The sequence below is a fragment of the Nerophis lumbriciformis genome, linkage group LG05, assembly GCF_033978685.3.
Source record: "Nerophis lumbriciformis linkage group LG05, RoL_Nlum_v2.1, whole genome shotgun sequence".
Lineage (NCBI taxonomy): Eukaryota > Metazoa > Chordata > Actinopteri > Syngnathiformes > Syngnathidae > Nerophis > Nerophis lumbriciformis.
The window spans coordinates 42633777-42922134 of NC_084552.2; the positions used below are offsets into that span (position 1 = coordinate 42633777).

General features: G+C 41.5%; 17 protein-coding genes across 25 annotated transcripts; 9 read left to right on the forward strand and 8 right to left on the reverse strand.

Moving 5' to 3' along the window:
- The first annotated feature begins 6704 nt into the window (after positions 1-6704).
- On the forward strand, positions 6705-21732 carry tnfsf12 (TNF superfamily member 12). The gene is made up of 6 exons (XM_061959167.1): positions 6705-7101; positions 13542-13623; positions 19276-19332; positions 19412-19435; positions 19513-19640; positions 20076-21732. Exons 1-6 carry the CDS (start codon positions 6934-6936, stop codon positions 20349-20351), a joined length of 735 nt encoding a protein of 244 aa, XP_061815151.1. The 5' UTR covers positions 6705-6933; the 3' UTR covers positions 20352-21732.
- An 11042-nt stretch (positions 21733-32774) lies between these two features.
- On the reverse strand, positions 32775-100082 carry chd3 (chromodomain helicase DNA binding protein 3). Of its 4 annotated transcripts, none has more exons than XM_061960221.2 (43): positions 99940-100082; positions 98814-98936; positions 98634-98699; positions 96328-96506; positions 84237-84361; positions 83979-84161; positions 83789-83937; positions 81830-82074; positions 81618-81757; positions 81407-81536; positions 81167-81342; positions 80831-81097; positions 79105-79308; positions 77916-78139; positions 77546-77677; positions 77361-77457; positions 77102-77293; positions 74706-74906; positions 74494-74631; positions 74252-74373; positions 73090-73263; positions 72874-73015; positions 69528-69659; positions 69335-69452; positions 69132-69256; positions 68819-69050; positions 65859-66043; positions 65190-65367; positions 65036-65122; positions 60275-60360; positions 59928-60061; positions 59703-59847; positions 58287-58452; positions 58036-58190; positions 57435-57606; positions 57266-57358; positions 57051-57182; positions 53153-53261; positions 50238-50370; positions 43688-43883; positions 43419-43582; positions 43021-43147; positions 32775-34235 (listed from the first exon to the last, which is right to left on the reverse strand). In XM_061960221.2, coding segments are annotated over exons 1-43 (6378 nt in total). In that variant the 5' UTR covers positions 99942-100082; the 3' UTR covers positions 32775-34137. The 4 variants fall into 4 exon arrangements, with proteins under 4 accessions (XP_061816205.2, XP_061816213.2, XP_072769330.1 ...); XM_061960229.2 differs by lacking the exon at positions 32775-34235 and adding an exon at positions 37287-39513 and having other exon boundaries at positions 83789-83916; XM_072913229.1 differs by lacking the exons at positions 32775-34235; positions 98814-98936 and adding an exon at positions 37287-39513 and having other exon boundaries at positions 99940-100061.
- Positions 100026-107883, forward strand: naa38 (N-alpha-acetyltransferase 38, NatC auxiliary subunit). The gene is made up of 3 exons (XM_061959174.1): positions 100026-100177; positions 107076-107250; positions 107318-107883. The coding sequence occupies exons 1-3, from the start codon at positions 100139-100141 to the stop codon at positions 107440-107442; spliced, it is 339 nt and encodes a 112-aa protein (XP_061815158.1). The 5' UTR covers positions 100026-100138; the 3' UTR covers positions 107443-107883.
- Positions 107884-108018: 135 nt separating this feature from the next.
- Positions 108019-119304, reverse strand: dnajc3b (DnaJ (Hsp40) homolog, subfamily C, member 3b). The gene is made up of 12 exons (XM_061959172.2): positions 119018-119304; positions 118840-118950; positions 118626-118750; positions 115560-115634; positions 113746-113889; positions 113489-113670; positions 113291-113410; positions 113100-113205; positions 111194-111314; positions 110973-111105; positions 110753-110901; positions 108019-108625 (listed from the first exon to the last, which is right to left on the reverse strand). Exons 1-12 carry the CDS (start codon positions 119085-119087, stop codon positions 108486-108488), a joined length of 1476 nt encoding a protein of 491 aa, XP_061815156.1. The 5' UTR covers positions 119088-119304; the 3' UTR covers positions 108019-108485.
- A 2130-nt stretch (positions 119305-121434) lies between these two features.
- On the reverse strand, positions 121435-128204 carry cldn15a (claudin 15a). Of its 2 annotated transcripts, XM_061959176.2 has the most exons (5): positions 126142-128204; positions 125693-125857; positions 125401-125482; positions 125227-125334; positions 121435-121838 (listed from the first exon to the last, which is right to left on the reverse strand). In XM_061959176.2, the coding sequence occupies exons 1-5, from the start codon at positions 126356-126358 to the stop codon at positions 121745-121747; spliced, it is 666 nt and encodes a 221-aa protein (XP_061815160.1). In that variant the 5' UTR covers positions 126359-128204; the 3' UTR covers positions 121435-121744. The 2 variants fall into 2 exon arrangements, with proteins under 2 accessions (XP_061815160.1, XP_061815159.1); XM_061959175.2 differs by having other exon boundaries at positions 125401-125857.
- A 233-nt stretch (positions 128205-128437) lies between these two features.
- On the reverse strand, positions 128438-138907 carry fis1 (fission, mitochondrial 1). Its single transcript, XM_061959177.2, has 5 exons — positions 138845-138907; positions 135230-135362; positions 131803-131879; positions 128717-128822; positions 128438-128638 (listed from the first exon to the last, which is right to left on the reverse strand). Exons 1-5 carry the CDS (start codon positions 138887-138889, stop codon positions 128535-128537), a joined length of 465 nt encoding a protein of 154 aa, XP_061815161.1. The 5' UTR covers positions 138890-138907; the 3' UTR covers positions 128438-128534.
- A 4392-nt stretch (positions 138908-143299) lies between these two features.
- Positions 143300-150962, reverse strand: LOC133605716 (cytidine deaminase). 2 transcript variants are annotated; one of them, XM_061958986.2, is made up of 5 exons: positions 150831-150962; positions 147723-147839; positions 143708-143819; positions 143581-143638; positions 143300-143491 (listed from the first exon to the last, which is right to left on the reverse strand). In XM_061958986.2, the coding sequence occupies exons 1-5, from the start codon at positions 150835-150837 to the stop codon at positions 143378-143380; spliced, it is 408 nt and encodes a 135-aa protein (XP_061814970.1). In that variant the 5' UTR covers positions 150838-150962; the 3' UTR covers positions 143300-143377. The 2 variants fall into 2 exon arrangements, with proteins under 2 accessions (XP_061814970.1, XP_061814971.1); XM_061958987.2 differs by having other exon boundaries at positions 150819-150962.
- Positions 150963-153816: 2854 nt separating this feature from the next.
- Positions 153817-164216, forward strand: tm4sf5 (transmembrane 4 L six family member 5). Its single transcript, XM_061958860.1, has 5 exons — positions 153817-154117; positions 154929-155009; positions 155170-155312; positions 161432-161624; positions 163670-164216. Exons 1-5 carry the CDS (start codon positions 153944-153946, stop codon positions 163685-163687), a joined length of 609 nt encoding a protein of 202 aa, XP_061814844.1. The 5' UTR covers positions 153817-153943; the 3' UTR covers positions 163688-164216.
- A 16915-nt stretch (positions 164217-181131) lies between these two features.
- On the forward strand, positions 181132-186515 carry LOC133605858 (uncharacterized protein C17orf114). Its single transcript, XM_061959179.2, has 3 exons — positions 181132-181378; positions 185695-185790; positions 185940-186515. The coding sequence occupies exons 2-3, from the start codon at positions 185706-185708 to the stop codon at positions 186110-186112; spliced, it is 258 nt and encodes an 85-aa protein (XP_061815163.1). The 5' UTR covers positions 181132-181378; positions 185695-185705; the 3' UTR covers positions 186113-186515.
- On the reverse strand, positions 186444-195191 carry mettl3 (methyltransferase like 3). The gene is made up of 11 exons (XM_061959178.2): positions 194993-195191; positions 194665-194852; positions 194137-194592; positions 193906-194081; positions 193605-193818; positions 191653-191840; positions 191544-191582; positions 191358-191466; positions 191222-191287; positions 191039-191151; positions 186444-187627 (listed from the first exon to the last, which is right to left on the reverse strand). The coding sequence occupies exons 1-11, from the start codon at positions 195093-195095 to the stop codon at positions 187501-187503; spliced, it is 1779 nt and encodes a 592-aa protein (XP_061815162.1). The 5' UTR covers positions 195096-195191; the 3' UTR covers positions 186444-187500.
- A 229-nt stretch (positions 195192-195420) lies between these two features.
- On the forward strand, positions 195421-200212 carry ttc5 (tetratricopeptide repeat domain 5). Its single transcript, XM_061958861.2, has 9 exons — positions 195421-195689; positions 196002-196134; positions 196208-196419; positions 196496-196646; positions 196739-196830; positions 196898-197101; positions 199422-199636; positions 199707-199851; positions 199930-200212. Exons 1-9 carry the CDS (start codon positions 195627-195629, stop codon positions 200047-200049), a joined length of 1335 nt encoding a protein of 444 aa, XP_061814845.1. The 5' UTR covers positions 195421-195626; the 3' UTR covers positions 200050-200212.
- A 2306-nt stretch (positions 200213-202518) lies between these two features.
- On the reverse strand, positions 202519-206993 carry LOC133605713 (E3 ubiquitin-protein ligase CCNB1IP1). Of its 4 annotated transcripts, none has more exons than XM_072913125.1 (5): positions 206881-206993; positions 206096-206393; positions 205870-206016; positions 205617-205785; positions 202519-203169 (listed from the first exon to the last, which is right to left on the reverse strand). In XM_072913125.1, the coding sequence occupies exons 2-5, from the start codon at positions 206390-206392 to the stop codon at positions 203039-203041; spliced, it is 744 nt and encodes a 247-aa protein (XP_072769226.1). In that variant the 5' UTR covers position 206393; positions 206881-206993; the 3' UTR covers positions 202519-203038. The 4 variants fall into 4 exon arrangements, with proteins under 4 accessions (XP_072769226.1, XP_072769227.1, XP_072769228.1 ...); XM_072913126.1 differs by having other exon boundaries at positions 206838-206881; XM_072913127.1 differs by lacking the exon at positions 206881-206993 and adding an exon at positions 206821-206853.
- Positions 206994-210021: 3028 nt separating this feature from the next.
- LOC133606358 (uncharacterized) lies at positions 210022-216006 on the forward strand. Its single transcript, XM_061960213.2, has 3 exons — positions 210022-210224; positions 211231-214358; positions 214430-216006. The coding sequence occupies exons 1-3, from the start codon at positions 210149-210151 to the stop codon at positions 214607-214609; spliced, it is 3384 nt and encodes a 1127-aa protein (XP_061816197.2). The 5' UTR covers positions 210022-210148; the 3' UTR covers positions 214610-216006.
- Positions 216007-220053: 4047 nt separating this feature from the next.
- Positions 220054-225971, forward strand: slc7a7 (solute carrier family 7 member 7). The gene is made up of 11 exons (XM_061960215.2): positions 220054-220197; positions 220373-220500; positions 221549-222154; positions 223588-223713; positions 223798-223942; positions 224273-224396; positions 224477-224580; positions 224658-224754; positions 225016-225165; positions 225248-225431; positions 225506-225971. Exons 3-11 carry the CDS (start codon positions 221665-221667, stop codon positions 225577-225579), a joined length of 1494 nt encoding a protein of 497 aa, XP_061816199.1. The 5' UTR covers positions 220054-220197; positions 220373-220500; positions 221549-221664; the 3' UTR covers positions 225580-225971.
- A 40-nt stretch (positions 225972-226011) lies between these two features.
- On the reverse strand, positions 226012-238755 carry oxa1l (OXA1L mitochondrial inner membrane protein). The gene is made up of 11 exons (XM_061960216.2): positions 238592-238755; positions 233332-233466; positions 231231-231347; positions 230884-231160; positions 230659-230802; positions 230507-230592; positions 229178-229342; positions 228998-229102; positions 228758-228914; positions 228603-228683; positions 226012-226169 (listed from the first exon to the last, which is right to left on the reverse strand). The coding sequence occupies exons 1-11, from the start codon at positions 238691-238693 to the stop codon at positions 226063-226065; spliced, it is 1476 nt and encodes a 491-aa protein (XP_061816200.2). The 5' UTR covers positions 238694-238755; the 3' UTR covers positions 226012-226062.
- snapc2 (small nuclear RNA activating complex, polypeptide 2) lies at positions 238713-252299 on the forward strand. Its single transcript, XM_061959184.1, has 6 exons — positions 238713-239077; positions 250363-250536; positions 250611-250743; positions 250811-251212; positions 251737-251825; positions 251932-252299. Exons 1-6 carry the CDS (start codon positions 238862-238864, stop codon positions 252166-252168), a joined length of 1251 nt encoding a protein of 416 aa, XP_061815168.1. The 5' UTR covers positions 238713-238861; the 3' UTR covers positions 252169-252299.
- Positions 252300-262644: 10345 nt separating this feature from the next.
- On the forward strand, positions 262645-281851 carry LOC133605619 (uncharacterized). The gene is made up of 13 exons (XM_061958848.2): positions 262645-262755; positions 263913-266282; positions 266365-266480; positions 266578-266642; positions 266928-266979; positions 267067-267122; positions 270581-270702; positions 270776-270835; positions 278664-278835; positions 278957-279109; positions 279198-279295; positions 281282-281505; positions 281566-281851. The coding sequence occupies exons 1-13, from the start codon at positions 262692-262694 to the stop codon at positions 281608-281610; spliced, it is 3597 nt and encodes a 1198-aa protein (XP_061814832.2). The 5' UTR covers positions 262645-262691; the 3' UTR covers positions 281611-281851.
- Positions 281852-288358: the final 6507 nt, after the last annotated feature.

Genomic DNA, 288358 nt, shown 5'->3' on the forward strand with positions numbered 1-288358 from the left:
TCCGGGGAAGTTAGGGAAGTGACGTTGTTGACAGGAAGTGTTAGTTCGAGTTTTGCCGGGAAAGAGGGGAGACGCACTTTGGAGCTGTTGTGTGGTTACATTGCATCTTATATAATAAATACGAGACAAACGAATAAGTCTATGAGCCTACGTTCCTGGGAATATTACACTGGTGTCAGAAGTAAAACCGGCGTTTTTCGAAAGAGACTTTGTCGCGGTAAGGACACGCTGCGTACCGCGCATTAGCCAGTTAGCTTCAGTCTGTGAGTTAGCTAGGACCGCAAGCGTTTAGCATGTTTAGCTACGGTGAGCATAAGTTTAAAGTGGAGCGGGTGACCGTCGAACAGCCGCCCTCCTGCTCGCACATGAGCGGCTCGTCGTCCCGTGGAGATGTAAAGATGTCGCCGCTGCCGCCGCCGCCCACAGCTTCCCCGCACGGCGCCCCCCCCCCCCCCCCCCCCCCCCCCCACCGTCTGCTGCCTCAGTGAAGACGCCAAAATTTGCCGGTGGATCAGATTGGGAGGCGTTCCACGCTCAATTTGAACTTTTGGCGGACGCTAGAAGGTGGGAAGCAAGGGACAAAGCGTTACAATTGGCTTTGTGTCTGGAGGGAGAGGCTCTTTCGTGCCTCCTGCTGCTGGATTCTGAACAACAGCGGTGCTACGCAGCCCTGGTGGGGGCGCTCAAGAGGAGGTTTGGGAGATGGTCTCAGCCAGCGCTTTTAAAAACTGAACTGAGAGGGAGGTGCAGGAAGCCTGGCAAGCCTCTCCGGGGGCTCGCTAATGACATTGAGGGCCAGGTACGCCGTGCATATGGTCACCTGCCTGCTGATGCACGGAATGAGCTCGCAACTGACCTGTTTGTTGGAGCCATTACTCCTCCTGACCTGCGCGTGCAGGTGCAGCTTCAGCACCCGAGGTCCCTGCAGGAGGCACTGGAAGCTGCTGTTGAGAGGGAGATGCTGGGGAGTGCAGCTGCAGCCGGGGAACTGGAAATGAAACCCCATCCAGTGAGGGCGGCATCGTCACACACGTCTAGTGACGGGGCTCCGGCTTGGGCGACAGAAATTACCGAACTACTGAGGTCGGTGACTCTGCAAAGTCAACGTGGCCCGCGCCCCATGCAGGTCTGCTGGGGATGTGGCCAACCTGGACACTTTCGCAGGGAGTGCCCTGCCACTCGTCGAGAGCCGGGAAATGGCGCCGGGCCCGCATAGTCAGGGGTATGCGGGCCCCTACGTCCACCGCGGACCCTGACTCGCCAGCCCAGGCTCGTCAAGCGGGTGAGGGAGCCCAACAGCACAGCCAGGGGGGAGGGGCTCCATCCCCCCCAGAAGCAGACGACGACTCGCCTTCTGCTCCTTCTTCTCGCTTTCGGGCACCCGGAGGAGCCCAGCGACACAGCCAGGGGGGAGGGGCTCCATCCCCCCCAGAAGTAGATGACAGCAGTGTGCCACCTATGGCGGTGGGCTGGACACGGGGGGGGCCCAAAGGTGGGGGCTCCTGCCATGTCGCTGTATCTGTCCAGGGGGTGCCTACCGTGGGCCTGGTAGACACGGGGTCATCGGTAACGCTGGTAAGACCGGACGTTCTGCCCAGCAGTACACCACTTGAGCCCACAGCAGTACAGCTACGCACAGTCACGGGCCAGCTAGCTCCTATGGTGGGGAGGGGGTTCCTGTGGTTGTGCGTGGGGGGGAAGCGAGTTCGCCATCTAGTTTGGGTGGCAGACGTGCAAGACTGCTGCATCTTAGGGCTGGACTTCCTCCAAGTCACTGGGTGCCTGCTAGACATGGGGAGGGGTACACTTAACTTCCCGGGCGGCCCTACAGTTGCCATGGGTACCCTAGTTTCCGGGACCCTGCCCGTTTCACCGCATGCCTCTACAGTCTTGTTGCCTCACACCACACCTAGTTACTACCCCTGCCCTCTCCCTGTCTCCCTTCAGCCAATGAGGGGGGAGACAGAGCTGTGTATTACCCGGGGATGCCAGCCCTGGGCATCCCTACCCACGGCCCCCCACCCGCAGCCATCACCCCCGGTCATGGGGGGAGGGGTGTGGAGGGAGGAGTATGGGGACTTGGAGAAACAGCAACAGGAGCAGCTGAAACAGCTGCTGGTGGAATTCCAGGGCAGCTTTGCAATGAATGATAGTGAAGTGGGAAGAACCCACTTGGCAGAGCATGTCATAGACACTGGCTTGGCGCGGCCCATCAAGTGCCACGCGCGCCGCATTCCCCTCGCTCGACAGCAGGTATGTGACAAGGCCGTAGATGACCTGCTGCGGGCCGACTTTATTGAGCCGTCTGAGAGCCCCTGGGCCGCACCTGTGGTCATGGTCGCGAAAAAGAAGGCTGGTGATTGGCGATTCTGTGTGGATTACAGACGGCTGAACGAAGTGACCACAAAGGACTCTTACCCCCTCCCCCGTATTGATGAGTCCCTGGACCTAGTTTCCGGCTCTTCGTGGTTCACCACTCTGGACCTTAAAAGCGGATATTATCAAGTACCCCTTTCTCCTGAATCTCGCCTTAAATCCGCCTTCTGTACCGGCCGGGGCTTGTGGCAATTCAAAGTCCTTAGTTTTGGACTCTGCAATGCCCCCGCCACTTTTGCCCGGTTTATGGACAAAGTGCTGGCTGGTATACCCCGCCAAGAGTGCCTGGTATACCTGGACGACATCCTAGTACATGGGCGTTCTTTTGAAGCAGCCCTCGGGTCCCTGAGTCGAGTCCTGGAGAGGATTCGAGCATTGTGCCTTAAACTGCACCCTGACAAATGCAGTTTCATGCGGCGAGAGGTAACCTTCTTGGGACATGAGCTGGGTGCCGATGGCATCGGCGCCATGGGCGAGAAGGTGCGGGCTGTGAGAGACTGGCCTGTCCCTCGGGGCCAAGGACAGCTGAAGAGCTTCATCGGGCTTGCCTCTTACTATCGGAGGCACGTGCGGGGTTTTGCTACAATCGCCGCGCCCCTATATCGATTGCTGGAAAAAAGCAAAGACTTTGTGTGGTCCGAAGGGTGCCAGGAGGCATTCTGGGGGCTGAAACGGGCCCTGTGTGAGGCCCCGGTACTTGCCCCACCTGACCTCACCCTGCCCTTCTTACTGGACACTGATGCCAGCGGAGTGGGGGTTGGGGGGGTACTTGCACAGCCGTGGCAGGAAGGGGAGAGGGTGGTGGCCTACTTCAGCCAGAAACTCACAAAGTCGGAACGGAATTACTGTGTCACCCGCCGAGAACTCCTGGCAGTGGTGCTCTCTATCAGACACTTTAAATATTACCTGTGTGGCCTCCCCTTTGTGATTAGGACTGACCACTCTGCCCTCCAGTGGCTAATGACTTTCCGGGAGCCGGAGGGGCAGGTCGCCAGGTGGTTGGAAGAGCTACAAGGATACCACTTTGAAATAGAACATCGGCCAGGTACTCGCCACTCTAACGCGGACGCGCTCTCTCGCCGGCCGTGTGCAGCAGACGGATGTCGTTACTGCGAGCGCAGGGAAGCTTGGGAACAAGAGCGGCGGGCAGAGGGCGCCGAGTGTGCGGCCGTCAGTCAGGCTGATAACGTTGACTGCAGGGAACTACAGACTGTAACGAATGCTGATTGGAGGCATGCGCAGGACGAGGACACAGACCTTCAGCCTGTCTTGCAGTGGGTGGAGGCTCGGCAGCGCCCACCTTGGGAGGCGGTGGTACCGTTCTCCAAGGCAACCAAGGGCCTGTGGGCCATGTTTGACTCACTGCGGGTGTCCCAAGGTGTGCTGCAGCGGGCATTTAAGGCCGCGGCCACGGGGGAAGAACAATGGCAGGTGGTGGTGCCAAAGGGACTGCAAGGGGCGGTGCTTAAGGCAGTGCATGGGGTAGGTGGGTCTGGACATTTCGGGGTTGCCAAAACACTTAAGCGGCTGCGACAGGGGTTCTATTGGGGTCGGCAGAAGAGAGATGTGGAAGACTTCTGCCGCCGCTGTGACCCCTGCGTTGCCCGCAAAGGCCCCACTGGGCGCTCACAGGCACCGCTCCAACAGTTCCCAGTGGGGTGCCCCATGGACAGGGTGGGGATTGACATTACAGGGCCGTACCCACGGTCTGACAAGGGGAACCGCTACGTCCTTTCCGCCATAGACTATTTCACCAAGTGGCCTGAGGCATACGCCATTCCCAACCAGGAGGCAGAGACCATTGCCGATGCCCTGGTGGAGGGCATGATAGGTCGGTTTGGCGTCATGGCGTCTTTGCACAGTGACCGAGGCACAAACTTTGAGTCCCGGGTGTTCGCGGCCTTGTGCGAGCGCCTGGGCATTCACAAAACCCGCACAACCCCATTGCACCCTCAGAGTGATGGGTTAGTGGAGCGGTTCCACCGCAACCTGGGAGACCAGCTCGCCATTGTCACCTCCCGCCACCAGCGTGACTGGGACCAACACCTACCACTGGTGCTGATGGCGTGTCGCTCTGCTGTCCAGGAATCCACGGGGTGCACACCGGCACTTCTCATGCTAGGGAGAGAGATGCGCACACCAGCAGAACTGGCCTTTGGCCGCCCACCGGACGCCCCGGCCTTCGCTGCAGGGCCAGAGTACGCCAGGAAACTACAAGACCGGCTGGACTCAGCCCACAGTTTCGCTCGGGAGCAGCTGCAGGAAGCTGGTGTAAAACAAAAACGCTACTATGACGTGACGACCCGAGGGAGGGACTTCGCGCCAGGCGAGTTGGTCTGGGTCTACAACCCGATTCGGAAGAAGGGCAGCAGTCCCAAGCTGGACAGCAAATGGACAGGACCCTGTAAGATACTCCAGAAGCTGGGAGAGGTTGTGTATCGTGTCCAGCTCCCCCCCCGGGGAAGGAAGGTGGCCCTCCACAGAGACAGACTCGCCCCCTACCGGGGGGGTCCCCCTTCCCCTGCCTCGGATACACAGGTGACCTCTCCCTTGCCCGCCCAGCCCTTTACCAATACCCCGCTTACGCCCCAGGGGGAACCAATTTCCCCACTCCCCTCATCCCCCGCCCCCTCCAGCTCCCGCCCGAGGACTGGCACACCCGACCCAGCTGTTCCACTGCTGGGGGATGGAAGAGAGCGGCCGAGGCGGAAGAAGAGGCCTCCGGACCGCTTGCAAGACTTTGTGGTGTCCTTAGACTGAAGGACAATAAGGGAAGGGGGTGGGGGGGTTTGTGAACCTGCTTTTATGTGATGTAATGGTTATGTTCGTTTACACTGTTGTGTTTGCACTAATGGGTTGCTCTGATTTACATGCTGCTATGGTGTTGCCAAATGTTGCCTTACGGGTCAGTCCTCGAGGGCGAGGACTTTTTGTAGGGGGGGGGTGATGTAGCGGCTAGCTACGGGGTGTTAGCCAATGGCTTTGGCTGGGGGGCGGGACTTCCGGGGAAGTTAGGGAAGTGACGTTGTTGACAGGAAGTGTTAGTTCGAGTTTTGCCGGGAAAGAGGGGAGACGCACTTTGGAGCTGTTGTGTGGTTACATTGCATCTTATATAATAAATACGAGACAAACGAACAAGTCTATGAGCCTACGTTCCTGGGAATATTACAATATCGTATTTGCTGATGTTGCTCTATTGTTGTTGTTGTTGTTATTGTTGTGTTTGCTGTTGTTGTTTTTGTCTCTCTGTCTAATCCCCCTCTTGTCCCCACAATTCCCCCCTCTGTCTTCCTTTTTTTCTCTTTCTATCGGTCCTCTCCGGCTCCGGCCCAGCTGCACCAAATGATAATATAAATACATTTAATAAAGTCAAATACAAATAAATGGTAATGGTAAATGGGTCGTACTTGTATAGCGCTTTTCTACCTTTTTAAGGAACTCAAAGCGCTTTGACACTATTTTCCACATTCACCCATTCACACACACACATTCACCCATTCACACACACACATTCACACATTCACACACTGATGGCAACAAGAGAAGTGTCCTCCACTTCTCTTTTGTAAAGTAAATCTGAACAGCCGATATGGGCACCTACATCAACTATATGATTTTCCTGAGAAGCTGGACAAAAAAAATTAAAAAAATAAATAAATAAAAGAATTAAATTTTTTTTTAAAAAGCCTCTTTTTGCAAAACTAATGCACAGCAGACTTTTTGGGGGGTGGAATTTCACCTCTAATTCACAATCTTTTTGAGGGATAAGAACATGTTTTATATGCATTATAACTGGTAAATAAATTTAAATAAAAGTTATCTTACAATGGATTCAACAATACTCCATTTACATTTTGTGACCTGAACTTTAACCAAGTATTAGAAATATTGTTATTTTAAGTGCTAGCATCAAGGACTTACATTTAGCGGTGCATTGTCACAGAGAGATAACTTCACTATGTTGCTATTTTGACATCAGCTGGTGAGCTGAGCTGAGGCGAGGCTCGGACCTTGTGAAAGTTTCCTGTAGATTACAGATTATGTCCCTCACCTTGATAGTAAAAGGATGAGGACACATTCCGAGAACTTGGTACACTTTTACATCTAATTTAGACCCAAAGATGGAGATTGTGTCTTTGCAGAATTTTGAACAGCACTTGCGCGTCAGGAAAAAGTCAGAGAGAGCAGTCTTACCCTACACGCTGCTGCCCTCATGTGGACACTTTAGGAACTGCAAACACAACTTTGGACGCTGCATTTTTTTTCTTCTCTCTTTTTTTTTAAGTTGATTGGGGGGGAAGAAGAAGAAAGGGAAAAAAGTGCAGAGACACAAGAGGGGAGGAAAGGCTCTGAGCATCAGAGCTCAGCTGGAGCCCCCCTGGCCCCCCTCTACGGCCGTGCAGCCCCCAGCAGGACGAGGACGGCGGCAGACTGAAGGATGCAACAGTTGCTGCAAGACATCAGCAGCATGTCCGTCCAATTAGCGAGCGCTGGTCTTCATTAACGAGCTGGAATGGATCCGAGGAGTCGCTCGGGGGTGATCGGCGCACCGTGAGCATGCATCGCGTCGTGCACAGGAGGCGCAGGCTGCGGGCTCTGTGGGCTTCTCTGGCCCTGCTGGCTCTCTCCGTGGCCGCCTGCAGCGCGCTCTTCACGGCGTGGACCTGGCGTCAGACGCGGGACCTGTCCCAGTCCTTCCACATCCTCCAGGACCGCCTGGAGCAGGTTTGGAGCAACACTTTATTGTTACTAAGTGTGGTTGCGAGAAATGCGTGTTTTTTTTTTAATCCACATTTCACAACCTGTCAAAAAGTGTGGGCCGCCATGTCTTGTTAATCTTGTTTTTACTTTAGTTATGTTTTTTCTTCTGTATACCGGGAAGTCCTCACTCGTGCATGCGCGGGATTTGACAGCCAGTGACGTCACAGACACCCCGTGTTGCGCAAATTCATTTTTGCAAACAAATGTCTTCCAGCTTTTAAGTTATTGGTCCAAATCACGCGCTTTTTACTCTTTGAGCGCATAAAACAAATTCATGCACACTGTGAAATATGTCAAAATATCCCAATAGTACGATGGTTTGCTCAGTTGAAATTTACAATGTTGCTATTTCTGGGGGATTTTATGGCATATATGTTGGTGGCCTTAATATTCCAAGGGTTTGATCAAATTCAACCCTCCAAGGCTCCAAATGTCAGTGAAAATAAACACTGATTTGAATGTGGTCAGCTCCTTTTTGATCACGTGGCCCCCATAGTGGTTGTGGCCCCAAAGGTTGTGGTTGTGGACCCCCTTAATTGAAATATTAAAAACCTGATCATATTTATTTATTTATCTATCTGTATGTGTCAAGCTAATTGTTAAATAGCACTTGCTCCAAACAGGGGCGCCGAAAAGGGGGGGGTAAAGGAGACGGATTCTAGAGGCCCATGATGGAGGGGGGCCCAGAGAGGCCCCTAATGATGATGAAATTATAATACAGAAAAAATAATGACACTGTGTTGGGGGCCCTGTAAAGATTATTTTCATGGGGCCCAAAATCCCTAGCGGCGCCCCTGGCTCCAAATAAAGAGCTTATTCTACTTAAAGATATTATTATACTGTGTATATAACAGGTGTCAAACTCATGGCCCGGGGCCAGATCTGGCCCGCTACGTTGTTTTATGTGGCTCGCAAACGCCTGGAAATAATGTGCATAAATAAAGCACTTCATCTTTCTCACTACACGCATTCACTTTTTTGACAGAAAAATGACATGTACTGCATACAATTTCATGTCTTTAACATTTTAATATTATTGGATCATGCAAAAAGCATTATCTTGACTTATATTCAAAAAAATTGTCAAAATAAAATGCATATCTGCTTATGATTTCAAAGCAAATCAAATGCATAGGCAATACATTGAAAAGCAAATATATATTTACTGTTACATGTGGCAGCCATTATAGCAATGTGGCCCTCAATACAGTGTTTATCATCGTTAGCTCACGCTAAACACAAGGATTATGTATACTTAGTTATATTTCTTAACTGGAGGTTTGTCTTTCAAGCATTTATTAAGATGCTGGTACTGGAAGTTCTGAAATACTGAATTTACAATGCAGTTTTACCTTCGAATAAACTGACAGTACTGATGAAAAAAGAAACCGTCACTGGCGGAACAGCGCCCCCACTTGGCTGTAAAGAGGCACGTAAAATAATGCGCAACATCTGGTGCCGTGCAGGCTGGACATTGTTTGTGTTTGAAAGGGTCAAATAATCTTAGTTTATGGGATTTTGGGGGTTTATTGATAGTCAAATAATCAGACGTCTGGCAACGCTGATGGACACTTACACCTTCACTCATTGGCTATGACGTGGAAGGGGAGGGGCTAAATCAAGTGGTTCAAAATAACAATTAAAAAAGTAGAAAAGAAGCCAAAAACTACTACGTAATTTCCGGGAAGTAATGTATCTCAAATAAAATCAGGCCCTCGGTAGCTAAGTAGACATTTACTATGTTTCCATGCACTAAATTAGTCTGATTTCTCAAATAGTTGTTCTTTTTTGTATTTTCACACCTTTGTGTGAAATCTAAATATCCGTGCATTTTCTCTAATGCGACTATTGGTCATACGCCATGTGCCTCCCGTATTGCTTTTCTGGTTGACCTATGATGTCACACGAGGCGTCTGTGGCTCTTAACAAGTTAACAGCCTCGCTTTGTTGTGATGTCCGCTGTAATATTGGCACATATTACGAATATTACGTCTCTAATGGCTATTCTGATGTTGAATAGCAAACAGCATCAAGAAATGTTCTTGGATTGCGCTACGAACATGACGATACTACCAAGTATTGGGGCGGATGCATGTCCGAAACAACGACAGACTGGCGAAATAGTTCTTTCAAAATAATTTTTGGACCGAGAATCAATCAAACCAAACTTTCAAATGTCTCGGTGCTCATTCAAAAGGCTGTGTAGATTGATGGAAGGAGTTTTAAATCCATAGGAAAAGACAGTTTGTGCCTTGAGTTGATGCTGTTCAGATGAAGATTGCTATTGTTCTCGACTATCTTGCCAGCTGTGAGGAATACAGAGTTATTGTTCATCAGTTCGGAGTGCACAAAAGCAGCTTGAAGAGGTTTGTGTTTGCTTTTGGGACGGCGTGGCGCAGTGGAAGAGTGGCCGTGCGCGACCCGAGGGTCCCTGGTTCAATCCCCACCTAGTACCAACCTCGTCATGTCCGTTGTGTCCTGAGCAAGACACTTCACCCTTGCTCCTGATGGGTGCTGGTTAGCGCCTTGCATGGCAGCTCCCTCCATCAGTGTGTGAATGTGTGTGTGAATGGGTGAATGTGGAAATACTGTCAAAGCGCTTTGAGTACCTTGAAGGTAGAAAAGCGCTATACAAGTACAACACTTTTTTTTTATTTTTTTTTTTTATTATTGCCCTTTAATATACCTGTTTCATTATCTTTTATCTCATTCGTATTTTGTTCGGAAGTCCGAATGAAGCCGGCATTCTATATTTCCTTAGCTACCTTCTTAGATAAGTCAGTCTAATTTCTTCTACCATTTATGCTCTTCAAAATGTTTTGTTCTTTTAATTTGTGAAGCAAATAAATAAACAGTCTCCTCTTCATTACAATTGTTGCTACGATTTTATTGAATGGTATCTGCTTCCGGGTTGTATCCCGCGCGTTGTGACTGGCGAATGAGCAATATGAAGAGTCCTCTCCCAGAGGTGGGACCAAGTCATTGTTTTGCAAGTCACAAGTAAGTCTCAAGTCTTTGCCCTCAAGTCCGAGTCAAGTCCCGAGTCAAGACAGGCAAGCCCCGAGTCAAGTCCAAAGTCAAGACTGGAAAGTCTCAAGTCAAGTCCTAAGTCCTGCATTTTGAGTTTCGAGTCCTTTCAAGTCCTTTTAACCACAGACTAATATATTAACACAGATTGTGTATGCTTTTCAAACGCTGTATTTATTTATTAAAACAAGTGCATTTTAAATTGCAGGAAAGAAAATTGTGCTGACATTGCACTTCATAATAGCACTATTAACCAGTCATTTTAAACATTAACTCATTCCTTTACAGAACAAACACATTGAAAAATAAAGTGCAAATGTACTTATTTGTACAAAAGTGTTAACATTGAAAAAACATGACATATACGTGAACATAACAAAAAAGTTGTACTTTTTATGTCAGGGCCCTATGCTGCATTGCATTTGCAAAAGACCAAATTAGCCAAGAGTCTGTCAGTCATTTGTGCACGATGGGGGCGTAGTATGATGCCACCATGGCTGAAAACTCGCTCCACTGGAGCACTGGAGGCAGGCACTGCCAAGACTCTCATGGCCACTCGGAACAGTGAAGGAAGAGTCTTCATGTTCAATGCCCAGAACAAAAGGGGGGAGAGAGTTTTTTTGGGTTGGTGCACTACTTGTAAGTGTATCTTGTGTTTTTTATGTTGATTTAATTAAAAAAAGAAAAAATATATTTATATATTTCTTGTGCGACCCGATACCAATCGATCCACGGACCAGTAGCGGGCCGCGGCCCGGTGGTTGGGGACCACTGAGGTAAACAACCAACAGTATGTCAGAAAGCTAGCTAAAACGGTACACTTATTCATAATATAGTATACATTTTAACTGACCTTTATTTTACTATTTTTGTCTTTTTTTAGGTGGCTAAAATACGCGGTGCTGCTGACCGCCGTCTAACGTTACGTGTGATATATTGACTAACGTAACCCTGCTTGAAAAAAATCACTGAACAAAAAGTATGAATAAGGTAGTGAACTGCAACAGATTCCCGTGTTTGCAATAACGTTATAACGTTAGCAGTGAGTTTACAGCCTCACTGATTTAACTACACAGCAAATAAAAGTCCAGTTACTTAGCCAATAAACATTATCTTACATTCAAAACTTACCGTTCTTTGTGCAACTTCAAATGCCGGACGAAGTTGGAAGTTGTTGCCTCTCCATCAGTCATTTTCGAACCGCATGTGTTGCATACTGCAAACCGTTTTGTGTTGACCACCTCGTAATTTTTATACCCAAACAAAATTATTTTAGGTATCATTTTTTGTTCACTGGCGTGTGGTTTGGACATGTCTTCTTCGTTGGTTGTCCTGCAATTTGATTGGATGAATGCTGTGTGATGAAAACAAAGTAGATCTAATTTGATTGGCTGTTGTACTGACAGCACACCAGCTGACACACGCAACGCTGATAGACAAGTACACAATGAAAAATACGGAGCGCTCCCGAATAACTTTTTCATCTTTGGGTTTTGGGGAAAGTAGCAAGTCATGTCAAGTCATGTCAATTCAAAAGGCTCAAGTCCAAGTGAAGTCACAAGTCATTGATGTTAAAGTCTAAGTCGAGTTGCAAGTCTTTTGACATTTTGTCAAGTCGAGTCTAAAGTCATCAAATTCATGACTCGAGTCTGACTCGAGTCCAAGTCATGTGACTCGAGTCCACACCTCTGTCCTCTCCAGACCCACACACCCCACTAGAGATCTGCTTTCCAATAGCATAATCCAGGTGTGTTAGTCCGACTTTTCAAAAACCGAACACGATCGGATTAAGGTGTTTCCATGGGCTGTAGGGGGCTTATTTAGAGCCGAACTATTGGAGAAATCGGACTAATTTAGTGCATGGAAACGTACACAGTGTAAATAGTATACATATGGAAGTGTACTGAAGGAAGTATTTTAACGGAAAAACAGGCGTGGCGCAGTGGAAGAATGGCCGTGCGTGACCCGAGGGTCCCTGGTTCAATCCCCACCTAGTACCAACCTTGTCGTGTCCTGAGCAAGACACTTCACTTTTGCTCCTGATGGGTGCTGGTTAGCGCCTTGCATGGCAGCTCCCTCCATCAGTGTGTGAATGTGTGTGTGAATGGGTAAATGTGGAAGTAGTGTCAAAGCGCTTTGAGTACCTTGAAGGTAGAAAAGCGCTATACAAGTACAACCCATTTATCATTTATCATTTATTTTGAGCAAATAAGTGTGTTCGGCAAAAGTACGCATTCAAAACAATGAGTGCACAAACACGGTCATGGATTTGGGACAGTGCTTAAAACTAAAGGAACTAAGCATACAGTGTACACAGTATACTTATTGAAGTGTGTAAGTATGTAAGTGTGTGGTTTGTACCACAGCCGAGTGCTTGCATGCACATCTTCAAGTGGCGCGTGAAAGAAGACAGAATGGCCTGTGTGTTATTTTCAATGCTTCTGCAGCTGATGGCTGAAAAAGAAGAGCACTTCAGTCACATACAAATGTTTGGTGAGTGTTATTAAGATATTTAATTACACAATGTTAGCTGTATGAGGCAGTAAAAATTGTAAGACATACGTAGCTGTCAATACTGCTTTGTTGTTGTCTGTCAACAAAACAGTAATATGTCAAGCTAAAGTGGGAAATAGTTGACTTATTACACCCCAAAAAGGGTCCAATCGTTTAGGGAAGTGTTTCCTAAACTATTGGGCTCCATCTAGTGGTACGCCAAATAATTATTGAAATATTCAAACACAGTGTTACTGTTCAAACTCTTTGTAATATTACAGTGGGCAAAACTATTAAAAATTCTTGTTAAATAAAGCCTTTGCCTTGTTTTTAGCAAATACTTAGGCCTACTGCGCAACTGTATTTTAATGTTGGTCATTGTGGTGGCACTTGGAGAGCCAAATGTTTTCTGAGGTGGTACTTTTGTTTCAGAACTACTGATTTAAGGGGTTGGAAATTAGATTGGCATAGTATCTGGTGTTTGTTATGATATGCTGTGATGCAGGAACACTTCTTTCTTTGGCACTTCCTCATTCTTGTGGATTCCACTTGCAATTAGAGTAAAAGTGGAGGTAAAGACTGCATCATGTTGTAGCCTACACACACACACACACACACACACGCACACACTTGGACAAGTAGAGTGTTGCCGCTGGAACATTTCCCATAGTGTCCACCGTAGCGCCAACTCCTGATGAGAGGCAGCCAGTGAGCGTCTGGAGAGCCAAGAGCCCTTCTCTTTCTCCACAGTAGCGCCCCGTTTAAACACGCAAGCACCCCCCCCCCCCCCCCCCCCCATCAAGCATGTAAAACTTTGCTTTGTTGGCCTGCAAGAAGAAGCATTAAACAACCATGAGGACGACCTTCTTGTTTGTTCTGAACAGGTCAACAGGCAGAGGAAGGCCATCGTGCAGCTCATTCTGGAGAAGAGAGAGCTGCTGGTTGGACAGAGAGTCAAGAGAGATGGTAACACACACACACACACACACACACACACACACACACACCCACACACACACACACACATACGCACACACGCACACAGCCGCAGCTAAAAGTTGCCACAGGAAGAAGTAGGCAGCTGCATGGCTGTGGTAGAAATTACACGTCTGACCAGAGCTCAGAAAGCCATCTGGCTCAGAACGGCGTTCTTGTTGCACGCTTTGGGGCCATCATGCTGACTTTTTTTTGTTGCAGCCATGATTTGTTGTGAAAAGCAGACAATTTTGATGACCTATCATTGCTGTATTTATAGATTATTGCACTTCTGTCCGAGAGTAAGCCTTCATTTACTTAAATGACTTCGCCGTCTCTACTGGAACACAGTAGATTACCGGCATCTGCAAGGGTTATGTTGGCCAAAAAATTTTAAATAATGAACGTATACATGAAAAGTTCCAAAAATTAATATATAAAGTATGCCTATCAGAGTTAACACATTTTAAATGCAGTTTTACACATGAATAAAGAAGTACAGCCATGCACTATACAGTATAAACTTAGAAAACTTGAAGTTAAACAACATCAATCTCGTCAAAGCATCTTCCTGCTGGAAAATGTTGAGTGAATTGAATTGTGATGCAGCGCCTTTTGATGAATTCACAGCTACAGCACGCTTTTAACCACTCTAATATTTAGCTTTACTATAAAAAAATATATATTTTAAATTTTGCACGGATAAAAAAAAAAAGAATATGCAAATATCTACGGTAATAGCTAATAATTTCAAGGAATCAAACTTTTTTCATCTCGTTGACTCTAAATTCTAAGTTTGTGACTAAAAGCAGCGTCAGGATTAACTGACCTGAAGCCAATGTGGCAAATACAAACAAGCTATGTTGATGCTACATGCTAACGTGCAATTTTTTGCATGTAGACTTTAAGGCCACTTGAACAGATTTTTTCACAGATCTGTCCCTGAGTACTATAATATACACATAATATATGTGATACAAAAAAGTGTTTATTAATTGATAATCAAGAAACATTAATAATATAAATGCAGATATTTTGAAATTCATGTAATTAAAAAAAAGGTTAATTTCTATATTGTAGTGCTACCTCAACGTACACTTATACACACTATACAAAAAGATACATTTAATTAATAATAATTAAAAAAAAAATACTTGAGTCATTTAAAACATTTAAATATGAAAAATAACATAAATGCCAATACATTACAATCAATCAATTTGTTAAAAAAAATGGAGAAAATGTTTATTCACATACTGTACAGTGGTACCTCAACTTACGAGCTCAATTCGCGCCACGACTGAGCTCGTCACTCAAAACACTTGTATCTCAAATCAGCCGCACCCAATGAAAATAAATACATTAATTTAGTTTAATTGGCCCTCACAAAATACCACAATTTTAACATGCAGCATGCCTTTTAAAAGGAAAAACAAACGTTTATATAAATCAATACAATGTACTACAAACAACTACAGTAGTTTTATGAAATAATGTAAAAATAATGTATAGCAAGAGCTGACTTTTGTAGGTTTCTTTTACAAGCTGCATCTCCATTATGTAACAAATAGGAACTGTTATTGTTGGTTGTGTTGCACAAGGATACTTTTGATGAGTGGCGGACCGGACGGGAGCTGTGTTTGTGTACCAACTTGATAGATCCCATTTTGTTGAGTCACTTCTAGACAGAACAAACGGAAACACATCAAACACAGCATTGGCAGCTTCTCCATATTTTTATGGATAAATGTCCATAGTTTGTGGCTGCACGCTGCGGACGCTGGCTGCAGCACCTTGTGATGCGTACTGACGGTGCTGCGGTCGTGCTGACTCGCCCGGTCGGCTAACCGACATATTTTTAATGGTTTGTTTCTCTAATTTGGTCGTCCGCTTCTTCTCCTTCCCACTAACTTTCTCAGTGCCGGTGGTTGCAGGGCAGGATTGTGTCGATCTCTGGCTCTGGGCTGTGTGCAAATACATCTGCAACAGGCAGCGGGATGCCCGTTACTCAAATTATACTTGAAACTTAAAGCATAACAAAAAGCCAAGAGACAGCTTGCATATTTAAATACAATACTCATAAGTTGAGGTGCCACTGTATATTTAATTGTTTTTAAATTAATTAAAACACTGACTTTAGTGAGACCCATTAGTGATGTTTTAATGCAGTGTATACTTTAAAATCAGCGCTCTTTTACACAAAGCCAACAATGTTTTTTGTTGTTGTTGTTACTAGTCATATTATAAGCCAAAAGATTTATGACTCAGTGTTGGTAAATAAGGTTTGAATGCACAAGGTACTGACATATATATTTCTACCCCACTGGGGTGAGTTTTTCTTTGCCCTTATGTGGGCTCTGTACCGAGGATGTCGTTGTGGCTTGTGCAGCCCTTTGAGACACTTGTGATTTAGGGCTATACAAATAAACATTGATTGATTGATTGATTGATAATAACATGAGCCAAAAAGCTCAGTTTTACTGCCTCTGTACAAACACCGATGATCAGTTTTTCTGAAAATATGCCTGTTTCCAAATATCCACGTTCGTGTGGACATGACTGTATGCAAAAGTTAATGTTTCGTCTACAGTTGCATCAATCAAATATCTTTCATTAAATATTGACGGTTTATCGATCGAAGAAACAGTATTGATGCCCTGGCTTTGCATTGAAATTGATGTGTTAATCATTTTGGTACAGTGAAACCTGTGTGTGTCGACACCCCTCGGACTGGCTGACTCACGTCTGCATAAGCGGTTGTCGACATAAGAGGTTTTTGACATACAGTGCATTAAGGCTGCAACGATTAGTCAAAATTTGAAACAGTTGTGACGTCATCACTCGTAAAAAATCGCCTGTGTTAACATGCAAAGTGTGAGGATATTTCCTCCTGTTCTTGTTGAAAACAATACCCTGCTCATTTTGCAAAGCGGACCTTGTTTTTAAGGCAATACATCAGACGAGACGAGGTTGTGTGAAAGATAACTTTTAACTATCATTTTAGCCAAAGTCAGCCAGTTAAACTTAGTCAACTTCAATTCAAGTACTTCAAAGCAGTGTCAATTTGCAATGCCATACAAATAAGGCACAATAACAAATGCAAACCGTACACACACACACACACACAAACACCCACACACACACACACACTCACACACACACACACACACACACACACACACACACACACACACACACACACACACACACACACACACACACACGCAGAGGTAACATAAGATTAAAGATACAATCTACTAAATAGCCAACATTTTAATAATGACTCAAAGATACAATTCTACATATTGAGTCTTTTAGAGTTCTAAAACTTCCAATAGTTAATCAATAGTCAATATAACAGTACACAACTTTTTAAACATCACAAAATAATTTTCTTTTTGAGGAAGTTAGACTTTGTGTTTTGTTTTCATTGCTGCTATTTTTCAAAAGTTTTTTTTTAAATACATAAACAAGGTTAATAGTTTTTTAGCGCTTTGCCTTTTCTTTTTTTTAATGGACAACATTTTATTAGTCATTTTAATTGTTGTAACAGCTGACTGAGCAGCACAGTTACACTATATATACTTATTTATGAAGGAAATAGGCATATTTGTTGTTAGTAAGCACATGCCTAAAATAACTTAAGCTGCATTTAGAAGTTGAAAAATTAGAGCCATTAAATAGGTGTACGCTTTATTATCCGACCAGTCGACTTATCGTTAAGATAGTCGATGACTAATCAACTATCAAAATAAATGTTAGTTGCAGCCTTACAGGTCATCCGGAAAGTATTCACAGCACTTCACTTTTTCCACATTTTGTTATGTTACAACCTTATTCCAAAATGAAAAAAATCAATTTCTGTCCTTAGAATTGTACACACATTACTCTTCTTTGCAGCACCTCTCAAGCTCCATCGGGTTGGATGGGAAGTGTTGGTTTTCATCCAGTATGTCTCTGTACATTGCTGCATTCATCTTAGTCTATAATCAGGGAAGTGACCAAAGAACCTGATGGTCACTCTGTCAGAGCTACAGCATTCCTCTGTGGAGAGAGGAGAACCTTCCAGAAGGACACCTATCTCTACAGCAATCCACCAATCAGTTCTGTATGGTACAGTGGCCAGACAGACAACATTTCTTAGTAAAAAGTGTGCCAAAATGCACCTGAAAGACTCTCAGACCGTAGGAAACAAAAATCTCTGGTGTGATGAGACAAAAATTGAATTATTTGGCGTGAGTGGCAGTCATATTTGGAGGAAACCAGGCACCGCTCATCACCAGGCCAATACCATCCCTACAGTGAAGCATGGTGGTGGCAGCATCATGCTGTGGGGATGGTTTCCAGCGGCAGGAACTGGGGGACTAGTCTGGATAGAGGGAATTATGAATGCAGCAATGTACAGAGACATCCTGGATGAAAACCAACACTTCCCATTCAAACTGATGAAGCTTGAGAGGTGCTGAAAATAGTAATGGGCAAAACTGCCCAAAGATAGGTGTGCCAAACTTGTGGCATCATATTCAAAAAGACTTGAGGCTGTAATTGCTGCCAAAGGTGCATCGAAATATGTATTGAGCCAAGGATGTGAATACTTTGGTGTACATTTATTTCATTTGTATTTTTTTCATAAATGTGCAAATTAAAAAAACAAAATTTTTCACATTGTCGTAATGGGGTTTTGTGTGTAGAATTTGGAGGACAAAAACACATTGAATCCATTTTGGAATAATGCTGTAACATAACAAAATGTGTAAAAAGTGAAGTGCTGTGAATACTTTCCAAATACATTGTAACCAAAACTAGTTCATTTAAACGAGGGACATTGGCCAGAGACGTAAAGAGAAGGTTTTCCACCATTTGTTCATAATTTATCAAACATAATGACGGCCGCTACAGTCATTTTGTGGTCTTAATTAAAATAACAATACAGCTTTCCTTCATGCTCTAATCTTTCTTCTGGTGGCTAACAATCTAGAAAAAAAAATATTTTTTTAGACGTGCCAGTAAAATCCAAGTTAATATTGTCATGCTTTTATTTTTTAAACTTTCTTTGCACTTAATAGGAAATCCCAGTGTGTACGTTTTGACTGCAACTAGACAGCAATTACATAGAAACGATCGACAAAAGCGGTCAATCATGTGTGTCGACTCAAGCGGCCACTAGATGAGAAGGCCGACCTAAGCGGGTTGTCGACGTGAGCGGGTCCGACATAAACGGTTTCCACTGGGTCCTTCGGCCTCAGCCCTGTTGCCTTAAGTCAGCGACATCCTAATTTTACATCTTGGACTCGTTAGAGAGCTGCTGTCTGCCACCTCATCTCTCTTCTTTAGCCTTCAGTTTACATTAGATGCTTTTGTCTGCTTCACTCCATCTTTTGGAATGGCGAGCAGCTGGCACTAAGATTAACACACACACACACACACACACACACACACACACACACACACACACACACACACACACACACACACACACACACACACACACACACACACAGGCACGCATGCACGTGAAAGGAAGTCTGCTGCGTGTGTTAAGGCAGCAAATGAGTGCAGTGTTATTAGACAGATACAGATGTGGACCACAGGCGTGTTTTCTTTCTTTCTCAAACTTCTGTCTCGCTGCCTGCCTGCCTGAAGGGGGGACGCTGCGCGGGAAGAATGGAAACGGGAAGAAAGCGGCGTCTCATTTCGAGAGTAAGTGTCCTGGCAGATGTGTCACGTTAGCATCTGCAGAAAAGCTCTTTCAACTGACTTCTCCTTTGCTCCCTGACAGTCACCAAAGTGTCCTCTCAGCAAGGTAAGCTGTCGCACTTTTAGAGTCTCGAGACGCGTGCCGCCGCCTCCGTGTCACCTTTGTGGTCTCTGTGGCGTCAGTGGGCGAAGGAGGCGTGATTAAAGGCTGGGAGGAGCGAGTGCTGAATATGAGCAAAGCAGTGAGGTACAACAAGGAGGAGGGCACCTTTATTGTGGAGAAAGCAGGCGTCTACTTCCTCTTCTGTCAGGTATGCCCAACACACACACACTTTTTTTCCTTTAATGCAGCATTGCTTTTTTTTCACGAGATTCCAATCAGTCCCCTGTAAGTCAACATTTCTTCATTGCCAAATCCGGATCAAAATCTGTTATCTTGAAGCTCTGCCCCCCCACAGAGATCAGTCGAAAGGACCTCAGATGTTTTTGCGAAATCCTGCCGACAAACAGACTGGCAAACAAACAAACGGCCATCAAAATGACACATTAAAACTCTTTCTTCGTGCTTGGCAGAGGTAATAATGCTGCTTGAGTCATACAGAGAGCTCGCTGTTGTCGATGGGAATATTAGAAACAGCTCTCAGTGGGATGCAGTTTAAAACCATTGTTGGGCAGAGGTCTGTGATGGGTAAAAGGGGGAGGGGCCTAAGTATACAGGTGGTGACCTTGTGTTCCGGTGTGTTCAGGTTCTCTTCAACGAGCAGGAGTCTCAGTACGTCAAGCTGGACGTGGTGACCAGCGGCGGGAGGCCTCAGAAGCTGCAGTGCATGGAAGGCTATGGGACCACCCCCTCGGCCGGGCCGCACCCCTCCCACTTCCTGAAGCCGTGCCAGGTGTCGGGCCTGCTGCGTCTGGACAAGGGCACGGAGCTGCACGCCATGACGGGCCCGTCGTTCCGCCTGCACACGGTGGGCAACCCCTCGGCCTCGCCTCACGTCTTCAGCATCTTCAAAGTCAACTGAGACGAGACGGACGCTAGCGCGCGGGGACGATCGTTTGTTCCCCCCCCCCCAACCCCCAGAGGAAAAACTCCCGGTGCCACGGCGGTTGCGGCGTGACATCCTCCCGCCACCTCTTCCCGAAGACGCTCATTTGAAAGACAAACCTGACATTTGTGGAAGTTGTTGTGGACTCTGGAAAAAGCGCTGGTGTTTTGGAAAGGCCGCGCACAGACGCTGGACTGGAAGCGAGCGCTCCGGCCGGGGGACACAGACCGGATGGAAGCTAATCTTCCTGGGATTTCTATCTTCGCCGTATCCTGTCGTAAATTCTTCTTCATGCAGCCAACAGACGAGCTGTGCTTGCACCTTCAAACATGACAAGAACATGTCTTTTGTATTTGCTACTTTTTGTCGTATTTAACCAATCCCAGCATGAGTGTGAGGACCCGCGGAAAAAAGCAACAAGGACCTTCGACCAATACCACTTTTAGCCTTATGAAGCTTAATCAATATATTTAGCATGATTTAGCCACACTGAGGATGTGTATGCACTATCCTGGGCCGGAATAATACAAACAAAATCAATCAAAATATGAATTTAGGAATGTCAAAGTGCAATCTGCTTGTCAATGCTTGTAGAAATGACCAAAAAAGGCAAGCATTCCAGTGCCTTCTGCGTTGTGGGCTTGCCAGCATTAGCATGTAGCGACACAGCAGGCTTGTATCCTCTCGATGCTAACAACGAGTCAACAGTCTGCACTTTCAAACGTCAAAATGTGCCAGCACGTAAAAAGCAGCATGGCATTTACAACGCAAACATCTAATGAAGTGGCACGTCTTGTGTAATATTGTGTCTTCTTTCTTGCACAAAACAAACGTTATTTCGAGCTGTGGTTTTGTGTACTCCCACTCTTGTTTATAAGTAGTTTTGTGGTTTGTGGCGCTCAGCACTTTACTGCAGCAGACCGAGTGCTCTGAAGAACCAGCGTCCAATGGAACACGGCACACTTTGATTGCCTCATCAGACATTCTGCATCTCACACACACAAACACACACGCACTCACACAATGCATATTTCCCCATCAGCACTGATTGGACTGCGCACGCACACACACACACACACACACACACACACACACACACACACACACACACACACACACACACACACACACACACGCACACGCACACACACACTAGCAGTATTTTCGATTACTCAAGCTAAGCACACAGCACAAAAAACATTGACACATACACACTTTCTGGCTCTAATTCCTATTTTTATAACGGCCAAAGTTTATACAACACACTTTCTTAAAAAAACAACTTGTGAAGATGTTTGTCTTTGGTGTCATATAAAGAGTTCTGTTTTGAAAAAAACTGTTTGATCAGCACATTTGAGCACTTCAACTATTTATTTGCAGTTAATTGAAGCATGATGGGGGTGCTTTGATTCGCTTTGTGCAAGATGCTTAAACCTTAATGTAGTCAGTACATGCTGAGCTAACTAAACAAATCAACATATTTGCAAATGATTGTCAGATCTAAAAAGACTGCACAAAAGTATCAATGTTATTCTTACAAAATGGCAAGAGCCAAAAAAAAAAACAAGCTGGGTGCCAAAAATTAAACACTCTTGTCCAAAAGCGTGACGAAAGCTTTTCAAAACAAAATACTGAAGAATGTGAATTTGGAGGTTCGGGGGAGCAAAAAAAAAAAAAAGCATAAAAAAAAAAAAAAAGTGTTTCTAATTTATTCCTCTCGTCCTTTTAAAGGCCAGACAAGCGCTCTTGCTTCTTTTCCACAACCTTCCTTTTATTGCCCCTGGAAAACATCAAATCAAATGATCGCAAGCGCTTTGGTGAACTTTCTACAACTTCATCTTTGAGGCATAAAAACGACAGCGACGGGCCATTAATGTCTACAGTCTATAGTTTATTCTATGTCGAGTCGAGCTTTAGGAGCCTAATGTCTACTCCAGAAAGTTCCACCAGGAACCCTGAAGACAGACTTTTATGTAACTTTACCACGGAGGATCATGTTCCTGGTTAATTAGCTTGAATGTGAACAACTTTATTATCCATTTTCTTTTGCTTATCCGGGTTCAGGTTGCAGGGGCGACAGACTTCCTGGTCTCCAGCCACCTTCTTTAGTTCCATCAGGAAGAGGACATCTACGAGACTTAATCCCTCCGGTGTGTCCTAGCCTAGGTCTATTTCTCCTATTTGAGGTTTTCCTAGTGTGACGCAGTGGAAGAGTGGCCGTGCGCGACCCGAGGGTCCCTGGTTCAATCCCCACCTAGTACCAACCTCGTCATGTCCGTTGTGTCCTGAGCAAGACACTTCACCCTTGCTCCTGATGGGTGCTGGTTAGCGCCTTGCATGGCAGCTCCCTCCATCAGTGTGTGAATGTGTGTGTGAATGGGTAAATGTGGAAGTAGTGTCAAAGCGCTTTGAGTACCTTGAAGGTAGAAAAGCGCTATACAAGTACAACCCATAGTGTAATCATTTAAAAACACGCTCCTACCTTAGCTAAAACTAATTACTCCAATCTCATTCGCCTCAATAAAAACAATGCTAAACATTGATTCAACACAGTAGCATCGCTAACCCAGCAAGGGACCCATTACCTCCCTGCTTGGCACTCAGCATCAAGGGTTGGAATTGGGGGTTAAATCACCAAAAATTATTCCCGGGCACGGCCACCGCTGCTGCTCACTGCTCCCCTCACCTCCCAGGGGGTAGAACAGGGGGATGGGTCAAATGCAGAGAATAATTTTGCCACACCTAGTGTGTGTGACAATCATTGGTACTTTAACTTAATTTATCTGAGAGCCAGATGCAGTCATCAAAAGAGCCACGTCTGGCTCGAGAGCCATAGGTTCCCTACCCCTGGATTAGAGGAACTCTTGTGACTTGTAAATGAGACAAAACAAACTTGACCCACTTCCTGTGTACCTTATCAAGGAGCTGTTTGTAATATTAAGACCATCAGTGCTAAATATTATTAACGTATCACTTTCCTCTGGTACTGTTCTCCTAGCGTTCAAAAAAGCAGTTATTCATCCTCTGCTCAAAAGACCTAACCTCGATTTTGGCCTCCTTTTAAATTACTACCACCCTCCCTTTATCTCTAAAATCCTCGAAAATTTTGTTGCACAGCAGCTAAATGAACACTTAGTGTCTAACAATTTCTGTGAACCATTTCAGTCCGGTTTCAGGGCAAACCACTTTACGGAGACAGCCATCACAAAAATTACTTATTGCTAACTATGGATGCTGATAGGTCATCAATGTTTCTGCTACTTGGTCTTAGCGCTGCTTTCGATACCGTCGATCATAACATTCTATTAGCACGCAACATCTGCGGTTCCTCCCAAGGTTTCTCATTGTCCCACTGGGTTGAGTTTTTCTCGCCTGGATGTGGGTTCAGATCTGAGGATGTTTTTGTGGTTTGTGAAGCCCTTTGAGGCACTTGTGATTAAGGGCTATATAAATACATTTTGATAGATTTTTTTGATTTGGGCACAATATGTTACGTCTGGGTCCCATGGCTTTGCAAAGGTCGTTTCCCCAAAATGCAGGTAAGAAGGATGATTTATTAAAATAACAGGGCAAAAATACAAAAAAAGGAATATGAGTGGACGGTAGTGATGGGTCCGGCAACACCGATGCATCGGCGCATGCGTCGAGCTCATAGAGCAAAACCCTGTGTCGGTGCGCGTACCGCTTTTAGAAAGTCACGTGACCGATCATGAGCTGTTTTGGTCACGTGACCGATACGCGAACTGTGTCGCACTGACGCCTCCTCTGTGCCCTGTGAGCGGGTCTTTTCTACAGCCCGAGAAATAATAACTAAGAAGAGAAATCGTCTAAAATGTAATACGTCGGAAAAACTATTTTTTTTTTTTTTTTTTTATAAAAATGTGTAAAAAAAAAAATTAAAAAAAATTCCCAGTCCACAATCATCCACAACACGTTCTCTTAGATGTCCATGTTATGATACATGTTCACATTATTTATTGACTGTATCTAAAAAAGATACAAATATATTTTTATTTAAATGAAGATATGAAATAATCCTAAATTAAATACAATGACTTGGTTTATATTATTGTATATACTAGGGCAGGGGTCACCAACGCGGTGCCCGCGGGCACCAGGTAGTCCGTAAGGACCAGATGAGTCACCCGCTGGCCTGTTCTAAAAATAGCTCAAAGAGCAGCACTTACCAGTGAGCTGCCTCTATTTTTTAAATGTCATTTATTTATTAGCAAGCTGGTCTCGCTTTGCTCGACATTTTTAATTTTAAAAGAGACAAAACTCAAATAGAATTTGAAAATCCATGAAAATATTTTAAAGACTTCACTTGTTTGAATAAATTCATTTATTTTTTTTACTTTGCTTCTTATTACTTTTAGAAATACAATTTTAGAGAAAAAATACAACCTTAAAAATGATTTTAGGATTTTTAAACAAATATACCTTTTTACCTTTTAAATGTCTTCCTCTTCTTTCCTGACAATTTAAATCAATGTTCAAGTAAAAAATTTTTTTTTCATTGTAAAGAATAATAAATATTTTAGCTTCTGTTTTTTCGACGAAGAATATTTGTGAAATATTTCTTCAAACTTACTATGATTAAAATTCAAAAAAATTATTCTGGCAAATCTAGAAAATCTGTAGAATCAAATTTAAATCTAATTTCAAAGTATTTTGAATTTCTTTTAACATTTTTGTTCTGGAAAATCTAGAAGAAATACTGATTTGTCTTTGTTAGAAATATAGCTTGGTCCAATTTGTTAAATATTCTGACAAAGTGCAGATTGGATTTTAACCAATTTAAAACATGTCATCAAAATTCTAAAATGTATCTTAATCAGGAAAAATTACTAATGATGTTCCATAAATTATTTTTTTAATTTTTTCAAAAAGATTCAAATTAGCTAGTTTTTCTCTTCTTTTTGTCGGTTGAATTTTGAATTTTAAAGAGTCGAAATTAAAGATAAACTATGTTTCAAAATTTGATTTGATTTTTTTTCGTGTTTTCTCCTCTTTTAAATCGTTCAATTAAGTGTTTTTTTCATCATTTATTCTCTAGAAAAAACCTTCCGTAAAAGGAAAAAAAAAAAGTACAACGGAATGACAGACAGAAATACCCATTTTTTTTATATATATACATTTATTTATTTAGCTATTCTTGTTTGAATCACACTTACGTGTAACCTACAAATGACAATATATTTATTTATTTAAGTGTGTATCAAACTGGTAGCCCTTCGCATTAATCAGTACCCAAGAAGTAGTTATTGGTTTCAAAAAGGTTGGTGACCCCTGTACTAGGGCATAAAATCAGTGTCAGTTGAGTCGGTCCATAGGTTGCCTGTAGGGATTTTTAATGTCCAGCAGATGTCAGTATTTAGTGACACAGTATCGACACAGTATCAATACAGTTTTGCAATGTGTCGAAACGCTTCATGACGCCTCATCAACCCATCACTAGTGGACGGCACAAGAAGCTACAGCAAAGCTTAGCAATAAGACCAGCCAACAAGGGAGCAAGAAGCAAATAATTCTAAACTCATATCCAAATCAACACTAGCGTATATGTTGCGTGTTGCGAACAAGACTGCCAGCCAGAGTAGGGTGCAAAGCAGGAATAAATAGCTCTTTGAATAGTGACCAGGAGCAGGTGAGCATCCCGACCACTAATTACAGGCAGGTGACAAAAATCAGCAATCATGGCAACTAAGAACACACACCAGGGTGCTGAAACAGAATTAACCCACAACTAAGGAAATAGCAAACAAAACAAAACATGACCCGGGCAACCGATCATGACACAATAACCAATATTTGGGGCTGAGCTGGACAAGGATTTAAGTTATTTTATTTATTGTATTAAGTTAGCACAAAAATACATCATGGGATTTCAAAAACACCTTTTTTTTTTTTCATTTACCAAGGTAAGTCCCATTGAGATTATGAATCTCTTTTTCAAGGAAATCCTGCACATGAATACACAAGTGTAGGTGCCACTGGGAGCAAGGTGGGTGAAGTGTCTTGCCCAAAACACAACGGCCATGATTAGGATAGCGGAAGCTGGGATTGAACCTGCAACCCACAACTTGATGGCATGGCCACTCTACCATTGAGCCACATGTGTCCAAGAGGAGAATACAAATTTTCATTTCATAATATGGGAAATCTCCTAAAATTGGTTTAAAAAAATGGGATTTAATTTGCAAGTTAATCAATTATATAGCAGTTTATGGATTTAATACATTGTGAGGTTTCCTCGTGAGGAACCCTGGAATATTAGTTGGATGGTTGGTTAACGTTTATTTCTAACATGTATACAGTTTCAATATGATACATCACATATTTTACATATTTTCATTTCTCTTTACATGTCCAAAGAGAAGTAGGAAGAAGCAAAGCTTATTTAATCTTTCTCCACTTTATAGCGATTAATAACATATATGTCCACTTCCCGTTCTCAATGTATAACACAATTTACATCAACAATTCCTCAATATGGTATGATTGATATGAAAAAATATGATTTCTAAATATGGCAAACATTTAGATAAAAACAAATTCTGGGATCTTTCATGTAGCTTATAGGCAGTGTTTGGTTAGTTACTGAAAACCAGTAACTAGTTACAGTTACTATATTTCAAAAGTAACTCAGTTACTAACTCAGTTACTTACACCAAAAAGTAATGCGTTACTGTGAAAAGTAACTATTTAGTTCTTTTTTCCTTTTTTTTAAGGCTCCCATTAATGCCCTTTTAGCCTTCATTTCAGTAATGTTATTGCACTGGAGAATAATACAATGTGTTGATCAACTTGACATGCATTTGCATTACTGAACTCAGAAAGCAATGTGGTCTACATACAACACACAAAGACAAAGATATGTTTCAAAGGGCCAATTTATTTCAGGCCAGAACAAATTGACAAAACTATTTTAAATAGCTGCAACATAATGGCACTTTAACTTTAACTTTAAGTAGATAGGATCTTTGATCCAAGACACAACTTACATTTAACTAAAATGTTATTTTCTTTGTGCTCGACAAAAGAAAAGTATTGAGAATGTCTCCATGTTAAGAAACTCGACTTCTGGCTTCGCCATGATGTCTTGTTAGTTGTTATGAGAGTAGCGTATGTGTGTGTGTGTGGCCCTTTAAGATATGACAGCATGTGAGGTGAGTGACGTCAGTGAGTGAGTGGGCGAGAGAGGTGAGGGAACGGCGACAGTGAGTGCATGCAAGTGCTCTAGCTTGGTGGATGGCTGCGTCCAATAAAGTCACAAAGTTGCAACAAACCGCCGGCCTCGTCATTCACCCTCAGCTGTAAAGACCCACTTCCGGGTAAAGTGAAGGTTGTTAGCCCCTAAGTACATAGGCCCTGGAGGAACGTCTCCCCTGCGCCCCTCAACTACGGTCTGGGAGTCCCCCACCCCCACAAAGCATGCCATTTATTTTCCTTGTGACACATAAGGACGACACCGCAGCGCTCCAATAAAACACACTCAGATCTTCTGTTTCTAACCGATACTACATAAAAAATAACGTAAAAAAACGCAGTAACGCATCATGTAGTAACGGTAACTGAGTTACTGAATATAAAAAATAACGTGTTAGATTACTAGTTACGCATTAGTCCCAACACTGCTTATAGGTGAGACATTTTACCAAACTGGCTGACAATTTCTTCCTCAGTGTGACAGAAATGAGCTGCTGCCTGCTCTTCTTTACATATTTTATAAATCTCCTATTTGTCAAAGTGTGGATTTTTGTTCGAGATATATTTGCTGTCATTTTCATGTTCATCCATCTCTCGTGTAATTTGATTGAATCACAAAACATAAAAACTTGCCGCGCTCTTTAATGAGCCCAAGCACACTGCGAGTGTTGTGAACGGAGGCTTGACACACAAAACTGGTGGAAGAAACACCAGGAAAGAAGGACAAAAACTGGAATTATCTGCAAAAAATGGAAGTAACGTACTGTAGATCCTCTGGTAGACTGAAAGCTTCACCGGAGTCTGCAGTACTGCAGACACTCCAACCTTCTCTCACTCGTGGGCAAGACCCTGAGATATCAAGACTCTCAAACTGGAGGGTACAATCCACTCTTTTCGGACAGAGAGGTACGGCCTCAGATTTGGAGGCCATTACTTTTATCGTAGAAGCTATACACTACAAACCGTCCTAGTAAACGCTGAAGTTTACAGCCTGATGAGGCCTTAATGACTACAACATTTGCAAATAACGAAGACAAGATCTAAGATGATGTAAGGGATGTTGTAAGGGCTATATAAATAAACTTTGATTGATTAATTGACTGATTGATTGACATTGAAACTATCTGGTCTGGACGCAAAATTTTACGTCACAAGATCGGAAAGAAATACACACGAAGATAAGTTAGTATCACTTTACTTATATATACTAGACTAGTCTGTCTTTAAAATCCTGAAATACGAAGTCAGTCTGTAAATTCCATCATAGGTTTAGAATGTCCTTTTGAGACGGCAGCCATAATGCTCACTGCCGTCATTTGTGTAACATTTAATTCAGAAAAAAACTCCACTATGGTCAGATAGTATCATAGTACAATGCGCAGTTAGAAATCTTTTTCCTAGGTCATTGCAATGGTGTATTTTTTTTAAACATATTTTGCATTGTACATTTTTTGCAACGTACCTATATAAACTAGTGCGACTCGTAGTTCGGAAAATGTGGTTTCAACTGGCTCCCATTTAAATAATTTGGATTTGGCCCTCAATCTTCCTGTATCCACATACTTACCCCCTGTGTTTGTAAACATTAACAAACACTACCAAAAACACTATTTTGCAACAATAACAACAGGACAAAGATAAATATCGATCTAATCACTTTAGGAGCCTTTATGTACTGATACCATACTACCGTAGGTATTGATAGTATCGACATGTGGATCGATCATTCCTACTTTACATTGAAAGTTTAGCAGTTAGTTTCCTGTGTTGTCCTGCTCAGTGTGTGTGTAGTATACTTAGCCATTCCTTTTCCTCTGGTCCTCCAGTGGTTTGGAAAAAACTTTGTTTATTTTCCGCCAGGGTGTTGAGGATTAGTAACTTAGAAGCGGCCTCTAGGCGACGCATTCATTGCTGCTTGCTCTCAAATTGGAGCCGGTGTTCTGGCAAGACACGCACCCCCCTGAAATTCATGCAACTCCTGCATGTGTGTAACCAGGAATATGGAAATGTATGTGTCTCCCCGAGTGTGCATCCATTTTCAGAAGAAACTTTGTTTATTTTTCGCCATGGTGGTGAAGATTAGTAGCGGCTGGGGCGCCGAAAAGGGGGGGGGGTTAAGGAGACGGATTCTAGGGGCCCATGATAGAGGGGGGCCCAGAGAGGCCCCTAATGATTATGAAATTATAATACAGAAAAAATAATGACACTGTGTTGGGGGCCCTGTAAAGATTCTTTTCATGGGGCCCAAAATCCCTAGCGGCGCCCCTGAGTAGGGGTGCACAAAAAGATCGATTCGCATCCGAATCGCAACTCTTATTCATCACAATTCTACAAAACCCAAAACCAGTGAAGTTGGCACGTTGTGTAAATCGTAAATTAAAAAACAGAATACAATGATTTGCAAATACTTTTCAACCTATATTTAATTGAATAGACTGCAAAGACAATATACTTAACGTTGGAACTGGAAAACTTTGTTATTTTTTGCAAATATTAGCTCATTTGGAATTTGATGCCTGCAGCATGTTTCACAAAAGCTGGCACAAGTGGCAAAAAAGACTGAGAAAGTTGAGGAATGCTCATCAAACACTTATTTGGAACACCCCACAGGTTAACAGGCTGATTGGTAACACGTGGGTGTGCCATGATTGGGTATTAAGCAGCTACCATAAAATGCTCAGTTATTCACAAACAAGGATAGGACGAGGGTCACCACTTTGTGACAAATTGTTTAAGAACAACATTTCTCAACCAGCTATTGCAAGGAATTTAGGGATTTTACCATCTACGGTCCTTAATTGTCACGAGGTGTTGGTGACGAACCCCAAGATGCAGAGAAGGCAGGCTTGGTGCAGGAAAACATGATTTAATGTTCACAATAAAGCAAAAACACAAACCAGGAACTAGGAACAGGCAAAATGGAAAAAGGAACCAGAAAACAGAAAAACTGGAAATAGCTAACGGCTAACAGGATCCGGCTAACAGGAAAACAAGAAGCTAGGAGAAAGCAAACTACAAATAGCTATCAGGAACAGCTTACCGCTATGACGACAAGTAGTAATGACAAACACATCAACAAGAACAGGTAGACAACACTCCAGCACAGACTGGATGGCAAGGCAGGTTTAAATAGTTGCTGGCTGATTGACACCAGGTGTGGCCAGGTGCCAATCAGCCGCAGCTGAGGGAAAGCAGAACTCAGGGAGAAAAGCAAGAAATAACCAAAATAAGAGCGCTGACAGGAAACAAAGACAAACACAGGGGGAAAACTAAAACATAACCAAACTGTCAGGGACAAGCCTGACATTAATATCATCAAAAAATTCAGAGAATCTGGAGAAATCACTGCACGGAAGCAGCAAAGCTGAAAACCAACATTGAATGCCCGTGACCTTGGATCCCTCAGGCGGTACTGCATCAAAAAGCGACATCAGTGTGTAAAGGATATCACCACATGGGCTCAAGAACACTTCAGAAAACCACTGTCAGTAACTACAGTTTGTCGCTACATCTGTAAGTGCAAGTTAAAACTCTACCTTGCAAAGCGAAAGCCATTTATCAACAACACCCAGAAATGCCGCCGGCTTCGCGGCGAGTCCACATTTCAGATTGTTTTTGGAAACTGTGGATGTCGTGTGTCCTACGGACCAATGAGGAAAAGAACCATCCAGATTGTTATAGGTGCAAAGTTGAAAAGCCAGCATCTGTGATGGTATGGGGTGTATTAGTGCCCAAGGCATGGGTAACTTACACATCTGAGAAGGCGCCATTAATGCTGAAAGGTACATACAGGTTTTGGAGCAACATATGTTGCCATCCAAGCAACGTTATCATGGACGCCCCTGCTTATTTCAGCAAGACAATGCCAAGCCATGTGGTACAACAGCGTGGCTTCATAGTAAAAGAGTGCGGGTACTAGACTGGCCTGCTTGTAGTCCAGACCTGTCTCCCATTGAAAATGTGTGCCGCAATATGAAGCCTAAAATACCACAACGGAGACCCCCGGACTGTTGAACAACTTAAGCTGTACATCAAGCAAGAATTTGAAAGAATTCCACCTGAGAAGCTTAAAAAAATGGTTTCCTTAGTTCCCAAACGTTTACTGAGTGTTGTTAAAAGGAAAGGCCATGTAACACAGTGGTAAAAATGCCCCTGTGCCAACTTTTTTTGCAATGTGTTGGTGCCATTAAATTCTAAGTTAATGTTTATTTGCAAAAAAAAATCACGTTTCTCAGTTCGAACATTAAGTATCTTGTCTTTGCAGTCTATTCAATTGAATATAAGTTGAAAAGGATTTGCTAATCATTGTATTCTGTTTTTATTTACGAATTACACAGCATGACAACTTCACTGGTTTTGGGTTTTGCAAATAGATTCATAATCTTGAAAATTGGATAAAAATTCCTATTCTTTTTTTTTTGTAAGAATCAATTATTAAAATGTAGTTTCATGCCATATCCATGCAACCAGAAGGAGCTTTTCTAAAGTATAACCTGTTTTAAAAATGTTTTATTATAATTATTATACCAAATAATACAACGCGAGAATCGCTTTGCATCACAAATCATGTTGATTTGAGAGTCAATTCTGAATCAAATCATCACCCAAAGAATCAGAATCGGATTGAATCATTAGGTGCCCCAAGATTCACACTCCTAAGGTTTAGTATCTTAGAAGCGGCCTCCAGACGACGCGTTCTTTGCAGCTTGCTCCCATATTGGAGTCGGTGTTCTGGCAGGAATACAACCCAACTCTGTGTGTAACAAGGAATATAGAAATATATTGTGTCTCTCTGAGCGTGCATCTTTTTTAAAGGAATCTTTCACTAGAGTACAAGCTCTAGTTGTGTAAAGACTGGGACACAGGTGCTGTAAAGATCGGCTGGGCTCGACAGCATCGCTGATAAGTTAAAAATGGCAGATATCAGCCCCCGATCCGATCATGGTATCATCTCTACTAATAACGAGGCTCAATTACTGCAGACAATGCACGCCAGGCTCCTCCTCTAGACCCTGTAGTTCCAAATATTCAAGAGACGTGTCAACCACGACAGTTGCACATTAACGTATTGTATTGTTTTGTCAAGATCCTATAGCTATTTTGTTTTTCCCCAACCAGGATTGATCTAAAAAAAATGACCCTTACAATCATTTCCTCTCACTGGTTAATATTTGGACAAAAGTCTTGGTCTCATTTCATTGAGTTTTATTACAAACAAACAAAGAATATTATGTAAATACTTTCATTGGCGACCGACATGTGGACATAAAAAAAAAAAATCATTAAAAAAAAGAAAGAAAGCAAAAGTTGGGTAAGTGCTTTTTGGGGTGTGGGGGCGTTGCAAACATTTGAATGGAAATAATGTTCTGGCCACTTGTCTATTTTCAACTTAAAATGAGTCAAATTGAAAGGTTGAAATCAGCTTGTGAATTACCTTTATACATTTGTTCACTTCATTAAGGCATTTTTTTTTGTTCTTTTGAATGATGCAGCGTATAAAAGTCATTTTTCAAGAACCATTCCTGTCGTTAAAAGTTGCTATTTAGTGTTATATACCTCCTATCGCCTATATATATATGTATATATATATATATATATATATGTATATATATATATATATATATATATATATATATATATATATATATATATATATATATATATATATATATATATATATATATACATATACATATATATATATTTATATTTGTGTGTGTGTGTGTGTGTGTGTGTGTGTGTGTGTGTGTGTGTGTGTGTGTGTGTGTAGACAGGAGAATTCTAATTCTGAAGTTAATTGTCAAACATCCATGTTTTGCAAAGTGAAATAACGACAAAGCGTTGATTGATTTTCTCGTTATAACGACGTAAAAAGAAACAGTTGGTAGAAGCTCTTCTTTTTCATGAGAAACAACAAAAGTACAAAACTTTGATTCCTTGAAAAAACGACACCAAACAAAACCTCAAAAATAAGATGGCGGGAATGGCGTCACGTAATCAGATAGCAGCAAGCACTTTCTGTGAGCGTTTGGGGAAAAACGTCAGGGGAGGAAGGAAGGAAGATAACCTTTGTTCTTTCCTGCTTATTGATGATGGACACATGCTGGGGGTGACTTTAATTTGACATGCAAGCATGGGTGGGGTCAAAGATGGTGTATGTATGTGTGTGCACGTGTATGTGTGTGTGTGCGTGGGGAGAGGTCAGTAGCTCATTGAGGAATATCATGGTCTGAGGCAGACAAGCACAGAAAGAGAACTGCAATGTGTGTGTGGACAGTAAGTGCACGTCTGCAGGAGTGTGTCTGGAGGTGTGTGAGTGTGTGTGTGTGTGTGTGTGTGTGTGTGTGTGTGTGTGTGTGTGTGTGTGTGTGTGTGTGTGTGTGTGTGTGTGTGCGTATGTGTGGTAATGTGACTACAATCACAAGCAGGTCAGTAAGTCACTGTCATCTGTTTTTCTTAAAACCCTGTGTGTGTGTGTGTGTGTGTGTGTGTGTGTGTGTGTGTGTGTGTGTGTGTGTGTGTGTGTGTGTGTGTGTGTGTGTGCGTGTTTAACCTAGTCGTCAATACAGATGACCTCGCCGCTGCGTTGCTCTCGTCGCATCTCACCTCCTTCCCGCTCTTTCTTTACAGACATGGGGGGTCCGTTGAGCACTGCAAGGGAGGGGGGAGAAGAGTGTGAGTTTAGTTTCAAAATATCTATGAATATTTTCTTGGGAGTGCAATTTAACATGATCTTGTGAGAAAAACAAGTATTTGATCCACTGCTGATTTTGTACATTTGCGCCCTGACAAAGACATGAACGGTGCATATATTTTTATTGTAGCAGAGAAAGACATAATTAAAAAAAAACATTAAATAAAGAAAAATTGATTGAGGGAAATTTGATCGTATTTGATCCTTTAGCAACCAACAAGCATTCTGACCCTCACACAAAGCACACAAATTAGTCTTGTCCCTTTGGCAAAGTACTCACTATGCGGATAAAAGACAACTGTCACAGAAACAGTCTCTTCCATTCAAACCTCTCCCCCACCATGGGCAAGACCAAAGAGCTGTCCTCACAGATAAGATTGTAGACCTGCACAAGACAGGAATGGACTATCAACGAGAAGCTTTGTCAGAAAGGGACCACCATTGTCCCAATTATTCACGACTGGAAGAAATACAAGATAACAGAAACAAAGGCACATAGACGTTTTTGGTCCCAGAGTAAAGAAAAACAAAACAAAACCCTACAATCATACAGTACCATCCACCAGATGCTTATCGATCCATTGCAGTGCTAAACCAAGCCACAATATTAATGAGTATTCCAACTTATGTCCTTGTGTTTCACCCATGCATGTGCAGAAGAAAAGACTTGAATACAAAAGAACATTTAAAACAACAATGAACAATACACACAAGACAAAATGAAAGCATTTCTGTGGCTACATTGTATCGTCAAATGCCATATTTCTGCATATTGTGCTTGTCAAGTCTCCCAGTTAATATTTTGTTGAAAAGTAATAAGAGTAGCTCTACTTTGTCTTCAGTCCTTGTCAGCGGTTCTTGTTTTGGTCATCCTCCTTATCATTTAGCATTCACGGCGCTAGTTCGTGTGAATTTCTGTAACTAAATACGGGCAGTTGAGCCATGTAGCCTTGTATCGGTAAGGTTGAGTTTGAAAGTGTATTTCACAAACATGAGGTGATTTAAAATGAAGCCCTGGGGCACTCCTGCAAGTAAAACCGCTTATTTGACCATGTCAATTTCTGCAGCTAAATACGGGCATCACTTAAAGTGCAATGTTTCCCCATGGACAAGAACAATCTTGTATCTGTAAGGTTGAGTTTGAAAGTGTATTTGACGAACATAAGGTGATCTAGAATGGAGCCTTGGGCAGCATGGTGTAAAGCGGCAAAAGGGGACGAAGTAAACATTTGTGAGCTCTTTCTAAGATTCTCTGGGAGAGTAAGAGCGAGCTTGAAGCTCCTTCTGCCAAACAAAAGCCAGGGATAGAATAGATGGCGAGCACACGCACAGGGGAGAGATAAAATGTCATAACAGCGCTTCCTGATCAAAGATGCGATAAGGAATGAAGGAGAGCGGGGAGCAGCAGACGCGCACGGGGGGCCGCAAGTGTGTGCTTTTGGAATCCGAAGGGGGCGAGTAACTAAAAACATGGCGCTCTGCCAGCAGGGGCCAGCGGAGGGAATGGAAAGAGCGAGAGAGGAGGGTCAGGTATCAGACGAGAAGCAAAACAAATTGAGGTGAAGACTGGGTGAAACAGTAAAACGATCTACTGGGGCGCTGAAACAAACAGTTATGGTGGCACGGCTCGTCCACCGGAGGCCGCTGCCTCAGGTTTTCCATCACACGGCAACAAATCGTGACGTTTGTACTGTTAGCAGTGCTGATGCGTCAAAATAAAAGCAACAAACTCGCATTTCATATCAAACTGTTTTGTTGTCAACAACCTGTTTGCTGTTCGACAGTAGCAGCGGATATTGTTAGGACAGGTAGATCACAAAGAGGGCTGGCAAGAGTTTTACTCGTGTGTAACAATGAAACATTTACTGGCGCTCAGGACTGACTGCACCAGATGAAGCCGCTCACGTCCAGCAGGTAATAAAAAGCTCTCCCCTGTAGGTCCCGTCTGCTATCTGATGGACGAGAGCGCTGCCATCTTGGCAGACAAACGCAGCATTTCAGCTCGCCGAGTGTAGCCGTGCCAGAAAGTTCTATTCTGGACCGAGCGTGTGTTTCTGCACCGTCAACGGGCTCAGACTTCAGAGTGCAGAGTGGCTCCAGCTGGGACTTGAAGAGGCTTTCATAAATCCACACACTGCTGGAGTTTGTCAATCCAGAGGCAGAGCAGGAAATCAGAGGTTCAAGCGATTTGCATGAGCGCCACTTCCACACGCGGCCACGAGACACCTGAAGCAGCATTCTTCCGCTGATAAAATGCTCATGTTGCTGCTGGGAATGTCGCGTTCTCGTCTGCATTCTCCAAAAGAAATACCGGAATACTAAACAGTCGGCGCATTTGCACAATTGTCTCACTCCGTCTATTTATTGTTTGACTCAATGAAGGGGAAGGTAAGAGGAAAGTCAGTTGTGGAATCTCTTGCAAAACAAGTGTTTCTAAATTTGGATGCTTGGTCATCCAGATGATTTTACATCATATAATTAAATGGTTGATTTATATAGGCCAGTAAGGTAAAGTTTTGTACCTGACAAGTTTCGGCTACCTTGCTTCTGCAGCCTTCATCAGAGGACCCCGACTTAAACAAGTTGAAAAACTTATTCGGGTGTTACCATTTAGTGGTCAATTGTACGGAATATGTACTTCACTGTGCAACCTACTATTAAAAGTCTCAATCAATCAATCAAAGGTGTCACGTGATGTTAGCGTGACGTCGTCTGTGACGTGTTATTTGCATCTTTCCATCCCATCTGAGGTGATCCATATAACACGTCACAGACGACGTCACGCTAACATCACGTGACACCTCTGATGAAGGCTGCAGAAGCAAGGTAGCCGAAACTTGTCAGGTACAAAACTTTACCTTACTTGCCTGTATAAATCAACTATTTAATTATACACATCAGTAGGCTAAATGAACCTCTTCAACATATTTTTACATCGACCAAAGACTATGTGCTTTGTCTCAAAACGAACACATCCATCAGTACACTTCAATAAGTGTGCTGTGTATTTACTTCCCGAACGTGCAAATTTGTACTGTGTAGTGCTGTCCCAAATCGCTGACTATCATTATGCAATAAAATATACTTCAACGTGTACACCTTCGGCTTATAGACTTGTGCAGCCAATATATATACAAAATTTGTCCAAAAATTAAGTAAGTGCAGCTTATATTTACGTGTGCTCTTTAGCCTGGACACTACGATATTTATTATGAATTTTTCTGGTCTGCGTGTGTACCCCCTGCTTTAATTGAAGTAGAGATTGCACCATTCCTTTTTGTTTGGTTGTCCCTTTCTTTCTATTACGTAGCTAAGATGGTGACTATTGAGTTATGTAAGTGTCCAGCACTGAGCACTTACCATTTTGATTGTTTTATTTGCAACACCCGGGTAGTGACAGTGCACTGAATTTTGTGTATGAACGTACTAAATGAGGGTGAGGCTGTATTTCAGTTTCATGCTCTTAAAATCCGGTACAGTCTTCCAGAAGATGTGAGACAGGCCTAAATGTTGAAAACACTTTAGAGAAGTGTTTTATCTACACTTGATTTTAATTGAATTAAGTCATGATGATTTTTATGATAATTTTATTTTTATTCATGATTTTATTCGCCTTTTTGTAATTTTATGCATCTGTAATGTACTTTGAATTGCCTTGCATACGAATTGTGCTCTATAAATAAACGTGCCTTGTTTTTTACAACTGTGTACAATTTGAGTATGTGAAATTTGACATTTTAGTGCCTGTCCCAAATCCATTACTGTCATTGTACTTTAATGGGAAATGTTAATCGCAATATTTACTCACTTTTTCTGTTTGTTCACTACTTTTCACCACCAGGGGTTGCTTGTCAGCACCCATTTTTTCGACTTAGTCCCTCTCCTTTCGCTACATAACCAAGATTGTGACTATTAAGGGTAGTAAGTGTCCAGCACCGTGCACTCTCCATTTTGAGTGCAACATCCAGGTACGAGAGTGGACTGCATTTTGAGCGTGAACGCACCATTACACTCAAAATGATAGGTGAGAGTGTGCACATACTTAATTCTTGAGTGCACAGATTTTGACAGTGTAGTCCCGTCCCTATTCGACTTCGATCATTGTGCACTTACTGGAAATATATTTGTGCTTCTTCTTCTTGTTGGTTGGAAAGTTTGTTAGTCCCTACCCTTTCGTCACAACCTATGTAGTGAAAGCAATTAAAAGACTACTGTAAGTAGAAGTACTCAAATTGAGACACAGCTCAGGACAATCTTGATGAATTGGACTTCCAGACCATTTAAAAAGTTGTGTGCCAGCTGTTTATAAAAACATCGAAGACAACTTTCACCTTTGTCTTTCTTCAGTCAGTTGGTAAGCAAACACATTATGTTATTTGCGAGTCTCTCGTGGACCTCACACACACACACACACACACACACACACACACACACACACACACACACACACACACACACACACATACACACGTACACACACACACGCGCGCGCGCACACACACACACACACACGCACACACGCGCGCGCACACACACACGCACACGCACGCGTACTTCTATATGTTTGCGTGTGTGTGAGGGTCTGGGTCTGGGGGGGAGCAGAGACGGAGGAGGAGGACCGTTGAGGAATGAGGGAGTACAGGGTCAGAGCGAGGAGAAAGGCTCCTTCAGTCTGCTGCTGGATGAAGAATTGATCCGGGGGGGACTCTTTGGGCAAAGAGTCAGAAATCAGAGGAATTTATGTCGAAAAAAGTTGTCTCTGAATTCCTGATTTAACGTCATGTTCTTGGTTTGCCAGGCTATTCTTTGTCCACATCATTCCTTCTGCTTGACTTTTCACCCCCCCAGATGCTCCATTTGTGTCTCTGTTTTAAAGCTTCCTCTTCCTTCCAGCGGGGCTCTACAGCGCCCCCCCACTCACCTCTTAGGTTTCAACGCTAATTTCTCGGAATTCTGACCCCCCTCCCACACACCGTCTTCATGGTTTTTTTGGTCTGCCGTTGCGTGGCAGGTTCTCCACGGTGTTACTGAGGCGGTACTTGACAATGATGCTGTGCACAGTGGACTTGGGCATCCTGAGCTCCAGGCCGATGGCCCCCTCAGACTTTCCGTCCTTCCACAGGTCCACCACCCGCTGCCGCTGCACAACATCATGCTCCTTGGTCTTCTGGCAGACACTGACAGCGGCCGCCCCCCCAGCGGGTCCCCCGGTGGCCCCAGCAGCAGCGGCGGCTTCTGTGGGGGCAGACAAGCGGCAGACTGTAGTGGAAGCTTGAAGAGGAGGGGAGGAGGGGCAGGATAATGTGACACTTTACTGGTCCCTGCTGGGAAATCTAGTTTGCTTGCCTCCTCTGCAGGGAGGTCAGGCTACTGAGCTGGCGGGAAGGGATGGGTGTCCTGCTTGCATCTGGGAGGGCAGGTGTTTGTCCACATTTAGAGCTGCTAGTATTGTGGCTCCCTGGGGGGGAGATGATGGACAGGGAACACAGGCTGGACTGGACAGACTACTGGGGCAGGTTCACAGGGTGCAGCTGTAGTCGTAGATGTGAGGAAACCACAGCGAGCATATTTTTGGACATGTTTTATATACTCAAATGAGGGGGAAGGGTTGGAAGTGGGGGGGGCCACTGGGGAATGGGCTATAATAGGAGCTTGATGGTCGCCAACTCTTTGGATTTTTGTTGTTTTAACTCCGGGTTACTTTTCTCTTTTTGGTGAAGGCCAAAGTGGGTCAGGACCCCAATCAAGATCATGAACGCGGCCTCGTATAAACGCAAGCAGACCTCAGCATGCTTGGATCACGCGAGGGCCCCGGGCGAGCGAGGGAGACTCGTGGCTATTTCTGCCGCCGCACCGCATTACAGGTCGCACAAGACGACGTTTACACGAGCGCAGTGCCTACTGTGGTTTGTGTCTCGCTTTAAAATAAAAAGTCTGGATGTTTTCTTGGCGGGGCTCGGGGATAATGAAATTTTCACCGATAGGCTTTGGCCCTTCGAAATGCAATGCCTTTGACAGATGTTTCAGGCTAAAATTACACAAATCAAGATAGAGCTGGGTGCCGTGCTCCTTCGGGGCGAAGCCGCTGGGAAAGATCGGGTCCTCGCACTTATCTCCGCTACATCTCCAATACAGAAATGCACAGAGGCTGCAGAGTGCAGCGTGAGGCAAGCACATGCCACTACCGATCTAATTATGAGAATATAAATTAGCAAGCGGCCGGCGACAGACTACAGATGGAGGCAAGTTGGACGCACAGCCAATACGAAGTCAATGGAGAGAGTGTGCACATTCCTGAGAAAGCAATGAGTCCTGAGACGGCATTGACGGCTCTCCAGCGTGCGCTTTATCGTTGCACAACGTCTGATTACTGCTGAGTGTGGAGTGTTGAGGTCTTGATGTTGGACATGTCTTAATATAGCAGCCAGTCTGGTAATGTCTATTTCAGGTGTCTGTCTGGCGACCACATGATAAAACTCTCCCCCATATGGACTCCATTGTGAGGCTTACTGACCATGAAGCTGCAGGAGGAGATGACATTGACAGAGCTGCTGTGGAAGGCATCACTCGCTCACATTTAAGGATTATGTTGACATTTCGGAGCCCAATTGAGCTGCGCTGTGCATTTTTCCAATTCCCAGAGTGTTTTCCTACTTTTTATAATCTTTGCCGAGTCGTTTTTCCACAACAACATAATATCCACACAAAGATGGAATGCCTCAGATGATATCTTTAAATAGGAACAACATTTTGGACGGCCTTCTGCCCTCGTCATCAGTGGAGGCCGTTAATAATCAGCTCCAGAACGCAAAAGCAGGATTTGGACTTGGCGTTCTTTTCTCCTTCAGATGTGTACTGCCACCATTGCTTGATTTGACGCTACACAGAAAGCTGCAAGGCCTGGCCAGCGCGTCCTGATGTTCTAAAACGATGTCCCTGCGGTGTCAATCAAAATGGGAATGGGGTGCGCCAATGAGTGATGAAGAAGGGTGATTGAGATTGAAGTCGTTATTTACATCCACGGTCCTTTTCTGTCACATACAAGTGGAGGTCCTGCACGGTGGCCTTTGTGCCAGCAAGCGTCACTTTCCTAGGTTTGACAAATGTTCCTTCAGGACCACAACAACAGCAACTCTGTTCATTTCTGGTGCTAGCAAACTTTCAATGTGAAGAATGTCAAACACAGAAGGTGATACTATCCAACATCAACATCAAGCAGGTGGAATCGGTCATTTACAGTAAGAAGCAATCAGTGTGTGTGCCCTACGACAGACACTTTGTTATTAACCGTACAATGGAACAATTTCAGTTGGCCCTGTTTATGTCGACAACCTGTTGGTTTGGACCAACTCATTAAATCCCGGCCGACCGTGTTTTTCCTGTCACTACAATTAAAGGCTGAAATATTCTCTCGTGTCACGTTGCTTGCGTTCCCTCTGACAACGACTTAATTCGCTTGTGTGTGCAACCACAACTCTTGTTGACTAACTATTAGCTTCCTGTGTGTAGTAGTTATAAACAATGGCAACTGAAGCGAGTTGTTAGAGCTGGAATTAATCATTTTGAAACAATGCTCAGTTCTTTTGTACATATTGCTCCGAAACTGGAAAAGTAGACGTTCACGAAGGTGGGCTGTGCGACTTCTGAACAAGTTGAGGCAGAGGACAGGTGTAAAGCAAAACCTAAAAATAATATCCTAAAATCGTAAAGCCAGAATCTTTTGAAGGTGCGCGTAAGGTCAACTGGAGGCTTCTGAGGGGGAAGAGCCAGCCAAGTATAAGCTACCTGCGCGAATACATATTTCAGCCTTAAAGGGGACCTATTATGCAAAACCAACTTTTCTTACCTATTGGTACCTGCTGTATTTGGGATCTACATAAGTCCCAATAATTTGAATTAAAACAGTGGCGGCATTGTAGGGATATTTCTAAAACAATCTTGTGTCCTTTCATACTTCCTCTAAACAAGTCGTTTGTCATTTGCACAACTTGTGACATTTTTCCAATTGGTGACATCAGCAGATATCGCCATATATGGTAAAGTTTTACCCAAAGTGCTTTGCCCGAGTCTGCCATTGCAGTCCGACGTTGTAGTCAATAAGCGCCTTCTTTTTCTCTATCCTCTTGTTGTGGAGCAGACTGGCTCATACATGCACACACATCCTCCACTGTTGCCATTTCTATTACAAATTAGCGTATAGATCGAACTTACATCTGTCAATAGACTCGATATGGAAGCACTGAAAACTACAACATGGCTGACGGTGAGAAGACGCTGTCGAAGTGGAGGCACGTAAATAAGACCGCTCACAAAACAGTGCATCCTGAAGAGACGTCCAGAAAGCGGTTTGAAGATGGTCTGTGAAACATAATCTATGCAAAATGTTAACCAAATAAGATGAGAGAATAATAAAATGTCATATGAAAACACAATAACTGAAATAAAAATATGCACAAATGATCACAAATTCTTTATCGTGACCCATTTTCCTTATGTCGCTGGCCAAAGTTAGAAGTAAATGTGCAAGCAAGCTAATTTTGGTTTTGGTTATGTCGACAACCACTTATGTTGATGTGAGTCAGCCGGTTGGACGAGTGTCGGCATGAACGGGCTCCAATGTACCATGAAACACACGCCGACAATTGTCCAAAATGTCCTGAAGATCAACGACGGCATAACTTCATATAGTTTACATTGAGATAACATAAACATTAGCAGCTGTTTAACTTGATGCTCACTGACCTGATATGAAGGATCCTGGCGGCATCTGACTGTAGTTGGCCCCTCCCATGAGTAGGGCGCTCGGGGGTGCTGGAGTGAATGGAACTCCGTAGTTCTGAGGGGTGGCGTAGGGTCCGGGAGGGATGGGCTGCACGGGGGGAAGAAGAGGAATGAAGTTTAGGCAAGATGGCATCCGTGAAGGGGGGGTTGGAAAAAAAAGCAGCAGGGGAAATGAGAATAACATTGAAAAGTGTTTAAAGATGGTGAAGAAAATGTGCTGACTAAGCAGTTGTGGAGTGAAATAGAGCAGGTTGATGGGCTCTGTGTTTTTTCTGGCCGCCCTCCATCATTTTTCCACTGGCAGCCTGCACACATTTGAGTGTGGCTGTTTCAAACAAAGAAGGGGATGGGGTACTGACCAGGGAGGTGTGCGTCTCCATGCCCTTGCTGGCCAGCCGACTCAGGATGCTCCTCTCAGACATTTGCAAGCGAGCGGCGATGGGCGGGACTCTGGCCAGCGTGGCCGGTAGTCGGGTCACGTCGGCCTTCATGTCACTCAGCAGCTCCTCCAGCTGGTTGAGCACTGCAACGACAACAACAAATGACCCTTCAGGTGGGACAGGCTTTCATACTTGGTCCCTGACAACTTCCGCAGGCATCGTCACGCCGCCCCCACATTCCCGCTGACCTTTGTGTAGGACGGCGTTGGCTGGCTTGTTGCCCGCCAGCGACTCCTTGCTGAGGTGCTGGTGCGACTCGGCCAGACACTCCACCTCGGCAAAGCGAGCGTTGAGAGCCATGGCCGGGTGGCTGGGGTCCTGCGTCATATTCAGGTAGGCCGCCCGGCGCAGCTGCTCCTCGATGACCAGCGCCTGCTCCAGCAGCTGGAAGATGGGACAAAGTTCTTGTTACTCAGAATGACTCAACAGAGTCAGTGAACTTCATTTAATTGGGTAATTGGGTAAAGGACATGGGCCCAGACGTTTCGCCTCAAAGGGCCAAAGTGAAAAGGTGCCAAACACAGCAGCACCATGAGTAAGGTGTAAGGATGGGCGGTATGGCCTACAATCTATATTAAGTTAATATATATTAATTGAGATTTATTGCAATATATAGTAGACTTCTGCAATAACGATATGTATCACAGTATATTATTTGGTATGTAAATGATAATAGAACAATTTCAAAACAGGTTAGAAAGGTTCCGAATATGGCTGCTGATGTACGCGGTTACATATTGTGTCAATATACACAAGGACATGTACATCCAACACCTTAAACATTACAAAGACTGCCTAAACAGCACCACATCATCCTACTATACATATTTAATAAGTTCTAATGAAGACAACTCCAAAGCACTTTTTTCTTTTCTTTTCTTTTCAATTCCAAAATCACCCAGATTCACCAACAACTTCCTTCTTCTTCCCTTCAACCACAGTTCACCCTCCCTCCCTCCCTCCCTCATCCATTCATTTATTTTCTAGTTTTTCACTGCCTTCTTGCTAATTTACTGTTTAATATCTGGTTACTTTCTGATGTAACATGTTTCTATCTACACTTCTGTTAAAATGTAATACACTTATTCTTCTGTTGTTTGTGGATACTTTAGATTAGTTTTGGGTGATATTACAAATCTGTGTATCGATCCAACACCAAGTAGTTACAGGGGCAGTATTGGCCATACCAATAATGATTGAATGATTACATTTTTGATCACAATTATAATCACACAAAATGGATGCCTGTGTAACAATATCAGTTAAATATTTCAATTATTTTCTACTATTTCAACCCTTTATGTTTTTTGCCCTTAATAACTTATTTCCTGAGTTTTTAAACAATAACTAAAATGACAATATAGTTTTTGATGATAAAAAAATTATCGATCTAACCACTGTATATACTGATATTATACTTGGTTTTGTTACTGTTAATATTTGTATTAATTCGCCCATCTTTGTTTTACATTCATGAGCTCTAGCCTGCAGTTAGCATAGCCTCTTTCGGTGTGTAGTGTAGCATGTTTAGCTATTTGTCATCCTCCAGTACTTGTAGGAATCACAGTTTATTTGACGCCATGGAGGCGAGGATTGCTGACCTAAAGGTGGCTTTGCACTGTGAAGGGACATTAGCCGCGAGCTCGTTAGCAAGAATGCTATATTGCTCAGCAACATTACCTCATAAATAAATAAATAAAACACTTTAACCTGCAAAACAAAAATGAATAAAACAATTTGGGCTAATTTTTTTGTTATTATCAAAATGACAAAGTTAGGATTAATGGCTACAGTGAACATGTTTTGTAGTGCACAGCTTTTCGAAGCAGTGTTGGAAGCATAATACTGATAAAGCATGTCCCCGGAGTCACACGTGTCCCCCACTATGTGAGAAGAACTGTATTAAAAGCTCTATTGTCGGTCGAATTTATATTATTGACAGTATATCGTGTTGAAGGGTGGACTAGCAAAGTAAGATTTTCATTGTACGGCAAACTGTCTATTTAACTGTGCATATGACAATAAACAATCTTGAATCTTGAATTGTCTATATCGCCTGACACTAGTAAGGTATTTAGCCCATACCACCAAATGTATAAATATAATGTATATACATTTAAAAGAAGATACAAACGCTCCTAAATCATCAGTGCGATTCCTTTCAACGTGTCTAAAAAATAAAAAATGAAGTCGCAGACAAAAACAATAAAGTAGAGAATGACTCTGTGTCAAAGTGCAAACTTTGTGTCTCAATTCGCACACTTCCATTTTTACACTAGTTTTCTGAATGCATTATTGTGTTCATATTGAGAAGTCCAACAAAATGCAGTGCACTGTCACTGCCGGGATGGTCTACTCGAAACACCCAAAATGTTGAGTGCGTAGTAACAATTACCACCTAAGACAATAGCAGGGTTTTCCTTTGAAGACCCCCAGTGAATGGTGAAAAACTGCAAATAACGGACGCACTTATAAAAAGCCCTGAAAAAAAGCCTTTTTTGATACAAACCCCGTTTCCATATGAGTTGGGAAATTGTGTTAGATGTAAATATAAACGGAATACAATGATTTGCAAATCATTTTCAACCCATATTCAGTTGAATATGCTACAAAGACAACATATTTGATGTTCAAACTGATAAACATTTTTTTTTTTGCAAATAATCATTAACTTTAGAATTTGATGGCAGCAACACGTGACAAAGAAGTTGAGAAAGGTGGCAATAAATACTGATAAAGTTGAGAAATGCTCATCAAACACTTATTTGGAACATCCCAAAGGTGTGCAGGCTAATTGGGAACAGGTGGGTGCCATGATTGGGTATAAAAACAGCTTCCCAGAAAATGCTCAGTCTTTCACAAGAAAGGATGGGGCGAGGTACACCCCTTTGTCCACAACTGCGTGAGCAAATAGTCAAACAGTTTAAGAACAACGTTTCTCAATGTGCAATTGCAAGAAATTTAGGGATTTCAACATCTACGGTCCATAATATCATCAAAAGGTTCAGAGAATCTGGAGAAATCACTCCACGTAAGCGGCATGGCCGGAAACTAACATTGAATGACCGTGACCTTCGATCCCTCAGACGGCACTGTATCAAATACCGACATTAATCTCTAAAGGATATCACCACATGGGCTCAGGAACACTTCAGAAAACCACTGTCACTAAATACAGTTCGTCGCTACATCTGTAAGTGCAAGTTAAAGCTCTACTATGCAAAGCAAAAGCCATTTATCAACAACATCCAGAAACGCCGCCGGCTTCTCTGGGCCCGAGATCATCTAAGATGGACTCATGCAAAGTGGAAAAGTGTTCTGTGGTCTGACGAGTCCACATTTCAAATTGTTTTTGGAAATATTCGACATCGTGTCATCCGGACCAAAGGGGAAGCGAACCATCCAGACTGTTAACGACACAAAGTTCAAAAGCCAGCATCTGTGTTGGTATGGGGGTGCATTAGTGCCCAAGGCATGGGTAACTTACACATCTGTGAAGGCACCATTAATGCTGAAAGGTACATACAGGTTTTGGAACAACATATGCTGCCATCTAAGCGCCGTCTTTTTCATGGACACCCCTGCTTATTTCAGCAAGACAATGCCAAGCCTCATTCAGCACATGTTACAACAGCGTGGCTTCGTAAAAAAAGAGTGCGGGTACTTTCCTGGCTCGCCTGCAGTCCAGACCTGTCTCCCATCGAAAATGTGTGGCGCATTATGAAGCGTAAAATACAACAGCGGAGACCCCGGACTGTTGAACGACTGAAGCTCTACATAAAACAAGAATGGGAAAGAATTCCACTTTCAAAGCCTCAACAATTAGTTTCCTCAGTTCCCAATCGTTTATTGAGTTTTGTTAAAAGAAAAGGTGATGTAACACAGTGGTGAACATGCCCTTTCCCAACTACTTTGGCACGTGTTGCAGCCATGAAATTCTAAGTTAATTATTATTTCCAAAAAATAAATAAAGTTTATGAGTTTGAACATCAAATATCTTGTCTTTGTAGTGCATTCAATTGAATATGGGTTGAAAAGGATTTGCAAATCATTGTATTCCGTTTATATTTACATTTAACACAATTTCCCAACTCATATGGAAACGGGGTTTGTACTTTAAACCTGACAATATACCTTCCACGATGCGTCTTAAAACTAATTTGTACACATTAAAGAACAAATATAGGCATACAGTACGGCATTGAACTAATGTACTTCCAAAACATTCAGTTACGCAACATCAAAACTTGTCAAAGCATCTTCCTGCTGGAAAATGTTGTGGGAATTGACTTGTAAAAAAGCGCCCTCAGCTTGGACTCATAGCTGCAGCACTCAGTTTTCCTCTGCAGATATTAAGTTACCAAAAAAACCAATTGTTTTTCATTTTAAGCAGAGAACAGAAATCTGTGAACATGTGGGTGAGCAAATGCCATACATAGATGGTGAATCTATGTCAACAGAAGGGGCGGGGCTAACTTGAAACTTGTAGAGATGTAAACTCGTGAAGAAAAGAAGCAGAAGAAGTTTGGTCAGTGCGACGGAATGTCATGGATTCGGGACAGCATTGTAAAAATGTCTGCACTCTGGAACCAAGTAGACAGTGTACACCATAGGTGTCAAACTCTGGCCCGCGGGCCAAATTTGGCCCGCCGTGTAATTTCACTTGGCCCATGAGGCGATATCAAATTAACACTAGAGCTGGCCCACCGATCATATACAGCGGCGGTGCCACGGTACACCGCTAAATCTCATACTTGCCAACTCTCTCGGGAGACTCCCACATTTCAGTGCCCCTCCCGAGAATTGTAACGGCCCCTTTTAGTCCAGTCCAACAAGTGCTGGCCCAGTTACGTAATATGTGCGGCTATAGCACGCACACAGAAGTGAATGCAACGCATACTTGATCTTCAGCGACACAGGTTACACTGAGGGTGCCAGTATAAAAAAACGTTAACATTGTTAGAAATATACGCCACACTGTGAATCCACACCAAACAAGAATGTTTGGTGTGGGAGAACATCCGCACAGTAACACAACATAAACACAACAGAACAAATACCCAGAACCCTTTGCTGCACTAACTCTTCCAGGACGCTACAAGGTGTGTGTGTGTGTGGGGGGGGGGGTGTTTGGAGGTAGCGGGGGTGTATATTGTAGCGTCCAGGTGTTGTGCCGGATAATGCACCCCCGGCGTAGAGTGTTATATCAACTAAAGCCCACACTTAAAGTTTCCACGTGCAAGATTGAATCTATTTGAAAAAGTTATTTAATAAGAAGCAAAAAGGGCTAAAACAATAATGTTCGTGTTAGAGGAGTTGTGAATGAATGAAATATGAAATCCGTGCTGCAGTCTGCAGGTGTACCTAATGTTGTGGCCCAGCAGCGACTGCAGCACGGATTTCATATTTCATTCATTCACAACTCCTCCAACACGAACATTATTGTTTTTGCACTTTTGGCTTCTTATTAAATAACTTTTTTAAATGGCTTTAGTTGATATAACACTCCCGTCAGGGGGTGCGTTCTACGCCGGGGGTGCATTATCCGGCACAACACCTAGTGCTGCAAAGGGTTCTGGGTATTTGTTCTGTTGTGTTTATGTCGTGTTACGGTGCGGATGTTCTCCCGAAATGTGTTTGTCATTCTTGTTTGGTGTGGATTCAACGTGTGGCGTATATTTCTAACAATGTTAAAGTTGCTTATAGAGTCAATCTCAGTGTAAACTGTATCGCTGTTGATGAAGTATGCGTTGCATTTACGTGTGTGCGTGCGTACAGGAGCCGCTCATATCTTGTGACTAGGCGGTCACGTTGTTAGAAAGGATGAAAAGCGGACGTGACGTCAGCTCGTAGAGGATGTTAAAAGCAGTGCCTGTAAGGCACGCCCCCAGGACTGTGGAGTAAGAGACATTATGACTGGTGAACAACTTCATTCGATAATGAGGGTTGCTTCAGCTCAAACCCTGAGCTCCGACATTAATGAACTAGCATCCAAGAAAAGATGGCAGGTATCTGGCTTGGGCACATCAGATTAGATCAGTGTGTTACAAACTGAGCAGTTTAAAGTCCTGAATGGTTGGTTTATTCATTATTTTATTTTCAAATGTATTAGCCTGTGGAAAAAGTTAATGTTGATATTTACCTCAGAAGGCTGCAAATAGAAAAGAGGCATTCAATTTTTATTTAAACTGTATTTGATATGCCATTGATATTTTTTAATTTGTATTATTATTATTTGAAACTCGATTTTGCATGTCACTATAAAGTTATATAAGCCTTGCTTGTTCAATATTCAATGCAAAACTTGTTTGGGTCCATATTAAAAGGTTAATTTGTTCAATCTTGGCCCGCTGCTTTGTTCAGTTTTAAATGTTGGCCCACTCTGTATTTGAGTTTGACACCCCTGGTGTACACAGTACACTTATTGAAGCGCGCTGACGGAAGGAGTCCATTAGTGAGTAATCTAAAGTGGTGTCAGATGAGGATGCAGTAAATGAGGATGTAAAAGACCAAAAGCATGTGAGTTAGTTTAAAAACAGGATGAGAGTTGTTCCTAGAAATGCTGAAGTCAGCAAAATATTTATGTGGGCCTTGGGGCATTGAGTCAGGTGATTGATGACGCCAACGTGCTAAAAAGTGTCTTTCTTAAGAGGAGATGAAAAATCTGTAAACAAAAGATGTTGCCAGCAAAATTCAAGCCAATGTGTCTGAGACCATATTTTATATAAACAACGTTACCTTGAAGCGTCGGGCCAGGAACTTGTTCTTCATCTCCAGGAAGTTGCCTTTGTTGGCCTGGGACTTGAACGGCTCATTGACGATGGCGAACTGCGGATCGTTCTGGATGTCCTGCCACCGAGCGTAGCCGTGGCTGGTGTGGTGGTCAAGGGTCATCCGACGCCACTTTTGAGACGACACTATGTTTTTAGGCCGCGCCCACTAAAATGTAGTATCTAAAGCTCGTCGATGTGTTCTTTACTTTAAGTCAGGGGTATCCATAGTGCGTGGCATGTTTGAAATTTTATTATTTAGATACTATATATTATTCGATACAGTGGAACCCGTTTACTGTATGTCGACGTACCTTAGAGTGGCTGACTGACGTCGACACAAGCGATTGTCGACATAACCAAAAGCAAAACTAGCCATTGCTTGAGTGTGACTTCGACAACAAACATAAAGAGTATTGGTAAACATAAGGGATTTTTCCAATTGTGTATATTTTTATTTTTATTCTTCTGCTTTCATATTATATGTTATCAGTTATATATGTTACCCTGGCTAAAGTGGAACCCTAAGCAGAATTTTATCTGAAGCCCCCCACCCCCTTGTCCCCATTACAAATGTTTTCGGACTTTTTTATGTATGTGAACCTTTTTATCAAACTTGAATTTTTTTAAAACATGTTTCATACTATAACAAATTTATAGGAAATAAATAGTTCAAAAATGTACTTTTTTAAACCAAAATAATTTTAACATCATTCATCATTATTAAATATATAAACCTTCTTACCTCATCTGCGTCTGGGATTGGAACACACACTCTGCCTTAGAGAGTAAGCACAAATGCTCTGCGCTACGGGAGCCAGGGACACACAGGGAGAAATTTGCCTGACTATATTCCTGTCAGTGACATAGCAGGAAGCAGCTAGGAAAATTTGTGCGGTAATATATATATAAAAAAAAAAAAAATGTTGTCTTGATTGAAATGACAATAAAGCTTTCCTACATGCATGAATTTTTCTCTCAGTCGCTAACAATCTAAAAAAAAAGTGCATTGTGTGTACAATCCAGATTAATACTTAACATGATTTTGTTATGACGTTTATGTTGCACTGAACTGTTTGCATGTTTTAATTCTGTGTAACTAAACGGTTATGTGGTTGTTTCATGCTGCTTAACAAAATTAATGATAAAGTTTACAAAACTACAACACAAGTCAACATAAATGGGTCGATAAAATATTATGTTGACAAAAGCGGTCCATAATGTATTCCAACGTCGACTTAAGTAGGTACTTTTTAGCAAGAACACAATGAGTTTGTTGACATAAATAGGACCGCATTAAAGGGGAATCATTCAGAATCATTATAAAAGACATGATGATGGATGTTGTCTTTTTTGCATTCCAAATATGAAATTAATGCGATCAAAATTCTGCTTACAATGGAGCCTATGGGACCCACGCAATTCCACCTACAAAGCCCTTAAAAAACATCCAAACACCTCCATTGAGGTTTTATATACATTATGTAAGTATGTATGTAATGTAGTAATGGTCACATTAATAATAACATTTAATATTTACGTATTTTGATCATTTTAAGCATAAGCGGCACATTAATTAAAAAAACACATCACAACTTTTGCTATTTTTTTCTTCATCACTGATTATTACTCACTGCAGACTTTATGAGGGACAACAGACATAATAAAACATCACTTACTGTACAATGTCTGCTGTCATTAGAATGCCACCTGCTAGGACGTTCATATATTCCCATTTAGATGAAGAATGTCTCGTAGTCCTCATGAATAAACGGGGTAAGAGTGTGGGGGGGACAGAGCGTCTTTACATGTAGTTTTTGCCATTTTCGGGTCCTAAATGGCTGTCAAAGTGTACCAACTTGCTGGATGCCTACTCAGACTTCTTCTGTCCAGGTGAGTTGCATGATTTATGACCTAGAATAAACTTCTGGGGAGCTGGGAAGCGAGGAAGCAGCAGACATCTCGATGATGTAAACATAGTGACACATGGTAGTGATCAGGGCGCCGCTTTAAATAGTTTGCCTTTGTTAGTGCTTATAATAATAATAATACCACTAAAACTTTGTTACTATTCAAATCACAAAATGTAAATGAGTATTGTTGGCGGTTTTTGAATGGGTATTTATTGTATTTTATGAGCGGACTTTTATTTACTTTTATTTAGAATGCATCGAAAAAAAATCCATCCATCGTCATGTCTTTCATAATGATTGTGGGCGATAGGCAAAATACAAATTAAAAAGTGCAGTTCCCTTTTAAGTGGCTTCAATTGTATTACACTAGTTTGCTTTGTCAGCTATAACACAAAGCTATCATATTTAGTTCCGATAGCTTAGCACAAAATGACTTACATTGGATTGGTTTTAGCATCTTTAATGTAAAAAAATGCACAAAGTGACCCCTTTATCCATCAAGTTACTGCATACGGCCCCAGCTGGAATAAGTTTGGACACCCCTAATTTAAGCCAATAGCTGCAGAGCGCAAATTAGGTAAAAAAAGTGGCCGCTAGTTTTGTCGAGCTCTTGGCACCACTGCGAAGACGATAAACAGCCATTTTATGGCAGCTCAAACTGACTTTTAATAGAGATGGATTTCATTATCGTTTGAAAATTAAAAAATAACAGCTTGTTTTCTATTTCTGAGCTAAATATTTTTCAGGCAGCCAAAAAAAACCAAAATATTCAAAGTGTGCCGCATCATGAAATTAGATTTATGCGATTGTTACACAGTCCTAATTGATGCAATACAGGGAACAACATGTACTTCATGTTTGACCAAACTTTGGCTGGTTTGGTTTTTTTTTTTTTACATTAACTGGCAGCCTGAAAAATAAGAACAGATTGGGAGTGGGTCATTGCACGGGCAACAGCTGTCAAGGATACATGACGATTCCCGCCAGGAGCCAGAAATCGTGTCGGCGATGCCAGATCTCGCTCATCTTTCCAGAGGAGATGGCGGCGCGCTCCTCGTTCTGCCAAAGAGTGTGCAGCTCTGTGGGGGAGAGGCCAGGCCGTAAAGAGGTGGTCCCGCAGCATGGAAATGTTGTGCAGATAAATATATGATCTATAAATCTTGAAGCATTTCTGATATCCCATGTTTTCTTTAATCGGGGGACGGTGCACTGCCCCAAGCAGGTCAAGTTAGTTTAAATTTCATTTTCTCACAACAAGAGTAGTTTCAGGATACCTTTTTTTATTTAACCAACTCAATAGCCTTATTGTATTGATCATATTTATCTTTATTTATTCATCTTCTTTTTTTTTTTGTCCTGTCCAGCTACTCAGGCACATCATATTGTTGATGTAGATGCCCATATTTGCTGTACAGATTTACTTTACAAACGAGAAGTGTGGGATACTTCTCTTATTGCCTTATTTGTAATTAATTAAATGTCTTTATATTATTATCTGGCGCAGACGTACCATAGCAGGAGGGGATAGAAAGAGAAAAAAAGGAAGACAGAGAGGGAACTTGCGGGGACAAGAGGGGGATAAGACAGAGAGGCAACAACAACAACAACAACAACAGAACATCATCAGCAAATACGATATGTACAAATAAGATCTGAAAAGTAATAGCAAAGAAGCAGATAGTGAAGTAAATAATAATAACACAAAAATGACAATGAACATTGTTACACTACAAATGGAACAATACAAGTACCAATAGAAATAGCACTACCGATAATGAATAATAACAAACATTACCTCTACTATCAACAATACAATTGTTTCAAATGCAACAATCAATACAAGTAATGATAACTTGAAATACAAAAGAAAGAAGATAAATGGAGGGGAAGAAAGAGAAGCGAACGGTTTTAACCTTGTAGATTGTTATAGTATCAATAGGTTAAGCTTTGTCAGTGTGTCATGTGTTACCCAGTTTCACCTAGGGCAGGGGTCGGCAACCTTTACCAGTCAAAGAGCCATTTTGACCAGTTTCACAAATTAAAGAAAACAATGGGAGCCAAAAAATCTTTTGAAATTTAAAATGAAATAACACTGCATACAAAGTTTTTTCTCTTGCTTTGTGCTATGTATAAACCAAGGGTTTATACATAGCACCTTAATATTAAAATTGAATGTTAGTGCGGCCCGCGGGTTTTACATAAATGGCGCTCGACTAATGTTGTGTCGTTCGCGAACGATTCGTTCAAACGAACGAATCTTTTGAGTGAACGTACTGAACCGAATCACTTCATGAACTGATTCGTTCCTTTCTCAGTTCAGTTGAGCTCCGCCGCGACCATGCCGGTATGAGTGGAACTGGCGCATTCTGTGACTCACTGAACCCTCGACGTCGGCGAACGACGCAGCCAGTTACTCATCATGGGGGCGGGCGGAGGGACTGAGCGAACGATTCATCCACCGCGGATTAACGACATGAATCACTCAGTGAACGACAGAATCAGGACTCGCGAACCTACTGACACAGAGAACTGACTGTGTCGCGGAGGAGGACGTCACATTGAGGCTCTCGTTCGGTCACTGTGCGCGTCGTTCATTGGGTGCTGAGGGCTTGTGTCGTTCGCGAACTGACACACACCGAGATCTGCCGCTGGGGAAGCTGTTACTGACTGACTCATGATTCGCCGACCTGCACACAGAACTGCTGCTGCAGAAGTGATTCAGGTTCACGTACTGAACTGTGCTGACTGTGGCGCTGTGTCAGTCACTCACTGCCTGGTGTACTGCATGCACAGAGCTGTGTAGGCACTCGCGTTGACCCTATTTGCTGCTTCTCCCGCGAATGTCTGCACTGTACTGTACTACGCACGCCCCCCACCCTCCTATTTTTTTATTTTTTTGGGGGGGGGAGGGGATTCGGTGAACGAATTTTTTGAACGACTCAATTTAAGGAACTGATTCTAGTGATTAAGTACAGTCAAAAGAACTGCCGATCCCATCACTACGCTCGACAGCGTCATACTTGTCAACCCGATTTTTCCAGCAGACTACGAATATCAAGGCAACTGAATATCATGGCAACTGTTCTCTCAAACATGCCGTGATGGTACAGCATTTAGCGCCCACTACAACCAGCGTGCCGGCCCAGCCACGCGTTGTATGGGGCTTATGCTGGTACACGTAAGTGACAGCAAGGCATACTTGGTCAACAACCACACTGACGGTGGCGGTATAAAAAAACTTTAACACTCTTACTAATAATGCGCCACACTGTGAACCCACACCAAACAAGAATGACAAACACATTTCGGGAGAACATCTGCACCGTAACACAACATAAACACAACAGAACAAATACCCAGAATCCCATGTAGCCCTAACTCTTCCGGGCTACATTATTAACCCCCCTACCAAACCCCACCCACCTCAACCGACGCACAGAAGGGGGGGGGGGGGGAGTTGGTGGTAGCAGGGGTGTATAATATATCCCGGAAGAGTCAGGGCTGTGTGAGGGAGCAGGGTTGGGGTGGGGGCGGGGTTTGGTGGTAGCAGGGGTGTATAATATATCCCGGAAGAGTCAGGACTGCATGGGATTCTGGGTACTTGTTCTGTTGTGTTTATGTTGTGTTAAGGTGCAGATGTTCTCCCGAAATGTGTTTGTCATTCTTGTTTGGTTTTGGTTCAAAGTGTGGCGTATTATTAGTAAGAGTGTTAAAGTTGTTTTATATGGCCACCGTCAGTGTAACCTGTGTGGCTGTTGACCAATTATGCCTTGCTGTCACTTACGTGTGCAAGCAGAAGATGCATATAACAAGAGGCTGGGTTGGCACGCTGTTTATACAGATTGTAGAGGGCGCTAAATACTGTACCATCATGGCACGCCCTTATTATTATTGTAAGGGTGAAAATCGGAGAATATTAATCCCGGGAGTGTTCTGCGAGGGGCACTGAAATCCGGAAGTCTCCCGGAAAAATCGGGGGGGTTTGCAAGGGGGGGGTTGGCAAGTATGCGGCTGAGCCGCATCAGAATGATCAAAGAGCCGCATGCGGCTCCGGAGCCGCGGGTTGCCGACCCCTGACCTAGGGGAACAACGTTAATATATCCATCCATTTTCTACCGCTTATTCCCTTTTGGGGTCGTTTGATGAAATGTGATTATATGCATGAGTGTATATGTACAGTATGTGTATATGTATGTTTGTACAGTGAATGTGCGTGTGGATGTATGTACCGTGAGTGTTAATACTGTATTTGTGTATGGTCATCTTCATTTCTGTCGCAACATGCTTTACAATTTCTCATCTCTATCACATGTGGAGGAGTGATTGCATTGACTAATTGACACATTTGTTTTATGACTCTGTGGAATATTTACTAGTATTTCTATTGGTTTTTGATATGGAAGATAGCAAAATTCTTGAAAGTAGAGGAGCGATCGCAACACAGTCAGCTACGTTGCAGACGTGCGTGTGTGCAACCCAAAGTGCAACCCAAATGTAACTGTAGATGAGTGATCGCATTACCGTTGGCCATGCTGCATGTGTTTGTCTATGTGTGTGTGTTCTATTTAATGGCTTATTTTGCAGTCATACGCTATAGGAATAGAGACCGACCCCCCAACGATGGGATTCTTTGTTTGGGCACTCAATTCCTCAGAATGACACATAATTTTCTTTTGGATGTACGATAATCGAGACGATATACGATAGACCAAAAACATGAATCCAATGTAAAGTAAGGTGTACAAAAACCGAGGTACCACTGTACTTTTTGGGTCCTCAGGACTAAACTTGCATGCAACAGTCAAGTCAAACGAAAGTGAACAGAAGTTTGTCATGGAATGCTCAAAAGATTTACACTCAAGACTGACCAGTGAAGCCGCCATCAGCAATGTTGAACATGAAACGGGGTCGCTCGGCGGGCATCTTTCCGTTACCCTTGGCAACGTCGACCTTCGTTTCTCTGACGTCTTTCCCAGCCTCCTTGTCACCTTTGACATCTTCTGTTGACGACAAGGATTACAGATGACATCTAGAAGAAACAGATCTCCTTGATGGATGAGTGTTTCTGGACTGGATGACGCACCTTTCTTGGCTTCAGTGACCTCCGCTGCCTGCGGCGGCGTCCTATCAGGCTTTTCCGTGTTTTTTTCCCACTTCTCGTCGGCCTTCTCTTCGTCTGTAGACGCAAAGTTGACACGAGTCATCGCTTCCATGTTTGAATTCATCGCCACTGACTCCATCTTTGAAGTTACCTGCTTTTCCTTCTTTGACCCGCTCCTCTGGTTCAGCGGTTTGTTTGGACTCGGCTGCGTTCTTCTGCTGCGTACTGCACTCCTCTGCTGGGCTGCTGCTTGTTTCTTTCTTCTCCCCCTTGTTCAAGTCTGCGTCCATTTCCCCCTCACTTTTTAAAGCGGAAGATGCGCTCTGCGATGAGGAAAACAAATTACAAATGGCCATTTTTGCAGCAAGAGCTAAAGCTGAACTGAAATTCTGCACGGAAAATGTAGAAATCTGGGAAAAACTGTGAATGTTTTGAATGAGATACACATTTTAATGTTGGAATGGTTTATAAATGGTGGATAAATATTGACAGAATAAAAGATCAAAGGGTGTTATGACATTTCCGGAAAAGTGGGAATATTTAGGATGTTGTTAAATTGAATGTCCAGAATGAGCTGAAAGTGTTCATGTTGGAATAATTAGAATCAGTTGAAAAATGTGAAAGTATTGAGTGTCAAAAAGGAAAAATAATAAATACGAATTTTGGTGCATATGTGTAATCTAATGAATTCAATACAAGGAGCTAGCTACATTTCAAATCTAATCAAGCGATTTCCTTCCTCTTTGTCCCACCTCTTCACCATCTGCAGACTTGTTTGCATCCTCCTCCTTGCCCTCATCTTTTTCCCTCCCTTTGTCTTTTTCTGTCTGGGCCTCGCCATCTTCCTTGTCGTCCTTTTCTGACTCTTTGCCGTTTTTTTCAGGCTTGTCCACCGGAGCAGGCGTTGCTGTAAATGGACAACATCAATCAACTTACCTTCTGCCCTTAGCAGAGCAAGCAGCGCCCCCTGCTGTAAACAAGGCGCACTTACTTCTTTGCTTACCTGGTTTGGAGGTGCAAGGCGTGTTGTTGGAGCTGGCGTCTGGGGTGGGCGTTGCCGTCTTGGCGGCGGGAGACGATGCCCTGGAGGCGGAGGATTTGTCCACACTGACCTCAGGCTTGAGCTCTGGAAGACTCCACCGCCCGTTTATGTGCTCAAACTCCTGAATCTGATCGATCAATATGCAGAAAAGACCCAGACCTGGCATTATGAACAAGTTCCTTTTTGTTTTAGTGGAACATCATTTCCCACAGAAATTACCCTTTTGGGTCTCAAAATTTAAATAAAAAAAAGCAGTTGATCGTGACACGCACATTTTTGGGAATTTTGCCTATCATTCACAATCCTTATGTGAGAGAAAAACACACATGTATTTCCCATTTCTTTGTACTGTAAAAAGTGCTCGTATGAGGCAGCTAATCCAAGCAGGTAATGGGGATACGATCTATTCCACCTATGAAGCCCTCTAAAAACCATCCAAAAACCTATACAATAACGTTTTATGTACATGATGTAACGATAGCATCGCAATGCATAAACGTTAAAATACAAACGTAAGAACTTAAAACAATGACTTATTATGTCCACTCTCACGGAGATGGTGATTGATGGGATGGTTGTATTTTTCAACACACGACCTGTGCTCTCATTGAGCTGCTAAATTCAGTAAACCTAACACTTATAGAAAAATGCTTCCCAGTGATGTTGTGATGGTTTTATGCTGTGTTCCATTTGTTGAGAGCTATATTGTATCAAGTTGGTAGTGTGTGGATTTTCAAAGTTGATCAATTTACCAGCTTGGTGTCACAAACGTCTCACGCCAGAGGCATGATTTATAACCTAGAATTAACTTTCCCAAACTCAAGCAAAAGCAGCTCCAGCCCTTTTTTTGCATGGCAGCTCGCAACCAATGTTATCAGCAGCTCAAGCTAGGTAGTAGCTGGCTACTCGCTAGTGGTTGAAGGAGCAGTGGGGACAAGGCGATGGGTTTCTTTCTTGGTGTTAGCTCTTACAGTAATAATGTTGCTACAGCTTGGTTGGTATGTAGATCACAGCACGCAAATGGAGTGTTGTTGGCGCTTTGGGGATGTTTTTAGAGTGTCTTATAAACGAAATAGATTACTCCAATTAACTGCATTATCAGCCACATCGTACTGACAGTTTTTCACTATTTAGAATGCACAGATAAGGGAAAGACATGTGTGTTCTTGTCTCAAATAAAGATTATGAATGATGGGCAAATATCCCAGAAAAAATGGGCAGTTTTTCTTTGACTGAGCATAATTTTGTAATCAGAAGAACATGCTGGATCAGGACTTGAATTGACGGGTATATGGATTGTCGACATAAACGGGACTTAATTAAATATGTTACACTATAAAATGGACCCTAACCAGGTAGGGTAATAGACAGCAATACCTTCTTCTTGACGAGCGACATGACGCCAATGCGAGTCAGGACAGGCTGGCGACACAAGCCCTCCCTCGGTACGCCGTCAGCAAACGTCTCGGCCCCGTCAGCCACTGGCTCACACAAGTGACGCATAAAAAGAGACACGTACGCTCTGGTGGAGACAAGTTTGGGTGTTAAAGGTCAAAAACGGGTGAGTTTGCTTATTTATTTTCTATTTTTGTACTGACATACTTGAATTCCTTCTCAGTCTTCCCTCTGAGGTCTCTGACCAACCACTGAGAGGAGAAAGCGTCCTGAGACGGCATTCCCCAGCGCATCACCGCATTTAGGAAAGCCTTCCTCTGGCGAGTATTGAAGCCAAGGACCTAACAACACAACGATATTCAATTTCTGGGAAAAGCTACACTGTAGAAACTATCTAGTAAACTTTTTTTTAGTTCCTCTGGCAGGCATTCAGTAAGGCCTTATTTTGACTTCTCTTCCCATCTGAGGCCGTTTTGAACAATAATAGATTTAACACATCCTGCGTTATTTGGATCATAGCAGCAAATGTCACAACAGAAACCACGCGGACACACCTCCAGGTTGCCTCCCACTCTGGCAAGAAGAGGAGGAAGAGGTTTGTCCTTCTCGCTTCTCAGCTGGCGACGTGATTGCCTGCGACCTGCAGGGAATTGCGGGGGAACAGAGCGAAGGATTGAGAATTTGAGCTGTTTAAAAACAAACATTAGAGCGGGATTATTGTACCCCTGAACATGCCTCAATGCCTATATATGGGCATTACAATTCATGCGTTATTCAATGAGGAATTCGGTGTTTCAGGGGTGTCATTTTTGTTTATTATTAGTTCAGGACATGCTAAAAGAGTCATCAGCATGCATAGGAAAGCCAAAATATCAGCTTTCCTGGTCCCTGTGCCTGTAAGAAAATACATTCTGTGGCACTAAACAACTACAGGCCTAAAGCTCTGACCTCCCACTTAATGAAGTTGATGCTGAAGCAGCTAAGAACACAGGTGTGTGCAGCACAAGACCGGCTGCAATTTACATACCATCCCCATGTGGGGGTGGATGACATGCTTATATACTCGCTGCAGAGAGCCTACTCCTCCCTGGATAGCGTACGAATGAAATTATTTGATTTCTCGTTTGCCTTCAACACATACTTGCCAACCTTGAGACCTCCGAATTCGGGAGATGGGGGGGGGGGGGGGGGGGGCTTGGTGGTAGCGGGGGTGTATATTGTAGCGTCCCGGAAGAGTTAGTGCTGCAAGGGATTCTGGTTATTTGTTCTGTTGTGTTTATGTTGTGTTACGGTGCGGATGTTCCCCCGAAATGTGTTTGTCATTCTTGTTTGGTGTGGGTTTACAGTGTGGCGCATATTTGTAACAGTCAAAGTTGTTTATACGGCCACCCTCAGTGTGAACTGTATGGCTATTGATCAAGTATATGCGTTGCATTCACTTAAGTGTGTGCAAAAGCTGCATATATTATGTGGCCGGGCCGGCACGCTATTTGTATTGATGAAAAGCGGACGTGACGACAGGTTGTAGAGGACGCTAAAGGCAGTGCTTTCAAGGCACGCCCCCAATATTGTTGTCCGGGTGGAAATCGGGAGAAATTCGGGAGAATGGTTGCACCGGGAGATTTTCGGGAGGGGCACTGAAATTCGGGAGTCTCCCGGGAAAATCGGGATGGTTGGCAAGTATGCTTCAACACCATCAAGCCTAGACTGCTTGGGAAGAAGCTGGAGAGCATGAATGTGGATGTCTCCCTCATCACTTGGATTACCAAGTACCTGAAGGGCAGATTAAAGTATGCGAAGACACAGAGCCGTATTTTTGACCGTGTGAACATTACTTTCTCCCTTTCTGTTTGCCACCTTTCAAGTACTGTTCCAAGTTGTGGCATCTACAAAAATAATTGGATGACATGGCCATACTGTCAAGAAAGGAAGGTAGGAGGAGTACATAGCACTGGTGGATGACTTTGGGGCAGGGGCAATCATCTGCAGCTGAACGTGAAAAAAATAAGGAGAAGGTTGTCAACTAGAGTTAAGGTGAAGGACAGAAACAAACTGGGAAAGATCTTCAAAAAGGGCATCAAACTTGCTGCACTGGAAGAGGTGATTAGAGACATAATGTAGAGCAAGATCAGGGCAATTATGAGCAATGCCTCTCACTCCCTCTACAGCACTGTGGACTGTGCAAAGAGCAGCCACCGTAACAGAATTGTGCAAACTTAATGTATTTTCTGCTACACTTCATCATTCACATGCAGCCTTTAAAAACATCATGCACTGAATTTCTTATGTTTTTTCAAATACATTTTAAGTAGTCTATTTGTATGTGTATTTTTTTATATATATTTGTTTGTATGTTTTATGCTAAGGCAAATTTCCTATTCTTTTAGAGAATGAATAAAGTTAATCTATCTTGTGTTATTTGTATTAGGATTATAGCGTCTGATCTGATCACATTCAACATTTAAGCTTTTTTTCATCTCGTAACTATGCTTAACATAGCGTCATATAGTCGTTATATAGTCTCATATTGGTTTTGTGTTACTGTTATAAATGTTTTGCTATGTCCTATGCAAGTGGTGATAACATGTTTATAATATAGTATGTTGATACTTCGGGCGGTAGGCGAGGTACACCCTGGACAAGTCGCCACCTCATCACAGGGCCAACACACATAGACAGACAATATTCACATTCACATTCACACACTAGGGCCAATTTTAGTGTTACCAATCAACCTATCCCCAGGTGCATGTCTTTGGAGGTGGGAGGAAGCCGGAGTACCCGGAGGGAACCCACGCAGTCACGGGGAGAACATGCAAACTCCACACAGAAAGATCCCGAGCGCAGGATCGAACCCAGGATCTTCGTATTGTGAGGCAGATGCACAAACCTGAGATAGGCTCCAGCGACCCCCCGCCACTCCAAAAGGGACAAGCGGTAGTAAATGGATGGATGGGTGGATGTTGATACTTAAGTTATTGTAGACCCCAATAAGAATAGCTGGACTTTGCCAAAGCTAATGGGGATCCTAATAAACGAAACAAAACAAAACCTTTTATACTTTTTTTCTGTTTTGTGTGGCCCTAATCGTCATTTGTAAAGTTTTGATGCAGTTTAATTTAATTTGTATAGTATACCACAGGCTAATAAAAAATAAAGCACAACTTTGGACAGCCCTGTCCTAACTTTACAACTGAAGATAGAGCGCGAGAGCCTTGTGTTTGCTAGCAAAAAGCTCAGCGTGAGCATGCCAGGCGAGTGTAATAGCTAAATCAAAAACAGCTTGTAATTCAACACAGAGCTGTGTGGAAGCGTTACCAAAGACATCTTTCATTCTTCATTTTGGCTTAGTGTCTTTCACCTCTTTTATACTCAGGCTGCTTCAGAGCTGTTATCTAAGGTTCCAGCAGAGTTTTTTTCTTTTCCATTGTCAATATGGAGGTGCTTCTACTTAAACTTAAATTTCCTTTTTCGTTTATTCATTTAATTCCCACTCATTTAGATTATGTTTTGTAGGTATTTTCCATATATTATTACACAATGGTGGTCTCATTTTGAAGAGCTGGAAGTGTCTGTATGTTTGGCGACTGCTTTCTGATAATGTAAAGAACAAATCCCACAGAGGTAAATAACATAATAAAGTATTCAAAGCGCTTCACTTTTTACACATTTTGTTATGTTAGTCTTATTTCAAAATGGAATGAATATTTTGTTGTTCTCATATTTCTAAAAACAATAACCCATAATAAACAAAAATGGTAAAAAGTGATGCGATGTGAATACTTTCCGGATACACTGTATGTTTTGTGTGATTTTTCTTTCATGGATTGGCTGACAGTATGCCATATTCTGACTCGTAATTTCCAAAATAAAAGCTCAAGCAAAACTTTGCCCTCGGAATCTATTTTTTTTTTTTATTTCAACATGATCGCTCACATAGGACAATGGGGAGTGAAACTGGTCCAGTCAGTTTGTGGTCTGCTCCGACATCAGTACTAAGGTTTTCTATTGTAGAAAACAGGATTCTCACACTTGGCCCCACTTAAAGGGGAATTGCACTTTTTGGGGGAATTTTGCCTATAAATCACAATAATTATGAAAGACATGAAGACAGATGTAATTTTTTTTTATGCATTCTAACTCGTAAATAAACTGAAATAAAATTCCACTTACAATGAAACCAATAGGATGTCCTCTATTTCCGCCCAAAAACCCAATAAATAACCATCTAAAAACTCCATTTAAATTTTGTGACATTGATATTGTTATTGTGAACACTAACAGAGACAAACTATTTATAGGGGGGTCGTGATCACTAGTGTGTGTGCCTATATTGACATAATCGAGTGATAAGCTGCTTCCTCGCTTCATTGCGTGTGGAAGTTTATTGTAGAACATATATCATGCCTCTCACCTGCATAGTTGAAGGATGAGGACGTATTCCGACAAGTTGGTACACTTTGACAGCCAATTTATACCCAGAATGACGAGAATGACACAAAAAGACGCTTGGTATTACCCCCATTTTCTTATGAGTCATTTTTAATCTAAACGGGACTATATGAACTTCCCAGCAGTTGGCATTCTAATGACAGCAGACATCGTACAGTAAGTGATGTTTCATTATGTTTGTTGGCTTTCATGAAGTCTGCAGTGAGTAATAATCAGTGATGTTGTTAAAAAAAGCAAACGTTGTGATGCGTTTATTATAAATAAATTAAATTACCGTATAATAAATGTATGCGCCGCGTATGCTTAAAATGAGCAAAATACGTAATTATTAAATGTTATTATAAATGTGCCCGCTACTGCATTACATGAAAACTGACAGTATGCATATAAAACCTTAATGGCGGTGTTTGGATGTTTTTTAAGGGTTTTTATAGGCAGAATAGAGTGATGCACATAGGCTCCATTGTTAGCTGACTTTTGATAGCATTTATTCACTATTTAGAATGTATAAAACAAAGACAAGCATATGTGTTCTTGTCTTTCAAAAGGATTGTGAATAATAGGCAGAATTAAAAAAAATGCAGTTCCTCTATAACACTTAAAACACAGTATGTGTGGCTAGTGTATGTGTACTTAATGGCACCCTGGTGTGACACGCTTCCTCTTCATTGCGAACGAGCCCAAATAAGACGTAAATAGTCCACTAGTTTATTGTTTAGTCGAGTGACAGAAGTTGCAGTTAAAGAGTTGAGTACAAGTCATGCGACAATCAAACTGGTAATTTTCCAAATGCACAGTGTGAACGCAGGCCAGAAGGGTTGACTGTAAAACAGATCTTGTGAGTACAGCCGAAGAGAGCTCACCTTCCGGCCGGTCATCAAAGTCCTCGTCCTCCTCCTCAGAGCCCACTGAGTATTCCGACTGGTTGTCCGAAATGTCAGCGTGCCACTCTGAAAGGACACGTGGCGCCAAGTGACCACCATTAAAAATTAACATCCTTTGTCACTGTGGACTCACCTTGATCTTCCTGCGCAGCGTCATTGTAGTTGACAGGCTTCCGGTTCCTTTTGCCTTTTCCCAGCTTACTGGCCAGGTCCTCCTGTTGCTGCTCGTAGTGATGCCGCAACAGTTTCTCCCAGTAGTCGGGGTCCACGTTCTCCTCCTGCTTGATGATCTCCCGCTCGATTTCCTCAACCTGGAGCATGGGATGAGGTCAGAGCAGGCAAAGGGCACAAGGCCATAACGCGAGGCGCGTATCCATATGGGCTCAATCAGAGGGTAAAGAGAAGCTGGCAAAGGCCATGGAACAAAGACTTTTGCCATAATTATGCATATCTGCACAATATTAACAAGCTATTTTCTGAATGTCTTCAAGGCATTCACTGACTACTTAGTCAGATACAGATGTTTCCTCACAAAGAGCGGATTAAAGCGGCACAAGTCAATATATTTATACAGCTCAAATGAAAAATGTGAGTAAGAGTTATCGCCTCATATATTTAGCACTACTTTTCTTTTCTTTATTTTACTGCTTTCTGAACTCAAACTCACGACAACAAAGATAAATGTAGCACAGCGTTTAGCTGCCAAACCTTTTTTTTTTCCCTTCAGCAACTTGGAGGGTCCAAAAAAGGTGAAGCTGGAAGCGACACGGGAAAAAATAATGTTCTCCTCTTGGCCTATTACCTTGTCCTCCTCTCGGACCATGTACTGGGCCACTTTGAAGGAGCTGAGGTACTCGTTCATATTCTGCACATCAGAGTCGTCGGTGGCATCCTGGCTTCTGTCAAGCAGCCTCTCGATGGCGGTGCTGTCGTAGTGGATCACGTTGCCCTCATCCTCCACTTTGTCCCCGGAGGAGTTCTTCATACCTGCCAGCAGTCAAATTGAACACAGTTAACACAAACTGCTGGAGAGTGAATGGAGTAAGGTTCCCAAGGTTGGCAAAGTTAGCACATTAGCAAAATGTTGCCACTGTAGCAGTACATTTGTTTGCAAAATTCACCGTCCCTCTCATGATTTGTTACAATCAAGCATTTGTGCAATGACATTCGCTTGTCCCATTGCTTTAATTCTGCTGTTTTATCACAATTTCTCCGACTTTGTGGATTTATTTCAGTCGTGTTTTGACTCATTTTGATAATATCTACTCTGGTGGTGGCCAGCTGTCATTAATTACTTGCAAGAGGGTGATCGCATTGATTGTATGACGCGTCTTTATTACGCATGCAAATATACAAACCTCGTTTCCATATGAGTTCGGAAATTGTGTTGGATGTAAATATAAACGGAATACAATAATTTGCAAATCCTTTTCAACCCATATTCAATTGAATGCACTACAAAGACAAGATATTTGATGTTCAAACTCATAAACTTTTCTTTTTTTTTTGCAAATAATAATTAACTTAGAATTTCATGGCTGCAACATGTGCCAAAGTAGTTGGGAAAGGGCATGTTTACCACTGTGTTACATGGCCTTTCCTTTTAACAACACTCAGTAAACGTTTGGGAACTGAGGAGACACATTTTTTAAGCTTCTCAGATGGAATTCTTTCCCATTCTTGCTTGATGTACAGCTTAAGTTGTCCAACAGTCCGGGGGTCTCCGTTGTGGTATTTTAGGCTTCATAATGCGCCACACATTTTCAATGGGAGACAGGTCTGGACTACAGGCAGGCCAGTCTAGTACCCGCACTCTTTTACTATGAAGCCAAGTTGATGTAACACGTGGCTTGGCATTGTCTTGCTGAAATAAGCAGGGGCGTCCATGGTAACGTTGCTTGGATGGCAACATATGTTGCTCCAAAACCTGTATGTACCTTTCAGCATTAATGGCGCCTTCACAGATGTGTAAGTTACCCATGTCTTGGGCACTAATACACCCCCATACCATCACAGATGCTGGCTTTTACACTTTGCGCCTATAACAATCCAGATGGTTCTTTTCCTCTTTGGTCCGCCGGACACGACGTCCACAGTTTCCAAAAACAATTTGAAATGTGGACTCGTCAGACCACAGAACACTTTTCCACTTTGTATCAGTCCATCTTAGATGAGCTCAGGCCCGGCGAAGCCGACAGCATTTCTGGGTGTTGTTGATAAACGGTTTTCGCCTTGCATAGGAGAGTTTTAGTTTGCACTTACAGATGTAGCGACCAACTGTCGTTACTGACAGTGGGTTTCTGAAGTGTTCCTGAGCCCATGTAGTGATATCCTTTACACACTGATGTCGCTTGTTGATGCAGTACAGCCTGAGGGATCGAAGGTCACGGGCTTAGCTGCTTACGTGCAGTGATTTCTCTAGATTCCCTGAACCCTTTGATGATATTACGGACCGTAGATGGTGAAATCCCTAAATTCCTTGCAATAGCTGGTTGAGAAAGGTTTTTCTTAAACTGTTCAACAATTTGCTCACGCATTTGTTGACAAAGTGGTGACCCTCGCCCCATCCTTGTTTGTGAATGACTGAGCATTTCACGGAATCTACTTTTATACCCAATCACGGCACCCACCTGTTCCCAATTTGCCTGTTCACCTGTGGGATGTTCCAAATAAGTGTTTGATGAGCATTCCTCAACTTTATCAGTATTTATTGCCACCTTTCCCAACTTCTTTGTCACGTGTTGCTGGCATCAAATTCTAAAGTTAATGATTATTTGCAAAAAAAAAAAGTTTATCAGTTTGAACATCAAATATGTTGTCTTTGTAGCATATTCAACTGAATATGGGTTGAAAATGATTTGCAAATCATTGTATTCCGTTTATATTTACATCTAACACAATTTCCCAACTCATATGGAAACGGAGTTTGTAGCTGCTAGTAAGCCTGTGTGCTGTGTGATTGACTTTTGGATTCTTTTGAGTCTTGGTACTTTATATCTGTTATGCATTGTGTTGGTTTTCACGATGAACCAGCGAGGAAGGATCACATTCTTGTTGTACTATGACTCTGCTACATTGAGAGAGCATAGCATACCGGACTTTAGGCATTAAGTGGGACCAGGCACTCTACGATTGGCCCCGCATGGGTATGCCCAAAAACGCAAAACAGAATCCCGATTCTCTGGGATTAATTTTTCAGACTACACAGACTATTTTCATGTCATGTTTAAAATTTGAAAATAATCCCATTGAGTTATTATTATCACTATTGTTGGACTCCTCATTGTCTTGTTCTGCATCAAAGAGACTTCCAGTTCTTTCTGCCGTTCTTCCTGGGAGGTCCCAGAATGACAGTTAATTTTCTTGACAGAAATTATTACAACGATAGAAAATAATCCATCAAGTCAAAACACTTGTCTTGACTTGACAGTACATTCATGCACATACTATAACAAGTAAAAAAAAATAAAAAATTAACTTGGGATCAGTCCTCCTGTGAGCTCATGATTGAGCTGGGGGTGTCTGCTTTTAGCGGGTAAAACCAGGGCAGTAGAGCCAACCTGACCTGGCACGGTGAGGCTTACTGGGAAATGGGGAGAATAAGGAGGAAGTGTCGGCCATCAGGTCATATTCAATTACAGTGAATTGACGTAAAATCGGCTTGTGTTGCATAATTGGCCAACAAAAATTATTCAAATTCTGATTCTAATATTAAAAAAAAAATTCCACTTTAATTAGATTTTTTGTGAAACGTTCGGGCACCTTCTCCTTCGTCTTTGAAAAGCTCCTCTGTTCCAAATTTAAGGATATCATCCAGTTCCTGCTTGGTCATGGAGCCAGCTTTGGATCCCAGGCCTGGCCGGACCACCAGGTGAGTCAGCATCATTTTCCTCTTGGCCACCTGGGTGATGCGCTCCTCCACGCTGGCTCGCGTCACAAAGCGGTAAATCATCACCTTGTTGGCCTGCCCGATGCGGTGAGCGCGACTGAAGGCCTGACACGAGCGGGGGGGACAGAAGAAGAGAAGTTGTGAAAAGCTGAGAAGGATTTCTCTGCCATGACAGCCACAGGCTACCTGTATGTCATTGTGAGGGTTCCAGTCTGAGTCGAAGATGACCACAGTGTCTGCTGTGGCTAAGTTGATTCCTAAACCTCCAGCTCGGGTGGAGAGCAAGAAACAAAACTGACAGGCGCCTGGTGCTGCAAACAGAAAAAAGCCACAAAATATTGTTAATTTTTAAGTAGAGCAGGATTCCAGCCTCTGCAACACGAACACACCGTTGAAGCGGTCAATGGCCTCCTGCCTCAGAGCTCCTGTGACGCCACCGTCTATCCTTTCATACTTGTAACCTTCATAATCCAGGAAGTCTTCAAGTAGGTCCAGCATTTTAGTCATCTGCAAAAAAGGCAAGTTTCACCAAAGCTGTATGGGGGGAGGAAGGGGGTTAGCACGTGTTAAAAGACAGACTACCTGGGAGAAGACCAGCACCCTGTGGCCCTGCTCCTTCAGTTTCCTCAGCATCTTCTGCATTAGCGTCAGTTTTCCAGAAGCCTTTGTGAGGGCAGAACCCTCATAAGCACCGTTTGGTGTTTTCTGGGCTTCCTGTAACACAACGGGAGAGCATGGCTGTACTACACTGCCACATGGTGTCACTGTTGCACAATTTAGAAGGCTGCCTCATGTCTTAAGAGTAGACCCACACTAGTGTTCCCAAACCGTTATTGACCCAAAGCACATATTTTACATGTGTAACATGACTAATTCTGTTGTTTGAATGACAAGAAGTAGATAGATAGGTGAATTATGTACCTTCTGCTGTCTAGCAAAAGACTGATTAATTGTTCCACCAGTTACTATGTGTTTCCTGGCACAGATACTGTAGATGAACAAAAATACCCCCCAAAACTAAATTGTATTCATAAAAAGAATATTTTACATTAAAAAAAAAACTTTTTTGTATTAAATAAATACTATTGTTTTGAATAATTAAGTACAGTTGGATATTTAGCTGCAGCACTGTGGTTCTTAATCACTACACAATGTTTCCGGGGGGGAAAAAAGTTTTTCATCAGGTCTACATAGATGAATGAAATCAGAAATTAAGCCTTGAAATCCCCTTTAAATATATATGCTGTGGCACTTCAAGAAAATCTATTTGGCAGCTGTGCAAAGCCTGGTAGTAATAAAATAATCCATTATGACAATACTACATTAGTATCGCAACATTATAAACGTTGTAAAGCTTATACAGTGGTACCTCATCTTAAGAGTGCCCCACATTAAAAGTGTTTTGAGATAATAGCTGTCTCTCTGCTAATTGTAATGCTTTAAGTTTCAAGCAAAACATTTAGTTACAAGCATTCCCGCCATTAGCTGGTTTACAGTAGCAAATGTCATTGTGAACTTTGTAAAATCTTAACATCAGCAAAAAAAAATGTGAATAATATCCAAACGACAAACATTGTATCCATGAAAATATGGAGAAGCTGGTGATGGCGTGTTTGACAGAGAAGAGATACCGTAGAACTCCACTCTCCAAAGTAAAGGCTGTACATTATTACAATAAACTACTAACCTAATAAACTACTGTAGGTGTTTGTGGCACATTCTATTGTATTGTTTTTCATACAATATTTCTCATCTAAAAGTTTGTTTTTATTTTCAAAACGCATGGTACATGTTAAAATTGTGCTGTTTTGGGGCGGCAAACACCAAATAAATTGATTTCAATTCATTTGAATGGGCGACGTTGATTTGCGGTATAGGTGTTGTGAGTTAAGATCTCTGTCACAGAACCAACAGCTTGTACTTCGTAAATCGAAGTACAAGCTGTACAGGCGAGTGACATTTTTAGACACCCAGGAAAAATGTATTGGTGTAGATTAACTTTGAGGGATCTAAACTCATTGTTTAATTTTGTTATGGGTCCATCATTGGGAGAACCTTGTTGTTTTTGGTGGAAATAATATCGCAGTATAACCAAAAATATGAACTAAAATTAAAAGCGGGACTTCATTTGTATGAAACAGAAATCAGCAAAGGGAAGACAAGATTTAGAATCATAAACGCTCATTTTTGCTTCATGTTCAGTGAGTTTTAGCGGTTAACATTGGCTAAGTTAAAGAGGATTTATTATGCAAAACGGCTTCACGGTGGCAGAGGGGTTAGTGCATCTGCCTCACAATACGAAGGTCCTGAGTAGTCTTGGGTTCAATCCCGGGCTCGGGATCTTTCTGTGTGGAGTTTGCATGTTCTCCCCGTGACTGCGTGGGTTCCCTCCGGGTACTCCGGCTTCCTCCCACTTCCAAAGACATGCACCTGGGGATAAGTTGATTGGCAACACTAAATTGGCCCTAGTGTGTAGATGTGAATGTGAATGTTGTCTGTCTATCTGTGTTGGCCCTGCGATGAGGTGGCGACTTGTCCAGGGTGTACCCCGCCTTCCGCTCGATTGTAGCTGAGATAGGCTCCAGCGCCCCCGCGACCCCAAAGGGAATAAGCGGTAGAAAATGGATGGGGATGGGTATTATGCAAAACCAACTTTTCTTACCTGATGGTACCTGGTTTTATGTATTTGGGATCTCCATAAGTCCCAAAAAATGTAAATCAAACCATGGAGGTATGGTGGAAATATGTTTAAAAAGCCTTTGCCTTCCTTCATACTTCTTAAAAATTAGCCTTTTGGAATTTTTCTCTGTCCTGTGACGTTGTCTGACTTGTGATGTCAGCGGATATCTCCATGTATTGTGGAAATTTACCGAAGATTTTTGTGCAAGTCTGCCATTGAAGTCACACATAGTAGTCAATAAACTCCTTCTTGTTCTTTATCCTTCTGTTTTGGACAGACTGCTTTGTAGATGCACTTGCATCCTCCACTGTTGCCATTTCTAATACAAGGTAGCGTTTAGTTCCAACATATATCTGTCAGTAGACTCGATAATGAAGCGCTGAAAACTACAACATGGCTTACGGGAAGAAGACGCAGTTGAAGTGGAGGCACGTATATAACACCCTGCCTACATAGTAGGTGCCCTGCCTACAAAACGCTGCATACTGAAGAGACGGTCAGAAAGCGGCTTGTAGGTGGTCTGTAAAACATAATCTATGTAAAATGTTGATCAAATAACCACCATTACATGTTATGTAGACCAGTGGTCCCCAACAACCGGGCCGGTACCGGTCCGTGGCCCGGTACCGGTCGGTGGATCGATTGGTACCGGGCCGCACAAGAATAAAAAAATTAAAAAACTTTTTTTTTTTTTATTAAATCAACATAAAAAACACAATATACACTTACAATTAGTGCAGCAACTCAAAAAACCTCCCTCCCCCATTTACACTCATTCACACTCATTCGCACAAAAGAGTTGTTTCTTTCTGTTATTAATATTTCTGGTTCCTACATTATATATCAATATAGATCAATACTGTCTGCAGGGTAAGCACACATGTTTGTATTGATTGTATTTTTTTATGAAAAAACCCCCAAAACCCCCCCCCCCCCCCCCCCCCCCCCCCGTCCGTGGGACAAATTTTCAAGCGTTGATCGGTCCGCAGTTACAAAAAGGTTGGGGACCACTGATGTAGACAACAAGGATGTGTTTTAAATGTAGAAAAAAGTCATAATAGTTCCCCTTTCAGTATGGGGTGGAACTTTTACTTTGATGTATGGCGTGTATATAGTAATGTTGACCCACAATTATTTAAAATATGGCAATACTGTATAAACAACGCTTTGTTGCCCCCAGTACCAGGGTTTTCCGGGCTAATGAGGTGAAAATACAAGAAGATATGAAAACAATGGAGTTCTTCTCACCATGGAGGCGACAGGGAAAAGGTAGGGGTGGTTGCAGCACTTCTTCAGATCCATCATGATGTTGAGCAGAGAGACCTGGTTTCCTCCGCTTTTTGAGTTAAGAGCCTCAAAGTTCTTGGTAAGAATCAGCTTATAGTATTTTCTGTGTTGAAATAAGAAAACACGAGAATAAAGGAGAACTCTCAGCAGGACCAGTGAGCGACCGGTGTGTCGTACTTCTGCATGGGGCTCAGTTCCACTCGTACAATCAGCTCTGTCTTGGCGGGCATGTTCTTGAAGACATCAGCCTTTAGCCTCCGCAGCATGTGAGGACCCAGCAGGTCATGGAGTTTCTTGATCTGATCTTCCTTGGAGATGTCGGCAAACTCCTCCAAGAAGCCCTCGAGGTTGCTGCACAGTTATTAATTAAGGGGGACCTACAGTATGATGAATTTACTCGTTTTTGACTTGTAAATGTTGTTTCAATGTTGGATACTCGTGTTAAACAAGGCCAAAGCATCAAATGTTGTTCTGTCTCCCTGTAATGTTTGTCTGCTCTTTAAGGGGATTGTGCTGAAAATCTTAATTTCCCCTCGGGGATTATTAAAGTATTACTGATTCTTATTTCTGATTCTGAAATCATAAGGTTCATGCATTTGGCCGTGAGCTTGCACGCAGTTTTGGATGCCTCTGTTTGCGGAGTTATGGGTTATTTTTAACGGGGAATCTGGTCATTTTTATTATTATTACTATTATTATAGGCCATTTCTTAACAGAAAGCCTCCTCCCCCTCTGCTGAGCCGACCAGCTAAGACTGCTGCCGTTGGAACTTCCATATATTCCTTCGAGTTTCATGCCCTCCCGCCTGCTCTATGACTAAAATAAATACTATAAAATAAACACTTATACACGTCTGGGCAACTTTGAATTTAGATTAGCCGCTGAACTCGGACGGAACAAAAGGCCCCATTGTGACAATACGACTTGGTTTGAAGAAACATTAGAGAAGGTGCATAAAGTATAATTTTTATCTAAGTTTGGAATGTGCATAATAACACAGATGTGCGGCATGCAGTGAAATTAGCAGTGTTGTATCGATCGGAGTCGGCAGGTGTACTTAATGTTGTGACCAGGTGAATATCTACGGTACACTGTTTGTGAAGTTTATTTTCGACCGTGACAGAAAAAAATCGTGGGGACGTTCGTCGTCAAGATATATATTTAACGGTGTACATTTACAAATTCTGATACTTTTGGAGAGGGTGGGGCGTGGTTTCATTTGCAGTCAAGAGATGTGTTATTTTAACCACAAGGAAGTGTTTTAAATGTACATTAAAATCCTCATATGTCTTCTTCAAGGCATCATTTTGATGTGAAAGTTTGTGTGTGCGTGTCGTACTTGAAGCGGTTTGGCGTGAGAAAGTTGAGCAGGTGAAAAAGCTCCTCCAGGTTGTTCTGTAGCGGCGTTCCTGTCAGCAGCAGCTTGTGGTCAATCTTGTAGTCGTTCAGTCGCCTGAAAAACTGCAGAAGAGTTGTTTTTACACAGTATGTCCAAAAGAGGGCGCTGACTAGTACAGCGGAACCCAGTTTATTTGTGAAGTGCATTCACACACACACTGCAGTCTTTTTAGTCTAAAGTACCTTGGACTGATTGTTTTTAAGGCGGTGAGCCTCATCCACCACCAGACATGCCCAGTCGATGGACTTCAGGGCCGTCTGGTCGATGGTCACCAGCTCATAGGAGGTCAGCAGCACGTGGAACTTAATAGGAGTATCTCTCTGCATGAGTGAAGAATGTTTGATGATGTGATTTGTCAATGAAATATATTTGAGGGGAGAACGTTGTGTCTCACCCGCATCTTGAAAGACTTCTTTCCTCCCTTCACGACCGAGTCGTCAAACGATAACTCGTTCTCTCTGATGATGGCTCGGCTGTCCTTATCGCCCGTGTAGGTCACCACGTAGAAGTCGGGTGCCCACATCTCAAACTCCCGCTCCCAGTTGATGATGGTGGAGAGTGGGGCGCTAACCAGGAAGGGACCCTTTGTGTGACCCTGGGGAATGAGAGTGCAACTCCTTTTAGTTGTTGACAACCCAATTGCAAAAGTTACGCACATTATAAAAAAGAGCAGAGAAGAATAAACAATGATGGGTATCAAGAACACGCAAATACACTCTTTATAACAAAATGTATGGATCTGTTGCAGTATAAGATATATTTGAAGCAAGACACAACCACCAAATATCCAAAACATGTTCAAAGATAGAGATAGAAAATATAATTTGAGGGGTAAATTGAATAAAGAAGAAAAATTGCCTATCGGTTTGTGGGGCGAATCAGTTGGATAAGGAAATCAAACAAAGCAATAACATCAGTCAATTTAAAAAGAAATACAAAACAAATATTTTTCACAGGTACAACAAAGAGGAAACATGTCATGATCTGTGGTTTGGATCATGTTTTATGTTATTTTCTGTTTAAGACTCTAGTTCCTGGTTGCACTTCCTTGTTTGTTTTGTCACCATGGTTACTCATTGTGTTCACCTGTCTCTGATTAGTACTCGCCCGCTCACCTGCTTCCCGAGCACTAATCAGAGGCATTATTTAAGCTCGTCTTTGCCAGTCAGTTGGCCTGGCTTCATTGTTTGCGTCACACCTATGCCACGTAAATGTTGTTTATTCCATGTCATAGTCTATGCTAGTGATGGGTTGATGAGGCGTCATGAAGCGTTTCGACACATTGCAAAACTGTATTGATACTGTGTCGATACTGTGTCACTAAATACTGACATCTGCTGGACATTAAAAATCCCTACAGGCATCCTATGGACCGACTCAACTGACACTGATTTTATGACCTAGTATATACAATAACATAAACCAAGTCATTGTATTTCATTTAGGATTATTTAATATCTTCATTTAAATAAAAATATATTTTTATCTTTTTTAGATACAGTTAAGAAATAATGTGAACATGTATCATAACATGGAAATATAAGAGAACGTGTTGTGAATGAGGATGCTTGTGGACTGGGAATTTTTATTTTTATTTTTTTTACACATTTTTATTTAAAAAAAACCAGTTTTTCCAACGTATTAAATTTTAGACGATTTCTCTTCTTAGTTATTATTTCTCCAGCTGTAAAAAAGACCCACTCACAGGGCACAGAGGAGGCGTCAGTGCGACACAATTCGCGTATCGGTCACGTGAACGAAACAGCTCATGATCGGTCACGTGACTTTCTAAAAGCGGTACGCGCACCGACACAGGGTTTTGCTCTATGAGCTCGACGCATGCGCCGATGCATCGGTGTTGCCGGACCCATCACTAGTCTATGCTAAGTCTTAGCTTCCTATGTGAAAGGCACGCTTGCCTTTTTGTTGTTATGCCTGCATTTTTTGTAGTTTGGTGATTTATGTTAAATAAATCAAATCCTACCTTCACGCTGTCGTCCGGAGCCGTCCATTTTTGCGTCTTGGGAGAACAACCGCGCAGCAAGCTGCACCCCCGCCGTGACAAAACATTAATTATCTTAAGGATATAAAGTATTTATACAAACTACAGTTGATGAAATGATGAGTGGGTTTATTATTGTGAGTATGTGTGAATTAAATTAAATGACATGTACTTAATATTGTTTAGTGTCAGGTGATTATGTATTGTATTGATTATTAAGAATCAAAATATCTGAGTGATGGGACAGGACAATATAAACTTTTGCTACTTCCTGCTGTTTTTCGGACACACTATGTTTCTTTGTTTCTGTTAACTACTGTATTATTACTATTGTTTTTTGTAGATTAAGAGATGTTTGAATTGTGTATATGGTTTATTTTGTTCGAAATTAATTGGTGAACTGAACTGAGCCAACTTAACCTGTGTTCTTTGTTTTACTAAAAACTGTTCGCTTACGTCAACGTCGGCATACATGGTTGACAGCTTTGGTCAAAATCAAATTTAAAATCAGAAGTTTTGTTTGAAAAGTCTGTCCGTTAATTTGTAACGTAATTGTTATCATTAAGCAGTGTGAAACAACCACAGCACCGTACCGGTCTAGTTACATAGCATTAAAACGCACAATGTTCATTGCAAAATAATAAAAATAAACCTCTTGGATACAACCACAGCAACTTTCGGTTTTGTCAATAACCATTGATATTGACGTTAGTTGTGGGTTGTCAACATAAGCGGTTTCACTATATTAACATTTTGTGGTCAGACAAAAAGTAGGAAAAGATGGGTACCTCTTTAAAGAGAGAATAGAGGAAGACAATGGTCTGGATGGTCTTGCCAAGACCCATCTCATCCGCCAGAATGGTGTCGGTTCCCTGAGCCCATGAAAAGCGAAGCCAATTGAGACCCTCCATTTGGTACAGGTGTAGGGTGCCGCCCGTCAACGTCACAAAGTCTGGCTGCTCCTCGTATTTGATCGTAGGCTGCAAGGAGAAGTTCAACCAGGAAGTAAAATGGAAGTCAATTTAGACTGGGGCACAGTGAGCTCACATCAGTGACTGGTGAGGCGGGAGACTCGTCTTCGTCCTCCTGACTCTTACTCCTCATCCTCCTGGGTTTGTCCGGGTCTTCCTTCATGATGGAGTCTCTTTTAGAGCAGCAACAATAAGTAAAACGTGAGTACTAAATGAGCGCAGACCTCCATTGAGGTTGGGCCCAGAATTCAAATAGCCCACCTGTGTCTCCAGTAGTTGGTCTTGTAAATACCAAAGTCGGGGATGTCCATGTCATCTCGTTCCCAAGTGCACTGATCATAGGTCAGGTCTCTCCATTTAACCAGGTAGTGGTAGATGCCCTTTTTATCAACACTGAAGCAAACAGCAGCAATGAGGTCATCACTTAAATGAACACACACTAGATAAAGTGGAAGCTGTTTGTCGACGTCCCTTTGACGACTTCACTCTTATTGACATAAGCGGTTGGCGACATTGCCTGCGCATTTGCTAACCTGATGACCTGAGCTGATTTAAACAGTCACGTTTTAGTAATAAGAATAATTAAACGGGTTCCACTATACTATGTACTATTGCATATACTACACTCTACCTGTGGTTGATGATGCGATGGATTATCATCCACTCAGGCTTGATGCCGTATTTGTAGTACTTCTCTTCAAGGATGGCATATTGCGGGTCTTTAGCCCTCCTCTTCTCGCTCTTTCCCATCCCGTTCTCATCCTCGCCGCCCGAGACGTAGTCCAAACTGGGAGGTTCGTCCATATCTGTCTTCCTCTGGTAATTTCTGTACATCACTGAGTGGAAGATCTCCAACTGGCAGGCAGCAAAAAGGGGGACATTTCTTAAAATAATTTTTCTCAATGTAACTGTTGGGGGATGCACGTAATACCTGCTGGGGCCCTTATCGTACACAATAATCCTAAGGGCCCCCTATCCCATCCTAAAGCGTCGCTGCCCTATACAAACACACTTGGTATGTTTACATGGACTAAAAATACACACTATTGCATGAATTTGGTTGAAACCAGTTTTTTAAAACACAAGTGAAAACCCTAGTTAAGTTTTTGACCATAAAAGATGGGATTATACCTCGACTACATTATAGCTATATAACCCCCAAAATAATTAGGTTTTTTATGGATTATTTTCTTATTACAAAAAAGTGCCAACAAATTCAATACAAAGTGTCTAAAATATTAATTCAAATAATCATATTTTTAAGTTTCTAACCTAAATTAAGGGGCCTTAAACACACTACAGTTTTGGGAAATGAGAGGCAAAACTACATAACTTGTACATAACTTTCTCCTATGCTGCCATAGACAGATTAAATAAATGTTTCACCTTTCTTCCATCATCTCATTCTTGTTCCAAAATGCTGATGCTGTGTGTAAATGTCTGTGTTGAGTGAAATGCTCAAAGCTACAGTAGGTTTGTTGCTATCCAGGTGGAACAAACCATTTTGTATTTTTGATAGGGGACATATATATAATAGTCTTGGATATTTTTTTTTTATTTCCTCCATCCATTTTCTATTTTCTTGTCCCTTACGGGGTCACAGGGAGCTGCTGGAGCCTATCCCAGCTGCACACGGGCGGAATCAAGCAACCTTATTGTTCAATAATAAGGTTATATTTATGTTATCTGAACATTTATGATGTCGTTATTTTATAACTTACATATTTAGATGACATTAAAAAATATTCATACTTTACAAAATCCCAGTGGCCCCAGTACAACATCCCCACTTTCCCCTCCACATCCACGCCCCTGAGTACCTGCAGCTCAGTGATCCATGTACAGTGCCAGTAGGACTGTCCCACCAACTTGACAAAGAATTCCCGCTCAGCTCTGCCCTTCATAGGTGGCGGAGGAGGTTCATCAGGTGGCGCATCAGGGGCAGGCGGCACGGGAATGGGAGCCGGGGGTTCGCCCCACCGCCAGTGAAGGATCTTCTGTACTCGTCCTTTAATCGGTGGACACTGGAAGAATAACACAAAGAATTACAAGACATTTTAGGACATTTTCCTAATGTTTAGCAGTAAATTAAACCAAAAACAACAGCCTAAAGGCAGGAGGTGTGTGTAAAATATAGTACTCCAATCATGGAGGTTGGTTAATTGGTGCAGTTGAGGCACAAACTGGAGGTGGCCGGATCAAACCAAATATAAATAATATTGACACCATGGGTAGTATCAGTATTGAAACGACACTAGCACTATATATATAGAGAGAGACAGAGAGAGAGAGAGAGAGAGAGAGAGAGAGAGAGAGAGAGAGAGAGAGAGAGAGAGAGAGAGAGAGAGAGAGAGAGAGAGAGAGAACCCAGGTGGAAAATGTCTTAAGTCTGTGTGTTTATGTCTGTAAAAGAGCGTTTGTATCCATTTTGTGTTGAGCTGTTTAGAAAAGCGTAATGTTTAATGTGCAAATAGTAACATATGTTAGGGATGGAACGGTATAAAAATTCCTGTCAAAATTATCGTGACCAAAATCATCACGATTATCAATATTATTATGTTATTAGTGCTCGAAAAGTACTTATACACACTCTGAAATCTTTTGATTTGTTTATCAGCGAAAATAAATGGACCCACTGTTAGAAAGTCCACTATTTTGCATGTTTTGTGTTTCTTATGCGTCACGGATAAGAGTATTGTGGCGGGCATTATGACGTCCTACTCTGTTCAGCGGTCCTTGAACGCACCGTAACAACACCTCTGTGTCATATTTCTCTGAATATAGAACAATCGCTCTGGTCTAAGAGAGCACAGCTTTTAGGTTCAATATGCACAATCCTCAGACACCAATGTGTTTGTATAATTGGGGTATGTCGTTTCCTAATGGGGAGAGGCGTTATTGTCTCTTGTTTTCATGTTAACATTTAAGATAGCAAGCTAGCGGCAGTCCTTCTGTGACTTTATTAAAGTGCGGCTATCAATCACTGTTTTTGGATAATTTCTATTTAAACAGGTAATACTAACCGTGAGAGTTTTACTGTAGTTATTATTATTATTGTTTATCGTTACATCCCTAGCCTAAATCAAACAAATTGTCCAGTCCCATGTTGGTTTACATTTTAATGAGATAAACTTATATTAAGATAAAAAACTTTTTTGTGCGATTACTCATGATTCATTTTTAGTTAATTAAGGACAAATGCTATTAATCGTGATTAAAATTTCTAATCGTTTGACAGCCCTAATTTATATATTGTTTAATTGTTCACAAATAATACATTCAAAATATTTAAGAATATTTGATTATAATGTGATAATAATCATGATCAACAAATTAAGGCAAAATCACAGAAACATTGAAAGGTATCAGTATCGAAAACACTAGGCCTGTATTGATTTGGTATTGGATCAATACCAGAATATGCAGTATCGCCCACTATTGGCAAAAACCAAACAACAAAGACGGACAAAGAGTCGTCATGCAAAGGAAGCACATCACGTGACCATCATGCACGGCAGTGCCCGAGTAGAACATTAAATCACTAACCGTGCATCGCGGACACAACCACTCTCCATTGGGGATCTCTGGCAGTGGAGGGTTTAGACAGTGGATGTGGTAGGAAGATGTGCAGGTGTCACAGCACAACAGTTCACCTCCGTCTTTACACACCCGGCAGAACTCAATGTGGTCGTCTTCCTCCTCGGCACTGGCAGGGACACCGGCCCCAACCTCCAAGATGGTTCTGTCCTCCACGTCCTCTTCAAAGTCTTCAAAGTCCTCGTCTTTTGCTTCCCACTGGATACCTTCTTTTTCCTGTGAATAGTGTCAAAAGAATGAGCAAGGTGACGTTTAACATGAAAAGGAGGACGTCGTTGGACTCACGCAGTGTGGACAGCTCCAATTGCCCTCAGGAGCCTTGTCCATCTCAGGTTCCAGGCACACAAGGTGGTAAGCTCGTGGACACGTGTCACACAGGATGATCTCGCCACCCTGCTGACACACCTCGCAGTAGTCCTGATGGTCTGTTTCATAGCCGTCCCCTTCCTCCTCACCCACAACTGGAAAGGGCACACGAGTGGTACAAAATCTTCCTGAAGACCTGTTAGACTACACTTTGCTTACTTTTCTTCTTCTTCTTAGCCGGCCGCCCTCGCTTGTTCTTCTTGACGCGGCCAGAGCTGTCGGATCGAACCGAGGAGCTGTGAACGCTGGAGTCCTCCTGCTCCGACTCGTCCTCGTCCATGTCCTCACTCTGACAAAGATTGCAACGTTCTTACTTGGCAAGCTAACAGTCCATCCTATAATCCCTAAGAAACTCCACACTGACACTCACAGAGCAACTCTTCTTCCTCTTAGTGCATATCGGCGAAAGCTTGATACGAATGGGCGCCATCTTTTTAGCCTTGGCTGCAGCTAAAGCCTTTTTTTTGTCCGAGACTCGAGGACTTTTACTGCGCTTCTTGTAACCTGGACCTAGGGGACGGAAGGACGAGAAGAATGATTAAGGAATTGAAAGTCAAATAAGTTTTTAGAAGGTCTTCCCACCTTTGCCCTCTTTAGTCTTAGCCTTCCGAATGGGCGGGGGCTGCGGCGGGAGCGGCGGCTCAGGCAAGACAGTCGCCGCGGACACCTGTTCGGCGACAGCGATGGCGGCAGCTGCGGCGGCCGCAGCGACAGCAGCCCCATTGCCTTTGAAAGGGTTGTTGGAGCTAAACTCCCTCCATTTGGCGCCCAGGATTGTCATCATCTTAGACATGGGGATCTTAGGGTTCTTCTTGGCAATCATTGGCCTGGAAGGAGACATCACAATAAATTCAAATTGTTAGGTACCAAGCAAAGTCAATGGGAATTAGCATTAAAAAAGACAGCCGGTGTCTCATCTCAAAGCCGTCATCGATGAAAAGCAGCACAGTGCTTCTCCTAGATTTGCAGCTTTTGGTGGGAGCATAAACACGCAAAGCTTAGCCATCTGTATTATTATTGCTCTTGTATTATGACATTTGGGGTTTACACGAGCATGTGTGAGTTGGGAGAAATTGGACTGCTAGTCAATACAACAATACAAACAAAAAGATTTGTAAAATAATGCACAAAGTCAAAATATTTGCACGTCTTTGAATTAATGCGATCGCTCCTCGCACACTATACATGGGGTAGATGAGAACTTGTACACGCTACCATGAAATAAATAACTATTTGTGTCATCTTTAAATGTTACATGGTGATTAATTGAGATGTGAAGACATCAGAAGATTATTCTGATTGAAACATGTATTTTTTGTCAGGGGTTGAACATGACAGATCTACTGAAGAACATGATACAGCCATTTCAGATAACAGGCTCCATGTACAGTATCTTTCTGTATAATATTTACACATACTGCTATTATTTTACAAATGTACTTTTGCTCATAGCTTTTTATGTCTTTATGTATGTTTTATTTAAGCTATGACAGCTATTAAAAACGAATAAAGCTGTGTAAGGTACATGCACACGGGTGGAAGACAGGAGCATCACTCCCAGCTGCCTGGTACACATATGTGCACGTGGAGTGCGCGCACATAGACAAACAGTTTCAGAGATGCAAACAACAATTTGCATAGTACAATGTGCAAGATTATTTCATGATTTAAGGCTTATTTCACGACAAAACATTAAGTTATTCTCATACGAATGTTTGTTTCATTTTGTCTGATTTTAAATATAACGGACACATCATTGTACATGTAATATATCATTATATTGATGCACATTTTATATATACGGTACTGAATGTTAGGCAAAGTACATCCGCAAGTGACGCCATTTCTCCATGGCTTGGATTATAGACGTATGCACATTACGCTAAAAAAAAAGCATTGTCTGTTGTACACTAACAACAAGACAACATTCATACTTATACAAATCATAAACTCATTGCTGACATGTCTTTAAGTTTATTATGAACATTTCACACTTATTGTTGGATAGTTTTCCTATCCACACTACATAAAGCGGCTAACATCGAACTCTTCACTTGGCCAAGTCTCATGACAGAGTGAGACTTTTTCACCTTGACTACATATGATCTTGGTGCTGCATGGCTGATGTTGCTGCAGTCGCCTTTAGCAGTCTAATCTTACGACTCTTAGAACATGGACTACTTAATACTATCGAAATTGTCTCTTATTAATATCAAGGAAACATTTTTTCGCGATATATATCGTTATCGTTTAATCGCCCAGCCCAACCCTGTATATACAGAAATGACACGCTGATAAAGAAGATAGGGCTACAGTGGAACACGTTTATGATGACCTCTCTCGAATTTGCTGACTTACCACGCAGTTGTCGACTTAACCAAAACCAAAATAGGATATGTATAGACCGGTTCTATATTAAAAGACTTATGTTATGATTATGGATAATACAATTCCATTGAGTTCTTGGGGGTTACCTAACATGATGGTAGAGGAAACAATGCTGCTTCTTCTGACATGCGGAAGTTCCAAATAAAAAGTCACCTCATGAACTGACTGAAGGCTTTGTAGTTGGTGATCTCCCTGTAGTCTTCCTGGCTGAAGGTATGCGCTACATCCTCCAGACCCCACTCCTTAGCCAGCTGGGCGGAGGTCTTCTGCTCTACGGGCTGCTGACGAGCACAAAGTGCAGTCTTCACATGTTAATCGCAACGTTCTTTGTTATTGTTTCTACCTTAATGGTCTCTTCCGGACTGCTGTCTCGGTCCCCATCGTCCTTTTTCTTCTTCTTGGTTTTCTTCTCTTTCCTTTCTTTATGCTTCTTCTTCTTTTTTTTCTCACCCGATCCATAGTCGCTGGCAAGGCTGTCGGAGTTCTCGCCAAAGTCTCTGTCTGAGTCCCTCTCTACATCGCTGTCCTGAGCAGAGGACAACAGCGAAGAATAAGTCATGCCATATGTAGAGATTATGTAAGAACATATTGATCAACTTACAATCTTTTTGCGTTTTTTGGCCTTGACAGGTTTGCCCTCTTTGTCCTTCTTCTTGGCGTCTTTCTTCTTCGGCCGTCCTTTCTTTTTGCAAGTGACTTCCCTATCTGATATGTCTGCCTCCTCGTCTTGGAGTGTAAGCAGAAAGAAAGTTGTCAATTTCCAATAAACATTGTAGATTTATTTCACAGTGTGACAGATTGATGAAAAACAATGCACAACCTCAGAGTGAACTGATCAATTAAAATATAATGTGTGCATTAGATTCATAGTAATATTTATATGCAATATTTATGGAATATACTTTAAAGCATGATTCTGCAATGCACTAAATTCATCAATTGGAATTTCAATACCACTTCCATTACTTTTAATTTGGATTGCAATTCTATTTCCTGTTTGCAATTTAAATTCATATTCATATATTTTTTAAGTACTTCAGCAAAAAGTGTTATTATAATTTTTTTTATTTCATCCTTCTTTCTTCTGGTGGTATGTTTTACTTGATTACCGTTCACTTAATTTTATATGTTATTATTCACAATTTGTGTGCTGTTTCTGTTTTTATATACTGTGTTTACAGCTGCTAAAAGTTTGCACTGTCCACTTGCTATTTGCTGCTATAATTGCTGCGCTACGTGCCTTGAATTACCACCCTGGTACAATATTTTTTAAGTTATAAAAGTTAATTTACAGTTGCATTTTTAGCCATTTTAGTTGAATTTGGATGTTTGCACAAGCCTGCTATGTTCATCAATAAAATGACATATATTGTATTTACAATGCTGTGTACGTCAGCACTGACTTGCATGGAGCCCAGAAAACAACATGAGCGTTTCTTACTCATACGCCACTCTTTGAAATGAAACAAACACATTGAGACTCAATAATATCATCACTTTTGTTCTGTTGTTAAACAAGGTTTAAATACATGATATAAGGTTGCACGTTTCTTACGTCACAAACAAAAAAGCTCAGTTTTACTTGTCTATACTCAAACGCAAGATTTTAAAACTCACCACTTTGGTTGGAGTTTTCCAAAAGTTTTTAAGAACAAAATCTATGTTTGCATGCGGATGAGATGCCAAAACGCAAAGAAAAATGTGCGTTATTAAGATACATCTTTTAGTTTAGACATGGCCTTAGTTGCTGCTTGACCTCATCCTATGATACTAGTGTTTTTTGTTCCGACTTTTACCACTCTTCTTAGAGGATAAACAAACTCTATTGTTTATTTTTCTGATAGGCACATTATTTTTGACCTATGTGACCTATGTACAGTATGTGTTATCTACTCTAATTCCCAGCAAGCAAGCAAATCTTTTTAATTGTATGTTACAAATGTAAAATATCAAAAGTGATTAACAGATACAAGGTTGAAAACATGTAATCATTAAATGGCTGTGTGCATGCACACATACAGTATATACAGTACATATGTGCATGTATATAACATATTACTTATATATTGCTTCACACACAAACTGGATTTGGCAGCTGTGTCCTGGGGTCACATGTTTTTGACAGGTTTCAAGTCAAGTTCTTCAACAGCAAAATCCAAGCTAATGTTATGTTTCACTGGTATACTGCCTGTTAGTGAGTGCTGCGTTCAAATGCGCTATGTACTACCATGTGTTGTATGATGGCCAACACGGGAAAAACGAACCAAACACAGAAATGATCCCAATCCAAAAACACACAAACACCATAAAACAAATGCAACAGGAAATTGTTGCCATCACATTAACACCGCAAGATCGAAAACAAATGTGAAAGAAAAATATTGCAAATGCCAACAACACATGCATAATGGGAGTTAATTTGAGTCTTTACTACAAAAACTTTACTTTTTTTTTTTACAATGATTTCATGCAACTTAATTTTTTGCATTAGAATTTTGTGAATTACATTTTTTTTCATTGAATAAAAATGTGTGAGCAAAAGTGTGTTTAAACTTAGAATACAGTGTTTTAAAATCCAATGTGTAAAAATTCAGTGCAAAAGGATATTGTATGAAATGTTAATATAAAAAAATATTGTTTAAGTACAGAAATATTCAATGCATAAAAATTATGTGCATAAAAATTCAGTGCACAAATATCCGTTCAAAACTCAAGACTCCCGAGCAGCAAATTAGGAATGAAGCAATAGACCCAGTCTCAGAACCAGCCAATGAGGTGCTTCAGTCCTAATTAACTGGAAGTAGGTTTCGAGTTTTAAAGCAACAAATATTTCTGCATTTAATGTTTTTTACTGAATTTTTCTGCACTGAAAATGTTTGTGCTGAAAGTTTCTGAACAAAATTTTTTACACTGAATTTTAAAACCTTATATTTCAACAAACTCAGTTTTTAGACACACAAATATGTTCAATGAAATTGTCAGCATTATTTGAAGTAAAAAATTCAGTTCACAAAATTCAAATGCAAAAATTAAGTTACATAAATTCAGCGACCAAAAAAAGCTTTCGTAATAAAGACACATAATCCATCCATCCATCCATCTTCTTCCGCTTATCCGAGGTCGGGTCGTGGGGGCCGCAGCCTAAGCAGGGAAGCCCAGACTTCCCTCTCCCCAGCCACTTCGTCCAGCTCCTCCCGGGGGATCCCGAGGCGTTCCCAGGCCAGCCGGGAGACATAGTCTTCCCAACGTGTCCTGGGTCTTCCCCTTGGCCTCCTACCGGTCGGACATGCCCTAAACACCTCCCTTGCTAACATGCTATTTAGGCTAGCTGTATGTACATATTGCATCATTATGACTTATTTGTAGGTATGTTTGAGCTCATTTAATATCCTTTACTTTTATCCTCTTTGTATATAATTTAGTTTTGCATGTCTCATGACACATTTCAGATAGTTGTTTGTGTGTCATGTTGTTCCAGATCATAGCAAACATTACCTAGCTTGCCAAAGATTGTAATAAATCTATTAAAAGAAGTCAGCCTGCTGTTCCTTTTAAGTTGGACACACGTATCTATATCTTTGGTCATTAAAAGCCAGTAATTTCCAGGAGTTATCTCACCTTCTGAGTTGCCTCTGATTTACTAATGGTTTCTAAAAATGTGTAGAATAAATATTACATTTCAACATTTCTGTCAACGAAGATTTGCGTCAGCCTGCAACACATAGTAATTTTGATAGTAGGCTATTATAGCTAATATAGACACTTAAGTCATGTGTTGCCTTCATTATAACACTTTTTTAAGGCTTTTTTTTTCATTGAATAAAAATGTGTGAGCAAAAGTGTGTTTAAACTTAGAATACAGTGTTTTAAAATCCAATGTGTAAAAATTCAGTGCAAAAGGATATTGTATGAAATGTTAATATAAAAAAATATTGTTTAAGTACAGAAATATTCAATGCATAAAAATTATGTGCATAAAAATTCAGTGCACAAATATCCGTTCAAAACTCAAGACTCCCGAGCAGCAAATTAGGAATGAAGCAATAGACCCAGTCTCAGAACCAGCCAATGAGGTGCTTCAGTCCTAATTAACTGGAAGTAGGTTTCGAGTTTTAAAGCAACAAATATTTCTGCATTTAATGTTTTTTACTGAATTTTTCTGCACTGAAAATGTTTGTGCTGAAAGTTTCTGAACAAAATTTTTTACACTGAATTTTAAAACCTTATATTTCAACAAACTCAGTTTTTAGACACACAAATATGTTCAATGAAATTGTCAGCATTATTTGAAGTAAAAAATTCAGTTCACAAAATTCAAATGCAAAAATTAAGTTACATAAATTCAGCGACCAAAAAAAGCTTTCGTAATAAAGACACATAATCCATCCATCCATCCATCTTCTTCCGCTTATCCGAGGTCGGGTCGTGGGGGCCGCAGCCTAAGCAGGGAAGCCCAGACTTCCCTCTCCCCAGCCACTTCGTCCAGCTCCTCCCGGGGGATCCCGAGGCGTTCCCAGGCCAGCCGGGAGACATAGTCTTCCCAACGTGTCCTGGGTCTTCCCCTTGGCCTCCTACCGGTCGGACATGCCCTAAACACCTCCCTTGCTAACATGCTATTTAGGCTAGCTGTATGTACATATTGCATCATTATGACTTATTTGTAGGTATGTTTGAGCTCATTTAATATCCTTTACTTTTATCCTCTTTGTATATAATTTAGTTTTGCATGTCTCATGACACATTTCAGATAGTTGTTTGTGTGTCATGTTGTTCCAGATCATAGCAAACATTACCTAGCTTGCCAAAGATTGTAATAAATCTATTAAAAGAAGTCAGCCTGCTGTTCCTTTTAAGTTGGACACACGTATCTATATCTTTGGTCATTAAAAGCCAGTAATTTCCAGGAGTTATCTCACCTTCTGAGTTGCCTCTGATTTACTAATGGTTTCTAAAAATGTGTAGAATAAATATTACATTTCAACATTTCTGTCAACGAAGATTTGCGTCAGCCTGCAACACATAGTAATTTTGATAGTAGGCTATTATAGCTAATATAGACACTTAAGTCATGTGTTGCCTTCATTATAACACTTTTTTAAGGCTTTTTTTTTCATTGAATAAAAATGTGTGAGCAAAAGTGTGTTTAAACTTAGAATACAGTGTTTTAAAATCCAATGTGTAAAAATTCAGTGCAAAAGGATATTGTATGAAATGTTAATATAAAAAAATATTGTTTAAGTACAGAAATATTCAATGCATAAAAATTATGTGCATAAAAATTCAGTGCACAAATATCCGTTCAAAACTCAAGACTCCCGAGCAGCAAATTAGGAATGAAGCAATAGACCCAGTCTCAGAACCAGCCAATGAGGTGCTTCAGTCCTAATTAACTGGAAGTAGGTTTCGAGTTTTAAAGCAACAAATATTTCTGCATTTAATGTTTTTTACTGAATTTTTCTGCACTGAAAATGTTTGTGCTGAAAGTTTCTGAACAAAATTTTTTACACTGAATTTTAAAACCTTATATTTCAACAAACTCAGTTTTTAGACACACAAATATGTTCAATGAAATTGTCAGCATTATTTGAAGTAAAAAATTCAGTTCACAAAATTCAAATGCAAAAATTAAGTTACATAAATTCAGCGACCAAAAAAAGCTTTCGTAATAAAGACACATAATCCATCCATCCATCCATCTTCTTCCGCTTATCCGAGGTCGGGTCGTGGGGGCCGCAGCCTAAGCAGGGAAGCCCAGACTTCCCTCTCCCCAGCCACTTCGTCCAGCTCCTCCCGGGGGATCCCGAGGCGTTCCCAGGCCAGCCGGGAGACATAGTCTTCCCAACGTGTCCTGGGTCTTCCCCTTGGCCTCCTACCGGTCGGACATGCCCTAAACACCTCCCTTGGGAGGCGTTCGGGTGGCATCCTGACCAGATGCCTGAACCACCTCATCTGGCTCCTCTCGATGTGGAGGAGCAGCGGCTTTACTTTGAGCTCCTCCCAGATGACAGAGCTTCTCACCCTCTCTCTAAGAGAGAGACCCGCCACCCGGCGGAGGAAACTCATTTCGGCCGCTTGTACCCGTGATCTTGTCCTTTCGGTCATAACCCAAAGCTCATGATCATAGGTGAGGATGGGAACGTAGATCGACCGGTAAATTGAGAGCTTTGCCTTCCGGCTCAGCTCCTTCTTCACCAAAACGGATTGATACAGCGTCCACATTACTGAAGACGCTGCACCGATCCGCCTGTCCATCTCACGATCCACTCTTCCCTCACTCGTGAACAAGACTCCGAGGTACTTGAACTCCTCCACTTGGGGCAGGGTCTCCTCCGCAACCCGGAGATGGCATTCCACCCTTTTCCGGGCGAGAACCATGGACTCGGACTTGGAGATGCTGATTCTCATCCCAGTCGCTTCACACTCAGCTGCGAACCGATCCAGTGAGAGCTGAAGATCTTGGCCAGATGAAGCCATCAGGACCACATCATCTGCAAAAAGCAGAGACCTAATCCTGTAGCCACCAAACCGGATCCCCTCAATGCCTTGACTGCGCCTAGAAATTCTGTCCATAATAGTTATGAACAAAATAACCTCCATAAACGCAAACCTCAAAAGAAACTGCATGTGAGAAACTCTGCAAGTTGACGGAACAAAAGGGAAGTTTTGAGGGGTGAAAATGTTTGTCTTGGTCAAGGCTTGGTCTCAATATTTGACAATATTAGAGAGCAGCTTTTACCTAGCTCAAGTTAGCATTAGAATGAGACCAATGAGTGCGATACCACCTATTTTCGTATTGATGCGATACCAAATAAATACTGGGCCAAAACAAAAAGTGTGGGAATTAACACTTATTTGTGAACGATTTAACAATATACATATATAACTATATGGGGAAATGTAACAATTGTAAGAACACAGTACAATGTATTCCCTTTTAATACATACAGATAAAAGCAAAATACTGTAAGTACAAAGAACAACTCTGACTGGCTCTTTGAGTTTGTAATCAATATACCAATATAAATATCCATAATATATTTTAACAACCCAATAAAACAGATATATTTTTAAATAAACAGAAAAAATAACTGAACATCATTCTCATCACAATATAGTACCAATCTGATAACGAGAAACCCTGCACTAAAATTGATAATATCGATTGCCAGTGTGCATAAAAATTGCTGTCCAACGCTACTGAGCACGTGCACTCATGCGCATCAATGCTTAAGGTTTCCTCCAATAAAATAACCATATAGCAATTAAGATAAAAAACGGAAACCAACCACAACAAAAATTGTATTAATCTTGATTAACCTAAAATACATGTATGATTGTTTGTCTGTATGAATGAATCAATGTCAACAATAAGTATTTTCCAAAGCTCATCTATGAATAATAATAAAAACTACAAAAGTATTTGCTCCAGGACTTATTCAGGACATTTTCTGAAAGTTTCATCAAAATCTGTCCATTACTTATGTTGCTAACAATCAAGTTACGCAACTGGTTGCGTTATTTTATGAAGCAGCACATTTTTTCAGAACAACGGATCAAACTGGCTCCCGTGGCAAACTTCTGTTTTTATCTTGTGAACTTGCAGAATGTATCTCATGCAGTTGTTTTTGGTGTCTGTGTTTTTTTGTGAATTGTTTTTGATCCTGCAGGGTTTACTGTATGTGATTGCAACATTTTCAATATGGAACATTTTCCCCATTGCATTAGTTTTCTGGCGTTTGTGTTTAGAGCAGTGATTCTCAAACAGTGGTACATGAAGGCTCTATCTCAGTGGTTCTTAACCTGGGTTCGATCGAACCCTAGACTCATCATGTAAATAAAAACTTCTCCCTATCGGCGTATTATGGATACAGCAACAGCAGAAGTCACACTGATTTGCAGGTGTGTAATTTGTTGTGAGTTCATGCACTGTGTTGGTTTTGTTCTTTGAACAAGGTGATGTTCAAGCACGGTTCATTTTGTGCACCAGTAAAAAAAAACATAACTTTGTCTTGAATTTGAAAAAAACAAAACATTTTATTTTTCACTAAAGAAGGGTTCGATGAATGCGCATATGAAACTGGTGGGGTTCGGTACCTCCAACAAGGTTAAGAACCACTGCTCTATCTAGTGCGGTGGTCAGCAACCTGCGGCTCTCGAGCCGCATGCGGCTCTTTAGCACCGTCCTAGTGGCTTCCTGGAGCATTTTTAAAAAAGGATTGAAAATGGAAAAATATGGGGGAATTTTTTGTTTTTGTTTGAGTATGTTTTTTGTTTGAGGACAAACCTTCACAATTGTTAGAAAGCCCACTGTTTAATATGTTTGTGTTTATGCTTTACTGATAACAGTATTTGGCGAACATCGTTTTGTCCCACTAATTTCAGCGGTTCTTGAACACACCATAGTGTGGACTGTGACGCAACAGTTTTTTTACCTGTAGAATCTTCCACTCCTGTTTTGTCTCATTTTGTCCACCAAACATTTTATACTGTGCGTGAATGCACAAAGGTGCGCTTTGTTGATGATATTGACTTGTTGGAGTGCAAATCAGGCATATTTGGTCAGTGCATGACTGCAAGCTAATCAATGCTAACATGCTATTTAGGCTAGCTGTATGTACATATTGCATCATTATGACTTATTTGTAGGTATGTTTGAGCTCATTTAATATCCTTTACTTTTATCCTCTTTGTATATAATTTAGTTTTGCATGTCTCATGACACATTTCAGATAGTTGTTTGTGTGTCATGTTGTTCCAGATCATAGCAAACATTACCTAGCTTGCCAAAGATTGTAATAAATCTATTAAAAGAAGTCAGCCTGCTGTTCCTTTTAAGTTGGACACACGTATCTATATCTTTGGTCATTAAAAGCCAGTAATTTCCAGGAGTTATCTCACCTTCTGAGTTGCCTCTGATTTACTAATGGTTTCTAAAAATGTGTAGAATAAATATTACATTTCAACATTTCTGTCAACGAAGATTTGCGTCAGCCTGCAACACATAGTAATTTTGATAGTAGGCTATTATAGCTAATATAGACACTTAAGTCATGTGTTGCCTTCATTATAACACTTTTTTAAGGCTTTTCATTTTTTGCGGCTCCAGACAGGTTTGTTTTTTGGTCCAATATGGCTCTGTCAACGTTTTGGTTTGCCAACCGCTGATCTAGTGGTATGCCAGATAATCATTTAATTAAGTGATTAGTGTTTTATTTTCCAATATTCAAATACAGTGTTACTGTTCAATGTGTATATAATATTACAGTGGCCAAAATATTAAATATGCTTGTTAAATCAATCCTCTGCCTTGTTTTTAGTAAATATTTAGAACTACAACGCTACTGTATTTTAATGTTTAATGTCCTTATGGTAGTATTTGGAGAGGCAAATGTTTTGTGAGGTGGCACTTGGTGAAAAAAGTTTGAGAACAGCATGCTTTAAAGCGTTTGGACCTTGAGTCAAGTCCACAGCAAACTCATCCATAGACCTTGTGTGTTTGCTGACTGGATTATTGTAATTAAGAACCCTTGTATTCAATGGCAAACCTCTGTTAAAAGATAGAAGCTATGATAATGAAAGTATGATTTCTAAGTGTTCTGAGGAACATGATAGCCTCCACAGAAGCACTCTAGCCTGCAAGTGGACCCAGGCTTTACTAAAAGTGCGTCTAATGTAACAGAGCTCCATCCAGACGAGAGGCTTTGATAGCAAACATTGATTGAGTGTCTGCCATTGTTGGCGCGCTCTCCCACGCCCACCTCCCCGCCTGGCTTTGCACAGCGCGCAGCCCGCCGACGGCGATTCGAGGGTCGGCCACCGTGCGCACGCGACCACGGTGATGAGAAGGCCGCCGACGGGTGAGCGCGTGTAGGTCGTGAGGAGGTTACGGTGCTCGCCGTGGCGTGTGACGTCTTTTATCCGCCTGCCCTCATCGGAATGAAGCAAACCGCTCCAAATAATAACTAGTCGAGGTGGGCGGGTCGATCCAGACGTCGACAATGCCAATACCAATGACAGCGAGATAGTGCTGTTGCAGTATTGGGTCGATACTAGCATGATGACAGTTGTATTTTTAAGTTCTCTTCTGGGTTTACTTTCACAATCTATGTTTTTGCTGTGTTGCTCAAATATATTGTAAATATATATGTAATGTTATGTAACTCACAGGACGGCTTTAGGTCATGTTTATGTTCACAGAAATTATTTTTCTAAACAAAATGTTATATGGACCTGTTACTTTTGAGTTATGTGCTATTTTAAAATGGAATGGCTTTGGTTAATAGACAACTTCCTCCTGCTCAATCAATCAATGTTTATTTATATAGCCCTAAATCACAAGTGTCTCAAAGGGCTGCACAAGCCACAACGACATCCTCGGTGCAGATCCCACATCAGGGCAAAGAAAAACTCAACCCAGTGGGATGACAATGAGAAACCTTGGAGATGACCGCGAGGTCCTGCTGAGTATCATACTACTTTATGTCGGTCGACTGATCCATCCTGTTTTTTTTCCCTTTAAAATTCCTATCAAGAAACCAACGTGGAGATTAGTTCATACTTCCTTAATTGGTTTTGCAGCCTGTCGCTAACAGATCAACTGCCTATTTGCGCATGTGCGGCGGTACCACTACTTGGACAAACTGCAAACTACAACTAAGATGTACGTTACAACCAAACAGCTGGTGTGTAATAAGTACATTGCTTACAGTATAAACACTTTGTAGGGCACAACAAAAGACAAGCTTTATCTTGATGGCAAATACTACTCCCTGACTGGGCAACACATCCAACCTGAAATGACAAACTGAAATGCGTCTCCACAGACATTTCAAGGATTTTGAGTCATTCTGCACTAGTGATGGGTACCTTCCACATTTGAACCGGTATGGTACCAATTTCCGTTATCTGGAAACGATACCGGTATTCAACGGTACAAATTTTACGTATTTCTGTGTGTTCACGAATGTTAATGTGTTTAATAATAAAAGCTAGTCTTTTTATTCAATTTATCAGTGGCCTGATAATGATGACTGGGCGGTCCAGTTGCTATATCTTAATTTCTTACACTTCTCATTGCAAGTATTATATAGTAGGCTTTGCATGCAGTTACAATTGCAAGATGTTAGATGGCGGTAGTGGCTACGCTACAGTGTGCCGAGCTATAGGAACTAGTCTTTGCCATGAAGCTGAATGTGTTGATCCTGTCTTTTGTTGCACCTTACAAAGTGTTATACTGTAAGTATTGTAGTTATTACACACCAGTTGTTTGATTGTAACATGTATCTTGGTTGTAATTTTCATTAGCAAATTTGGAGGTGTTGAAATCGCCATATAGAATCGCTAATGCTAATCTATAGCATGTCTATGGCAAATCCAATGTATAATAGCGTTGAACTAGCGCATTTTGAAAAGTGCTGCCTTACTGTATGTTTGAGTGTTTTCTATCAGGCATACTTGCTTTGTTGGCATGGTAAATTGTAACATGACCTACAGGCAAGCCGGCTGAGTCAGCTATGACTGCTGCTTGAGTGATTGTTTGCCCGCCAAGTGTTTTAAGTCTGCAACCGGAAATCACATGCAACAAAGGTAATGAAATAGGGCATTGACTGATTTTGCGTGAAACGAAATGGACGGAATTCTGTCGGTTACTATAAAAGGACCGAATTCGGTACCAACCTCTATTCTGCATTGCAAATGGGATACTTGCATTAAAGTTTTAATCAGATTTATACACATGAATGGATTTATCCGCCATAATGCATTAGTTTTAATAACCCTCAATGAAAGGGATTTGTTTTACATTCTCTAATATGGTTTTATTTATATATAGTTGAATTATTCATAAGCTTATTGATGACAACATACTAAAATCTATGTCCGGTGTTTTGTTCTGCTTTATTCAAGTAATCATCCATCCATCCATTTTCTACCGCTTATTCCCTTTGGGGTCGCGGGGGGCGCTGGAGCCTATCTCAGCTACAATCGGGCGGAAGGCGGGGTACACCCTGGACAAGTCGCCACCTCATCGCAGGGCCAATCATAATCAACAAATTTATGACATAGATCCCAAAACCATTCAATGATCTTGGAAAATATTTTGTTAAAAAGTGTCAGTATGTCAATGCTTGTTCTGTACTTAGTTGGTATCGGACCGATACCATCATTTGCAGTATCGCCCACTCCTATTCCTAAGTGTTATAAACCGAAATAAAAAGCTACTTTGCACACCTTCCACTTTCACCACAGAAACTTCTAGAACATCAGTCCATAAGTCGACACGTGGGGAAGACTTTTGTCGCTAAAAAGCTTCGACAAGGTCAAAAATACTTAAAATAAACAAACATAAAGAGTCCCGTTATGCTCTGCCAATTGCGTGTCCCCATTGCGTTTGAACGCATCATGAAATGTCCATGAATGTGATGCTTTGCTGCTGCCATAGACATGTCCTCATGTCATTTAGGAGGAGAATGACACTTCGGACGCTGCAAACAAACTTCGCGCTTTGCAGGAAGACGCCGCTCATCTGGATTGTGTCTCTCTCCCCCCCGCCCCCCCTCCTCGTGCATGTTTGTTTTGCGTGCTACAAAACGCCACATTTTCAACCCGGGGACATGCAGTGTAAGGACGCATGCAGCCATGGACACCCCCACCTTGGGTTTTTTTGGACTGTTTCACCCCCCCATCCGGCGTACCTGGCGCGGCTGCAGTTTGCCGAGGCGCCGCCGGCGAGTTGATGTCGCTTCTCCGGTCTAAAAAGTCTCCGTCGTCGTCTTCATTGAAGCCTCCTCCCTCGCAATGAAGCGCCGTGTCCTCGTCTTCCTCACAGGCCCGGAGAGGACAGGACATGGTAGTCCTCTCATCGGGATCCGTCCTTGTGTGCAAAAAAACACACACACACAGACGCAAAATCTTGTATTCTTGCGCGACTGTGTGCTGTGTGTTTATTTAATATTCAAATCGGCAAAGAGGGGGGGGGGGGGGGGCGTGTGTGTGTGTATGAGTGTGTGTATATGGGGGGGTATTTTACACTAGGCAGAGAGCAACAAAGATGGCCGCCCTCTTATATTTATTTTTTAACAACCCCCCCAATAAGAAAAAAAATCCCCTTACATAAAAAATGGCTGACTGTATTATTTCAGAACGCCCCCCCCCCCCCCCTTCTCCTTTCCCTCTCCCTGAGCGCCCCCTCCCTCCCTAAAAACCTACATTGTTACAGGGGCGAAAGAGGGGGGTACGCGGCTGCATGTAACTTACATTGTTACATGTTTGTTTTTGCTTCTCAGTGCACAAAGCCCCCCCCCCTGATACCCCCTCCCTGACTGACTCTGTGCCCCCCTCCACTCCCCCCACCTCCATCAGACTTGTGGTGCCACTTGCAGTCTGCATTGCAGAGTAGATCCATCAAACATGGCCTCCTTATAGCCCCCACCGTTCTATAAAAAATGATTTTAGCGTGTGTGTGTGTGTGTGTGTGTGTGTGTGTGTGTGTGCTGGGGAGGGATCAAGAGAGGCGGGTTGGGAAAAAAAAATCTGCCGCAGCCATGCCCAGACTTACATCAGATGGTGTTGCTTAAAAATTAACCACTTGTGGTAAGGACCGGAAGAAAGTGAGCAGCAGACATGCTAAGCTCGCTAGCAAGTAGGCTAAAAACAAAAACACTGGTGGGCTCCAGCTGAGCTAGGACATGAGGAGCAGCAGTGCCAGGCGGGTTCGCAGTAAGGCCACTGGAATCCACCATCCCAGCCTGCTGCTGGGCTGATATGGCCCACTTTTATTTTGAAGGAATTTGCTTTTCACAATCAAAGCTCATGGCAGACGGTGGTGACTTTGAGTACAAGTGATGAACATTTGAAGCTTTAGGACAGGCGTGTGCAAAGCGCCGGGCCATTTTCTTGTTTTTTTAAATACTATGTATGTCCTGTGAAGCCATTTAGGCAAATTATATTGTTGATGTAGACGCACATATCTGCTGTACGGATTTGCTGTACAGAAGAGAAGCGTGGGATATTTCTCTTATTGCGCTATTTGTATGTGACTTTATTAAATAAAGTCACAGCCAAACAAAGCAAGAGGGGATAGAAAGAAGAAAGAAAGAAGACGGGGATAAGGGGGAATTGTGGGGACAAGACAAAGAGAGACAACAACAACAACAGAATTACATCAGCAAATACGATATATACAAATATGATACCAAAAATTATAAAGACGAACCAGTTAGTGAAGTAGATAGTTATAACACAGTAATGACGATGAACATTATTGCGCTACAAATGGAGCAATAAAAACACCAATATCCATCCATTTTCTACCGCTTGTCCCGTTCGGGGTCGCGGGGGGTGCTGGACCCTATCCCAACTGCATTCGGGCGGTAGGCAGGGTACACCCTGGACAAGTCGCCACCTCATCCCAGGGCCAACACAGACAGACAGACAACATTCACACTCACAGTCATTCACTAGGGCCAATTTAGTGTTGCCAATCAACCTATCCCCAGGTGCATGTCTTTGGAGGTGGGAGGAAACCGGAGTACAAGGAGGAACCCACGCAGTCACGGGGAGAACATGCAAACTCCACGCAGAAAGATCCCGAGCAGCAGACATGCCCAAATACCAATAGCAATAACAACAAAGGGTGGCTTCCATAAATTCAATACATATTCATACTTTTAGCTCACAAAATCATTGATGGTATGTCCGCAAGGTTAACAAGTTGCCATCTATCGAATGTGATGATCTCTTCTACAGTACCTTAAATATTGGCGGTATGCGATTAAATTACTCACTTATTGTGCAGCTGTATGCTTAAAATCGCTGTGTTTGGCCCATGAACCATTGGCACATTTTCACTTTGGCCCTTGGAGGCAAAACGTGTGGGGACCCCTGATTTAGGCTATAAAGAGCGTGAGTAAAAAATAAAAAAAAGAGCTGCAGGCTGAAAATAGTCCCCTGGTCGCACTTTGTAAACCACTGCTTTAAAGTGAAGTAAACAAACACTTACCAAAACCACATTTCTTTTATCTGCAACAATGTCATGGCATTTAATTTCTTGCAGCTTCCACTGTACCTGAAAACATAAGTATTATTAATCTAAATATAATATATTAATACAAACACATAAGGTACACATCCAATACCAAGATCATAAGTCCTTTTAATGTATTACTCCAAAGACATGCACCTGGGGATAGACTGATTGGTGTGTAAATGTAAGCGTGAATGTTGTCTATCTCTGTTGGCCCTGCGATGAGGTGGCGACTTGCCCAGGGTCCGCCAGAGTGCAGCTGGGATAGGCTCCAGCTCCCTATGACCACGAGAAGGACAAGCGGTAAAAAAATGGAGGGATGGAACTTTTTTTTATTGTGATATAGACCTGAACTGTATCATACAGTACAGCTGTCAGCTATAGCAGCACGCAAAGCGACATGACTACATGGTGGGGCCACGTTCCCATCAAAGGCAATACATGTATATTGAAAATAAATAATATTTTTTATTGTTGTTTAGTTTATTGTCAATGTAAAAACATCTGCTATTTATATACTTTTAATACTTTTTTTTCTATATATTCATATCAATGCTTACCTCAATCAATGAAGATGATGACGTGTAATGGAAAGAGAGGGACTAACCGGAGTGGTTGCAATTCAAAATCAAAAGGAGAGAATAATATTACTATCATATTTGTAAGTGTGTGATGACAGTAATGCATTTGGAACAGAACAAAAAAGGAACTGAGCACACAGTACATGTACACAGTTTGCAAACTGAATTTTCCTGGACGTACACAATAATGAGGGACGGCGTAACAGTTGGGAGAGTGGCCGTGCCAGCAACCTGAGGGTTCCTGGTTCAATCCCCAGTTCTACCAACCTCGTCACGTCCGTTGTGTCCTTGAGCAAGACACTTCACCCTTGCTCCTGATGGGTCGTGGTTAGCGCCTTGCATGGCAGCTCCAGCCATCAGTGTGTGAATGTGTGTGTGAATGGGTGAATGTGGAAATAGTGTCAAAGCGCTTTGTGTATCTTGAAGGTAGAAAAGTGCTAAACAAGTATAACCCATTTACCATTTACTTTAAAGTGTAATGACCACCCATGGACACATTTGTCGCTGTTACGCAGGTTATTAGCAGAATATAGATTTCAACTTTAAGAGTAACTTATTTTGTTGTTCTTAAAATGTTGACTCATTCGTTACAATTGGTAACATATTAAAATACGTCAATAAAAGCTACTCAAGCTAAATGTTCTCACAAATTTCTCGACAAGTTCAGAGTGAGTAAAAGGCTAGTAAAGGTGGATTCTTACATTTCATTCAGTTAGTGGTTCCTTTGTGGGGCCGCTGATAAAATAATTTCAATAAAAATCGAACATTTAAATATAAATGTGCGTTGCATCTTAATTGACCCCATAGTTCAACTTCAACGATGTAGTTTCCGGTTTTCGATTGTCTTGGTCCGTCAGTGAAATACTTCCCGCAACCAACTACGAAAGACGAAGCAATGAAATGGCAACAACGTTTGAGAAAAACGGACCATCGACTCATGTTTGTACTAATTTCGTTTGTTTACGTTTGTAGTATTTTACAGCGTTGTTTATATTGTGCTGTTTAAGGATGAATCATCGTTTGCATTGTAAACCCCAACATTATTGTTAGGCTAGCTGACGCTGTAGTCAGCCAGTGGCTAACCAGTTAGCTGTCAGGAGAATTAAAAATGAAACCTTTTGCAGCTTTGATTTGATATTGATTGGAAAGAGTATCCCATAATTGGGACGACTACAATAATACTTCTGTAAAATAAATTACCATTCAATTCGCTGCAGCTGGAGCAAATCTGTGTCTCAAATCAAATACTTCCGTCAATCCAATCAATCCAATCCACTTTATTTATATAGCACATTTAAACAACAAAATGTTTCCAAAGTGCTGCACAACAATATTAAACACAATTAAAAACAATATAGGTTGATTGGCAACACTAAATTGGCCCTAGTGTGTGAATGTGAGTGTGAATGTTGTCTGTCTATCTGTGTTGGCCCTGCGATGAGGTGGCGACTTGTCCAGGGTGTACCCCGCCTTCCGCCCGATTGTAGCTGAGATAGGCTCCAGCGACCCCAAAGGGAATAAGCGGTAGAAAATGGATGGATGGATGGATAAAATAAATATGATTAAAACAATTTCAAAGAGTAAAACCAATTAAAACAGTAAATAGAAAGCAACATTTTAAAAACACAGAGGACAACAGAGGACCACACAACTCACGTAGTGTTAAAAGCCAGAGAATAAAAGTGGGTCTTAAGACGAGACTTAAAACACTCCACTGTGGGAGCAGTTCGAACATGGAGGGGCAGAGTGTTCCAGAGCTTAGGGCCGACCACAGAGAAGGCCCTGTCTCCCCTGGTTTTAAGTCTCGTCTTGGACACCACAAGCTGGAGCTGGCTCTCGGACCTCAGAGCGCGCGCAGGAGTGTAAGTTTGGATGAGGTCCGAGATATACTGAGGTGCCAGTCCATGTAAAGCTTTAAAAACAAACAGCAAGGTTTTAAAATCAATTCTAAAATGAAGAGGGAGCCAGTGCAAACTCTGAAGAATTGGGGTTATATGCTGGCGTCTCCTGGCCCCTGTTAAAAGTCGTGCTGCCGCATTCTGGACTAACTGCAACCGGGAGAGAGCTTTTTGGCTAATGCCAGCATAAAGTGCATTGCAGTAGTCCAGGCGACTTGAAATAAAAGCATGCACGACTTGTTCAAAAAGGTTAAAAGATAAAAACGGTTTTACCTTTGCTAAAAGACGAAGATGATAAAAACACAATTTTAAAACGCCATTGACTTGTTTGTCAAGTTTAAAATCGCTGTCTATAGTGACGCCAAGGCTGGTGACTTTGGGACGCACATAATTTTGCAATGGTCCCAAGTCAGTGAGGGCCGGACCAAACACTAAAATTTCCGTTTTTCCCTCAGTCAACACACCTAAATATGTATACTATGCACACTGCGTACTGATTTCTTGAGAGTGCATTGATTGATTGAGACTTTTATTAGTAGATTGCACAGTGAAGTACATATTCCGTACAATTGACCACCAAATGGTAACACCCGAATAAGTTTTTCAACTTGTTTAAGTCGGGGTCCACTTAAATTGATTCATGATACAGATATATACTATCAGATATATACTATCATCATAATACAGTTATCACACAAGATAATCATCAGGGTATATACATTGAATTATTTACATTATTTACAATCCGAGGTGTGGGATGGGGGGGGGGGGGGGGGGGGTTAGTTTTGGTTGTTATCATCACTTCAGTCATCAACAATTGAGAACAGAGAAATTGACATTGAAACAGTGTAGGTCTAGAGAGAGAGAGAGAGAGCTTTTATTGCGGTTTTGAAGGAGGATAGAGATGCCCTTTCTTTAACACCTGTTGGGAGCGCATTCCACATTGATGTGGCATAGAAAGAGAATGAGTTAAGACCTTTGTTAGATCGGAATCTGGGTTTAACGTGGTTAGTGGAGCTCCCCCTGGTGTTGTGGTTATGGCGGCCATTTACATTAAGGAAGTAGTTTGACATGTACTTCGGTATCAGGGAGGTGTAGCGGATTTTATAGACTAGGCTCAGTGCAAGTTGTTTTACTTTGTCCTCCACCCTGAGCCAGCCCACTTTGAAAAAGTGGGTAGGAGTGAGGTGTGATCTGGGGTGGAGGTCTAGAAGTAATCTGACTAGCTTGTTCTGGGATGTTTGGAGTTTAGATTTGAGGGTTTTGGAGGTGCTAGGGTACCAAGAGGTGCATGCGTAATCGGAAAAGGGTTGAACGAGAGTTCCCGCTAGAATCCTCATGGTGCTTTTGTTGACCAGAGAGGAGTTTCTATAGAGAAATCTCATTCGTTGGTTGCCATTTTATCACAGGAAAGATTAGCCTCTAGAATGGAACCTAGGTAGGTGACCTCATCTTTCCTGGCGATAACAATGTCACCCACTTTTATAGTGAAGTCATTGACTTTCTTAAGGTTGATGTGGGACCCAAACAGGATGCATTCCGTTTTACCCAAATGTATGGATAGCTTGTTGTCAGCGAGCCAGGTGCAAGTTCTACAGAGTTCAGCACTGAGGATTTTCTTGTCCTTGTCTGATACCAGCAGGGCAGAGTCATCCGCAAACAACAATTCACAGTCGCATGCTGATGACAAGTCGTTTATGTATATTAGGAACAGTAAAGGCCCTAATATACTGCCTTGGGGGACTCCACAGCTTACTGGGGGGGCATGATGCCGTTCACCTCTACCACCTGTTCCCTCCCCTCCAAGTAAGATTGCATCCAGCTTGATGAGGTTTTATCAAATCCGATTGCTCTGAGCTTATCCAACAGTATAGTGTGGTCAACGGTGTCAAAGGCCTTCTGAAGGTCCAGCATGACCATGCCGCAGTATTTGCCCGCGTCCACCTCATGTTTGATGTGGTCGGTCAGATAGAGAAGGCATGTGTCAGTGGAGTGGTTAGTTCTGAAGCCGGATTGGAATTTGTACATGAGTTTATTGGTGGCAAGGTAACTATCGACCTGTTCATAAACTATTTTTTCCATTACTTTCTAAATGGAACTGAGAATAGAAACAGGTCGGTAGTTGCCAGGTTCCAATTTGCTTCCTTTTTTAAAGAGGGGAGTTACTCTTGCTATCTTAAAATCTTTTGGTACTTGGCCTTGTGAAATTGAGAGGTTTATTATGTGCGTGATGATTGGGGCAATGTTGGTGGCAGAGTCCCTGAGAAATCTGGAGGGGATATTGTCAAGGTCGGTGGCCTTGTTTGGGTGGAGCGCGCTCAATTTTTTAAGCACCTCATCAGCTGAGACCATTTCTATTTTGAAATCATTGTTGGATACTCTTAGCTTTCTGTAGAAGGCTTTAATGTGTTCTACACCAAAGCAACCAGAGTGGTAGGACAGCTTGTTGACAAGAGTTGTGGCTATGCTGGTGAAAAAGGTGTTAAGTCTGCTTGCTACCTCCATTTTGTCTGTAATGAGGGAGTCACCCTCCTTGATGCTGATGTTGGTGAGTCTGGTTTTAAGTTTTTGGCTGCAACCGGGAAGCTGGTTGTTGAGGATTTTCCAGAGCTCACGTGGCTTATTTGTGTTTTCCTCTATTTTGTCGTTAATGTAATTTTTTTAAAGGATTTATTCAGGTTAGTTGTCTTATTTCTTAATTTATTGCAAATGAGTGTATTGCTGTCACAAATTCGTTAATGTCGTTGCGCACTCACTAGACATTCCGTGTGTGTTTCAACTTGCGCACTTCCGCATTTATATTAGCAGTTGAGGACATAAGTGCGTCCAAACTGAATAACTCAACTAAATGTAATGCTTCAGCAAGTACCCGGATGCTGAGCGTGCAATTCCTAGTGATGGGACAGTTGGGCATGTAGGTCATGACCAGTGTTGGGACTAACGCATTACAAAGTAAGGCGTTACTGTAACGCCGTTAGTTTCGGCGGTAACTAGTAATCTAACGCGTTATTTTTTTATATTCAGTAACTCCGTTACCATTACTACATGATGCGTTACTGCGTTATTTTACATTACTTTTTATGTAGTATAAAGTGTGTTTTATCGGAGGGCTGCTGTGTCGTCGTTCTGATTCTTCTTGTGTCACAAGCCGGAGAAGAGAGAGAGACATGCGCTCTGTGTGGGTGTGTCTGAGTGTGAGTGTGGGGAGCGAGGGGGGGCGTGTCTGATCATGGCGGAGCCAGAAGTCGAGTTTGCTAACATGGAGATATTTTCACTACTTTTCTTTTGTCGAGCACAAAGAAAATAACATTTTAGTTAAATGTAAATTGTGCTTTGGATCAAAAATGCCATCTACTGCCCAAAACAGCAATTCAAATCTGCTGAAACAAGCTACATAGCAACATGCTTCGACGAAGCTAGTAAAGAGTGACAGAGACTCTGATGCCACTTCACCTCCACCACCACCACCATTCACCGCTGAAGGTACACACTCTGTCAATCAATGTTCCCTCTAATTGTTCATGTGTGAGCAAATGCAAAAAGTCCCTGAGCATTGAGTGGAGTCCATGTGAGCAACTTTAGACGTGCACACTGTGGCTACACCAGCAGCACACCTGTCCCAAACCTCACTAAATAACAACTTACATCTCCATCCATCCATCCATTTTCTACCGCTTGTCCCTTTCGGGGTCGCTGGAGCCTATCTCAGCTGCATTCGGGCGGAAGGCAGGGTACACCCTGGACAAGTCCCCACCTCATCACAGGGCCAACACAGATAGACAGACAACATTCTCTTATTATTAGAATCAAATGACAGCAGTCATTTCCATTTCTAATATAAGTGTTTAGGCCCACTTATAATGACAATAACAAAAAATATTGTTTTTCATGAACTGTGTACTTGTATTGTTTGTCTGGGTGGAGGTCCTGCTTTGGAAATAATTTGTACCCCTTTCAGACATTGCATTTAGTTCCCATTAAAACATTCACATGTTGCACAATGAGATGTAAGCAGGGGATCATGTGTACATTCCTGCAACTTCCTGTTTGTAAAAAATATATTTTTATTAGTATTTATTTAATATACTAACAGCATTTAATGATTAATATTTATAAATTAAGATTCCTAATAAATGACACTAGAATAAGCACACATTTGATTGGTAAATCATAGTGTAACGACCTGGAATGACACTTTATGTGTGGTGTTGGAGTTGTCCGACTTTTTGTGTGGCTGTAAACGCATCACTGGCTAAGTGCCATATGTGCAAGTGTTGGCGCACGTGAGAGAGCGAGCGGCTGCTGTTGATATAACAAAGTTGCTTTTGGTCTGGTTTGTACTGCAGAAAATGACCAGTTTTGCTAGATATCATTTTTTTTACTAATGTTTTGGTGATGTGTTTATGGCCGACAGTAAAGAGTCAGTAAAGTGATGGATGGAATTCATGTCCTCAAAGCGTCTCGACAGACGTTACAATATTTGAACAATGATGACGAAAACGGTTTTCTCTGTCGTGTCGAAAATTGTTATGCGCTTATTTTTTTATTTGATTTTGTGCATGGCATAGATTTGCCGTGCGCAGAGGACGCTTGAGCAGTGCGCAATTGCACATGCGCGCTCCTGAGAGGGAACGTTGCTGTCAATTCTCTTATATACTCTTTCATTCTAGACTTCTAGAGTGTTTGATTATCACATCACTCTAAATGTATAGACTATAAAGTTCACAAACATAAAGAGGGATCTTAGTGGGCCAGGCCAATCTTTCCTTATCTCTAAACTAAAACTGGGGAAATGTGTAGTGTTCTGGGTTTCAGACATGATTTTGTATAAGAATTACTTGAGGAAGAAAATGCCTGGTTAGACTTTGTGTATGTAGTGTGTGCCTTTCTTGGTTTACATCTATGCTGTTATTATGCTGTTTGTTACTTATGTATGTTATGTTGCAGCTATTTAAAATAGTTTTGTCAGTTTGTTCTGGCCAGAAACAAATTGGCCTTTGTAACATATCTTTGTCTTTGTGTGTTGTATGTAGACCACATGGCTTAGCAGAGTTGAGTGATGCAAATGCATGTCAAGTTGATCAACAGATTGTATTATTCTCCAGTGCAATAACAGTACTGAAATGAAGGCTAAAAGGGCATTAATTGGAGCTTTAAAAAAAAAAAGAAAAAAGAAGTAACTAAATAGTTACTTTTCACAGTAACGCATTACTTTTTGGTGTAAGTAACTGAGTTAGTAACTGAGTTACTTTTGAAATTAAGTAACTAGTAACTGTAACTAGTTACTGCTTTTCAGTAACTAACCCAACACTGGTCAGGACCCTTTTGAGCTGCGCCACATTGTACTGCATACAGTTGTACACTAGCTGTACGGTTGAAACAAGGAAACCGTGGTTAATCTTTAATGTGTAAAACACAAATTAATATCACATGTTTATTCGTTGTCAAAAAAGTAAACCGCATTTAAATCGTTTGATAAATAAGTTCTGATTTATTTTCAATACATAACATACAACAATGTCCAATTAAAAGGAAAAGTGGGCCCCTTTTAGATGGCCGCCATGTAGACACGTCATGTACATTGGCTGTTACAAAGCGCTGACGCTTCTAGTTATAGTTATGCTTACTATCCTCCATCATCGCCAACTTGGCCACATCAACAAGGGGACGGGGACTAACTCGAGAGGTAGCAATCCACAACGTCAGGTAAATAGTGATATCGTAATTTCCAGTAAGTGTGCCGTGACAATTTGGAATAGGACTACACTGATCAAATCTGCACACTCATGTACTAAGTATGCAGTGTACAATGTACACTTCCATACTTATACTTAGTCTTTTGATTGCTTAAGTGTGTTCACATTGGGAAGTACATCAAAAGGCAGTGTGATATCAGTGCACTGTAAATGCTAAGAGGTGTTTGTTTTTTCCCATACCAGGAACAATGTGACATGTCAATATTGTCCCAGACTAGACAAAAACTAGAAGGGCTCCTGAACAAGAACATGAGAATCCGTATGACAGATGGAAGGACTTTAGTGGGTCTTTTTCTCTGCACTGACAGAGACTGCAACATCATCCTTGGCTCAGCTCAGGAATTCCTCAAATCCACAGGTAAATGTGGAGCTCCAGTCCAACACATTTCATCAATCATTTACAGATTTCTTTTTTCGTTTTAAAGACACTTTCTCGCAAGGTGAACCCCGGGTTCTGGGCCTGGCCATGATCCCGGGTCACCATGTAGTGTCCATCGAGGTGGAGGCTGACATTCTGGAGGACACACAAGGTTTTGGACGGAACCATTGAGGGAATGAGCGCAAAAAGTTGAATGGATGTTTTCCAGCTGGACTCAATTCAGCATCCAGTGTGTTGTTTGATGCCAATGAAACTTGTGTACAATGCATACAAGGCTGTCCAAATGACACATTATAGAAAGAAAACTATTTATAAAAAATAAAAAAAGCAGCAAAAATAGAAAAAAAGAGCGATGTTTTTGATTGATTTTAATTTTGTTTTATACTCTTAAAAGAGCTGCTGTGGTATGCATTCGTATGTCATGACTACAAGGACGACAGTTTCATTCATGCAAAAAAAATTCAAATTGGTGCATTTTGTTTGTTGGATGCAGGTAATACTGCAATGCTTTTACTTGGCGTTGAACAGGAAGTCATTGTGTGCTCGTTTTAATGTTGCGCCACTAGACTGGTCACATCACTGCTGTTCTTGACAATACTACAACACGTGGACAAATGGACCAAATTGTCTTAGAAATTACACAAATAAGGTGTAAAATTATGTCGACTAAAACTGTCCATGTTGGAGTATTGAGTAGTACTTGATCAACTGTTTTATGTAAGACAAGTTGACAACGCACAAACCAGATTGTGTCATTTAGGTATTTTTAATGCAGTTCAACGTCTGCAACAGAAACAATGATAGTACAATCAAAATCTAAATAAATAACTTGTTTTATCAAATAAATAGCGTTTACAAATTGAGCGTCAGTGTAGAAATAAGCAGTGAATTATATGAACAAGGTCTCCTATGAATGCTTATCCAACACATTAAGACACTTTTGGTTTGCAAATAGTTGCCGTTTTAAACAGCCGTTAAAATGCAAAGTGGTTCTTTAAAATAAAAGTGCTTAAAACTAAAATCATGTCTAAATATATATTTCCCCACTTAATGAAATGGGGTCCTCCTGTTGCTTCCATCAAGGACTGAATTTACCAATGGCACATAATGATTCAAATAAAAAGGGTTAACAGAAGCTAAAGTCGCTTCACAGTTTTTTCTTCCCGCTTGTGCCATCAAAAGACGTCCTCAGCCTGACGCCATGAAGTCCTTGTCTACTGGAACTTAAAGTGGAAGCTGCCACCCTCAAAGGGGTTGAAAGAAAAAGGCCAAGCTTGTCCGTTATTTCCTCCGCCCTGCTGCTGGCTCTCTGGGTCCAATGGGTCATCGCCTGCGTCAAACATCTGTCTCATTTCTGTGGAGGACAGGAATGGACTTCACTTTCTCTGCATCTTTATCTCTCAGCATGTCCAACATTCATTGCACAGTATGTAGCTCGCACATTTCCATTCATTTTGGGTACGGTAAGGGATCAAAATATAAAACAAAACTGCTACTGACTTAAAATTAATGTTTTCATCTTCTACATTGAAACTTTTTTCAACTAAAATTTTACAATATATATCTCCTTATATCCAATTTTTATTGTACAATTATTGAGAAACTGAGAAGCAACATGGTTTTCATCTTGTCGAACAGCAATAATTATTTATTTTCTTTCAATATTATGACTTTCTGGTATAATTGCAGTATTGTAAAAATAGAAAAACTAACTTTTTTTCCCTAAAAAAATATTTCCCCTAGCACTGGGGTCAGCAACCCGCGGCTCTTTGGTGCTGCCCTAGTGGCTCCCTGGAGCATTTTTAAAAAAGGATTGAAAATGGAAAAAGATGGGGGGAAATAATTTTTTTGTTTTAGTATGTTTTTTGTTTGAGGACAAACATGACACAAACCTTCCCAACTGTTATAAATCCCACTGTTTAATATGTTTGTGTGCATGCTTCACTGATGAGAGTATTTAGTGAACATCGTTTTGTCCTACTAATTTCGGCGGTTCTTGAACTCACCATAGTGTGGACTGTGACGCAACAGTTTGTTTACATGTAAAATCTTCCACTCCTTTGTCTCATTTTGTCCACCAAACGTTTTATACTGTGTTATTGACTTGTTGGAGTGCTAATCACGCATATTTGGTCAGTGCATGACAGCAAGCTAATCAATGCTAACATGCTATTTACTAATGTTACTAATTTTTTTTTTAATGTAAAAATGTGTAGAATATTACATTTCAACATTTCTGTCAAAGATTTGCTTGAGCCTGCGACACAGTCATTTTGATAGTAGGCTATTATAGCTAGACACTTACATCATATGTTGCCTTCATTATAACACTTATATACGGCTTTTCATTTTTTGCGGCTCCAGACAGACTTGTTTTTTGTATTTTTGGTCATATATGGCTCTTTCAATGTTTTGGGTTGCCGACCCCTGCCCTAGCAATACAACTTAATATTAGAGACGTTCATAATAAGGTTTTATGCTGCTGATTCCGATACTGATCATAAGTAGGATCAGCAGATACCATAAATAAATGTAAAAATGTAGTAATACATGAGTGCTATGACCAACATAATTTTGAAACCAGTTATTCTCTGTTATTACATACAATTATTTGATCAAAACAAAGTCAATAGTACACAATAAAAAAGCAAAAAATAATTCTCAATTACATCCTTTGGTTTTTGCCCTCAAAGTTCTCCCGAGTGCAGGGGAATTATTCCATGAGTTTGTAAACAACAAAAAAATGATTTGAAAAAAATTAAATCAATCTAATCACTCTGGTATCCATCATAAACGGAGACTACTCTTAGTATTGACAGCATCAATTTATGAATTGATCTACCCTCCTCTTACGTGTCGTGTACTGACTGTGACAATGCTGACACACAAACAGTTATATCATCCTCTCCTGAATCTACTTATTTTCCTGTGAATAACTTCTTAATGCCGTAAGATGCCTTCATAGACACTTTTAAAACTTCACTATGCATTTATTCCTTGGTGTTGTTTAAAGCTAGCTTAGCAGTTCGCTTAGCTATTAGCATCCCTGCTCCTGGCTTGCTCTACGTCTGTAACATGTTTAGCCCCGTCCTCCAGTGATAATGTACTAAGAAATGCAGGTTATTTGACGTAATGAAGGTGATCAATGTTAGTTTAGGGGAGCATCACCACATTGTACATGGAGACATAATTAGCTGCTAGCCACTTGTCAGTCGGGGGACTAAAAATTAATACAGTGTCAGGCAGAGGGGATCGGTGTTTGTGATCGGCATTAATCGGCAATGGCGATCACATAATTTTTCAAATAAATTCTCCGATACTGATCAGTGGCCGATGGATCGCCACATTCCTCGTCAATATGGATGTGAAGTTCAAGAGATAAGCTCAATAAAAGTAGAAATAGTAGCAATAATACAAATACTAGTATGCACTGAATCTGTCCTTGGTATCAGGTAGAAATGTTGCGAAGTGGATTCCTGACCTGGATCAGTGAGGACCTCTTTGGCAGACACAATGTCAATGAACTTCTTCTCCGCTTCCTTCTTCTCAGTCTCCGACTGGAAGTTGTCAGGGTGCCACTGCTGCGCCAACTTCCTGTAGGCCTTGATGATCTGCTGCTTGTTTGCAGCCCTAAAAAGGAGGGTCCTCCAGGTCAGTGAGCAGGAAGTCAAAAGGGTCTGCTTGAGGTTCAGAACCAGCACCTGTTCACTCCCAGGATCTGGTAGTAGTCCCTCTTGCGGGAGATCTTCAGCAGCTTCTGGGCTCGCTCCAGTCCTTCCTTGAGGTCGTTACTGTGGCTGTCAAACTCTAGCGCCTCTCGGTAGTCGTCTACAGCTGGAATTAGGGGAGATCCGCATTCATTTAAAAAAATTGAAAAAAAAGAACACATCTCCCCAGTTGCGGTAATGGCGCGCATTCCTACCCTTCTCGTAGTCATGGTTGAGGATGAAAGCCTCGGCTCGGTCGCGCAGGATTTTGGTATTGCGAGGGTCCATCTGGTGTGCCTCCGAGCACACGTCGATGGCCTCCATGACCAACTTCAGCTAAAATGGTGAGAAGCACGCAAAGGTTTATCGCCGCCTTGTGGCTGAATATGTCTGAAGTACTGTATTCCTTTGAACACAACTAGCTTAGCCTTTAGCTTGACCTCGCTACTAGTTGCTACAATCTCACAAAGAATCCGCGTTTCCCCTATGTTTGCACATATATGAGAGTCAGCGATGCTAATAAGTGCTTTCTTTTAATATAATTGTAGACTTTGAAACATATCTGTATTAAAAAATGTGCAGATTTGGGCTTTCCTCTTTTATCAATACTTTGTTTTACTTATCATAAATAGGGGTGTAACGATTTGTTTTAACAATTTTATTTGATTCAGAATTTATGGTTGCCAATACGATTCAGGGCCGATATTTTTTTAGAACGATGCGATCGGAAATGATTAAAATCCATTCAGTAACTTTTTAGCAAAATAAATCAACCAGTGTGACTGTGAAATAAATACTGGATATTGGACACAGCAGGTGAAGTTTCCTATATTCCTGTTATTTCTTGTAAGGGAATTATGTATAAATTAATTATGGATGAAAACGAGCAAGTAAACAATTAAGGGCCAATGCATTCACATCTTAGTTGAATAAAGTGCAAGCAACACTTAAGGTTAATTTAACAAGAGGAAATATTTTCTGCTCACATTTACAATATTCAAGCAATTTTCAATAAAAGCACTATAACAAACATCTTAACAGTAGATTTACCTGCAACTTTTGTTGTGGTTTTTCAACAAAAAAATAATACAATATTAATATCAAATATAAAGCTGCCTTACACCTCCAAAGACCTGGGCATAGGCTGATTGGCAACAATAAAGTGGCCCTAGTGTGTGAATGTGATTGGTTGTGGATCTATGTTGGCCTTGCGATGAGGTGGCGACTTGTTCAGGGTGTACCCCGCCTCCCATCAGAGTGCAGCTGGCATGGGTTCCAGCCCCCTCTGCTACCCCGAAGGGACAAGCGGTGGGAAATGGATGAATGGAATGTGCAAGAAACATCTCTTCAGGTTGAATTAAGAGTTACAGTAGGTTCACCGGAGAAACTAAATATTTTCAGATTAAATGAGCAGCGATTTGACCTGCTGCTACTCTCATTTGAATAAACATGGAACATCATAAAAACATAACAGAAGTGACAGCAGACAAGTTTTTGCGACACACGGACCAAAACAGAGGGTGTAATGAACAAAGTTGGAAAAGTAAGTGATGTATGACCACTTTTTTTAACCTTTCCAATCATACCAATATACCGTGAGTGCTTAGTACACTGTTTTTACCCTTGCTGGTACGTCGGCAAACTAGCTCTGCTGTCACTTCTGTTTTGTTTGTCGTATCCTTTGAGGTTAAGTTGTGGCTTTACATTATTGTTTGTCTTAGTTGTGGCTTTTACAAACATGCCCTAACTGAAAGTTTTTGTGTTGTAATTTCTGATATTGTCTTGTGGCATTTGCATTTGGTACGATCTTTCTCGACCACCGTAGATAGCCGCCATTTCTGTTTTGATGACGCCACAGACGTTTAACGTCCACATTATTATAAAAGTGCTAAACTTCATATAAAGTCTGCCGTTCTTAAATCTAATGTTTTGTTTTTCTAGTACTGATAAAATTGATACCTATCTTCCGGAAGGCCAACTTGCTGAGCACAGATCAATACACTTGAAATTTAGGAATATAAATCAAATATCGATATATTGTTACACCCCTATTACAAAATAATGCTTAGATCTTAAAATTCAACAAAATTAATTGTTTTGCTGTCATTGTGGTTGCCTGACCTTGAGCAGACAGAAGCAGATCCTCTCCCTGGCTTGGTTGGTGTAGTGCGGCACATGGGGATCGGTCTTCATCACAGCCTCGTACTTGTTGATGGCGTCCTGGTACCTGCGGGTGAGAAGCTGGTCCAGTAAAGCGGGACAAGAGGGGATGATGACGGCGTGGCCTGTGAAGCATGGTCCTCACTTCTCACCTGTCATCCTGAATGAGCTCCTCTGCAGAGTCCAGCTGCTTGCTGAGCTTCTTCACCTGCTTGTAGTGGCTCAGGCACGCCTTGTCGTCCTGGTCCAGCTTCAGACACTCTCGGACGTGGCTGCAGGCACAGTCAGAAGTACGCAAAAGCAGGACAATGGAATACTGATGTGCGTCCGCTATCAGGGTTCCAGCTCACTTTAGTGATTCGTGGTGCTCTCCTAGGCTATAGTGCAGCTTGCTGAGCTTCAGAAAGGCGGCACGGTTGTCGTTGCGCAACCTTGTGGTTGGTGTCAGGTCCTGGATGGCCTTTTGCGGGTCGCCCATGCGGATGTAACATTCTGCACGGAGCTCCCGTGACTCGGGATCCCATGGAGAGATCTAAAAGGGAACATTTTGACTAAATTAGCCCAGCATGGAAAGTGTAAAGTCAGCAGCTTGTTACACTTTAAACACCTCAATTACGCGCTCCAGAACCGAGACGGTGGCGCCGTAGTCGCCTCTGTGGTACAAAGCGTGGGCATCCTCCTGGAGGTTCTCCAGCTCCATGGCTTTCATCAAATGCTTCTGAGCTTCCAGGTGTTCTGGGGAGCGCTGCAGCTGGAAAACAACATTTTATAGAACCAATTTCAGACCACTATAATGATGGCTGACAGCCTGGACACAGCTGATGCTATGTTTGCATTGCAGTAGAGACAAGCTAATTCACAGGTTTATTATCTGCTTTAAATTGGGTTTTTTATGGTAAGTTAAATAGAAAGTGGCTTTAATGGCGCTATCTGCAAGGTAAAAATAACCCAGCAGTTATAAACCCAGGGCGCTGTTTTAACTGTGTCAAGTTGTGTATATTGTAAGGCTGTAAATGTTTCTTCACGTTTAAAACTGCATTTAAAATGTGTTTTATAACTGTTGGAGGCATATTGCAGAGTTTAGAGCAGAGGTTCCAAAACATTTTGCCTTTAATTAAGGGCCAAAGTGAAAATGTGCCAAAGGGCTGCAGGCCAAACAGCAATTTTAAACATGAAACACAAATAACCTAAACTTAATGAAGTTCCTCTAATTAGTGCCAATATCAAGGCTCGATGCCAGCTAGTTAGCCTTGCGGACATGCCGTCATTGGTTGTGTGAACTTTAGGGGTGTACATCCAATACGATACCAATAGTGGAGGCTTGAGTATTTGCAGATACCAATATACTGTAGATACGATAAGATATCAGTAGGAATCATACATACTTTGTTTTGCAGTGTAGAATGTTAGAAAAGGTTTGATCAAGTAAAATGAGTCAAACAGAGAAGTGTGGCAATTGTTATTTTTTAGCGACACGTAGTGTTCACAAAAATGTATTAAGCTCATGACGCAGTGCGTTGAATGATATGGACACATTTGTTACTGGATACTTTTTAATAGATTTCTGCGTTGGAGACAGGCTGTGTAAGTAATATGCAACTATAATGATTTGATACTTGTTTATATTGACAAATGTGGTGTTTTAAACTGCAATACTGATCAATTAAGGACACTTACTACGTATGTTTAGCCTGTGTGATTAGCTGTTGTGTAGCTGTTAGCGCGCACTACAATACCTTTTATAAATGGCTTCACTAAAACACTAGAAAATACCAACTTTTTGTGTTTATAGGACATTTAGATGTTAACTGTGCTGCGGAACTGCTTGTAATTGAGCTAATATCAGAATGTTTAGATGCAATCCGAAACTTGATTTTTGCTGCCATCAGACTGATATCCGATATCTATATCGGATTAGGACACCGCTGGTTATCTTAAAAGAAGGTTACCGGTAGTATAAATATGTATTACATTTGGGTAGCCACCATTTGGCAGACCACAATTGACCCCGGGCCCAACTTTGGGCCCCTGATTTAAAATATCAAAAATATGAATTTTTAAATGTTTTTATAAGTGTGTCCATTATTTGTTTATTTTTCGCTATTTGCAAGGGCTCTTGCAACATAACTCCTGCAAATGGCAATAATCTATGGTAATAATTATTTGGCACATCATACAGTAGATTCTGATGATGTAGATCATACTATTGATTACACGGCTGTAGGGGAGCCTTTTTGCTCCATAGTGTACCTTTAATTTAGCATGTAAATTATATGACAAATGGACAACACCAGTCTTACACTTGCTTTCAGGAGTATCACAACAAATACACAAACAGCTCAAATATGGAAACAAACAAAAATAGATGAGCTATGAGATTTAAAACTGTATAGACTTTTCGAAAGATGCAAGAGTGCTCACCACTTCTTCAAAATCCTGGCGGGCCTCCTCCATATTGCCGTTCTTTAGAAGGATATTCCCTCTTTGCAGCCGTGCCTGGACAATCACACAAGAGAAGTAGTGCTTAGAAGAAAAAGTAGGAACAATTTGAGCAAAAACTGACTTGTCACCATTCAAACGCTTCCACACTTTTTAGTGCGTAAGTGCGTTCACACCGAGAAGTGCGGCAAAATGCAGAGCACTCAAGACGGTCAAAACAGTGTGCTTTAAAAAGTAAGTAAGAGGAAGAAGCGGATAAATATTGCGATGGTCACTTCCAGTAACATGCAACAAAAGTAATTGATTTGGCAAATGACGACACACTCAAACTATGCGCCACAAGCACCTTAACTCATTGTGAAGGACTCAATTTGCACATTTACAGTACATACATACAGTGTTCACACTGAGAAGTACAGCAAATTGCAGTGCCTTGTCAGTACTTGGAAGATGCATTCAAAATGCCCCAAACCGTAAGCCTGCAGCGGTGGACCCTTATGACCTACAATCTTTTCCATCTTGGCTACGTAGCCAAAGCAGAGGGACGGACTTGAGTGGCTGCAATTCACAATAATTAAGGAGAGACCAAAAAGCAGGTAAACATTGCGATCCTTCTTTTTGGTAAATGTAGAATGGAAGTTTAGGATCTGGGACAGCCCAACACTGTCAAAATGTCCATCATCAGGAACCAAGTACCGGTATATAGTGGAAATGGTATACTGAAGTGTACTGATGGAAGTACAGTCGTATCTCAACTTACAAGCTTAATTGGTTCTGTGACGGTGCTTTTAACGCAACACACTTGTATCTCAAATCTACGCCTCCCATTGAAATTCATTTAAATCAATTTATTTGGTGGTTGGCACACCACAAACAGCACAATTTTAACAGGTAACATGCCTTTTAAAAAGAAAAACTATAAGAAATATTGTGTCAAAAAACAACACAGTAGGGGTTGGTACAAAAAACTACAGTCGTAATCTAATTATAATTTTAAGTAATCTAATTATAATATAGAGCATTTACCATTGAGTGGACTTCTACGATATCTCCTTCCAGCTACTTCTTCAAACACACCATCAGCAGCACTCCCATATTTTCATGGATAAAGGCCCACAGTTTTGATATTATTTTAACATTCTTGGCTGGCAATACTCATTTTGTAGACTGGCGGATGAAATATACTCTCGCGTCACGTAACTTGAGTCCCTTCTGATGGAGTCTTGTTTGATTTATAGGTCTTCCGTGGGGGGTGGTGCCAGACTTATAATTCTCTTTGGAAACACTGTGGGGCAGTGTCTTCCGAAGGAGCAACCACAGCTGTCGTTGACTAAATATTTACCTTCTTGTTAAAAGTGATGACAACCACAACATCGACATCTTTGTCTACACTGGAACAAATCATTTAGAACCACCAGTTCACTTGTATTTGACGTTTTACTTCATAATAATAAGTTTGTGAAGATAGACTGTATGTCTCAGAATTGAACCTGAGAACAAGATTGGCAATATAAGTTAAAAAGGAGTGTCATACTTTGTGACTTCTGGACACAACACAAGCTGGAAAAAAAATAATAATCAGTAATTATTTTGGAGCACACAAAGCTATAAAGTACACAGTATCAGTTGTCATGCAAATGTTCAATCACTGTTGCTTTGTATCAATAATAGGTGCATTTCAAGCACAAAGTCTGCTCTACTGTGCTCAGGGACCCACTATCGGCAAAAGCTGACCAATCACAGCTCTGTGGTCTGTGTCGCCACTGACACGAAGCTAGGATTTTTGGTAGGTGCACGCAAGGTCTCCATGAAGGTACTCAGGGGGGAGCGGGCAAAACGACCATGAATTGATTAACGTGGACCCCGACTTAAACAAGTTGAAAAACGTATTCGGGTGTTACCATTTAGTGGTCAATTGTACGGAATATGTACTGACTTGTCCAGGGTGTACCCCGCCTTCCGCCCGAATGCAGCTGAGATAGGCTCCAGCATCCCCCGCGACTCCAAAAGGGACAAGCGGTAGAAAATGGATGGATGGGTGTACTGTACTGTGCAATCTACTAATAAAAGTTTCAATCAAAGCGACGCTGCTTACACAAGTTGTGACATGAGCGTATACAAGCTGACTACACACAGTCATTTGATTGATTGATTGATTGAAACTTTTAATAGTAGATTGCACAGTGAAGTACATATTCCGTACAATTGACCACTAGATGGTAACACCCGAATAGGTTTTTCAACTTGTTTAAGTCGGGGTCCACTTAAATTGAGTCATGATACAGATTTATACTATCATCATAACACAGTCATCACACAAGATAATCATCAGAGTATATACATTGAATTATTTACATTATTTACAATCCGGGGTGTGGGATGTGGGGGGGGGTTAGGTTTGGTTGATATCATCACTTCAGTCATCAACAATTGCATCATCGGAGAAATGGACATTGGAACAGTGTAGGACTGACTTGGTAGGATATGTACAGCAAGTAGTGGACATAGAGAGAGAGAGAGATCAGAAAGCATAAGAATAAGTATCTTCATTTGATTATTTACAATCCGGGGAGGTGGGATGTGGAAGGGAGGGTGTTAGTTTAGGGTTGAAGTTGCCTATAGGTGTTCTTTTAGTGCGGTTTTGAAGGAGGATAGAGATGCCCTTTCTTTTACACCTGTTGGGAGTGCATTCCATATTGATGTGGCATAGAAGGAGAATGAGTTAAGACCTTTCATGTTTTTGATTATTACTTTCTTTAATATAAGGAATATATCCACTTCTTCTCAGTAATGTCCTTCACACTCAGTTTCGTCCTTCCCGTGTTTAGAAAAACTAAAATGTATGACCATTTCTAGCTATAAGCTTAAGCTAGCGATTCAGAACGTATGTTTTGGTCGATTATTATGGGGTTCGCTGCGAATCAAATTTTTACTTCCAACTTAAAGAATACCAATTAGCTCTTATCTAAAAACACTGTTAAGTTGGGGGGGGGTACCACTGTATTACATTTTATACATGACCACATTCATTGAGGGGCTTCGCTTTACCGCAAGGAAGTCAGGCTTGAGTTGGATGGCTCTGGTCAGGTCAGGAAGGGCAGACTTAGACTTGCCCATGGCCAGGAACACTGCAGCACGTTTGTAGAACGTCAGGTAATTCTTGGAATCAGCCTCTGGAGAAGTTCAAATAGTTTTTAACACTGTATGCACAATTCTACTGCGTGCTTAGTTTGCCATGTCCATGAGTGATGTGTCCTCTTACCCACAGCAGCATGGTAGTGGGACAAAGCTTCAGCCAGTTGACCTGCTGCTAGAAGATGGCGGCCCATCTCCAGGTGATGCTCTATCTCAGCCCGAGTTGCCGCGAAGACACCTGGAAGACAACGTGACGTTGTTTCGTCAAACCATCTTTGAGAAAGTCAGCTTGTTTTCTGTCTTACCGTCCAGCCCCAGAATGGCAGTGAGCAGAGACAAGGAGCAAAGAAGTCCAGCCGGGCGGCACCAGTCCATCTTGGCTGTGATTTAAACTCTCACACCCAACGATGGTAACTTCTGCTTCTGCTCTGAACTTAGCCTGAAAGTCATTTAGGCGCTCTTGTGTGGTTCGGTAGTTATTTTCAGCCAAAAGAGACAACTATAGCCGACGACGGTGTATTTACAGTCCGGCTATGATGTTGCTCCGGGTGAAAGCACACGCTCGGATGAAAGGTTCCCCCATTTAAACAGGAGTGCTTTAAATGCAAAGTTCTGGTTTATAACAAAAATAACTCTGGGGTTTACTTGAGTTTAAGATAAACTTACATAATATAATTGAGAAAATGAAAATGTTGATGACTTTAAATGTAAGTTTAGCCTCTTCTTGGCGCACCCAATCAACCCCCTCCCTCCTTCTGCCGGCATTACTGTACATGGTTGGCCCTGCAGCGATGGGTCAAATATCGACAGTGTCGATACGATGGTAGTAGCAATAACGGGTCGATACCAGATGAGATTTACATTTTATTTCCACAAACTTATTTTTGTTGTTGATGTTGTTACATTTACACATTGTTATCTTTGTAAACTCAGTGAAGAAGTCGTTGGTCACAGGGAACGAGCCTGTTTTTTTGTTTTTCAAAGATCAGGCCGATATGATGGTTAACATAATTTTATTCAACAATGGTCACACGTAAAAGGTCGACTACAGTAATGGTGTCCAGCTACTGCGGCTGTGCCAACTTAAACCTCACTCCCTGACACTTTAAGTATAAGGTACCAAATGTAAAAGTTCAGTCACATTTTTAGGCAGATATGTTTCTCACATTTCGCTCACTTTTGTCACATTTAACTCACTTTTGTCACATTTAACAGGCAATTCTCACATTTAGCTAAGTTTCATCTCATTTAAGTTTAAATTAAAATTTGACTCCAAATATTACAGTATATTTAAATCTTAACCTAAATGTTAAATCTAGATCTAAACCTAAATGTTGAATCAAAAATCTTAGGTCTGAATCTAAATGTGAGCGCTAAATGTTAAATCTAAATTTAAATGCCATCCATTTTCTTAATCTAAATATTAAATCTAAATGTTACATCTAAACCTAAATAGTAAATCTGACTCCTAACCTAAATGTGAGTGCTAAATCTCTCTCCAAGTGTAAAAATTAATATTCATAGAATGCCAATTTTCAACAAATCCGAGGCACTCCATCTTTTCTAAATTTAAATGCCATCCATTTTCTTAATAAATATTAAATCTAAATGTTACATCTAAACCTAAATAGTAAATCTGACTCCTAACCTAAATGTGAGTGCTAAATCTCTCTCCAAGTGTAAAAATTAATATTCATAGAATGCCAATTTTCAACAAATCCGAGGCACTCCATCTTTCTTACTGCGGAAGAAGTAAACATGACAGCAGATGCTTACCAGTAATGACAAATAAGGCAAATAAAGTTGCATATTTTTAAAAAGTTTTGCTCCAAACATGTGCGTGGTGTGTTGCATAAAGACAAGATGCTCCTACACCTGATTGCTTTACATCTGCGTTTGACAATGAATGGAAATGATTCTCACACTGAGGCAGTCTGCAAGATACACTTCTATTTGTCCTTCATCATTTTGCTGCGCTGTTACCATGATTTTGTCACATAACATTACTTTTGCTGTAAACAACTTGATCATCCTCAAGTGTTGGCCCTGCAATGAGGTAGCGACTTGTCCAGGGTGTACCCCGCTTTCGGCCCGAGTGCAGCTGTGATAGGCTCCAGCACCCCCAGCGACCCCGAGAGTGACAAGCGGTAGAAATTGGATGGATGGAGGACTTGATCTTACTCAGTAAATTGTATGTAATAAAATTAACAGTGGCGACTTGTCCAGGGTGTACCCCGCCTTCCGCCCAATTGTAGCTGTGATAGGCTCCAGCGCCCCCGCAGGGAATACGTGGTAGAAAATGGATGGATGGATGGAAAATTAACGTAATTGTTCACAAGTTAAAATGGATTGATAAAAAAATGTTATGGCTAAAAATTGTTTCCTGTGTTTTGTTGTAATTAGAATCAGGGTCATTGAAGGCATAACTCACAAAATCCTTCAATGATCTTGTACTATAGGTACCAGTATCAAAAATACTGGTCCTTGAATTACTTGATATCAGATCGACACCGAAATCTGCAGTATCGTCTAATATTGCATAGTGTGAGATGTGGACTCTTCTGATTGGATGGGCTATTTTAATAAGCATGTCCCCTCATAAAAAATACACAGCATGCAGTGATACTAAAATATCATCACACTGCATTCCAAGCATTTAATATCATGACATCACACTGAACTGAAATGAACCACACGTTTGGAAAATGTCTTATTTTGCCTGTCTATTTTACTCAAATATTCATCATAAAAGTGGCCACATATATACATTTGTTCCGCACATTGTAAAAAAAAAAAAAAAAATCCATAAAAAGCCTGTATAAAACACACACACACACACACACACACACACACACACACACACACACACACACATTGAAATCAAAGATTGTTTGTGAATACTTGACATGTGAATATAAATAACAATTTGAGGAATGTACAAAATGAAAAATATTATTTTACACATTATTGCATACCTACAAAAAATTTTTTATGAGTATAAAAATAAAAAGATGAGATGCCAATGCTTCTGTTCAAACATACGCATTTCGACCGTAAGTGCTGGCAATCACACTTCTGGTCCGGGCCGGTCCAGAGTATGCGGTTCCTCTTGTTTGGGGGAAAGGGCTGAAAAATGACCAAAAAAATAATCATATTAATAAGTCATACAAACACAGACTTATGTAAATATAAAAAAATATGTCTTTAATGGTGACAGCATTTTACTATTGTTTAATCATAGTCTTGTTTACAAAGACTATTAAACAATAATACAAATAAACTAGTTGTTCTAAAATAGCTGTAAAAAGGGATCAAGACTTTCCAAGAGATTGTGCAAACAACTAAAATCAATTGAAATCTGAATCGTATGAAAACTACAAACAAAAACTAAAAAAATCACGTAAGAACAATCCAATGTAATGCAATTTGTTCAAGACCCCAAAAACAATAACACAAAACACTTTTTATAGGGATGATTATAGTTTTGTACGCAGAAAGAAACAGAGCAAAATGCCAATGAACGACAAATGAAATGGATAAATAAACATCTTACATTAGTTGTAGCTCTACTGAAGACTTAACAGCAATAAGAGACAAGGGAGGAGGAGAGGAAAGAGGGGAGAGGAGACTCCCCCCCACAAATACCACCTCCGTACTGTATTTTGCTATGACTTGTGAACATCAATAATCGATAATTAATTTATTTATTGTAAATAAAGTAATGCAGACATTCAAAACAATTTGGCTAACTGTTAGGGGTGTAAAAAAATGTTTTTCCGAATGAATCGCGATTCTTATTTGTAGCAATTCCTAATCAATTCAAATAAATCGATTTAAAAAAAATACATACCATATATTTTTTTTTATCTGTCCCGTCCTGTCACTTATGCAAATCATATTGTTAATGTAGATGTGCATATCTGCTGTACAGGTTTACTTTAGGAAATATAATCGTGGGATACTTTTCTTGTTGCCTTAATTGTATTTGACTTTATTAAATTCCTTGGTAGTATTTTATTAAGTAATATAAGAATATATCAGAGCTGTTTGTCTTTTTTAAAGAGCAATGTAGTTAATGATAGAACTGGCACCCAATTTTAATAAAAAGTATTGATTTTGAATTGAGAATTGTTTTGAATCAAGAATCGATTCTGAATCGAATTGTTACCCCAAAGAATCGGATCGAATCGTGTGGTGCACAGCCGTACTGACTGCAGCCAGCCACTTCACAGAGATCCGACCAGCTCCTTTATATTAGGGCATTTATGTTCCAGTTTTACACATTTTTCCATTAATTAAAAAAAATGTAGTGGGAATTAATAACTATTTCTTATTACAAATGCACTGTTTTTAATGTTGTAAGTGATAAACACTTATTTAGTGAAACAAAAAGAAATGTAAAACTGCATTAATATACATGAATTAAAGATGTATCAATATTCGATTTTTAATCGAAACGTAGGTCCTGGATCGTAATTGTAATCGAATCGTGAGGTGTCCAAAGATTCCCACCTCTACTCAGTAGTGTTTTTTGTCCGTCATCTACAGTGTTGGGACTAACGTGTTATTTTTTATATTCAGTAACTCAGTTACCGTTACTATCATTACGGCGTTATTTTACGTTATTTTTTGTGTAGTATCGGCTAGAAACAGAAGATCTGATTGTGTTTTATTGGAGAGTTGCAGTGTCGTCCTTCTGAATCTTATTGTGTCACAAAGGAGAGAAGAGAACATGTGCGCTCTGTGTGTGTCTGGGTGTGGGGAGGGGGGGCGTGTCTGTGTTTACTAACAAGACATCATGGCGGAGCCGCAGTCGAGTATTTTTATTTTTTTTGTCATAAAAAAATACAATCATGTGTGCTTACTGACTGTATCCCTGCAGACTGTATTGATCTATATTGATATATAATGTAGGTGCACTAATTGTAAGTGTATCTTGTGTTTTTTATGTTGATTTAATATAAAATTAAAAAAAAGTTTTGTTTTTTTTGTTTTTTTCCCTGTGCAGCTTGGTACCAATCGATCCACGGACCGGTGCCGGGCCGGGGCCCGGTGGTTGGGGACCACTGCCTTACGGCACAAAAAGTCACACTGTCGTGATTCTGCAGCCTTACATGCAGTCTTGCATGTTCTGGCAAACTATGCGGTCGCCCCTCCCTTCTTTACATCAGCAGGGAACAGAGGTGTGGACTCGAGTCACATGACTTGGACTCGAATCAGACTCGAGTCATGAATTTGATGACTTTAAACTCGACTTGACAAAATGTAAAGAGACTTGCAACTCGACTTGGACTTTAACATCAATGACTTGTGACTTCAATTGGACTTGCTACTTTCATCAAAACCCAACGATTAAAAAGTTATTCAGGAGCGCTCCATATCTTCCAATGTGTACGTGTGTGTGTCTGTCAGAGAGTGTGCGCTCTGTCAGCGTTTGTGATGCCTGTCAGTACAATAGCCAATCAAATTAGATCCACGTTGTTTTCGTCCCACAGCATTCATCCAATCAAATTGCAGAACAACCAACGAAGAATAGCTCTCAAACAACGCGCCAGTGAGGAAAAATGACGCCAAAGATAGTTTCGTTCGGGTATTAAAACTACGGCTTGGTCAACAAAAACAAATTGCAACAACTTCCAACTTCGTTCGACATTTGAAGATGCACAAAGAAGGCTACGTTTTGAATGTAAGCTAACGTTTATTGGCTAAGTAACGCAACTTTTATTTGCTGTGTAGTTAAATCAGTGAGGCTGTAAACTCACTGCTAACGTTATAACCCTAGACATCTTATAAGTAGACGCAGCATCGAGCGCTACTGCCTACTGGCACTGACGAGACGCGGGGGCGCCATATTGGAGTGGTGATCCGCTCCACTTAGTGCAATTCATTTGGCAGGAGCAATGAACTGTCAGCGCATTTAATTCATCTTACCTCACTGAATACCACTGATTTTCACGCGTTTTTTTTGTCATACATGTAGCTATGATAAAGGACACATGTTTTGGCGTGTTTTATTATTCATAGTTTGCTTAACAGTAATAGAATATTCTTATATGCTATAAGTCAGTGGTCCCCAACCACCGGGCCGCGGCCCAGTATCGGTCCGCGGCCCTGTACCGGTCCGTGGATCGATTGGTACCGGGCCGCACAAGAAATTTTAAAAAAAATTAATTTTTGTATTTTTGTATTTTTTATTAAATCAACATAAAAAACAAAAGATACACTTACAATTAGTGCACCAACCCAAAAAAAACTCCCTCCCTCATTTACACAAAAGGGTTGTTTCTTTCTGTTATTAATATTTCTGGTTCCTACATTATATATCAATATAGATCAATACAGTCTGCAGGGATGCAGTCCGTAAGCACACATGATTGTATTTTTTCATGACAAAAAAAATAAATTAAATTTAAAAAAAAATTTTTTTCTGTTTACTGTTTTGGCAGTTTCAGCAGTTAAAGTCATTTGAAGCGTCTTAAAGTGAGTCCATGCTTAGGGACGGCAGAACACTCACTACTTTTCCTCCGTGGCTGTCCTGCAGGAGCAAGTCAGACACGCCCCTCCAGCGATGGCGAGCACAGCCGAGCACCAGCCAATGTAAAGCGCCTCACCTATTTCGTACCTGCGTAAAAAAGACGGGGCAATTCAGCCACATCTTTCCACTCGACGGGGTCATGGCGTTGCTTACCTGGTGCCGGGGTAGAAAGGGTCAAAGAATTCCTGGGTGATATTGAAGGCGTACCAAGACACGGCGACCATTGTACACAAGCCTATTGTGGAGCAAACGTCTCCTTTAATGATTAAGGAAGCAGTGGCAGCCACTGACTTACAAGTCCAAAGTCTCGCTGGAAGCCAAACATTGATTTGTATATGCAATAAAATACAAATTTTATAATCCATAACCCTTTTTATCACGTCATAATCTTGATGCTTGTTATTCCTGCAAAGCAACTTCTTAACACTCTCTAGTGTCACCTGACCTTGAAGGATAAATAGGACTCCGGCGGTGCCAGCTATCCTTCCCTTCAAGACGTAGTTGTCTCCCCCAGCTTTGGAGCACTGTAAGCCAATGAGGGCCGCCACCAGTCCGAAGGTGCCCATTGCCACGGATGCAATCATCAAGGCCCGCGACGCCTGGATGTAACCTGGAAAAGACAACAACCTTTTAACGTCACCCCCAAAAAATAGAGTACAATTTTTTCGCTAGTTAGCTACTCATCCCTCCACACATTAGAACATGTTTGGGGGGTTTTGACTAGAGGACCGACAAGGTTGCCTTTACTTTGTTCAAAGGAATAAATCGTAGGCAAGACTGCCTCCTAAATTTCAGAGGTGTTCCGCTTAATCATCTATCAGTAATCCAGTCCACAGTGCTTGGGTTTTGCACCAAAATGTACAAGTTCCTAACAAACAACGGCGTTTAACTCACCATTCAAAGCCAGCAGAGATGGAAATTCACGACAGTTGTGAACGCCCGTGGAGTCGGTGGCACAGGACATCCACAGGTTTTCATAGATGGTAGACGTGGTGATGACGTTCCCATCCACAGTGGACGTCTTCCAGTAGCGGTTGGGTAAGGCGACCCCCACCATCACCCAGCCGATGAAGCCCAGGATCAGAGCTACTACTTCCACAATGGGATCCATGACCGTGCCTGTCACCACTGAGGCCCGTCAAGTCTTCGTATCCAAGCCGTAGCACAAATCAAAGCATCGGAGGTAATGGAGGCAGGCGTGTATCGTGTCAATAAGTTTTTGCCGAATGTTAAAAGTGGTGTGATAAAACGTTGATATATACCACCCGCTCTCTCCGCCCACTTCAACCCCCCTTCTTTTTTCCCTGCACATACAAACCGCATATCTGATTCCATTTTACACCCGTGAATCGCAACAGGTGTTTATCACGCAAAGTCCAATGGTCATCTTTGCCACACATGCCCTTTTTACTTTTTTATACTTTGTCTTTATATTTAGTTTTCCTTTTTCGAGTCTTTATGAATGTTTTTTTCCCCCCCACATCTGTTTACTTAGTGTTTTCACTTAGCATCTTTTTGTTTTTTATGTTGTTTGTTTTTGACTCTTTTTGCTGTTTTTCTAAACTTTGTGTATGCCCTCTCCTTCATCCGGTACACCCATTCCAACCCAATACAGAAGCTTTACAAACAGTCTTGCTCGGGTACTACTTGATGCACTGCATCATCGTACAAATAACATTTACTTTATTTAATGACACAAGGCGGAGGAAATCTATTAAGATATGACTTACAAGTGTATTTGCACAGCAGGCTTTAATTCAGGAAGAGGAAATCCAATAACAAAAAGGTGTAAGTTACCCAATATGGTTTGTGTGTTGATAAATTAGCTTTCTGATAACAACTCTCTCACACTGATAGTCTGCTAAGTTGACACCATTTAGATAAAACACATAAGCTCACGTTTTTACGGATAGAGGTCAAGATGGAAGCTGTGAATAGTCCACATGCAATTCCCCAAAAATGAATGATTTCAGCTTTCTACATATTAAAGCCGTTATTCAGACCATACCAAAAAATGGACTAACTCCTGTCCACCAATAAAATAAATCTGACTTATTGCACATGGCATCGTTTTGATTGATCCATCATAAATATTTGTTTTTATGGCGTAATTTTTACCGCCGTCTTGTTGTCTTTGCATCACTTTATGTTGTCCTCTTTATTATTGATTTGATTACTTGTAAAGGACAGAAAAAAAAATCCAATAACTTTTTTACATACTCATGTAAAAGTGAGGGAGGATGAACATGGACTATTGACTTATGTAATTTGAGTGTATAATTAACCGTAACATAAATTGCAATATGCATTACCCAATAAAAAGTGGAAGTGACGCAAATTAATATTTAATTATTAATACTGTATGATTTTTAAAAAATGTTTTGGGATGTTCATCTTATCTTGGACACCCTCGATCACCTCTTTGACACCAAAGGTCATAGTTTGTTCCCGGGGAGTTTCGGTGCTGTCAGGTGAGTTAATGAGTAACTCACACACACACTAACTCACACACACACTAACTCACACTAACTCACTCACACACACACACACACACACACACACACACACACACACACACACACACACACACACACACACACACACACACACACACACACACACACACACACACACACACACACACACACACACACACACACACACACACACACACACACAATGTCTTGTCATAAAGCAGTGTGGACAAATTGAATCTCCACATTGGGTCAAGATGATTGATGAGCAGTGAACTAGGCCAAGGTGTGTGTATGTGTGGGTGAGTTTTGTTTTTTTTAATGTTGTGGAGTCGCAAACGCGGCGTTAAAGATAAGAATGTACTTGCCAAATTTTCCACAACAGTGATAAGCACGGAATTGGCGGTTTGATGGACTTTGTTATGCCGATAAAAGCTTTCCAAACTGTTCAAATGTGGATGTTTTTGTTAAAAATTATTTTATTTCTTATTAAGATTATGGAAAACAAGCCATTAAAAAGAAATCAAGCATTTTACACAACATACTTCCTGTAAATGCTCCCTTGCATACCTAACAAACATAGCATCTTCTTACACATATGGAGTCAAAGTAAATAGCAACGTGACATAAATAAAGCTGCAGCTTTATTAGTTGTATGTACATAAGTGGGGCGCAACAGCTTGCTTAGATTGGTCATGTTTAGCAAGGTGTAAATGTTTTATATATATATATATATATATATATATATATATATATATATATATTCAATGTGTAAGTCCAGCAGAAATGGCCATACACGGTCTTACGCTCAGGTTAAGATTTAGATGCTCCCTTTGACACAGCCAGGCCGATGAGCCCCGCTAATCCAGCCACACCGAGACCGATTCCCCCAACTATTGCCATGCCGACCAAGCCATCTAGAAAACAACACGGGTTGAGCGTTAAGGGTAGAATCCTGCTCACAGATTTCGAGGTGGGTCAAAAAAACACATTACCTTTTTTTAAAGCCTTATCAATGAGCTTTTCCAACTCCAAAGCCTGCTTGTTTCCAGGCTCATTCCTCAGGAGAGTTCGGATGTACTTCAGTGCTTTTTCGTAGTCCTGTAAATCCAAAAAGCACCCAACACGTTTAAAATATAATAATAATAGTAATGGATTAGATTTTATATCGCGCTTTTCTATTGCTAGATAGGCAAAGCGCTCACAGAGAAGTGGGAACCCATCATTAATTCACACCTGGTGGTGGTAAGCTACATATGTAGCCACAGCTGCCCTCGGGTAGACTGACGGAAGCGAGGCTGCCAGTTTGCGCCTATGGCCCCTCCGACCACCACCTATCATTCATTCATCATTCATTCACCAGTGTGAGCGGCACCGGGGGCAAGGGTGAAGTGTCCTGCCCAAGAACACAACGGCAGCGATTTGGATGTCCAGAGGCGGGGAGCGAACCTGCAACCCTCAGGTTTCTGGCACGGCCGCTCTACACACTACGCCATACCGCGTATATGACACATGATAAAGTGTAAGGTTGTAACGATACAAGTAATCGGATTCTTTGATACGGTACAGAGGTATACCAATTTTCGACATGGTCAAAAGTGACGAACAGAAAGTGTGCCTCCAATAACATCATGATGACATCTGATGCCTCCAAATGTACCACACTGGTTCTGCTTGATCTTAGTGCAGCATTTACTTCACCACATTCTTGCAGACAGGGTGAAGGACTACCGTATTTTTCGGAGTATAAGTCGCACCGGAGTATAAGTCGCACCTGCCGAAAATGCATAATAAAAAAGGAAAAAAACATATATAAGCCGAACTGGAGCCCGGCCAAACTATGAAAAAAACTGCGACTTATAGTCCGAAAAATACGGTAGGTAGGCATTTTAGACCCTTTACGCCCAGTTTGAAAACCCTATCCGCGCTCCTGGTTAGGAGCGTCTAAGTGTAGTTCTGATCATACACACGCGCATCATGAGGCAAAGAAGAAGCAGGAGAACTTCATCTGATAAATATTAATGGTGCATTATTGAGATACATATTATTATGGGGTGTTAAAAAGAACGACAATGTCCACCAAACCGAAACCTGTGTCACAAAACCGTGATAGGTTTGAATTTGAATTTTGTGAACTGTTCCACCCCTATTATCCATGTATGGAGGTTAATTTGTGTCTTAATTACCAAAACTGATTTATTTTGCATTTGAATTTTGTGGACTTAATTATTTTCTACATACAATTTGGCTGACAATTTCATTGAACAAACATTTGTAAGCAAAATTTGCATTTAAAAAATCAGTTTGTTAATTTAAAAATTTAGGGAAAATATAATTCAGTGCAGAAATATTTGTTGTTTCAAAACCGAAGACCTACTTCCAGCGAACAAAGACTGAAGCAATCGATTGCGTCTCAGAACCAACCAATGAGATTTCAAGTTTGCAGTCATGTGACATGGGTCTGCGTAACAGTAGCAAAGAGGCAATTGATGCTGCACACTACAGCAGACCATGTAATCTTATGTTTGTGTTTGGATTCCCTTTTCAATGACACTTTAAAATAGACTCACAATAATGACTGATATAATTCTAAAAACGTTATGACGTACTACCTCTAAAACGTAACAGAAATTAGCTTTTTTTTTCCTGAATGAGACATCCAGAATGTACATAAAATTAACGAATGCGAGATTTACAATATTAACTATGAACTACGGATGTAACAATATGAAAATTTCACATCACAATTATTGTGAGCAAAATTATCTGTTATCATTATTATCGCGGTATTGTGCTCAAAAAGTACTTAAAAACACACTGAAATATTTAAACCAAGTTGTATTTAAGAAAAAATAACTACAATAAAAAGACACACAATATATTTTCTTGGCAAAAAATAACAATAAATATTGTTCTGTCTTTTTAAGAGCTATATTCAGGGCTATCTTCTTCCATTTTAAATTGTAAAAGTTACACTTTTTTAAAAAAGATTGTTAAAAAATCTTTTGATAAAGGCATACTGAATGTTAATTTTGTTTAATATCGGCCCTGGAGGGAACGTCTCATCTGTGCTCCTCGACTACAGTCTGCACAGGAGCAAAACAGCTGGACAGTTCTGAATGCTTATTATTTAAATGTTTACCTACGTTTGAAGCAAAGGTGGTTAAAACTAATCGCTATGTTTGAGGAGGCGTGTTTTAAAACAACACTTACAGCGCATACCCTGTTTAAAGCGTCACCTTTATCGTTAGTTTTGAAGTCCAAATACCTCCTTATCGCGCTTACCCATCCCCTTTATTTACCAGTACAATTGTAATTTTTTGCCATTCTTTCTCTCCTCGATGTTATTGCTTCTATGCGCTTTGTGTGTGCGTTTTGACAAACGCAACATCATGCGCCTCGGCTCTGTAGTCACCGCCGCAAAGCACCATATGAATGAAAAAACGGTACCTGCATTTTTCAAAGGCAATAAAGCACCGTTTCTTATTAATTAGTATTGCAGTGCTTTATTAGTGCCGGTATACCGAACAAACCTACCTCTGACACTTCAACTTCAAATGTGCTCAGTCAGCTAGGGTCCCTTGGTACAAATGCGCGCCACAGTTTAAAAATTATTGAGGTCACATTTGATCACTCCATGCTTCTTAATGAGCACATCAAAAGTATAACTCGCTCCAGCTTTTTACAAGTCAGAAAATTTCCTAACTCAGAATAAATGTATCTTCTCCCGAGCAAGAAATGATCATTCATGCTCTTATTACCTCACGTCTTGATTGTTGTAATTCACTCTTCACCTGTCTTAACATTTCATTAGATTAGAAAGCTGCCTTTAGACTTTTGTCAAGAAATTGCCGCCCCGGCATCCTTTCATATTTTGATTCTTTATTTGAAATGTATTAAAAGTATTCCTGCAAGGCATTTTAAGCTTCAATCTAAACATCACTAAAACAGTTATCATAACATTTTGTGCCCTTATCGTATCTCAACTAAACCCAACCATGACATTAGAACCGAGCAACGTACCACAAGTTGAAGATGACGAACTATTACATCTTTCATAAAGTGACAGTAATCTGCTCACCTTGAGTCTGTAGTTGGCCACGCCAAGGTAGAACAGGAAGTCGCGTGTGTCATCCTTTGAGGCTTTCTGGACAAGTTCTACACAACCAACAAATAAAATTGACTCATTTTAGAGAGTTATTACAAATAACATGTTCCTGCTATCATGAACCTACTCAGTGGCCTAGTGGTTAGAGTGTCCGCCCTGAGATCAGTAAGTTGTGAGTTCAAACCCCGGCCGAGTCATACCAAAAGCTATAAAAATGGGATCCATTACCTCCCTGCTTGGCACTCAGCATCAAGGGTTGGAATTGGGGGTTAAATCACCAAAAATGATTCCCGGGCACGGCCACCGCTGCTGCCCACTGCTCCCCTCACCTCCCAGGGGGTGATCAAGGGTGATGGGTCAAATGCAGAGAATAATTTCGCCACACCTAGTGTGTGTGACAATCATTGGTACTTTAACTTTAATGAAGATACTGAATAAAGCAAAATATATTCTGGACCAAAAATAACCTCATACACTTTTCTCTGGTGTTACCATTTTTGAATTATTGTTTGATGGGATCTCGGGAATTAACTAGAAAAATACACTTCAATCACAAACTACACCACAAAAGGGGCAGTTAGAATGATACACAACGCTGGTTACAGAGCACAAACAAACGTTTTATTTATAAAAATCCCAAATATTGTAATTGACTGATCTTGTAAATTTTTAAACACATTGTAATCACGCAAAAAGCAAACAATAACCTGCTACCGAAGAGATGAAAAACACATTAACCTGAAAAATGTATATACACACACACGGTAAAAGAGTTTAGAATATTAAGAATAATAAATGGCTTGAGTAAAGAGGTGTAACAATGCAATAGTATATCGACGATATACAGTGTTACCTAACTTAAGAGTATTATGAGATAAGAGCTGTCTCTTGGCTAATTGTTATGTGTCTATGAATGTTCTGATTCATCCAGGTCAGTGTAAGCTCAGGGCATTCAATCGATCGCAACTAACTAATCTAAGTCTATGAGCACAAACTGATGAAGCCTACTTGGATAAGAGGCGAAACGTCTTTTAAGACAAACCAAACAGTCCAGTTGCGATCGATTGAACGCCCTGAGACTAATTGCTATGCCGTATGTTGCAAGCTAAGATTTGAGTTACAAGCCTTACTGCATACCTGCCAACTTTTGAAATCAGAAAAACCTAGTAGCCAGGGTCCAGGGGCCGCAGGCCCCGGTAGGTCCAGGACAAAGTCCTGGTGGGGGGGTTCAGGCTTCGCCCCCCGACGCAAAATGATTATTAGCATTCAGACAGGTTAAAATGTTGCTAAAACCATCACTTTTCTATCAGTCACAGTGACTTTTCAAAACAAAAATATTACAGCAAAAATCATATGGGTTGATTGACATGTTTATTCTGTAAGCTAACTTCAATAGTTTGAAATTATTTTGACAGTTAATGCCAGTTATCCTGTCAACCTTTCACAAGACTTCAATTTGTTAATTGAAAGTATAAACAGTATAAACACTTTTTACAGTAAACAAATGGTAAAACAGTACTAAACAATTCCATTAAAAATGTATAATCTACTGCCTTGTTCAATTGTATAAAATATTCTGTGCCTAAAATTCACATTTCTATCACAATTATCATACTGTAAACATGGTAAGCTAACTTCATTAAAATTAATAGTCCTGTCAATAGCATGGAATTACAATTCAAATGTAGTTTTTTTGTAAGCCTTTCAAAAGAATTCAAAATATGAAAAATTAATGAAAATTAATTTAAGCCATCAGACACTTGAAAAGTGGCACATCACATCTCTAATGTAATCATTTTAACTTTTCAACAGAAATAGCACTGCAAAAATATTAAGGACATACTTCTGTATTTTGGTAGTTATGCTGTCAACATTTAACAAGATTTCTTCAACTTGGACTTGAAAGCATAAATAGTATAAACACTTTTAACAGTATAACAGTACTAAACAATTCCAATAGATAACATTGGTGTCATTACCTTTTTGTGGCTAAAATCCGAAAAACGTTGTAAGTTTTCCACTTGTATCGCTAGCAACGGCATTAGACTTGTGTTTTTTTGTCCCAACATGGTCTTTTACATCGCTAATTCCTCCGTGTCCGATCGAAAAATCTTGTCTGCACAAGGTGCAATTTGCGTAGTTTTCACCCTTTTTGGAACGGATAATTATTCCCGGATAGGCTTTTGAATATTCTTCACGGAATGACTGCAGTTTTCTTTTCGGTTTAAGACTCGTTTGCGATTTTTCTCCGGCTGATTCCATGATCGTTCGCTTGTTTGGAAACAATGGCAACAGGTGCCTCGTGCTTGGCAGCGGTGCTATAAATAGCCTCGCGCATTTGAAAAAAATATTTTTTTTAATTAATGAAAAACCGTATTTTTTATCACTGCAACCGTAACCCGGAATAGGTTGATGAAAACCGTACTAATTACGGGAAAACCGGAGTAGTTGGCAGGTATGTTACTGTTATTAGTTGAACTACAGTGAGGACCCCACAAAACATCTGGCCTCACTTAATAAATGATAAATGATAAATGGGTTGTACTTGTATAGTGCTTTTCTACCTTCAAGGTACTCAAAGTGCTTTGACACTACTTCCACATTTACCCATTCACACACACATTCACACACTGATGGAGGGAGCTGCCATGCAAGGCGCTAACCAGCACCCATCAGGAGCAAGGGTGAAGTGTCTTGCTCAGGACACAACGGACATGACGAGGTTGGTACTAGGTGGGGATTGAACCAGAACATTAGCTTATAGCTAGAGATTGACATAAATTTGTTTTCCAACCACGGCGAAGAAAAAAAAAGACAGTGGGAAGCCGAGTAGTATTTGTTGAACTTAAGAAAGAAATCATCAAAAACATTAAAGAGTTTGTAGCTATAGCTAACTTCATGAAGCACTTAAAGCGTATACATATAAACATATGGTATTCACAAAGCATAAGAAGAAAGACTATTACTTATTAGTGTGAACTTTTGTTACAAATGTTCATCGAGTTATCTGTTCATTACACAAAATCAATGCCACTTTTGCCTGGAATATTTAATGTGCTTGTATCTATTATTACACAATGTCAGTTTTACTCCTGTACTTATTTATTCTAACAAAGTTATTCATTATGTACTTATTTATTACAGCACAATATTTCTGTTAACTTTTAATCCTTCATTTTTTTCATCTGTGTGTTATCTACAAAGTCTATTAACTTTTCTATCACACATTATCCCTTTCTTTTACTAATAAAAATGGGTACACTGGAATACTTAAATCATAATGGTTAAAAAAAAAACAAGTATCCATGACACAAGGAGAAGGGGTAGGATTAAATACACTCTGCTTGCTTCTACTATTTCTACTACTACTATAAACCAAACCATTGCCTGCTGCACTTACCCTCCAACAACACAATCCCTTTCTTGATGTCATCCGAGTATTTGCTCCTGATCAGACACCAAGCATATTCAAACTTTGTTTCTTTAGACACTGCTCCTTTGGCCAGCTCATTGTTGTATTTCTTCTCAAATTTCTGGAAAACAGAGCAGGAATTACTGACATCAAGGAGTCACAATGCAAAGCTTTTGTTAAGTTACTGATTTGTATACAGTCAGCATCAATTACAGGGTTGAAAATGATGTAACGTCTGGTTGGAGTTGCCTTGAACTTGCATAATCCTAGCTAGAATTTAAGTGAAATCAGATTATTTTGTTATTCCCCATATATTTACATATGATACATTTTCAGCATGGAATGTACATGGGTGTTGTTGTTAAGTGCTGGTGGTGTAATATTTAGGCGAGCATTAAGAAATTACATATCACATAATGTATTGACATTTCTAAATGTTGCTGGAACTAAACCAATTTGGACAACAAGGAAACAATTTACATAAGTAACTAAATATTAAGGCAAAATTTACACCAAAGCATATCCAAAGCAAATTATATAGAGTAGACCACATGGAAGTGTTGTTAAATGTACAAACCCCGTTTCCATATGAGTTGGGAAATTGTGTTGGATGTAAATATAAACGGAATACAATGATTTGCAAATCCTTTTCAACCCATATTCAATTGAATGCACTACAAAGACAAGATATTTGATGTTCAAACTCATAAACTTTATTTTTTTTTGCAAATAATTGCAACACGTGCCAAAGTAGTTGGGAAAGGGCATGTTCACCACTGTGTTACATGGCCTTTCCTTTTAACAACACTCAGTACCGGTAAATGTTTGGGAACTGAGGAGACACATTTTTTAAGCTTCTCAGGTGGAATTCTTTCCCATTCTTGCTTGATGTACAGTTTAAGTTGTTCAACAGTCCGGGGTCTCCATTGTGGCATTTTAAGCTTCATAATGCGCCACACATTTTCAATGGGAGACAGGTCTGGACTACAGGCAGGCCAGTCTACTACCCGCACTCTTTTACTATGAAGCCATGTTGATGTAACACGTGGCTTGGCATTGTCTTGCTGAAATAAGCAGGGGCGTCCATGGTAACGTTGCTTGGATGGCAACATATGTTGCTCCAAAACCTGTATGTACCTTTCAGCATTAATGGCGCCTTCACAAAAGTGTAAGTTACCCATGTCTTGGGCACTAATACACCCCCATACCATCACAGATGCTGGCTTTTCAACTTTGCGCCTATAACAATCCGGATGGTTCTTTTCCTCTTTGGTCCGGAGGGCACGACGTCCACAGTTTCCAAAAACTATTTGAAATGTGGACTCGTCAGACCACAGAGCACTTTTCCACTTTGTATCAGTCCATCTTAGATGAGCTCAGGCCCAGCGAAGCAAACTTAGTTTCTGGGTGTTGTTGGTAAACGGTTTTCGCCTTGCATAGGAGAGTTTTAATTTGCACTTACAGATGTAGCGATCAACTGTAGTTACTGACAGTGGGTTTCTGAAGTGTTCCTGAGCCCATGTGGTGATATTCTTTACACACTGATGTCGCTTGTTGATGCAGTACAGCCTGAGGGATCGAAGGTCACGGGCTTAGCTGCTTACGTGCAGTGATTTCTCCAGATTCTCTGAACCCTTTGATGATATTACGGACCGTAGATGGTGAAATCCCTAAATTCCTTGCAATAGCTGGTTGAGAAAGGTTTTTCCTAAACTGTTCAACAATTTGCTCACGCATTTGTTGACAAAGCGGTGACCCTCGCCCCATCCTAGTTTGTGAATGACTGAGCATTTCATGGAATCTACTTTTATACCCAATCATGGCACCCACCTGTTCCCAATTTGCCTGTTCACCTGTGGGATGTTCCAAATAAGTGTTTGATAAGCATCCCTCAACTTTATCAGTATTTATTGCCACCTTTCCCAACTTCTTTGTCACGTGTTGCTGGCACCAAATTCTAAAGTTAATGATTATTTGCAACATCAAATATGTTGTCTTTGTAGCGTATTCAACTGAATATGGGTTGAAAATGATTTTGCACATTCTGTACATATACAAGTACATATGCATACTTACACTCATGCACATAATCACGTTTCATCAAACATATATTAACGTTGTTGCCCTAGGGTAAACTGGGTGTAACACATGGCACACTGACAAAGCTTAACCTATTGTGACTATAACAATCTACAAGGTTAATGTAGGTTGCTTCTCTTTCTCCCCCTCCATTTTTCTGCATTCTTTCGTATCTCAAGTTATCATTACGTATATGTATTGTTGCATTTAAACAACTGTATTGTTGATAATAAAGGTAAATTATTGGTATTGTTCATTATCAATAGCGCTATTTCTATTGGTATTTGTATTGATCCATTTGTAGTGTAATAATGCTCATTGTCATTTCTGTATTATTTTTTATTTTTCGCTAACTGCTTATTTGCTATTACTTTTACCATCATATTTGTACATGTCATATTTGCTGATGTTGCTCTATTGTTGTTGTTGTTGTTGTTTGCTGTTGTTGTTTTTGTCTCTCTGTCTAATCCCCCTCTTGTCCCCACAATTTCCCCCTCTGTCTTCTTTTTTTTTCTCTTTCTATCCCCTCCTGCTCCGGCCCGGCTGCACTAAATGATAATATAAATACATTTAATAAAGTCAAATACAAATAAGGCAACAAGAGAAGTATCCTACACTTCTCTTTTGTAAAGTAAATCTGAACAGCCGACATGGGCATCTACATCAACTATATGATTTGCCTGAGAAGCTGGACAGGACACACACAAAAAAAATAATAATAATAATAATAAAAAAAAAAAAATAATGATTTGCAAATCATTGTATTCCGTTTATATTTACATCTAACACAATTTCCCAACTCATATGGAAACGGGAGTTTGTAGATTAGAATCATAGCCCCCGTTTAATTTATATTTAGAAACTAGAATGATTTGGTATGCAAGTTACAACTCCTTTGCACAAACACTTTGTTGTTCTACAAAGTTGTACTAATTAATAGCATCATTTATTTCGGATACTACTGCTTACATATAATACTGAAACTGTCAGCCTTCATAACACCTCGTTATTCTCAAAAAGCTGTATTTAGGAGGTCATGATTAGTATTTTCCTACGTACTTTGCCACAACTTCTTGTTAATCTATTATGTTGTATTCTGAAGCTCATAATTGGCATGACTAGTCATATGAAATATAACTTATTAATTTGTAAAAATACTTTGTCAGTATGTTATGTTGATTGTATGACGTACATAAATTGCCACTGCTTACTTTGAACACAGTCAGTCTCAATGACACATAGTTACTCAATTTTAAAGTAATATTCCGTAGTTGTTGATTATGGCTGATAATTACAAATTAAAGGTTCACAATGTACGTAACAGTAACAGCGGAAAACATCAGGGTTAGCATTTAGCTAACTACATGACGACGCGACAAATTAACCATCAAAGCGTCACTTTCGCTTGGAACTGTCAACCTTTGGCATGGCGAAGGATGTTTCACAAACATCCGTTGGTGCCATTAGGGGGTCTATAATCACAATTCAACAACAAAAATTGAGATTAATAATACGAAAACTTACAAGGAGGTCCTCCGGCGCTACTACATCGCTCAACACAGCCTCCATGTTTCCGGAAGTGAAGCTTGGACTCGCTCACTTTGAGTCACGTGACATAAGCGAGCCAGAAAAACGCTATTAACAATAATACCGTTAAAAATTATAATATTGGACAATGAGGACAATGATGATAGTAACTGTAATATAGAGAAAAGTGTGTAATAAAATTAAAGGTAGATCGATACAAATACCAGTAGTATTAATACCAAGGGTGGAATCAGTATCGGATAGATACTAGTGTGATGATATCGATATCAGAAACAGAATCAACTTTAATGGCCAATTATTTTTTAACACAGAAGAAATTTGACTTGGTAGACCAGGGGTCCCCAAACTACAGCCCGCCAGCACCCTCAATCCTGCCCAAGGGATCCATCCATCCATCCATTTTCTACCGCTTGTTCCTTATAGAGGATCTTTGACCTGGACGTTTGTGATAAGTGCTTAAAAACAGCAGAATGTTCCTGTCAAATAGAGGATCTTTGACTAAAATGTTTGTGATAAGTGTTTAAAAACAGCAGAATGCTCCTATCATATAGATAATCTTTGACTAGCATTTTTACAGTAGGTCCCTAAAACAGCTGAGTGTTCCTGTCATATAAAGTCGCTCTTGAAAAAGAGATTTTAATCTCAATGAATCTTTACCTGGTTAAATAAAGGAAATTGATAAAGGATATTTGACTAAAATGTTTGTGATACGTGCCTAAAAACAGCAGAGTGCTACTGTCATTGGGAGGATCTTTGACTAAAATGTTTGTGATAAGTGCCTAAAAACAGCAGTGTTCCTGTCATATAGAGGATCTTTGACTGAGATGTTTGTGATAAGTGCCTAAAAACAGCAGTGTTCCTGTCATATAGAGGATCTTTGACTAAAATGTTTGTGATAACTGCTTAAAAACAGCAGTGTTCCTGTCATATGAAGGATCTTTGACTAAAAGGTTTGTTATAAGTGTATAAAAACAGCAGAGTGCTCCTGTCATATAGAGGATCGTTGACTAAAATGTTTGTGATAAGTGCCGAAAAACAGCAGTGTTACTGTCATATAGAAGATCTTTGACTAAAATGTTTGTGATAAGTGCCTAAAAACAGCAGTGTTCCTGTCATATAGATAATATTTGACTAAAATGTGTGTGATAAGTGCCTAAAAATAGCAGATTGCTACTGTCATTGGGAGGATCTTTGACTAAAATGTTTGTGATAAGTGCCTAAAAACAGCAGTGTTCCTGTCACATAGAGGATCTTTGACTAAAATGTTTGTGATAAGTGCCTAAAAACAGCAGTGTTCCTGTCATTTAGATAATATTTGACTAAAATGTGTGTGATAAGTGCCTAAAAACAGCAGAGTGCTACTGTCATTGGGAGGATCTTTGACTAAAATGTTTGTGATAAGTGCCTAAAAACAGCAGTGTTCCTGTCATATAGAGGATCTTTGACTAAAATGTGTGTGATAAGCATTGTTGGGACTAACGCGTTACTAAGTAACGCGTTACTGTAACGCCGTTAGTTTCAGCGGTAACTAGTAATCTAACGCGTTACTTTTTTATATCCAGTAACTCAGTTACCGTTACTACATGATGCGTTACTGCGTTATTTTACGTTATTTTTTAATGTAGAATCGGCTAGAAACAGAAGAAGTGTCGTCCTTCTGTCTCACAAGGAAAAGAAAAGGCGTGCTTTCCTCGACCGAGGAGCGGAGCGCAGGGGAGACGTTCCTCCAGGGCCTATGTACTTCGGGGCTAACACCCTTCACTTTACCCGGCAGTGGGTCTTTACAGCTCCGGACTCGAGGGTGAATGACGAGGCCGGCGGTTTGTTGCAATTTTGTGACTTTATTGGTGTCTTGAACGCAGCCATCCACCAAGCTAGAGCACCTGCACGCATCCACTGTTGCGCTCCCTCACCTCTCTGGCCCACTCACTCACTGACGTCACTCACCTCACATGCTGTCATTTCTTAAAGGGCCACACACACACACACACACACGCTACTCTCATAACAACTAAAAAGACATCATGGCGAAGCCAGAAGTCGAGTTACATGGAGACATTGTCACTACTTTTCTTTTGTCGAGCACAAAGAAAATAACATTTTAGTTAAATGTAAGTTGTGTCTTGGATCAAAGATCCCATCTACTTAAAGTTAAAATGACAATGATTGTCACACACACACTAGGTGTGGTGAAATTATTCTCTGCATTTGACCCATCACCCTTGATCACCCCCTGGGAGGTGAGGGGAGCAGTGAGTAGCAACTGTGACCGCACCCGGGAATACTGCCCAAAAACAGCAATTCAAATCTGCTGAAACAGCTACATAAATGTAAATGGGTTATACTTGTATAGCTTTTCTACCTTTTTCAGGAACTCAAAGCGCTTTGACACTATTTCCACATTCACCCATTCACACACACATTCACACACTGATGGCGGGAGCTGCCATGCAAGGTACTAACCAGGACCCATCAGGAGCAAGGTTGAAGTGTCTTGCTCAAGGACACAACGGACGTGACTAGGATGGTAGAAGGTGGGGATTGAACCAGTAACCCTCAGATTGATGGCACGGCCACTCTCCCAACTTCGCCACGCCACATAAGCAACATGCTTTGACGAAGCTAGTAAAGAGAGACACAGACTCCGATGCCACTTCACCTCCACCTAAGGATTTTAACGGAGGGACTGCTATCCAGGACAACATTGATAGAGCCATTGCAGCGTATGTGCTAGAAGACATGCAGGCTATTTCTACAGTGGAGTCACCCGTTTTTTGGCAGCTAAATAGCATGATACCGGCATCAAACAACAAATGGCACAGAAAACATGTTCCAAGTACCTGGACAGTGAGTACATAAACATGGAAAGCGAGCTAAAGAAAACACTCCAAACTCTGCCTCTGCTCATCATTGAAGGTACACACTGTCAATTCTCTTATATACTATTTCATTCTAGACTTCTAGAGTGTTTGATTATCACATCACTCTAAATGTATAGACTATAAAGTTCACAAAAATAAAGAGGGATGCTAGTGGGCCAGGCCAATCTTTCATTTTCTCTAAACTAAAACTGGGGAAATGTGTAGAGTCTTCTGGGCTTCACTACAGTGTTGATCTCCTGAATACATGATTTTATTTCACAATTCCTTGAGAGAAAAAAAATGCCTGATTAGGCTTTGTGTATGTCATGTGTGCCTTCCTTGGGTGAAGCCAGCTTTACAGCTATGTTGTTATTATGCGGTTTGTTACTTATGTATGTTATGTTGCAGCTATTTAAAATAGTTTTGTCAATTTGTTGTGGCCTGAAATAAATTGGCCCTTTGAAACATATCTTTGTCTTTGTGTGTTGTATGTAGACCACATTGCTTAGCAGAGTTCAGTGATGCAGATGCATGTCAAGTTGATCAACACATTGTATTATTCTCCAGTGCAATAACAGTACTGAAACGAAGGCTAAAAGGGCATTAATGGGAGCCTTAAAAAAAAGGAGAAAAAAATAAGTAACTAAATAGTTACTTTTCACAGTAACGCATTACTTTTTGGTGTAAGTAACTGAGTTAGTAACTGAGTTACTTTTGAAATAAAGTAACTAGTAACTGTAACTAGTTACTGGTTTTCAGTAACTAACCCAACACTGGTGATAAGTGACTAAAAACAACATTGTTCCTGTCATATAGAGGATCTTTGACTAAAATGTGTGTGATAAGTGCCTAAAAACAACATTGTTCCTGTCATATAGAGAATATTTGACTAAAATGTTTGTGCTAACTGCCTTAAAACAGCGGTGTCCCTGTCATATAAAGGATATTTGACTAAAAGGTTTGTGATAAGTGTTTAAAAACAGCAGAGTGCTCCTGTCACATAGAGGATCGTTGACTAAAATGTTTGTGATAAGTGCCGAAAAACAGAAGAGTGTTCCTGTCATTTAGAGGATCTTTGACTAAAATGTTTGTGATAAGTGCCTAAAAACAACATTGTTCTTGTCATGTAGAGGATCTTTGACTAACTGCCTCAAAACAGCAGTGATCCTGTCATATAAAGCAGTGGTCCCCAACCTTTTTGTAACTGCGGACCGGTCAACGCTTGAAAATGTGTCCCACCACGTACAATAATGTGTGCTTACGGACTGTATCCCTGCAGACTGTATTGATCTATATTGATATATAATGTAGGAACCATAAATATTAATAACAGAAAGAAACAACCCTTTTGTGCGAATGAGTGGGAGAGGGAGGGAGGTTTTTTGGGTTGCTGCACTAATTGTAAGTGTATGTTGTGTTTTTGCATCCATCCATTTTTCTACCATTTGTCCCTCTCGGGATCGCGGGGGGACTGGCCACTGTTGAAAAAAATGACTAATATATGATAAACAGGAAAAATGTGTAAAGTACACAAAAACATTGATAAAACATTTGAAAACAAGTGAACACATGCTTTTTTGTCTTTTATTTACTGTTGAGAACATGTGCATTATTGTTAAATCTCATCAAGCGGCATTCTCACAAACTGTCAGTTCTTTGTGAGATGACTTTGGGTAAAAGCATAGGGCAGCAGCTCGCTCATGCGGCTCTTTTTGTACGATCCATCCGGCTTGGTCGAGTAGATGGTCAACTCTGGCCCAAACTGGCGATACAAAGATGTGCGATACCAGTGAGGAAGTTTTATCTGACCATGCATTTTGTCAACAAGGCAACGAAAGAAATATGCGTCACCTCCATGAGAACCTGTCGACACGCTCCGCATGGCCAAACAAATCTGTCTGTGGCATTGCTGCACAAAAAAATAAGGATTGTGTCATGTTTGGATGCATGGGAAAGTGCCAGAAGTCGACTAACGAACCACGTCACAGCAATAGCGGTGAAGTTTTTGTGTCCCTCTGCCACGGCACTTTGGATGGCTGTTCGCTCAGCACACACAGTTAGACCGAAGGACACGTTCTCCACGTTACAGCCTAAACAAAGACACAAAAATAGTAATTGTTAGCAACTTAATCTGGACAGTGCAAGTGCGGCCATGAGGAGTGGGCTGATCTATCCAATTATTGGTTGCATTGATACTGAGGGTAGTATCAGTAAGGAGTGTTTTCACCGACATTACAATTCGGATGTCGCGCCATTTTGGAGAGAAACACTTAAACATCGGATTTGTGACAGCTGAAAAAATGCAAGATTAAACCATTTTACTTAAACAGACTTTACCTTATATCGTACCCTATATCAAAGACATAAACACTAAGACGACTCGCCAGTCTTGGAGGATGTTCATAAAGTTGTTTATTTTTGTCGAAAAAAAACAGATAATAGACATGACACAAAACTATAGTCATTTCAAATGGCAACATTATAATGCAACTAAAATAAATCAAGAAAATAAATATGGGTAGTCAGTAACAGTTTCATTGTTATATCAAGCATGATGGGAAATATGCAATCATGATTAACAAACAAAAACAAACCTCCAAGACACCATGAGTACTTTTTTGCACCACCTCTGGCTTTTATAACAGCTTGTAGTCTCTGAGGCATGGACTTAACGGGTGCCAAACAATACTCTTCTTTAATATTCCTCTAACGTTCTCTGATTGCTGTCGTCAGATCAGATTTGCAGGTTGGAGTCTTGTCATTGAACATTTTTTTCAATTTTCACCAGAGATTTTCAATTGGATTTTTGCAGGCCATGACATTGACCTTTGGTATATTTCTTCAATGAAATATTTTACAGTTTTTTTGCTCAATGGCAAGATGCATTATCCATCCATCCATACATCCATTTCTAACGCTATTCTCTTTTGGGGTCACGGGGGGTGCTGGACGCTATCCCAGCTGCACTCGGGCCAAAGGCGCAGTACACCCTGGACAAGTCGCCACCTCATCGCAAGGCCAACACAGATAGACAGCATTATCATGTAGAAAATTATGTCATCATCCCCAAACATCCTTTGGATTGATGGAATAAAAAAAGTGCCCAAAATGGCAATGTAAACTTGTAATGACAGCCATCTCCCCAGTGCCATTACTTGACATGCAGCCCCAACATCAATGACTGTGGAAATTTGCATGTTTTCTTCTGGCAGGCGTCTTCATAAATCTTATTGGAATGGCCTTCTTGAAAAAAAAAATCTCTCCTTTGTTTCAATTGACATCTCTTGTGTTGGAGCCATGATTCATGTCAATCCACCTGGTGCAACAGCTCTCCAAGGTGTGAACACACACACAGATTTAATCTGTTAGCTTTGGAATTGAACATTTACAGGGTGATTCCTTAATAATTATCCTCAGAATTGAGTGAGTCTATAATTTTTTACTCTGCTTGATCTAAAAATGAAACTGTTACTGTTGACAGCAATGTACATTCTTGTTTTCTTTTAGGGTTTTTTTAAAGCCAGAAAGTTGTCGTTTGATATGACTATAGTTTCGTGTCATGTCTGTTCTTGGCTTTTTTTCTCTACAAAATTAAACACCTGAATAAACAACCTCAGAGTCTGGTGATTTAATTTTTTTCCCCAGGGGTTGTAGAAGTGTGCTACATCGATAACTATAAATCTATGGTGGACAAATCGACTTGTAGTGGTTGACGGGGCGATCTTGACTGCCGTAAGATGACGGTCGCGTTGATGTAGCTAAGCGGTGGGCGACCGGACACAGGTGCCATATGCGGCTGTGTCCAGTGAATCCCTCCAACATGACTGACTTCTGGATTTGTCAAATGAAAATGCTCTCTTGACATTAGATTGGTATTTTTAAAATTTTTATTTTGTTGCATTCTTCACATTGTTACATTATTTATATTGTAATACAGTATATTGTCATAGTGATCATAAACTTTGCCTAAAATCTCCTGTTGTAGGGTTTATTCTGATTATAATCATGATCAACAAGATGAATAAAAATCACAAAGTAATTAAGGGGACCTATTATGATTTTCTTTTCTACATTTAAAATACTTTCTTGTGGTCTACATAACATGTACGGTAATTGTGGTTCTTTAGTCATCATTTTGCACAGATTATAGATTACAGACCATCTTCAAACCGCTTTCTGACCGTTCTCTTCAGAATGGAACGTTTTGTGGGCATTAGCTCCAGGTCAGCCATGTTGTCCTTCTTAGCGCTTCCTAATCTACTGACAGATATAAGTTAGAACTACACGCTAATTTGTATTAAAAATTTCAACAGTGGAGGATGCATGTGCATGTACGAGCCAGTCTACTCTACCCACCAGCAAGAGGCTAGAGAAAAAGAAGGAACTGAATGACTACAGTAGCTGACTACAATGGCGGACTCGTGCAAAGCTCTTCGAGTAAATTTCTACACTATATGGACATATCCGCTGATGTCACAGGTCAGAAAACATCACAAATCAGGTCAAATTCCAAATGGCTCGTTTGGTGGAAGTATAAAGGAAGGCCAGGTTTATTTGATAAATATCTCTTTGTAAATGCAAGTAAATGCATGTAAAAGCAGGTACCGATAGGTAAGAAAAGTATATAGTGCATAATAGGTTAAAAAGGTTAAGGTTAAAAAAAGTAAAAAAGTAAAAAGTAAAAAAAAAAGTAAATTGTATCAGTATTAGCATTCACAGGCCCTGTATTTACGTGTTATTGAAGGGATACCAAGAGTTGCAGTATGGCCCACTCCTTGTGGCCATAGTTACTTTTGGAAAAAAATGTTTCCTACTTTGACTGAAGTAACTGTCATTTTTTAGAACTCAATATATTTGGGCGATACTACAAATGTCGATATCGAGCCCGATACCAAATACATCTATGGGTTAGTTAGGAGTTAGGCCAATATTGATACTAAGTTTACTTGACTTTTTACTTGGATTTTTTTTTTTAATGATTTTTACTTTTAATTTGATAATAATCGGAATAAAAATATAACAATTACTACAATTATTCCCTTTTATTACATAATTGTTCGAGCAAAATGAAATCAATAGTGCAAAATAAGTTTTTAAAAATGGTGCAAAAACTGTTCCTTGAACGTTCTGCCCTCAAAGCTCTCCTATTTATTCAAATATACAACTACAACACATTTGAATAATGCCAAAACAGATATTTGTGAAAATAAGAGACATAGAAAAATATTAGGTATGTCCGATAATGGCCTTTTGCCGATATCCGATATTCCGATATTGTCCAATTCTTAATTACCGATACCGATATCAACCGATACCGATATATACAGTCGTGGAATTAACACATTAGTATGCCTAATTTGGACAACCAGGTATGGTGAGAATAAGGTCCTTTTTAAAAAAAATTTATAAAATAAGATAAATAAATTAAAAACATTTTCTTGAATAAAAAATAAAGTAAAACAATATAAAAACAGTTACATAGAAACTAGTAAGGAATGAAAATGAGTAAAATTAACTGTTAAAGGTTAGTACTATAAGTGGACCAGCAGCACGCACAACCATGTGTGCTTACGGACTGTATCCCTTGCAGACTGTATTGATATATATTGATATATAATGTAGGAACCGGAATATTAATAACAGAAAGAAACAACCCTTTTGTGTGAATGAGTGGGAGTGGGAGGTGAATGAGGGTGGGAGGTTTTTTGGGTTGGTGCACTAATTGTAAGTGTATCTTGTGTTTTTTATGTTGATTTAATTAAAAAAACAAAAAAACAAAAAAATAACGATACCGATAAAAAAAAAACGATACCGATAATTTCCGATATTACATTTTAAAGCATTTATCGGCCGATAGTATCGGCAGGCCGATATTATCGGACATCTCTTAGAAAATATACATTAAATTTACCAGTGAAAAATTGGATACTACTCTGCTGTCGATATTTGGATTGCTGCGCACACCTGCAGCCCCCTTGAAAGGTGGTTCCTACCTTTAAATATAGCGCCATCTGTCGTCAGTAAGGCAGCACCAACAGGGAAGTTGCTGTAAGGACAGTACGCCATGTCTTTGGCCTCTAGACACTTTGAAATGAGCTCGTTGACCTTATCTGCACACACACACAGACACGCACATTTTATTACATATACATTATATTACATGATATTCACCCATATAATATACATGTTATATTCATATATGTACACATAATAATTTATGTATAAATGTATATACATTTATAATATATATATATACATACATACATACATACATACATACATACATACATACATACATACATACATATATATATATATGAATATATATATATATATATATACACATATATATACACATAGATAGATAGATAGATAGATAGATAGATAGATAGATAGATAGATAGATAGATGGATAGTACTTTATTGATTCCTTTAGGATATAGATAGATATATAGATAGATAGATAGATAGATAGATAGATAGATAGATAGATAGATAGATAGATAGATAGATAGATAGATAGTACTTTATTGATTCCTTTAGGATATATATATATATGAATATATATATATATATATATATATATATATATATATATATATATATATATATATATATATATATATATATATATATATATATATATATATATATATATATATATATATACACATAGATAGATAGATAGATAGATAGATAGATAGATTGTACTTCATTGATTCCTTCAGGAGAGTTCCTTCAGGAAAATTAAAATTCTAGCAGCAGTGTACAGAATTGAGATATAATTTTTAAGGTAAAAAGTAAATAATAAATAATGGGGGTGTATGTTATTGTTTTGCATCCCCTGTCATCCTAGTACCCCCCCTCACCCCCAGAGAGGAGTTGTACAGTCTGATGGCGTGTGGGACAAAATCAGAATCAGAAATCAGAATCAGAAATACTTTATTAATCCCCGAGGGGAAATTCAAATTTTCAGCACAATCCCATTCAAGATCAGACAAACATTACAGGGAGACAGAACAGGATCGCTGATGGATCTGCCAACTTCCGGCGCCCCTTACAAAAAAGGTGAGATGCAGGTAAACAATGGGGGAGGGGTTTGGGGGGGGAGAAAAAAAATCGGTCTAAGCCTGGGCCCCTGGAGAGGGGGTTCAGACTGAGGCCAAGGGAAAAAACAACTCATAGCCATAGCACACATCAAACATCAAACTTCAAACATCACAAAGGACATTAAAGACATTAAAGAGCAGAGCTGATGCAACTAGCCACTTCTACATACAGCTATGAATAAAAAGGAAAATAAACATATACACTGTGGTGACCTCTGCGGTGTTCCACGCCATCGTCTGCTGGGGTGGAGGGAGCATGGCCAGAGACAGGAGCAGACCCAACAAAGCAACCAAGAGAGCCGACTCCACTCTCGGCCGCCCACTAACTCGGCCAGTGTCCAGTCCGCATGGATGAGCGAGGATGCGTCTAAGGAGACTGAGGTGTCCGATACCTGCTCATTCAGCCGAGACACTGTGAAGCCTGTCCGTCCCGGCGCTCAGCGCTAGCTCCGCAGCCCCGTCTCTTCATCTCCTCCAGTCTCTCCAAAAGGACTCTGGTGTGGCAGAGACCCAGCAGCTGGTCTCCATGGCCAAAAGGCTCCCGGGAGGCAGATCCAGAAGTCCACACAAAAGCACCGCAGAAGTCACGAAAGTGCCACCCCTTGTCACACAGTCCCAAAGGGTCCCGAACCAAAAAGCCAAAAAAATATATACATATAATCCATCCATTTTCTACCGCTTGTCCCTTTTGGGGGTGCTGGAGCCTATCTCAGCTGCATTCGGGCGGAAGGCAGGGTACACCCTGGACAAGTCGCCACCTCATCGCAGGGCCAACACAGATAGACAACATTCACACCCACATTCACACACTAAGGCCAATTTAGTGTTGCCCAGGTGCATGTCTTTGGAGGTGGGACCCATGCAGTCACGAGGAGAACATGCAAACTCCACACAGAAAGATCCCGAGCCCGGGATTGAACTCAGGACTATTTAGGGCCTTCATATTGTGAGGCACATGCACTAAAACAAGAGGGAAACACAAAAGGATGACACAAGAGCACAGAGCTCCTGCCAACAGCAGCCACTACAGCGGCGCCATCTTGGGGAAAATAAATAAATAAATAAATAAATAAATATAATTCAAATAAAAATACAAATAAAAATTATATATATATATATATATATATATATATATATATATATATATATATATATATATATATATATACATACACATATACTTTTTAAGGCGGACGTTACAGAGAAGAAAAAAACAAGTATTTCTACTACTACTTCTACTTATAATAATCTCACTCACATAAAGTTGGACCGCCACAAATACATTTGGTGCTACCTGTTCGTCCTCATTCATAAAAAATATATATATTGCAACTGTTCTTCAAGAGAATAAGAAAAGGGAGCAGTGGGAATCGGTGTTGCTATCTTAGCAAGAAAGTTGTTATATTTAGTGAGTAACTAAATTACCTTTCAAAAAAGTGACACGTTTTTTGGCGACACTGATTTTAAAACACGCATTGCTTTTCTTAACAAGCACTGGGTGCTGCTGTGGGACCCACCGACACGTAAAATCACTCACAGGCAACTCAGTTTTGTTAGTGGCATTAAAAATACAACACAAAGACGTGCCAGAGAAAAGTTGGTCTGTAGTTTTCAACATTTCATGTTTTACTCATTTTTTTGTAAATGCATGCCGATTATGCAAACTATATGGTTACGTCATTCGGTAACGATTCTATCCACAATTGGATCAATCTGCCTACCCCTAGGCAGAACAATGAAACGTTGTGACTGCGCAGAATCAACCTTTAGAACTTTGGAATGTTCCACTCAGAAAAGATGTCAGCCACAATAAATCTTTCATGAAGATATGTTATCAAGAAATTGAAAATTATCCAGAGGTTTAGTTGTATCACCGTGATAGTGCACACGCACGCACACACACACACACACGCGCGCGCGCGCACACGATAAACTCAGTAAATCTCACACGCTCATGATAAAGCAGCTTCCATGACGCACCGATTTATTTACCTGCCATGAGGAAGGAGGAGATGGAGGATGTGGAACTGTACTGTCGTTTTGCAGAAGAACAAGAGAAGAGTAAACTTAGTGAAGGTTAATATTTGACATCAATGCAATCTTTGGCACAGCAGCTAAGCAGACATAAGTACATATTTACTTTCATCTCATTGGGTCGGTAAAAGCAGCGTCATCCACCTTTTTGGGGAGGGGGCTGGGTCACATACTTGCCAACCTTGAGACCTCCGAATTCGGGAGATTGGGGGGGGGGGTATATTTATAGCTAGAATTTACTGAAATTAAAATATTTCTTATATATATATATATATATATATATATATATATATATATATATATATATATATATATATATATATATATATATGTGTGTGTGTGTGTGTGTGTGTGTATATACAGGTAAAAGCCAGTAAATTAGAATATTTTGAAAAACTTGATTTATTTCAGTAATTGCATTCAAAAGGTGTAACTTGTACATTATATTTATTCATTGCACACAGACTGATGCATTCAAATGTTTATTTCATTTAATTTTGATGATTTGAAGTGGAAACAAATGAAAATCCAAAATTCCGTGTGTCACAAAATTATAATATTACTTAAGGCTAATACAAAAAAGGGATTTTTAGAAATGTTGGCCAACTGAAAAGTATGAAAATGAAAAATATGAGCATGTACAATACTCAATACTTGGTTGGAGCTCCTTTTGCCTCAATTACTGCGTTAATGCGGCGTAGCATGGAGTCGATGAGTTTCTGGCACTGCTCAGGTGTTATGAGAGCCCAGGTTGCTCTGATAGTGGCCTTCAACTCTTCTGCGTTTTTGGGTCTGGCATTCTGCATCTTCCTTTTCACAATAACTCAGTGGCCTAGTGGTTAGAGTGTCCGTCCTGAGATCGGTAGGTTGGGAGTTCAAATCCCGGCCGAGTCATACCAAAGACTATAAAAATGGGACCTATTACCTCCCTGCTTGGCACTCAGCATCAAGGGTTGGAATTGGGGGTTAAATCACCAAAATGATTCCCGGGCGCAGCCACCGCTGCTGCCCACTGCTCCCCTCACCTCCCAGGGGGTGATCAAGGGTGATGGGTCAAATGCAGAGAATAATTTCGCCACACCTAGTGTGTGTGTGACAATCATTGGTACTTTAACTTTAACTTTTAACAATACCCCACAGATTTTCTATGGGGCTAAGGTCAGGGGAGTTGGCGGGCCAATTTAGAACAGAAATACCATGGTCCGTAAACCAGGCACGGGTAGATTTTGCGCTGTGTGCAGGCGCCAAGTCCTGTTGGAACTTGAAATCTCCATCTCCATAGAGCAGGTCAGCAGCAGGAAGCATGAAGTGCTCTAAAACTTGCTGGTAGACGGCTGCGTTGACCCTGGATCTCAGGAAACAGAGTGGACCGACACCAGCAGATGACATGGCACCCCAAACCATCACTGATGGTGGAAACTTTACACTAGACTTCAGGCAACGTGGATCCTGTGCCTCTCCTGTCTTCCTCCATATCTATATGTATATGAAATGGTCGTCTTGCTAGGACACTCATGTGACCTACTCAGTGGCCTAGTGGTTAGAGTGTCCGCCCTGAGATCGGTAGGTTGTGAGTTCAAATCCCGGCCGAGTCATACCAAAGACTATAAAAATGGGACCCATTACCTCCCTGCTTGGCACTCAGCATCAAGGGTTGGAATTGGGGGTTAAATCACCAAAAAATGATTCCCGGGCGCGGCCACCGCTGCTGCCCACTGCTCCCCTCACCTCCCAGGGGGTGATCAAGGGTGATGGGTCAAATGCAGAGAATAATCTCGCCACACCTAGTGTGTGTGTGTGACAATCATTGGTACTTTAACTTTAACTTTAACTTTATATATAATATTCTTGGTAGGACACTCATGTTGTATAGACAATAGTCAATGTATTTAATATCCAATCAATTCAATATTAATGTAATCGTTCATATTTTACATGCACTTATTTGTATCTTACCATTATGAATATACTGTACGTATTAAAGCCAGGGCCACACCTAGTTAACATGAGGCTAAGCAGAACATTTTTAAGGCCCCACAATTACATTTTTTTTAACAGATTTCATTTATATGCAACGATTTGTATACTTTATACTTGATTAATGTTTTGTACTAAAACAAATGAAATCATAAAAAATAACTAATTTAACATAATTAAAACATTCTATCCCAATGAAATCGTCTACTAGACCAGCATTAACACTGCACGCCACAGTGGACAATGCAAATATTTGTGGAACTTTGTCATTCTATTCTTATCAGCAACAGAGGAGGAAGGGGCTCGGAATACATCGGGGTAAAATTTGATTTGAAGAGCCCTGTCATTCATTAATTGACATTTTATGTGCACTTCTTCTCGCTAAGCAGATTTAAGATTATGTCTATTGCTGTAGCTGCATGAGAGGGTCAACATTCAGTGCAAACAACATATTAACAAACATTCTCAGCGTCTCATTGAATTGTAAGGGAAGCAATGGATTTAACTGGTCAGTATAAAGTAGAATATAAAAAAACAGTTGTGAGGTATTTCACGCTTCTGGGGGTCAAAAGTGCGGCCAGGGGCCATTTTTGGCACACTGCTTGTTTTTTATTGGTCCTCTGCATATTTTTCAAATTCATTATTGGTTATATTTAGTGTTAGATATTACAATAATTTGTTGCCTATACAATAACAAAAAAGCTAAGATGTTTTGGTCAAAGAGCATATATTGACCTTCAATTGATTGGTTTTAACAACTTTAATGTACAATTAAATCCTTCTTTAAATTTAACTGTACATGCTCCCCATTTTAGTGCCTTCAAGTAACACGTCTATGTCTTTTCCTGCATCATTTACGGTTTCACATTTGTCCCCTCCCTGAAATATCTGATCAGAGGCCAATCAGAGGATGCATTGGTCTAAAATAAAAGCGCACATCCACCCTTGGCCTTTGTCCCCTGTCTCCTCCCGCTCTGTGGTGTTTGACTTTCGCCTTGTGACACTCTGAGTTCATCAGTGCGAGGTGTGCCATTCTTTAGCTACTTCTTTTTCCAACGCTTTTCACCACCAAATTCAGAGACACGCGATAGGCTATGTGTTGTACGGGGAAGTGCGCCCGCCTGGTGGGCCTGATCCTGCTGCCATCAGCCTTCGTATGCATGATCGCCAACCTGCTGCTCTTCTTCCCCGACGGAAATCAACTGGACAATGATCAGATCTCGCTGCAGGTCTGGCTGATGGGGGGGCTCATCGGAGGAGGCCTCTTTGTAAGTTTTTGTTTTTATTGTATCAAATATGCTCTGACTTCACCTATGAGCAATATTATGCAAACTGGAGCCTCACTTCTATATTGTATGTAATAATAAACCTTGTTTGTACTTACACAACCACAATAGGGGAATAGGAAGCAGGGAAGAGCTCAGCCCTTTTTAAGGCGGACATCACAGACAGTATTTAAAAAAATTAAAAAAAAGGATTTCTACTACTACTTCTTACTAACTTAGCAATATTGTTGTTATATTTAGCGAGTAAATAAATTACTTAAAAAAAAGTGACACATCTTGTGTATCATTTTTGGGCGACTGACATTAAAGCACGCATTGCTTTTCTTAACGAGCAGTGGGTGCTGCTGTGGGACCCACGACACGTAAAATCACTCACAGGCAACTCAGTTTTGTTTGTGGCATTAAAAATACAAACAAAGAAGTGACAGAGAAAATTTGTTCTGTAGTTCTCAACATTCTAATTATACAAATTCTATGATTATGTATTTCGGTAACGATTTTATCCATATTTGGATTAATTTGCCTACCCCGACGCAAAACAATGAATCGTCGGGACTGTGCAGAACCAACCTTTAGAACTTTGGAATGTTCCACTCAGAAAAGATGTCAACCACAATAAATCTTTCATGAAGATATCTTATCAAGAAATTGGAAATTATCCAAGGGTTTGGTAGTATCATTATAATAGCGTACAGTTTCTCTCCTCTCTGCAACTCCACAAATATTGACTTAAAGTAATAAGCATGTCATAAGTTTATGCAATGATGTTTTTCACATGAAACGTTGCTTCCAGATGCTGTGCCCGAGCTGCTCCGCTATCAGGGCCGGGGGCAAGGGTTGCTGCGGAAATGGTTGCTGTGGCAACCGTTGCCGGGTAAGTGCCGTCATTTGCAAAATTTATTTACTAAAGGTTGGAGAGATTAGACATGGGCGCCGGCTCCGGTCAGATAATGACTGCCGACAAAAGGCAGATATCAGTTAGTTGCATGCAAGCTTTATGAGCTTTTCAGAACAAACAATGCTCTCGCCACCAGATGCTGAACTCTGTGTTCTCGTCGGGTTTTGGCCTCATTGGAGCCATCTACTGCAGCAGCGTGGCCTCAGCCGGGCTGGCCATTGGACCCAAGTGTCGGGTGGCCGGTGAGGTTTGGAAATATCCCTTTGAGGACCTTGGAACGTGAGTGACGACTGTTTCACATAAACTGCTCATGGCTGCAAACTCCGAAAGGATAATTTTTTTAACGTTTGATACAATACCAAAAATGCAAAGTTGCTTATCGAACAATGTCTTTGTTCTTGTCATAGTAATAGGAGTAGTAGTATTCATATACCATGTTCAAACTGTGCAACAAACATTCCCTTGAAGGAAGAAATTAAGTTCCCCACATGTTAAAGTCAAAATTTAAATCCTACCATATTCAGTCCAGACACCGGTACCAAGTATCAGATCTGTGCAATCATAAGAAAAGGATGCTCCTTCTTTGTATATATTTCAGCCCCTAACCGCTGGCGGAAGAGGGTTATGCTACAGGCTAAGTGGAACACATAGAAAACATGTGTATTGTTTTTCTTAAAATACTACTAATTTAAGATGCATATACAACACTAAATTGGCCCTAGTGTGTGAATGTGAGTGTGAATCTTGTCCGTCTATCTGTGTTGGCCCTGCGATGACGTGGCGACTTGTCCAGGGTGTACCCCGTCTTCCGCCCGATTGTATCTGAGATAGGCTCCAGTACCCCCCCACGACTCCGAGAGGGATAAGCGGTAGAAAATGGATGAATGGATAGATATACTGAACAAAAATATGAATGCAACACTTTTGTTTTTGCTCCCATTTTTCATGAGTTGAACTCCATCCATCCATCCATCCATTTTCTACCGCTTATTCCCTTTGGGGTTGCGGGGGGGCGCTGGAGCCTATCTCAGCTACAATCGGGCGGAAGGGGGGGTACACCCTGGACTCAAAGATCTACATTTTTTCTACAAACCACGTTTCCATATGAGTTGGGAAATTGTGTTGGATGTAAATATAAATGGAATACAATGATTTGCAAATCCTTTTCAACCCATATTCAATTGAATGCACTACAAAGACAAGATATTTGATGTTCAAACTCATAAACTTTATTTTTTTTTTGCAAATAATAATTAACTTAGAATTTCATGGCTGCAACACGTGCCAAAGTAGTTGGGAAAGGGCATGTTCACCACTGTGTTACATGGCCTTTTTTTTAACAACACTCAATAAACGATTGGGAACTGAGGAAACTAATTGTTGAAGCTTTGAAATTGGAATTCTTTCCCATTCTTGTTTTATGTAGAGCTTCAGTCATTCAACAGTCTGGGGTCTCCGCTGTCGTATTTTCCGCTTCATAATGCGCCACACATTTTCGATGGGAGACAGGTCTGGACTGCAGGCGAGCCAGGAAAGTACCCGCACTCTTTTTTTACAAAGCCACGCTGTTGTAACACGTGCTGAATGTGGCTTGGCATCGTCTTGCTGAAATAAGCAGGGGCGTCCATGAAAAAGACGGCGCTTAGATGGCAGCATATGTTGTTCAAAAACCTGTATGTACCTTTCAGCATTAATGGTGCCTTCACAAATGTGTGTAAGTTGCCCATGCCTTGGGCACTAATGCACCCCCATACCATCACAGATGCTGGCTTTTGAACTTTGCGTCGAATACAGTCTGGATGGTTCGCTTCCCCTTTGGTCCGGATGACACGATGTCGAATATTTCCAAAAACAATTTGAAATGTGGACTCGTCAGACCACAGAACACTTTTCCACTTTGCATGAGTCCATCTTAGATGATCTCGGGCCCAGAGAAGCCGGCGGTGTTTCTGGATGTTGTTGATAAATGGCTTTCGCTTTGCATAGGAGAGCTTTAACTTGCACTTACAGATGTAGCAATCAACTGTAGTTACTGACAGTGGTTTTCTGAAGTGTTCCTGAGCCCATGTGGTGATATCCTTTAGAGCTTGATGTTGGTTTTTGATACAGTGCCGCCTGGGGGATCGAAGGTCACGGTCATTCAATGTTGGTTTCCGGCCATGCCGCTTACGTGGAGTGATTTCTCCAGATTCTCTGAACCTTTTGATGATATTATGGACCTTAGATGTTGAAATCCCTAAATTTCTTGCAATTGCACTTTGAGACACGTTGTTCTTAAACTGTTTGACTATTTGCTCACACAGTTGTGGACAAAGGGGTGTACCTCGCCCCTTCCTTTCTTGTGAAAGAGTGAGCATTTTTTGGGAAGCTGTTTTTATACCCAATCATGGCACCGACTTGTTCCCAATTAGCCTGCACACCTGTGGGATGTTCCAAATAAGTGTTTGATGAGCATTCCTCAACTTTATCAGTATTTATTGCCACCTTTCCCAACTTCTTTGTCACGTGTTGCTGGCATCAAATTCTAAAGTTAATGATTATTTGCAACAAAAAAAATGTTTATCAGTTTGAACATCAAATATGTTGTCTTTGTAGCATATTCAACTGAATATGGGTTGAAAATGATTTGCAAATCATTGTATTCCGTTTATATTTACATCTAACACAATTTCCCAACTCATATGGAAACAGGGTTTGTATATTCCTCCCAAATATTGTTCACAAATCTGTCTTAATCTGTGTTAGTGAACACTTCTTCCTTGCCAAAATAATTCATCCAACCTCACAGGTGTGACATATCAAGATGCTGATTAAACAGCATGATTATTGCACAGGTGTGCCTTAGATTGCCCACTATAAAAGGCCACGCTGAAATGTGTGGGTGTTTTATTGAGGGTCTGGGGGGGTCAGAAAAGCAGTCCGTATCTGCCTCATACAGTGCAACACATCTCCTTAGCATAGAGTTGATAGGCCACAATCAATAGATTGTGGCCTATGGAATGTTGGTCCACTCCTCTTCAATGGCTGTGTAAAGTTAAAGTTAAAGTACCAATGATTGTCATACACACACTTGATGTGGTGAAATTATCCTCTGCATTTGACCCATCCTCCTTGATCACTCCCTGGTGAGGGGAAGAGTGAGCAGCAGCGGTGGCCGCACCCGGGAATCATTCTGTTTTGGTGAGTTGCTGGATATTGCCAGAAACTGGAACACACTGATCCACAGCATCCCAAACATGCTCAATGGGTGACATGTCTGGTGAGTATGCTGTCCATGCAATAACTGGAATGTTTTCAGCTTCCAGGAGTTGTAGACAGATCCTTACAACATGGGGCCGTGCATTGTCATGCTGCAACATGAGGTGATGGTCTTGGGTGAATGGCACAACAAAGGGCCTCGAGATCTCGTCATGGTATCTCTGTGCATTCAAAATGCCATCAATAAAATGCACTTGCGTTCGTTGTCCATAACATACGCCTGCCCGTACCATGACCCCACCCCCACCATAGGCCACTCGATTTACAACGTTGGCATCAGCAAACCGCTCTCCCACACGCTGTCTGCTGTCCGCCCTGAACAGTGAAACCTGGGATTCATCCGTGAAGATAAAACCTCTTCAACGTGCCAGACGCCATCGAATGTGAGCATTTGCCCACTCAAGTCTGTTACGACTACAAACTGCAGTCACGTCAAGGCCTCTATGAGGACGACAAGAACACCTGCTCAGTGGCCTTGTGTTTAGAGTGTCCGCCCTGAGATCGGTAGGTCGTGAGTTCAATCCCCGGCCGAGTCATACCAAAGACTATGAAAATGGGACCCATTACCTCCCTGCATCAACGGTTGGAATTGGGGGCTCAATCACCAAAAATTATTCCCAGGCGCGGCCACCGCTGCTGCTCACTGCTCCCCTCACCTCCCAGGGGGTGAACAAGGGGATGGGTCAAATGCAGAGGACAAATTTCACCACACCTAGTGTGTGTGACAATCATTGGTACTTTAACTTTAACTTGACAAGCATGCAGATGAGCTTCCCTGAGACGGGTTCTCAGTTTGTGCAGAAATTATTTGGACGGCGTGGCGCAGTGGAAGAGTGGCCGTGTGCGACCCGAGGGTCCCTGGTTCAATCCCCACCTAGTACCAACCTCGTCATGTCCGTTGTGTCCTGAGCAAGACACTTCACCCATGCTCCTGATGGGTGCTGGTTAGCGCCTTGCATGGCAGCTCCCTCCATCAGTGTGTGAATGTGTGTGTGAATGGGTAAATGTGGAAGTAGTGTCAAAGCGCTTTGAGTACCTTGAAGGTAGAAAAGCGCTATACAAGTACAACCCATTTATCATTTATTTATGCAAACTAATTGTTGCAGCAGCTGTCCGGGTGGCTGGTCTCAGACGACAATTGAGGTGCATCTGCTGGATGTGGAGGCCCTGGGCTGGTATGGTTGCGCATGATCTGCGGTTGTGAAGCCGGTTGGATGCACTGTCGCCTTTGGAGATGGCTTATTGTAGAGAAATGAACATTCAATTCAGGGGCAACAACTCTGGTGGACATTCCTGCAGTCAGCATGCCAACTGCACGTTCCCTCAAAACGTGTGACATGTGTGGCATTGTGCTGTGTGATAAAACTGCACATTTCAGAGTGGCCTTTTATTGTGGGCAGCCTGAGACACACCTGTGCAATAATTAGCATCTTGATATACCACACCTGTGAGGTTGGATGGATTATCTTAGCAAAGAAGAAATGCTCACTAACACAGATTTGTGAACATTTGAGAGGAAAAGGTATTTTGTGTGAATGGTAAAAGATTTAGATCTTTGAGTTCAACTCATAAAAAATGGGAGCAAAAACTAAAGTGTTGCGTTTATATTTTTGTTCAGTGTATATGGTACTTTAGCCGTTCATGGTAATGGTATTGCTTACTTGAAACTTGAAAGTAACTCGTCAATCATACTTGCCAACCCTCCCGGATTTTCCGGGAGACTCCCGAATTCCATCACCCAACCATGCAAATTTTGCATTTCCTTTGGAAATTGAGGTCCCAGAGTCTGGAGGAAGACAGGAGAGGCACAGGATCCACGTTGCCTGAAGTCTAGTGTAAAGTTTCCACCATCAGTGATGGTTTGGGGTGCCATGTCATCTGCTGGTGTCGGTCCACTCTGTTTCCTGAGATCCAGGGTCAACGCAGCCGTCTACCAGCAAGTTTTAGAGCACTTCATGCTTCCTGCTGCTGACCTGCTCTATGGAGATGGAGATTTCAAGTTCCAACAGCACTTGGCGCTTGCACACAGCGCAAAATCTACCCGTGCCTGGTTTACGGACCATGGTATTTCTGTTCTAAATTGGCCCGCCAACTCCCCTGACCTTAGCCCCATAGAAAATCTGTGGGGTATTGTGAAAAGGAAGATGCAGAATGCCAGACCCAAAAACGCAGAAGAGTTGAAGGCCACTATCAGAGCAACCTGGGCTCTCATAACACCTGAGCAGTGCCAGAAACTCATCGACTCCATGCCACGCCGCATTAACGCAGTAATTGAGGCAAAAGGAGCTCCAGCCAAGTATTGAGTATTGTATATGCTCATATTTTTCATTTTCATACTTTTCAGTTGGCCAACATTTCTAAAAATCCCTTTTTTGTATTAGCCTTAAGTAATATTCTAATTTTGTGACACACGGAATTTTGGATTTTCATTTGTTGCCACTTCAAATCATCAAAATTAAATGAAATAAACATTTGAATGCATCAGTCTGTGTGCAATGAATAAATATAATGTACAAGTTACACCTTTTGAATGCAATTACTGAAATAAATCAAGTTTTTCAAAATATTCTAATTTACTGGCTTTTACCTGTGTGTGTGTGTGTGTGTGTGTGTGTATATATATATATATATATATATATATATATATATATATATATATATATATATAGCTAGAATTCACTGAAAGTCAAGTATTTCTTATATACTTGACTTGGTGAATTCTAGCTGTAAATATACTCCTCCCCTCTTAACCACGCCCCCCGAAATTGGAGGTCTCAAGATTGGCAAGTATGCTCGTCATGAAACTTTTTTTGCACAGTATCACAAATGTGCTAAAGATGTAACATATTTTTCAAAAATGACATATTTTGAGTGGTTTATTGTGACGTCATGCTAAGCTTTCTATGGCTATTCTAAGGCTAAAAAGAGGGGCATAAGGATTTGATGCCATAGTCATTTCGTTATAATCCACCAGGTGTCAGACTTGAGTCAAATTTCACCTGGAGCGAGTTTCTTAATAAAGTGCAGGTTTGAACTTGATCTGAGGTATTTTCTTAAATGTTAGGACGTACTCTTAATCCTCATAACAAAGAGGGACCGTATTTTGTTAATTTCTTCTACTGTGTGTGCCTCCCCAATAGTGGCAATGGGAGCTACCTGGTGAACCAGACTATTTGGGACATATGTGAATTCCCCAAGAATGCAGTGATGTGGCACGTGGTCCTCTTCTCCATCCTGTTGTCCATGGGCTTGATACAGCTGGTACTGTGCGGCATTCAGGTGGTCAACGGCTGTTTGGGCTGCATCTGTGGGGACTGCCGGGAAAGGAAAGAGGTCTGTGAGACAAACTGACACAAAAAGTGTACACACACACTCACACACACACACACACACACACACACACACACACACACACACACACACACACACACACACACACACACACACACACACACACACACACACACACACACACACACACACTTACAACTTGTGTCTTTGCTCAACCTCAGGGAAGTCCAATTTGATTTAAAGACGTATATCATACATAAAATAACATCACATATATGCCCTTTTCCTATTTTTATGTATTTTCTTTTCAGTAATTTTTAAAATTGTGTGGTGTTTTATTAATTCAGAGGTGTTTTTTACAATGTTGCCCTGGGGTCAAATGCAACCTCCAGATGTTTTTCTAATAGAAAAAACATAAAGTAAAAAATATTCACAATGAAAAAGGAGAAAAAAGGCATAATGTAGGAAGATAACGTCGAAATGTTGATACTAGCAAAAATGCTACTCATAATAAATGTTGTTGCTTATATAACATTTTAAATATATAGCATTTGTTATTTTAATTTTTTACTAAAATAAAAATAACACAATTCAGTTTAAAATGTGTTTTAAACCATTAAAAATGGTCACAATATCATTTTTTGTATGCTACCATCACTGGGAAAAGTTTGGGTGTTGTAATCAAGAATGTCATGTAAATGTATTCATAATCCTGATATAAAATTATTAACCTCAATCAATCAATCATCAATCAAAGTTTATTTTTATAGCCCTTAATCACAAGTGTCTCAAAGGGCTGCACAAGCCAAAACGACATCCTCGGCACAGATGCCACATCAGGGCAAGAATAAACTCAACCCAATGGGATAAAATGAGAAACCTTGGAGGGGACCGCAGATGTGGGTACCCCCCCTGGGCGACCGGTGCAATGGATGTCGAGTGGATTGAGTTAATAGTGTTTTATTATTCAAATATCATCATAACACTGAATTCAAATTCTTACAATGTCCTTCAATCTAATTGGAATATAAAACCAATAGAAATTGCTAGTTAATATTAATAATATTACAACAGCCAACATTTTATTAACAACAATCTAAAAAACTAATCTCAAAGTTAAGCAAAATCTTGAGGAATTTCAAACAAGTAGTATACCGGTAGTTTTTTGTACTAAAATACAAAATATGAGCAGAGTAAATCAGTGATCCTCAAATGTAGTACTAGTGGATGCCAAATAAGTGTGTAAATATGTATTGTATGGAGTATCATTGTTGATGATGTTTGTGCATTGCGTGTAATGTTACAGTGGCCAAAAATATTAACTATACCTTAAAAAAAAACTCTGCCTTGTTTTTAATGAATATTTAGGCCTCTTGCGCTACTGTATTTTAATGTTGGTCATTATGGTGGTACTTGGCAAGCCAAGCGTTTTCTGAGATGGTACTTGGTGGAAAAAAGTTTGAGAACCACTGGACTAAAGCATTGCTTGCAGTATTGTTAGAAATGTTTTTTTAAGAGGTCTTTAGTTAAAGCAGCAGTAAGTCAAAGTTAGTTGAGTTGGATAATTTTTACTTAAGGGTTCTCCCCACAGGTGGGATGTGTAAGGTCACTATGATTCACTCACTCATTCGGTTAATGTGCATTTAATCAGAGGCTTGAGCCTATCCTAGAAAAGTATTAATACAAGACATTGTATAGCACCGGTGCTGGCACTTAAAAAGGCTCAAATGTATTTTTTTCATGTTTTTGCTTTATTAATTTACAGACGTGTGTGTGTGCGTGACCAAGACAACTTGTGTGCTGTGGTGAACCAGTTCGAGTGTCCCGAAACAGCCGGCCATTATGTAACGTGATATACGACTTGGCGCCGTCGCGACCCTCCACAATGAGAGTTGTTTTAGCGGTGTTTTGGTTGCAAATGCTAGATTGTATCTGTCGCAAAACAGGAAGTGCAGCGTTCAGTGGGCGCGGCGTGTTGATGAAATATTCAGTGGATGAATAGGAACTCTGAATGTTTTTTTAGCCAGATTCTTATGGCAACATGAACACACTCACATGCATTAATATGTTCATTTGTGTTCTTACAGGATGAAGGTGGATTGTGAAAGCATCATGATGAAGTCTCCAGTCCTAACCCTTAAAGGCTTTTGTCATCTATCAGTTCTGATTTTTTTCCAAATTTTGAAGTAAAATTGGAGAACAATTGAAGCCTGGGACAGGCCACTTGGATACATTTTGTGGATTAAAGATGTCCAAACCAATCCAATGTCAATGAAGATACATTAATGCATCCAGTATTTACGGAACTTCACCTTTTCCACCTTTTGTGATGCTGCAGCCTGATTCCAAAATGGAATACATTTCAGTGGATACAAGATGCGCCTGAGATAAATGTTTAGCTCATGGCAACAAATTCGGTCTCCCCTAGAGGGGGGGGGGGGTTACCCACATATGCGGTCCTCTCCAAGGTTTCTCATAGTCATTCACATCGACGTCCCACTGGGGTGAGTTTTTCCTTGCCCTTATGTGGGCTTTGTACCGAGGATGTCGTTGTGGCTTGTGCAGCCCTTTGAGACACTTGTGATTTAGGGCTATATAAATAAACATTGATTGATTGATTGATTGAAATACTTACGTGCATGTGATTCCTTACTCTTTTTTTTTTAAATAAATATGCACAAATGTCTAAAAACCCTTTTTCATGTTGTCATTACAAGATGTTTTGTTAGAAAGGGCATCTGGAATAAAAAATAGGCGAAACTGCATGGCATGGGTTCAATGTGGCGATGGCGACCACTGACAGCAGTAGAGGTTCTCGCTTCATTGGCGCCCTTTGCGAGACCTCACTTTGGACGTTATATTGACAGAGATGTCAACTTGTGATGCAAATCTCTCATTGGTCTGGTTGTTTTCAGTTTGTTAGCAGTATGGCGGTCATCTTTGTTCACTCCCTAGCAGAGGTCTGGGAGAGGGTCAACAAAGGTACTGCAGGGGGGTCGTGAAATTTTTGGTTGATTTGATTTTTTTAGGAGTTGATATCTGCCCGACATCAGCAAAACAACAACTGTAAAACTAAAATAATGCTATTCAGTAACAGTAGAAGACAAAGTCAAACACAAGTACAAATACAGTACATTCAAAGGGTGAAATAAATCACATTTCTGGGTGTACGGTAATATTAGATGATTAACTCAAAATCACATATAAAAATATACAACATAGGGTGGCAAGAGATATTTCAATAATGAATAAAGCAAATTATGTTTGGGACCAAAAATCACTTTATACTCTCACTGCTCGCTAGTGTTACCATATCTGAGTTATTGTGTAGAAATATGGGGAAATAACTACAAAAGTACATTTCATTCACAAATTGTGTTACAAAAAAGATCAGTCAGAATAATATGAAATGTAGGTTATAGAGAACATACGTACACTTTATTTAATTAATCCAAAATACTGCAACTCAATGATTTGGAGCATTTGCAAACAGCAAAAATCATGCACAATTAACCTGCTACCCTACAACAATTCTTCTCAAAAAGAAAGGAAAAATATAACCTAAAACACTTGTATGCACACACAACACTTAAGACCTTTAGCATATCAGTATGTGGAATTAAATTATGGTATGGTAAGCAAAGATGTATAACTTAGTCCTAATATGATCCATTTTAAGAGGCTGTTTAAACTACAAGTGTATACAAAGTACAAGGAAGAATAATCTTGATTAATCTTGAACTTTATTGAAAATGAGATATTATTCATCTCATTGTGTTAATCATTACTGGCTTAACTATTAGGAGAACTGTTGTATTTCATTGATGCTAATTGTGTTACGGTTACAAGATCAGAACAGGAAGTGAACAAAGGTATTAGTAACTGCTTTGAATTGGAAAAGGGATAGGATAAGCTTTGCTTCTTCCTACTCCTTTTCGAACATGTTGTAAAGAGAAATGAGAATGTGTAGATTATATTTGTATCATTTTGTATCTGTATATATGTTGGAAATAAATTAAACCATAACCATTGATATACTGAAGCAAATTAATAATAAATCTAATACTTTTTACCTTTAATGCGACGTGTGTCGAAGTGCCACTTCAGATTGGACTTTTTTATTGAGCAAAATGTTGTCATTACAGATTAAATGCTTTTATTGCATATTAAATGTTACCACTACATTCTAAATGTTATCATTGCAAACTAAATGTTACCATTACATATTACCATACCATACCAACTTTATTTATAAAGCCCTTTCAAAACAACCATAAATGTTATCATTGCATACTAAATGTTATCACTGCTTATTCAATGTTATCATTGCATACTAAATGTTATCATTGCATACTAAATGTTATCACTGCATACTAAATGTTAGCATTGCATATTAGACACACTGCAGAACCTGCATTCTCCACTAAGGCAAATTCCTCTGTCCATTAGTCCTGAAATGTACGATCATCTTTTTTGATTTTTACCCTCTTATTTTCAAAAGGGATTCATCCACATAAACTATCGAGCTAAATATTTGATTGAAAGGCAGGGCATTTACTTTTTGACCTCAACACATGTAGCTGTGATTGACTCAAGCCTTGCAGGTATACCCTGGAAACACGACCTGGCCTGAACTCAAGCAGTAGAGAATGGATGGATTAAAATGCATGAGAATATTTTAAGGCGCTAAGATTTACATGTGCGCGAGATGTAATCATCAAAAGAGCCACATCTGGCTTGTGAGCCATGGTTTGCCTACCCCTGCTGTAGTGTATTCTAGAAATGACAGAGGCATGGTCACCCTACTCAATGTACCTTGCAGGTTTAAAATGAAAAACATAAATAAAAACTTGTATGGTATTCATGCTAGCATTTAGGATAGTTAGTAATTATACAAACATGTTTTGTTTTTACGTTTTTATCTTATATTTGTATTCAACATTTTACAATTCCAACACTTGTTTGGGTGTCAAGTTTTTTTTCCCTCACTGTCAGTGTTCTGGTTCCATACTAAAAAAGTCAACTGAGGGCTTAATAATAGCCCAAAGCCGCATTCCGGACTCTACTTAATTAATGAATATTGTAGAAAATAACTTGTCCAGGGTGTACCCCGCTTTCCGCCCGATTGTAGCTGAGATAGGCTCCAGCGCCCCCCGCGACCCCGAAGGGAATAAGCAGTAGAAAATGGATGGATGGATGGATGTAGAAAATAACAAAAATAAATACCTGGAAAAATGCTCTGTGTTGTAATTTATTATTCGAAACGAAAATGGCCCTACTGTGGGAATGTGAGTGTGAATGTTGTCTGTCTATCTGGCGTTGAGATGAGGGGTTGACTTGTCCAGGGTGTACTGCACCCTGAGTGCAGCTGGGAAAGGCTCCAGCTCCCCCTGGCACCCCAAGAGGGACAAACAGTAGAAAATATCTGGAAATTCCACAATTTCTAAAAAATGATACAGCTATTAAATATGGATAAATATTGGAACCCCTTGCTGAGCAGTTTGATAATAATTAATGGCTGAGCAGTCCAGCCAGACACGTCTAATAGGATTGCTGGCATCCAGACAGGGTCAAAGTTTAGAAGGTCCCCTAGTGGCCGGTGAGAAGATTGCAGCAAACAAGAAGAGGTGCAGGTTAAGCCTTTAAGCTTTTGTTGCTACAGAGCGGCTTCATGGGAATTGTTACCTAACGTTCAAGTGAAGCATCTAAACATAGCTGAAAAGTCAAAGGTTCTTGTAAAGGTGGACAGCCTGCCGGATATGGAGAGTGGGGCTAATGGGTGACAAGTAGGGACAAGAGTCCACTGCGTCCGATGCAACTTGTCCATTCAAGCCTGACAAGGAAAGTACAAGGGTGATGTAACAAAGTGGCAGCCCCCACCCCAAAATAAAAGCACAGAATGTTTTATTTTCCAATCAGGGCCTCTTCTGTGTTTTCCTTTTCAAGCTCAACTAACAACACCAAGCGGCAGGAAAGAACCAGACTGCAGCTACGTGCCAATTGAAGCGCTAATTATCGCCTAAAGACCCCACACACACTGTTAGCCTTTTCATCCGGATTCTTGCACTTTTACCTGCTGGTTTGACTCATTAACCAGCGCTGGTCAATGTGTTTTTTTTTCCCGAACAGGATGTGCTAGCTGTATCATGAACTTTGGACAAGCTGTATGTACACTTCCATCCATCCATCCATTTTCTACCGCTTATTCCCTTCGGGGTGGCGGGGGGCGCTGGAGCCTATCTCAGCTACAATCGGGCGGAAGGCGGGGTACACCCTGGACAAGTCGCCACCTCATCGCAGGGCTGTATGTACACTTGTACAGTCTTATTTAACGCCTAAAAATAGTAATTACGTATAATATTATCATTCACCCAGCAAGTTGAATTCTTACGGCGATGAATCGATGGCTACTAAACTGTTCAGATTGTCTTTGAAGAAATATTATTTTTTGCAGGTTTCATCAGTTTATGTAGTCCAGTTGTGTTCGATTCAACCACCTGAGAATTGTATACGAATCATTTGTTTTAGACCAGATGTGTCCATTTGCAGCCTGCAACTCATTAAAAAAATTAAACCCTAGGTAGGCAGTCTAGAAGAGTAATGAAAGGTTACATGAAAAAGTAGAAACGCTGATTTTTAGTTAGATATCACACTAATATGAGATAGGCTCCAGCACCTGTTTTTTGAGTCTGTTTGCAAAATGCTCGCATGGAGGGGGGTGTGGTCGGTGCCCTCCTGCGGGAATGGGGTGTGTATGGCCCGGCTTCGAAGCCCAGCGGCAGGTGAGTAGATTGCGTCACCTGTCGCCTTTATCAGCAGCGGTTCGGGGCCATGACGGGAGGGGCGGCTGGGAACAGAAGGCACATGCGCGAAGACCGAGAGAGAGAGAGCAGACGAGCGAGACTGGAAAGTCACCCGAGCAAAGACTGCTGAAAAGCGTACTATCCCTGAGCGTGTGTGCTTATAATAAAGACTTGTCCAAACCCGAATACTGGGCTCCCCGAAGATCTGTCCGCACCATACGGAGAACCCACCATACGGAGAGACGTTCACAGCTCGATTCTGGAGTCATCCCAACAGGCACAAGACATTAAAACAACGTTGACAACTTGTTGAATTAGGTCAGGGGTGCTCATTACGTCGATCGCGAGCTACCGGTCGATCTCGGAGGGTGTGTCAGTCGATCACCAGCCAGGCATTAAAAAAATAGTCCTAAAAATGAGCGATCATAAATCTTCACTATGACGTCACTTTCGTCACTTGATTGACATTCACGGCACCCGAGGGTCTTCTGAGATGACGCTGGCTGCTGCCAGCTCATTAAAATTACCGACTGGAAGGCGAGAAACACTTTATTTCAACAGACTCTGGCGCCGTACCTGTCGTCAAAATTCCAAAGACCGACTGCACAGTTGCACAGTTGCGCTACCAAAACGAGTCTCAGAAAGCTGGCGTGCACAAGCTAGCAAGCTACGGAGTTTGCCGACAATGTATTTCTTGTAAAGTGTATACAAAGGAGTACGGAAGCTGGATAAATAAGATGCCAACCACTTTCATGTGGTATTGGACAGAAAGGAGGACTGTTTTTCTCCTCCATTCGAAAATGCGGACATTTTTAGCACCACTGTCTGATTCCAATCAATTCAAGTCATCAGAATCAGGTAATTCACCAACTTATATTCTTGTCTTCAAGAAAGAAAGGAATCTAACATGCTTGTATTATCTTTAAACACCTTAACTTGTTAACAATATTAACTATATGTGTTAAACATGCTTGTATTATCATTAAACACCTTTAACTTGTTAACAATATTAACTATTTGTGTTAAACATGCCTGCATTATCTTTAAACACCTTTAACTTATTAACAATATTAACTATATGTGCTAAACATGCTTGTATTATCATTAAACACCTTTAACTTGTTAACAATATTAACTATATGTGTTAAACATGCTTGTATTATCTTTAAACACCTTTAACTTATTAATAATATTAACTATATGTATTAAACATGCTTGTATTATCATTAAACACCTTTAACTTGTTAACAATATTAACTATATGTGTTAAACATGCCTGCATTATCTTTAAACACCTTTAACTTATTAACAATATTAACTATATGTGTTAAACATGCTTGTATTATCATTAAACACCTTTAACTTGTTAACAATATTAACTATATGTGTTAAACATGCTTGTATTATCTTTAAACACCTTTAACTTATTAATAATATTAACTATATGTATTAAACATGCTTGTATTATCATTAAACACCTTTAACTTGTTAACAATATTAATTATATGTATTAAACATGCTTGCATTATCTTTAAACACCTTTAACTTGTTAACAATATTAACTATATGTATTAAACATACTTGTATTATCATTACACAACTTTAATTTATTAACAATATTAACTATATGTATTAAACATTCTTGTATTATCATTAAACACCTTTAATTTATTAACAATATTAACTATGTGTTAAACATGATTGCATTATCATTAAACACCTTTAATTTATTAACAATATTAACTATATGTGTTAAACATGCTTGCATTATCATTAAACACCTTTAACTTATTAACAAAAACATATATTTCATAAATAAGTAAATATAAATTATATATATGAATGAGGTAGATCCCAACGACTTGATCAATTGAAAAGTAGCTCGCCTGCAGAAAAAGTGTGAGCACCCCTGAATTAGGTCATGACGTTGGGCAACTCAAACCTACTGTTGGAACAACATGCTTTTTGACAACGTTTAGTCAATGTTGGGTTCTGATGTTGATTTGACCATTGAATTTTGGTCTTTTTACAACCAATATTTTACAACACAAATACAACATTGAAATAACATGCTTTTTGACAACATTTATTCAATGTCAGGTTATAACGTTAATTTAACCATTGAAATTTGGTAATTTCCCAACCTACAACAAGGATCTAACATTAGACACCAACGTTGTCTAAATTAAAAATATGACTATTTTGCAATGTTGTTTCAAAGTCAGTTTTAAAGGACATGTATGCATAATCAACGTTGTATCAATGTCTTGTGCCTGCTGGGGTCCCCAGATTGCAATTGAAATCACACCCTATCCTTTCCGAAATTATAATATTGTATCTTTTAAAAATGGACACTTGTTAAAAATACATCTTGAAGTCGTCACAACTTTTTTTTTTTCAGACACGGTCGAATAAAAACTTCATAACAATATATAGATTCGCCTGGTCACAACATTAGGTACACCTACACTTTCCACATGAAGTGAAGGGATTTATATTTATAAAGCGCTTTACATTTACACCAGTGTGGGTGGCACTGAGAGCAATGTGGGTGAAGTGTCTTGCTCAAAGGACAACGACAGTGAGGAAGATGGCAAACGCTGTATTCGAAGCAAGAACCCTCAAGTTTCTGCCTGGCCGCTCTACCATCTGAGCCACTGCATGTTGCATGTCTGTGTTATTATGCGCATGCCAAGATTAAATGAAATTAAAGCTGCAAGCAGCGATGGATGGGACCGACTTTGACGGCACATAAAATCCAAACCGGAGCAGTAATTAAAACTCTTTGGTCAACTTTTAATCAGAAGGGTTCAATCTCTCTCCTGTGCTAGTTTGAAGCCGACACGACAAACGCGCTCAGAGTAGATAATGTTTGAGAAAAGGTGACCGGTTTTTACAAAACTTTTGTTTTGAAGGGGGAATTGCAAACTTCCTGTTGATTTTTGCTGGGGGTTGTCAATATATGAAATGTAGGTCTAAGTGAGACATACATAGAGGTTTTTGTTTCATGTCTCTAAGACATTCCTACTGGAAGTTACAGGCAGTTTTGTCTGAGTTTTCTTCCTGGGAGCAGTTGTGTCTGTGTTTTCTTCTTAGGGGGCGCTGGAGCACAATTTAGAGTTTTGGGGTTGTTGTTTTTTTATTATATCGCAATTTTTGCCAGTCCTGATGTGTGTGTCCAGTTTGGTGAGTTTTGAAGCATGTTAAGAGGGTCAAATTACAGCTCAAAGAGGCAAAAGTGACTGTTTTTAGTAAACTTTTGTTTTGAAGGGGGAATTGCCAACTTCCTGTTGATTTTTGCTGACGGATATCAATCTATGAAATCTAGGTCTAAGTCAGAACTACATAGAGGTTTTTGTTTCATGTCTCTACGACATTCCTACCGGAAGTTACAAGCAGTTTTGTCTGTGTTTTTTCCTAGGGAGCGCTAGAGCGCAATTTTGAGTTTTGGGGTTTAGTTTTTTAATTAGATGGTCATTTTCGCCAGTCCTGATGTGTCTGTCAAATATGGTGAGTTTCGAAGCATGTTAAAAGGGTCAAATTACAGCTCAAAGAGGCGGCGGAATAATAATAATAATAAAACGCACGAAATAGGGTCCTCTGTCCCAAAGGGACAATGCGGTCCCTAATTAATACTTTATCCTAGCTTTTTTGTGTCTCCTCATAGCTTGAATCAGAGGGGGAGGAGCTTATCCCAAAACCTCACCAACGAAGACTTTCAAAACTATGCAATTCACGCTACAATGCATGAACCTTATGGTTTGACACATTGACATTTTTTTAACATGAGTATCCAACAGTGTAACAACATTTATGAGTCAGAAAAGACAAAATTCATCATAGGTCGTCTACGTTTAAATTACTTGTTGGGTTTTTTATGACCAATAGTTAAGTTCCTCAGTATTTAGGCTTTTGCACAAATAGTTTATAACAAAACAATTATAAAGTGTGTAGGAAAATATTTTAGTTGTAAGCCTTCATGCGAGCAATAAATTACATTTGGGGCTGGTGGTAATATTACTGTCTTTGGGGTTGTGATGGGTTGATGAGGCGTCATGAAGCGTTTCGACACATTGCAAAACTGTATTGATACTGTGTTGCTACTGTGTCACTAAATACTGACATCTGCTGGACATTAAAAATCCCTACAGGCAACCTATGGACCGACTCAACTGACACTGATTTTAGTGGTTCTCAAATGGGGGTACGCGTACCCCTGGGGGTACTTGAAGGTATGCCAAGGGGTACGTGAGATTTTTTTTAAATATTCTAAAAATAGCAAAAATTCAAAAATCCTTTATAAATATATTTATTGAATAATACTTCAACAAAATATGAATGTAAGTTCATAAACTCAGTGAAGCACAAGCTCAGGTTTGTCACTAAAATGTCTGTCAAAAAGAACTGTGAAAAGAAATGCAACAATGCAATATTCAGTGTTGACAGCTAGATTTTTTGTGGACATGTTCCATAAATATTGATGTTAAAGATTTTTTTTTTGTGTGACGAAATGTTTATAATTAAGTTCATGAATCCAGGTGGATCTCTAATACAATCCCCAAAGAGGGCACTTTAAGTTGATGATTACTTCTATGTGTATAAATCTTTATTTATAATTGAATCACTTGTTTATTTTTCAACAAGTTTTTAGTTATTTGTATATCTTTTTTTCCAAATAGTTCAAGAAAGACCACTACAAATGAGCAATATTTTGCACTGTTATACAATTTAATAAATCAGAAACTGATGACATAGTGCTGTATTTTACTTCTTTGTCTTTTTTTTTCAACCAAAAATGCTTTGCTCTGATTAGGGGGTACTTGAATTTAAAAAAAAATCACAGGGGGTACATTGCTGAAAGAAGGTTGAGAACCACTGACCTAGTATATACAATAATATAAACCAAGTCATTGTATTTCATTTAGGATTATTTCATAACTTCATTTAAATAAAAATATATTTGTTGTCTTTTTTAGATACAGTCAATAAATAATGTGAACATGTATCATAACATGGAAATCTAAGAGAACGTGTTGTGAATGAGGATGCTTGTGGACCTGGAAATTTTTTTTAATTTTTTTTTTACACATTTTTATTTTTAAAAAAAACAGTTTTTCCAACGTATTCAATTTTAGACGCTTTCTCTTCTTAGTTATTATTTCTCCGGCTGTAGAAAAGACCCGCTCACAGGGCACAGAGGAGGCGTCAGTGCGACACAGTTCGCGTGTCGGTCACGTGACCAAAACAGCTCATGATCGCTCACGTGACTTTCTAAAAGCGGTACGCGCACCGACACAGGGTTTCGCTCTATGAGCTCGACGCATGCGCCGATGCATCGGTGTTGCCGGACCCATCACTAGTTGTCACATATATTCATACATATCACATATGCAGAACGCTTGAATGAAAATGTGTTACTTCCTTCCTCATTTTGTGTAAAGATTCATTATATTATGTAGTAACTAAATAATCTAATGTAGGTCCTCTGCCTTTGATAACATATTGTTCCCAATTAAATAATATTGGGACAAACAACATAAAGAGATATAGTATATATTACAATAATTTGCTTTGTCACCTATTACACAAAACTAAGATGTTGTCTTGTTCAGATAGCTTAACAAATACTGGATTACTTTTAGTATCTTTAATAGTTTTGTATGCAGCTCTCATACAAAGTATTCTGTTTTATCTTGAATGCGATCTGACACAAACTGGCCGAGGTAGCTGAGGTCAAAGGTATGATGAGCATTATCTACAGGCTTTATCCAGGTGGTCAGTGGAGCCATCAGTGATTGTTGACCGTAAACACTATGGAGGTGGAGCTGAGGTTTGAATAGCAAATTATCATTGCTTGATCATTGGTATTGATCTATTCGGACATATGAAGGTGTGAAAAGTGGAAGAGGACGCCACTCTTGTCCACGTTCTGGTTTCCTTTTCCGTCCAGCGTATTCCCATTCTATTCCTGTCCTTTGGGCCACTGGAGCAGAGGTGTCTCGTGACTGACATGATGTCAGCGTGATGGCAATGTCGCCAGGGAAAAGAAAGTGCTGCCTTGTCACGCGAAGTGTGGATGATCGAACGTAGGCACGTAGGCCACATAACACGAGGACCATCAGAAAGCATTATCACCTGCAATATCATAATGGCAGCGCGACCACTACGAGTATTTAGTTTGGAATTGTACAAAAAGTGGCATGCTAAACAGTACAGCACTTGATTTTATTTCAATAGAAAGTCTTGTGCGATGGGTTTGGGTCAAGTTTTTCCAAAGTCTTTGGTTTAGTCCAGTAGACTTACTACTTCAACCAACAGCAAATGGCTGGGCAATCAAACATTCACTAACTCCAATTGCAAAATTAAAATCTAATCTTCAACATTGCGACATGCAAGCACTGATAACTGGCCATTAGAGATCATTATTAAAGAACCAACACAATATATGAGATAAGAAATGACAATAAATTAATCATTTAGAAGTACTGTACAGTAGACCCTGGCCTATATGCAAATCAAACACGTTTTGTTTATTTCAGTCCCTCATTGGATTTCGCAATGTAAGGATCGCGCCAATTCGCGCAAATTAAACCAATCCCACTGCCTTGCAACGTTGTCCAATGCTCGCAGCCTCCCCACACATTTTGGCCAATCAGTGTCATTTTCATCAATCAAATTTGTCTCTGAGCTGTGCGCCAACGCGCACATCAATTGTCGAATGAAAACTTATGTTTGTATCTTGTGTAGACAACATATAACATTAACTCTTTATTGCTAACACAGCAACATTGGGGTCCTCCCGCATACCATAGACCAGGGGTACTCATTACGTTGATTGCGATCTACCGGTCGATCACCAGCCAGGCATTAAAAAAATAGTCCTAAAAATGAGCGATCATAAATCTTCACTATGACGTCACTTTCGTCACTTGATTGACATTCACGGCACCCGAGGGTCTTCTGAGATGACGCTGGCTGCTGCCAGCTCATTACAATTACCGACTGGAAGGCGAGAAACACTTTATTTCAACAGACTCTGGCGCCGTACCTGTCGTCAAAACTCCAAAGACCGACTGCACAGTTGCACAATAAAAGCTCTGCTTCATCCTGCCTGCGCTACCAAAATAAGAGTCTCAGAAAGCTGGCGTGCACAAGCTAGCAAGCTACGGAGTTTGCCGACAATGTATTTCTTGTAAAGTGTATACAAAGGAGTACGGAAGCTGGACAAATAAGATGCCAAAAACCAACCACTTTCATGTGGTATTGGACAGAAAAGAGGACTTTTTTTCTCCTCCATTCGAAAATGCGGACGTTATCATCACCACTGTCTGATTCCAATCAATGCAAGTCATCACAATCAGGTAATACACCAACTTATATTCTTGTCTTAATGAAAGAAAGGAATCTATATGTGTTAAACATGCTTGTATTATCTTTAACCACCTTTAACTTGTTAACAATATTAACTATGTGTTAAACATGCTTGTATTATCTTTAACCACCTTTAAGTTGTTAACAATATTAATTATATGTGCTAAACATGCTTGTATTATCTTTAACCACCTTTAAGTTGTTAACAATATTAACTATATGTGTTAAACATGCTTGTTTTATCTTTAACCACCTTTAAGTTGTTAACAATATTAACTATTTGTGTTAAACATGCTTGTATTATTTTTAACCACCTTTAACTTGTTAATAATATTAACTATATGTGTTAAACATGCTTGCATTATCTTTAAACACCTTTAACTTGTTAACAATATTAACTATATGTATTAAACATACTTGTATTATCATTAAACACCTTTAATGTATTAACAATATTAACTATATGTGTTAAACATGCTTGCATTATCATTAAACACCTTTAACTTGTTAACAAAAACATATATTTCATAAATAAGTAAATATAAATTATATATATGAATGAGGTAGATCCCCACGACTTGATCAATTGAAAAGTAGCTCGCCTGCAGAAAAAGTGTGAGCACCCCTGCCATAGACTTACTTGCTGTCACAGTCTACAGCCCTAAGCCTTTAGGGTAATGTAGCTAGTCTATAAGCATTTACTTCCCAGTTTACAGGTATTTATATTTATATTTATATATATATATATATATATATATATATATATATATATATATATATATATATATATATATATATATATATATATATTCAGGGTATGGCAATCAAGAACAGATTTTCATTTGCAATGCTGACCTAGGAAAGAGGCTGCATTTACATGACAGAGATGTTGAAGTGTCGTGACAGCCTCACATTGTCTCTTATTTACCAACAAAAATTACTGCAATCAACAGTTCACAAATGCTCTTTAAGGGTACTGTACTTCTTTGGAATGTTGCCCATCATTCACAGTCCCTATGTAAGTTGCAGACATGATTTTATAAAACTAAACAAATAAAATGGGACTAAGTATTTAATAACATTATTATGAAAGTGGTCTACTCCTTATTATCTCAATGAGCAACCTGTAATAACATTGATTAGAGCATAGGAATGCCATCAATTTTCTATACCGGCGCTCATCCTACTGGAGCCTAACCCAGTTTACTTCGAGAAACGAGCGAGCGAGAGACGGGGTACACCCTAGACTAGTTGCCAGCCAATCTCAGGGTACATCTAATTAAACAACCATTCAAACTCACACTTATACCTGACGACAATTTAGAGCAGGGGTGTCAAATCCCCTCAAACAAATTTAATCCGACCAGCGCCCTCTGGATTGGCTGCCGCTACTCCAATCAGTGCAGGTGCAAAGCAATCAGCGGCAGTATCGAGGCACAACACCTTCTTTAATTGTAAATTATCCAGTCAACGGATAAAATAACAAAACAGTAAAATGCAAAGACTTAAGTCAACTTAACCATCATCTTTGTAGTTAGTTCCGTGCAGCACTTGCAATTGGTTGAATGCACGATGCATGTGCCTAGAACTCTATTGTAAAACTGTGTGCTTCTACATTTGTTGTGTTTGTTTTGTTTTATTTCATACTTAAATCTACTATGTTCATATTGGTTAAGTTTGTAGTTATGTTACCTTGATTTTGGCTGTTATGTCATTTTGATAACTGTTTTGTTTATATTATAATTGTAATATTTGAAAATAATAAATGAATGTGTTGTGGCAGTATGCGGATTTCACCAATGCAGCGGTTTGAGGAAACGCTCGATTGCTTTTCCTATAACGTTTTTAATGATTTGCCAATATTAGAATTCAAAACCGGAAGAGCTTAAAGTTTAATGGCTTTGTAAAAACACTCAGACAAAGTCTAAGTTTATCATGTTCTTCATGGTGTTTTTGAAACTGCACCAATTTCTTTCCTCAGAATTTTCAACTAACTTGAAGTGTTTTGCCAAGAGGATTATTTGTAATATGTACATTCTCAGAATGTGCTTGTTCTAATTTTAGCCAAAGTAGGAAAAAGAAAACAATCTGAAATTGTTTTTATTTTAAAGTTTTAATGCCATGATATTACCAGTCCGGGCCACGTGGGCAGGGCCGGCCCGTGGCATAGGCCGTATAGGCAAATGCTAAGGGCGCCGTCCATCAGGGGGCGCCACGCCAGTGCCACAAATGTTGGAGAAAAAAAAAGAAAAAAAGTTGGTATTATTATTTCTAAATACAAAAAATAATCCCACGTTAATTAAAATGCAAAGTAAAGCCTATTTAATAGAAATATTATTTGTTACAACATTACGCCCCCCCGCCACTTCACTGCCGATGTGGGGGGGCGCCACCTAAAATCTTGCCTAGGGCGCCAGATTGGTTAGGGCCGGGCCTGCACGTGGGACTAGATTTTCCTAAAATTAGTTTGACAACCCTGATTTAGAGTCTAAACATGCATATTTTTGGAATGTGTGAGCCGTAATACCCAGAGAAAACCCACAAACGCATAGTAAAAACATGCAAACTCCAACCAAAGATATGCAAATGTAGATTTAAACCCAGATCTTCCCGATTTCTCGATTGTGGGGTCAAGATGTTTGCATCTGGAGGTTAGCACCTAGGCCACTAGGCCAACATGCGGCAGCATAAGCATGAGTATAAGAATGTAAAGTCTTAAAAAAAACAAAATTCCAAAGGCGTCAATGTCTCTTATAGAAGATCACCCTCCGCCACCATCACTGACTGGACCATGACTCCGGTTCCATCTGATCTCCTATCAATCCTCTTTTATTATCATACTTTTACATTTCAAAATTTTAAATTAGTTTTATTAGTGTGTATTATATTTTATTGTTTCAAAGGTGTCCAAAGTGTGGGCTGCAGATATTTTTTGTATTGGCCCTCTGCATATTCTAAAAATAAAATGCGTCCCTCACTGTAAAAAAATTGGACACGACAGTGGAAAAATTGTATTTCTTTAAATGGATCCATTATTATCGTTTTGTTTTCGCTTTTTGCATCGCGTCTCGGAATGTATCCTCCACTTGTATAAGGGATGTATTTTATTTGAAAATAGGGAGTTTCTTTTCAATTACCCTGTACAGTATTTGTCCCTCTATTATCCCTGTTATTTGGTTGCAGACATGACCACGATGAATTAATTTCCTCGAAGTAAGAATGATTCATTATAAATCAAATATTGTCATATCAAGAGCATAAAAAACTGTTTATAACTTTCTAAACATTTTTTTCCAACCTTATGAAATCCCTCTAGACATAAAATAACACATTTTAGTCACCTTTACACTCTTTCAATCCAATAAAGTAATGCTGTCTGAGGCTGAGCCAATCAGTGGCCAAGGTAATTAACGGCACGCACTGATTGGTTTGGTTTCCTTTAGTGGACACTACTACTGTAGTAATAATATTTTTGTCATTTTTATCATGGAAAATGCTTAGTTTAGGACAAAAAATGCTTTGAAAAATTAATTTTAGAATCCCAAAATAATCTGTGTTGCGGTGAAGCAAGGGGCAATTGTATACAGTGGATAAGGAAAGTATTCACAGTTCTTCACTTTTTCCACATTCTTATGCCTTATTCCAAAATGTAATAAATTCATTATTTGCCCTCAAAATTCAAAACACACATAATAATGACAATGTGAACGTTTTTTATGTAATTTTTGCAAATGTATTCAAATTAAAAAATTTAAAAAAATCACATGTACATTAGTATTCATAGCCTTGGCTCAATACTTTGTTGATGCACCTTTGGTAGCAATTACAACCTAAAATATTTTTGAATACGATACCACAAGCTTGACACACCTAACTTTGGGCCGTTTCCCCCATTTCTCTTTGCCCATTCCTCTTTGCAGCACCTCTCGAGCTCCATCCGGTTGGATGGGAAGTGTAGGTTTTCATCCAGGATGTCTCTGTACATTGCTGCATTCATCTTAGTCTAGTCAGAGAGGTGACCAAGAACCTGATGGTCACTCTGTCAAAGCTACAGCATTCCTCTGTGAAGAGAGGAGAACCTTCCAAAAGGACAACCATCTCTGCAGCAATCCACCAATCAGGCCCGTATGGTATAGTGGGTAGACGGAAGCCATTTCTTAGCAAAGAGTTTGCCAAAATGCACCTGAAAGACTCTCAGACCATGAGAAAGAAAATTCTGGTCTGATGAGACAAAGATTGAACTCTTTGTGTGAACGCCAGGCGTCATGTTTGGAGGAAATCAGGCACCGCTCATCACCAGGCCAATACCATCCCTCCAGTGAAGCATGGTGGTTTTTCAACGATAGGAACTGGTGGACTTGTCACGATAGAGGGAAAGATGAATGCAGCAATGTACAGAGACATCCTGGATGAAAATCAACACTTCCTATCCAACCTGAAGGAGCTTGAGAGTGATGCAAAGAGCAATGGGCAAATAAGTGTGCCAAGCTTTTGTCATCGTATTCAAAAAGACTTGAGGTTGTAAATTCTGCCAGAGGTGCATCAACAAAGTAATGAGCGAAAGCTGTGAATACTTATGTACATGTGATTTGTTTATTATTTTATTTTTAATGAATTTGCAAAATACTAATAATAAAAAAAGTTTTCACATTGTCATTATAAGGTATTGTGTGTAGAATTTCGAGGGCACAATTACCTTATTTAATTTTGAAATAAGGCCATAACATAAAGTGTGAAAAAAGTGAAGCGCTGTGAATACTTTATGGATGCACTGTATGTTTTAAGAAAAAACAGCTTATGCCTTGTTATAGATGATAAAGTGTAATATTATTTGTGTTACTTGTATCAACATCATGTGATGGTATCAGCGTTCTTATTTAGTTGTGTTTATTAAGTATTTAGGTGCACTTTGGACACCGCTGATGTAAATAGTTAAAATAAGTAAAAATTACAATATTGTATATATATAACACATTGTTTTAAGTAAGTTTCTGTTTAATTATTGCTTTGCGTAACTTCCAATGTCGCTGAAGTGGGTTATCAAGTAAAAGGAAAGTGGGTAAAGTCCCTGTGGGAGTCCACAGTTTATAGAGCAGCTCACTGTTAAACATAAGAGTGTTTCCTGGGAGATTTCTGAGAGAAGCTGTCTGGGTAAATTTCCACTTGCCAGTGCAGAGCAAGCATGTGCGTGCTGGCCAGAAGGCTTCTAAGCAGGGACAGAATAAAGACAACAATGAAGGTGAATGAATGCTGCTGATGCTCTGCATGAGAAGCACCTTTACACGTGTCTTCATTAACACAATGAAAAACTAAAAAATGATGACAAATAATCTTCATTGGGGTTTTTGCTCCTGCATGAGTGGTGAGGAGCTATTTTGGTTTTAACAGTGATGTGATGAAGGCCAAAGCTTAGCGGCCAGACAGCGGGAGGGTGAGAGAAAGTAGGCGTGTCCCACACTGCAGGGATTAGCTATTTAAAGTTCACTCCCTCAACACCACAGAAGAGACATTTCCACAGGACGCATCAGGACTCAAGCCCGCCTAATTCGAGAAGGAGGTATACTACTGGTGGGTGTGACGGCTGAAGTCCTCTCTGAAACAGTCCACTCCAATCTTTACAAGGTACGTATTGTTTTCATACTACATGTAAGCGTTGTATGATTAAAAAAAACACCAAATGCTCATTATTTGTATGGTAGTTACATCTGCACAATGTCCAATAAAGTGAAATTGAGCCTATTTAACCCACTCCTTTTCCTTGTTGAACACACAACTTGTTTTGTTGGTACAGTAAAAGACAAGGATAATAAGGTTTGTATTTTGTTGATAGCGTTTAACAAATTGTGTAAAATAAGAAAAAAAGGAAAAATAAATCATTAAAGAAATATTGAAATAAAAAAATTAATAAAGAAAGAAAAAAGAAAACAAATGGAACAATAGATAATAAAATGACAGAATATATTCTGTCTGACTTAATTTACTGTTAATGTCTTGAAACTTTTAGTGAAACAGTGTCATAAAAACAAAGCACTTTGTTCAATGAATACACTCTGACAGTGTCAATCAAATATACATCAGTGTGATGCATTGACATGCCTTTGTATACATGCACTGTGTGTGTGTGTGTGTTGCGCAGTTGGGCGAGAATGCAAACACACTTTTCCCTAAAAGGACCAATGTGTGGAAGGGGCTCTGCAGAGGTTGCCCTTGTGTTCCTTTTGTTGCTTATGTTTACAGGAGGAAGGCCATGTTTTCCTACTTGAATTTTAATGAGTGCACTCTGCATGCAAGTTGCTACACATCAGCCTCAATAAAAAACGTGTTATTGAATGAGTACAATCACATTACTCACCCGTCGCTCACATCCACACACAAACTGAAAAGATCTACCCTGACTTTCCTTCTTTTTTTTCCGCTTGCTGCCGTTTGCTCCAATCCTGCTTGCCTCATTGCCCTTATCAGACCTGCAAGGATGAACAAAGTGGCTTATGTCAAAGTTCTTGGACAAAAAGTTGTCAGAAGAAAAGCACAATCGCTGTTCATTTTCACCTGACCCACTTTCTAACCCGATTAGATTAAAGGAATACTCCTTTCTCTTTGCCTCTAAAAGTACATTATAGCTTGGTTCAGTGTTGCCAGATGCCAAACCACTTCATATTTAAATCATCATTAAAAAAACTGTACTTATTTACTATGTAAGGCAGAGGTCACAAATAGGTGAGGCCCTTGTCTAATATAATTATTCCCTTCTACTACATACCATTTTGAGCAAAGTAAAGTCAATAATACAAAATAAGTAAACCAAAGCAAAAACTACAATTGTGTCTCATTCAAATTTTTCAGATTTTTTGCTTCCTAAAGACCTCCTGTGTCCAAAGACTTATTACTTGAGTTTGCATGAATATGGTCCAGAATAATATTGAATATCAACAATGTAACGATTCCAACAACAACAACAAAAAATACACAGACATTTAAAAAAAAAAAGAAAAAAAGAAAAAAGAGGACTGAAAAATTTTGATCTCATCACGCTAGTATCCATCCAATACTGATATTACTCATGATATCGATACTGTTGATATTTTGATGGATCCGCCCACCTCTCGTGCGCACCTTTAGAGGAATGATTCTCAAACTGTGTTACGCGTACCACTAGCGGTACACAGGCTCCATCTAGTCGTACGCCAAAGGATCACTTAACTAAACTTAATACTGAATATTCAAACACAGTGTTACTGTTCAAACTGTGTATGATGTTACAATTGATAAAAATATTAAATACACTTATCAAATAAAACCTTGTTGGTTTGCCTTGCTTATCTTCCACATAGACTTGAGTGGAAACTTATCATCTCTGCAGCTGGAACGGAGCATAGCTGCACCGAACATGCGCTCTGTAAAATCCAGGTGTTGAAGTCATATTAACACATCCGCCCCGTTCAGGTGCGGCAGAATGGATGAATGTCACACACTTAAATTAAAGACAAAGGTTGTAGAAAGTCATGGTGTGTGTAATTCATTATTCTGCAAACCTCATAATGACTCCTTACAGCCTCACAGCCCCAAGGGGGCCCCCCAAACACTTTCATCATCATGTCCACTTTTCCAAACCAATCCAATGTAGGTCAATATATGCTGAGCTACTTAAACAAAACACACTAGCTTTATGTTAGATGAAAAAAGCAATTAAGTGTAAAATAGAATAATTAGGGGTGTCAAAAATGTATTAACTCGTAATAAATTAATAAATGATCGCATAATTCATGGGTATACGCAGATTAATCATACACTTAGAATTTACATGCCCCTTAACCTTTATGTGGTTACCTGGAAGACAGCGCAGGTTGTTATACGGTTAGTGATCAGGTCAATGCCCATATGTGAGTATATGATGAGTGGGAAGTCGCCGACTGGTGTGATCACCGGTAAATTTTACTCCAAAATACATCCTAACTGGACTTTAGATAAAACTGTTAGCGGATAAACATTTACAAAATGTTCCTGGATGACATTCAGACAATAACATTTTGTTTGTGTCCAGATATTCGGGTCTTTTTTTGTAAAATAATTTGAATTATGCAAGTGAGTGATAATCTGGGATTAATCGTGACTGGTGTGATCAATCTGATTTTCAAAAATTATCTTTTGACAGCACTAGTAATATTAAGTCATTAACAATGGCTCAGGATTGTATTTGTAAAATGATTAGGATCAGTGCCATTTCATTAAAAGTAAAAAAACAATACAATATTAACAATTGCCCACTGATCTGTGTATGTATGCTTTGTATGATTCTAAATATTTTTGAACAGTTTTCAGCAAAAATTGTTAGATCGCTTTGTGCCTTCCCTGATCAAATACAGGGCAGAGACAAGTTTTTTTTAGCGTGTCGCTTGACCAGCCCACACATCACTGATGAGTATCAACATTTTTCTTGCTTAATTGTAATTTTTGGGATAAAAAACAAGCTGCAGGCTGTCAAAGGCCCCCAGGCCACACTTTGGATGCAACCGGCTGCATGTGGATCATTTCAGCCATTACTTGTTATACCTTCATCTGACACACAATACATCCAATGGGACTCATTATCATTGTGTCACAAAGGAATACTTTGCCAGAGGCGTGTTGACACATGCACGTTCATGTCACAGGCTGCCAAAAGTGCTCTGTGTTCTTGCACCGGCATTAGTGAAGTGCTTTGTGAGGTCGGAGGAAAGCTTACCATATGATGATGATGATGATGATGATTGGCTGCGAGGTGTTAATTCCATGCAACATTCATTCAGCTGGTGAGTCGTCTGAGCACCCCGACCTGCGCGATGAGTCAGCAGAGATGCATTTGACCTTGTTCTAATATTCACGCCATGCATTTGACGCTTTGTGGAAAAAAATGGAACCTGAAATAAAGACAGTTTATTATATTTGCAAAATACATCAGATATTTGTTTTATGGTGTTTCTATGTTTCAATTTGGATCATGTCTATGTAGTGTGAGTGTGATTGTGGCTGTGCAACAGTACGCTCATACCGATGGTGCTGATGGACTTCACTCTCATTCCCTGAAGATTTGTGGTCGCTGGTTCGAGCCCAGGACTGGATTGAGTGGAGAACCACTGTTACATTGTTGCTGCAAACTTGTATGCCAGTATACCGGTACTCAAAAGAAAGCCAGGCAACACCCTACTGGGAAGAATCTAAATCAGAGCTATTCATCTCGCAGCCCAGGGGTCAAATCCGGCCCTCCATGTTCACTTCAAGACTTGGGAGATTGTAGCAAATTCCTAACACCATAGAGTGCTCCTGTTGAAAAACTTGGACACATTAGCAGATCCTTGCATTGACATTTTAACCTAGCAAACATAGAACACTGGAGTCCAAATCCTTTGAGTTACATAACTGAGGTGTTCCTCAAGGCACCCCTTTAAGTCCTCTCCTTTTTGGCAGTTACACAATTGTTTTCCTAATGTGATTTATGTAACCAGAGTGTTGCTGTAGTTTGTTCAGATCCAGTCTAAAGTAATCATTTGTTGATATTATTTAGTTATACTAGTGGTGTTTCACCACTTTAGGTCCTCTCATTTTCATATTTTGGGCTATTCAACTGGTGGCCTGCAAGTTAATTTCCAAAAAATAAAATTTTTGCAACAGACTCTTAAATAGAATGCTGTCAGAGATGATCTTTGACTAGCTTTTTTTTTAGGTTTGTAAAAACAGTAGAGCGCTCTTAAACGTTAATCAAATGTCTACTGTAGGGCATTGCCCATTCCCACGGTCCATATCTTTCTGGAAATGCGGAACCCCAGAACAATTTAGTTGAATATCCCTGATCTAAAGGCTAAAAACAGCTATAAAATATACTTCTAATTCTTAAGAGAGCTAAGTTGTACATTTTTCACATCACGTTGCAACATTAATATTGTGTCCTTTTTTTCCAACAGAACTTTTTATCATGGGCGTAAAGATGCTGCAGTGTTTTCCCTTCTACAGACATTGTAAAGAGCGATGCAAAAGCAAACAGTGCCCCCCAGCGGAAGGTTAGTGCAATTGCAGCCAGCCCCCCCACCAAAAAAAAAAATTTGTTAAAATGTTTAGAAATAAAATCTTTAAAAATTGAACGTTAAAAAAACAAGTACATCCTTTAATATGTGTTAAAGGTGGCTAAAATGTACTTTCCTGCCTTCAGTAGCCAAAGAGGAGATGAAGCCCCGCCTGGCCTCCACCACGTCCTGGGGCAGCGACAACGAAGGAGTGGGCAGCCTTGGTCGGGGATCCCATGTCTACTTCTCCTCTAAAGCCAGGTTGTCTTTCCGACACCAGCTGGACAGCAATGTCAACGCGGTGGATGCCACCTACTGAGGAGCACTGATGGACTCCCAAATATTTGGAGCGCTTCACAGGACGTCCACGTGATGATGTTAGCACCACCCCGATGGAACTTTTCCTCAAAAGACATTAGACATGGAGATGAGTTTACAGATGACTACCAAGTGCATTATTTCTTCTTTTTCTTTATTTTGTTGACTAACAACAAAAGCTTTTTTCTATTTTTAAAGAGAAAACGCAATGCAAATAGAGATTATGTATTTCAGATGACGCTAATAATTATTTTCAACTCTTTTCTATGCTTGTATTTAATTTTGAATAAGAATAGACTATTTTTTAAATGAAACAAATGTGACCAATGTGGTGAAACAAAAAAATGTTTATTGTTTGACTAATTTACAACAGATAAAAGTAAAGACTAGTGTGTTCCTTCCAATTCACTCGTTCATGTCCCACACAAGATCAAAGCAAAGATTGGGGATCTAGATGTGTAAAAAAATAGATTACGGTCATGGACACCTGTGATAAGACTATCGATCATAGATATATTGGTAGAAAGTAGGTGAAGGACAAACATATATATATATACGTTGAATGAAATCATTTTATATAAAAATAGACCTTTATGTAAGAAAATTTCAGAAAAAATGATTAATTTATATGTGTTATGTCTTATGTCAAGTTATGTGTACACTTTACATTTTAAAAGTGGACAGGTGGAACAACGTGGTAAATTTCTCGACTTTTTACCATACAGCGCAAAGTAAAAGGACATGTGCAATGACAACAAATCTTACTCTATTCTATGTCTACACAAAGGCCAAGCTACAAAATGAATTGCTCATAGTTTAAATGCTAACCTGCTTTTGACCTGTGCAGTACGAAATAACTAATGATCCGGACATTGAAACCCATTTTTCAAGATCACACAATGCGCTGTCTCTCGATTTATGACACATACCACATAATCATTATCTTGGCCTCCCCTTGCTACTAACTCGAGTGGTTGCAATTCACAATTAATACAAACTGTTGTGCAACAACCGTAATTGCTTTGGAACTACAGTACGTACTTAGTGTACACAGTAGACTTATTGAAGTGTACTGACTTAAGTATTTGATTTGAGACACAGCCTTGAAAACAAAAAGTAATGCAGCTTGTGGCACGTTCAGTCTCGCTCTTCTTCAAATGACAGAGTAAGAGCAGTCAAATGTTAAAAAGACAACTTGTGAAATTCATCAACGGTTTAAATATGTGGAACTTGGAGGAAACGCTAAAAAGGTTTGACTTGCCAACATTGGCTTACCGCTACTGTACAGTCAATCCATCCATTCATTTTCTATCACTTGTCCCTCTCTGGGTCGCGGCGGAACTGGAACTTATCCCAGCTGAACTCTGGTATTATTAAAAAAAAAAAAGATCAGTTATGTGGTGTCTGCATATTTTTGGGTTTGGAGATGACGCCGTCTGGGTAGCGGTCCTTGAAGCGGGCCACCACCTCTGGATCCAGGAGATGAATGCCATCTAGCTGGTTGCCAAGTGTAACCCTGGAGAAGAAGGTGAGGTAAAAAGAAGGATATAAGACGCTTAGATCCACACTTTTAGGGCATACTCTCACTTGGCCATTTAAGCCGCGCCTGGGCCCACTTTACACCTAAAGTCCACCACGTTTACCCTCCTTTGGTACAATTGAAAGGAGTGGCATAGGGTTCGGTACGTTTCTGTTCAATGTATTGGAGTCACAGAATGATTGTAATTCGATTGCTTCTTGTAGCTTATTAATGATAACCGGCACAATGAAATAGAAAGTCTCAAAATCGTCATAAGGACTTTAGGACATCATTTATATTTATGCAATCACTCCTCTCGCAAGTACATAAAGACAGCCACTATCTTGCAATAAACAGTTTCTAAAAGACTGGAAATTATCCATATAGTCTGAGAAGTTAAAATAATCGAAGTGATGGGACAAATAAATGAGTGGTAGCGCAAATACTCCGTGTGAGCAGAGGCCATGCAAATGGTCTAGCATGAGTATGCCGTAAGAGAGCTTGAGTTTGCGTTTAAAGTAGGGACGCACTGATCAATTAGCTACCGATCAGTAAAGGTAGATTTTCGTGAAAAAGTCTGTTGCAGATTCATGCATTTTAGTGCTGATCGAAAATGCAGATCCCCTCTGGCTGACACTATTTTAGTCCTTCGGCTGACAAGCAGCTGGCAGCTAATTAACCTTATAGTGTGGAGCTGCTCCTACAAATATTAATAATAATCACCTCTATTACGTCAAATAGACTGAATTTCTTAGCATCTTAAGTATCATTATCAAGTGGCAAGCATGTTACACACCAAGAGCAAGCCAGAAGTAGGCATGCTAAAAGCTAAGCAAACTACTAAGTTAGTTCTAAACAACGCCAAGAAATAGATATAGTAAAGTCGAAAAAGTGTAGATGAAAACGTTTTACAGCAGAACGTAAGCAGATATCAACAGGAAATAACAAGTAGATTAATAAGAGTCTAGAGAAAGAATAATTGTACGACAACTGTTGATGTGTCAGCGTTGTCACAGCCAGTACCCGACACAAAAAAGAAGGGCGGATAGCTTCATTATTTGGTGGTGTCAATTAGGGTCGGGATTTCCACTTTCGATTCTGCTTAACGATTGAGTTCTTTATCGGTTCTCTTATCGATTCTCATTTGAATAAAAGGATAACAAACAAGTTGATTAGCGCTACCTTTGTTTAGTTTAGAATAAACATGAATGTACAAACTCAACAGTGAGGTCTTAAAAATAACTAATTATGGGCCTGCTGCGATGCAAGCACCCATTCACATGCTGCAAAGCATAGCAACCAGCCCATATAATTATTGCTCATACTTCAACTTTTATTGTAGTTTTTCCATCCTAAACTCTCACGTTTAATATGGCGCAAACCGGCTAACAAACCCCTACATATCTTATACATATATCATCAAAGGTCTCTATGGGGTTACGCCTGAACTTTTTTGGAACATTTCGTGTTACCACGGCGATGCATTCAGGAAAAATAATTCTATATGCCCAATGAATAGGTACATTGACTTTACAATGGGGCTTTTCTCACGAAACCGCACATTTCAGCGAGCTAACCTTTTCTTGTAGCTCAGCCATACTTTCACAAAGCTTGGGGCTTAATATCGAATTTTGTTCATACACTTGTCAAATGGCTTCCACCAGCTGTAGCCAATTAGATGACCTCCTTTGAAGTTAAGTTACAGCCTCTACCCTCAGGTGTTTCTCAGTCTGGTATCTGTACAGTGGCGTAACAATAGGTTCAATGGACAGACAACATGGACAGACAACATGGCCACCTCCATTAAAAAAAATCATGTTTTTTGATATTCGGTGCTGTTGTTAGCATATTAACTGTTAGCATACTTGTAAGAACATTAGCATGCTAACAATTTTTTTGTTAGCTTTTCAGCTAATTGTGTATGTTTAAACCTAAAAATCATGAATTTGGATACTTGGCACCATCTTAGATGTGTGCTAACATCTATAATATCAGCATGCTATCTTGTCCTATTCCATCATGCTAACATTTGATACTAGCTTTTAGCTAATTTTGAATGTTTAAACCTAAAAATAATGGATTTGGATATTTGACGCTATCTTAGAAGTATGCTGCCTTCGACTGAGCCCAGGCAAGAGGTTCAGGACAAAGATAGCAGGCCCATCACAATTTTTGCGGGAATTTTGTTGTATAATAATAAAATTAATAGTATACTGTAGAAATAAACAAAATATTACATAAAATAATTATTTTTAGAAGAAAATACGAGTTGACCACTCAAAAGTAAAACTATGATATGATAAGTGATAAATACAGGCAAGTCAAGTCCAATAAAGTGTGACTTGTGCAATTCTGCAACCATCAACGATAAACACTAACCATTATTTTGCAGAATAATAGGCATATCTGCTTTTTTAGGCCACATATGTAATATTTCTGACTAATTACCATGTCTCCACTGTGGAGAACAATTCTCAGACGAGGAGGAAGTGTGCAGCCTGCCAGTCAGATGCTGTTCCGTCACGATTTGCATTATAATTATTATTTTCATGTTTACACTTAATAATAGCAGCTTTTTCGATTAGGTGTTAAAAAGTGCCAGGCAGTGTTAGTTACCTACCTGCAGTAAATTGCCACCATTGCAGCTGGCGGTGATACAATTCCGTCTCGAAACGGATCGAAAACGCGTCGTTCATTCAAAGTTTTCACATGTTGTTTATGCTAATGTTTCTGCTAGTATTTACTCTTTTTGATAAAATATTCATTTTGCAAATATTGCCTAGTTGCCCTGTTGTCTTCCTTTCTCGTGAATAACTCTGCAGCTTTTGTGCCGCTTTCGCGTGTGATGTTACCACAGGCAACAATAAGGGAATCGTTAACAAAACTGGCAAATGACTCACAAGAATCGAAACACCGGGAGCCGTTTCCAAACAAGAACCGGTTTCCAATTACCATCCTTAGTGTCAAAATCAAAGGTGGTATTAGTATATGATCGATACTATAATGATTAGGATAATATTTGTATTTTGTATTTTTTGTCGTTTTTGTTAATTATTTGTTAACTCTGGGAAAAATTAATTGGACACAAGAAGACTTTGAGAGCAAAAACTCAATTGATTTAAAAGTGTAGCACATAGTAGCTTTTGCTTGGTTCGTGTACTTTTGAATTTGTTTTGTTCAAACAATTGTATGTAATAAAAGAGAATAAGAAACTCCTTTAAATATGATGCTGATATTGTTGCACTGTCAATAGCATTTGCCATAAATAAATAAAATAATTTACAGTTCATACATGTTATCGGTATCGGAATAAGTATCGGCCAATCTCACTCATGGGTGATCAATATCGCAATCAGCAGCATAAAACCCGGCTAAAAATATCTCGAGTTTGAAGCCTAAGAAAGTTACCAGTTGGGCTGGACGTTGTGTGGCCGACCAAACAGCTCGATCTTCCGTGTTCCTGGTGAGAGTCTTTCTATCATGCCGTAGATCTCATCTGGTTTGTGACTGGTCGAACGCACCTGATGGGGGTAGGGGTAAGTTATGGAGCAGCGCTCTCAGGCAGTGGGGAGAGTCACATGACCTCATTACCTCTGCAACGATGACATCACAATCCAAACCTCTGTTGAATCCCTGAGGGTTTCCTTTGACACCCACCTGAACACAAAGGCAGTTTCTCAACATTTACCCTTTTCCTATTAGGTAGCATGTGAGAATGCCAACACACCAGACAGTGTTCCTTCCCATGGTTCAACCAATGGCCTGTTCTCCCAGTGCGGATGATCCTCTGAAGCTGGTTTGTTTTCACCCAGATAATTTCATCAACATGTTCATAACTGAGGGAGCAAGATTGGACATCGACAGATGTGTTCAGTCACATGTGTCCTGATTAAAAGAAGATGGAAGGACTTACCCCCACAGACTGAGACACTCCCGCCCCAACTCCATGGCCCTGAAAAAAAGATATAAAGAAAGTACAATAAATCCCTTTTTTGAGAAACGGTTTGGGTTACTCAGGCTACCTGTTTGTGACCCAGAGGAAGAGAAATCCGTCGTCCTGCAGAATGGGAATGTTGAGTTTCCTCATCTCGTCGTCAGTCAGCGTTCCATAGGGCAGCTCCATGTGGATGTCCCAGGGCGGGTCGGCCATCACCACGGCAAACTTTCCCAGAATGGACACGTCCAAGTAGCGGATGTCACAGCAGATCCACTGTCAATCACAATAACAACATGTTACAACTTGACAGTGTCACTCCTCTATTTTATTTTAATTCTATTTTCGATATGGCGCCAGATCACCACAGAAGTACTTAAAGGATAGATACACAGTACAGGTCAAACGTTTGGACACATCTTCTCATTCAATGCATTTTCTTTATTTTCATGACTATTTACATTGTAGATTGTCACTGAAGGCCTCAAAACTATGAATGAACACATGTGGAGTTATGTACTTAACAAAAAAAGGTGAAATAATTGAAAACATGTTTTATATTCTACTTTCATCAAAATAGCCACCGTTTGCTCTGATTACTTTTTCGCAAACTCTTGGCATCCTCTCAATGAGCTTCAAGAAATGGTTTTCACTTCATAGGTGTGCTTAAAGCTCATCGAGAGTATGCCAAGAGTGTGCAAAGGTCACAGGTGTCCTGATGAAAAGAAGATGGAAGGACTTACCCCCACAGACTGAGACACTCCCGCCAAGAGTGTGCAGAGCAAAGGGTAGATATTTTGAACAAACTAGAATATATATCTTTTCAGTTATTTCACCTTTTTTGTTAAGTACATAACTCTACATGTGTTCATTCATAGTTTTGATGCCTTCAGTGACAATCTACAATGTAAATAGTCATGAAAATAAAGAAAACGCATTGAATGAGGAGAAGGTCTGTCCAAACTTTTGGCCTGTACTGTATATTGTATAGAGCAAGCCTATACATTGTTATTTTATTATTTATTATTTTACTATTTATTATTCTCCCCCTCGACTTAAGTCTGTCACTGTGTGTTTTCATTCAAATGCGCACTCTGGGTTAAGCGACCCTTAAATGTGGGCGTCCCGCGTATTTTTCCATCAGCTTAAGTCCTTTCGTTCTTAGACGCTTCTAAGGCTGCAATAAGTCCAGCACCCCAGGAAGGTAAAACATTATATTGCACTAGAAGCTTGGATGCAGTAATAAACGTGCTGTCCATGCAAGCCGCTCTGACGTGTCATGGCTTCAAACATTTGTACTAAATAGAACTCTTAAAATCACATACAACATTTGATTGGTTATAATAACAAGTGATACAAAGTATAATCTACGGATTATTATTCATATCCAGCCAGGAAGAAGATGCTGTTTTAGTGTGCATACACACGCTATATCACCATGGCGAGTGTGACACAAGTATACAAAATAGCTCTGGCTGGATTTATACGGCCTTTTCAAATGTTAAGTGTTATCTTTTTCGTGGATTTCAAAGACATACACAAGTTGTAGTAAAACTCCATGTTCCACAGTTTTCACACAACCAAGAAAAAAGGTATCATGGCAAAGTCCAAGTAATTAGCAATGAGCCCGCTTTCATTCACGACTTACACATTTTTGACTCACTGGCTGGCCGGATGGGGGGGAATACAAATAGGAGAATCTTGGTTTTGACTGTGGATTATTGTGCAGTCGTTCTGAAGTAATTATATTATGCAAGTTTGTGAAATGTAACTGTGGTGGAGCAATCGCGATATACTCGTCTACACTGCGGAAGTACACAAGTTCGCCTAACTCCACACCTCACACAAAAATCCACTGTGCATGTGTCATACTCCAAACGCTATTGTCGAAAAGCCATCGGAAGCCAATGTGCAACGCTTCACGCATGCAAGTGTTTGTAATGTTGATCCTCAAACCCCTAGCTGCCCCAAAGCTGTACACCTATGGGAAACACTGCATTATCTTCCCCTAAAAGACACAGTCTGTTCGGTCGTGCTCACCTGAGAGGGAAAGAGTTTGCCGACGTTGCTGTCAGCGTCCTCGTTGTGCAGGCCGAGTTCCACGGCCCCTGCCTGGGGTCCTGCCAGGCCACACTCGGCTTCCGGGGGACTGTCGATCTCGTAGTGGACGTACTTGCAGGTATCCATGTGGAAGCAGGTGTTGAGGAAAGAACAGTCGCCGAGGCTCTCGTCCGTGTGCTTGTTGATGATGCGACTAGGATTTTTTTTTTTTTAATTCAACGTAATTAGCATATTTTCTATTCATCTAAAGCACAAACGATAATAATAACAAATTGCTGACCGGAAGTGTAGCTTGGTGCACGGTTGAGGCGTGTCTCCCGAGCGCATGCACTCCTCTTTGGTGCCGTGGTCACAAAACTCCTGCACTTGAGCGCGGCCTCGAGAGCGAAACTTCTCTACAATGGATTGCTCTTTCGCCGTGCTGGTATTGAGCAGCTCTAGGATCTCTCTGCTAACCTGCAAAAACACAACCATCAGTTGAGTGTCTTCAGCAACCGTGTTTGCCTCCAACCTTCTTGCTCTGCTGCTCTTTGGTGGACTGCTGGTTCAGGAGGCTCTCTATTTCCATGTCCATGTGTGATGATTGGCTTTTGCTGCCTCTGCCCTTTTTGTCAGCGCCGCTGCCCAATGCCGACGGTCCCGGCTGCTGTGAGGATGACGCAGGCATCATGGAGGCCTTAGCCAAGCGCGGAGGAGACGCAGAGGCCTGTGACGAGGGCGAGAAGCTCGAGGTTCTCGGGTGCTGGCACTGCTCTTCAGCTTTTCTCTTGACTCCTTGACTCCGCTGGGCACCGCCGACAGAACCGATCATAGCCCAAAGTTTTGTGTGGTCCACCGCAATGACGACTGTGGAGGAGGATACCGCAGAAGACGAGGATAAAGTTGGCTGCCGGACTTCAATAAGCTCCTGAGCAGAGAACTTCATCAAGAGACTCTTGATGCATCTGTGACTGATATCTGTCTCCGACTAGAATGAGACAGAAAGATCAAATACATGCGAGGAGGACATTTGTGATGGAGTTTAGATGAGAGGACTCACGCAATTTAGCTCATTTGTGATAGTGAGGGAGTCTTTGGGCAGGGAAAGACTCAGATCAGACAAATATCCCAACATTCTCTTCTCTAATTCAGGGTCAGGTGGTTTCTCCGTCTCATCCTCTGTGCATGGAGCTAATGGAGCTGGACTTTCGCTTCTGGCTGTGGGACCATCTGCACTTCCGCTTACCTCTGATTGAGAAGAACCAAAACATAAAATGTGTGCTAGAACCATCATTCAGTTGCCTACTAACTAGTACATGGGTGGGGTAATCCACAATATCGATTCCTCGATGCTACAAACAAAACGGAGCAGTCCGTCTTTAACGTACCGGCGGACAATTGTGATGGGTCTTTCCGCCGCCTTTGGAGCCTTTCTCGTAAAGAGTCCAACTGCTTCTTGTGCGCCTGGATATTGCTCCATGTGTCCGACATTACAAACTGTACAGGAAACACACAGTTGTTGCGTTACTGTACGGCAATACTATGGGAATAGCACTCTCTACTGGCGAATGGAGCGCACAACAAAATGCTGTCCGATGAGCAAAAACGAAAATGTGGTGAAAACGTTCCGGATTACTTTTGATGTTTTAAACTACATTTGTGTTAGTACAACTATATATAAGATCAGAAAAATAATCAAAAATAGTAAAACCTGTTTAGGTGGGATAGGAGGCGCTGAGACAAGAAAAAACGTCACATTAGCAAATCTTGACTCTGTTCCATGTCGGAATCATTTTGACAAGGAACCAAAATAACTTCCGCCATACCTGAAATTAAAAGCATTTGTTTTGATAATCTGTGCCCAAAATTTCAGCCCAGGGAAATGAGTCGTTATGGTGCTCACATACGCTTAATAACATATGTTTTATTGTTCATCTCGTAACTTTTAAAGCGTATTTTGTTGGTTGCACCAAGTTCGTAGCCTCTTCTTGTAGCAGTCTGCTGCTCTCAGTGTTAGAGAAGATGGCGGAGGAAGAGAAGAGCGCTGAGCCTGTCAAAGACAACCACGAACTCCAAATTATTAAGGTCATTTTCTCTCTCCCTCTGAAATAAGAAATCAAGCATGTTAATGTGTTTTTTATTGACCTTCCACTTAGTCGTTATCTAGATTTGGTCGTCGTTTGACTTATTGGATGGACTGTTACTATAACAACAACCTTTTGTTGTAATTACTGCGGAAACAAACATGGAGACACTAAATTCATTAAATATGTGTATATTGGATGCAGTGTTTAGCTAAATGACACCCATCTATTGTGAACTTCAAAGCATGAAAGATGAGCTGATATTAACTTTGTTTTTGCCAATATAGGAGTTAAAATATATTTGCTGTTACAGGAGCTGGTAGATGACTTGTACAGTTACAGGGATCGTTACTTTGAGACTCACGGTGTGGAGCAGGCGGGCAGGAAACAACAAGATGTCACGCAGGAGCTAGAAAAGGTGCTGAAAAAGCTGGAGGAGAAAGAAGGTAATGATTGTAAAGTATTTGTGTGGATTTTTGCATGTTATTAAAGAACTATGTGGGGTTTTTTTACCCCCAGAAAACTTGAAGCACAAAGCGGAGTTCCTGCTGCAGAAAGGCAGGTGTCTTAACGTCGCCCCCGACTTCAGCGCTGCTGCCGAGGAGTGCCTTTCCCGCGCCGTCAAGCTGGAGCCCGGCCTAGTGGAGGGCTGGAACGCGCTGGGGGAGCAGTACTGGAAGAAGGGCGACTTGACTGGTGCCAAGAACTGCTTCACAGGAGCCTTGCAGCAGGTTAGAACAGAGCGAGGAGCACTAGAAGCATCTTCACACACACACAAGATGCATCAACTTGCCTTACCCCTCTTAGAACAAGAACAAAGTATCCCTACGGAACCTGTCTATGGTGCTGAGGCAGCTACCGGCGGCAGACAGCGACGCACACGGCAAACAGGTTCTGGAGAGCGTGGACATGGCCCGGCAAGCTGTACAGCTTGATGTGGCGGACGGGACATCCTGGTGTAAGTTCTCAAAGCACCTGCAACTTTATTACACTTAATGGCCATATCATTGGGTACATCAAATGGAGCCTACTGTATGCATTTGTTTACAGATATTCTAGGAAACGCTTATGTATCCCTGTTTTTCACTTGTGGACAAAAGCCACAGTTGTCTCAACAAGCTCTAAGTGCCTATGCGCAATCTGTGAGTACACACGCAGACACACACGTACAAAGACATTAAAATCATTAAGTCAATGCTCTTTGGACAGGAAAGAGTAGACCGAGCAGCTGCTTGTTACCCAGAGCTGCACTTCAACCGAGCCACACTCTTTCAGTACGAGGAGATGTTCGGGTCGGCGCTTGAGGGCCACAGCCGTGCCGCTGCCCTGGACCCCAGCTGGGAAGATCCGCCGCAGAGGGAAAAGCAGCTGCTGGAGTACCTGAGGAAAATCTCAGAACTCATCGAGAATAAGGTAGGAGAATGAGGGCATCATACTCATTGGCTGTGTCTCAATGTATACACTTTCATACTTAGACTTAGCACACCCTGGACAAGTCGCCACATCATCACAGGGCCAACACAGATAGACAGACAACATTCACACTCACATTCACACACTAGGGCCAATTTAGTGTTGCCAATCAACCTATGCCCAGGTGCATGTTTTTGGAGGTGGGAGGAACCCGGAGTACCCGGAGGGAACCCACGCAGTCACGGGGAGAACATTCAAACTCCACACAGAAAGATCCCGAGCCCGGGATTGAACTCAGGACTACTCGGGACCTTCGTATTGTGAGGCACATGCACTAACCCCTGTTTCACTGTGCAGCCCAGAAATTGTATTCCATTACTAAAATTAAAACATACCCATACACCTACATGTTGTTAATTGGGTTATGTGGGAGAAAAAGTGTGCAGTCATGTGCGTGACTCTGCTTGATTGTCGGGCGAATGTACGGCGTTGGCAAAAGGAAATTATACGGTTAATAATGATGTCAAGTCTTTATCTTCACAAAAGTAAAAGACCGAAGAAGCCTTCAGGTGCCCAGTTTAGAATAAGAAGAAGATGAGGAACGGGCATAAGATTTAGGAATGCAGATTCCCCCCCCCCCCCCCCCCCCCCCACACACACACACCTTGTAGCGTCCCGGAAGAGTTAGTGCTGCAAAGGGTTCTGGGTATTTGTTCTGTTGTGTTTATGTTGTGTTACGGTGCAGATGTTCTCCGGAAATGTGTTTGTCATTCTTGTTTGGTGTGGATTCACAGTGTGGCCTATATTTTTAACAGTGTTAAAGTTGTTTATACGTCCACCCTCAGTGTAACCTGTATCGCTATTGATCAAGTATGCGTTGCATTCACTTGTGTGTGCGTGCAGAAGCCGCACATATTATGTGACTGGGCCAGCACTCGTTGGACTGGATGAAAAGCGGACGTGACGATTTTCGGGAGGGGCACTGAAATTTGGGAGTCTCCCGGGAGGGTTGGCAAGTATGAGAATTAGCGGTGAATGCGGTGTTACCGTGGCACCGCCGCTGTATATAATCGGCGGGCCAGCTCTAGTGTTAATTTGATATCGCCTCAAGGTCCAAGTGAAATTACACAGCGAGCCAATTTTGGCCCGCAGGCCAGAGTTTGACACCCATGCTCTACACTATATGTTTAGTAAATAACTTCTATTACACATTGACATGGTATTTTGTAAGCTGCATGTGATATAGCTTTTAAAAAAATTTGTAGTGTGTTATGCTTAAATACTGGATGTTAACATATGTGAATAAAAACAGTATTATGGTCATTTTAATTAGGTAACTGATGCATGTGTGATGTAAGTGTGATTTAACTTACATATTGTATCTTAATTGTACATTCAGGGGCACTTATATTTTAGAAAAAATGAAGAGTCAGATACTTCCACAGCAGCCAGAAATCTTCTTTTACTTTCCAGAGTATTTTTTTGTGCAATTTTGTGTGCGTGTATATATTATATATATATGTGTGTTTGTGTGTATATACACACATATATATTGAACATGTGACCATATATATATATATATATATATATATAAATGTATATGTACCGTATTTTTCGGACTATAAGTCGCAGTTTTTTTCATAGTTTGGCCGGGGGTGCGATTTATAATAAGGAGCGACTTATGTGTGAAATTATTAACACATTACCGTAAAATATCAAATAATATTATTTAGCTCATTCACGCAAGAGACTAGACATATAAGATTTCATGGGATTTAGAGATTAGGAGTGACAGATTGTTTGGTAAACGTATAGCATGTTCTATATGTTATAGTTATTTGAATGACTCTTAGCATAATATGTTACGTTAACATACCAGGAACATTCTCAGTTGGTTATTTATGCGTCATATAACGTACACTTATTCAGCCTGTTGTTCACTATTCTTTATTTATTTTAAATTGCCTTTCAAATGTCTATTCTTGGTGTTGGGTTTTATCAAATACATTTCCCCCAAAAATGCGACTTATACTCCAGTGCGACTTATATATGTTTTTCCCCTTCTTTATTATGCATTTTCGGCCGGAGCGACTTATACTCCGAAAAATACGGTATATATGTTATGTATGTGTATGTATATATATATATGTATATATGTGTGTATATATATATATATATATATATATATATATATATATATATATATATATATATATATATATATATATACATACATACATATATTATGTATGTATATATAAAATGTTAACCACAAGATGGCAGCAAATTTCAACCCTACCCTGTCTGTTGGTCTCTGCAGGGCAAGGTGAAGGCGCGGCGCCTGCGGACGTTGCTTTCCAACCTCAACACGTCAGCTCTGGGCCCGTGCTCGTCTCCTCAATTTCGCTCGCCAACAGGCCGCATGGGCAGCCTGGAGCCGCGGGCGCTGTCTTCCCTCACGCACGGTCACAACGGCGGGGTTGCAGCCATGGGGAAGGTGGTGTTCAGTCTGGCATCCGAGGGTCGTATGGCCTTGTAAGTGAGCATCATTTTCTGTCATTTTCTCAGTGCGGTTTTGAAGACGCTTGGGTGTGTTTGTCTCCAGTACGTTCGGCATGGTGGACAGCGAGGAGACATGCATGGTGGTGATGGTTTACAACACGGCAGACAGCTGGGGGGTCCTCATTGGAGACACCGTGGTCATTCCTGAACCTCAGGTCAAACGACACAGTATCACGCATAAAGACACGGTCAGTGTTAAGAAAATCAGCAAAAATGTCAATAAGGGACGGATGCGACATGTCTGACGCTTCTTTTCTTTGACCTAGTCCTTCGACTTCAAGAGCATTCGCGTGGACTCTCCTCTGCACCTCATCGTTAACGGCAAGAAGCAAAATTCCCAAAGTCAGATTGCCACCTCGGTCAGCTACAAACCTCAGAGTGAATGAGTCAAGACGACCAAACACATGCTGGACATGAACAAGAAGATTACAAAGTGGTCATTATACTGCTTTGTCTGTAGAGACATTTTGTTTATAGCCGTTATATTTATTTTCTTTCTTTTTTTGTATCCTGTCATCTAAAGGAGTTTTTGTGGGAGGGGGGGTAATGTAAAAGGGGGAACATGACGATAGTGTGGGGGCCCAACAGAAAAATAAAATTGAAACGTACCATGCTGCTATAATACAATGTTTAATGTGTCAACTGTTTTTAAGGTTGTCGAACAACTCCTGGCAAAAAAACACACTACAGTGGAGGTTTCTGAAATGCGGCATGCAACTAATTCTTTATTTGCACTAAAATAAATATTTATTAATGGTATGTTATTACCATAGACATCTTATAAGTAGACGCAGCATCGACCGCTACTGCCTACTGGCGCTGACGACGCGGGGCCGCCATCTTGGAGTGGTGATCCGCTCCACTCAGTGCAATTCATTTGGCAGGAGCAATGAACTGTCAGCGCATTTAATTCATTTTACCTCACTGAATACCACTGATTTTCACTCGGTTTTTTTGTCATATGTGTAGCTAAGATAAAGGACATGTGTTTTGGCGTGTTTTATTATTCATAGTTTGCTTAACAGTAATGGAATATTCTTATATGCTATAAATAACCAGACGTCCGAGATCAAAACTGGGAATATAATCCCAGAGAAGGGGGACAAAAACGGTCAGCTACTTTTAAGTTCAAGAAACAATATGATTAGGTTATATATACATGTGTATATCCTACATAAACAATGTATGAATACATTAGATATATATATATCTTAGGGACCTATAGACTGTATTACTGTTGCTGCAGCAGCATAGTTTATTCTGTCTTGACACTTTGTATTGATATTATGTATTACATTCTTCCCTTAAATGATAATGTTTACAGTGATCGTTTTATATGTATTTTTTATGTATGTCGCTTTGGATAAAAGCGTTTGCCAAATACTTAAACATAAACATATATAAACACCTGAAAGTCTTTATCAGCTAAAACCACCAATCGGTTTCACTGGATTCAGAATAAAACCAAATTGTGTCTTACCCAACAATGTTAGTATTTGAATATTGTTACTTGAAGACTTATTCCTGGTTACAATTATACTGTTAAGAAAGTATTGTCTTATACTTTGCCTAAAATGAGAATGCATCATAATCTGTGGCAGCAGGTGAATTTTGTTTTTGGTGGGGCTGAAAGTTTGTAAACCCAACCCCTAGGGGGGTCATCCTCCCCCAGAAGATTTCTTTGTGATTTTCACATACAAATGAAGCATTCTGGTGCATTCTGACAAAATAATGAAGACAAAATAGAACATTTCATAGGTTTGCAGAGAACTATATACAATATACACACTGAAGGCATATGATGCCACCATAGTTTTGCAGAGAACTATAATAATATAGTAATATTATATTCACAAAATACAACCAATAGTACGTTAATGTTAAATCTTACTTGTGAAAAGTAATCCCCCGATTCCTATTTTCAACAGTCCGCTCATTTGAGCAGGAAAACGCTGAACACCGGCATCTTTGTTTTCTACCTGTCAACTGTCAGTTTAGGCTGCTCGCCGGCTCCTCATCACCACTTCAAGATGGCGGCCGAATTTCTCGCGTCACAGCAGCCAATGCTGCGTCTACTTATAAGTTGTCTATGGTTTTTACATATATTAATTTGCTTTGTCATATATAACACAACGCTAGAATGTGAATGTTTTAAGATAGATAAGCATACAGTATAATGACTTGGATTAGTTTTAGCATCTTGTGCACAAAACGTGTCAAAGTCCCTCCCTCCTCTTTATATTATTTCTGTATGAAGTTTTCACTCTATCTTTCAAGAATCCTATTTATTTTGAATGTCATCTGACACAAGATGGCTGAGGTCTAAGGGTAAAATCACAAGTTTTATCATCAAAGCCAGTAGAGCCATCGGCGATTGTTTGGCCAGTGAGCCCCAAATACCACATAAGTGGAGCAAGTCTAATTTAAAGGCAAATATTCAAAGTATGAAAAAAAAAAAATCCCTTTTATTATGCATAATCACTAGGTTTGCAACATTAAATCGATTAATTCCATTAGAAAAAAGCTTTTGTTTAAGCTCTGCTGCTTCAAATAATCGTATGATTGTAATTAATAAATTCTGATCAAATCTGGACTGCATAAAATGCCTAGAACTTTTAATTAGCGGATATAATTTTCGCACTGCTGCTGCCATAGTAGCACATGAGCATTAATGTGTGATCTGATGGCTTCATTTTTTAAACAATGTTTATTAATGTACACATGTTTAAACTATAATTTCAATGTTGATAATGTGCATTTATTATGAAAAAAAAGAATGAAAATTACAGCAAGCAGAAAATGTGTTTATTTTCCCTAAAATACACATTTATCGTAGATTATGAAGTATGCGATTAATCAAACAAATTAATTGATACTAGATTACTAAAATAACCGATAGCTGCAGCCAAATAATCACCCGGGTTTTTTATTTTATTTTGAAGATATATTTTTAAGGTATTTTATTAATTCAGGAATGTCAAGAGTGCAGCCCGATGTCCTTTTTTTTAACCAGCATCTTAATTTATCAGGCCTCTGTAAAATATTACATTATATAAAACTAAATATTAGATATTATATGCCGCAGAAAGTTTCTGCTATACTCAAGATTCTATCACACAAACACAATCCAGGCTTTTATTTGATAACTAAAACAAAAAGTAAGTTCACTGTGACTTTATTACAGCTTTCTGAAAGAACATTCAGTGACAAACAAGAGAAGTTTTTTTTTGTTTTTTTTAGAAGGTTAAGACTCCTACTAACCCTTTTTGGGGACACAGAATACAAACTGACAGGGCACTAAACTCCACAAAACGCTTCCAGAAGAACAAGTCTTGAACAAAGTCTACTTTCAAACGGATGTCTCCCCTGCTGTCTTCAGTTCTTCATGACTGCTCGGTCTTTGTTGTGAACAGGGGAGCAAAGCTGGAAGAAGTTTCTGCGTCTGTCAGAATCCAGACATGGCAAGAAGTGGGGGTTCCTTTCGGGAGTCTGGTGGCTGGCCACCCCTGGGCGACACATGGCAATGTGATGGTAGAACGCCATTGTTATAGGGACTTAAGTTCTAATTACTGTAGCAGCTGTACAAGAGGTGGCAACCTCTTTGGGACGAAACATCTACAGCTGTGTAGATAGACCATTTTTATTCAAAATGTAAAACCTTCAATAAAAAAAATGATATTTATTTTTGTCATATTACATATGATTTGTTAGTTTACTGCCAATCACAGCATAAACTTTGCAAATAAATATACATTTTCAGGGCAACTGTATAAATAGATAACATACTTTTCTAATCCTGTGGGAGAAATTAAGGAAAATGTCTGCTTGTGTCCGCCCCACTTTCTGCCAAAACACAGTCATTGTTATGCAACTTTTTTGTAAGCAACACGTTTCATTTTAAGTTATTAACAATAGGTGGATTCGTTTTTGTTATTTTCCGGTAAAGCACCTTTAGTACGGTAGAGAGACGTACCATTTTCCCACAAGGTAGGCTACACATTGAGTGAGGGAAAGGATGTGCGCCTCCTGTCAGGTGTCCACTCGGTAAACAAATACAGCGCAACAGTTAGCACTTTGAGCTCATGGGTAGTTCACATTAAGAAGTAGGATAAAATGGCCAGATGTTGTACACTTGACTGTCAAAATGGTGAGTATGCAGTGTTGGACACTTATCACACTCAATACTATACTTGCCATATTGGCTACATTGCAGAATGAGAAGGTTATACCACAATAAAAAGGGCAGAGGAAGAATAAATACACTTCCAGCAGGTGTGCATGGACCGAAGTCTATTTGGGACAGCAATACTCAGACAACATTTGCGCACTAAGGAACTAAGTACCGTATTTTTCGGACTATAAGTCGCAGTTTTTTTTCATAGTTTGGCCGGGGGTTTACTCAGGAGCGACTTATGTGTGAAATTATTAACACATTACCGTAAAATATCAAATAATATTATTTAGCTCATTCACGTAAGAGACTAGACGTATAAGATTTCATGGGATTTAGCGATTAGGAGTGACAGATTGTTTGGTAAACGTACGTATAGCATGTTCTATATGTTATAGTTATGTAAATGACTCTTACCATAATATGTTACGTTAACATACCAGGCGCGTTCTCAGTTGGTTATTTATGCGTCATATAACGTATACTTATTCAGCCTGTTGTTCACTATTGTTTTTTTTATTTAAAATTGCCTTTCAAATGTCTATTCTTGGTGTTGGGTTTTATCAAATAAATTTCCCCAAAAAATGCGACTTATACTCCAGTGCGACTTATATATGTTTTTTTTCCTTCTTTATTATGCATTTTCGGCCGGTGCGACTTATACTCCGGGGCAACTTATACTCCGGGGCAACTTATAGTCCGAAAAATACGGTACACTGAGTCTCAATTTGCCCATTTCCGTCCAAAAAATAAGTCTTTTGAGTGCTTTAGTGCAAATGCACTGAAAAGTATGGCAAAATGCAGTGCAAAGTGTTCCTGACTGGCGGTTTGCAGTTAGCATATCCTCGTACAGTGTGTAGTGTAGCATGTTAAGCTTTTCCTCGTCCTCTAGGGATGATACTTGTAAGAAGCGTAGTTTGTTTGCCGCTGCACTTCAGCCAATAAAAAAAAGTTTAAAAAGTTAAAGTAACATTGATAGTCACACACACACTAGGTGTGGTGAAATTACCCTCTGCACTTGACCCATCCCATTGTTCCACCCCCTGGGAGGTGAGGGGAGCAGTGAGCAGCAGCGGTGGCCGTGCTCGGCAATCATTTTGGTGATTTAACCCCCAATTCCAAACCTTGATGCTGAGTGCCCAGCAGGGAGGTAATGGGTCCCATTTTTATAGTCTTTGATATGACTCAGCCGGGGTTTGAACTCACGACCTACCAATCTCAGGGCGGACACGCTAACCATAAGACCACTAAGCAGGAAAAAACTATAATTTTTGAAAAACAACCATTATTCAAACTCTTACTGTTGCACTTGTCTGCTTTGTTGCACTTTTCTAAATGGATACATTTAAAAAAAAAATAAAAAAAGGTCTTGTATTCATTGCATAATTACCGGTACATGTTAGGTTTAAGCTGTTTACACAACAGCTAAGCAGTTTTATGCTATGCATTTTTTTCCCTTACTGTACCCAAAATTAACTGAAGTGTCGCCTAAAAAATGTACCAAACCCATACCGGTTGGATGTGTTGCATAGAGGACTGGAAGCTGTGCTGTTGCAGCAATATTTGATTTTAGTTTTTTTCAGGAAAGTTGAAATACGGAAACGGGATTGACAAAATATGTTTTTTTCCTGGGGAAGCAGGAGGGTTGGCAAGTATGACTGAAGCGGTGTACCGTTAGAACCCTGGTAATTAATAATCTATTGCATAGGAAAGATGATTCCACTCTGAAGTCTTATTGAAGGTCTAATATACTTCTCAGTAGCTTAGTGAAGTTTGTCCTACCAGTATTGACATTGTGGTATGTCAGCTGACGCGGGGACTGGCCACTGTCCAACACCATGGTGCGCATCCTCAGCTGTTCATACATGCCTTGAAGCTTCTGGTACTGCCTGCTCTTCTCCATCAGCCGCTCAGACACATCGACGTTCTTCCTCTTGTAGTCCTCCAACATCTACACGTGCACACATCCTTTTACAATTCAAGAAGTCATTTTATCACCCAGTTAATATGGTAGAAAAATACCAAGTTTAACTCCCTTCTTCAAGTAGGCAATTTCCGCTTTCATGGCTGACAGCTCTAGCTGCCTGGTCTGGTTCTGCTGGGTCAGAACATTTTCCATCTGTAGCAGCTGCTTTTCAACACGAGTCGCACTGTATTCCTGATACATGCGCTCCTGATGGACCTGCATCCAGGGGACGCAGGGAAAAGTACACTTGGTATTTAGCAGGGATGGACTCACACAGGGTTTACTCAAACTCAACCTGGTAGTTCCAGAAGGCCAGAGCTCGGGAAGTGATGTCCAGAACTATGTCTGGGCGCAGACCACACAGCACCATGGCCTTGTAATGCTCGGACGGCGACAGCTCTGTCCTTAAAATGTCAATTTTTTTAGACAGAGTGGACGAGCAGGCCGGACAGATGGTTGGAGCATGGTTAAATTCACGGGACCCGTGCTGATCGCAGAACACGTGCGAACAGGCCGTGACCCAGGCAAAGGTGGTCAGCTTGACCCGACACTTGGCGAAGTTGCACAGGAGGGTGTCGTCGCAAAGAGACATACTACAGACAGGGAAAAGACGAAAAGGTCACAAGATGAATGACATTAAGGCTGTGTTTATCAATTAATAACACAAATTTTAACACTGTGGATATATTTCAGTAATAAAAACATAATTTACATTGACTCACTAAACACTGGGAAGTGTTTCAATAACTAATAATTTGAATGACTGTAGTAGCATAGGTACTCATAAGCAAATAGTCAAACGACATAAGGATTTAAAAGCCAAGTAGAAAAACACAATGATTTAATAATTAAAACGTTGCTGTTTTGTTTAAGCTAGCAAATAACCAGAAGTGTGTGAACGTTAGCTATGGTCGCCTAGCAAGCAGCTATAGCAACATGCTAACAGCTAGTTTCGACCAGTTTTCTCTCACTTTAGCTGCTAAAACTTTACTTTTCTCGAAAAAATAACTGAAACCTTACCGTGAAATATAACCCACCTGGAGTCGTAACTTAACTTTACAACAACAAAAAACTATTTACATTTCAATTTACCTTGAGAACGGCTGCCAGCTGGAGAAAGAGACGTCACCGACAATACTGGGATCTGATTGGTCAAGAGAACATGTGATCAATCAAGGCAAGCAATTTGCCAGTTGTCCTTTTTTTAAAATTATGTTTACATAGTTCGCTTGAAAGTTGAATTAATTATCGGCTTATAAAAAGAGTGGCAGTTTAAATTAGTAATTTTCCGAGTGGAGTTTGAAACTCTCTTCTCTTATTGGTATGGACAGTGTACAACATCATCTTATAAGTAGACGCAGCATTGGCTGCTGTGACGCGAGAAATTCGGCTGCCATCTTGAAGTGGTGATGAGGAGCCGGCGAGCAGCCTAAAATGACAGTTGACAGGTAGAAAACAAAGATACCGGGCTGGTGTTCAGCGTTTTCCTGCTCAAATGAGCGGACTGTTGAAAATAGAAATCGGGGTATTATTTTTCACAAGTAAGATTTAACATTAATGTACTATTGGTTGTATTTTGTGAAAATAATATTACTATATTATTATAGTTCTCTGCAAACCTATGGTGGCATCATGCCTTCAGAGTGAATATTATATGTAGTTATCTGCAAACCTATGAAATGGTCTATTTTGTCTTCATTATTTTGTCAGAATGCACCAGAATGGTTCATTTGTATGTGAAAATCACAAAGAAATCTTCTGGTGGAGGATGACCCCCTACAGGGGTTGGGTTTACAAACTTTCAGCCCCACCTAAAACAAAATTCACCAGCCGCCACAGATTATGATGCATTCTCATTTTAGGCAAAGTATAAGACAATACTTTCTTAACAGTATAATTTTAACACAGGGGTTAGTGCATGTGCCTCACAATACAAAGGTCCTGACTGAGTAGGCCTGAGTTCAATCCCGGGCTCGGGATCTTTCTGTGTGGCGTTTGCATGTACTCCCCGTGACTGCATGGGTTCCCTCCGGGTACTCCAGCCTCCTGCCAAAAACATGCACCTGGGGATAGGTTGATTGGCAATACTAAATTGGCCCTAGTGTGTGAATGTGAGTGTGAACGTTGTCTGTCTATCTATGTTGGCCCTGTGATGAGGTGGCGACTTGTCCAGGGTGTACGCCGCCTTCCGCCCGAATGCAGCTGAGATAGGCTCCAGCACCCCCGCGACCCCAAAAGGGACAAGCGGTAGAAAATGGATGGATGGATAATTGTAACCAGGAATTAGTCTTCAAGTAACAATATTCAAATACTAACATTGTTAGGTAAGACAGAATTTGGTTTTATTCTGAACCAAGTGAAACAGATTGGTGGTTTTAGCTGAAATAAAGACTTTCGAGTGTTTATACATGTTTATGTTTAAGTATTTGGCACACGCTTTTATCCAAAGCGACATACATAAAAAATACATATAAAACAATCACTGTAAACATTATCATTTAAGGGAAGAATGTAATCCAAAATATCAATACAAAGTGTCAAGACAGAATAAACTCTGCTGCTGCAGCAACAGAGATACAGTCTATAAGTCCCTAAGATATATAGCTATCTAGTGTATTCATACATTGTTTATGTAGGATATACGCTGTATATATAACCTAATCATATTGTTTCTTGAACTTAAAAATAGCTGACCGTTTTTGTCCTCCTTCTCTGAGATTATATTCTCAGTTTTGATCTCGGATGTCTGGTCACTTATAGCATATAAGAATATTCTATATAAACTATGAATAATAAAACATGCCAAAACATGTGTCCTTTATTATAGCTACACATATAACAAAAAAACGTGTGAAAATCAGTGGTATTCAGTGAGGTAAGATGAATTAAATGCGCTGACAGTTCATTGCTCCTGCCAAATGAATTGCGCTGAGTGGAGCGGATCACCACTCCAAGATGGCGGCCCCGCGTCTCGTCAGCGCCAGTAGGCAGTCGCGGTCGATGCTACGTCTACTTATAAGATGTCTATGGTGTACAAGGGCTGGGCGGATCGATACACAATAGTATCAATGGCAGGGTAGTAACGGTATCGGTATGAAGTCAATACTGCGGTGATGAGAACATTATTTTTCAGTGTTCTTTTGTAATTGTTTTCAAAAATATCTGTGCTTGTTTTGTTGGGTTGTTCATAATGTTACATACAGTAGTTGATATAGTATAGGACAAACTCTCGGAATAATTAGTCCTTAGACAAAAGAGGGCTAGGAAGACGAATAGACAAAGGATTTTATGAGTGCCATTATTTCTTTTTCGACGGCTATATTTTGCTCAGTCACGTTCAATGAGCTTGAACTTCCTCCAAATGAAAAGTATCAGTAACACTGACCCCAGTCTTTCCTTGGTATCGAATTGATACCAACATTTGCAGCATTGGCCAGCCCTATTGATTTGCCAATGGAATAAGTGAACAATAAAAACAAGCTTATTTAAAAAAAAAAAAAATTATTGAAAGTATCCAATTTCTAGGTGGAGTAAAGACCCCCCCGCCCCACCTCTTGTTGGTTGTACAGGAGTGGAGGCAGGTGGGGCTGAAAGGGGGACTTTGTGCAATGCACTAGTATATCCATGGGGAGGGGAGGGGGATCTCAGTCAACTGTGTCCAGCACGCCATTGTCACAGATAGCCATCTATTTGCTGCCTTTTAAATAGGCTGCACTGGAGGGGGGTGCACCGCAAACACATGCATGTTCACACACTACTCTCTAATGTAAGTATTTTACAAGAATATATGCATCTTTGATATTTTTTTAAACCCACATATTATTATTGAGCACTAAAGTACACCTCGGTTGCACTCCTATGCAATACTGTAGAGACACCTGTTGTTATGTTGTAACACTCTCACATGCACACCTCTTGCTTTATAATGTTTTATTTAAAGTAGGAGAAAGGCACATAAAGCTCGAGTGGGTGGGTGGGAGGGGGGGGGCAGGGAGTTACACGCTATTGAAATGCAAATATTAAAGAACAAGGAGGGGTTCTGTGCGCGCGCGCGCGTGGGTGTGTGTGTGCGTGTGTTTGCGTGCGTGGTTAGTGTGTGCGTGTGCACGGGAGAGGGAAGGACTGGCTCAAATTGGACAAGTTTTTTTTTTCTTTGGGGGGGGGGGGGGTGTTAAGGGGAGACTTTGAGCCACTCTGCAGCCTCTTGTTACATAGCGAAGACCTGCAGGAGTCTTCTCTCTCTCTCTTCAACTTTTGGAATTTGCTTCTCTTGGATGCGTTTAAGGAACAGATCGACAACAACAAAAAAGAGTAAACCGATGCGCCCCCCTCGCGCTTATCGTGAATCATGTCACGCCGGAAGCAGAAGAGACCCCAGCATCTCGTTAACGCCGATCCGGGGGGCCCGGGGGTGCTAGCTCACGGTGAGGAAACCACTTTTATTGTCATTATTATTGTGTACTTTAAAGGTTGTTTAGAGAAGTTTAAAAGGTCTCGTACGTGCCACCTGGCTCCCGACTCACGCAGGCCCCTGCAGACTAGGGGCCCCCAGGAAGTGAATTGTCTTGATAATGAACCAACAAACAAGAAGCAACAGGCTGCTGAGTCTCTGCTATTAGCTGACAATAAGGTGCATGTGTTGGGGGGTGTGGGGTGGGGGGGGGGGGGTGTTCCCAAGGCAGTGTCTTTGCTAAAGATTAATCTTGCACCCTTCAGTGCTTTTCTTTTTAATGCCACGCCCCCCCCCCCTCCCCTACCCACACACGCACCTTACCATTGACTGTAAAGTCCTACACAGTTACATGGGGTGGGATCTGGGGGGTGTGTCCATGCTATAATGCGTTCAGATGGAAGCTCCAGGTTAGTCCATCAATGAGTGAGAAGGAATTCCATGGAGGTCTCGTCTTTCATTCCATCACTAAACCTCTCCAGGAGGGAATAGCTAGTTTGTGTCTCCATTGTTGACCCCCCCACCCCCTCCACACACACACACTCTGCTTAGTCACCCAACCCCCGCTTACTTCTCTCTTTTTGCTCTTTCTCACTCCGCGCTCAAGATCCTGAAAGAATTTGACCCATGAGCGGCAGAGGTCAGATTAGCTGACCAATCGGAATGAGAGGACAGTGCCCAGGACCCTCAGCTTGGCCTGACCCTTCACCTCCACTGTGACGTAGGGGGCGGGGGAAGGCAAATGGGGAGATGAAAGACGCTACTGCACTAGGGGTTGGGGGGCGGGTTAAGGGTGGTTATGGGTTGCCCTGGTGATGCCCATTGTCCTCAAAAAAGGGGTTGCCATGACAACAAGGTGGTGTGTTTATTTGTTGTGTGAGGAGTTTAGCTGTGGAGAGCACAGACTGAGACATGGTCTTACCTCCATCATGTCAGAGAAAAGAGCTCAACACTTGCCTTGTTTTTGTGTCCAACTTCAGATGAGCACATGGGCATGAAGTCGCCATCCACCTCACTTGGCTCAGAAGTCACTTCCTCTGGATCTTCTGCATCATCCCCGACTTCGCTCCAAGACTGCCAGCCGCCCCTGGCCCCTCGCCCATCCCCCGGTGGGCTCCACGCGCCCTCTTTGCCCAACGAGAGCTCCCCCCCTCCGCACTGGCCCAACCACATTGCCCCCTTTGCCACCTCCCTCCCGAACACGCACTCCTCCCTCTCCCCTGACTTTCCTCACCCCTCCTTGTCCTCTCAGACTCACTCGCCTCCCCCTTTGGGAAAGACCTCCGGCCCTCAAATGCTGACGCACCAAGGGAATTCTCACTCCACCATGACCTCCCCAATGATGGGCAGCTCGGCCACCACCACTACCTCATCCTCGTCCTCTCTATGTGTGCCCACCCACTGTGACAGCGACAGCCTGGGTCAACTACAGGCCTCCAGCTTGCCAGGTCACCAGTTACAGGTGCCTCCCACCCTCGCTGTGCTCTTGGAGGAGCTTCGGGTTCTACAGCAGCGGCAAATACACCAGATGCAGATCACTGAGGAAATCTGCAGGCATGTTCTGCGACTTGGAGGTGCAGTGTTTGGGCAGGATGCTAACACACAAGCTAGCGGCACTGAGAACAACCAGAAACCCAGTGGAGGGGCTTCGTCTCCGCCAGCACATCTCTCTACTGCCACAACTGTCACCACAGCGCCTTCACTTTTAACCGGCATTTCATCGTCCCTCTTTTCACAGCTGCCTCTCTCCAAGCAAGGTGCTTCACAGGTAAACGGCAGCCGAACGCCAATGTCCTCCACTTCCCCGGCTTCATCTATCGCCACCATGCCCAGCTCATCTGTGGCCTCCCTTCACCCCCTGTCTTTGTCTTTGGGGCTACCACTGCGCTACCTCCATGAGAAGTCCGCCAACACCTCCTTATTTGCCCGCACTAATGGCATCAGCTTCACCACGCCTCCCGTTCCCACCACCAGCCATTCCCAGGACCTCGCCTTGCCGGCTTCCTCCCTAGGTTCCGCGTTGGGACGTCCGCAGCACGTATGTCGTTTTTGCGGGAAGGTCCTGAGCAGTGACTCGTCACTACAGATCCATCTGAGGTCGCACACTGGTGAGCGGCCCTACCAGTGTCCCGTCTGCCTCAGCCGCTTCACCACGCGTGGAAACCTTAAAGCTCACTTTCTGCGACACCGGGAGCAGAACCCTGAGCTTTCCCTTTCCCTTCTTCCCCCGGCACTATCTGAGCAGACACAGAGCAGCTCTGCCTCCGGCACCATCCAAAGGAGGAGGAAGAGGCGAGCAGACGATGACGAGTCCTTTAACGGAGTGAAGGGCAGCATTCCCGGAGTGACAGACAATATGGCTCTGGGATTCCTTTCTGGTACATCCAGTCGGCCTTCTGCTTCCTCTCTCCCTCTGCCGCCAACAGTGGACATGGCACTGCTGTCCACTGCCCATTCCCTGCTGCAGCTGAACCGAGCTTCAGTTGCCGCCAGTGCACCGAGTTCCGTGCTGCCCTCTTCCTCTTCATCCATGGGAAGTCAGTACAAAGGAGCAAAGCAGCAGCGCTTCGATGAGAACACTCCTCCTCACTCGGCACTCCACGCAGCCACTTCCTATTCCCAGCTTGCTCAGCTTCCCAAAATTCTCTTCCCTGGAGGTACTTCCCCACACCATCTGGCCCTCCTGCGACCATCGGGCCACCCGTCCAGCCCTCACCTAACTTCACCACATCAGCTTCCCTTCCCCTTCCCTCCCTTCCACAAGCCATCCACCACTTCTCCGTCCTCCTCTCCTGCCACCTCCACTCAGACGTCAGACACTTCCAAGCTGCAGCGGCTGGTCCAGAAGCTTGAAAAGCAGCCACAAGGAGGGGCATCGTCTTCTTCATCTGCCCAGTCTTCTTCCAACTCTTCTCTCACCTTTTTGGAAGCTAAAGGGGATACAAATGGTCATGACCACAGCACCAACTCTAGCGCTTATCGCAGGGAAATGTTAGCCGCTCTTGGCCTCAGTCCAAACACAGGAGGGCTAGCAAGTGGCCAAGGGGTCTCAGGTAGTAACTCCACCACCACCACCGCAACTTCATCTCTGCCCACTGCGCAGGCTGCTAATCAGTGCGGGGTGTGCCTGCGTGTCCTCAGCTGCCCTCGAGCCCTGCGCTTGCATCAGGCTACCCATCTGGGAGAGCGCCCCTTCCCTTGTAAGCTCTGTGGTCGCTCCTTCTCCACCAAGGGCAGCCTCAGGGCGCACCTAGCCACTCATCGGGCAAGGCCACCCAACTCCCGAGCGCAAAACTCCTGCCCGCTGTGTCCACGCAAGTTTACTAATGCCTTAGTTCTTCAGCACCACATCCGCCTTCACCTCGGAGGGCAAATCCCACCCGATGAAGACATGCCAGTAGAGGACAGTACAGAAACAGGGAAGGCAATCTTTGATGACACAAAAAATGACTCACCATCCACAGTTGGACAACACCTACCACTGGCTCTTACAAAATCTTCTGCTTCTAAGACAGCTCCTGATGTAAAGACAGAAGAATCTGGGAGTTCCACACCCAGCATAAGCCCACCACCGACCTATAATCCCCACTCAGCAGGAGCTGAGGACTCCCTGGTTTTGAAAGATAACAACTTAGTCGGTGGTGGTCCCCTGAACGGCTCCACATTCCCGCAAGAGGAAGCTCCTCAAGCTGACCTTGGCAGCCCTCTCAAAGCCCCCTTGACAAGCCTTCATCCAGCTGCAGTTAATGAAGAAGACACCCCTCTCGCCTTATGTGTTTCCAAGCATGACGTACAGACACATGACGCTGACAGCCCCGCGCCAAAAATAAATCCCATACCTGCACTCATCTCCACTGCCAGCCCGGGGGCTGTCTGTGATGCTCAGGAGGCTAACGGCAACGTCCAACACAGCCCAGGTGTGCAAGATGTCATCCAAATTCAAAAAGAAGAAAATAACACATCCACAGCAGACCCAGTGAAAGAGACTTCAGAAATCCCAGAGCCCCTTGCTGCAGCACTTGGGCCGCATTCTCAACACCCCCGTCCGGATAAACCCTACAGCTGCTCCCAATGCGGGAAGGCCTACGCCAGCCGTAGTGGACTTAAGGTAAGACAATTCTTCACCACGCTGTTACATTAGAGTCAATTAAACCACTTTGCCGTTGGTCTCATCCACAGGGCCACATGAAAACTCACCCTAATGCCTACGCCAAGCCTCAAACCAATGAGAGCAATTTTGCCGAGGATCCCAGCTCCAAGATCCTGGAAGAGAAGCAGGAAGGGAAAGAAGGCAGTAGCGACCCAGAAGCAAGCACTGGTTGTGACAAGGCCGGTGAGCTATTGGATGCCACTACTTAGGGAAGAAGATAGTTTGGACTGTCATTAAACTCTTCATAGAAATAGTTTGTGTTGTAGTTGATGCTGCAGGATTTTTGGAAATGTAGAACACAACTTGTCGTCTTAAAAAAAACTGTACTTCAAAACTCACAGTGAGGCCTTATTTTATACACCGTTCCTTCTAATGGTTGCTGTGAACACTTGGGGTGTAACGGCACGCCATATCCACAGTTGGGTTTTGACGTTGTCTGCCCAAGTTGAACAACCCTGGTTTCTTTTTTAGGTAAGCACAACAACGCAGACAAGTACCATATTTGAACAGTGTGAAGAAATATTTTATTTTTAGTAAAGTTATTGAATAAAGTGCTACGTCAAACTCAATGAAGGTGCGTCGCAACGACGTACACCAGCTGTTCCCCGTTTAATGTGTATTGCGTGGGAAATCGAACAATCCAATTCTGACTCCAAAGACTGTTACACCCCTATTGATCACAAAGGCTGACCTCCATACCAAAACAGGCCATATTTCTAATGGTCCACATTTGTAAATATGACAACATTTGTTCTCCTTTTGGACTTCTTTGTGAAATGTGCTGCTGCTGACTGCACTGTGCTGCCACGCTAGCAATATTGACCACGATGGCGATGAATGTGTAGCCACAAATGACTTGACTGGTGACGATTGTCCATGGTTGCCAAGGTAACCTCCAGGGTTGCTCAAAGGAAGGAAGGGCACAGTACATTAGTGCCCACCTGTCCGTCGGGCCCCCCATTTTTCTTTCTCTCAAAGTGTGAAAGTTATCGCTGCATCCATGCTTAGTGTAATGTGGATGTTTTTGTTGTTGTTGTAGCGATGCCACAAAGTTTGAGCCTTGTGTTTGTAAACAAATAAAACGAAGGAGGATGACGCGCTTTGTTGTTTCCTGCGTGTCTCTTCAAGTCTGCGCTGGTTGATTCTGCAATGAATGTGGCAAAAAGCTAAGCACATCATAGCAGTGCTGCCCACAGTCACTAGTGGGTGTATGTGCTTGCCATGTTGATAGGGTCGTCTGTGATTCGTTGTGATCCGATGGCGTGTTAGCTTTGTGTGTTTGGACGCCCAATTCAGCTTTTTTTGTGTCTTTAATGTGTGATAATCAGAGCTTGTGTGTGTGCGATTGTGGGTGCAGCTGTAGGGACTGTCTCTTCCCCCCTCCCCTCACACACACCCCCTCTCTCTCTGTGTCATACTCTTTCATGCAGACTCTCTTTCATTTTTGCTTTCATTTCACTCCTTGCTCCCCCATCGGCCTTCCCTCCATCCCACCCCATGTAATGAGCTGACACACAGGAAGCTCTAATCCTCACACAATACCCTCCCCCTCCCTTGCCCACTCCCCTTAAAGTGACTGTGAGTGGGGGGGCAACAGCGACCAACCTGGCCCAGCTGTCCCCAAAATGGCTTCCTTTAATCCCTCCACTTTCAGCCTACAAGGGGGCTCCAGAAACCATGGCAACCGGTCACCAAGGGAAAGAATGGACAGGGGACAAAGGCGCTGAAAGGGGGTGTGGGGGACGTGTGTGTGAGAAGTTTGTCCACATGTTTGTATGCAAGGGAGGAGGGGGGGGGGCATGTCTCAATCATACAGATAAAAGGAGGAAGCAGAAGGAAGAAGAATGCAGGTGTGAAGAAGGTCAGTTTCCGTCACATTGATCCCTCATTAATAAATCACATCATCAATTAATCACGTTGTGCTCCTCAATGACAACATTCTCAGGTGTTGGACACACACACACACACACACACACACACACACACACACACACACACACACACACGCCCCGTCACAAAGACAAATACACATTTCGGTATCTAGCTAATGACAAAAAAAAAATTCCAGCAAAAATGGACCAACACATTTATAGAGCTGAAATGTTAAAACTAATCATAAAACCATGCTTTGTCTTTAACTACATAAATACTATTTAATCTTTTTTGGTATGTGGCTCCTGCAGGAGAGAAGTTAGGACAACCCTGTAATCCAAATCGCTACTTTTTACTATTTTTCAAAATGATTGAATGATGATCATGATCAAAATAGTATATGGCATTATAATGCAACAATGTAAGACAGCAATCAATTAATAAATAAAAAATGTTTCAGCAAAAATAAAGTCTATAGTCTTTGGAAAGATCATTAAAAACCGTGCCTGCAACTTGAAGGCTCCAGGTTCGATTCCTGCTTCCGCCATCCTAGTCACTGCCGTTGTGTTCTTGGGCAAGACACTCTCGCCACCTGCTCCCCGTGCCACCCACACTGGTTTAAATGTAACTTAAAGATGTAGATGATGGGTTTTACTATATGTAAAGCGCTCTGAGTCTCTACAGAAAACGTGCTAGATAAATATTATTTACTTCACTGGTCATAAACAAAAGCAAAATATATTTTATCTCCCAGAGTTCTGCAATACATTTTTGTATATATATATATATATATATATAAACTCCATAGCCCCAAGTATACACAAGTTCATATGAAGGAATGTTCTAAGAAGGATATGCTTTCAAGCATCCACAAGAGGGCGTAATGCTCCCATTCGCACAACTGGAATGTAATTCACCTTTCTACTTTCCAAACTGAGGAATGCAAAACAACAATTTATTTATCATAATTTATCATGCATTAGAAGAAGCTTAAGGATTTTTTCTTACTCTTTTATTGTTTGTTCACTGCGAAACTAATCTACTTTTACTAGAGATGACAAATGTATGGGGTGCCGAATGTAAAAGTTCAGTCTCACTTTTCTCAGATTTAGCTCATTTTCATTTAAGTTTAAATTAAATGTTGACACCATTGCATCCAAATGCTAATTCTAAACTTAACTCTTAAATATAAATATTTATGTTAAATGAATGTGAGTGTGGGCAGCACGGTGGTAGAGGGGTTAGTGCGTCTGCCTCACAATACGAAGGTCCTGAGTTCAATCCCGGGCTCGGGATCTTTCTGTGTGGAGTTTGCATGTTCTCCCCGTGACTGCGTGGGTTCCCTCCGGGTACTCCGGCTTCCTCCCACCTCCAAAGACATGCACCTGGGGATAGGTTGATTGGCAACACTAAATTGGCCCTAGTGTGTGAGTCTGAATGTTGTCGGTCTATCAGTATTGGCCCTGCGATGAGGTGGCGACTTGTCCAGGGTGTACACCGCCTTCCGCCCGATTGTAGCTGAAATAGGCCCCCAACGACCCTGAAGAGAATAAGTGTTAGAAAACGGATGGACATGAATCTTAAAATAATAATCTATATGTTGAATCTAATTCTTAAATCTAAATATATATGTCAAATCTAAACCTACATTCATCTAATTTCTACCGCTTGTCCCTTTCGGGGTCACAGGGGGTGCTGGAGCCTATCTCAGCTCGGGCGGAAGGCGGGGTACACACTGGACAAGTCGCCACCTCATCACAGGGCCAACACAGATAGACAGACAACATTCACACTCACATTCACACACTAGGGACCATTTTGTGTTGCTAAACCTACATGTTAATCTGTCATGGTTCTTTCTTCCACAGTAAGAAAGACGTTGGAGTGTTGTGCATTGAGAAGCAGAGATGTGGGCGTGGCTATACGACTGAGAGTCGTCGGATTGGTGGAATATTGACATCCTATAAATATTCATCTTTACACTTGGCGAGAGATTTAACGCTCACATTTAGATTTAGATGTAAGGTTTAGGTTTAGATTCAACATTTAGGTTTAGAGTTAACATTTACAGCTCACAATTAACGTTAAGAATTAGGTTTAGATTTAATAGAGTCAACATTTAATTTAAACTTAAATGTGATTAAAAGCAGCTAAATCTGAGAAAAGTGAGTTATCGCTCACCTTGGTCTCCTTAGACGCATCGTTGCTCATCCATGCGGACTGTACACTGGCCGAGAGTTAGTGGGCGGCCGAAGGTGGAGTCGGCTCTCTTGGTTGCTTTGTTGGGTCTGCTCCTATCTCTGGCCATGCTCCCTCCACCCCAGCAGACGATGGCGTGGAACACCGCAAAGGCCACCACAGTGTATATGTTTTTGTTGTTGTTGTTTTTACCCGTGGTGGACCGCTCGCCTGTGCATCAGTTGGGGACGTCTCTGCGCTGCTGACCTGTCTCCGCTCGGGATGGTCTTCTGCAGGCCTCTCTATGGACTGGACTCTCACTATTATGTTGGATCCACTATGGACTGGACTTTCACAATATTATGCTAGACCCACTCGACGTCCATTGCACCGGTCTCCCTGCAGTCCTCTCCAAGGTTTCTCATTGTCATCCCACTAGGTTGAGTTCCTCCTTGCCCTGATGTGGGATCTGAACCGAGGATGTTGTTGTGGCTTGTGCAGCCCTTTGAGACACTAGTGATTTAGGGCTATATAAATAAACATTGATTGATTGATTGATTGACTTTTGTAGCTGTATGTAGAAATGGCTGGTTGCATCGGCTATGCTCTTTTAATGTCTTTAATGTCCTTTGTGTTCTTTGATGTTTGCCTCTTACACACATGCTTATGTGTGCTATGGCTATGAGGATTGTTTCCCCCTTGGCCTGAGACTGAATTTTTTTTCTCACCTTTTTTGTAAGGGGCGCCGGAAGTTGGCAGACCCATCAGCGATCCTGTTCTGTCTCCCTGTAATGTTTGTCTGATCTTGAATGGGATTGTGCTGAAAATCTTAATTTCCCCCTGGGGATTAAGAAAGTATTTCTGATTCTGAGCTGAGAAATATATATCTGCTAGAAAAGTGTGACTAAACCTTTGTATTCGGTACTCTATACAAATCAGTATATTATCTGATAATATATCATTATTTTTTTTAACAGTATGCCGACGGAGACAGCCTATAAAAATGAGCTGAAAAGGGGCCTGGGCGGCGTGACACTTCTACCACAAAAATTTATTTATTTATTGTTGCACATTTTCTAGCCTTTTCTCTCCCTATTAGAACATGGTGTCAGGAAGTAAACAAACGTTTTTTGTACTGACTAAATGTAAGTGTGTCATTATCAGTAATAGACAAGCAAAAGGGGTAGAGTTTAAGGAACTCTGTTTCTTCTTATTCCTTGTTGGATTATGCAAGTGTACACATAATATGTGACAATGTCGTTTTTTTTAATAACCTCCAAAAATAAGACGAAACATTTATTGTACCTTATTCACACTTTTTAGGGATTTTTCTTTTTTTACTTTTCTTTTTTACAAAAGTATCTGTTTCACCATTTATGTGTCAAAACACCACCATAATCATTTTGGGTTCAAGTTACAAGGAATAAGAGTATCGATATTTAGGTGTGCCACCTTGAGCCCATCAAAAATGATAATCTCATTAAAAACCCTCAGGAGACACAATACCAGTTAATTGTGGTTACCCCACCCCTCATCCCCCAGCTGTTTACGCCTACACTCTGAGGAGTGTATAAAAAGTCTCAAGTGCATGAGGAGGATGGCTCCAAAGGAGAGGAAACTGCAGAGGAAGAGGACGCTGCACATGCAGAGCAGAACACAATGAAGACTTGCTGCTGACTTTTCAAATGTGACCTTAACTGAGACTGTTTTTTGTTAACTTCTGGAGGACAAGAAGAAACAGCAGAAGGTGAGTGGCTATGACAGGTGTGTTCAAAGTGTGGACCGGGGGCCATTTGCTGTCTGCAACTTTTTTAGATGGGAGATTTTTAGGTTGGAACTGTGTTTAAGTTTTGACATGGTGACAGTGGTCAGTGCCTGCAGGAAGGCTTTCATTGATTACTGCTTTATTTTCCTCTGATTAGGAGCAGGGTGTGAATTTAACCTCCGGTAGTGACTTATCAGCACCTTTTGGACCTTGCACCTCCGGCACAGATTTGATCACATGCAAAGACAATCTACTGTCCATGTGTTGCTGAGACGCTCTGCTAAGGTAAAAACACCTTCTCCTCCTCTTTGATGGCACTTTCCATGAATGTCGCTCCTCCATTGTTAATATTGCCGAGTTATGGCTGGTGATAAACTCATTACTGCTGTATTTCTTAAGCATTTGAACAACGATATATCGCTTGGAGTGTTAAGGTTATATATTTGTTTTTAAATAAAGTTTAAAAAGACTGTCAGACTCTGTGTGCTTCTGTTTGGATGCTCCATTACTTACAAAACATTTTTTGCATTTTATATATATATATATATATATATATATATAAAATACAATTAGAATTTCATGTATTATTTGATAAATTATTAGTGATCAAAAAAATCTGTATTATGTATACATATTATATGTGTACAGTATATTATACACCCAGACTTTAGAAATAACAATAATGTTGTCAAAAGTCTTTGTGACATTGACCTTTCAAAAAAGTCTGGAAATAGAGGCAAAAATGCACACATTGTATCATTATTCAACATAATCAGTACATATAAAAATGTATTTTTTATACAGGGAGGGCCGAAAGTGGGTAAGACCCTGTCATTAATATAGACAAATGAAATAAATATTTTCTTGTAATTAATTGTAACATATAGGTATGTATACACTTAAACATATCGTTAATTAAACTGTATGATTTTTAGTATTATTATTACTTTCATTGAATATAGAAATATTTATTTAGTCTCTTTTAGGCTTGATGGACACACATTGTCAGAAGGTGAGGAATCAGTGTGACATTGACCTTTTAAGGTGTAAAAAAAGTGTTTGAGTCATCATCAAGCTCCATTGATACTGTGGGCGGGAGTGGGGCTGGGTGGAGGGGAGGTGTTGTTGCTAATGAACTTTGGAAAGCACGTGCAGTCGCCATGCTGACTCTCAGATACTGTGTGCTTCAAAGTCTTGAGGAAGTCATAAGTCTTGTTTTTAGGCCCCCACATCAATAAACGCTTGTACGTCTCTATGTGCTATCACATTATCACTGTGCCTTGCTACCATGCTAACAACATCCCTGACAAGACATGTGGTGTTGTGTCCGCAGATGGCAGGGGATGAGCGCAGATAGCCGGCGACGTCTTGACAACGCATTTAGGCTTCTCTGGCCGAGATCCTAACGAGAGCGAGCTCTTCCCGCTAATAAACACCTCAACAGAAACAATGACGTCCTTCAGTCCACTTCCGACACAAGACGCCAACGGCAGCGCCACATCCTCCAAGAGAGAGGAGCCCCAGGAGTCCATGAAGTTGAAGAAGGAGATCTCGCTCCTCAATGGGGTGTGCTTGATAGTGGGTAACATGATTGGCTCGGGCATCTTTGTGTCACCCAAGGGAGTCCTCATCCACAGCGCCTCATACGGGCTGTCGCTGGTGGTGTGGACCGTCGGCGGCATCTTCTCTGTCTTCGGGGCGCTGTGCTACGCCGAGCTGGGGACCACCATCACCAAGTCAGGGGCCTCCTACGCGTACATCCTCGAGGCCTTTGGGGGCTTCCTGGCCTTCATTCGACTGTGGACGTCGCTGCTCATCATAGAGCCCACCAGTCAGGCCGTCATTGCCATCACCTTCTCCAACTACATGGTGCAGCCCATCTTCCCCACGTGCATCGCACCGTATGTGGCAAACAGGCTGCTGGCTGCCGCATGCATATGTAAGTACACATCCGCCGCATGCAGACAGCAGAAGTGAAACGTGATGATGCCGTGATGGAAGGAGGAAGGAGGCCAGAAAACGTCTGCATGACTTCTTGCTCAATCCTTCAGGGGCCTGGGGTTTAATGTTTGTCACAGCACGAAACGCCTTATGAAAGTACGGCTGACCTTTCAGCGCTGATGCATGCCAGCTATCTCCGGGGTAACCGCCATGTAACGGCACAGAGAAGAAAAGAGCCCACAGAAGGACTCGCAAAGCAACAATGGCAGAGCCCCGCGCAACAAGATAATGTTTGTTCAGGAAGTCTCTCAGATAACAGCTTTCATATGCTGGTCCGCATGTAACTCACTCAGTGATAAGATGTGATAGCTGTAAACTAAAGTCCTTGGTCAGATGAGACTCTGACCTGAATGTCTCTGTGGTGGGGTCGGAGGTATGGTGTTGATGTCATGCTTAAAACGCAATCAAAAAGTCTTAATAGGCCATTTTGGAACTGGGTCAACAGATGGGTTCATGCTCAAGTGCTTCCCTCGTTGGTGGCAATTCATAGTGTCGATAAAACACTCAAACTAGTCCGCCCTTTCAAGTAGAGGGTCGCCATGGCAATGGCAGAGATGCTCTTCTGCTAAGTGGAAGCCTTCCAAATGAATTATTAGACGTGTTATTAGAAGACACTTGACGTTCTTCCGAATGACAACCGAAAGCATTCCCACCAGCATGATTGAGTCGGCTCCAACCTCCCAGCCTTCTTGCCTTTCTCTGTCAACACGCCACGCCTCCGTGCAGGCCGAGGCTGCTTCGTCGCTCTTCCACAGACAACCTCGGCGTGACGCTTGTTGTCTTTAAACCGCCCACCAACTGAGTTTGGACTTGTTATGATGGTGAAGCTGTCAATACGCGGGAAGGTGATAGTGTTGGGATCCCCTCGGTGGAGACAATTGGACGTCCTGTGCTTTCGCTATCTGCACATTTACGATAAGCATACAGCGTCAGATAAGTCATGTTTTTCAAGGGGAACAAGATGGGGGGTTATCAGGGTTTTGGACACAGGCACCAAAATGAGTCATGAAGTGAGGTCTCTCCTGTCACAGTTGTAAGTGCTGCACTCAGCTGTTTCCTGCTATGAAAAACAACAGTCTGCTTGAGTCAGCAGCAGCGCTTCCTGTAACGACATGGAAATCAGCCCTCGGCTTGCAGAGCAAATGTCACCACTGACCTCATGATCTGCTAAGGACCAGCCTGGGATGCCCAAAATAGGCCGCATCCCATCTTGCACTTGAACCTTTCTAAGAACGAGAGCCGACGTTGAAAACATACAGTATTCTTACAGAGACAAGATATTGGGCATGATGTTGCAGACCGTCTACCACTAAGCTTGGTGCATGGGTACGGTCCTCTTTTCCAGAACATGTCTTTCTGTCTACTCCACAGGTTTGCTGACCTTTGTCAACTGTGCCTACGTGAAATGGGGCACAAGGGTGCAGGACTTCTTCACTTACGTCAAAGTCATCGCACTCATTGCAGTCATCATCACAGGCCTGGTGAAGATTGGTCAAGGTGGCCAGCCACACTCTTGCTATAACTGAAGAGCTTTTAGGTCTATTGGTCATCATCAAGACTGAGTTTGTGCTTTTGCTATAGGCCACACACAGAACTTTGAGGGACTCTTTGATGGATCATCTCAGGACCCCGGAGGCATCGCCTTGGCTCTGTACTCGGCTTTGTTCTCCTACTCTGGATGGGACACCCTCAATTTTGTCACAGAGGAGATCAAGAACCCTGAAAGGTGACTGAGGAATGATTAGTTTCCCAACAGAGGTTTTTTAACATCGTGTATCGTCGGCCTTATTTGACAAAGTTGATAAAGAACCGCCCCACCCTGAATAGTGATTTCATCCACTTGCATATCAGACTACATGAACACATTTGGAAGTTGTCTGTTGGTCATCTGACTTCCAAAAATGAATAGGTTTGAGCTAATAGTGAAGTGAAAAGTCATGTGTTGCCACCACAAGCCTATCCTGAAGTTCTCAGGCAGATTAAGTAACTTCTTATCCCAATCCTTGACCCTTAGAAATGCTTCATGTTCAAAGTCCATCCATGTGCTCCCTTGTAGGAACCTGCCAATGGCCATCGCCATTTCCATGCCCATCGTGACCGTCATCTATATTTTGACCAACGTGGCTTACTACACAGTCCTGCCTATGAATGCCATTTTAGACAGCGACGCTGTGGCCGTGGTGAGTCCATCAACTTAGCATCTTTAACGTCTTGATCAAGTGCAGCCTTGGTGGGAAAAATCTGCATTGTCCGCCCGCAGACGTTCGCGGACCAGGTGTTCGGTGTGATGAATTGGACCATTCCCTTGGCGGTTGCTTTGTCCTGTTTCGGAGGACTCAACGCCTCCATCCTGGCGTCTTCCAGGTGAGTGCAGAGGAGGCCATAATCGTCACGCAACTACTTGCATCATCAACATTGTATTTTTATGTGTGTGTGGATAGACTCTTCTTCGTGGGGTCCAGAGAAGGACACCTGCCCGACTACCTGTGCATGATTCATGTCCATCGCTACACCCCCATACCCGCCCTGCTCTTCAACGTCAGTGTGCCTTTCCTTTCCATTCTTTTGGAAAAAATATTTCTTCTTAACGCAATTCCTTATTCTTTTAATCATTTTAAATTAGACAATGAATATTCAGATTGCAGGATTTAGCCGCATAAACAGATTTTCATCTACGGTCTCATGACAGGTGGATGTAAAAGCATGACATAGACATGAAACGTATGCAAGACATGTTAAAAAAAGTTTTGTGAGATGTTAAAACAATCAAATGAGCATAATCATAATATCTGGATGCAGGGTGTCATGGCGCTTATCTACCTGTGTGTGGAGGACGTCTTCAAGCTCATCAACTACTACAGCTTCAGCTACTGGTTCTTTGTAGGCCTGTCTATTCTGGGACAACTGTACCTGCGCTGGAAGCAGCCGGACAGAAAGAGACCGCTAAAGGTGGGGAAGTTGGAAGTGTCGAAACACGGTCTAGTAACATGGCGTCGATGGTTTAATACCTGTGTACTTTTAACTCCGACAGCTCAGCTTGTTCTACCCCATCATTTTCTGCCTCCTCACCATCTTCCTGGTGGTGGTGCCACTCTACAGTGACACCGTCAACTCCCTGATTGGCATCGGTATCGCCCTGTCCGGGGTGCCTGTTTACTTCCTGTGCTGCTACACTCCGGCTCACCGCAGGCCCATGTGGTTACGGAGCTTCATCGGTAAGGAAGCACTGCATTCCTTCAGTTTCTTTCCCCACATTGTTTGCTTCTAATCCTCCTTATGTCTCTTTCAGCCAAGTCTGGCGTGCTCATTCAGAAGGTGTGCTTCTCTGTTGTAACGGAAATGGATGTGGACCATACTGACTAGAGCCAAAGACTGGATAACTCACTGTGGTCGCTGATGCTTTTCACTGGGCCCATGGTGGCTTTGAGCAAGACCTGGGATTCTATCAATCATTACTCTGGTCAAAGTGTTTTTTATTTTGTTTTTTTACACAACCCTTTAATGCACTGCAAATGTGTTAGAGAACTATTTAATTGCAGTGTCCAGTGGCATCACATATTTTTAATTTTCCTGGAAGGAGAAATATTATCTTGATCGCCGAGTTCTTCCAGTGGAAACCAAAGGCACGGTTGGTCACAGTACTACCAACAAGCAGTAGAGCGATTGTAGCTTATGCTCAAGGTTTTTTTTTGGTCTGTCAAAAAAAACCAACCTGCGACAGTTTATTATTTATAATAAAATGATGTGAAAACGTGTATCCTGTGTGTTGTATCCCAAATAGAAAAACAAAAAAGGTAATTTGAAAAATGTTTTAATTTCACAACTTGGAACATAAATATGTACAGTTTATTCAATAACATCCTTCCATGGCTTCTCCTTGCTTGAGACCTTCTTGTCTTTAGCAACAGGAGTCTGCTGCATAGGATTGTGGGTAAAAGTCTGCCTCAGTGGTCCTAAAAAAAAGGAGCAATAATCACATTATTGTCATGGATGAATTTCTGTTTTGTAACAGACAATGAAGGTTATCTATGTACCGGTATGTATGTATGTATTAGGTACATGTCGCTAGTCACAGGTTGGATGCTTTTCTCAGCAGAAACTTTGGGCTCCAATGACTAACATAATAACAATATCCATTATAACTCCTCTCATTACATTTAATACCAATGATTAATTAATTTTACAATGATCATCTTGCATGCTAATGTTACGCTATCATCAATTGTGTTCTCTGCTAAAGTCAACAGACTGTATGACAAAGCTCACTGAATATGGAAAACAAATCATTCTTGCTCATTCTTTAAGTTAAGTTAAAGTTAAAGTACCAATGATTGTCACACACACACACACTAAGTGTGGTGAAATTTGTCCTCTGCATTTGACCCATTCCCTTGTTCACCCCCTGGGAGGTGAGGGGAGCAGTGGGCAGCAGCCGTGGCCGCGCTCAGGAATCATTTTTGGTGATTTAACCCCCAATGCCAACCCTTGATGCAGAGTGCCAAGCAGGGAGGTAATGGGTCCCATTATTAAAGTCTTTGGTATGACTTGGCCGGGATTTGAACTCACAACCTACCGATCTCAGGACGGACACTCTAACCACTATTAGTGTCCACTGAGTAGGTTAATGAATGAATAAAGCAAGAGGAGAATAATTGGAAATTTTAGAAATGATTTAAACATTTTCTGCACGTGCTGTTAGCCTTGAGTACTGCACAAGTGACAAGTGGTCCCAGCATACCTCCAGATAAGGGGGTCCAATGCGAAGCCTAGGTGCCAAATGGCCCACAGATTATTATAATTTTTTTTATTAGCCTGTGTAAAAGTCTAAAGATACAATTACTGTTTGGAATCAAGTTTATGATTGAGCAATTTACCTTTATAGTTCACCTTAAAACGGTCTTACCTTCATTGACTTATAACTTAAAATGCAAATATCTGTCCATCTATCCATTTTCTACCGCGTGTCCCTTATGAAACGACCCCTTTTTTTCGCCCTAAATGGAAGACAAAGCCAAGATGGTCGACTTCCTGTTTGTTTTCAGGTATGGGTTTCTGAGACTTTTATGTGCGTCATGTCATGAAAGAGGTCTCCTGCGATAATTGTGTCGACACGTAAAACAGGTAGGAGGGGCTAAAATATTATAATTTCAAAGGTAGTGTGCTGAAGGGCCAATTTTGAAATTTCATTGTCGGGACCCCAAAAATAGTACATTTTTCACCATACCTGACGCGCCTGCAAAATACGGGGACTTTTTGTGCATGTTAAGGGGCTCAAAAAGGCATCCACGTGTATAGAAGAAAAACACAGCAATTTCAATAGGGCCTTTGCGATGCTCTGCATTTAATTGGGCCCAAATAAACATTTGCATTTCAATAGGGCCTTCGCAGCATTTGCTGCTCGGGCCCTAATAATAAACAGAGCAGTTTCAATAGGGACTTAACAGGCCTTTGCCTGCTTGGACCCTAAAACATTTTTTTAAACACTCAAACGAGGCAAAATAAGCCATACTGTGCTATAGTTGGGTTACGGTCAGCAGATTAAGCGCTTTTCTCTGCTGCGCGGTAAACAGTCTGTCATAAACTTTCCCTGAGCTCCATCGGGTGAGACTTCATTGCTTCAGAGGAATACACTTTGTGTGCTACTTGCACTGAATGTTCTGCAAACATTCCACGAGAAATGAAAAAAAAACCCATTGAACTTCTATACATTAAACCTAATCAGTCACCTGAAACGCCCGCAACATTATAACGGTGCTTTGAAAGCCTACGAAGACACCTACGCTGCTAAAGAAGTTGTACCAATGCCATTCTTAATAAATTACAGTTGAATCTAAATTTAAAAATAATACAAGGCCTTGAAAAGCAGGAAGTTATCTGTATCTGTTTGAAAAAAATATATATCATGCATCGCAACCTATAACCCAAAGCTGACATGCAGGGTGTTTTTTTCTTTAACTACCTCTGCCAGGGGATATATGTACCGGTAATCATAATTAGCGTGTGTTTTGGACTTGGCAACGTGTTTGCCCCTGTCGACAAAGTAGATAAGGCTTGGCAGCAGTCTGCTTGCTTTTCTAGTTACCGGTACATATCATATCTTAATATTTCTACACGGGTTGGTTTGAGCCCATTTGAAAAACGTAAAATATCAAAATGGCTCTAAAAAAAACTGTTTTCAATTTTGTGTCCCTCGGTGGAAGAAGATTAGACAACCCTGCATTAAATAGAATGTGTGGTGTAAAGTACTTGCAGCAGCAGTTAACAGCCACAGGGGGCCGTCATGTGCAAGATAAAAGTACAGTACGGTAGTTTGTTATTGACTGAACGCTCCAGTCTGCTTTCTCCAAAAATGTTTTAAAATCTACTTGAAGCATAATTAAAAGTACCTTTGGCAGCAAGGTCCAGGTGATTTTTGATGCGTCTTTCCCGCTCTTCCAGCTGCCGGACTAATACTGCGTTTTTCCATCCTGCGGGGTACACAGTGCAGACATGCTACTCAGTCACATGAGTAGCATCTTAATGAGATGTTAAAATCACTGACCTTTCTTCATGTTGTCAAAGAAGCCTTCGTTCTGAGCGGAGGGCGGGTGTTTGATCCGCTCTGGGATATTCAGCTTGTCTCGGATCAGCGGGTGTCTGAGCAGGACCACTTGAGCCAGGGTAAAGCAGTTGGACGTCAGCCAGTAGGTGAACACAGCCTAGCGACACAGCAGAGGAATTGGAATGTATCTCCTGCTCAAGGGAGGAAGAAAGATGAAAAAGAAAAGGAGTCAGGACTGACCGTGGGGAAGTTGATGGTGAGTGGGAGGATGACGAAGGGCATGATCCGGAACACAGTCTTCAAGACACGCAGGTTTGGGTTGTCTAAACCGGACTCGGCGCTCAGCTAACGGCGACATATGTGCTGATTATTAAATTGATTGACACAACCGTCAACCGTGTGGATGGTATGTGGAATGACCTCCACGATGAAGAACATGGTTCCAGTGACGGCAAAAGGCAGGATGTAGAAGGGATCTGCTGCCGTCAAATCCATGAACCACAACGCACCTCCATTCTGCATGCTGGGAACCGGCAAGTAGGACATCTTCCTCAACGCGATGAAGAAGGAGATGAAAACAGGTGCCTTTGGAAGTCAATCAAAGATGTCAGTCCAAGATAAGAGCTGTTTGAGGGTGCATTCAGACTTCTTACTATTGGTTGTCGAATAATATACACATCACACAGGTGATGTGGCAATTGATCGGCCATCGATCAGTATTGGCGAATTTTAATAAAAAAGTATGTGATCGTCATTGCAGATTATTGCCTTTCAATGCCAAACGACAATCCCACTTGGCAGATATATGTATTTTGAGTACCCCGGCTGACAAGCTAGCAGCTAATTGTGTATTTCCATACACAGTATAGAGCTGCTCTCTTAAGTTAATAATAATCACATGAATTACGGCAAATAAACTGCATTTCTTAATATCTTAAGTATCAATATCAATTATTAGGATGAGGCAAAACTTGCTACACAAAGTAAGAACAGGCATGGTAATAGCTTAGCAAGCCATTAAGCTAGCTTTAAACAGCTATTACAGGAAATCAACAAGTAGATGAATACGATTCCAAAGAGAAGATAATATAACAGCAACTGTTGGTGTGTCAGCATTGTGACAATTAGTACACAACACATAAGAGGGACGATCAATCCTTATATTGGCGGTGTTGACACCAAGGCCAAGGGTAGTATCACTATAGGATTGATACAAGAATGATAATTTTTTATATTTTTATTTTCTCAAAATCTTTTAATGTTATTTTTGGTAATGTTTACAGATTCAGGGAATAAGTACCTGAACAATAGAGGACTTTGAGGGCAAAAAAAGACTTAAAAGTGTTGTAGATAGTAGTGTTTAATTTTGTTTGGGTATTGTGGACTTTGTTTTGCTCAAACAGTTGTAATAAAAGATAATACCTGGTTTACATACTGTGCTGATATCGTTAAATTTTCAATAGCACTCAAATTAAAAAACTTACAGTAAATACATGATATCGGTATTGGTCATGGATGATCGGAATCGGTAGCATAAAACCCTGATTGGAACATACCTGCATCACAAATGCTGTCTAATTGAAGCACAACTATTTGAGAGCACTATTAGACCCGCTGAAAAAAAAACATGTATGAAGGCAAACCAGACCGCACTAAAGTGAGCACCAATTTTTAGAAAATTATTTTTGGTCTGGGTAAAGTACCAAACTAGTGTTTATGAACCCTGAATGTAGGAACCGCAAAACTAACTTGCACTAGGGGAACCAGGAGGCCACGCTGGGGATTGATGTCGTTCTTCTTCTGGAACAAAGTGAGGTCGGTGTAGGCTTTGGCGACTGTAAACGACAGCGTGTGCGTGAGGCAAATACAAGCCAAAAGAAATGACTGCAAGGAACACTTACATTCAAATTTGTTTCCGCTCTCTTTGGCCTCCGTCAACCTGGTGTTAAGCTTGGTAATCATCGGCATGACGTTGTGCATTTTGGCGGCCTCCCGCTGGCCCTTCACTATGACTGGAAACACCATCAGGCGGGCCACAACTGTTCCTGGAAGATGACGGCAGACAACAAGCACAGTGGGCGTCTATTCAGCGGAACAGCCACAATGTGTCCGTTCCTGTCGCTTACCTACAACAATGGCTCCCCACCAGGGAATACCCACATCTACGTGCAGGAACTCTAACATGGTCTGGATCAAACCCACAGGAGTGTGACCAGCAAGTCCCAGCTCTACTAGGCGGACCTCTGTAGTCACAGCCTGCAGAACCTCCACGGCAGCCGGCGCCACATCAATAGCAGGGTCTAACGAGGCTTGTGTCAAAAGCGGGATGGGGTGGACAGAATCCACAATGGGGAAAGGGTCCATGTTAGATGTTGTTACCACGGAAACAGGTTGGAGCGTCATCTAAAAATATGAGTGATATTCAAGTGAGTTTTTAGCCGATTTCTCCAGCTTTAGACTTGCTCTCAGCCACCTGTTCAGGAATTGCTTGAGGAAGGACGGGGTTGGTTCCGTCAAGGAAAGACGCAGATGAGGACGCCAAAACTGGGCCACCATCAGGAACATCTACGCTGACGCCGCCAGTTGGAAACTGGGTAGAAAGAAAACCCTTTCATTTACAGTCAAACCTGCCTATCACAACCACCCAAGGGAAACAGCAAAAGTGGCCACTATATGCAGGTTTCCAGGCATTTTGAATTTGCGGTCATCCTGATTTTTTGACCAGTAGATGTACATGTGCTTTGTCTATTCTAGCATGTGTGATTGGGTAATATAAACAGCAATGATGCATTTGTTTTGCTGTTAGTTAACAGGCCCAATTATAATGAACACTAATTAACTAGAAAAGTAGTCACAGAGCACAGACCTCAACCGGGTCCTATCACCCCAAAGTTGATTTTTATAACTACCGTAGTTTATTTTTTTAATCATTTAAAAAAAAAATCCTGAATCCAGATGGTGATCCGGATCACCCCAAAAATCTAATTACTTGTTCCCTATCCCTTTTCTGATATTTCCTGAAATTTTCCTCAAAGGCCTCAAATAACTTTTTGACTTACAGTATGTTGCTAATGTAGCAGGAAGGGATTTCGAGCCCTGGCATTTGGAGACAGGGTAATGGGAAAAGCTTTAAGACACGGTTAGTCAGGGATATTAAGTAACAAACAGGAAAACAGAAGTTTGGTGCAGACTAGAGATGCGCGGATAGGCAATTATTTCATCCGCAACCGCATCAGAAAGTCGTCAACCATCCGCAATCCACCCGATCTAACATTTGATCAGAACCGCATACGCCCGCACCCGCCCGTTGTTATATATCTAATATAGACGATGCAAGGCATTAGTGAGGTTATAAAGCTTTTGCCTGTTAAAGAAAGGAGACTGATCCAATGCAGCACAGACATTCGCGTGCCACGCTGTCACGACCCAGACGCACACCAGTGCGCAATCATATGGGAGCCGCGCTGAGCGCACCTCCAAGCGCGTCTCGCTGCCGGCGACGGCCGGGTATATGGGCCCGACGCTCCAGCGCCATCCATTTTCAGGGCTAGTTGATTCGGCAGGTGGGTTGTTACACACTCCTTAGCGGGTTCCAACTTCCATGGCCACCGTCCTAGCTGCTGTCTATATCAACCAGGGTGAGCCCCACCCCTTTCGTGAGCGCACTGCGCGCGGAGTGACCCCTGTTACACGCCCCCGGCAACAGGGGTGGTGGGCAGGTAAGCTGCGCGGGCGGAGCGCGCGGAGTGACCCCTGTTACGAGCCCCCGGCCACGGGGGTGGCGGGCAGGTAAGCTGCTTACCTGCTGCGCGTGACGCCGGCCGCGGCGAAGGCGGACGAGGCGGGGTGTCGGTGCGGTGGGCGCGGTGGTGACCCTGGACGTGCGTCGGGCCCTTCTCGCGGATCGCCTCAGCTACGGCTCCCGGTGGGGCCCTCTCGGGGGAAGGGGCCTCAGTCCCGGACCCCGGCGAGGCGTCCCTTCTCCGCTCCGTAAAAGTGTCCATCTCTTTCTTTTTTTTTTCTTCTGTTGTGGCATATGCTGCAGGTGCCTGCTCGTTTTTCGTATGTGGGTAACAACATTTAACTATGTATATATATTTCCGAATTGGTTTAACTGCCACCCGCCTGAATCTATTTAAAATCTAATTTTTTTTATTTCAACCACCCGACCCGACCCGACCCGCGGATAAAATCTAATTTTTTTAAATTTCATCCGCCCGATCCGCGGATAATCCGCGGACTCCGCGGTTGTGCCCGCAAACCGCGCATCTCTAGTGCAGACTTCAGTGAGACAGCAGGTCAGAAAGTGTGAATGTGTAAGCGTGTTTGTGTGTACAACTGAGATTCAAGCTATCAACATCATGCATTATTGCAGCAAATGTTGATATTAGTTGCAACTATACAAAATAGAAAAATGATTCTGTGATGCAAATAAGTGGCTGTTATAGATAAGGTTTATAACACTTTATTTTCTCTGCTGGGGAAATGTTTGTAGCCGTTATCGGCAAGTGGACGCTAACACAGGTTTAACTTGAACTACCTTGTAACTGGTGTTAGTTAGACTGCAAACTCACCTCGGAGCTGCTGTGTCGCACTACCAGAGCCTTGATAAAAAGCCTTTCATTGCGTCGGCGGAACAGCAGGGACGTGCTGGAGGAAGGACCGTTGAAGTCAAACACAGTGTGTAGATGGGATCTTTGTGACAAGCGCTGTTTGGTGAGAGAATAAGCATCAGTCATGGTGGTGATCAACCAACATAGTGACACAACATATAGTGGTTGCTTTGGCACTAAATCGATTAGTGCCTGTTCTACAGCTGGAATTTGGCCAATTTCTTGGGCTCTTGAAAAACCCCATTGCGTTTCTACTAAAATTCCAAAAGTTACACCTTCAGACCAGAAAAGTTCCAGCTTGTCCACCAGGATCCTATTTCAGAAACTCAGCAACTATTAATAAAACAAATCCATTGTTATTTGTCTTTGTTTGGGCGGCATGGCGTAGTGGGTAGAGCAACCGTGCCAGAAACCTGAGGGTTGCAGGTTCGCTCCCCGCCTCTTACCATCCAAAAAAAAATCGCTGCCGTTGTGTCCTTGGGCGGGACACTTCACCCTTTGCCCCCGGTGCCACTCACACCGGTGAATTGAATGATGAATGACAGGTGGTGGTCGGAGGGGCCGTTGGCGCAAATTGCAGCCACGCTTCCGTCAGTCTACCCCAGGGCAGCTGTGGCTATGAAAGTAGCTTACCACCACCAGGTGTGAATGAATGATGGGTTCTACATGTAAAGCGACTTTGGGTACTTAGAAAAGCGCTATATAAATCCAAGTTATTTTTTTTATTTATTTTTGTTTTGTTTTTTTGTTTACCATTTGGTAATTATATTTTACCTTGTTATAGAGCAACTATCTACTAGCTAATGTTAGCGTTAGAATGTGACAAAGACATTTAGAAATATGTACCTATTCAAAAGTCAGCGAACTTTCTTCTGGGCATCACCGTCATGTCTTTAATTACGGACATTCGGGGCGGTATAGCTCAGTTGGTGGAGTGGCCGTGCCAGCAACTTGAAGGTTCCAGGTTCGATCCCCGCTTCCACCATCCTAGTCACTGCCGTTGTGTCCTTGGGCAAGACACTTTACCCACCTACTCCCAGTTCCACCCACACTGGTTTAAATGTAACTTAGATATTGGGTTTCACTATGTAAAGCGCTTTGAGTCACTAGAGAAAAGCGCTATATAAATAAATAAATGATAAATGGGTTATACTTGTATAGCGCTTTTCTACCTTCAAGGTACTCAAAGCGCTTTGACAGTATTTCCACATTCACACACACATTCACACACTGATGGCGGGAGCTGCCATGCAAGGTGCTAACCAGCAGCCATCAGGAGCAAGGGTGAAGTGTCTTGCCCATGGACACAACGGACGTGACTAGGATGGTAGAAGGTGGGGATTGAACCCCAGTAACCAGCAACCCCTAGATTGCTGGCACAGCCACGCTACCAACTTCGCCACGCCGTGATTCACTTCACTTCACTTCACATTCCTGAGGTCTGGCTCCCCAAGTAGCCTGGCAAAACTATTTTGGCATTTGGTAACATTTTTGTTTTGTGTTTGTTTTTGATACTGCAGCGTTTATGTGATTGCAGAATGTCTAATTTGCAGCTTTTCCCCAGTGCATTTGTTTAATGGTATATGATGTTGTTTGGGAATTTCAGGACGTTGCTGTGTGTTTGTCACTACTGGCCAACGTATACAGTATCAATATCGGAATACATTACTTCTCCATTTCATTAGCCTGATTTTATTACATGACCTTCAACTTTGAGTTGCGGTGTTAACACAAATCAGACAATTAGATAAGATTATATTCTATTACGGTGTTGTTCGTACAACTTGATCCTGTTATAGCAGTACTTTCCTGAGCATGAGCAACAAAAACTCTCACTGACAAACTATTTAGCTATCCGTATTGTAGCAATGAACACAGTATGCTATGTCTATGAGGTTTTTTTTTCTCCCCTTGACCTCAGTCAGGACCCCCTCTCCAGGGGCCCAGGCTTAGGCTATGTCTACACTAAGCCGGATAACCCCTTAAGCGAATAATTATTTAGCCTAAGCATCGCGTCAGCTATACTAAACCATCGTTTAACCCTTGTCTAACGTTCATGTTGTTGTTACTCAGCCAGCGTTTGCGGGTCTGATGGACCCTTTGCATTTTGTGGCTTTTAATGCCTCACGATCAAACACTTTTATGTTAAAATACTGAACAGATGTTTACCTTATCCCAATAAACATCTGTTCAGTGTTTTAACACAAAAGTGTTTAATTGTGAGGCATGGCGTGGCACAGTGGAAGAGTGGCCGTGCGCAACCCGAGGGTCCCTGGTTCAATCCCCACCTAGTACCAACCTCGTCATGTCCGTTGTGTCCTGAGCAAGACACTTCACCCATGCTCCTGATGGGTGCTGGTTAGCGCCTTGCATGGCAGCTCCCTCCATCAGTGTGTGAATGTGTGTGTGAATGGGTAAATGTGGAAGTAGTGTCAAAGCGCTTTGAGTACCTTGAAGGTAGAAAAGCGCTATACAAGTACAACCCATTTATCATTTATTTATCATTTATTAAAAGCCACAAAATGCGACGGGTCCATCAGACTCACAAACGCAAACAATGTCTGCTCTCATTTTCTCGCACATTTGACCCTCTGATGTTCTGTGTACTTACACTCTGTCCTCCTCCTGTCTAGGCCTGCTGTGTGTGTGTGTGTGTGTGTGTGTGTGTGTGTGTGTGTGTGTGTGTGTGTGTGTGTGTGTGTGTGTGCGTGTGTGTGTGTGTGTGGGTGTGGTTGCATGTGGTACACAGAACATCAATTTCCACACTTCTTTTAGCCCTGGGTCCAGTGGACCCGGACATCTTATATGTAATAGAAATGTTTAGGGGGGGTGTATGGTGTGTGGTCATTAAATATGTATTCTGATATATGTTCTTCACAGAAAATGAGCCAAAGTCAGTGAGTCTCAGTTTGAAAAATTAATTACTTGTATAATTTGTCTTTGAATAAAAAATGAAAACGGGTCCCACAGACCCGAACACCACACAAGGGTTAAGGTAACCCTCCTTGGATAATTTTTTACATGGAATTAGACTGAATTTTTTTTCTTACCCCTCACCCCTCCTCCCCAGCGTTTACCTGTTTCTCACCATTTTTGTAAGGGGCGCCGGAAGTTGGCAGACCCATCAGCGATCCTGTTCTGTCTCCCTGTAATGTTTGTCTGCTCTTGAATGGGATTGTGTTGAAAATCTTAATTTCCCCACGGGGATTAATAAAGTACTTCTGATTCTGAGTATTTAGGGAAATTCTCTCCACAAATTGTTGGACATCAAATCATATTAGCAAATGTCTTTGCTGAGATTGCGCCTCAATTTTCTCATTTGTTTATTTTATTTGGTGGATTTAAAGATAGCACTTTTGTAGAAGGAAAACTAAAGGAAAGGCTACACATTTTGGAAATGAAGATCAAAGAAAGCTTCCTAGTCGCCTCGCCAGGTAGACTTTTCTGGGTGTGTGCATCAAGCTGTAACAGAGGGTTCTGAGTTTTCAGAGATAGCTAGCGTGGCTTTTACCCAGAAAATGTACACTTTAACAAATAGCAGGGGTCTCAAACTGAATTTACCTGTGGGCCACTGGGTGCAGAAACTGGGTGAGGCTGGGTCGCAAGAAAATATTTCTTAAAAAAATCTAACATGCACTTTTTAATGAATTCACTTTCTTTGAATGGCTATCCTGCCCTAGCAACATACTTGCCAAATCTCCCGAATTTCAGTGCCCCTCCCGACAATCTCCTGGGGCAACCATTCTCCCGAATTTGTCCCAATTTTCACTCGGACAACAATACTAGGGGCGTGCCGTGATAGCACTGTCTTTAACGACCTCTACAACCTGTCGCCGCGCCCGCTTTTTCACCATGCAAACGGTGTGCCGGCCCAGTCACATGTTGTATGAGGCTTCTGCAGACACACCTATGTGACTGCAAGACATACTTGATCAACAGCCATACAGGTCACACTGAGGGTGTCCGTATAAACAACTTTAACACTGTTACAAATATGCGCCACACTGTGAACCCACACCACACAAGAATGACAAACACATTTCGGGAGAACATCCGCACCGTAAGACAACATAAACACAACAGAACAAATACCCAGAACACCTTGCAGCCCTAAGTCTTCCGGGCTACAATAATACACCCCCGCTACCACCAAACCCTGCCCACCTCAACCGACGCACGGATGGGGTTGGGGGGGTGGGGTTTGGTGGTAGCGGGGGTGTATTATTGTTGCCCGGAAGAGTTAGGGCTGCATGGGATTCTGGGTATTTGTTCTGTTTATATCGTGTTACGGTGCGGATGTTCTCACGAAATGTGTTTGTCATTCTTGTCGGTGTGGGTTCACAGTGTGGCGCATATTTGTAACAGTGTTAAACTTGTTTATACGGCCACCCTCAGTGTGACCTGTGTGGCTGTTATTCAAGTATGTCTTGCAGTCACTAATGTGTGTTTACAGAAGCCAAATACAACATGTGACTGGGCTGGCATGCTATTTGTACAGGTTGTAGAGGGCGCTAAAGGCAGTACCATCACGGCACGCCCTTAATATTGTAGTTTGGTTGAAAATCGGCAGACATTCGAGAGAATGGTTGCCTTGAAATTCGAAAGTCTCCCGGAAAAATCCAGAGGGTTGGCAAGTATGACGCTGTCAAGCGCCATTCATATAAAACTTGCGGGCCGCACTAACATTAAATGTTCATGTTAAGGTGCGGGCCGCAAAACAACGTCTCGCGGGTCTGAGACCCCTGAAATATATTAAATCCACAAACTGGAGCAGGGAAGTGAAATTGTAGTGTTTGCCTGTCCCCTGGTGGTCATCGTGATTACAACAGAAACATCACTAATGAGGGGGTGTTGGTTTGTTTGCATATTTCCATCCATCCATTTTTTGAATTAATCATAATATAAATAAGGAATGTAATACACATCGAATTAATCGTTCATTCTCGTTGTTTCCTTAAGTACTCATAAGCATATCCTAATTTGTAAAACACACACCCAATAAGGGGTGTATACTCAACTATTGTTATTAAACAAGCAACAACGTAACACACAAGTAATGGAAGCTGTAGTTTAGGCAAAGGACGCCGCTGTCAAAGTCATCCATGGACGACGAACTGCGCAGCGTAGATGCTAACCGGCCAGCGGCACAGCTTGCTCGGTGTGTCTTTTACCAGGTTTAAGAATTAAATAAAACATCGTAAAAATGTGAGGAAAAACCTACATGGCTCCAAAGTTGTGGACGAGGGTGAATGCAGCCGCTCTGCTGTCTGGGGAAACATCTTGCTAAGCCCCACGGAGTCAGCCCGCTCCTGATGGCAGCCATCTTAACAGGATGTGACGTACGACGGACACGAGGAAGTCGGAAGGTTTCCGCCTCATACCGGAAGTAAGGCGGATGTTATTGCAAGGCTAAGCAGCAGAAGCTAGTATCCTCAAAGCAGACGCTTTCATAAAGTATAGAGGAATTTGACGCTATTGTCTGGAAGTCGACATGAGGCCTCCTGCTCGCACACGTAGGAAACCTGACCGCAACTCGACTTCCCGACCACGGACGCAACACGCACAGGAGAACGCCTACAGCTGGTCCAAGAAAGAGCGGCAGAAGCTCGTGAACGCCCTGACGGTGCTCAGACGTGGCCACGGAGAGCTGACCAAGATTGACTTCTCTCTGCTTAACCTTCAAATACCTTCGCGCTCCGTCTCTGAGGTACATATCTTAAGTCCCCCTATAACAATGCTTCTCTATTATTTTATTTTACGCCCTCCTATTTCCTCCTTTGCATATCATTATATCCGTATTAACATTAAAGACAACAAAAAAGAAATATGCATCAACTTACAATAAATAATACCTTTATTAACATTGTATTTAATCTGGAACAGATAACGGTGCATCAATTTGCCTGAAATAGATAATGGTATCCTTATTATAAACTTAAAATATTTTTTGACCGACTTGAAGCATTTGATACTGAAACATAATAATACTCAATAAGTAATAATGAAATCAAATTTAACGGGAACATTAACTCAGAACACAAAATTACACTTTAACCGTCAAAACACATGAGTTCAGTATACAGTATGTTGTTGAGTCTACGGAGAGATGTATTTATCTATTTTTTAATACTATTAAGGATATTTTGTTGATGCTAGCGAATATCAACTAAGATGCTATAATGTGGTCATCCGTGTCGAATAAAGAAAGCACTTGGCTTTCCTGTACATGAACTCTTTTAGTTTCTGTTGTGAAAATTGAGCAATCACAATATTTACTAATAGGACTCAACATGCTTTTAGTTTATTTGCACAAGCAGGTCTTATATTTAGGCATAGCAACCACTAAAGAACTAAAAACTACTAATATAGTAGAGAGTAAACTCGATTGCATTACATGTTTCTCAAACAAACATTTTACAAAGTGATTGCTGCAGACACAGGCGGTCCGATGGTTTACTACAAGATGATGAAAGTGATATTTTTAAGAGCCTTTTCTTTCAACCTATTTTTATTTTTTCTGGATTTAATGACCTTTATGAACCACTTCTTTCGGCACTCTATGAAAGCTATGTCTCTATTTGAACGATTGAAACACCCAAGAACAAGACAGCAATACGGCATATGCTGCTCCAACGTTACATTCACTCTCACTTCTTTTAATGCTACATTCACGCTGCTTGACCATCGTATGAATTAAGTCGCGAAGAAGAAAAGCGGATGTGACGTCATATGCAACCATCCTATTAACCTTGTTGTTACTTGCTACACTTAGAAATTAGAATCATTGCATGGATTTGGTAGACAGCAGCTTTTATAACATCTTAATTAGATATTGTGCGATTTCGATTAAAAACTGGATACATTGCGATTGACTAGAGCGGGCTTTCTCATGTGAGCCAGTTTTTGTCAAAGATCATTGCACTGCTCTTAAAAACATCTTAAAAAGAGAAGTCGGAGGGAGGGGGACTGTTTACACCAACAAGGGGACAAATAGATTAAAGCTATCAAAGCTGAAATAAGTCAATGTTTTATATTTATCTTGATACAATAAAAGCCTACCTGTTTAATAAGTGGCAGAACATTCTAGACAAGGGTCAAATCGTATCAAACAGCAGTATTTTCACTCTAAATCTTCATTTATGTATTTACAATTCATTCGAAACAGACGAAAAAATATTCAAAGTTGATTGGCAACACTAAATTGGCCCTAGTGTGTGAATGTTGTCTGTCTATCTGTGTTGGCCCTGCGATGAGGTGGCGACTTGTCCAGGGTGTACCCCGCCTTCCGCCCGATTGTAGCTGAGATAGGCTCCAGCGCCCCCCGCGACCCCAAAGGGAATAAGCGGTAGAAAATGGATGGATGGATGGATTCTCTCATCTCTGTTTCCCACAAAATCTTGTTATATCATTGCCTAATTTTCATTCAGTACATTTCCATGCACTAAGTTACCGTATTTTCCGCACTATAAGGCGCACCGGATTATTAGCCGCACCTTCAATGAATTGCATATTTCATAACTTTGTCCACCAATAAGCCGCCCCGGATTATAAGCCGCGCCTACGCTGCGCTAAAGGGAATGTCAAAAAAACAGTCAGATAGTTCAGTCAAACTTTAATAATATATTGAAAACCAGCGTTCTAACAACTCTGTCCCAAAATGTACGCAAATGTGCAATCACAAACATAGTAAAATTCAAAATGGTGTAGAGCAATAGCAACATAATGTTGCTCGAACGTTAATTTCACAACACACAAAATAAACATAGCGCTCACCTTCTGAAGTTATTCTTCATTCGTAAATCCTTCGAATTCTTCGTCTTCGGTGTCCGAATTGAAAAGTTGCGCAAGCGTGGGATCCAAAATGGCCGGTTCCGTCTCGTCGAAGTCATCGGAGTCAGTGTCGCTGTTGTTGTCCAGTAGTTCTGTGAATCCTGCCTTCCGGAAAGCTCGGACCACAGTTGTGACCGAAATATCTGCCCAGGCATTTACGATCCACTGGCAAATGTTGGCGTATGTCGTCCGGCGCTGTCTGCCTGTTTTAGTGAAGGTGTGTTCGCCTTCGGTCATCCATTGTTCCCACGCCGTTCGCAGTCGTGATTTGAATGCCCTGTTGACACCAATATCCAGCGGTTGGAGTTCTTTGGTTAATCCACCCGGAATGACGGCGAGTGTTGTATTTGTGTGCTTCACTTGTTTTTTGACACCATCTGTGATGTGGGCGCGCATAGAGTCGTATATCAACATGGACGGAGCTGTGTGAAAAAAGCCACCCGGCCTCTTCGCGTAAACTTCCCTTAACCACTCGCTCATCTTTTCTTCATCCATCCATCCCTTCGAGTTAGCTTTTATGATGACGCCGGCTGGAAAGGTCTCTTTTGGCAAGGTCTTCCTTTTGAATATCACCATGGGAGGAAGTTTCTGGCCATTAGCATGGCAAGCTAGAACCACAGTGAAGGACGACTTCTCATTCCCTGTGGTGCGAATATTCACCGTACGTGCATTTTGTAGTCTGGTCTTTACAGATGTAAACACACAAAGGAAATGAAACGAAATATCCGCGCGCTTCTTTTTCTTCCGGGGGCGGGTGGTAGCTTACAGTAGAAGAAGAAGCGCTTCCTGTTCTATGGGGGCGGGTGCTTACCTTGGCGGTTGCTTGCGTAGAAGAAGAAGCGCTTCCTGTTCTACCGGGAAAAAAGATGGCGGCTGTTTACCGAAGTTGCGAGATCGAAACTTTATGAAAATGAATCGTAATATTAATCCATATATAAAGCGCACCGGGTTATAAGGCGCACTGTCAGCTTTTGAGAAAATTTGTGGTTTTTAGGTGCGCCTTATAGTGCGGAAAATACGGTAGTCTGATTTCTCAAACAAGCTTTCTACAACACATGGAAACCTTACTCAGATCAAGTGTGGCTTTTTAAAAATCGTATGAACACACCTAGATTATCCGATTGGAAAACAGTTTCCTCTGACATGGAATGAGTTGGTGCGCCAATATCTGATGAGGACCAAAACTCCACTCTTTACTACATTATTCACAGACGAAGAAAAACAAGTTGGGTGTGGGGCGGACTGTTTATATCAACAAGCATACCAAGTAAATATATAGAAGCTGAAATGTGTCAATATCTTTTAAGTGTATGTCAAAACCTACCCGTTTTGTAGTGTCAGAATGTCAAAATTACACTTTAAATACGTTAGATGACACCACCACATTCCGGCCAGTGAAAAGACCAGTAATCATTTAAAAGGATATCCATTTTTATTTCTCATTACTGTAGAATTGTGTACCATCCATCCATCCATCCATCTTCTTCCGCTTATCCGAGGTCGGGTCGCGGGGGCAGCAGCCTAAGCAGGGAAGCTCAGACTTCCCTCTCCCCAGCCACTTCGTCCAGCTCTTCCTGTGGGACCCCGAGGCGTTCCCAGGCCAGCCGGGAGACATAGTCTTCCCAACGTGTCCTGGGTCTTCCCCGCGGCCTCCTACCGGTCGGACGTGCCCTAAACACCTCCCTAGGGAGGCGTTCGGGTGGCATCCTGACCAGATGCCCGAACCACCTCATCTGGCTCCTCTCGATGTGGAGGAGCAGCGGCTTTACTTTGAGCTCCTCCCGGATGGCAGAGCTTCTCACCCTATCTCTAAGGGAGAGCCCCGCCACCCGGCGGAGGAAACTCATTTCGGCCGCTTGTACCCGTGATCTTGTCCTTTCGGTCATAACCCAAAGCTCATGACCATAGGTGTGGATGGGAACGTAGATCGACCGGTAAATTGAGAGCTTTGCCTTCCGGCTCAGCTCCTTCTTCACCACAACGGATCGATACAGCGTCCGCATTACTGAAGACGCCGCACCGATCCGCCTGTCGATCTCACGATCAGCTCTTCCCTCACTCGTGAACAAGACTCCGAGGTACTTGAACTCCTCCACTTGGGGCAAGATCTCCTCCCCAACCCGGAGATGGCACTCCACCCTTTTCCGGGCGAGAACCATGGACTCGGACTTGGAGGTGCTGATTCTCATCCCAGTCGCTTCACACTCAGCTGCGAACCGATCCAGTGAGAGCTGAAGATCCTGGACAGATGAAGCCATCAGGACCACATCATCTGCAAAAAGCAGAGACCTAATCCTGCAGCCACCAAACCAGATCCCCTCAACGCTTTGACTGCGCCTAGAAATTCTGTCCATAAAAGTTATGAACAGAATCGGTGACAAAGGGCAGCCTTGGCGGAGTCCAACCCTCACTGGAAACGTGTCCGACTTACTACCGGCAATGCGGACCAAGCTCTGGCACTGATCATACAGGGAGCGGACTGCCACAATCAGACAGTCCGATACCCCGTACTCTCTGAGCACTCCCTACAGGACTTCCCGAGGGACACGGTCGAATGCCTTCTCCAAGTCCACAAAACACATGTAGACTGGTTGGGCAAACTCCCATGCACCCTCAAGGACCCTGCCGAGAGTATAGAGCTGGTCCACAGTTCCATGACCAGGACGTAAACCACACTGTTCCTCCTGAATCCGAGGTTCGACTATCCGGCGTAGCCTCCTCTCCAGTACACCTGAATAGACCTTACCGGGAAGGCTGAGAAGTGTGATCCCACGATAGTTAGAACACACCCTCCGGTTCCCCTTCTTAAAGAGAGGAACCACCACCCCGGTCTGCCAATCCAGTGGTACCGCCCCCGATGTCCACGCGATGCTGCAGAGTCTTGTCAACCAAGACAGCCCCACAGCATCCAGAGCCTTAAGGAACTCCGGGCGGATCTCATCTACCCCCGGGGCCTTGCCACCGAGGAGCTTTTTAACTACCTCAGCAACCTCAGCCCCAGAAATAGGAGAGCCCACCACAGACTCCCCAGGCACTGCTTCCTCATAGGAAGACGTGTTGGTGGGATTGAGGAGGTCTTCGAAGTATTCCCTCCACCGATCCACAACATCCGCAGTCGAGGTCAGCAGAACACCATCCTCGCCATACACGGTGTTGATAGTGCACTGCTTTCCCTTCCTGAGGCGGCGGATGGTGGTCCAGAATTGCTTCAGAATCAGAATCAGAATCAGCTTTATTGTCATTACGCAAGGTAACGAGATTGAGGCCATTCCATACAGTGCGATGTGTGCATGCTAGAAAAAAAAACCCCAAAAAAAACCAATGTGCAAATATATAAAAAATGTAGAAGTGCAATGAATATGGTGTGAAATGAATATATACATGAAAAAACAAAACAAAAACAGGGTGGTTGGTGGAATGGGTTATTGCACCGAAGAGAAGGCAGTTATGAGGGACAATGGGGCAGTCCGTTCAGGATGGTTATGGCCCTGGGGAAGAAGCTGTTCTTTAGCCTGTTTGTTTTGGTTTTAATGCACCTGTAGCGCTTCCCAGAGGGCAGCAGGTGGAACAGGTCAGAGCCAGGGTGGGTGCTGTCCTTGATGATGGCACTGGCTCTGTTGAGGCAGCGGGAGGTGTAGATGTCCGTCAGAGAGGGGAGAGGGCAGCCGATGATCTTCTGAGCCGTCTTGACCACTCTTTGCAGCCTCTCCCTGTCTGCTGCAGTGCAGCTGCCGTACCATACCGTAATACAGTAGGTCAGCAGGCTCTCGATGGACGAGCGGTAGAAGGTCAGCAGCAGGTCAGGCTTCAGGTTGTACTTCCCGAGGACTCTAAGGAAGTGTAGCCGCTGCTGAGCCTTCTTGATGATTGATGTGGTGTTGACTGTCCAGGAGAAGTCATTAGAGATGTGGACTCCAAGGTACCTGAAGGTGTGGACCCTCTCTACACGCTCGCCGTTGATGTAGAGGGGGGCAGGGTCGGTGCTGCTCCTCCTGAAGTCGACGATGATCTCTCTGGTCTTGCTGGTGTTGAGAGCGAGGTTGTTCTCCGAAGACCAGGCCGTCAGCTTCAGGACCTCCTCTCTGTAGGCAGCCTCGTCACCCCTGGAGATGAGCCCGACCACTGTGGTATCGTCGGCGAACTTGACGGTAAGGTTGTCACTGTGGGCCGGACTGCAGTCATGGGTGTAAAGGCAGTAGAGGAGGGGGCTCAGCACACAGCCCTGTGGGGAGCCGATGCTCAGCGTGCGGGAGGATGAGAGGTGCGGGCCAAGTCTCACATTCTGGGGTCGGTCCGTTAGGAAGTCCCTTATCCAGGCGTTTGTGAGAGGGGGGAGGCCAAGAGTGTCCAGTTTATTGCAGAGTCTGTCCGGGATTATTGTATTGAAGGCAGAGCTATAGTCCACAGAGAGCATCCGGACGTAGCTCTGCTGCTGCTCCAGGTGGTTCAGAGCAGAGTGGAGAGCAACAGCGATGGCGTCCTCTGTGGACCTGTTCGCCCGGTATGCGAACTGGTGGGGGTCGAAGTCTGGAGGGATATGGTCCTTGATGTGCTGGAGAACAAGTCGCTCGAAGCACTTCATGATTACCGGAGTGAGGGCCACTGGTCGGTAATCATTCAGGCTGGTGATGGGAGACTTCTTCGGCACCGGGATTATTGTAGATGACTTCAGGCAGGATGGGATGACTGCCTGAGCCAGGGAGAGGTTGAAGATCCTGGTGAGGGGGGGAGCGAGCTGGTGGGCGCACGTCCTAAGCACCTTTCCAGGTACTCCGTCTGGTCCGGTAGCCTTCCTGGGGTTCACAGCCAGGAGCACTCGTCTGACACTGTGCTCCTGTACAGTGAGTGGAGTGGTGCCGGAGCCCGGTGGGGGCGGGGGCAGGGCTGGAGCAGATGAGTGTCGCTGGGGGGTTTCGAAACGGGCAAAGAAACAGTTAAGCTCCTCTGCCAGTGTCGCACTCTGATCCGCAGTTGTCATATTGCAGCCTCTGAAGTTCGTGATGTCATGAATGCCCCGCCACACCTCCCGTGAGTTTTTGCTGGACAGATGGGACTCTATGCACCTCCTGTGGTCCGCCTTGGCTTTTTTAATCCCTCTCTTCAGGTCGGCTCTAGCAACACTGTACAGTGCCCTGTCCCCTGACCTGAAGGCTGCGTCGCGGGCCCTGAGGAGTGTGCGGACCTGGCTGGTCATCCAGGGTTTCTTGTTGGAGTAAACCCGGATGGTTTTTTCCACAGTCACATTCCCGATGCAGAACTTTATGTAGTCCAGCACCGTTCCTGTGGCTGTCTCCAGCTCCTGTTGTTGGAAGAGGTCCCAGTCTGTGTGTTGGAAGCAGTCCTGAAGTTTGGGGAGTGCATCGTCAGGCCGTTCGAAGCCGTCCGGAAGTCGTTTTCCATGGCCTCACCGAACTCCTCCCATGTCCGAGTTTTTGCCTCTGCGACCGCTGAAGCCGCACACCGCTTGGCCTGTCGGTACTTGTCCGCTGCCTCAGGAGTCCTATGAGCCAAAAGAACCCGATAGGACTCCTTCTTCAGCTTGACGGCATCCCTCACCGCCGGTGTCCACCAATGGGTTCTAGGATTACCGCCACGACAAGCACCAACTACCTTGCGGCCACAGCTCCAATCAGCCGCCTCGACAATAGAGGCGCGGAACATGGTCCATTCGGACTCAATGTCCAGCACCTCCCTCGTGACATGTTCAAAGTTCTTCCGGAGGTGGGAATTGAAACTCTCTCTGACAGGAGACTCTGCCAGACGTTCCCACCAAACCCTCACAATGCGTTTGGGCCTGCCAGGTCTGTCCGGCATCCTCCCCCACCATCGCAGCCAACTCACCACCAGGTGGTGATCGGTAGAAAGCTCTGCCCCTCTCTTCACCCGAGTGTCCAAAACATGAGGCCGCAAATCCGATGACACAACTACAAAGTCGATCATGGAACTGCGGCCTAGGGTGTCCTGGTGCCAAGTGCACATATGGACACCCTTATGTTTGAACATGGTGTTCGTTATGGACAATCTGTGACGGGCACAAAAGTCCAATAACATAACACCGCTCGGGTTCAGATCCAGGCAGCCATTCTTCCCAATCACGCCTCTCCAGGTTTCACTGTCGCTGCCAACATGAGCATTGAAGTCCCCCAGTAGAACGAGGGAATCACCCAGGGGAGCACTCTCAAGTACTCCCTCGAGTGAATCCAAAAAGGGTGGGTACTCTGAGCTGCGGTTTGGCGCGTAAGTGCAAACCACAGTCAGGACCCGTTCCCCCACCCAAAGGCGGAGGGAAGCTACCCTCTCGTCCACCGGGTTGAACTCCAACGTACAGGCTCTGAGCCGGGGGGAAACAAGAATTGCCACCCCAGCCCGTCGCCTCTCACTGCCGGCAACGCCAGAGTGGAAGAGAGTCCAGCCCCTCTCGAGAGAACTGGTTCCAGAGCCCTTGCTGTGCGTCGAAGTGAGTCCGACTATATCTAGCCGGAACTTCTCCACCTCGCGCACTAGCTCAGGCTCCTTCCCCCCCAGCGAGGTGACGTTCCACGTCCCAAGAGCTAGCTTCTGTAGCCGAGGATCGGACCGCCAAGTGCCCCGCCCTCGGCTGCCGCCCAGCTCACATCGCACCCGACCTCTATGACCCCTACTATGGGTGGTGAGCCCATTGGAGGGGGGACCCACGTTGCCTCTTCGGGCTGTGCCCGGCCGGGCCCCATGGGGACAGGCCCGGCCACCAGGCGCTCGCCATCGTGCCCCACCTCCGGGCCTGGCTCCAGAGGGGGGCCCCGGTGACCCGTGAGGGAAATCTGGGTTCCTTGCTTGTTTTCTTCATAGAGGTCTTCGAGCTGCTCTTTGTCTGATCCCTCACCTAGGACCAGTTTGTCTTGGGAGACCCTACCAGGAGGCATAAAGCCCCCGGACAACATAGCTCCTAGGATCATTGGGACACGCAAACTCCTCTACCACGTTAAGGTGGCAGCTCAGAGAGGAGCTGTGTACCATTGTACTGTAATTGGTAGGTAAATAAGTTTCTTATCCTGAATAAATAAACAAAAAAATTAAATGTACTAATTTCTGGAAGAAGATTTTAACTAAATGTTGAACATCTAGATCAGGTTTCTTTTTTGTTGTCATCACGTAATCACGGCATTCTCGCTAGTATGTCCGTGTTGATGGGCTCATATTGCCCGTCCGGGTTGAAGCAGAATTGTTACCAAAACAGAACATTTGGCTTTATAATCACTGTGAACACATTGGCAGATCCTTGCATTAATATTTTAACTTTGCTAGCAAACATAGAACACTGCGGTATAAACTTGCTATTTACATAACTGAGGCGTTCCGTAGAGCATCCCTTGATGTCCTCTCCTTTTTGGAAGTTACACATTTTTTTTCTTAATATGATTGATGAAACTAAAGTGTTGATGTCGCTCAGGGGTGTCAAACTCATTTTATCTCAGAGGCCACATTGGGGAAAATATTCCCTTGTGGGCCGGACTGGTAAAATCATGGCATAATAACTTAAAAATAAATACAACTTAAGATGGTTTTGGACATTCTGAAAATGTACATATTACAAATAATGCTCTTGGTAAAACACTTAAAGTTAGCTGAAAATTCTGAGGAAAAAATTGGTGCAGATTCAAAAAAACCATGGAGAACACAATTAAACACAGACACTGTCTCAGTATATTTACAAAGCCATTAAATGTTAAGCACTTTCTGTTTAGCATTCTCATGTTGAGAGTTCACCATTAAAGACATGTTGTGAAAAGCAATCAAGTGTTTCCTCAAACCGCCACATTGGTGACATCCACAACTGCCACAACGCATTCATTTATTATTTTCAAATATTACAATTATAAACTAAACAATTTTCAAAATTACACCATAGCCGAAATCAAGGTAACATAACCACAAACTTTACTAATGTAAACATAGTAGACTTAAGCATAAAATAAAATACAACAAACAACAATTGTAGAAATACATTTTTACAATGAAGTTCTGGGTGCGCATCGCGCCGTCAAAACAATTGCAAGCACTGCACGGAATTCTAACTACAAAGATGATGGTCATGTTGACTTAAGTATTTGCATCTTACAGTTTTACAGTTTTGTTATCTTATCCATTGAGTGGATAATTTACAATGAAATATGGTATTGTGCGTCAATACTGCATCAGTCTGCTGCCAGCCACAACAGGAGCAGATTGTTTGCACAAGCGCTGATTGGAGTAGCGGTAGCAAATCGACAGGGTGCTTAAAGTCAGCTGACACGTCACCTTTAAACAGTATCATGTGTGACGTGGGTTACATTTGAATTGCTAATATGATATTTAGAACAGCGGTTTCTTTCATTAAAAAATTGCAGCTAATTTTTATCCTTAGCAAAGTCATCTTGCGGGCCGCAGGCCAGATTAACCTGTTCGGCCTACAGGCCGTACGTTTGACACCCCCTGCTGTAACTTGTTTACTTCAGATGAAGTCAGTCGTCATTTGTTCAACTTCTTTAGTTAGACTAATGGTTTTCCTCAAGGTTTCATTTTAGGTCCTCTCTTTTTCATCATTTGGGCTGTACAACTGATGGCCTGCGAGTTTTGTTAAAAAAAACTTAAAGGGACTCACATTTTTGCAGCAGATTCTTAAAAACACTAGAGTGCTGTCATAGAGATGATCTTTGACTAGCTTTTTTGCAGAAAGTCCTTAAAAACAGCAAAGCGCTCCTGTAATTCTGACAAAATGAATAGACCTGAATCAAATGTCTACTATAGAGGACACTGGTTCTCTGGATTATACCAACTAAGACTAATAGTGAAGTGAGAAGTCTGGTCCCCTGGTTCTTAACTTTCTGGAAATGTGGCCCCCAAAACAATTTAGTTGAACCTCCCTGCTCTAAAACCCACATAATTTTAATATGAAATTTAAATGGGTTTTTACTTATTAAATCTCAATGGTACATTAAAATCCGCGATGCACTGAGACCGTAGTAGCAAGGGAACACTTTAAATGTAGTGACTGTAGTATGTCGAGTGATCAACACTGAATAGTCACTTGTCTTTTTTTTTGTTTGATGTCAGCCATAAGCCAAGGATGTCTTCCAATAATGTTTTGTGTCAAGCTCAGCACTGTGATTTGTGTGTAAAAAGGGTAAATTGTTATTTATGTAGATCCAGTCTGTGGTAGAAAGTCTTCAGAACAAAGTAATCTCCTCAGCCAGCTCCCAGATGAAGGCGAAGATGTCAGCAATGAAGAAGATGGGGTCGCCCATTGAGATTTGGACCCGCTTGGCCTCTGCTGTGTGCGGAAGCATCAAAAAGCCCATTTCCTCCGCTTTCTCTCAGGTGTGGCAGCTAGACGTCTCCCATAACTTTCAATTTTACTTCATGAAATCACTTAACTCATCTGTGTCCCTCAGATGTTAACTGTGGCGTCCACAGAACCTCGCACTCTCCAGAACTGTGACCCACCCCAGCTTCACACGGCACTGCGCACTGATTGTCCTGTTGGACGGACTGTCCCTTTAACACCTGTACTTTCACCTGTCAAAGGTGTGGACCTGGACTCAAAGTAGGTTGCCAAAAATGTCATCTTCCTTTCTTCTTGTGTTTACTTCAGCCGAGGTGGTTTTCAAGAGTCGGGCTGCAGCCAAAAGACCAGAGAATGATCTGCACTTCGCAACCATGTCCCCCTGCCAAGTGTCTGTTACTCAGGAGCCAAGTTCCTCTCACACCCCCATCATTCCTCCTGCAGCTTCACCTGTTTCTGCTGCAAGACCCATCACTTCCCAAGCTAGTTCCTCAGCTTCATATTCTTCCAACTTTTCCTCCACAAGCGCCTCACCCTCTCAGCATGCCAAGCCCGCTGTGATGAAGACCCACTTCAGTCACACCAGCAAACACATCACCATAGACTCTTCCAGGGTCCTGGGTGTTAATTTTGTGGTGGACTTTGAGAGGATCTACAACTACTTGAGCACCATCCACCAGCCGGACTGCAAGTATGAGCTCACACCCATGGGTGAGTACCTAAATTATATTGTTCATGTTGACAACCCATTTGTCAACCAGCTTGAATCTCAGTCCATTGTGTTCCTCTTATTGCAGACTTGTGCCGGCTTAAGTCGACATCGACGTACATCGTTGACCATTTTAGTCAATGAAAAAACCAAGTACCGGGTAGTTGCAAGGGCAGTATTGGTCATATCGATGCTGATATTTCCATTTTCAAGCTCATTAAATTATTAAATATCTGATCACAATTATAATCAGACAAAAACACAGGATAGGGTGAATACTATCAATTAAATATTTAAATTATTTCCTATTAGGTACTGGTTCTGTTTTATATATTTTATGTTTTGCCTTTCAAGCCCTCCTGTGTCCAGGGACTTATTGGCTGAGTTTGTAAACAATAACAAAAACAACACAAAATGTTTGATAATAAACCGTAACATTAGTTGACAACTGCTTATGTCGAATAGATTCAGCCAGTTGAAGGGCGCCGACATGTCGAGTTCAGAATATGTGTCTCGTGTCCCTCAGAGAGCGCCATCGTCTTGGACCTTCTCATGTCCCTACCAGAGGAGCTTCCCCTGCTGGACTGCAAAAAACTGCACAGTTATCTAATCCAGGTACGGATGCTTCTAAAATATAACAAAGTCCTCCAGAGTGTGTAGTGCGTTTTTAAGTCTTGATTTTAAGGCTATGGTCTACCACAGTGTTTCCTCCATCTTCCAGGTGTACGACAACCTCTCAAAACCTTCCAGTTCCAAGCAGGTCAAAGAAATGTTACAAGAGCTAAAGACACGCCAGCAAGGAAGCACACAGCCAGAGCCTCAGCAGGAGTGCAGTGGGACGTCCAGCCCAAATGAATCATCAGGGAGTAACGGACTAACAACAGATGTAAAGCACACTGAACACTGTCCTCCTCTCAACCCTTTAATGATTCCACTGGACTTGCTAAAACGCGCGTAGCATGACATTGTGTGGTTGTAGCTTTTACAAGTACATAATATTACATGCTCACATTTTTTCATCATTTTTCTGCTCGTTCACAGTTGTTTTGCTTACTTTTAGTTTTGTTGAATTAAAATGGCTGACACAAACCACCTGCGTTGATCTCGCGGGCGTACAAATAAAATAATTTCAAAAAATAAATTCAAAATTAAATACATAGTATACTTTACACTATATAACAATATATATAAAATATATACAAAAGAATACCATAAGGGCAAAAAAATCCATCGAAGTGAAGAAAAAAACGTGCTATACTAACATTTCCATCCATCCATTTTCTACTGCTTGTCCGCTGTCAGGGGGTCCATATATATATATATATATGAATGAATGAATGAATGAATGATCTTTATTTGTCATTGTGCATGTACAGGTACAGGTCCAACGAAATTTAGGTTGCTTCCATGAGGTGCTTTGCATTTAAAAAAAAGAAGAAACCACACAATATACATAAACAACACAATATACACAATATGCAATATACAATATGGCCTAAGACCACTTTAAGAGGCAATGTGGAAAAAAAAACCGAGACTATAAAAAGTATAAAGTGACTAGTAAACTGACTAGGGAGGAGTAATGCTGGTTCCCAGTGTGCTGAGGGGGTGGGAGTCAGTATTTCCTACCTCCTATGCTGTGCAGGCTTTTATTGTGGATTAAATATGTAAATAAATATGGTAAATATTGTCCATTTGGCGTGTAATCGCTGATTGCACAGTCCCGGATCGTGATTGACCGGTGGCTTCCTCATGTTGCACGTGAGGGAGTTTTTATTTATTTATTTTTACATTCCAGCTGCGTTTAGTGCAGTTATGGCCCGGGGGTAGAAACTGTTCTTGAGTCTATTTGTGCGGGTTCGCATGGTTCTGAAAAGTCTGCCGGAAGGCAGCCGATCGAAGTGGCTGTTGCCGGGGTGGGATGGGTCCTTGAGTATGTTGGCTGCCTTCTTCAGGCAGCGGGAGTTGTACAGTTCTTCCAGGGAGGGGAGGGGGCACCCGATGATTTTTTGGGCCGAGTTGACGACCCTCTGGAGAGCTTTCCTCTCTGCTGCTGTGCAGCTGCAGAACCATACGCAGATGCAGTATGTGAGGATGCTCTCCACCAGAGGTGGGACCAAGTCATTGCTTTGCAAGTCACAAGTAAGTCTCAAGTCTTTGCCCTCAAGTCCGAGTCAAGTCCCGAGTCAAGACAGAGCAAGTCCGAGTCAAGTCCAAAGTCAAGACTGGAAAGTCTCAAGTCAAGTCCCAAGTCCTGCATTTTGAGTTTCGAGTCCTTTCAAGTCGTTTAACCACAGACTAATATATTTACACAGATTGTGTATGCTTTTAAAATGCTGTATTTATTTATTAAAACAAGTGCATTTGAAATTGCAGGGAAAAAGATAGTGCTGACATTGCACTTCAAAATAGCACTATTAACCAGTCATTTTAAACATGTAACTCATTCCTTTACAGAATAAACACATTTGAAAAAAACAAGTGCAACTGTACTTATTTGCACAAAAGTGTTAACATTGTATTTCAATGGCATATTGCATTGTAACTAGTTCCACAGCAGTTTCTATCCTGTTCTTACCTTATCTCATTGATCTCATCTCATACTGTATGTGTGTTTATGTGTGCGTACACATGAAAAACATAACAAATATATGAACATAACAATGAACAGAGTTGTACTTTTTAGATGTCAGGACCCTATGCAATATGTACACATATTCTTAATATAGTATACATTTTAACTGACCTTTATTTGACTATGTTTGTCTTTTTGTAGGTGGCTAAAATACGCGGTGCTGCTGACCACCGTCTAACTTTACGTTACTGTGTGTGATACATTGACTAACGTAATGTTACTGTGTGTGATACATTGACTAACGTAATGTTACTGTGTGTGATACATTGACTAACGTTACGTTACTGTGTGTGATACATTGACTAACGTTACGTTACTGTGTGTGATACATTGTCTAACGTAACGTTATGTGTAGGTACCTCATGCAACCCTGCTTAAAAAAAAATCACTTGACAAAAAGTATGAATAAGGTAGCAAACTGCAGTGGACGCAACAGATTGCCGTGTTTGCAATGACGTTGTAACCATAGACATCTTATAAGTAGACGCAGGTTGCTGTGACGTGAGCAATTTGGCCGCCATCTTGAAGTGGTGATGAGGAGCCGGCGAGCAGCCTAAACTGACAGTTGACAGGTAGAAAACAAAGATGCCGGGCTGGTGTTCAGCGTTTTCCTGCTCAAATGAGCGGACTGTTGAAAATAGGAATCGGGGGATTACTTTTCACAAGTAAGATTTAACATTAACGTACTATTGGTTGTATCTTATGAAAATAATATTACCACAGAGTTGAGAAGGATCAAAGATCTTCAATATTTGTATGTGAAAATCACAAATAAATCTTCTGGGGGAGGATGACGCCCCTACAGGGGTTTGGTTTACAAACTTTCAGCCCCACCTAAAACAAAATTCACCAGCCGCCACTGATTATGATGCATTCTCATTTTAGGCAAAGTATAAGACAATAATTTCTTAACAGTACAATTGTAACCAGGAATAAGTCTTCAAGTAACAATATTCAAATACTAACATTGTTGGGTAAAACAGAATTTGGTTTTATTCTGAATCCAGTGAAACAGATTGGTGGTTTTAGCTGATATGAAGACTTTCAGGTGTTTATATGTGTTTATTTCAAGTATTTGGCAGACGCTTTTATCCAAAGCGACTTACATAAAATAATACATATAAAACAATCACTGCAAATATTATCATTTAAGGGAAGAATGTAATAGAAAATATCAATACAAAGTGTCAAGACAGAATAAACTCTCTGCTGCTGCAGCAACAGAGATACAGTCTATAGGTCCCTAAGATATATAGATATCTAATGTATTCATACATTGTTTATGTCGGATATACGCATGTATATATAACCTAATCATATTGTTTCTTCAATTTAAAAATAGTTTACCGTTTTTTCCCCTTCTCTAGGATTATAATCCCAGTTTTGATCTCGGACGTCTGGTCACTTATAGCATATAAGAATATTATATTACTGTTAAGCAAACTATGAATACTAAAACACGCCAAAACATGTGTCTGTTATCATAGCTACACGTATGACAAAAAAGGAGGGTGAAAATCAGTGGTATTCAGTGAGGTAAAATTAATTAAATGCGCTGACAGTTCATTGTTCCTGCCAAATGAATTGCACTGAGTGGAGCGGATCACCACTCCAAGATGGCGGCCCCGCGCCTCGTCTGCGCCAGTAGGCAGTAGCGCTCCATGCTGCGTCTACTTATAAGATGTCTATGGTTATAACGTTAGCAGTGAGTTTGCAGCCTCACTGATTTAACTACACAGCAAATACAAGTCACGTAACTTAGCCAATAAACGTTATCTTACATTCAAAACTTACCCTTCTTTGTGCAACTTCAAATGTTGAACGTTGTTGCGTCTCCGTCTGTAATATTCGAACTGCGTGATTTCCATACGGCAATTCGTTTTTTGTTGACCAAGTCGTAGTTTTTATACCCGAACGAAACCAACTTTGGCATAATTGTTGCGTTGTTTGACAACTTGTTCGGTGGTTGTACTGCAATTTGATTGGATGAATGCTGCGTGATGAAAACAACGTAGATCTAATTTGATTGGCTGTTGTACTTACAGCACACCAGCTGACAGGAACAACACGCTGAGAGACACAGACGAAGAAAATGAAAAATACGGAGCGCTCCCAAATAACTTTTTAAGCGTTGGATTTTGGGGAAAGTAGCAAGTCATGTCAAGTCATGTCAAGTCATGTCAAGTCAAAAGGCTCAAGTCCAAGTGAAGTCACAAGTCATTGATGTTAAAGTCTAAGTCGAGTTGCAAGTCTCTTTACATTTTGTCAAGTCGAGTCTAAAGTCATCAAATTCATGACTCGAGTCTGACTCGAGTCCAAGTCATGTGACTCGAGTCCAAGTCATGTGACTCGAGTCCACACCTCTGCTCTCCACAGAACAGCGGTAGAAGGACACCAGTAGATCCTGTCGCAGGTGGAGATTCCTGAGTACTCTCAAGAAGTAGAGCCTCTGCTGTGCCCTCTTGACGATGGCCGTGGTGTTGGTCCTCCAGGACAGGTCCTCCTCCAGGTGAACTCCCAGGAAGCGTAGGGATGAGACTCTTTCCACACAGCCCCCATCGATGTACAGGGGCTGTATGGTAGTTTTTCTCCTCCTGCTGTCCAAGATCACTTCCTGGGTCTTGAGCTGGTTCAGCTTCAGGTTGTTCACCCTGCTCAACACTGCCAGCTGCTCCACCTCGTCCCGGTATGCCGTCTCGTCGACCCCAGAGATGCAGCCCACCACCGTTGTGTCATCGGCAAACTTTATGATGTGATTGCCGGGGTGGGTGGCTGTGAAGTCGTGGGTGTAGAGTGAGTAGAGCAGGGGGCTCAGCACGCAGCCCTGAGGTGAGCCGGTGCTGAGGGCTGTAGAGGTGTGGGTACCCATCCTCACCCTCTGATGGCGGTCGGTCAGGAAGTCTTTAATCCAGAGACAGGTGGGGTTGGATATTCCGAGGTCTGCTAGCTTGGTCACCAGTCTGTCAGGTAAGATGGTATTAAATGCAGAGCTGAAGTCTACAAAGATCAGCCGTACATAGCTCCCCCACCCCCTCCATGTGGGACATGGCGGAGTGGAGAGCCGTAGCGATGGCGTCCTCCGTAGACCTGTTGGCTCGGTAGGCAAACTGATGGGGGTCCAATGCGGGCGGTAGGGATGAGAGGATGTGGGTCCGGACCAGTTTCTCGAAACACTTCATTGTGATGGAAGTGAGTGCCACTGGCCAGTAGTCGTTCAGACAGCTGACAGTGTTTTTTTGGGGGGGGACCGGGATGATGGTGGAGGTTTTCAGGCAGGATGGGACGGTGGCCTGGGACAGGGACCGGTTGAAGATGTCGGTGAGGACACCAGCCAGCTGATCAGCGCAGTCTCTCAGCACCCGTCCGGAGACGCCGTCCGGTCCCGCAGCCTTCCTCGGGTTCACGGCTTTCAGTGTGCGTCTGACCTCGTGCTCCGTCACTGAAAGGGTGAGGCTGCTGTGGTCTGCCGAGTGAGGTGTGACTGGTGATTGAGGTGTGGCTGTTGGGTGAGGTGTTGCTACTGAGTGAGGTGTTGCTACTGAGTGAGGTGTGACTGCTTCCGATGGTGTTACCTCAAAGCGGGCGTAGAAGGAGTTCAGCTCCTCTGCCAGCCGGGGGTCTCCCCTGCCGGCCGGGAGGTTGCTGGGCCTGGAGTGGGTCATGTGCTGGACCCCCTGCCATACCCTCCTGGAGTCATTGCTTTGGAAGCAGTCCTCAATCTTCGTTTTGTAGTCCTCCTTAGCCTCCTTGATACCACGCTTCATGCTGGCTCTGGCAGTGCTGTAGAGCTCCCCGTCGCCAGATCTGAACGCGGTGTCCCTCTCCCTCAGCAGCCTCTGCACCTCTCTCGTCATCCACGGCTTTGTGTTGGAATAGACTCGGACGTGCTTATCCACAGTAACAGAGTCTGTGCAGTGTTTTATGTAGCCCAGTACTCCTGATGTGTATTTCTCCAGGTCCTCGTCTTCAAAGACCTCCCACGCAGTGGTGTCAAAGCAGTCTTGCAGCTTTTCAGTGGCACCTTCAGGCCAGGTATTGATGGTCTTTGTTGTGGTGGGAGCACTTATCCGGGTGGGGGTATATGCTGGGATGAGTAGCAGGGATATGTGGTCTGACTGGCCCATGTGTGCTAAAGGTTTAGCTCTGTAGCCCAGCTTAATATTGGAGTAAACTTTGTCTAGTGTGTTTTTGCCTCTTGTGGCACATTTTACATGCTGGTGTAGTTTGGGGACTACCTTCAGGTTAGCATGATTAAAGTCTCCTGCGATAATATGAGCAGCCTCCGGATACATGCTTTGTTGCTGGTTGATTGTATCATGCAGCTGACGTAACGCCGTGCTAGCGTTAGCATCTGGCGCTATGTACACTGCGGTTAGCAACACGGCATTGTATTCCCTCGGCAGGTAAAAGGGCCGACATTTAATAGTCAGATATTCTAGATTAGGGGAACAGTGGCTACTCACAATGCTTGTGTGTGTTCCCCATGTGTCCTTTGTGAATATTAATAGTCCTCCCCGCGATTTCCCTGTAGCCTCTTTTGTCCTGTCCAGGCGGTGTAGAGTGTAGCCTGTTAGCTCGATAGCTAGGTCAGGGATGGATGAATGGAGCCAGGTTTCTGTGACTATTAGCATGCAGCTATTCCTCACGGTGGTGTTCGTTGCTACCTGTAGCCTCAGATCGTCCATCTTGTTTGCAAGTGATCTTGCATTTGTGAGAAATATACTCGGCAGTGGTGGTTTGTTCGGTTGTTGTCTTAGCCTCTCCAGCAGACCAGCTCTGCAGACTCGTTTCTGTTTACGTTCTCTACGCCGCCTGCGGCGCTTTGTTCCGGGTATGATGTACCATGGAGATCCGGGTTGTCTCGCAATTTCTTCCGGGATGTTGTTTACACGGATAAACTCGGCCGTGACGCCGCTTTCTCCGGGAGATCCGACTTCTATGAGATCCTGCCTGGTGTAGACGTTGTTTGCCCAACAGGATGTAAAAAGTAAAATAACAAAGACGTACATAAATAACATAAAAAAGCACCGAACGGGAGAGCGTTGAGCCTCTGCGACTAGTCGCTACGCCATCTCGGCATTACATATATATATACACACACACACACCTGAACAAAAATCTACACGCAACATTTGTTTTTGCTCCCAAAAACAAAAATCGGAAACGTACAATATACACAAAAGACCTATTCCTCTCAAATATTGTTCACAAATCAGTCTAAATCTTCTTTGCCAGGATAATCTATTCCACCTCACAGGTGTGACATATCAAGATGCTGATTAAACAGCATGATTATTGCACAGGGGCCTTAGGCTGTCCACAACAAAAAGCCACTCTGAAATGTACAGTTTTATCAAACTTCACAATGTCACAGATGTCGCAAGTTTTGAGGCACCGTGCAGTTGGCATGCTGACTGCAGGAACGTCCACCAGAGCTGTTGCACGTGAATTGAATGTTAATTTCTCGACCATAAACCATCTCCAAAGGGGTTTCAGAGAATTTGGCAGTACATCCAACCTGCCTCACAACCGCAGACCACGTGTAACCACACCAGCCCAAGACCTCCACATGCAGTAGGTGCACCTCCATGATCGTCTGAGACCAGCCACCCGGACAGCTGCTGCAACAATTGATGTGCATAACCAAATAATGTATGCAGAAACTGTCTGAGGGAAGCTCATCTGTATGCTCGTCGTCCTCATCGGGGTCTCGACCTGACTGCAGTTTGACTTGATTGGGAAAATGCTCACATTCGATGGCATCTGGCACATTGGAGAGGTGTTCTCTTCATGGATGAATCCCGGTTTTCACTGCTCAGGGCAGTTGGTAGACAGTGTGTGTGTGCCATCGAGTGGGAGAGCAGTTTGCTGATGTCAACGTTGTGAATCGACTGCCCCATGGTGGAGGTGGATTATGTTAAGGGCAGGCGTATGTTATGGACAACGATTGCAAGTGCATTTTATTGATGGCATTTTGAATACATACAAATTTGTACATTAACATTTAATCACATTTTTTTATTAGCCCACTGGTAAAAAAGTATAGGAATGATATGGAATCCATGCATCCATTTTGTACCGCTTAGTCCCTTCGGGGTCGCGGGGGGCGCTGGAGCCTATCTCAGCTACAATCGGGCGGAAGGCGGGGTACACCCTGGACAAGTCGCCATATGGAATAACATGTATTTTAAGTTGGGTGCAATCCCACTGGTGCAAAACACACATGGAGGCAACTGAAAATAATATATCTTAATGGTTTTAATTACATTTGACATGCAAAGGGAAAAAGCGGTAGAAAATGGATGGATGGATGGATGTAAATTCAAATGTAATGTAAATATCACTGATTGACTCAATCGCTTTTTGAAAATTATGAGTTGATTTAGAATCGGAATAAATAAGGATTGCGATTCGGATGTGAATTGATTTTTTTTTCAGGACCCCTACTTTTCACCAGAAACATGTTCTTATTATGTGCAATAAACTCATTACTTGTTAAGATGGAGCTACTGTTAATGACAGTGTTTATTTTTCAACTATTTGTGGTGCGCAATTCATGGGCTGATCTTAATATAAAATTAGTCAATTTGGAATTATGGGTTGGACTTGCTCGGACATGACAGGATGTCAATAAGGAAGACGATGATAGATAAAAGTACAATTTAATGGCAGTGCAGATTTACAGTATGTTGATGCCTAAGGCCTGACGTCACAATAGCAGCAGTTTTACTGCTCTATGATAAGGCCTTTTAAAACTTTTTGCCATGACGAGGCTCTTGTTTTCCATATCTTCTGAAGGCTTTAAACTAAACTATTTTTTGGACATGTTGGATTGTGAAACCTAGTTTGAAATAAACTAAATAATTTTTAAGCGGAATCAAGACATCAGTGCACCAATAAGGAGGAAGAATACTGAACGACAGTGTCTAACATCATTCATCCTGAATTCATCACTGATTATCTTAAGATTCGAGGAGGTGCCATCTATCTGCTATTATACATGTATCTGTGCAGTTCTACTCTTGTACTTTTAATTATATATAATAAGATAATATGCACTTTCTAAATTGTATTAACATTACTGTGGTACATCCTTGGTAATGGTAACTTTGCATTTGTGTTTGTTACACAGAGGAATTGAATACAATCTGTAATTACTGCAACAAGGAGAAAGGGTAAATTTCAAAAGGAACTGGTTCTTCATACTCCTTTTCGCACATTTGGATTTTTCCAAGTGTTCGCATGTAAAGTCCTTTAATGAAGCCTTTGTTCAACTTAATAAACTCCTGGTTTAGTAAATGTCCAAAGTGCTGCTCAGGGGTCATTTTTTGCTCTCAGTTAATTTTCTATTGATTTTTCAACTCTACCCCCCAAAAGCCAGCAAAAATGTGAAAAATAGAGCAGTGCAAAAATGTATAGAGAGAAAGCAATGAAAAAGCGCTGTAAAGAGAAACAGCTCAATGTAGATACTAATGACACAAAGCTTTGTCTTTAAGTGCTGTCAAGTGATTATTTTTTTAAAAATCAGATTAATCACATTTTTAAATGTGAATTAATAAAGATTAAAAAAGACTATTACTCGCTTGCTTGATTTGAATTAACTGAAAAAACACCCCAATATTTGGCCACAAATGTAATTTTATTGTCAGAATGTCATTTAGAAACTTTTTTTTTTAAATGTTTTAGGCTACTTCTATACACTACATTTATTTGCTCAAAACTTGGTAACAGTTTTATCTAAAGTCCAGTCAGGGTGTGTTTTGGAAATAAATTTGCCAGCGAGCACGCCAGCCGGAGACTCCTCACTCATACTTGCACTGACGTATGCATTGATCTGTACACTGACTGTATAACATCACACTTAGTAGGTAACCATCCACAATTTAGGTAACAGAGCATGTAAGGTCAAAAATAAATTGTGTGATTAATCTGCCCGTACACATCATTAAGGCAATATTTTTTAGTGATTAATCACATCCATCCATTTTCTACCGCTTGTCCTTTTCGGGGTTGCTGGAGCCCATCTCAGCTGCATTCGGGCAGAAGGTGGGGTACACCCTGGACCCTCATCACAGGGCCAACACAGATAGACAACATTCATACACTAGGGCCAATTTAGTGTTGCCAATCAATCTATCCCCAGGTGCATGTCTTTGGAGGTGGGAGGAAGCCGGAGTACCCGGAGGGAACCCACGCAGTCACGGGGAGAACATGCAAACTCCACACGGAAAGATCCCGAGGACCTTCGTATTGTGAGGCACATACACTAACCCCTGTTGCACCGTGCTGCCCCTGATTAATCACATGAGTTTATTAACTTCTTAAAAGTATGACAGCTCTATTTATATTATTTTTAACCTTTTTGAAAATAAAAAAAAGAAAATATATGCAAACAATATCAAAGTGGCCCCTTCGATCCTTTGATATGTTTAGTGTGCATGGCCCTCACTGGAATTTTGGAAATATAAATCCATTGCACTTTTTAATAGATAGATAGTACTTTATTGATTCCTTCAGGAGAGTTCCCTCAGGAAAATTAAATGTGATGTGATGTAAAAGTAATGTGAACATTGAAGGATTTTTACCACCTGGCTGTTATGCTGTCCAGGTGGAAGAGGGCAGAGTGCAATATTGCTGGGGAAGCGCCCTTTTTGCGTTCGTACATCTCATGCCTTATCGTCGTAAGGTCTGCTATCAGTGACGTTGTTTTTTCCACACCTTAAATCTGGGTGGAGGAATGAGCAAATGATTCGAGGTCTCTCATTGAAGTCTGTGTGGCTCACATTAGTTGGACAAACATCTGGATTTGTGACATTCATCACTGGTGATTGGGACGTACTTCGCTTATGGCGGCATCTTCATACATCCTCATCATAGCTGCTCTTGTTGTCGGCCTGTGTTCTGCAAATGGTAAGTTCAGTTATTTTTGTACTGAGCAATCTTCATCTGGAATATATTTTTCTTATGCTCAAATAATGTACACATTTCAGACAATCATGTTTTTATACACACCTAAAATATTAACGCATTCTTAAATCCTCATACTGTGCTTACCATTCTTATTGTTCTATATAAATCATTACCGAAACTTCGAGAGACTTCTCTTAGTCATCATGACCAAATATAATTTTTTTTGAACATAAACTTATCAGTTTTTCATCTTTACTTGAGAGGTGTGCGAGCTCTTAATTTGCTTAAATCATACCCAGCCCTTATCCACTATCCATTAATTCTGAGGTAATTTTCTTTTAAACAGCTAAAAAGTTAATTATTGGTCAGTGTCGCAGTTTGCCAGCTATGCAATAAACACTTTGATATGAATGATCAATACTTATTTGGAATTTTAAAAAAAATGATGGAAATCAAATTATTTACAGACATTCAAACATAAAACAAACAATACTTGTGTGTTCTCTACACACAAGTATTGTGTAAGGTTGGTTGGTTGGAGTTTATTTCGAACATATATACAGTATCAAAATTTTAATTTATCTTTACATGTCCGCAAAGGAGTAGGAAGAAGCAAGGCTTTTTTTGATCTTAGCCCTTCTCCATTTCATAGCAATTACTAATGCATATGTTCTCGTCCTGTTCCCAATTTGAGAATGAGTTGCTCTTTAACTCTTACTGACCCTCCCTGTTTGGATCCCATAGCTCCTATGAAGTTGACCCCACAAGATACAGTACATACAGAATATTAAAATGTGCAAGAATATTCTGGCGTATCTAATAACAAAGGTTTTTGAAACCTTTAAACTACAACAATGTACCCTAAAGCTTTGGTTTATTAGCATGGAAAGTTCCATTATTTTGTCTTCCCACCACTCCTACATAGGGAGATTGTTGGTTCGAGGTTTCCGTCGGGAGGACCAGTTGTGACTTTTTGTTAAGTTACTAACAACTACCTACATTAAATGTTAATCCATGTTAAAATTATTATTTTGACTGATAAACCATGTAGAAGGCAGTTGGCACTAACAACGACTTGCTTCATAAATACCAAATGTGATGTGACTTAGTACTATAATTTCAGCCTCCAAAATTCACAGTTGTGAACTTACTTCTAGGACCTTATCTTGCTGAGACTGCTGGTGTTCCACAAAACCCCGACCTAGCAGGTAGAGAAACACCCGAAGTTGGTAAGACAACAGGACTCCCTGAAACAACTGATGAGATCGATAAAAGAACCACAGAGAACCCAGAGTTCACGTCATCACCGCAAACTACTGAGGCAAACACTTCTGATCCTGCTGAGACCACTAATGTCCCAGACATCACCAATCCAGAAAATACATTGACACCTGAGGTTGGTGAGACTACTACATTTCCTGAAACTACTGCTGAGATCAACACAGGAACCCCAGAGACCACGTCACTACCACAAATTACTGAGGCAAACACTTCTGATCCTGCTGATACCACCAATGTCCCAGAAACTACCAACCCATATAGTACATTGACACCTGAGGTTGGTGAAACTACTGCTGAGATTAACACAGGAACCCCAGAAAACCCAGGGACCACGTCATTACCGCAAACTACTGAGGCAAACACTTCTGATCCAGCTGAGATCACCAATGTCCCAGAAACCACCAATCCAGAAAGTACATTGACACCTGAGGTTGGTGAAACTACTACAGTACATGAAACTACTGCTGAGATCAACACAGGAACCCCAGAGAACCCAGAAACCACGTCACTACCGCAAACTACTGAGGCAAACACTTCTGATCCTGCTGAGACCACTAATGTCCCAGAAACCACCAATCCAGAAAGTACAATTACACCTGAGGTTGGTGAGACTACTAGACTACCGGCAACTACTGCTGAGATTAACACAGGAACCCCAGAGAACCCAGAGACCACTTCACTACCGCAAACTACTGAGGCAAACACCTCTGATCCTGCTGAGACCACCAATGTCCCAGAAACCACCAATCCAGAAAGTACATTGACACCTGAGGTTGGTGAAACTACTAGACTACATGAAACTACTGCTGAGATTAACACAGGAACCCCAGAGAACCCAGAGACTACGTCACTACCGCAAACTACTGAGGCAAACACTTCTGATCCTGTTGAGACCACCAATGTCCCAGAAACCACCAATCCAGAAAGTACATTGACACCTGAGGTTGGTGAAACTACTAGCCTACCTGAAACTACTGCTGAGATCAACACAGGAACCCCAGAGAACCCAGATACCACACCACTACAGCAAACTACTGAGGCAAACACTTCTGATCCTGGTGAGACCACTAATGTCCCAGAAACCACCAATCCAGAAAGTACATTGACACCTGAGGTTGGTGAAACTACTACAGTACATGAAACTACTGCTGAGATCAACACAGGAACCCCAGAGAACCCAGACACCACGTCACTACCGCAAACTACTGAGGCAAACACTTCTGATCCTGTTGAGACCACCAATGTCCCAGAAACCACCAATCCAGAAAGTACATTGACACCTGAGGTTGGTGAAACTACTAGACTACCTAAAACTACTGCTGAGATCAACACGGGAACCCCAGAGACCACGTCACTACCTCAAACTACTGAGGCAAACACTTCTGATCCTGCTGAGACCACTAATGTCCCAGAAACCACCAATCCAGAAAGTACAATGACACCTGAGGTTGGTGAGACTACTAGACTACCGGAAACTACTGCTGAGATTAACACAGGAACCCCAGAGAACCCAAAGACCACGTCACAACCGCAGACTACTGAGGAAAACATTTCTGAACCTGCTGAGACCACCAATGTCCCAGAAACCACCAATCCAGAAAGTACATTGACACCTGAGGTTGGTGAAACTACTAGACTACCTGAAACTACTGCTGAGATCAACACAGAGAACCCAGAGACCACGTCACTACCGCAAACTACTGAGGCAAACACTTCTGATCCTGCTGAGACCACTAATGTCCCAGAAACCACCAATCCAGAAAGTACAATGACACCTGAGGTTGGTGAGACTACTAGACTACCGGAAACTACTGCTGAGATTAACACAGGAACCCCAGAGAACCTAAAGACCACGTCACAACCGCAGACTACTGAGGAAAACACTTCTGATCCTGCTGAGACCACTAATGTCCCAGAAACCACCAATCCAGAAAGTACATTGACACCTGAGGTTGGTGAGACGACTAGACTACCGGAAACTACTGCTGAGATCAACACAGGAACCCCAGAGAACCCAGAGACCACGTCACTACCGCAAACTACTGGGGCAAACACTTCTGATCCTGCTGAGACCACCATTGTCCCAGAAACCACCAATCCCACAGAGCCACAAACCACAGAGGAGCCAACAGCAACTATTGAACCCATTTATTGCCAGAACGGTGGAACTTTCACAGGAAGTGGCTGCAGCTGTCTGAGTGGGTTTGATGGAAAGTCTTGTGAGACGGTTAAACCCATCACGGAAGGTACTGTTCTGTCTCAGTACACACCAGAGAACATTGTATAGTCTTGACACCACCTTGCCAATCAGTCGCCCTCTCTTCGCAGATGTCCTCAACAGAGCGGTTGAGGTCAACGTAGTGATCAATGAAGACTACAACGCCAACTATGACGATGTGACCTCTAAAGATTACAAAGCATTTGTCGCGAACTTTTCAGACAAGGTCTAAGTTGTTTGTTTTGATCTATCTGGCAGTAGCACTGTATCTGTCGTTTATCTAACCCAACTTGTCCTGCTCCTCAATGTCCTTTATCTTACAGATGGGGGACTTTTACAAAGGAAACAAACTAGAAAACTTTAAAAAAGTTGTGGTAACGAAAGTGAGGTGAGTATGACCCAGGAGTGGGTGATACTGCAAAATTTGGATCTGAAACTGATACTTTTTACTGGAAAATGTATTATTAAATGATTTTGTTAATTTTACTTAAATTTGATTAATCATAATTACAATATAAATAATACACTTGTTATTTTGTATTACACATTGTAAATCAATAGTACCATCAATAGTATAATAATATGAACAACACCACATAAACCACGGATATTTGTGAAAATGAACACAGACGAGAACTGAAAAATATCAATCTCTTTTTTTTTTTTTGCTCAGTCGATTATCCACCAAGCATTTTTCGAGACGATCAGCCTCCGATGTGACAAAGGTGAAGCACTCCCTCTCTGTCTTTCAAGTTAGATATTAAGTTGGACTTCGCAGATAAGAAATGCTATTATCTTTATCTTTATTGCAGGTGAGATTAGCAGCTGACGGACTGGCTATTCACAGAGTTACACCAACAACAGAAGGGTAACTGGAAACACACAGGAAGTCAGTGCATTGCATTATAGTGTTTTCATTGACGTCACAATTTGGGGTAGGACTCGCATGTTACACAATCTCAGAAGAAAAAGTGAGAAAAATGTATGGTGCCATGATTAAAACGTCGAAATCATGGACAAGTCGGTGTCTTAAAATTCCAAAAGTCTGTACAGCTACACAGGGATCAACATGACCCAAATAAGGAAGGATTGTTATGCGGGAAAACAGACTCGAATTGGAGGAAAAGATCCGTATACGATTCTATCATCTCTTTTTACGAGCAACATTGGACTGTCACACTCGTAAAGCACCAGCAAATATTTTCTGTGATGACCAATAAAATGATGTCATTCACTTATATTATTTCATATCTATTTATTCATTCTGGGTTACATTGTGAACTACCTGGTCTCAAAGCATTTTTTAACACAAACGAGAGTATTGCAATATATTTATTTATTTTTTAACAAAAACAGCCAACCAAATTTATATAAAGTGGCCAGAACATGAATTTAAATAATCTGACATTTTTTCCACCTAAAATGATTATGAATCTATCAGGTTCTCCTTTACTTCAGAGTGTAAAGTAGAGATTAGTTGATACACATAGAATTATCATCAGTGAGTAATGTAAATTATCATTATTTATCATTATTAATATTATGATTGGGTATATTTATTATTAGTGCATCTCCTTGGAGTTAAATCTCCCTTGTTTTTAAAAATGAGTAACACCTCTGTTTCTAACTTTAAACAGGGGTCTTTGCATGACAATTAGATGCTAAAGTGAGTAACATATATCAGACCACAACAATGAGGTAGATACTAGAAACCATTGCAACTTGAATTACAATGACCAATTACAAACCCCGTTTCCATATGAGTTGGGAAATTGTGTTAGATGTAAATATAAACGGAATACAATGATTTGCAAATAATTTTCAACCCATATTCAGTTGAATATGCTACAAAGACAACATATTTGATGTTCAAACTGATAAACATTTTTTTTTTGCAAATAATCATTAACTTTAGAATTTGATGCCAGCAACACGTGACAAAGAAGTTGGGAAAGGTGCCAATAAATACTGATAAAGTTGAGGAATGCTCATCAAATACTTATATGGAACATCCCACAGGTGAACAGGCAAATTGGGAACAGGTGGGTGCCATGATTGGGTATAAAAGTAGATTCCATGAAATGCTCAGTCATTCACAAACAAGGATGGGGTGAGGGTCACCACTTTGTCAACAAATGCGTGAGCAAATTGTTGAACAGTTTAGGAAAAACCTTTCTCAACCAGCTATTGCAAGGAATTTAGGGATTTCACCATCTATGGTCCGTAATATCATCAAAGGGTTCAGAGAATCTGGAGAAATCACTGCACGTAAGCAGCTAAGCCCGTGACCTTCGATCCCTCACATCCACACATCAGTGTGAAAACGATATCACCACATGGGCTCAGGAACACTTCAGAAACCCACTGTCAGTAACTACAGTTGGTCAATACATCTGTAAGTGCAAGTTAAAACTTTCCTATGCAAGGCGAAAACCGTTTATCAACAACACCCAGAAACGCCGTCGGCTTCGCTGGGCCTGAGCTCATCTAAGATGGACTGATACAAAGTGGAAAAGTGCTCTGTGGTCTGATAAGTCCACATTTCAAATTGTTTTTGGAAACTGTGGACGTCGTGTCCTCCGGACCAAAGAGGAAAAGAACTATCCGGATGGTTATATGCGCAAAGTTGAAAAGCCAGCATCTGTGATGGTATGGGGGTGTATGAGTGCCCAAGACATGGGTTACTTACACATCTGTAAAGGCGCCATTAATGCTGAAAGGTACATACAGGTTTTGGAGCAACATATGTTGCCATCCAAGCAACGTTACCATGGACGCCCCTACTTATTTCAGCAAGACAATGCCAAGCCACGTGTTACATCAACGTGGCTTCATAGTAAAAGAGTGCGGGTACTAGACTGGCCTGCCCGTAGTCCAGACCTGTCTCACATTGAAAATGTGTGGCGCATTATGAAGCCTAAAATACCACAACGGAGACCCCCGGAATGTTGAACAACTTAAGCTGTACATCAAGCAAGAATGGGAAATAATTCCACCTGAGAAGCTTCAAAAATGTGTCTCCTCAGTTCCCAAACGTTTACTGAGTGTTGTTAAAAGGAAAGGGCATGTAACACAGTGGTGAACATGCCCTTTCCCAACTACTTTGGCACGTGTTGCAGCCATGAAATTCTAAGTAAATTATTATTTGCAAAAAAAAAAATTAGGTTTATGAGTTTGAACATCAAATATCTTGTCTTTGTAGTGCATTCAATTGAATATGGGTTGAAAATGATTTGAAAATCATTGTATTCCATTTATATTTACATCTAACACAATTTCCCAACTCATATGGAAACGGGGTTTGTTGACTATCTCAAGCTAAAAATAGAAAATGCAAATATAATAGAGAAATATGACTACATCTGCAACTATAAAACAATATTTGTTTAGTACACGCCTGTTCAGTTATGCTTATTATGCAACCGTGACTCAGTGACAGTTACTGTATTAGTCTGATATATATTTATATTTCAGTGGTAGTAATATACTTGTTACCCAAGGATTTGAGAATGTCGTCTTCATCTACAGTATAACTAAACGATAAAGTTACAAAACTGGAAAATCAATTGAACTGATCTGATCGGTATCACAGTTTTATTGATCATATAGCAATGACTGGGAATGAAGTTTGTTCATAAAAAAATTAAAAAAAAGCTTTGATGTAGTTAAGCTACTTTTGTTATTTATTGTAGCTTAGCTTGTCTATGTTTCTCTGGTGGGTAGCTTCAGTGTAGTGAAGCTTCATTTAATATAGAATAACTTTAGCATTCTTTATTTTACAAGTAGCTTGCCCTAATCTGCCATTGTGTTGTGGTCTTATGAACTTCTTCATTATCGCTAAGCAGTGTGAAACGACAACAGTGACATAACTACTGTCTAGTTACACAGCATTACAACGAATAAGATATACATTACCACATGAATAAGCAACAAACAAAATAAAAGTTAGCAAAAATGGAAAAAAATAATGTTGTAAGTGAAAAAATCCTTTATCATGGCCTGTTTTCATTATGTGTTTAGTGAATGCGACAAGTAAATGTGCAAGCAGTTATAATAATCAATTATTATAATAAAAATTCTAATAAAAAAAATTAAACATGCTTACTTTTGATAGTTACGGTTTCGACCATTCATGGTGACGTGAGTCAGCCAGTCTGAGGGTCATCGACTTAAATGGGTTGCACTGTACATATTGCATTGATTTTTCATTCTATTCACAAACAAAGCTCACATTGTAATGTTTTCAAAAGTGATGAAACATTTAGACTGAATAGCAATGTGGCCACTCATCGCTCATTGCGTTTTATGCTTATCTTTGTGTTTCAGCGTCAGTGTACTGCATGATGTAGTGGTGCTGGTCCCAAACAACGGCAGCAACGACGAGACATACAACATGAACGTGGAAGAGGTTACTAAGATTGCTCAGGAGCTGGTTAGCTGCACGCCAAGTAGGACATTATAGTACATGATCCTTCCATTCGCCAGTGGACTAAGCATTAATTCTGACCTGTGACTTTGCAGGTTGTCCTTTCAACATCACAAAGATGCCCACGGTGAATAAAACAAAATTGAATTTGGACAGTAAGTATACAGTTTGTAGCTTGGCTCTTAGCATAGTCTATATTTTGGTTTTGATTCGATACAAAGTAAATAAAGGGTAAATATGCCGTAAAAATACTTTTTACTTGGAAATTTGTCAAGATCATTCAAGATTGATTTGACCTTTTTTTGTTGATTTAATGATATACAGTATAAACACAACAATAGAATAAAATAATACAAGTACTGCCTTTTATTACTTACAATTGTTTGACCAAATTTAAGTCAAAAGTGCTTAAATAATACAACTACTTCCTTTTATTACATACAATTGTTTGAGCTAAATAAATCAAAAGTGCAAAATAAGTCAAGCAAAGCAAATTCCACTATTAGCTGTCATTGAAATTTGGGGGCTTTTTCCCCCTAAAGCACTACAAGAATGTATTCCCTGAGCTTGTAAATAATATATACATACAGCAATATAAACAATGTAACACAACACTACAGGTATTTTTGACAATAAACACAAATAAGGTTATTTTTATCTTATCATGCTAGCATCGATCCAATAGGGATTCTACTCTTGGAGCTTGATCTTCTAAGGTTTGCATGTACTAAAACACTCACACGCAAAACTGATCTACTAAACGTGCGCACAGAGGATTGCGTCTCTTTAGTGAGCATAATAAGGAGCACAATTCATTTAGCGTGTATGTCTCCATTAAAATGCAGAATATATGCTGATCATCAGAACGGCCACAATACTGGGAGGAAAATATGCAACCATAGCTATTTAGCACAGCCAGTGTGATCTGTAATAAAGTTCAATAACAAAAGGTATATCCAATGAATAACTTTACTCCGATTTTAGCAGGGTACAAACATGTGACGAACACTTTTTACGACTCACCGCAAAACATAGTAACGCACCTCCTTTTCGGCAGCTGTCGCAACGTCCTTGAAGCAACAGCAGCGCATACATATATATGCAACATATATGACATCTTCCTTCTTTTTTTTTTTTTCTTTTTTTTTCCTTTGCAATGTTTTCGAAAACAAGATCACCTAGCATCAATAATCATCCATCCATCCATTTTCTACCGCTTATTACCTTTGGGGTCGCGGGGGCGCTGGAGCCTATCTCAGCTACAATCGGGCGGAAGGCGGTGTACACCCTGGACAAGTCGATCAATACAATAATCAAGCAATATTCAATCTGCTCAGAACAACAAAGCAACAGCAGCATCAAAGCACAGCATTTAACGTATCTGTTTCACATCCTTTTTTTTTTTGGTAAGTCTCTCAATTTCACAGAGTCAGTTTGACCACAGGTTTTATCAGTCTGGCTGAGCGTGTGTACAGTCCATCTTTTGCAGGAGGTGGACGGGCATTGAGTGTTGGTGAAACAGTCTCAGTAGTAATGACAGGGGAAGGCTGCTGTGTAGCAGTGTCATGTAGCTGTCCATATGGAGGTAGAGTTGCTGTGTCTCCAGTTGGCTCAGGAACATGTTGCAGGTGACGACGGTTGCGCCTCAATGTCGCCTCCTGTTGAGTCTCGATGATGTATGATCTTGGCGTTGCACAGTCAGCGGTGATGACAGCGGGTGTTCCCCAGGCGTACTGATTGTCCAGTTTGACGCGGACAGGATCACCAGGTCTCAGCGACGGCAGGTGCTTTACTCCATGTCGGAGGTTGAAGTAGAACGCATGTTTCTCCTTCTCCTCGGCATCTTTGCTCCTGACGGTTTTCAGGTTAGGCCATCTAGGAAGTAAGTTTTTCTCAAGTGTTGGAAGTGTTGTTTTTATCTTCCTGCCCATAAGCAGTTCAGCTGGGCTTGCACCAGTGGAGGTGCAGGTTGCAGAGCGGTAGGACATGAGAGCGAGTCGAGGATCTTTTTGTTTTAGAATAGTCTTTGCAATTTGGACTCCTCTCTCAGCATGTCCGTTTCCTTGTGGATGATGGAGACTTGAGGTAATGTGCTCAAAGTCGTACTCTCTAGCGAACTCTCGGAACTCCTCACACCTAGTGTGTGTGTGACAATCATTGGTACTTTAACTTTTAACTTTTTTTTATGTGAACTGGGGCCCATTGTTACTAATTACTTGGTTTGGGCAACCGAATCTGGCAAATACTGCTTTTAGCTTCAACACCACCTGTGAGGCAGTGGTTGTAGGCATATGGAGTATCTCAAGGAACCTGGAAAAGTAGTCTGACGAGGTAAGTATGTTTGTTATGATCACATACGTCAATAGCAATTCTCTTCCAGGGCCGGTCAGGTAGAGGGGTCGAGATGAGGGGCTCTTTGTGCTGTGTGGGTCTCATCTCATGACAAACCTGACAGGTCTGGATTTTCTGCTTGATTTCAGCTGAGATGCCAGGCCACCACACTGAAGTGTTAGCCCGCTCTCTGCATTTTGACAGTCCTTGATGTCTATCATGGATTCGATCCAGGACATCTTAGAAGGCTTGGGATTATCATACGACATCCTCTTTTATGATTCCGTTGTACTCCGACAGTTCACTCCTTATAGGGTAATAGTCTTTGATGGCTAGTGGAACATCAGCCACATAGACCGGCCATCCTGAATTGACACTTTTAAGCACCATCTGCAAGTTGCTGGCAGCTGCTGTGGCTGCTCTTATGATCCCAAGCTTTTGTGGTGTAGCTGGCAAGTTGTCAACAACGGCTGCAATATAACATTCCACATCCGTGTTAGTGTCGGTCACCTCTGTCACGTTCTGCAGTGGACTACACGACAGGGTGTCCGCTACAGTCAAGGTCTTTACTGGTGCATATTCGGCGGTTGGCTTGAATCTCATTAGTCTCATTAACAGTCTCCGGCACCGTATTGGAACATTATCTAAATCTTTCTTGTTCATTAGGGGCACCAAGGGCTTGTGATCAGTGACTAGCTTAAAGTTCTCAAAGCCCACAAGGTACTTCTCAAACCTTTCACATGCCCAGACGCTTGCCAGGCACTCCTTTTCGATCTGGGCGTATTTTGTTTCCGCCTCAGACAGACGACGTGAGCAATAAGCGACTGGCTTCCAATCTCCATAGTGTAGTTGCAGCATCACTCCGCCGATGCCGTAGCTACTAGCATCAGGCGACACTGTTGTAGGTCGATTCACGTTGTAGAACTTTAGAACTGGAGAAGTAGACAGGATGTCCTTGATGCGCTGGAACGCCTCCTGCTGTGCATGGTCCCACGTCCATTCGGTTTGGGATCTCAACAGTTCATAAAGTGGCTGGCCCACTGTTGACAGATTTGGGATATATTTTCACAGGAACGTGAACATTCCAAGGACACGTCTGAGTTCCTGTACGTTCTGAGGTGGTGGTAGCTCTCTGATGGCTTTGACTTTATTGGGATCCGGTTTCACACCTGTTTTGTCAATCACCTGGCCTAGGAAGTTAAGTTGCTTCTGTCTGAACACACACTTGTCTCTGTTTAGCTTTAGGCCAGCTGACTTGACTCTCTCCAGCACCTTTGTTAGATGCTGGTCGTGCTGTTCTGGAGTGTTTCCATACACCAGGATGTCATCCATGTAAACAGCTACTCCATCCAAGCTATTCAGAGTCTCCGCCATTTTCCGTTGGAAGATTTCTGGAGCACTTGTGATGCCGAATGTGAGCCGCTTAAAAGAGTATCTCCTGAAGGGTGTTATGAAGGTAGTTAACTTACTGCTTTCGAGATCTAGGGGTATCTGCCAAAACCCTGAGGCAGTGTCTAGTGATGTAAACATTGTAGCGCCACTCAGCTTTGCAGTTATTTCCTCAGCAGTTGGGAGGACATACCTCTCTCTCCTTACGGAATCGTTTAGCCTCTACAGGTCCACGCAGATGCGCACTTTGTTGTTCTTTCTTGCAACTGGTACCATCGGTGCACACCAGTCTGTAGGCTCAGTCACTTTTTAAATTACAGTTTTTTTCTCCATACGCAGTAGCTCCTCTTTGACCTTCTGTATGAGAGGTAGTGGTACCCTGCGGGCTGTATACACTGCATATGGTTCAGCATTCTCCTTTAAAAGTATTTTAACTGGGTCTGTTTTGAGAGTTCCATGTTTTCCAAATGCACTGTGCACTTCTTCAATGCGCTTCACCAGCCCCATTGCACATGCTGTGTCTCTGCCTAGCAGGTTGTTTGCAGTTCAGCTGCGGATGATATACACTGGGAATGAGTAGTGCTTCTCTTTGTACTTTGCATTAGCTTGAAACTTCCCCACACATATCAGCTGACCCCCAGGACTGCTCATTGGTGGGATATTTGACTGCACCAGTTGCTGCTTAGGGCATAACATGTTGAATGTCTCTTCTTCCATAATATTTAGATCTGCCCCAGTATCAATTTTAAATGTAACTGGTGTCACTCCAATTACAATCTTTACAGTCCACTTGTCATTATTTTTGTTTATATTGGTGACTGCGCCTAGAAAGTATGGAGTCTGTGAGACAGGCTCTGTCTCTGTCACTTCTCTGACTGCCTTTGTATGACATTTAATTTCCCAGTGACCCACCTTTTTGCATTTGTGGCATGTCGATTTCAGGGCTGGACACCTTTCATGGTCTTTGTGCTGTATTTTTCCACATCTGCCACATTTAGGCATTTTTGGTGCTTCTTGCTGTCCACTTTCCTTTTTATTTCTCCACTGTTGTTTTCCTCTATATGCAAATTTCCCACGTCCGTGGACGATCTCCTGCACCGCCGTGCACGCTTCTCCTTGTTGCTGGTGCACTTGTGCATTCACCTCTTCGGACTGGCGAACAGTCTGTATAGTTTGGGTTAGCGTCAAACCAGCCTCCAGCTGCAGTTTGCGCGACGGGTCTTTGTCAACGATACCCACAACTAAGCGGTCACGAATGTGGTCGTCCCTCGCTGCTCCAAAGTCACAGTGTTCGGATAAATCATATAGAGCTCTGATAAACATTTCAACTTTCTCACCGGGCCGCTGTCCTCTCTGGTAGAAACCCACACAAACCCTTTATTTATTAAGTCAGAAATATTAAAGTTTGGTGATTTGGTAAAATTGCAAACAGCTAAAATGATGTACAAAGCAAATTATAACCTGCTACCAAAGAATATACAACAATTCTTCTCAACTAAAGAGGAGAAATATAACCTTAGAGGAAAAAATAATTTAAAACATTTATATGCACGTACAACACTTAGAACTTTTAGCATATCAGTATGTGGAATTAAATTATGAAATTATGGAATGGATTAAGTAAAGAAGTTAAAAATTGTACTGATATGATCCAGTTTAAGAGGTTGTTCAAAATAATAGTGCTTACAGAGTACAAAAAAGAAGAATTATGAGAAATACTTTCAACCTTATTGAAAATAAGGTTGAAAGTATCTCAGTATGTTAATAATGACTGAATTAATTAATTAATTACATATTACAAAACTGTTGTATACTAATTCATAGATGTTATTTTATTATATAAAAGGTCAGTAAATGATTCTATATATTTGTAAACGCTTGAAGTGAGAAAGGGGTAGGATTAAATAAGCTTTGCTTCTTCCTACTCCTTTTCGGGCATGATGTAAAATGAAATGATATGAAATTGTGTGATGTATTATGATGTAAGTGTGTTCATGTTCGAAATAAACTAAAGAAAGAAAGAAAGAAAGAAAAAAAAACATGCGCGCTCGTGGATCACGTTCCGTTTGGGATAAAAGTACTCGTCGTATTTTCCTAAACAACGTCAAACTTTTTCTGATCATCCTCTGACAACGTGAACGACTTGAAAATGTTTTCAGCCTCTGGACCCATAGCATATATCAGGCAACTGACTTGTACTTCGCCGTCCTCCTTTGCTAGTTTTGTTGCTATGCGATACCGTTGGAAACGTTGTTTCCAATCTCTCCATTCATTTGGTCGGTCGAACGCAAAACTATCTGGAGGATTAAACTTGGCCATTTTCTTGCCGCGACGTGATTGTCCGTTACTTCTGAAACCATGTAATAAAGTTCCATAACAAAAGGTATATCCAATGAATAACTTTACTCAGATTTTAGCAGGGTACAATGATGGAACACTTTTTACGACTCACCGCAAAACATAGCAACGCAGCTGTCGCAATTTCCTTAAAGCAACACCAGCGCATACATATATATGCAACATATATGACATGATCTATCAAGACTAAAGGACAACTGTGAGCGCTATTTTGCATCTTTATTTAGCAAGTCTGAAAACTTGGTGCAAACTGACACAGTTATACAAACGGCTGTGAAAAAAGAGCCGATTGCGCTGCAGCTCCAGTTTATGTATGCTTGTCAACATACTGTATATAGACTGTCAAAAATAATAATATTAGACATATTGTCTACTCATCAATATAATTTTATAAATTTATAGCTCTTGGATGACTTAAGGGGCTGATTAAAAACAAATATAATTGATGCGTTTTGATGTCTGCTTGTGTTGTTTTTAAGGATGTTTTCAAACAGAAGATTTATTATTAACATCTAGTTAAAAAACTTCTTGCAATATGCATTTTTTGCATAGTCTTTACATTCGCAGTCAGTGCCGCATCCTTTCCCATTAGAGCACCTTCAATGCACGAAAAAAAGGGTGGTTTTAATTAGGGATGTCCGATATTGGCTTTTTGCCGATATCCGATATTCCGATATTGTCCAACTCTTTAATTACCGATACCGATATCAACCGATACCGATATATACAGTCGTGGAATTAACACATTATTATGCCTAATTTGGACAACCAGGTATGGTGAAGATAAGGTCCTTTTAAAAAAAATAAAAAATAAGATAAATAAATTAAAAACATTTTCTTGAATAAAAAAGAAAGTAAAACAATATAAAAACAGTTACATAGAAACTAGTAATTATTGAAAATGAGTAAAATTAACTGTTAAAGGTTAGTACTATTAGTGGACCAGCAGCATGCACAATCATGTGTGTTTACGGACTGTGTCCCTGCAGACTGCATTGATATATATTGATATATAATGCAGGAACCAGAATATTAATAACAGAAAGAAACAACCCTTTTATGTAAATGAGTGTGAATGAGTGTAAATGGGCGAGGAAGGTTTTTTGGGTTGGTGCACTAATTGTAAGTGTATCTTGTGTTTTTTATGTTGATTTACTTAAAAAAAACAAAAAAAACCAAAAAACTAACGATACCGATAATAAAAAAACGATACCGATAATTTCCGATATTACATTTTAAAGCATTTATCGGCCGATTATGTCGGCAGGCCGATATTATCGGACATCTGTAGTTTTAATGTAGATTCACCGCAAGACTGCTTCTAAAATTCCCATAAAATGTGGTACATGTCCGCTGCTTGTTTAAAAACATAGCAAAATGTAACAAGTAGGAGGACGATAACTTGGATGTGCAGTAAATGATTGAGTGTCTCCGTGGTGAAAGCCGCCAATAGAACACGCAAAATACTCATTTAAATAAGGCGGTCCGCACCGCATTTCAATTGCACACACAGTCTTCGTAGATCACACACAACACGGCCACAAGTAGTAGATGCAACTTTATAGTTTGCACATGCTGTTTTGTGCGTGGTATTTGGATCTTAGTAAAACAGGCCTTTGGTATCTTTTTTTGGATCGATCCGTAATAGGCAACATACACTAGAGGTGGGCAATACTACAAATGTTGGTATTGATCCAATAAAAGGTTAATATGTGACCAGTATTGCCGATAGCATTAGTGATATCTTCTTCTGTCTTTTAAAATGTTTCATGATCAATTACAATATTAACCTGATATCAATAGTACTGATACTTGGATGGATTATTCCCCCTATAGGCAGCTTGTGCAATTGTTGTGTTCACTTCTCAAAGGTCTGAATTGTCTTTGCTTATCTTCCTCCTGCAGCGTATTGCAGCTCTATCATAAAAGATCCAGACTTAGCTAAGCTCTACATTGCTAAGGAGATCAACAAAAAGATTGTGTGTCTCACCGAATGCGACGTCCATCATCCGAATCCGAAAATATGCTTTAACAGAGGAACGTGCAAAGTTTTCAGGAATGCCGGAGCTGTTTGCAAGTAAGTAGAGTCAACCGAATGTGGCTTTCATCAGACAGTCTCGTCTGTAACACGGCAACTTGAGTGGCGAATGTAACCGTACAGTTTGTTGATTCATTCATTGGATACGGATGGTTTTCAGGTGTCCTGATTTGACGTCCATTTGGTACTTGAACACCGACTGCCGTATGCCAATCCAAAGAACAGCCTTCTACGCCGGTTTGACTGTCACTCTGGCGTGTCTCCTGGCGACTGTGGTGGGCTTGACTGTGTATTTGTCCATCAACAAGCAAAGGTAAAGGAAGTACATCTCACGGTCTTACCGTGAAAAGGCTCTGCTTGAACAAGACGTGTACGAGGATTTAATCAACGACTGATTGCAGGAAAAAGGACATTAAAAAGAAGCAGGTAAACAAGTGGTTCAAAGAGGATTTGGAGTGGTCTCGATCTGACAAACTCTCAACGGGCACCTACAATGCTGGTAAGCGTACGCTTTCATGCCATATCTGCATTTTTATTAAGGGTGTCCCGATCATTTATTGGTATCGGACATTGGTCTGATATCAGAACAAAAACACGATTAATTAACACATTCATTTATAACCATTCAAATATTACACTTATAATATAAACAAAACAATGATCAAAAATGACACCATAGCTGAAATCAAGGTAATATAACTACAAACTTAACCAATGTGAACATGGTAGATTTAAGCATTAAATAAAATAGCAACAACAAATGTAGAAACACACATTGAATATTAACCAAGTGTTAGTGATATTGTTATTATAAGCACTAACGAAGACAAACTATTTATAGCGGCGCCGTGATCACTAGCGTGTGTGCCTATGTTTACATCATCGAGTGGTAAGCTGCTTCCTTGCTTGTTTTGCTCGTGGAATTTTATTGTAAATTATAAATAATGCATATCACCTGGATAGTAGTTGGACAAGGATGTAATCCGACAGGTTGGTAAACTTTGACAGCCAATTTGAATGGCGAGAACGACACGAAAAGACGCTTGGTTCCACCCTCCCATTTCTTCCTGAGGCTTATGAGTCATGAGCAATCTAAAACAGGAATACAACAAGATTCTATCAGTCGGCATCCTAATGACAGCAGTCATTGTACAGTAAGGGATGTTTTATTATGGATGTTGCGCCTCATGAATTCTGCAGTGAGTACAAATTAGTGATGCAATGAAAAAAAAAACGTTGTGATGCGTTTTTTTAATTGATGCGCCTCGTATGCTAAAATGATCAAAATCGGTAAATATTAAAAGTTATTATTAATGTGTCCCTCACTGCATTACATATATACTAACAGCATGAATATAAAACCTTAATGGAGGTGTTTGGATGTTTTTAAGCGCTTTTATAGGCAGAAAAGAGCAACTCCCACAAGGCTCCATTGCAAGCAGGCTTTTGATCCCATTTATTTAATATTTAGAATGCACAAAACAGAAAAACACCAAGGCAACACCAATCTGGAGAATATCAATAAGTATACACAACAGAATATCATCAGCTGTGCATCACTCCTAGATCTTATGCCAGAGCAGTTGGCAACAGAAGAGAACCAGATGAAATGGATGCTGCTTCAACAGACCAGCAAGTGGTCAACTTTCTGCAATTAAAGGATGTTGATGTTGGTATCAACACCATAGGCGCATGCATCCCACTGAATGGAAAAAACAACACCACCATCATTCACAACGTCATCATTGTGAAGCTCGTCAACAGGAAATTCAAAATTGCACGGCTGAAAGAGGGAAAAAAGCTAAAGGGTACATGTGTACATGAACGAGCATCTCACTACAATGCTACTACATTTCATATATACTTAGTGTTTTTACATACAACGTTGATGGAGGTTTTTCGATGTTTTCTTAGAGGGCTTTATAGTTTAATGTTTATTTACAAGTTAGAATGCATAAAAAAAGAAAAACATAAATGTGCTTGTCTCCCATAAGGATTGTGAAAAATAGGCAAAATTCCCCAAAAAGTGAAGTTCGCCTTTAAGCACATGTGCATGCAGGTACTGTCAAGGGAAGAGAGTCTTTGACTTGATGCAATATTTTCAGTCTTTCAATTCATTTTCGTCAACTATCCTTCTGGGATCTCCGAGGAAGAACAACAGAAAGACCACTGGTTTCTTTAAAGCAGAACGAGATAATGAGGAAACTGATAATTATGATGATAGAAATATATTTTCAGAATGTAAGACAGAATTACGATCGTAATTTTAAGCAAGGGTATTGGGATCTTTTTTTTCAACTGCAACACAACTTCTCCCTAGCAACAAGCCACACAGAAACTTTGATGGTGACGTTATCACCTAACCACAGCTGATTACACAAAATGAGACATTTTTGTCACAGAATAAGCGAGTGGCTCCATGACTAGGTTTTGGTAGTTGCAAGTGTTTTCCACATAGACATCTTCTTGTTTGTGCTTCTTTCAGGACACATCAACCCATCGTTCCAGTATGAGGCCCCAACTGTTAACAGAAACCATCCTATGCACCCAACTCGACAGCACGCTGACTATAGAGAGTCCGTCCCAGCTATAAGCATGTACAGGCTGGATGCAGCGTCCCACCTACCAGACACTGAAATGTACCACAACAGATACCCCCACTCTGTTGGACATGACCATACCAATGGATACCATCCCGCTAGTCAACCGGTCAGTGGGACAAAATAAATGAGTGTTTGGTCAGATAATTTTTCTTCTTCTTCTATACAGATGAGAATCCACAGACCTCAGATCAGGACATCCTGGGACGCCTGATGATGAAAGCATAATTCTATTTGAAGCTGCGTCGCAAACAAGCACCTTACTGAATTTTATTTGTCAGCCAGTGATGATCAATACCTAAAAATCTTGCTCCTCAAAAACAACTTGCTTCTTCTTCATCATTGTTAACTAACATAATTTATTTTATAAAAATAAGTGCAATATTTGAAATTGTGTTTATTTTTATATCGCTCATGTTTTAATGTCCCATTACCCCATTTTAAATGCTTTTTCTATATACAGGTGGCTGATACGTCAATTTCTGGTAACGATTTGATTCCAAATAAATACAGAGTCAGCATACCAATACCTATACTATTTTTTATTCAAAATGTTTCATTGGAATTCAATGATTTGTCTTTAATTTGTTGATCATGGTCATATTTCAAAGACTTTTGGTAAATTAAACAAATATATAATTGTTTAATCAATGAACATATTCATGAACAATTTGACAATATGTACAAAGTCACTAGTGCAAAAAACCCGAAAGGAGCAAAAAAATATTACAGTAAACCCGTTTTTGTTGACGCCCCTTAAACTGTCTAACTGATGTTGTTGAAATAACCAAGATGGAAGCCAAGACAAGCTTATACATTTACTTGTCACTTTTTACGGGGAAATAAGCGGAATGGGGATAATAAAAAGTTAAAACTTACAGCAAATTGTTGACATACTTTTCAATCATTTCTGCATATTTTTGTTGTAATTTTTGTTTTTTCAGAAGGTACTTAATTGATTGAAGCACAGGGCTATTCATCTGACGGCCCAGAAATTACACCATACTGGCCTTTGAGGTCAGTTCAAGACTTTAGAAACAAACAGTTTTGCGGCAAATTCCTAAAAACACTAGACTGCTCCTGTTGCATAGAATAACTTGGGCCACTTTAAACACATTGGCATATCCTTGTATTGACATTTTAACCTTGCTAGCAAACTTAGAACACTAATATCTTAATTTGTAAGTTAACATTAACTGGGGCGTTCCTCAAGGAACTCTTTAAGTCCTCTCCTTTTTGGCAGCTACATTGTTTTACGTAATGTGATTTATGTAACTAAATAAATGTAAATGTGAGTCTGTAACAAGTTTTTAGAACTGAAGTTGCGGGTCAACATTGGAGTAGCACTAATGATGAAAAAGAGAGGACCTAAAATGGAACCTTGAGGAACATAACAGTTCCACAGTATAACTAAAGAAGTTGAACAAATGACTACTGACAGCATTTGAAGTAAACAAGCTACAGCAACACTTTAGTTACATCAATCATCCATTTCATTCATTTTCTACTGCTTGTCAAGTTGTCCCTCTCAGGGTGGCAGGGGGGCTGGAGCCTATCCCAGCTGCTTTCGGGCAAAAGGCAGGATATACCCTGGACAAGTCACCACCTTATCACAGGGCCAACACAGATATTAGGAAAAGAAATACCAAAAAACAGCAGACTTAAAGGGGTGTTATATAAATCACAAGTTTGGACCCCAGTGTTTAATATTTCTAGCAAGATTAAAATGTCAATGCAATGATCTGCCAGTGTGTTTACAATGGTCCAGTGCAGTGGAAATACAACCTGAACAGGAAGTGGAACAAAATAAGAGGCCAAGAAAGGAAGTGAACAAAAACACAGGAAAAACTAAACAGAAGAATGGCCTGGTCTAACAGATCGTAACAGTTCCATATCTAAATGTGTGGACCATTTTCTGAAGATGCGAGGGATTGAAGCAGGTAACCTTAAATGCAAAGCGACCACTGAGCTACTGTACATGACCATTTTTTATTGCTGAACGAGTGACTCTGAGGTGGGAATTTTTACTCGACCATCATTGGCTTTTCAGTCATTGTTCTTCTTGCGTGTAAGACATCTTCACAGTTTGGTTCAGTCCTCACAACCAGCAAACTGTATCCAGGCAGAGGCTGGCCAGGTTGATGATTGCGTTTTCTGGCGGGCTGAGGAAAGGGCACTTCAATATGATGTGTTGTGCGGTCTGGTCGATCGGTCCCCAGATACAGTTTGGTCAGGGGCACAGCCCCGAGCGCAAAGAAGAAGAAGTCATTGTTCATGCAGTCATTGGGCCTCTACTTTTCTGAAAGAGTGGACCAGTTTTAGGAAATCTCAGGGTTTGAATCAGGGACAATTAGAAACAAGACCACTGAGCAGCATCCTCATCCATTATTAAAGGTGGAAGCAAGTCCTCAAAATTATCAGCTTTTTTTGGTCTCTATGATGCTATCCTTGAAAGTCTCCACATCTTAAAGCCTGGAGCATTTTCTTGATTGAAGCAGGGACCTCTAAATGCAACATATCAGAACGCATTGCCCAAACACACACACACATACACCTTTAGGGCGCCAGTCGAGCTGCCATTGTACCAGCAGAGCACGCCAAAGACAAACATGCATGCTGCATTTGTAATAATGTTATTCTTTGAGATTTAATACTGAAACTTTAAAGTAATTTCATTTCTAGACTCTAGCAATGAAATGAAGATGAAGGTTGTGAGGCTGCAAGCCTACAAGGGAAGGAAAGAATAAATGAAAACAATCATATGAAAGTCATTGCTAAAAAATCCACTGTGCCATTTATTTTGACCTTTTTTTTTAACAAAGGCAAGGATTATCTATTAAGGCCAAGTCACATCCTCTCACATGATCACCCCACATTTTTGTTGGCACACACCACATGGCTCTAAAGGACACGTAAGATGAAAGAGGTCGTCACGGGGAAAATGCTGTACCAACAAATAATGGACGCTATGTTCCATTGAGATAAGTCTTCCAGTTTGACTTTTAAATAACTTCTGTACTGCTTAATATATATATTTTTGGAAATAGGAATTATCTTAGTAGGAGATGAAGCCCTATCCAGTATATGGAACCATATTGACGAACTCAAGTTAAAATACAATGAACATGTATTTATATATACAGTACTGTTTATAAATTAGGCTGTTGAAATCAACACGGTAACGCATGCAACTAATAACAAATAATTATTGCATTAGTCATGTATAAACACAGATTGGCCAAGCACATGCTCCTTTATCTTAACAAAGGATAGTAACATAAAAGGTGGCGCCGTTTGTTATGCCGTCAGAAATCATGTCAATGCATACGTTAGTGCAAAGATGAGTGAGGAGCATCCAATTGGTGTGTCTGGCAAATGTCCCAAAACCTGACTGCACTTAAACTGTTACATCGTTTTGAGCAAACAAACGACGTGCATTCAAGTAAAACATTTTAGAAAATGTTATTGTATGACCTTCTGACAACAAAATGGCATTTTTGGCCAATATATCCAAATAATAGTCCAATAATAATCCAATAATCCAAATTCAAAACTGTGATTAATCGGATTTTGAAGTGAAGTGAAGTTGGCACGTTGTGTAATTCGTGAATAAAAACAGAATACAATGATTTGCAAATCCTTTTCAACTTATATTCAATTGAATAGACTGCAAAGACAAGATATTTAATGTTCAAACTGAGAAACTAAAATTGTTTTTGCAAATAATCATTAACTTAGAATTTAATGGAGGGCAAAAAAGTTGGCACAGGGGCATTTTTACCAGTGTGTTACATGGCCTTTCCTTTGAACAACACTCCGTATACGTTTGGGAACTGAGGAGACATTTTTTTAAGCTCTTCAGGTGGAATTATTTCCCATTCTTGCATGATCTACAGCTTAAGTTGTTCAACAGTCCAGGGGTCTCCACTGTGGTATTTTAGGCTTCATATTGCGCCACACATTTTCAATGTGAGACAGGTCTGAACGAGTCTAGTACCCGCACTCTTTTACTATGAAGCCTCTCTGTTGTACCACATGGCTTGGCATTGTCTTGCTGAAACAAGCAGGGGCGTTCATGATAAAGTTACTTGGATGGCAACATATGTTGCTCCAAAACCTGTATGTACCTTTCAGCATTAATGGTGCCTTCACAGATGTGTAAGTTACCCATGCCTTGGGAACTAATACACCCCCATACCATCACTGATGCTGGCTTTTCAACTTTGCGCCTATAACAATACGGATGGTTCTTTTCCTCTTTGGTCCGGAGGACATGACGTCCAGTTTCCAAAAACAATTTGAAATGTGAACTCGTCAAACCACGGAACACTTTTCCACTTTGCATCAGTCCATCTTAGAGGAGCTCGGGCCCAACGAGACCGGCAGCGTTTCTGGGTGTTGTTGATAAATGGCTTTCGCTTTGCATAGTACAGTTTTAACTTGCATTTACAGATGTAGCGACAAACTGTAGTTACTGACAGTGGTTTTCTGAAGTGTTCCAGAACCCATGTGGTGATACACTTTACACACTGATGTCGCTTTTTGATGCAGTACCGCCTGAGGGATCGACGGTCCGTAATATCATCACTTACGTGCAGAGATTTCTACAGTCTCTGAACCTTTTGATATTACGGACCATATATGGTGCAATCCCTTAATTCCTTGCAATAGCTCATTGAGAAATGTTGTTCTTAAACTGTTCGATAATTTTTTCCCGCATTTGTTCACAAAGTGGTGACCCTTGCCCTACCCTTGTTTGTGAATGACTGAGCATTTCATGGAAGCAGCTTTTATACCCAATCATGGCACCCACATGTTCTCAATTAGCCTGTTCACATGTGGGATGTTCCAAATAAGTGTTTGATGAGCATTCTTCAACTTTCTCAGTCTTTTTTGCCACTTGTGCCAGCTTTTTTGAAACATGTTGCAGGCATCAAATTCCAAATGAGCTAATATTTGCAAAAAATAAAGTTTTCCAGTTTGAACGTTAAGTATCTTGTCTTTGCAGTCTATTCAATTGAATAGAGGTTGAAAAGGATTTGCAAATCATTGTATTCTGTTTTTATTTACGATTTACACAACGTGCCTGGTTTTGGGGTTTATATATATATATATATATATATATATATATATATATATATATATATATATATCCATCCATTTTCTACCTGTCATGTCTGTGTGATCATGTTTTGTTTTAGTAATGTTCGGTTTAAATTTTGGACTTTTTGTGCACTTTTGTTTTGTTTTGTCACCATAGCAACCATTAGTTTCACCTGTCACGTCACGCACCTGTTTCACGTTCGGACTCACACACACCTGTCACCAATCATGTCACTGTTATTTAAGCCTACCTTTGTTCATCACTCGTTCTGCCTGCGTTGTTTTGATGTCACACCGGTTTATGTCTTGCTCTGTCCAAGTAAGTTTCCATGTCCATGCCATAGTTTCTGTTTAAGATTATCCTCACTTGCGTTTTAGGCACGCTTGCCTCTTTTTTTGTTGTAGTTGTTGTTGTATTGTTTATGTTCGCGGTAGTGCGTGATTTATATTAATAAATCCTAGCCTACCTTCACGCTGTTGTCCGGAGCCGTCTATTTTGCATTGGAAGAACAACCCCGCAGCTAGCTGCGAACCCCACGTGACAGAACGCAGGCAGCAGACGTTCTTCCGCAGACCGGCCACGAGGAGGTGATGGAGACGCGCTGGCAAAGCTGGAAGCCAACCAGAAAGGCTTTTTCTCGCCAGCATGACGCGTCGTTCCCCCAAAACCCTCCCACGGACAACAGGATTCCCCAAGCAGCTGTGCTGATGACGTCATCCCGCCCACTGGTGATGACGTCAGAAACCAAGATTTTTTTTTTTTTAGATTCTATTTACGCCCTCTGTCAGCCGCCCACCAAGGACTTCGTTAAAAAAAATAATCCTTTTGAGAATTTTTTTTCTAAATTTAGATTTTTTCAGACCCAGTCTAAAGTGGGGGTGGTGAATAGATTTTCTGGACAATTTAATGGGGAGGATTCTGCCCCCCTCCATACCTCCCCCCACCCACCCTTAAAGAGAGTTCCAGACCGCAGGGAGCGCGTCTGGTATCCGCTCCTTGAGGTGGGGGCTAGGGCTGGGAACTGCACTGGTGGGGTGACTCAGCTTCACCATGTCAAGCCACAGCCTCCCTCACGGCCGCCACCACCAGTCTTTTACCATGCCAAGCCGCAACCCCCAGCTAGACCACCTCCACCTGCACCAGTAGCTCCACGACGCCAAGCTCCGGTACCAGCTCCACGACGCCAAGCTCCGGTACCAGCTCCATGACGCCAAGCTCCGGTACCAGCTCCACGACGCCAAGCTCCGGTACCAGCTCAACGACGCCAAGCTCCGGTACCAGCTCAACGACGCCAAGACCCGGTACCAGCTCAACGACGCCAAGACCCGCCATGCCAAGACCAAGACCCGCCATGCCAAGACCAAGACCCGCCATGCCAAGACCAAGACCCGCCACGCCAAGCTCCGGTACCAGTTCCACGACGCCAAGACCAAGACCCGCCACGCCAAGACCAAGACCCGCCACGCCAAGACCAAGGCCAAGACCAAGACCCGCCAGACCAAGACCCGCCACGCCAAGACCAAGACCCGCCACGCCAAAACCAAGACCCACGCCGAGCTTCGCCGCCTGACGCGCCACGCCGAGCTTCGCCGCCTGACGCGCCACGCCGAGCTTCGCCGCCTGACGCGCCACGCCGAGCTTCGCTGCCTGCATCATCTGCTGCTTCCACGCCTGCCACGATGACGCACCTCCCTCCTCGTCGGTCACGGATATGGCCGCTACCTGGTCGCCCGCCACGCCAAGTGCGCCCACCTCCCAGTCGGCCACGAATGTGGCCATTCCCTGGGCGCCCGCCTCGCCTGCTGCAGCGGCGTTCCACTCGCCGCCGCCACCTAACTCTGCCCCGGTGGATACGGGG

Bases quoted from the DNA above. Each gene is read 5' to 3' on its own strand.
- fis1 (XM_061959177.2), bottom strand. From the start codon at position 138,889: ATGGAGGCTGTGTTGAGCGATGTAGTAGCGCCGGAGGACCTCCTT. The intron at 128,823-131,802 runs GTGAGCAGATTA...TTGGATTTACAG, and splicing joins TGGCCAACTACAGACTCAAG to GACTACGAAAAAGCACTGAA. The intron at 128,639-128,716 runs GTAATGTGTTTT...GTTGTTTTCTAG, and splicing joins TGATAAGGCTTTAAAAAAAG to ATGGCTTGGTCGGCATGGCA.
- LOC133606358 (XM_061960213.2), top strand. From the start codon at position 210,149: ATGTCACGCCGGAAGCAGAAGAGACCCCAGCATCTCGTTAACGCCGAT. The intron at 210,225-211,230 runs GTGAGGAAACCA...GTCCAACTTCAG, and splicing joins CCCGGGGGTGCTAGCTCACG to ATGAGCACATGGGCATGAAG. The intron at 214,359-214,429 runs GTAAGACAATTC...TCTCATCCACAG, and splicing joins CCAGCCGTAGTGGACTTAAG to GGCCACATGAAAACTCACCC.
- LOC133605619 (XM_061958848.2), top strand. From the start codon at position 262,692: ATGGCGGCATCTTCATACATCCTCATCATAGCTGCTCTTGTTGTCGGC. The intron at 262,756-263,912 runs GTAAGTTCAGTT...ACTTACTTCTAG, and splicing joins CGGCCTGTGTTCTGCAAATG to GACCTTATCTTGCTGAGACT. The intron at 270,703-270,775 runs GTAGGACATTAT...GTGACTTTGCAG, and splicing joins GCTGGTTAGCTGCACGCCAA to GTTGTCCTTTCAACATCACA.
- naa38 (XM_061959174.1), top strand. From the start codon at position 100,139: ATGGCAACAACGTTTGAGAAAAACGGACCATCGACTCAT. The intron at 100,178-107,075 runs GTTTGTACTAAT...TTCCCATACCAG, and splicing joins AAAACGGACCATCGACTCAT to GAACAATGTGACATGTCAAT. The intron at 107,251-107,317 runs GTAAATGTGGAG...TTCGTTTTAAAG, and splicing joins GGAATTCCTCAAATCCACAG to ACACTTTCTCGCAAGGTGAA.
- LOC133605716 (XM_061958986.2), bottom strand. The intron at 143,820-147,722 runs GTAGGAACCACC...GTCTTTGTTTAG, and splicing joins AGATGGCGCTATATTTAAAG to GCTGTAACGTGGAGAACGTG. The intron at 143,492-143,580 runs GTGACGCATATT...TTGTATCGCCAG, and splicing joins GTCGACAGGTTCTCATGGAG to TTTGGGCCAGAGTTGACCAT.
- cldn15a (XM_061959175.2), bottom strand. From the start codon at position 126,358: ATGGATCCCATTGTGGAAGTAGTAGCTCTGATCCTGGGCTTCATCGGC. The intron at 125,335-125,400 runs GTAAGCAACGCC...TTTTTTACGCAG, and splicing joins CCTTTCTACCCCGGCACCAG to GTACGAAATAGGTGAGGCGC. The intron at 121,839-125,226 runs GTGAGTGTTCTG...GTCATTTTTCAG, and splicing joins ACAGCCACGGAGGAAAAGTA to CCCTTTCCCCCAAACAAGAG.
- ttc5 (XM_061958861.2), top strand. From the start codon at position 195,627: ATGGCGGAGGAAGAGAAGAGCGCTGAGCCTGTCAAAGACAACCACGAA. The intron at 196,647-196,738 runs GTAAGTTCTCAA...ATTTGTTTACAG, and splicing joins GGCGGACGGGACATCCTGGT to ATATTCTAGGAAACGCTTAT. The intron at 199,637-199,706 runs GTAAGTGAGCAT...GTTTGTCTCCAG, and splicing joins TCCGAGGGTCGTATGGCCTT to TACGTTCGGCATGGTGGACA.
- LOC133605713 (XM_072913125.1), bottom strand. From the start codon at position 206,392: ATGTCTCTTTGCGACGACACCCTCCTGTGCAACTTCGCCAAGTGTCGG. The intron at 206,017-206,095 runs GTTGAGTTTGAG...CCCTGGATGCAG, and splicing joins TGGCCTTCTGGAACTACCAG to GTCCATCAGGAGCGCATGTA. The intron at 205,786-205,869 runs GGAGTTAAACTT...GTGCACGTGTAG, and splicing joins AAATTGCCTACTTGAAGAAG to ATGTTGGAGGACTACAAGAG.
- mettl3 (XM_061959178.2), bottom strand. From the start codon at position 195,095: ATGTCGGACACATGGAGCAATATCCAGGCGCACAAGAAGCAGTTGGAC. The intron at 194,593-194,664 runs GTGAGTCCTCTC...GTCTCATTCTAG, and splicing joins TCACAAATGAGCTAAATTGC to TCGGAGACAGATATCAGTCA. The intron at 191,467-191,543 runs GTAAGTCCTTCC...TTGCTCCCTCAG, and splicing joins GAGTGTCTCAGTCTGTGGGG to TTATGAACATGTTGATGAAA.
- LOC133605858 (XM_061959179.2), top strand. From the start codon at position 185,706: ATGGGCGTAAAGATGCTGCAGTGTTTTCCCTTCTACAGACATTGTAAA. The intron at 185,791-185,939 runs GTTAGTGCAATT...TCCTGCCTTCAG, and splicing joins ACAGTGCCCCCCAGCGGAAG to TAGCCAAAGAGGAGATGAAG.
- tm4sf5 (XM_061958860.1), top strand. From the start codon at position 153,944: ATGTGTTGTACGGGGAAGTGCGCCCGCCTGGTGGGCCTGATCCTGCTG. The intron at 154,118-154,928 runs GTAAGTTTTTGT...CGTTGCTTCCAG, and splicing joins TCATCGGAGGAGGCCTCTTT to ATGCTGTGCCCGAGCTGCTC. The intron at 155,010-155,169 runs GTAAGTGCCGTC...TCTCGCCACCAG, and splicing joins GCTGTGGCAACCGTTGCCGG to ATGCTGAACTCTGTGTTCTC.
- chd3 (XM_061960229.2), bottom strand. The intron at 77,294-77,360 runs GTGAGCTCACTG...TTCTCCTTGCAG, and splicing joins CCGCCTCACCAGTCACTGAT to CCTACGATCAAATACGAGGA. The intron at 57,183-57,265 runs GTGCGTCATCCA...TGTCGTCAACAG, and splicing joins GGTCACTGAAGCCAAGAAAG to AAGATGTCAAAGGTGACAAG.
- snapc2 (XM_061959184.1), top strand. From the start codon at position 238,862: ATGAGGCCTCCTGCTCGCACACGTAGGAAACCTGACCGCAACTCGACT. The intron at 239,078-250,362 runs GTACATATCTTA...TTATTTATGTAG, and splicing joins CTTCGCGCTCCGTCTCTGAG to ATCCAGTCTGTGGTAGAAAG. The intron at 251,826-251,931 runs GTACGGATGCTT...TCCATCTTCCAG, and splicing joins TGCACAGTTATCTAATCCAG to GTGTACGACAACCTCTCAAA.
- tnfsf12 (XM_061959167.1), top strand. From the start codon at position 6,934: ATGCATCGCGTCGTGCACAGGAGGCGCAGGCTGCGGGCTCTGTGGGCT. The intron at 7,102-13,541 runs GTTTGGAGCAAC...TGTTCTGAACAG, and splicing joins TCCAGGACCGCCTGGAGCAG to GTCAACAGGCAGAGGAAGGC. The intron at 13,624-19,275 runs GTAACACACACA...GCCTGCCTGAAG, and splicing joins ACAGAGAGTCAAGAGAGATG to GGGGGACGCTGCGCGGGAAG.
- slc7a7 (XM_061960215.2), top strand. From the start codon at position 221,665: ATGACGTCCTTCAGTCCACTTCCGACACAAGACGCCAACGGCAGCGCC. The intron at 223,943-224,272 runs GTGACTGAGGAA...GCTCCCTTGTAG, and splicing joins GAGATCAAGAACCCTGAAAG to GAACCTGCCAATGGCCATCG. The intron at 225,432-225,505 runs GTAAGGAAGCAC...TGTCTCTTTCAG, and splicing joins GTGGTTACGGAGCTTCATCG to CCAAGTCTGGCGTGCTCATT.
- oxa1l (XM_061960216.2), bottom strand. From the start codon at position 238,693: ATGGCTGCCATCAGGAGCGGGCTGACTCCGTGGGGCTTAGCAAGATGT. The intron at 229,103-229,177 runs GTCATTCCACAT...TGTCGCCGTTAG, and splicing joins CCATGTTCTTCATCGTGGAG to CTGAGCGCCGAGTCCGGTTT. The intron at 228,915-228,997 runs GTCAGTCCTGAC...CTGTGTCGCTAG, and splicing joins TCACCATCAACTTCCCCACG to GCTGTGTTCACCTACTGGCT.
- dnajc3b (XM_061959172.2), bottom strand. From the start codon at position 119,087: ATGGACTGGTGCCGCCCGGCTGGACTTCTTTGCTCCTTGTCTCTGCTC. The intron at 113,411-113,488 runs GTGAGCTGGAAC...CTGTGCCTGCAG, and splicing joins GAGCACCACGAATCACTAAA to CCACGTCCGAGAGTGTCTGA. The intron at 111,106-111,193 runs GTAGGAATGCGC...CCCTAATTCCAG, and splicing joins CAACCATGACTACGAGAAGG to CTGTAGACGACTACCGAGAG.